The sequence below is a fragment of the Prionailurus viverrinus genome, chromosome D4 (assembly GCF_022837055.1).
Source record: "Prionailurus viverrinus isolate Anna chromosome D4, UM_Priviv_1.0, whole genome shotgun sequence".
NCBI lineage: Eukaryota > Metazoa > Chordata > Mammalia > Carnivora > Felidae > Prionailurus > Prionailurus viverrinus.
This window is the reverse complement of record NC_062573.1, coordinates 29,723,054-29,959,655: the sequence shown is the minus strand read 5'-3', so window position 1 is coordinate 29,959,655 and position 236,602 is coordinate 29,723,054. Positions and strand designations below refer to the sequence as shown.

Sequence of the window (236,602 nt, the reverse complement as noted above, 5' to 3'; positions counted from 1 at the left end):
AATCCACTTGCCCAAAAGAAATTCTCTTCTCCTCCATAAACTTGGGCTTTCTCTACTCTAATTCTCTGTGAAGGGTATCATCCTCCACCCAGTAACTGGGAGGCTTCTTTGACTCCTGCCCCATTAGCTCTCAAATTCACTCTGTCATGAAATCCTATTAATTTTACATTTTAGACGGGCATCTTTCGAGAAGAGAACATGGTGTGGTTGAACATAATAAGGGAGGGACAATAATATGTAGAGGAGACTAGCGTGACAGGAGAGAAGTTTTGTTGAGGAATACTGGAAAATATGGGAAAATATGGGAAGAGTATCGTGAAAAGGAGCTTAGAAACTACATACAGTATTTCAGAGTTGATGTGGTTGTAGAGCCACCAGACATTAGGCAGATGGGTGAAATGGTAATTTCAAGGTGCATCAAAAAAAAAAAATCAGTCCCATGAAAAATGGGAGTCAGAACAACCATTACCTTTGTAACTAAAGACAACCATTTCTTAGATTTCATTGAAGACATGACAGGGGGGAAACAAAAAACACCTAAGAAGTTCCAACTTAGAACTCAGAAAATCTGACCTTGAGCCTAAACGTAAGTGCAACTGCTACAAAAAAATAAAGATAATAAATTCTCAGTGAGGAAGGCAAATTGAAATTAGGCATTAATGATACATAGCTGGAAGTCGACTGTGTTGACAATAATTGCAAGAATGATGTTATTTGATTGAAAACTGCTCATAAACCATTCCTTAACTGTAGATGATCTTTATTTTTTTAAATATTTTATTCTTTTAAGTAATCTCTATACCCAATGTGGAGCTTGAATTCCCAGCCCTGAGACCAAGAATTGCATGCTTTACAGACTCAATCATCCAGGTGCCCCTATGTGATCTTAAAAACTATATATATATATATATATATATATATATATATATATATACACACACATATATATGTATATATATATATATATTTGTTGTTGTTGTTGTTTAATCACCAAATTGAAATGTGATGATAATTCCTAAAACATCTGGATTTCCATACACCTCAATAAAAAACTGAAGTTAAATAAGTTACATTATAATATACTACAGTATATGACATAGATATATTTTGATAAACATGGTAATTTCCATTATCATTGGATACTAATTAACTCAGAGTAAACACACTCTTCTCCCCCTTGTGGTTAGTCAATAGTTAAATAATTGGGAGAGAAAGGAGTATCAGCTGGGCCCCTCTATGCATTATGTACCAAAAACAAAGAAGAAAGTAAAAATAGTTGCAACAAACATCACACTTTGGGGAATAAACTGCATTTATGAAGCAGAGTTTCATAAAGTAAAAGCAAACCCACTTTATCTGATGAAGACATTAGGAATCTGAGGGAAAGAGTTCATTTTCAGCTCAGTTTAGAAATGCTAAGGAGACTGGGGATTTCAGCACAGTAACTGAGAAATAAATAGGAACCACAGAATGACTAACCTGAGTTAGCAGTAAAAAGAAGACGTTAGAAAAAAAAAAAAAAAAAGATGGCTGGGACAGACTTAAAACCAAAGCTTTCCTCTTCTTCCTTGTAATGTCCTCATTTTTTCTGACTGCAATTTTCATGATGAAGCTCTATCGAATTGCCAAATTACTTACATGAGGTCCTTGAAAACATAACTTCCAGTGAGGATACACATTGATTTCCATCCCGGAGCAAAAAGCTTTGTAGCACAAGCTCTGGACCTGGTGTTGTTCAAATTAACGAACAGGGCAGCTGTTTGTTCTCTTGGCTTAGCTGCCACAGAGCAGTCATTAATAGGCATCTGAACTCCAGACTAAATCTTGAGCCCCGCCTCTCTGAAAAGGAAGACCAAAAAAAAAAAAAAAAAAAAAAAAAAATTCTAAATTCTTCCTGTATTCCTGGACAGTAGCTTGAAAGCATGAGAACAGTCAATGTCTGAGTGTTACTTCTCTGTTTCTACCATTTGATTCTAGGTTCCACTAGAAAAAGTATTTTCCTTTGAGTTTATTAAAGGTAGAAACAAAAATCTTTCAGAATCCCAACTGATGTACTACTTGAGCAAAGGAATAAAGCAAAGAACTTAAACTAAAATTAAATTAAAACTAAAATAATTTAAACATTAAACTAAAATTCAAGGAGGGTTTCAAGGTTTTTAATAGTCACAGACCTCAACAGATTTAGAATCCTTAGTTTCATGAGATTGAAGGAAAAATCAGTACTGTTACATTTTATTTAATCTAGGTAGAATAGAAAATTATTGCAACATTTTAGCAAGGATGTACCTTGCACTTTTGGTGCTCAGGGACCCTTGCAGCCAGATTGGTGGCAAAGGGTATAGGCTGATCATCTGCTTATTTCCATTTCATTGGTGTGTGTTCATTTGAACACATCACCAGCCTAGCCTTATCTACTACACAACTTTACATTCTACTTTGGAATACTTTATATCGCTGTTTTTAAAACCAATGAACAGGGGTGCCTGGGTGGCTCAGCCAATTGGGCTTCCAACTTCAGCTCAGGCCATGATCTCATGGTTTGTGAGTTCGAGCCTCGTGTCAGACTCTGTGCTGACAACTCAGAGCCTGGAGCCTGCTTCAGACTGTGTCTTCCTCTCTCTCTGTCCTTCCCCTGCTCATACTCTGTCTCTCTCAAAAATAAATAAGCATTTATTTTTAGTTGGTTCAGTCGGTTAAGCGGCTGACTTCAGCTCAGGTCATGATCTCGCAGTCTGTGAGTTCGAGCCCTGCATCAGCACAGAGCCTGGAGTCTGCTTCCAATTCTGTGTCTCCCTCTCTCTCTGGCCCTCCCCTGCTTGCTCTCTGTCTCTGTCTCTCTCTCTCCCAAAAATAATAAACATTTAAAAATTTTTAAAAATAAACATTTAAAAAAATTTTTTAAAAAACAATGAACAGTGGGAAGCATATACACTAGCATAGGCTAGCACATTTACTGAACAAGCGCAAGCTAGCACAAATCAAAAATGAAATTGGTTTTAGGGCGCCTGGGTGGCTCAGTCGGTTAAGCCTCCGACTTCGGCTCAGGTCATGATCTCACGGTTTGTGAGTTCGAGCCCTGCGTCGGGCTCTGTGCTGTCAGCTCAGAGCCTGGAGCCTGCTTCGGATTCTGCGTCTCCTTCTCTCTTTGCCCCTCCCCCACTTGTGTTCTGTCTCTCTCTGTCTCTCAAAATTAAATAAATGTAAAAAAAAAAATTTTTTTTTAAAGAAATTGGTTTAAAGACTCCCAATCAAACAAATAAGATCAGAAATGAAAGAGAAGAAATAACAACCAATACCACAGAACTACAAAAGATTATAAGAGACTATTTAAAAAAAACTTTTTTAGAGAGACTATTACAAAAAATTATACACCAACAAATTGGAAAATCTAGAAGAAATGCAGAAATCCCTAGAAACATATAACCTCCCAAAACTGAATCAGGAAGACACCAAAAATTCAAACAGATCAATTAGCAATGAAATAGAATTAGTAATCAAAAAACTATCAACAAACTAAAGTCCATGACCAGATGGCTTCAGACATGAATTCTACCGAACATTTAAAGAACAGTTAATACCTTTTCTTCCCAAACAATTCCAAAAGATAGAGAGAAAGGAAAGGTCCCAAATTCATTCTACAAGGCTGGCATTACCTTAATAGCAAAACCAGACGAAGACACTACAAAAAAAGAAAACTATAGATGAACACAGATGCAAAAGTCCTCATCAAAATATTAGCAAACTGAATCCAATGATACATTAAAAAAATCATTCACCATGATCGAGTGGGATTTATTCCCAGGATGCAAGGCTGGTTCAATATTCACAAATCAACCAATGTGATACACCACATTAACAAGAGGAAGAATAAAAACCATATAACCATTTCAGTAGATGCAGAAAAAGCCTTTGACAAAGTACAATATCTACCATAAGAAAAACTCGCAACAAAGTAGGATTAGAGAGAACGTAGCTCAACATAATAAAGGCCATATATGAAAGACCCATAGCTAACATCCTCCTCAGTGGGTAACAACAGAACTTTCCCCCTAAGATCAGGAACAAGACAAGGATATCCACTCTTACCACTTTTATTCAGCATAGTACTGAAAATCCTAGTCAGAGTAATCAGACAATAAAAAGAAATAAAAGGCATCCAAATTGGTGAGGAAGAAGTAAAGCTCTCACTATTTGCAGATGACATGATACCATATATGGAAAATCCTGAAGATGCCACCAAAAACCACTAGAACTGGTAAATGAATTCAGTGAAGTTGCAGGATACAAAATCACCGTAAGAAATGTGTTGCATTTGGGGTGCCTGGGTGGCTCAGTAGGTTGAGCGTCAGACTTTGGCTCAGGTCACAATCTCACGGGTCGTGAGTTTGAGCCCCGTGTCGGGCTCTGTGCTGACAGCTCAGAGCCTGGAGCCTGCCTCAGATTCTGTGTCTCCCTCTTGTTCTGCCCCTCCCCCCCACTCTCTCTCTCTCTCTCTCAAAAATAAATAAACATTTTTTCAAAATTAAAAAAAAAATAAATGTGTTGCATTCCTACACACTAATGATGAAGCAGCAGAAAGTGAAATTAAGAAAACAGTCCCATTTACAATTGAACCAAAAACAATAAAAATATCTAGGAATAAACTTAACAAAAGAGGTGAAAGACCTATACTCTGAAAACTATAGTAACACTGATGATAGAAATGCAAGACAATGCAAAGAAATGGAAAGACCTTCCATGCTCACGAGTTGGAAGAACAAATAATGTTGCAATGTCGATATTATCCGAGGCAGTCTACACGTTTAATGCAATGCCTATCAAAATAACCACTGTTCACAAAACTAGAACAAATAATCTTAAAATTTGTATGGAACCACAAAAGACCCCAAATAGCTAAAGCAATCATGTAAAAGAACAGAACTGTAAGCAACACAATCCCAGATTTCAAGATACACTACAAAGCTGTAGTAAGCACAGCAGTATGTATTGGCACAAAAATAGACACATAAATCAATGGAACAGAATAGGGAGTCCAGAAATAAACCCGTGATTATATGGCCAATTGATCTATGACAAAGGAGGCAAGAATAAAAAATGGGGAAAAGGTAGTCTTTCAACAAATAGTGCTAGAAAACTGGACAGCTACAAGCAAAAGAATGAAACTACCACTTTCTTATACCACACACAAAAATAAACTCAAAATGGATTAAGGGCCTAAATATGAAACTTGAAACCATAAAATTTCTAGAAGAAAACATAGGGAGTAATCTCTTCGACATTGGCAATAGAAACATTTTTCTAGATATGTCTCCTTTGGCAAGGGAAACAAAAGCAAAATTAAACTGTTGGGACTACACCAAAGTAGAAAGCTTTTGTGCAGTGAAGGAAACTATCAATAAAACAAAAAGGCAACCTACTGAATGGGAGAAAATGTTTACAAATGCTATATCCAATAAGGGGTTAATATTCAAAAAAATAGAAAGAACTTACACAACACCAAAAAAAAAAAAAAATCCAAATAATCCAATTAAAAATGGGCAGGAGACACTAACAGTAGACATTTTTCCAAAGACATACAGATGGCCAATAGACACATGAAAAGATGCTCAACATCACTCATCATCAGGGAAATGCAAGTCAAAACCACAATCCAATATCTCACATCTGTCAGAATGGCTAAAATCAAAAACACAAGAAATAGCAAGTGTTGGCGAGGATGTGGAGATAAACGAACCCTTGTGCACTGTTGGTGGGAATGCAAGCCGGTGCAGCCAACAAAAATAATGAAAAAAAGTTTGCAGAAAAAAATGAGGTGAAGAACTTACAGATATGAAAACAATCTATAAAACCACAGTAATTATAACAATGCAGTACTGGAGTGGGAATTTATTTGTCTAATAAATTAATGAAAGAGGATAGAGTCCAAAAATTTATCTGTGTACTCGTGGGATTTTAGCATATGGTAAAGGCAGAATTTCTAAATAGTGGGAAAATGAAAGAGTATTCAGAAAGAGGAGCACCTGGGTGGCTCAGTTGGTTAAGCATCCAACTTTGGCTCAGGTCATGATCTCGGGGTTCATGAGTTCGAGCCCCACATCAGGCTTTGTGCTGACAGCTCAGAGCCTGGAGCCTGCTTCAGATTCTGTGCATCTTCCTCTCTCTCTGCCCCTCCCCTGCTCACACTGTCTGTCTGTGTCTCTCAAAAATAAGCATTAAAAAAAGAAAGAAAGAAATAGTACTGGCACAATAAAAGAGCCACAAGAACAAAAAATGAAGTGACTTCCTACCCCATACCATACTCAGCAATAAATCCAGACTGATTCAATACCTACATTATGAAAGCACTAAAAGAAAACACAGGGCAGTATCTTTATAACCATGGGATGAAAAAGAATCAGTATTCATAAGCAAAAACAGATTTTATTAAATAGAAATTCAAAACTCCTCATAGTAAATGACTAGAAAGCATATTTGCAACATATACCATAGACAATGCTTAACCGTAATATATAGAATTTCTATAAATACAGAATTAAAAATAAGGCTAATAGACCAAAAAGAGTAGAAACACAGATAATTCTTAGAAGAAGAAACACAAATATTCCAGTAAATATTTGATGGGGTACCTAAGTGGTTTAGTCGGTTAAGCTTCTAGCTCTTGATTTTGTCTGAGGTTGTGATCCCAGGGTCATGGGGTCCATCCCCAAGTCAGGCTTCATGTTGACCCTACTTAAGATTCCTTCTCTCTCCCTCTGCCCTTTTCCCCTGCTTGTACTCTCTCTCTCTCTCCGAAATAAAATTAAAAGAATAAAAATAATTGAAAAAACTTAAAAAAAAAAACTAACAAAACCCACAAATATTCAAGTAAATACTTGAAAAGATCTTCAACCTCACTAGTTCTCAGGAAAACATAAATGAAAACAAAGACAGAGTAATTATCTTTTGCCTATCAAATCTTCCAAAGCTAAATTGATTTGGGGACACCTAAGTGGCTTAGTTAGTGGATCATTCAACTCTTGATTTCAGCTCAAGTCATGGTTCCAAGGGCTTGGGATTGAGCACCCCATCAGGCTCCGGGCTGAGCATGGAGCCTGCATAAGATTCTTTCTCTCTCCTTCTGCCCCTCTTCTCTACTCGTGTGCTCTCTCTAAAATAAAAAATAAAATGAAATAAAATGATTTGATAATATATAATGATGGCAATGATGTTGGCAGAACAAGAACTTTCATTCTCTGCTGATAAGAGTATAAATGGTTGCATCCTTCCTGGGGAACAATTTGGCAATATCTATCCGGTTTTTTTTAAGTTCATTTATTTATTTTGAGAAAGAGAGAGAGAGCGCATGCGTGCATGCTTGAGCAGGGGAGGGGCAGAGAGAAGAGAGAGAGAATTCCAAGCAGGCTCCTTGCTGTCATCGTGGAGCACGACGAGGGGATCGAACTCACCAACCATGAGATCTTGACCTGAGCTGAAACCAAAAGTCCATCAATTAGCCAGCTGAGCTACCTAAGCACCTCATCATCTAGCGGTATTTTTAAGTTTAATATATATACTATTTGATTAATCACTGCCACTTCTACTCATCTATTACACCTATGTACCTGCAAATGCATACAAAGATACTTGTACAATCATGATCATTGTACCTTTTAAATAAACTAGAGATACCCTAAATAACTCTAATAAGAGACTAGGTAAATAAATGTAGAATATCCATACTATAAAATACCATGTAATTGTTAAAAGGAACACGTATGTCTGCACAGTGAAGGAAACAATCAGCAAAACTAAAAGGCAACAGACAGAATGGGAGAAGATATTTGCAAATGACATATCAGATAAAGGGTTAGTATCCAAAATCTATAAAGAACTTATCAAACTCAACACCCAAAAAAATGAATAATCCAGGGGCGCCTGGGTGGCTCAGTCGGTTGAATGTCCAACTTCGGCTCAGGTCATGATCTTTCGGTCTGTGAGTTCAAGCCCTGCGTCGGGCTCTGTGCTGACAGCTCAGAGCCTGGAGCCTGCTTCTGCCTCTGTGTCTCCCTCTCTCTCTGACCCTCCCCCGTTCATGCTCTGTCTCTCTCTGTCTCAAAAATAAATAAACATTTTTAAAAAATGAATAATCCAGTGAAGAAATGGGCAAAAGACATGAATACACACTTCTCCAAAGAAGACATCCAGATGGCCAACCAACACATGAAAAAATGCTCAACATCACTCATCATCAGGGAAATACAAATCAAAACCACACTGAGATACCACCTCACACCTGTCAGAATGGCTAACATTAACAACTCAGGCAACAATAGATGTTGGCGAGGGTGAGGAGAAAGAGGAGCTCTTTTGCACTGCTGATGGGAACGCAGCCACTCTGGAAAACAATATGGAGGTTCCTCAAAAAATTAAAAATAGAACTTCCCTACGACCCAACAATTGAACTACTAGGTATTTATCCAAGGGATACAGGTGTGCTATTTCGAAGGGATACATGCACCCCAATGTTTATAGCAGCGCTATCAACAATAGCCAAAGTATGGAAAGAGCCCAAATGTCCATCATGGATGAATGGATAAAGAAGATGTGATATATATATATCATGGAGTGTGTATATATATATATATATATATATATATATATATATATGGAGTATTGCTTGGCAATCATAAAGAATGAAATCTTGCCATTTGCGACTATGTGGATGGAACTAGAGGGTATCATGCTAAACAAAATTAGTCAATCAGAGAAAGACAAATATCATATGACTTCACTCATGAGGACTTTAAGAGACAAAACAGATGAACATAAGGGAAGGGAAGCAAAAATAATATAAACACAGAGAGGGGAACAAAACATAAGAGACTCTTAAATATGGAGAACAAACAGAGGGTTACTGGAGGGGTGTGGGAGGGGGGATGGACTAAATGGGTAAGGGGCATTAGGGAATCTACTCCTGAAATCATTGTTGCACTACATGCTAACTTGGATGTAAATTAAAAAATAAATTAATTAATCTGAAAAAAAAAGGAACACACGTGGAACACTTCTAGGACACACTGTTAAATGAAAAAGGAGTATCAGGGATGCCTGGGTAGCTCAGTCGGATAAGCATTAGACTTTCGATCTCAGCTCAGGTCTTTATCTCAGGGTCATGAGTTCAAGCCCGAAATTAGGCTCCATGCCGGGCATGGAGCCTACTTGAAAAGAAAAGGAAAGAAAAGATAAGGAAAGAAAAGAAAAAGGAACACCAAAACTATATGAATAGTATGATCCCATGTATGTAAAAAAGAAATCTAAACTATATTCTATACACTTGATAGTTATGTATACATATGTCAATAACTATTGTAGTCACGAAATCACATTTTATTTCCAAAGCAATGTAACATTCAAAAAAGCACAATTCAAATAGGATTTCCAGTCTTCACTTAAACCTATTATAGATTTATAAAATTCAGATATAGAGTCTTTACTATTTAATTATTTTAGTATTATGATACACTCGACTATTCTTTTTCCTCTCTTTTTTGCTTTTCCATATAAATTTTAGGATCAACTTGTGAAGTTTCATGAGAAACCCAACTGGGATTTTTATTGGTTTAATTAATTTGTAAGTTTTTTCTGTCCCTGTATACTGAAAGCTCTTTGATGAAAAGAGGCCATGTCTGTCTTGTTCTCACTGTGCTCCTAGCACCTAACCCAGTGCCTGAAGTACAGTAAGTACTCGATAAATATTTGTAGAATGCTTGGATGGATGAATGAATGAATGAATGAATGACCTATAATAGCATAATTACTCAACATAAAATGTTTTGCGGGAGTTTAAATTTTTATCTTCACTGTATAGTTAATTACAGGAAGAAGTTTTAGTCTATAGTTAAATAATTTACCGGTTTGTAAACAACAGAAATGTACTTCTCACAATTCTGGGACTGAAAGTCTGAGCTCGGGGTACCAATATAGCTACGTTCTGGTGAAAGCCAGCACTGTGCTAATTCTTCTAATCCCTGAGGGCTCCACCCTCATGATCTCATCTAATCCGAACTACCTCCCAAAGGTCCCATCTCCTACCATCACGTTTGGGAGGGGTTACGGTTTCAACATATGAGTTTTGGGGGAGACACAAACATTTGGTCTCCAAGAATGCCTCATAAGATGGGCCCCCTTCTCCCTTGCCCCGTCAACATGGGGAGGCTACAGGAGTGAAATAAATGGTATGGCACAGTTAGGCAGAAGAAGGCTGGAGCTGAATTTCTCAGAAGTTCATCAAAGAATTCATCAAAGATTTCTTTGATGAAATTTCTCAAGCTCTTTGATGAAAAGAGGCCATGTCTGTCTTGTTCTCACTGCGCTTCTAGCACCTAACCCAGTGCCTGAAGTTCTCATCTTTCTCATCTACTCTTGACTCACGGTCGTTCTCAAGGGATGCAGTTCCATCCCCAAGGGGGTATATTTTTAAATGGAGCGGGGAGGGCCTGGGTGGCTCATTCAGTTAAGCATCTGACTCTTGGTTTGGGCTCAGGTCATGATCTTATGGTTCATGGGATTGAGGCTCATGTCGGGCTCCGCGCTGACCGTGTGGAGCCTGCTTGGGATTCTCTCTCTCCCTCTCTCTGCCCCTCCCCTGCTGTGCATGCTTGCACACACTCTCTCCCTCTCTCTGTCTCTCTCAAAATAAATAAATAAACTTAAAACAATGTGTGTGGAGGAGGGGTGTTATTTTCCACTGTCACAGGGGGAGTGGGTGCTTTTGGTTTTCACTGGGTGAGAACTTTTGTCAGTGCCAGAAACTCTCTTGCCCAACAAGAAATTTTCCTGTCCCAAAAGGCAGGACCATTCCCACTGGGAAATTCTGCTGAAGTATTACGCCCACTCTGTTTTCACCACACGTAGAAAGCTTAAGGAATTTGTACTTATATAGAAAATAATAGAAATGTCTTCTGCCATTTCGTCGGGACATTCAAGGGTGTCATGCCTCATGAGTCTCCCGTCCCCAGGCACAGAAATTCCTAGTTAACCATTATATATTGACAGATTATGAAGCAAGCCATGGTTTGAATTTAAAAGCAGTGTTGCAATCAGAGAAACCAGCTGGGCCACCAAAGAGGATTTTTAAATAACTCAATTTTTTTTTCTTACATTTGCCAAAAATGACTAAGGGTATACAAAACCCTCAGCAACACTCTTCCGTTAGATCTCCACACTTCATTCCCAACTATTTCCTCACATCCAGTCTGTTCCTCTTCACTTACCTAAAACCTCTCGGGGAGAAAAAAAGTCCTCCTCTCCCCTCCCTCCTTTTCCAGTCTCTGTCACGAAGGCTCAGCCGTGAGGGCTAAAACTGAAAGAATGTTCTCGTCGCTGGCTTGCAGGCTGGGGTCTGCGAGTCAGATGACTCAGCTGTGAACAGAGTAACTCTCCTACATCTGCCCTTTGGTCTCCCTGATTATCAAGTACACACAAGGCTGAGGATGAGCCCGACTGGGTAAAGATACAACAAGCCACTTTTGGGGGGTCAGCTCCCCTGGTCTTCGTCCCACACACCAGAAAGGACAATACAGAAGCCAGCTGGCTGCTTCTGTAGAGAGGTAGGACACCCGCTTTTGAAGAGCCCATTCTGGGCTGCAGCTGAGCAGTTTAATGCTCTGAAGGTCTATTTTGAGGGGACTGAGGCAGAAGGCCCCTCACCGCATCAGAACCTAAAAGGTCTTAAGAAATCATGTCACCAGGGGCGCCTGAGTGGCTCAGTCGGTTAAGCGTCCCACTCTTGGTTTCGGCTCAGGTCATGATCTCAGAGTATCGTGGGCTTGGGCCCGGCGTCGGGCTCTGTGCTGGCAGTGTGGAAATTGCTTGGGATCCTCTCTCTCCCTCTCTCTCTCTCTCTCTGCCCCTCCTCCACTCACGCTGTCTCTGTCTCTCTCAAAATAAATAAATAAAGCTTAAAAAAAAAAAAAAAGAAATCATGTCAAGATATCCTCCCAGAGAAGTTGGGGAGGGGAGAGATGGCCCACAAGCCTCCCATTCCCTCATGTTAAGGTGCCTTTAAACATAAACACACATAAAACAAGGTTTTCTATTGATCCATTGACAAAAACGTTGTGACCAGAGATGTGCAGGAACATAACCTTACATTTCCCTTGGGAGCAATAGTATTCACTGATTCAGTATCCCCAGCCACCTCATAGAACATAACTACTGCAAGTAACGAGAACAGGCTACATTATTGTGAATATAGGGGTATAGTTGGGGCTTCACACACAGCCCTGGCAAGTGTCTCAGGGCCCCTCGCCCTTCCCCAGGGTCCCCAGACCATACTTTGAGAACCACCGCTCGGTGTATGCTATGGCACTTCCGGTAGACTGTAAACTCCATTAGGGTTGGCCACAGCCGTTTTCTTCATCTTTGGGCTTCCAAAATCTTGTATAATGCCAGGCACATAGTAGACACTCAGCAAATAGGTAAATAGTGAGTTTGATGAAAGTGAGATAATTTCTGCTATAATTACCCCCATGATTTCTGATATAAATGGGGGTAAGAACACTAAAAAAAAAAAAAAAATTGCTGAGAAAGACAAGAATGGTCTCTTTGGTGCTGAAGGTCAGTTCAGTCTTAATCTTCATGATTTTATGTCTAGAGTAGATTATATGATCGATTAAAAGTAAATAAACATGGGGTGCCTGGGTGGCTCAATCGGTTGAGCATCCAACTTCAGCTCAGGTCATGATCTCACGGTTCCTGGTTTGAGCCCCGCGTCCAGCTCTGTGCTGACAGCTCAGAGCCTGGAGTCTGCTTTGGATTCTGTGTTTCCCTCTCTCTCTGCCCCTCCCCTGCTCACGCTCTGTCTCTCTTTGTCTTTCAAAAATAAATAAAACATTAAACAAAATTTTTTAAGTAATTAAACACATTTTGGATTATTTAAAGTGACAACAACTATATCAAAGATATGAAAGAGATTTTTTTTTTTTAAAGAAAATCAGATGTGGAGAGAGTATACTCTCCCATCCTCAAAGAGTATAATAAATTGATAAATTAAATACCAATCTCTACTGATGAAATATCTTGATTATTGAAGTGAGTGGATTTTACAGTGTGAAGTTTTTTTCATGATGCAGGATTGAAATGAGGCCTGCCCTTACATTTTTCCAGCGGCTGTGGTAACGGTTATGTAAATTTTAACTATCCTAGTTTGGAAAACATACCCTCATTGTTCCCTATCTTTTCTTATACAAACATGCCTGAGCATCGGGTCTGAGGTTTTCATGAAAGGACAATCTCTGACTCCATGGGTCGAAGTCAGCCCACGCCTTACTTTCGTTTGGTACCTGGCTTCTTCCCCAGCAAAGGCCACAGGTGAAGTGCACATTCCAAAGAGGCTCCACAGTTCCATCGGTCCCGCTGCCCCCCCACACGGGGGTGTGGGGTGTGCTCTTACCCAGGGAGACCGAGGAGCAGGCACCTCGCGGATTGCTGGGCCTTGGTGGCCGCGGGCCGCGTTTCCGGAGAGGTGAGAGGGTGGGAAATGACTGAGTTGACAGTAAACCTATGGAGGGTAGGACTTCTGGGGGCATCAGGAGCAGACACACAACACACGCTTGCTGACTTGAGACGGTGACAGCGTGGGGGCCCAAGGCCGAGCAGAGAGCCTGAAAGACACCATCTGCAATATGTCCCTGGAGACGGGCAGTCTGTGAGGCCTGAGGCGGGCAGGCTTGCAGGGCTGGGTGGGCAGGAGGTTCGAGGACACTAGAGGCGAAGGGTCCTGACGTGGGATGGGGGCCTGGACTCAAACCACCCAAGTCGCAGAAGCCGGGAGTAGGAGGGAAGGACTGCTTCTAACCTTTTCTCACAGGTGGGCAAATGTGCAGGTGATGGACCACAGCAGAGAGGTGGGAGAGAGGGAGCCTCTGGCTATTTCCCGGTGGCATTCGTTTCCTATGGCACCAACAAGTTACCACAAACTGGGGGCTTAAAACGACGACAAGTATTCCCTCACAGTTCTGGAGGTCCGGAGTCCAAAATGGAGGTGCCGGCAGGGCCACGCCCTCTCCAGAGATTCGAGGGGAGATTCCTTTGCCTCTTCCAGCTTCTGGGGGCTGTAGATGTGCCTTGGTTTCTTTGGCTGTGGCCACGTCACGCTCACCCCTTGTGCATCTTCACATGACCTTTTCTTCTTCCATCTTTCGTAAGGATGCTTGTCATTGGATTAAGGGTTTATGCCGGAGGATCCAGGATGTTCTCATCCCAAGATACATAATTACACCTGCAAAGGTTCTTTTTTATCAGTAAGGTAACACTTACTCGCTGGCTCCCAGGGTTTGACGTGGACTTATCTTTTGAGGGGGTGTGATGGTTAATTTCATGTGTCAGCCTGGCTGGGCCATGGTGCCCAGATATGTGGCCAAAAGTTATTCTGGATATTTCTGTGAGGGTGTTTTTGCATGAGATTTACATTTAAATCAGTGGACTTTGAGTAAAGCAGACTGTCTTCCGAGATGTGGGTGGGCCTCATCCGATCAGTTGAAGGTCTGAATGGAACAAAAGGCTGACTTCCACCAAGCAGGAGGGAATTCTGCCAGCAGATGACCTTTAGACTTCATCTACAATATTGGCTCTTCCTGGGCCTCCAGCCTAACTGCCGTTGGACTCAAACAACAACTCTTTACTGAGTCTCCAGCCTCTCAGCCCCTTCCATCGGGGAGGTTTTGGACTTGCCAAGCCTCCACGATCATGTGATCCAATTCATGAAAATAAACCTCTTTATTATCTATCCATATATTGTGTATCGGCTCTGTTTCTCTGGAGAACCCTGACTAATCCAGGCGACTATCACTAGATCTACTATACCAATATCCCTTCTGTGACACTGCTTCTCAGACCTGAATAGGCACGTGATTTTGCTCAAGTGCAGATTCTGATTCAGTAGATGTGGAATGAGGCCCAGGATTCCCCATTTCTAACAAGCTTCCGGGTGCTACCGGTCAGGGTGACCAATGTGTCCCAGGACTATCCCAGTTTTAGCGCTGAAATGTCCTTGTCCCCTTGTCCCTCAGCCCCAAGCCAACCGAGTTGGTTGACGACCCTAATACTGGTCCAACGGACCGCACTGTAAGCAGTAAGGAGCTAGAGATCCCTGTGAAGGGGGGACTGTGAAATTTTGAGGCCCTTCAAATATGGGGATGAGTGTAAAAGTATCTTGCCACAGGTAAATCCCTAAGTAGTTCCCAGCATGAGGAGCCATGGGTGGTTGCAAACTTACTGAAGGCTTTCCTTTTCCAGGGCTTGTATTTCTTTTAATTTTCGATCATATCAAGATGAAAGTTTCAGTCAGCGTGATTTCTTATCCCATCCCCCACAGTGGCCTCACCAACGACTTTGTGGAGACAGAGAACCTCCCAAGGAAACTCCCTCATGCTTCCTCCCCTAAGCTGAATGTTTTCTAAACACTGACTCACCCTCTTCTCCGTGCCTGGCAGAGAGTGAAAGGAGCCAGGCGGAGGAGTCAGCCAGAGCTGTGTTTGAATTCTGCCTCTGCCATTTGTAGTTGCTTGACCTTGGGCTTTTCTAAGGTTGATGATACTTCCGAAGGGAGAATATTCAGAAGACTGTTGCCAGGTCGAAGGGGACCTCTATGCAAAATGCACACCCAGTGCCTGACACTCAGTGACACTGAGTGTCACCCAGTGAGCTCCTTCCTCTCCCCAGGCCCGGGCAGAATGGGACACAGGCGCTCGTGGGCGGAGGGCAATGGGAGAGACCGTGTGTCTCAGTCTGATGACTGCCCTATCTGCTTGTAATATTGTTTTACTTTTATTTTTCCTGAAATCAACTTTAAATCGACTCTTTGTTTTTCTTTACTTAACCTTGTACTAGCGAGTAATATTTGTGACATCATGGGTTTAACTGACTAATTATATATTTTTCCAACGCACAGTTCTTTAAAAGATATGGAGTGACTTTTATGCTTTCCATAGGATTACCATGCCAGTTAATAGATTTTTTTTCCAATACAAATGATAATGAATACATGTAGCCATTCATTTAACAGATAGTAGAGTTAGAACAGCCTGGCACAAATCTAGGCCCTCAAGCACCCATGCTGAGGCAGTCGGCCCCAGACCCCCCTTGTTCCTGGGACTAAGATCCATGACTTGCCACACTGGTTAGGAGGGTCTGTTATGTGTTTACCAAGAAGCCCAGGCAGAGTGCACTCGATCCCAGGCCTTGGGTGGGAGGCTTTCTTTCATTCAAGTTTATTTATTATTATTATTTTTTAAAGGAATCACGACACCCCATGTGGGGCTCCAACTCACAACCCTGAGATCAAGAGTTGCACGCTCTACTGACAGAGCCAGCCGGGCGCCCCCGGGAGGCTTTCTTTTGCCCTCCCACTGCCTCGATGCAGTGGAACGGAGGGAAGTTGCAAGGGCTGGGGGCTGGAAGGTCTATTTGAAGGCCTGAGCATCTTGTTCTTACTTTCTCATCTAAGTCTTCCTTATAGGTAAGTGCCACAAACAGTCGACTCAAGCCTGCTGTGTGGGTTTGGCCGTCTTCTGGGTGTGTGTGTTCCTCTCTCTCTCTTTGCCTTCAGTTCCTCTTTCCGGGCGGTTGCAGAGTAAATTGGCTCAGGGCCACGGCGACTGGGTAAGCCAGCCACACTTACCCTCTTATCTTTTCCTCAGGGTCCTACATCCTTCTCATAACATTGCTTGGGGCTCCAGGTCCATGCGCTGAGATGCCAAGGTTCGGATATGGGGGTGGTTTGGGAGATGCTAGCTCTATGCTAGGCCAAGAGCTCCACCCGGCTTTGTCTGACTGTCAGATGTGCGTGCTGCTTCAACACAACAGACTCTCACCTCAGTCTGATTTTTCAAGGCTCCTCCTTCACTGGGACTGGGCCTTGCTCAATCATCCCCCTCGTCTTTTGCCTTTTCAGTCCCCTCCTCTCCCGACAGGCCTTCCTGTCTGTGTACCAACGTGTCTCTCTAGGACAAAAACAAACACAATCAACCCAAACCAGTTCTCGATACTGTAGCCACTTTGCATGGGGGGAGAGGCATCTCCTTCCTTCCTCTCGTGACATAATATTGTGAGAACAGGTTACACTTAGGGTTTCCACTCGCCAGCCACCCGCTCTTCCTTAACTTGTCCAGTCTGCCTTCGGGCCCCACCGCTCTCCTGAAACCGCCATCTGAAAAGTCAGCACCCTTGTCCACCTCGGCAGCCTATGATGGCGCATTGACCCTCCTTTGACTGTGGCACCGGGGGGGCCTTGTGTGGCTCCTTTTCAAGGCTTTTCCTGACTCATCTTCTGCCCCCTCTCTCTCCCGGATGAGGGCAGCCAGGGGGCTGTTTTCTGGTCTCTTTCCCTGTCTCCCTGCACTCATCAACCCTCTCAGAGCAGCTCTGGCCGAGGTGCCCTTCCACACAGTGTACCTTCAGCCTTCATGAGACATTTTCTCTCTCATGTTCCATTCTCATGTCCCCTCAGAGCCCAGAACTAAAAATAGAAATGTTGAAAGCCACGTGACAAGGCCTCTGAGAAGGTCATTAGGAAAAACCCGGGGTTTCAGAAAGGAAGCATGATCCACGGGGAGTCAGGTGGTTCAGAAGAACGAGAAGATTCATAACGAATGAGACATAGCAGACCAGCCGTCTTGCTTTCTGTTGACAGGAAGCAAACTAGTCAGCTGCCTGGGGCACTGTGTAGACAGGGGCCCCTGGTTCCACATGGGTGTCAGTCTGAGCTGGTCAGGATAGACTTACTGTCAGGAGGGAGACCTGGGGGTCAGGTGAGAGTGAAGTAAGACCATTTACCGTAAAGACTTGTGGGTGGGACTTAGGGAGAAGGAAAAGCCCCTGAGGCACCGTGACCGTGTCAGAGTGACCCGAGACTCAGGTAAGGTCAGGAAAACAAAGGCCTGAGGAGTGTTCCTGTGACAGCCCGTGGGCAGCCCCCTCCCCTGCTGCGATTCCAGGCTTCTTCAGCACCCCGTAGCCCACCTAGTGCTCTCTGCCGAGACCTGGAGGCCCTTACACACGCTCCTTTTTATCAGACCGTGGCAGAAACCTCTTTCAAAAACATCAGCGGCTTCTCTGCCAGCGGGGAAGCAGGTGTCCTGGGGAGGGGTGACAGGTGTTTTCCTAGAGCTGTACTCACCGTGTTGCTGGAATGTGAGCCCCAGGTCCTCCCAATGACTTGGGCAGAGCTGCCAGAGTGTAATGAGGGGGTTGGGGCGCCTGGGTGGCTCAGTCCGTTGAGTGTCCGACTTGGCTCAGGTCATGATCTCGCGGTCCGTGAGTTTGAGCCCCCCGTTGGGCTCTGTGCTGACAGCTCGGAGCCTGGAGCCTGCTTCAGATTCTGTGTCTCCCTCTCTCTCTGCCCCTCCCCTGCTCATACTCTGTCTCTCTCTGTCAAAAATAAAATAAACATTAAAAAAAAATTAAAAAAAAAAAGAAGAAGCGGGCGGGCCACCCCGTCCACCCCATTACAGCAGTGGTTCCCAGAGCCAGAGCGGACGGGTCGGCTTCAGGCAAAACTAGGCAGGAACCCACCCCCCAGGCTCTGATTTATTATCAACAGGTGTTTGTTGTGAAGTTGCAGCACCTGTAACACACTGGTCTGGGCCAGTGTGTGTGTGTGTGTGTGTGCGTGCGTGCGTGCGTGCGTGCGTGTTTGTGTGTGTGTGTGTGTGTGTTGGATGGGGGATATATTGATGAGAGTATAAAATAAAAGACACAGATACAGAGAGGAGGAGCAGAAGATTCAGAGGGGGGGGCTGGGTGAGAATTGAAGCCAGGAGAGCGGAACCAGGGGAGGCATGAGACCCACAGACGCTCACGGCCTCCGCCAGCAGATCTCGTAAGTGTGGGATCTCCCGGCGCTGGCCTGCGTTTTCCAAGAGATGGTGTCCCAGAGGAAGAGGCATCTATCACGTGGAAGACAGAGAGGACTATGTACCAGGGAGGTCGGACACGGACAGGAAGAGCCCATGGCCTGGGAGCAGCAGGGGTAGAACAGGGGCCCCAGGGGTGTTGAGAACACCAGGCTTCATCCCCGCCTTCCCTCGGCCCCCTCATCTCTCTGCTGTTAGAGGGTGGGCCAGAATCGAAATGAATAATTTAAACCTTTTCCCGCCAGATGTTTTTCCCTCTTAACAATAAACTTTTTTTTTTTTTTAATGAAATACAGAGGCAGGAAAAGAGAAAAATGTAACTGCCTAGCTTTTCAATGTTAGCATTATGCCATTTTGCAGTAAGTCTTGTAATGAGATTAATATCACAGATAATATCACAGAGGGGTCCGCCCTTCCTGTTTGTAAGGGGCGACTCCATTTCCTTCAGCTTCCAGTCTGGGGAGATGCCTTCTGGCAGAGGAGCACACGTCCCTTGGTACTGGAAGGCAGGCACTGAAGTAGACCCTAAATTCGCTCTTTCCTGCTCAGAAGGGAAAGCAGACAGCGGAAGGTGGATATGTGGGAAGATCTGTTGTTAACTGAGGTGTAAAGAAACAGGATGTGTAAATATCTCTACCCGTGTCACTAAGAGCACAGCTAAGCATTGGCACCAGTTTTACTCATTCATGACTTTAATCTTGCTGGTTATCCGCTCACTCACATATTTATTGCATTTGCACCCTTATTTATGGTATACCCTTTTAAAAAAAAGTTTATTTTTGAGAGAGAAAGAGCAGGGGCAGAGAGAGGGAGAGAGAAAGAATCCCAAGCAGGCTCTACACTGTCCATCTAGAGCCCAACAGAGGGCTCCAACCCACGAACTGTGAGATCATGACTTGAGCCAAAATCAAGAGTTGAATGCTTAACCAATGCAGCCACCCAGGCGTCCCTATGGTGTTCCCTTTTAACCACTGGGGTTCATGAACCATTACTGTAATTTTCCACTTACATAACATGATCTGCCGATGGGTGTTACCATACTTAAATATTTCCTGCTCATTCACCTGCAAAATTAGGACAATAATACCTCTTTCAGAGATTTGCTGGGGATTAAGTGAGATAATATATGTAAATCACCTAGCGTGGCAATTGGCAATATACACAGTAAATGTTTTTCCCCTTCTTTTCTAATTGCTCATAAAGCATCTGTTTAAAACTCTGCTTAGCATTCTCAAAGTGTTGCCAATAAGCTCCACAGTTAGAATTTCTGGAAACTACTTCTGGTTCATTAATGGAAATTGTGGCAGATCTTTTCTTCTGATTAACCTGCAGGAATTAACAGTGTTCAAGTATGATGTTTTCAAAAATGTAAAAATCTGACTCCCGGGCAAATATAACACGAACAGGGGTCAAAGATTTTAATCAAACCCATCAGTTCATAAGGGTACCAGTAAGATGTTAAGACTGTTTCAAAGGAGAATGTGAGGAACAGAGAGGCAATGAGGAAAGATAAAATGGTTTTGCTAATACATGCAAAACTAATTAATATCCTAGTGCAATAGAATGTCATGTTTGGGATTATCTTTTCTGCAGAGAACAAATCGCTTGTATCTTTACCAGACAACATTCATTTGTATTGCTATGGATAAGAACTACTTGCATTACTAACAATTTGGGTTTTGTTTTGTTTTGTTTTGTTTTTTTAGGTTGTTTTTTTGTGGGTTTTTTTGTTTTGTTTTTTAGAAAGAGAGAGACAGAGAGTACTGGAGTGGGGGAGAGGGGCAGAGAGAGAAAGAGAGAGAGAGAGAGAGAGAGAGAGAGAGAGAGAGAGAGAGAGAGAATCCTAAGCAGGCACCATGCTCAGTGCTCAGCTTAGGGCCCAACTTGGGACTTGATCCCAACCCTGGGATCATGACCTAAGGTAAAATCAAGAGTCAGACACTAAACTGACTGAGCCATTTTCACAAGTTTGCTTCAATTCCTACAGAGTTGGAAAATAGCTCAACCACCAAGAAATCAGTCAAGCTGCACAAATCTATAGAAACAGAAAATGACAGAGATTCTGGGGTGCCTGGGTGGCTCACTTGGTTAAGCGTCCAGTTTCAGTTCAGGTCATGATCTCCCAGTTCATGAGTTCGAGCTCCGCATCAGGCCCTGTGCTGACAGCCCTGAGCCTGGAGCTTGCTTTGGATTCTGCATCTCCCTCTCTCTCTGCCCCTCCCCTGCCCATGCTCTGTCTCTGTCTCTCTCTCAAAAATAAATAACCATTTAAAAAAATTAAAAAAAAAAAAAAAGAAAATGACAGAGATTCCAAGAGGTGATGATAAGCATTCTTTAAAAAAATTTTTTTTAATGTTTATTTATTTTTTGAGACAGAGAGATAGAGCATGAGCATGGTTGGGGCAGAGAGAGAAGGAGACGCAGATTCCAAAGTGGACTCCAGGGTCTGAGCTGTCAGCACAGAGCCCGACATGGAGCTTGAACCCACAAACTGGGAGATCATGACCTGAGTGGAAGTCGGACACTCAACCCACTGAGCCACCCAGGCGCCCCCAAGCATTCTAATGAAAGGAAACCTAGTATGTAATCACTTTTGCCTATTTCCATCTTGGACAGTTTTTCTTAACAGAACCTACACCTAATTTAGGATGTGGCCTGGGAGGGAGGCTTGCCATTTTCTCACTCTGAACTGTGGGACCACAAAGTCAGCTGAGAACAGCCTAGATCGAGATAGGCAGGCCCTTGCCATAGCCAACTCCTTATTCCCAGTCACTGACGACAGGAATCCTGCTCTCTCTGGGGCATGATGGGGATTAGAGACAGTGTGCCTGGACAGCCAGTTCCAAAACCCACCTTTTTGTTCCTCCAGCCCAGGGGTTAGCTGTAGGTGCAGCTCCATTCTTTAAGACCTCCATCCACTTGCTGCCCCAACAGGCTTCCCATGCCACGCTCCTACTTTGCCCTTGCAAGCCCTCAAGCCAAGCCAGAGAGAATCAATACATCCTGAATTTTGCAAAACTGTGTGGTTTGGCAAACAATTCATCATGTATCACCTTGGAACTATCATGTACTATCTTGTATCATATCATTTAACTTGTCTACAGTTTTAGAAATTGTTACTTCTTGTGTCTTCAATTAAGTTGTACTTCTTGGATAGCTGAAACTTATTCCCCTCTACCACCACCCAATACTAGATGTTAAATATATATTTAATGGGTCTTAAATTAGGTGTTTAAACAGGCGTTTAATTAGATGTTAAATAAATATTGATTGAAGAGATAGAGAGTGTTAGAATAGGGGCACCTGGGTAGCTCATTTGGCCCAGTGTCAACTCTTGATTTCGGCTCATATCATAATCTCCTGAAGCATGAGATTGAGCCCCTTGTCAGGTTCTATGCTGACAGTGTGGAGCCTGCTTGAGATTCTCTCTCTCCCTCTGCCCCTCCCCCCACTCTCTATCTCTCACTCAGAGAAAATAAATACACACACACACACAATGGAGTATTACTCGGCAATCAAAAAGAATGAAATCTAGGGGCGCCTGGGTAGCTCAGTCGGTTAAGTGTCCAACTTCAGCTCAGGTCATGATCTCGTGATTTGTGAGTTCGAGCCCCGCGTCGGGCTCTGTGCCGACAGCTCAGAGCCTGGAGCCTGCTTCGGATTCTGTGTCTCCCTCTCTCTGCCCCTCCCCTGCTCATGTTCTGTCTCTGTCTCTCAAAAATAAATAAATATATTTTTTTAAATGAATGAAATCTTGCCATTTGCAACAACATGGATGGAACTAGAGGGTATTATGCTAAACAAAATTAGTCAGAGAAAAACAAATATCATATGACTTCACTCATGTGGAATTTAAGATGCAAAACAGATGAACATACGGGAAGGGAAGCAAAAATAATATAAAAACAGGGAGGGGGACAAAACAAAAGAGACTCTTAAACACAGAGAACAAACTGAGGGTTGCTGGAAGGATTGTGGGTGGGGAGAATGGGCTAAATGGGTAAGGGGCATTGAGGAAGACACTTGTTGGGATGAGCACTGGGTGTTACACATACGGCATGAATCACTGGATTCTACTCCTGAAATCATTATTGCACTAGATGCTAACTAACTTGGATGTAAAAACAAACAAACAAACAACAAAAGACTCCCACGTGAAAAACCGGCCTTCAAAAGACTCACAGGACTATAGCTAACAAAGAAACAGTTATCAATGGGTGCTCAGCACTGCTGCTATCTCCCCAGGGCTCAGCACATGGAGAGAAGGCCAGAGTGCCCTGTCTTTCCCTGACAAAGGTGGGGTTTTTTTTAATTTTTTAAAATGTCATTTATTTATTTTTCAGAGAGAGAGAGACAGAGCATGAGTGGGGGAGGGGCAGAGAGAGAGGGAGACACAGAATCCGAAGCAGGCTCCAGGCTCCAAGCTGTCAGCGCAGAACCCAACGCGGGGCTCAAACTCACGAACCACGAGATCATGACCTGAGCAGAAGTCGGACACTTAACGGACTGAGCCACCCAGACGCCCCTCCCTGACAGAGGTTTGGTTGCAGACACTACTCAAGATGCTGTCTGAGGGCCTGGCTTCTAAGCTAGGGACTGGCTGCTGTCCTTCAAATCCTCCTGCCTTCTCCCTCCAGCCTGTTCCAACAGTAACCCCCAGTCACTGTTATCTTCCTAGAAGGAGCTGTCCACACATCAAGGGCTCCAACTTTCGCAGCTGCCCCCCAAAGGACAGACCCCACATTAAATCAGTTGTGAAGAAAGCAGAAGCAGACTTCTGCCCTTTGTGAGAGTAGAACTTAAATGTTCTCACAAGAAAGAAATGAAGGAAGGGAGAAAGGAAAGGAGGGAGGAAGGGAGGAAGGGAAAGAAAGAGAGAAGACAGGTAAATGTGAGGTAATAATGTGTGTGTTAATTAACTCGATGGTGGGACTCCTTTCACAATGTGAATATATCAACTCATCACGTACATTTAAATATCTTACGATTTTATTTGTTACCTCAATAAAACTGAAAAAAAGAACAGAGCGTGGCCTCAAGTAGGCACCTGACGCTAAATAAAAGGTTATATTCAGGATGAAGTGACAAGGGCTGGAGGTAACTGACAAAAAGGTTCAGATGTAAAGAACACGATGAAGCAGCATCTTGAGAACTTGGAGGGGAAGGTGCCACACGGCTGATCGTAACACAGAAACATGACATGCACGCGAGGTCCTAGAACTCACGTGGCCAGCATCAGGTAAGAAGCACAGACAGCAGCGTGTCCGTTTGGAGGAGAGGCATTCACTTCATGGGAACAGGAAAGGCCCCCCGCAGAGGACGTGTGGTACCCACGGGGCCTCAAGGGAGGGCAGAGGGTCTCAGGGCGAAAGCAGGGACAGGGAGATGCTTTGTGGAAGCATCTAAGCCTGACCAGAGCTCCTAGAGCCAAGGGTTTACGCAGGATGGTGCTGAGAAGATAGGTTAGGACCCTCCCTATGGCCATCCAGAGGGTTCTGGCTATCAGGGGAGGGAGGACAGATGTCCATCCTTTAGGCCTTCAGGTCAGAACTAAAGCTCTGTCTCTTCTGTATTTCTAACAACCAGCCATAATCCATAGGCTTATGTACAAATTGCTTTCGGATACCAGTATCCTCTTTTTGAACGTGTTTCTAGAAAAAATAAAAAGCAATGTAAGAACACGGTGTTATATCCATTTTAAGAGGGAATTTAATCCAATGATCATGAGCTTGGTGAGACTGGCTTCAGGCACCTATCTGTATATTCATCAAGTGATGACTAGTGAATGGGTGAATAAATGAATGGATGAAATATGCAAGGCTGTCTTGATTCCATCAAGGGAATGGAAGAGGGGGACAGAGTGTGAGTTGGGGGGACAGATGAGCCATTCAAAAAGAGGTCTGACTGGTAGACAGCTCTTTAAATCCTTTGCAAAGAAAGTAGAAGCAGACACTTGCCTTTTGTGGGCAAACCTTTGTCCAGCCTCAGAGCAATGTGTGCAGGGGGTAGTGTGACCTTCATTTCCCCTGTGTCCAGTCAAAGAGGCTTTCTGATTCACATCTGTAGGACACAGAGGCAGTAAACACAAACAAGTATCTGGCTTTGGCAGGGAGAGGTTTGGGGTTGGATCCTTTTCCCCAGTTTTAATAGAGACTATAAAGGGAGATCTTTACCAAACAACATTAAAACATTTTTTTTAATGTTTATTTTTGAGAGAGAAAGAGAGAGACAGAGACAGAGTGTGAGCAGGGGAGAGGCAGAGAGAGAGGGAGACACCGAATCTGAAGCAGGCTCCAGGCTCTGCTCTGAGCTGTCAGCACAGAACCCGACACAGGGCTTGAGCCCACAAACTGCGGGATCATGACCTGAGCCAAAGTCGGATGCTTAACCGACTGAGCCACCCAGGCGCCCCATTTACCAAACAACATTTTGAAACACCATCATGTTGGGGTGCACAGGCCGGAGCCCTTGAAGAACAGGCAGGCAAAACCAGATGAGTGCTCTCCTGCCCCACTGTGCATGGGAGCATTTGAAAGTTCTCTTATTACAGGTCTGACTGGCTGCCCTTTATTTATGGGAACCATTGCAGAGCTAAAGGGAAGCAGAGACAGTCATTGCTTTTCTGGGGGCAACACTATGGATGACTGGGAAAGCCACAGACCTAGTGGGAAAAAACATTATTTTGAGCACTGGCAGACCTGGATTTTGAGGTTGATATTACCTGCCTATCAGCTGGTTCACTGGGGGATACAACGCCTGGCTCTTGCCGAATGGATCTAAATCTGAAAATGTTAACTCCTAGCCCTGAGGAAAGAGTGCTGAGGAGAGGCTGAAGGGTATGGGGGGCTAAGGACAGGGTGAGAATAAAGGTGGGAGCCTGGCTGCAAGACCCCGGCCAGCACTACCAAAGAGCCTGTTACAGGCAGAAGCCTTGACTTGGGGGCTCCCAGATGTCCACAGATAGAACTGAGAGCGTCTGTACAATCAGTAAGGAAGCATTTACACTCTGATTTTCACTAACCTCTAACTACAATTTAGACTTGCCTTCAGTTAAGAATGTAGCCAACAAACCATGGCATTTGCCCCAGCTAGGCTTACATATGTTTTCACTATCACATGATTGCTGCAGAGACCTTGAAATAGCACTTACATTCATTACCTCTTCAATTTTTTTTAATGCTTATTTATTTTTGAGAGAGAGCAAGAAAGAGAGAGAGAGAGTGCAAGTGGGGAAGGGGCAGAGAGGGAGACACAGAATCTGAAGCAGGCTCCAGGCTGTCAGCATACAGCCCAATGTGGGGCCTGAACCCATGAACCATTAGATCATGACCTGAGCCAAAGTCGGATGCCCAACCAACTGAGCCACTCATGTGCCCCCATTCATCACTTCTTCAAAAGCATAATCATTATTAGACCTACTGCTAGATCTTGTCCTTTTTTTTTTTTTTAAGTTTATTTATTTATTTTGAGAGAGGAAGAGCACACACGAGCAGGGGAGGGGCAGAGAGAGAATCCCAAGCAGGCTCTGCACTGTCAGCATCAAGCCTGACATGAGGCTAGATCTCATGAAGCATGAGATCGTGACCTGAGCCAAGATCAAGAGCCAGACGCTTAACCTACTGAGCCACCCAGGCGCCCCTAGATTTTGTCCTTCAATGCATTAATAAAGTAACATTTATTTTCCACATCACAAGTTTGTTTATATTTTGGTAACTGTATTTCAATATGATCAGTTCCCTTCAGTTATTTTAGCTAGAAACAGCATTCTAAGAGGCAGCTGGGTGGCTCAGTCAGTTGAGCCTCCGACTCTTGATTTTGGTTCAGGTCATAATCTCATGGTTGTGAGACTGAGCCCTGCATTGGCCTCCACGTTGATCATGGATCTTGCTTACGGTCTTCTCTCTCTCTCTCTCTCTCTCTCTGAGAGAGGGGGAAAGAGGGGGAAAGAGTGGTGTTTGTGTGGGTGGTGGTGAGCATGGTGACTTTTTTCCTCCTTCACCCTCTCCCAACCAGCAGCGCAACAACTCACCTATTTGCTCTTTGGCAAGTAAATGAGATTGGCTCATCCCCTCTCCCCCACTTACACGCTCTCTCTAAAATTAAAATTAATTAATTAATTCTAAGAAACAGCATTCTGAAAAGCAGTCCAGAGTTCGCCAGCCTGCCAAAGGCGTGAGCTCATGGCACACAGAAAGGTTAAGAACTCAGAACAGCAGCCAGCAAAGGGGAGGTTCTGAAAATACAGAAGTGTTTAGTTCCGTTTCAACATCCTTTTCAGAAGACACAAAGCTCTTTGTTGCTCATGCCCTGGAAAGTTGATCAAGGGCAAACAGAGAACAGGAGGGAGACGTGGGAGAAAATGGGCGGAGGCCCCCGGAGACATGAAGGAAAGGAAAGTCACGGCTGACATTCCCCACTGCCATCCCCCAACACACTGTACGATGGAGTCTAAGCACCTAAATTAGAGCGGAAATCAGCAGAGGCTTGGGGCCCCTGGCCCCTTAAGTGTCTCTTACTCTGGGGTATCAGCTGGCTCCTTACAGACTCAGCAACTGTTTGCTTAAAACTCCCAGCTGGCTCCTAACACCTGCTGGCCAGCTGCCCTGCCTATTGAAGAACTCTCAGACTCCAAACATCTTGCCTCAAGAAGGTCAAGATGGACTTTATGGTCTTTTGTTTGGTGACTCTGCTGCCATTTGGTCACCGAGTGTACGAGCCAAAGTTCAGTGCTAAACACCCACTTGAACTTAATTTTTCTGTTTCATTAAGGAGGCTATTTTAGAGTCTGGCCATGCGTCAAGGACACATTAACTCTGGGGACAGCCCATTTCTCCAAGTCAGTCCCTGGGGATGAAGGGGCATGGCCAGGAGCCAACAGGAAGGGGTTCTGACCAGGGAGGAGAAAGGCTCTGTGGGAACTGGTATGGGTGGCTTAAGCAGCAGCCTCTGGGGATAGCAAAGCTCTAGGCTGTGGAGGGTTATTAGAGTGACTGCCCCAGAAATATGTCCCTGGTTAGCCCCAGCTAAGGTGTAGGTAAGGAGAGGTGAGAGTGTGGGAAGGTAATTGCAGTCACCGCAGAGCCTCCAGGTTTCTTATCCGGCAATGCTGAGCTTTCTGCAGGGGCAGGCACGGTAAGCAAAGCGTGCTCTGTTTTTCCTAGGAATCCAGTGCTGTACAGATCAAAAACCAACGACAAACAAAAAACCTAGCCAATCTCATTTACTTGCCAAAGAGCAAATAGGTGAGTTGTTGCGCTGCTGGTTGGGAGAGGGCGAAGGAGGAAAAAAGTCGCCATGCTCACCACCACCCACACAAACACCACTCATGGAAAGAACATGATACTAGCTACTAGGACAGCTGGGTCCCAGCCCTGGCCCTGCCTCTCTCTAACCTTCTGCTTGACTTCCTTTTCCCAGTGGGCCTCGGTTTCCCCATATCGGAAAGTTAACCACTGCTGCTCTTAAACACAAACCCACCCGCAGTCCTGGCTGGACGCCCCCACCCTGGGTGTGGGCAGTCTGAGAAAAGGAGAGAATGTTCTACAGGTGCCAACGGCCTCCACGACAGGGGAGCGGCAGCCCCACCCAGCTGGTCTGAGTTGTGTGTTGAAATGAAGAGGGACGCAACTGGTCAGTGTGGTGGCTTTTATTCCATTCATTCATTCATGCATGCATGCATTCACTCACTCATTTATTAAGTTCTGTCTTTGGATATGTTTCTGTTTCTAAGAATAAAATGTGTTCATTGTAAAAATTTCAAACACAATGAAAATCTAAAATCGCTTCAAGTGTTTTCCCAGAACTGCCTCCTAGGAGAAACAATTTACTGTCTTGTATTTATTGTATGCACTTTTTTATTCCTTTGTCTTCCTTTTCTTTTCTCTCTCTCTCTCTCTCTTTTTTTTTTTTTTTTTTTGGTCCTTGTAGCATACAAGCACATTTTATTTGACCAGTGTAAAACTGTTTGGATTAAAACATCAGAGCCTTCCTTCCCTTCCACTCCTTTCAACCCTGAATTCCACTCCCCTCTGCAGACAGTCACTGTTAATATTCTGGTTCTGATCCTTCTAGACACTCAAGTGCAGGTAGCTTGCTACCCCAACACCTGCTATCCAGCCCTGGCCAGTGAGAAGTCACTGTTGCCAGTGCAGCCCTGTTCAGTCTCCCGTACCCTCTGCCTCCCCACTTCTCCGGTAGGCATCAGATGTCATCCCTTCTGTCCCCCGAAGTCCAGGGGCACAGCTTCAGGGGAGGGGAAAGCATCTCTCCTCCCCACTGGGTGATGGAGAGGGGAGGGGAGGCCTCGGCACTCCACAGGCTGGCTGGGAGTGAGCACTGATGCCAGCAAAGAGTGTTTCATGATGTCTTAGCATGATCCACATATGTGGTGCAGTCCTTCCCTTGGGATGTAGGGGAACTAAGCATCCATTGTGTATGTAGTCTTGGCCTTTGGGGTCTCAGCTGAAACATAGACACAAAGAATCCCGCCTTAATATCCAGTCACAGATGCCATCGTTTATTTATTTCATGATGGACATTGGGTTGTTTTGTGTGTGTGCTCACAAGCTACCTCAGGCAGGTTTTTAAATTAGCTGCTGATGCTTGCTTGCTTTCTTTTTAAACACTTATTTATTTAATTTTGAGAGATAGAGAGAGATGCAGCATGGGCAGGGGAGGGGGAGACACAGAATCAGAAGCAGGCTCCAAGCTCCGAGCTGTCAGCACAGAGCTTGACATGGGGCTCGAACTCACAAACCGTGAGATCATGACCTGAGCCGAAGTCGGCCGCTTAACCGACTGAGCCACCCAGGCGCCCCATTAGCTGCTGATTCTTATAAACATTTGTCATTTTGTCACCATCTAACCCCCTGCCCTGCTTCTCAAGTTGGGAGAAGCTTACCACTGGACACACCCAATGTATGCCATGGGGCTACAACAGCGCCACATTCATTTAAAAGTTTTGGCGAAAAAGGGATGTAACATAATGATTCAGTACTTAATACAAGAGAGATAAGTCAGGAGGTGTCAAGAACATTTCTCCTTTGTAGTGAGCTGTTTAGGACTTTGGTGCCAGACCTCCAGGAGATGCACAGCCATCCTCCTCTGCACCCAGGGACATCTTTCCATGCACTGCTCTGGTAGCCAGCCTCCAAGACAGCCCCCAGTGATCCTGGCCTCCCGGCATCCACACCCTTGAGGACCCCCCCCCCCCCCCTTCACATTGTGCCAGGGACATCTATGCCACTAATGTCACCGTCCTCTTCTTTCTCCTTCAATTCCCAAATCCTGGAGGTGGCACACACATGGGCACAGGGGATAAATGACATTATACAAAATGGCTGCTCCTCTGCCCCCCTAGCTAAGGTCATGATGAGTGGAGTGCATAACCCAGGAGCAGTATTTTCTTTGTGGACCAGCAACAGGTAGCAAACCTCTGTGTGCTCAGTCAGGGGCTTACAGCAGCAGGTGGGTTGCTGCAAAACGAGTTTTGAGCCCACTTCTTTATTTTCTCCGCAGGCCTGTTGTCCAAACCCCTACAGCAGTTTATCATGCGATTCAGAGTGGATTGAGAACGCTCATTGAAATGGTCGCTTGGAAGCTGAGTTTCCTGCTACGTTGCTGTGCAATGCGATTCTGGGGCATTCCCTCCAGCGTGGACTTTGGTTCCAGGTTGGGTGTGGGCAGTGGATTCCTAGAAGAGTCATGAAACCCAGCCCGGGGTGGGGACAAGCAAGGAGCCGATGGCATTTGGGTTCCGCGCACAGGCCAGGTCTTCCTCCTGATTGCGGTCTCCACCTGTATTGGTTGAGTGGGGTGTGGCTCTCGTCCTGCCTGGGATAATGGTGACCTGAAGTCATTCATTACCCAAATCCAGGAAGGGCAGTTCACTGTACCGCAACTGGTACAGTCATGGCGGCCTCTCTCTGGCACGTGTCAGCAAAAGAGTGTGTTTATTTTCTACCATCCAGAGCCACGTGGAACCTGGCCCAGATCTGGGAGAAGGTGCAGTTGGCTCCGCAGCCAGCCCCTGAGGAGACTTCCTGATGAGGCCTCCTCAAGTCCGCCTTTTCTTAGCTGACACGATTTAATGTTTCTAACACTCAGTGGCCGGAGCTTCTCTCTGGCGCTCCAGACCTGGGTACTGGGTATCCATCCGCCCCTGTGTGTTCACCTCAGAGGGCGTCTAAAGGCCAGGTCCTCATCTTTTACACACACTCTCCTCTCCTGTCCTCATTTTTGTCAAAACCTGCTCCTCCTGCAAGATTCATTCCTTGGGCGATTGTTCCCTCCAGCCCCCTAACCATTCAAGCTGAGGAGTCATTCTCCATTCCTCCTCTCAAGAAACCTTTCTTGAACCACTACCCAGTGCCAGACTCTGTGCCAGGCCCTAAAGGTAAAGACAGGCATCAGAACAGGCTCTAGATGCTCAGAGGCCAGTGGGGAACCCACAAGAACGAGTGTGACACATCGGGTTGTTCAGGAGGAGGAGTGGAGTGTCTAACCCAGCACACAGGGATCAGGAAAGGTTTCCTGGAAGAGGTGATGCCTGCATTGAGTCAGGAGAGAAGAGAGTGGAGGAGAGGAGGCGTCTTGAGCGTTGAGACTGGAACCATGATTAGGAGCCGACTTAGGAGGGCTTTTGTTGGAGAGTAAGACTGGACTTAGTTCTGCAGGCAATGGAGAGCCATTTGAGGGTTTGGGACTTCGTGGGGGAGGTGGGTGGTGAAGGAAATTCGATTTGCATTTTGAATGGCTCACACTGGAAGCTGTGGAGAGGTTTGAATAAGAGGGTGGGTGGGAGGGATGCAAAGCTGGAAGCAAGATCTTGAGAAGGCAGATGATGGAAACTGAACCAGGGGAGACAGGGGAGGAGGAAGGGGAGACAAAGGAACAACTGATTAAATTAGGGGGAGATGGGAGATGAGTGAGTTAAAATGACTTCTCGGTTCTGGCTGGGGTGTTTGGGTGGTTGGTGGGGCCAGCAATGGAAACAGAACACAGAAGGAGAAACAAGCCTGGGGGGGAAATGTGATGAGTTTATATTTGGAGGCACCGAGTTTGAGTGCCTGAGGGATATTAGGGAGGGGAGGTCAGCAGGAAGCTGGAACACAGGCAGAAGCTCTGCGGGGAGAAGCTGGGATAAGAGATGTGAATCTGTGAGTCACGAGAACCGAGAGACAACCGTTGAATCAACAGGAGGAATGTATGCAGGGAGAGTGTGCAGAGTAGGGAAACCAGAGGGTGAAGACCATCCTAGGGAGCCTGGAAAGGAAAGGGGCGGGCCAAAGAAAAGAAACTAAGAGAGCCGGGAGAGAAGAGATACCGAGAGAAGGTCGGAGTGGGAAGAGCATCACAAAAGCCAAAGGCACACAGCTCTAAGAAATGAGTGGTGTCATACACCAGAGAGAAGTCCAGCAAGACTAAGACTGGACAGTGTTCACTGGACTTGACATTTAAGAAGCTGCTGGTAAACTTGGGACTGGTCTTAGCAGATACAGTAGCCTCTGTCTCACCTGTGTGCATGTGGAAGGAGTATGGGAGTGGAGTTCGTACCTATGAATTGATCTGGATCAATATAAAAGGGAGCCTGATTTTAAACATTTTAGAATACAGCCCAAACCAACCAACCAACCAGTGGTAGACTGAACGTTAAAAACATTTAGGGGTACCTGGGTGTCTCAGTCAGTTAAGCCTCTGACTTCGGCTCAGGTCATGATCTCGCCATCCGTGTGTTCAAGCCCCGCATCGGGCTCTGTGCTGACAGCTCAGAGCCTGGAGCCTGCTTCGGATTCTGTGTCTCCTTGTCTCTGCACTTCCCCTGCTGTCTTTCTCTCTCAAAAATAAACATTAAGGGGCGCCTGGGTGGCGCAGTCGGTTAAGCGTCCGACTTCAGCCAGGTCACGATCTCGCGGTCCGTGAGTTCGAGCCCCGCGTCGGGCTCTGGGCTGATGGCTCAGAGCCTGGAGCCTGTTTCCGATTCTGTGTCTCCCTCTCTCTCTGCCCCTCCCCCGTTCATGCTCTGACTCTCTCTGTCCCAAAAATAAATAAACATTGAAAAAAAAATTAAAAAAAAAATAAAATAAACATTAAAAAAAAACTTAAAAAATTTACACTGTGAGAAACCCCACTTCGTATGGAACAGTGTTACTCAGAAAGGAATGAGTCTCTGAGTTCTTGTGATCCTGTACTATTCTGAGGAAAGATTTTCTATGTATGCTTTCTAGGTGAAAGCAACATTAAGGTACATTTTGGATGTTTATAACCGCATCGATCCTGACCTGTATTTTAAAGGCTTTTATTTGGAACTTGGCTGTGTACAACAGTGCCCCCTGGTGTGGATGTTATGCATAAAAACTTATCTTTTATTAGCAAGAAGGCAATCCTCTCAAAACATTATTCCTGCTCTTACACATGGGGTGGGGGTGACTGATTTAGGTTTTAGCTTATTTAGGTTTTGTGGGATGCAACATGCAACATTGGGGAGGGATATTGATGTAGCTAGCAGGGCTCCTTTAAATTGGTTAAAAACTCACTTGCCCATGTGTTTTGTATAGCTGTGCTTCTACCAAATGGGTCACAGAGGGGGACCTACCCTTTTTTTTTTTTTTAAATAAAGTTTACAAAATTATATATACAGAGAATTTAACAAATCATAAAGCACAGCAAATTTCTCAAACTGAAGCACTTGGGTAATCAAGCACATAGATCAACAAACAAAATTACAGACAGCCTGGATGGACCCCTGCTTATGCCCTCGGCTCCTTTATTCACTACAACCTCTAGGGCCAAGGATGACCACTGTTGTAATTTTTCATAGCATAGATCCATTTTGCTTGTTTTTGAACGTACTATAATTGGAGTATGATACGACTGGAATAATCAGTATGTATCCTTTTGTGTCTTATTCAGTGTATTTGACAAGATCCATCCGCGTTGCTCTGCGTAGTTGTAGTTCATTGTCTTTGCTATATAACAATACCACTGTAAAGCTCAACCATAGTTTGTCATTTCAATAATTGATAAAAATTTGGGTTGTTGCCAGTTTGAGGCTATTATAGTTTGCTATGAATATTCTCATACATGCATTTTGGTGCATGCATTTGTTTCAACATATTCCCACAATTGCACACCCATCACAATTTCAGAATATTTTCATTACTCCAAAAAGAAACCCCACGCCTCCTTAGCTGTCACCCCTGACCTTCATCCCCTCAGCCCTGGTCAACAAATAATCTATTGCTACAGATTTGCCTTTGACATTTCACATAAGTGGAATCACACAATATGTGGCCTTTTGTCTGACTTCTTTCACTTACCATGTTTTCATGATTCGTCAGATTTTGATTCATCAGAGAAACCATCACGGTCAAAGTGTAAACATTCCCCTTTAAAAGACAGTGCTAATTGCTCACTTACCTGACGATATATTTATAGTTAACTTTCATAGTTTACACATTTTCATGGATATACTAGGAAGCCGAACTACTCTGAATCAATTTGTGACAGCCACTGTGGTTTATCTTTGAGTGTTGAAGGTTAAGGAATAGTTTGCCTTTGACGTTTTCCAGGTCGAAATTCTTTTGGCCATGTTTGATAATCAATTCTGGAGTTCTGAGTTCATTTGTTGGAGCAGATTCAAATAATTTCCTGAGATGAGACAAATCTGGCTTTTCTTAAGGTACCCATACAGCTGACCAAGTGGAGGCATAGAGCCTTCCATTCAGTTGAGAACACAGAGAGACAGACACAGGGAGGAAATGTGAAGACTCACGTGCAGAGACAGACAGAGATTGTGGAGCTATGTATCTACAGGCCAAAAAAACTCCACGGAGACACAGATTGCCCCTCACAGCGTCCAGAGAAAACCAACCTTGCCAACACCCTGACTTTAGACTTCCGGCCTCCATAATGGTGAGAGAATTTGTTTTAAGCCACCAAATTTGTGGTAATTTGTTTCGGTAGTCCTAGGAAACTAACCCTAAATACCTGAAAACTCCTGGGGTAACTGGATGGCTCAGTCGGTTAAGCGTCCAACTTTGGCTCAAGTCATAATCTCATGGTCTGTGAGTTCGAGCCCTGCATCAAGCTCTGTGCTGACAGCTTAGAGCCTGGAGCCTGCTTTGGATTCTGTGTCTCCCTCTCTCTCTGCTCCTCTCCCGCTCACACTGTCTCTGAAAAATGAACAAACATTAAAAAAAAAAAAACAACTTTAAATACATGAACTCCCAATTCTGAAACTGCCTGGCATAAACTGGTGCTCTATTGAAGCTTTACAGCACATCTTGGGGCTGTGAACACACCTTGGGAAAGATGAATCTCTCATTTTGTAAGGAAAAGACATTGACTTTGAACTTTTTCCATTGTTTTTGTTGTTTTTAAAGAAAGCTCTACACCCAACATGGGGCTTCAACTCATGACCCTGAGATCAAGAGTCACATGCTCTACCAGCTGAGCCAGCAGGAGCCCCATCACTTTTTCTTCCTGACTTGTTTCCCCAACTAAAGTCTAGCAGTCTGGATTACAAGAATGGTCCAACCTTCTTTTAGAAATTCTAGAATTAGAATAAATGCATCTATTTTCCTCCATACTGGTATCAAAACCAGGGCAGTCTGAGCCTGAATCACCAAATAGTTTAAATTTTTTCTTTAGAAGGCTGGCCTTATTTTGGTACAAGGGTCAAGGTCATTTTCCTCTGACTTAGCTTAATTCCAGTATTAACATGTCCAAAAGCAGAAGGGGAGAAAAAGAACCAACTAGAACACATGGATATCATATACTTGCACTGTCAACAGAAGTGTCTATCTTTACTAGGATAAAGTTTACACTGTCAGAAGCGTATCTTACCATATTTATAGAACCCTTCTTTATTAGAAGTATTAACTACCAATAAGGTTGGATAATACAAACACGAAAGGGTTGCGGTAATGGGAAGAAAGAGGCCACCACATTGCAAATCTCTAAGTTTACGGAGGGTCTGTGGCGAAGGGATTCTAACCAACACTTGAAAGGGAGGCTACGAAAGCAGCTTCTGAATAAGTTTACTGTACATGGTGATGGGTTCTGGCAGATATTGGGTATTAGCTGTAGGTCTTATTAGCCAGCCACTGTACTGCTTCCATGTGTAGACCAAGAATCAGAGGCTTGAAGGGAACATGGGTTCCTTTTTACCGAACAATTCACTTCCATTCACTTCCTCTATAGTAGGAAAACATTCATACTGACTCTACAGCACATTTTCAGACTTCAGACTGTAAGGTGATATTCAGTATCCCCGGCTGCCATTGGTTTATTTTTCTTTCTTATTCCTGCATTTCCTGCTTGCCATCTTGGGAGGTAGAGAGAGCCACATGAAAGAGGTTAAGAGCGTATGCACCATGGGGCAACCTCGATAGGAATCTACCCCATCATCTCAGGGTGGGTTGGAAGTTTCCTGCTCCCAATCCTTCAGACTGCCCAACTCTGACTGGCAAATAATCTTTCAAATTGCTGTGAATCCTGAAAGGGCTAAGCAAACGTCTGATGAGGGAATGTATTGACAAGAAAACTTTGCTCTTGAAGGTTATGTAGGCCAGCTATCTAGATCCTAACATAATGGCTACCATCCACAGATAACTATCTGAGCATTTGAAATGTGGAGAGTCCAAATTGAGATGTACTGTAAATTTATACACTGGATTTCAAAGACTTGGTATGAGAAAACATAAAATGTCTCATTAATCTTTATACTAATCACATGCTGAGATATTTGGGGTAGGTTAGGCAGAATATATTAAAAATATTTCAACTGTTTCCTTTTACTTTTTAATGCGGCCACTAAAAAACCTTTAATTACATATGGCTCATTACATCTGTATTGGACAGCAGTCTATATAGAGTTCAGTAATGTGAAACATCCAAGAGACCCCAAACACTTGCAGTGATCCGACCAGACTCTCCCAAGAATTTTTTCCTTTGGTACAAATCAGGTCTTATGATTTGTTAAGAAGTAATTGTATCCAGTGATGTTTAACTGACACATTTAAACACCAGTTTAATAGTGGTTTAGTAGTGTCAAAGCATAGTTAAGAATTTAAGATGTAAAAGATTTGTAAAAGGGGGAAATAAATCGGCAAAGATGAAGTCCTGGTAAGAGTCCACATTTCACACCTTGTTTAAGGGCCTCTATTGCTCACAGAAAATCTGCTGAGTCCCGGGGCTGCTTCTAGGAGAGCTCTTTCCCATGTAGTGACTCAGAACTCAGAGCTGCCATCACCATGGCAGAGGAAAAGAGAGCTGGCTTTTAAATGCTCCCACAGGACCTATGCTTATAAGGCCTTCAGATTTGTATAAAAATTAATGAGACACTTTATGTTTTCTCATACCAAGTCTTTGAAATCCAGTGTATATATTTACAGCACATCTCAATTTGGACTCTCCACATTACAAAGGCTCAAATAGCTGCATGGGCTTTCCTGCCTTCACTGCAGGTAAGGAGTCACGAGAGAGCGCACCGGTATTTACTGAGTAGAAAATGCCTCTGCCGTAAGACAGCACCAGCTTTGGGTTTCTTGAGGCATTCGAAGTCCAACACAAACATTCTTTCAAATATGCTGGATACAAGAGAGAAACAATCAGGACTTGGTCACTTTACTGAATGCCTCTACCAGTTAACTACTGGAGCCGGGCAGAGGGCATCATCCTTCCTTAATTAAGCCAAAGAATGAATGCTTCCTGAAAGAGGGAATGGAAGGAAGTGGGATCTATTATTTCGCCTCAATTTTTTGTATCTTGTGTCTACTTTCCTTCTCAAGTAACACAGCATGTACACAGAAGTAGATTACTCTTATTTTCTTCCTTTTTAGTGAAAGGAAAGGAATTACACAAACAAGTACGGAAAATGAAAGAGGCTCCTCTTTCCCTATTATGCTGACAAGAAGTTGGATGTAAGCTGTAGCTAATGTGGACAACTTTGCCTGGTTACCTACTGTAATCTTCTTTCCTGCATCTTATGGTCAACATATAAAGAAAGAAATCTAGTTACCTACTTATGTAGCCCTACTGTTCGGTGAGTTTAGGCCACATGTGTGGCTACGTTCAGCTATCTTCTTGGCTTTTTAGAAGATAGAATTATGTTCTACGTGTTGTAATGCTAGTTGTTTTTGAGTTTCTAAGACGTCTACACAAATGCAGAAACAAAATCTGAATTATAGTCTAAAAATCAGATCTGGCTGCTAGCAGCTCAGCAGCTCTATCTTCCTGCTGGAATCCTGCTACCACCCTCCCTCCAGGCACACACAACCCTACCCCTTCCACAACACAAACATGAACCACAAAAAAATGTTTTAAGTGTACATCATACATTTATTACCAACAACCCTCTCAACTCCAAAATTGGGCACAGGGATTAAAAATAAAAATTCATTGCACTACTTAGTAAAGCATTACTAGTAACTTTCATAAAAAATGTACAAACTTTGTTAAAAATTTATCAAGCCTTCAAATGATTTGGTTACAGATATTTATAATACGTACATTTAAAACTATGTTAACTGATACAATGGAATATGATTTCAGGAAATGACTCAGCAAATGATTCCAAAAAACACCCCTGTAAGCTTTCATAATCTGAAACAAACAGCAAAATGAGGTAACCAAATGTACCAACAGGGGGGAAAATAGCTTTCTAATGAAGGCCTAAAGATATCTGTGAAAAATATTCTCTTTAAGTGAGTTGGTAGATCTCATTCAAAATACTGTAAGAGGCCCAAATTTAAGAATCTTAATAAATCACGTTTCAGAGAGTGTATAAAATCTAAATATGTGTTCACATTTTCCAGATTTTGCTCAAAAAAAAAAAAAAAAGAAAAAAAAAAAAAAGAAAAATTCAGGACAGAAAATCCTAATGAGATCTTGATACCTGGAGGCCTTGACTTGTTTTTTGTTTTGTTCTTTTGGGGCGGGTGGGGGTGGGGGGGGGGGAGAGTTAAAAAAAATTTCAAGATGATTATTCACGCAAAACAAAACGAAACCCCACAGCAGAGTTAAGATGGTAAAGCCAATATTGTTTTAGGAGAAAAGAGGAAGAAGGCAACAAACCAACATCTGCCTGCTACCTGGCGCATCGCTCAAGGTGGCAACAGCTGGGCACGAATCAACTGTTCCTTCTCTTCTGGTCGCCACACAGGCGCTCACTGTGGCTGGCGTGAGCTGGTTCAGAGCACATGCACTATGCTCCTAATCCGCACTACCCACCTAATAAGCAAGTCTGTACACATCTCTAAGGGCCCCATGCACAGAAAGACATTCCCAAAGAGAGATCAGTCACAAGAGTGCGACAATCCAGGATTTTACCAAAATAGACCCTGCTGCCTCCTAAGTTGCCAAATGCCTCTCAAAAATTTGCTGGACAAGGGATTGTATGACAAGAATTCATCGTCAGAGGGAGGGGAGAAAAGGCTACTTTTCCTATTCATTAGTACAATGTGCCTTGTTAATTAGGTATCTATATAAATTAGAAAAAGTGCTTTACTTGCATGCTTCAATAAAATGAATACTGAGTGTAGTAGTGTTATGTTAGATCTGTACAGATATAAATTTTTTGCAGCTATATAAAAGAGTCTATGTATAAGATGGGCTTTTGCCATTTTCAACATGATTTTTTAATTAAAAAAAAAAAGATTATAAACTATACGTGATTTGTAATGTAGCTGATTATTATGCCAATAATTTTGGTCTTTAACACACTTTTTATTCATCAGGAACAGGTGGGGAATGTCCCAATGAGTTAAAAGTAACGTGCACTTTACTACTGTTGAGATGTATTTCTGATGCACTGACAAATACAGGGGCAAACAAAGTGTGCAAAATCCTATTTGTATGACTAGATAGAGGCAACAGTGTCTGGAAAAGGGCAAAATTGTGCTTCTGTGTGAATTGACTTTACTGAACTCTAAGCTGGGATAAGTTTATGGAGACTTCAAGGGAAGGCAAGTAGCATGGCAGTAACAAGTCGTTAACACTGTCTGAGGAGAAAACTGACACAGAGCCAGCTGAGAGCTGAGTGAGGCTGGCGGAGAGTCCTCACAGTCCTGACTGGGATTATGCAGCTTGTGCTACTGCGAACAAAGCAATGACACCAACTGCAGGAAGAGGCAGACAATGCTGAATACAACAGAAGGAGAGGAATCGAAACATTGCTGGAAAAATGACTTTAAACAATCTAAATGATGCTCAATGAACCTATAAAAAAAAAACAAAACCCACACAGCTATATATTCCAGATCGACTAAATGAAGGTCAATTCCTGTTTTACAGCATTATTTTTTATACAAAAACCAAATCTTCATTTATACTGCAAGTATTCTGGACCTGTTATATTAAATTTTTCTCAAACAAAAAAAAATTTTTAAAAGCAATAAAACATCAAAGCACATCAGGTCTAAGAATTCAAGCTGTCACAGCACTTGACCCATCCTGGAAATGAGGGTTTCCAGGAGAAGCACTACTAGACAACTTTCAGAATTGGAGGTTGGCAGGTGAATCAATACGAACAGAAATAGAGTTTTCTTAAAATATTTTAGTTGCCTATGAGAGCTTAACAAAGAATATATCAGAAGTCAAGCTGAATTAGTTAACAAATTTTGTTCTGGTGGAAGTAAAGGAGGTGAGACTTCGTGGGACGAGCGGTATTCTTAGAAATATATTACTCAAATATCTTCAGAATAGACTACAAATCTAAACATTAAAAAAAAAAAAATCACAGGTGCTTCCTGTAAGAAGCTTACTGGAAATGTAAAGGAAAAAAACAAACCATCAACATTCAAATCACTGATTGAAATGCTAATATTGCTAACTGATGATGTATGATATTGCACCTTCTTTTTGGAAACAGCAAGTTGGAGAGTACAAAATTTTTTCCCACAACAGAATCAAAAAATCAGGTTCATGGAGTGAGAATCTGTTACACTTTTTTTCTTAAGTGACCCACTCGGGACCACCGACGAAGAGAAGGTGACAGCTGCCTGAAGCAAAGGAAGAAGGCTTTTCTCATTCCATTCACTGGGAGGGAAGGGGATGGAGTATTCGATGCTTATCATTGATGCACCCTTAGCAATCAGTGTGCAACAGCAAACACAAGGGAAAAAACCAGTGTACAGTACTAGTGCTGTTTAAATAACACACCAGATTATACATTGCAGCATAATTAAAACTACACACACATTCTTGGTACATGCTGGTAGATAGGATCTCAGACACACGTTAGCGACCATGCCCTCACACAAGTAGTTGCGCACACTCTCTCTCTCTCACACAGATACATTTATCACCAACAGTCACACGCTGCATTCATTTCCACTCACAGTTTCTGAAGGCTCTATATAAGGTAGATTGCTATATCATCTGGAGCTACCACTTTTTATAAAAGCACATGCTAAAAGATCACGTCCACTGTAATCTTGCAGCAACACTCGGAATGATCACACAAAAACCAGGGAATGTTAGTGCACACACAAAATTAAGCTAAAGAAAAAGTCTTTGGAGTTCCAATCACACGGTTAGTATAACAATCCCATAATTGTGAAGACTAATTGTAAGCTTTTATAGTTGATTAAGTCACACAGTGCAAAGAAAGGTCCATTGACCCTTTTGGTAAAGGGAGGGCTGGAAGCCACACAGATTAAGTTCAATGGATAGTCCGTATATACATGTGACGAGGAACACCCAAACTAAACTTGTGCTCTTAGGTTGGTCATTCTGAATCCCGATGCACTTCTGAAGCATCAGCTCGGCAAATTGGGCAAGTACGATTTGCCTAAAACATAAAAGAGAAAAAAACTTGTCTGAATTGTGAGTTACACAATGAAATACGTCAAAAGCAATAAACTATTTTTATCTCTCATATAGTTTTTACATTCTTTATTCCTTTAAAAAGGTACAAAGTAATCATTTAATCTTTCTTAAAAAAAAAATACACCATCAACTCAGACTTAGTAGCTGATGATTTTCCTAATAGGTCTGTTTTATCACACTGACAAGATTACCTATCACCAGTTCAGATTTAATAACTAGCTTAAAACTCCATCTCAACAAATGGCACCACCATGTTTTGAGTTGCCGAAGCCAGAAACCTAAGCATTACCTGCTCTACGTTCCACATCCATCATTCATCAAATACTCCCATTTCTACATTTTGACAGTTCTCGAATCAGTCCTCCTCTTTTCATCCAATTGCCAGAACTTGTTCTCTGGCTAGCCCAGGACCCATTATTTCATCTCCCCATTTCTCAGAAAGATCTCTCCCTTTCTGGTCCCCGAACAGTGGCCAGTTGTCTTTCTAAAGCACAATCTCAAGCACAGCCTTCCACACTGTTTCTGGGATCAAGTCCACACTCCCTCACACTCATAAGCCGGTCACTCACTGGCCATAGCTTTGAACGGCTCTTCTCTTGCCACTCTCGCTATCAGCCATACGGAATCTGTCATTTTTGGGTCAGTCTCTGTTCCCACATGACAGGGTTTCTTCTTCTGAAAAGTTAAGACCCTTTGCCTTCAGGGTTCGGTTTGGGCTAAACCGGGCACCCTTAATCTGTGCTCACCAAGAAAGACTGATTCTATTTTAACTTCTCTGTCTTCCTCACCAAACTGTAAACTTCTCTAACCCAGTGGTATTATCTCCTAATCAGAATGCTAAAAAAAAAACCAAACCAAAACCAAAACAAACAAAAAAACAGTTGATCATTTTTAAATTATTTTACTGCATCATATTTTCATTCTACTATTATAAAATATAGAACTTGTGTCCTTTGGTTTTTCAGATCTACAAAAGAAAAAATGATCAGAATTAAATAAAAAGCACTAGAGGTTTATTTCCCAAGTAAATCTCTGACAAAGGAGCTCCAGTGAGGTCCACCTGTAAACTCTTAAGAGAAAAATGGCCCGTCAAGTTCAGGCCTTGTCCCCACACACCATGAGAAAGGAAACACTGATGACCAAGGACAGATAACTCATTTTCAAGTTTTGCACAATCACTCCCACATTAATGACTGTAGTTAATTTTTACTGATGTTTTCTCTTCATTCACAGAAATCATTGAAAATTTTGTCCCCTTACCCACCCTCCACAAGCAATGGATTTAAAACTACAGTCAGTAAAAAAGAATTCAATGTTACTCTCTTCACAGATACCATCACTTTACCTTAAGCCATTTGTCGACACACTTGGCATGGAACTCGTGGTTACAGGGTAAAACTCTAAGTAGCTGCCTTGACTCAAAATCACACATGCATACTACACACCTAAAAAAAGCAAAAAGATCATTTAACCATAAAACCAAGTGGTTTCCTATTTTGTTATGACTACTGAAGCCTAGAACACCATTTACCATCTCACTTTTCAAAATGTCATTTAAATTTTAAGACAAAGTAATCTATCAATACCCCGAAATAATCATAACCTTAAGACATTTAGTAAGAGTGCTTTGCTCTACTGAGAGATCATCACGAAAATTTTATTTTTAAAGTTTATTTTATTTAATTAAACAAATATTTTTAATGTTTACTTATTTTGAGAGAGGGATAAGAGAGCGACAGGGGAAGGGTAGAGAGGGAATCCTAAGCAAGCTCCGCGATGTTAGCACGGAGTCCAATGCAAGACTCGAACCCATGAGCCATGAGATCATGACCCAAGCTGAAATGAAGAGCTGGGCGCTTAACTGACTGAGCTACCCAGGCACTCCCAAACTGTACACTTTAAATGTGAATTATATCTCCATAAAGTTGTTATTAAAGATACTATAATAAGCAGAATGTTTAGGTAAAAACCTCAATCTTTACATGTATGAGACTCTTCAATCTTACATAAACTATTCTAGGGGTGCCTGTGTGGCTCAGTTGGTTAAGTGTCTGACTTCAGCTCAGGTCGTGATCTCATGATTTGTGGGTTTGAGCCCCACGTCAGGCTCTGTGCTGACAGCTCAGATTCTGTGTCTCCTCCTCTCTCTCCCTCCCCCACTCTCTCTGTCTCAAAAATAAACATTAAAAAAATAAAAGTGGAGTGCCTGATGGCTCAGTTGGTTAAGCATCCGACTTTGGCTCAGATCATGATCTCGTGGTTCATGAGTTCAAGCCCCACATCGGGCTTTGTGCTGACAGCTCAGAGCCTGGAGCCTGCTTCGGATTCTGTGCATCTTCCTCTCTCTCTGCCCATCCCGTTTGCACTCTCTCTCTCAAGAAAAAAAATAAACATTAAAAAAAATTTTTTTAATAATAAAATAATCAAAAACAATTTCTAGGCAACCTCAAAATACAGAACAGCACTGTCCAACAAAACTTTCTGAGACAGAAATGTTGAACATCTTTCAACACAGTATCACTAGCTAGTCCAATAAACTTAACTTTAAAATTTTAAACAGCCACACAAGACTAGTGGCTACCATACAGAACAGGCCTAGGGTATGCAATAGAGACTATTTATCAAGTTATCTTGGACTTTCAAGTGTTTATTTTATAAAGGTAAAAAAGGAAATTTCACATAGAGTGATGTCGGCAAAATGTACTTACAAAGTCTGCTCTGACTGGTGGTTATTAGGATTGAACCGATAAGAAGGAAGCTGTTCGATATCTGCTTTAGTCAGTCCTCGAGGCTTAGCCTCTCCCAGTCGCTCTGCCAGGTTTAAGAGGGCCTAGAAAGGGGGCAAAAGGAGTAAAAATTTTAATCTCTAAGTTTTCTATTTCAATAATCGAAAACCCCTACAACAAACAAAAAACCGCAACCCTATCATTAATATGGAAAATTTTTAATACATACACTAGTATAAAACAGCATAATGAACTTCCACATGCCAATTACCCAGGCTCAACAATTCATGGCTAATTTCACCTAGTACTGTCCACTCCTAAATCCCAGATTATTTTGAAACAAAAGTAAAATATTGTATTTCATTGATAAAATAGTTCTGTGTATATCTTTAAAACAATCTGTCAACTTCAACCCTTCTGACATTTTGAGCTGGACAAAATTTCATTGGTGGGGGGGGGGGGGGGGCTGTCCTTGTGTATTGTGGGATATTTAGCAGTAGCCCCCAGCCTCCAGCTGCTGGATGCTACTAACCGCCCACCAATACTGTCTCCAGATGTTGCTAAATACCCTGGGGGCCGGGGTGGAGTAAAACTGTCCTCAAGTTGAGACTCACCATTTTCAAAAATAAAAGAAGTTTTAAAAGAATATAACCACAGTAACATCACACCTAAAAAATTAACAATTCCTTAAATGTTAAACATCTCTCATTGTTTCAATTATTTCCGAAAACACTTTTAAAAATAGTTGTTCGGGGCGCCTGGGTGGCGCAGTCGGTTGAGCGTCCGACTTCAGCCAGGTCACGATCTCACCGTCCGTGAGTTTGAGCCCCGCGTTGGGCTCTGGGCTGATGGCTCAGAGCCTGGAGCCTGTTTCCGATTCTGTGTCTCCCTCTCTCTCTGCCCCTCCCCCGTTCATGCTCTGTCTCTCTCTGTCCCAAAAATAAATAAACGTTGAAAAAAAAAATTAAAAAAAAAAAAAAATAGTTGTTCAAATCGGGATCCAAATCAATCCATACCTTACCACTGTTTGACAGGTCTCTAGTATCTTTTTTTAGATACTGTTTGTTCTGTTGAACAAACCGGGTCAATGGCTTGTACAAATTCAGTCTGATTTTTGCTGACTGAACCTACCTACCCGAGATTTGTGTTTTCCTGTCCCCTGTACTTCCTATAAATTGGTGGCTTCAACTATTCCCATTAGGCTCATCATGCCTAGGACCATTAATCCATTAAAGATGGCAAAATGGTAATATTCTATCATTTTCTTAATTTATTAGATGAAATATTACTAATATTGAGCAACTGCCCCATATGAAACTGTACTCAGTAGCATAATTTAAATAGAAAAGGGTACGCCAATGAGTTTTTTCTTTTATTTTTTGAAGTTATCACTAAGAACTCATGGATTTTAAGACCGTTGTTATGTTTCAATATATGGCTGCTATTACACTTACTGATTTTACAACAGTACCTCCTTTCTCCCAGTTTTCATTGGTTCTAATTACTCATTTTGCTTTATTCTACAATTTTCCAGTCTTTCGTATGCTGCTTTCCCCTCTTTTTTAGGCTACCACAGGGTGAAGAGAATGTATAATAATGAAATGATGATGGACAATGAGAGGAATAGAATCAACTTCCCAAAATCTCAATAATCAATGCTGTGATAGTTGAAGCCACAATGCTGTTTATGGTACAGCTTTATTTGGAGAATTGGGTCATCTAAATAAATTGCTCCTCCTTCACCATGCATGCCCCTAAGTCCCTTTAAAATGTTAGATAGCAAATTGTTAAATTTAATTGATGCTGATTACGATTAGCACATAAAATTTAGAATATAGCTGGTATTAACTGTTTTATACTATAGGACACTTGGGTCAATGAAAACACCTTAAGACAACTATATTCAATAAAGTATGATCATTAAGCCCTTACTGGGTGGAGGCTATGATAATCAAATCTTCAATGAACTTATATGATCTAGCAAGCAAGACACCTGAAGGCAGAACATGACAAGTCTGCATGGTTTTCTTTTTTTTTTTTAAGTTTACTTACTTTTTTAGGAGAGAGGGAGATGGAGAGGGAGAGACAAAGGGAGGGAGGGAAGGAGAGAGGGAGCGCATGCACACATAAGTGGGGGAAGGGCAGAGAGGGAGAATCCCAAGGAGGTTCCACACTGTCAGTGCAGAGCCCAAGGCGGGACTCAAACTCTTGAACCATGAGATCATGAACTGAGCTGAAGTTGGACACTTAACTGACTGAGCCACCCAGGCGCCCCAGTACGCATGGTTTTGTAAGAACTTTAAGAACAAAAAGGAGGGAGAAACTCATTTGGATCTGGAAATGGACTAGAAATGCCTTTCATAGACGTAGTATTTTTAGCTGGGTCTTAAAAGATGGCTAAGTTTCAAAATGTGGAGGAGGAGGAAAGTTCTTAGGCAGAAGGACAAAGGGAGTAAAGGCACTTAGGCAAGAATGCAAAAGTATTTTTTTATTTGGCACTGGAATACCTTTCTAAACTGGATTTTAGGTCAAAACAAGAAAAGCAAAAAATTCTTGACTGGACTAAAGTATGACTGCAGAAAATCAAACATATTTAACCTAAAATATAGTTTAGAAAGGTAATGCCAAATAAAAATATTTTTCTTACACTGGGATAGTATATCACAGTTTTTTTCATTAATGGGTACATGATCATTTAATCAAGAGCTGTCTTTTTTGGCGACATCACTTATGACTTCCTTTTAGTACAGAATGCCTAAAGGACAACTAACTCCTTTGCAGAAAACTAAAGTCATCAGTGTAGAAACAAAACCAGAAAATCTTTACAGCCCCTTTCTCTCTCTAGAAATCTGGAAATGGAGGGATACCTGGGTGGCTCAGTCAATTAAGCATCTGACTTTGGCTCAGGTCATGATCCCACAGTTCCTGGGTTTGACCCCTGCATCAGGCTCTCTGCTGTCAACGCGGAGCCTGCTTGGGATTCTCTATACCCCCTACTCCCTCCCTCTCTCTCTCAAAAGTAAATAAAATATTAAAAAAATTAAATGGAAATGAAATCCAAAGGTCAGGGCAGTGTGACTATGTATATAGAAAGAAAATGACACAATACCATTTTGAAAACTATAGAAGAATATACCATCTGGCCTGATCTCTTTCACATGTGTTAAAAACAAAACAAAAACCAAAAAAAAAAACCAAACTAAAGGTGTTTTAAGTTTGTGTATATGTGTGTATGTATGTGTCTCTTACCTGTCTCTAGCTTCTATTCACAGTGTCCAAATAGAGACTGAGTGAGGATGGAGTGAGAAAGAGAACTAGCAGTATCAAAACAAAGTGACACTGTCGCTCACATTCAACAATACAAAGCTGCCTTCCAACCCCTAAACTGCACCTCCTCTTCCTAACCTCCAATAATATGAGGCATCTGGGCGGCACCTTCCTCCCGCAATATTCACTTCAGTCACCAACTGTATGTTGTTCCTCAAGAATATCCAGCACTTTCCTACCTCAATCTCACGCATAAAGCAGGCTTCCCATCCTTCAGGAGCCAGGTTAAACAACTGTGCTTCCACAAAATCTTTTCAGAATATCCAATCATAATTCACTGCTTTCTCATGTACATTCTCTCAAAGGAATTATATATAATTCTAATACAGGACCAAAGTCTATCTCATTATCACAGCTGTGTGGTACATGTAGAAATATCCTTAAGGATGCTAACCACTTTTTGATATATTTGTATTGTGAAATGTACAACGATTTATCTAATACATGTTTAATTAGATGAATGAGTAAAAAATACTTCTTTTGCGTATAATACTATGCAAACAAACTCACAGTTCACCTACTAACCTCATAATTTTCTACTTCTCCATCTTCCACATCCAATTCAAAGCTGAAAGTTGGGCCCACTGCAGGTGGCACTGGAAGCATTGATCTGCAGTGAAATAATCAAAATTAGCATCGATACACTGGTACATCACTTCAATGAACAGGTGGGAAGAACAAGGCTAATGCTATAGGGATAAAGAACGGTCAGTGTTAATCAGTGGCAATTTTAACGAAATGGACTTTGCTAGCAATAAATAAAAACTGACATTTTAAAAATACCATTCAGAATAGCATAAAAAATATGAAATATTAGGGATTAGTTTAATAAAACATGTACAAGACCTATACAATTAAAAACTAAAAACACTGCTGGGAAAAAAATTTTTTAAATGAACAAATAAAGAAATATACTGTTGAGTGGACTAGAAGATGTCAACTCTCTTCCAAAACTGATTTACAGATTTCATGCAGTCCCTACACCAAAATCCCAGCAAGATATGCTTTAGTAGAAACCTAGCTGATTTCAAACTTTATATGGATCATTCAAGACTAAATCATTTTAAGAACCAAGTTCTGATACTGTCTGATTTTAAGACTTATAATAAAGCTATAATTATCAAAATAGTGTGATATTGGCGCATGGCCCTCTGTACAAAACAACATTTCCTACCCTTCTTAGAAATTAATTATAGGCACAAGACTAAATTCTAGCCAATGGGATGTAGGCAGGAGTACAAGACATGCAACTTCTAGGAAGTAGCCTTGAGAGGTGGGCAGAGAGATCCATTTTCATTTTTACTAGCTGGAGTATAGATGTAATGGCTAGAACTTGAGGAACCATCTTTAATCACATAGAGAAAGCCATAAAATTTTGAAGATGGTAGAACCATTCCTCAGTTATGGGGTAACAAACAATCCCTGAATTGCCTACTTCTGAACTTCATTCCATGAGAGAGAAAAAAAGAACTATCACGTTTAACCCACGGGTGTATGTTACAAATGTAATCCTAACAATATTTCTAAGGCACAGATAACTTTTCTCTCTTCCCTTGAGAAAAGCAGCAGCGTCTAAAGCTGGATAATCAAAGGTGACAAGTGATGACAGCTGCGTAAGAGGCAAAAACTGTCAATTTTTCTACCTTTTGATTTGTTAAACCTATTTTCTGGCTCACAAATTTCTTCCTCTCCCACTTGTCCCTTGTCCTTGGCTCTTCTCTTTAGTTCACCTTTAAATGGTCCCCCACCCCAACCACTCAACATTAAACAAAAACTAATATCTGGGGTGCCTGGGTGGCTCAGTTGGTTAAGCGTCCAAGTTCAGCTCAGGTCATGATCTCGCAGTTCATGAGTTCGAGCCCCGTGTCAGGCTCTGCACTGACAGCTTAGATCCTGGAGCTTGCTTCAGATTCTGTGTCTCCCTCTCTCTCTGCCCCTCCCCTGCTCGTGCTCTGTCTCTATCTCTAAAAACATGAATAAACGTTAAAAAAAAAAAAAAAAAACCTAATATCTAACACACCCTAACTTATAAATCACAGAGAAGATATTCGTTTCATAAAATAAAGACTCTCAAGGGTGTAAAAATTCAGAATTCATTAAAATGAGAAAAACAGAACTTACAACACATATGGTAGTAAGCTGGGATGATAAGGGGGAGGTGGTATTGGCTGCTGGGATCGATATCTACTACGTCCTGTGAGCCTCCGAGGCATAAACGGAGGATAAGGCTGTAAGGGGAAAATGTTAAAACAATTTAAGATCATTCCACCTTTGCAACTATTTAATCTGTCAAACAGTCTATCTTCTTAAAAAACTGACAAAGTTAAAAAAAAAAAAAAACACAACAAAAAAACCCAAAGAAACCAAAATATCTACAAAGTTCTTTACTGTTTAAGTCACATTTCATATGTCTTAAATGTTAACACAGACACAACTAGTTTAAAACATAAAAGTTAGGCGCAAGTTATCCAAGCAAGTAATAAATTAATAACAATGAATGAAAACTTACTACTCCAAAGGACACCTCCTGATGCAAAGGATCATGGGTTAGGAACTGCAAGGGAGCTGATGGAGGTAATGTTGGGGGATGGGCCGATGGAGGGTAAGTAAAACCTCCTACTGGAAGATGTTCTCCTAAGAGTTCCACTTCATTTTCTATCCTTTGCAGAGGCTGAGGGAGGAAAAACGCAAACTAATATATTAACATACTTCCAGTATATTAGATACCTGGTGTTTAGAGAGTGTTTTATAATAATAAAAATTAACTTCCCACAAAACACTTTTAAGGCCATTTATTTCTTCATGTTCATATCAATCTAAATTCATACATGTGAACAGACTGTAGTATCTTCCTGTCTTTAATTGGATTTCAATAAGACACTTTCTGAAACACGTCATTAAACATTTCCAATATCCATTCAAAGATATCTTTCTTTTTTTTTTGAAGTAGGCTCCACGCTCAACGTGGGGCTTGAACTCATGACCCTGAGATTAAGAGTCAAGTGCTCTAGCAACTGAGCCAGTCAGGGTCCCCCATACAGTTCTTTTATTATCTGAAACTTCTCTTAAAAAAGAGACAAAAAGGGTAAGTCAATCATATGAAAGTTGAAATTACTTTTTAGTCATATACACTTACCTACTCACAAAATTCTCAGGCACTTAATCTTTAAGAGATGAAATTGAGCATAGTATGTATTTATCTATTTTTAAAGTTTGAGAGAGAGAGAGAAAGAGCATGCACACATGAGTGGGGGAGGGAGGGATAGAATCCCAAGCAGGCTCCACGCTGTCAGCACAGAGCCCTACGCGGGGCTTGATCTCACCAACTATGAGATCATGACCTGAGCTGAAATCAAGAGTCAACTGCTCAATTGACTGAGCCACCCAGGCGTCCCACATAGGGTATATATTTATAAACCAAAACCAGGGCTAAAAGGGATAAAATTCAGCAGGCATGATGCTGTATTTCTAATACATCAGACAGATCCTTGTTGTTGTCACTAAACAGCCATGTAACTTTTATATAAATAATGTAACATGAACCTCATTATTTATTATCTACAGAACTGACATGTTCATAGCCTACTTCAAAAGTGTATTATGAACACTGAGACAATGTACAAAATCAAAGCACAGAGCATGTTTTTTTCTTGACAGTAGCTTTACTAAGGTATAATTCACATACTATAGAAATGACCCTCTAAGGAGTACAATTCAATAGATTTCGGTAGATGCACAAGAGTTGTGTAACCATCACCACTACCTAATTCCAGAGCATTTTCATCCCTCCACCCCCGACCTGTGCCCATCAAGCAGTCCACTACTCAATTTCTCCAGTCCTCCCCAAGCCCTGGACAACTGCCAATCTACCTTCTGTTTCCAAAGTTTGCCTGTTCTGGACATTTCACATGTATGAAATCATGTGTGTCCTTTGTATCTGGCTTCTGTCACTTAGCATAATGTTTTCAAGGCTCATCCATCTTGTACTTAGTATAACAGTACTTCATTCCTGTTTATAGTTAAAAAAATAATCCACTGCATCAGCTGATGAGACATTTGAACTCTTTCCACTTTTTGGCTATTAGGAATAATGCTGCTATGAACATTTATGCTTAAATGTTACTCTGACTTCCTCCTGCAGTTAGGCAGTATCAAAACATTATTCAAACATAAGTGATTACACTTTAATGTGGGAGCTTATACATGGTTGAGAGAAATTACAACAGCTGACACTGTGATAACACAACCTCTCTAAGTTCTGATTTGGTTATGTGACCGGACCTTTTAAAGGATTCCAAACCCAGGAATAAATGATGGCTAAATTTTGTTTTAACCTTGAATTCCCAGGTAATGGAAACTAAGAAACATCTTGGCATCAACCCTGCCCTGATTCTAATAAAAGCTTTTCTTGTAGAAGTAGTTCTAACTTTTTGGATTAGCCAAACTTCTGTCAAAATTGGCTTCTACGATTTTCAGGAGAGCAGCCATTAAGTTCACCTCTACCTGAGACCCAGCATGGTGCATAAATCCTTGGTAATGGATGGTTAGGTTCTGTAGAATACACTGTCAAGTTCCTTTCACAGGGCTGAAATCTTTACCCATGCCTGATGGTTCAGATGCTCAATTTGGCCAGTCCAAAAGATATCTGGACCTTCTTCCTGTGCCCTCCCTTCCTCTTCTACAGTGCTTATCCCTCCTCCAACCCTCTACCCTCCAAAATATGCCTCTTAGCTATATTCCAGTCCCAAGACAGAATTATGTTAACAGACGATCTCATCTTCTTTTCATCAGAATACAGAAAAACAGGACTTCAGAAAAAAAAAGATTGAGGGTCAGAAAGTTACTTTACTTGCCTAAATAAATAAAATTATTGTGGCAAGTATAAACAATTTTATATTTTCACTTTCTATTTCAGAAATACATAAAAGGGAAAAACAGAACTGAATTTTTCTTCAGATTTACTTCCTGCAGGACTGCCGATATGAGAGAAGAAATTTAAATTATACAAAACACATATAAAAGAACTAGAAGGGCTCCTAGATGGCTCAGTCAGTTAAGCGTCTGACTCAGCTCAGGTCTTGATCTCAGGGTGAATTCAAGCCCCACCCTTTAAGAAAAAAAAAAAAAAACAACTAGGAAAATTTAAGAAAGCAAGTTAATTGTAGGTGAATATGCTTGTTATTTTTTTGTAGGTCTGTGAATTCCCTGATTCTTTTAAGAATCTAAATTATAGTTTTTAAATGGTAACAAATTATATCTACTAAATTAATCTGCCTCTTAGGGTCTCTACACATTCTGTGAAAATTAAAGTCACAAGAGCAGATACCTACCGATCGTGATTGCTGTGTCTGGAAAGGGACAAACTGGCCCGGTGGCGGCAAATGAGGCGGATGATGGGGAGAAAGGTGAGGAGGATGTAAAAGAAATGGGTCACTAGAAATAAGGGGTGGGAACGCAGCATATGGTACTGGTAAGTGCTGAACTGAACATGCTTGAAGCATCTGTAAAAGATAGTGTTATTTGTTGTTAAAAAGTATCATAATGTATAACCAGTGGTAACAATTTTTTAAAAGTCTATACATTGAGATTGAAATATCATTGCCATACCCCCCTCAAAATACCAAAATGTTTTAGTAACCTATATTAACAATGAAACAAGTGTATTTTTGCATCTGTTAGTAAAATACTGGTAATTAGTACTTAATTCTGTATTTTATATAGTTCCGACAAATTAGTCAAAACACCTAATGTCCTATGAAATGGGGTGAAAAGTGTTGCACAGAAGAGGAAGCCCTCTCTACTTGACTGAAGAAGTAGCAGGTATTACTGCTTTCCTTTCCAAGAAGTTCTCCTTTACAATCTTAGAGAAATGTTTTTATTTCTAGAATTTTTATACTTATTAAGAGCCCGATTCACAGTTAAGTGCCTTATGTTATGTCTCTCATAATTTTAATCTGCTAATTTAGTACACTGACTCCATAATCTATTACTGAGAAACCAAACCTAGCTTGGGATAAATAAGTTAAACTAGTGTTGGTGTTTATGTGTTCCTTTTAATCTCAAATTGAAATAAGAATATTAGGATTATAGTTAGATTCAGCAAAGTGCTTTCCTTTGAAGACCTTAGACAGTCATTTAAATCCTCTGGATTACAGAGAAATAAGGTGAAATAAGGTGAAATAAGGTGAAATAAGGAGGGTGGACTGGAGGTTGGTAGAATAAAGGATAAAACATAAGCTTAAAAGGCAGAAAGAAGTGGGTGTGAATCCCTGTTCTCTCATACTAATTGTCTCTGGGACATTTTTCAATTTCATCACCTAGAAAATGGGGATACCATTTTTACCACAGCGGGCTTCCTCTAGTGTTAAATAAGCACTCGAAGCACTCGAAGAATCCTGTAAGTGCTGAGACTATTACTGTTGATCAGTAAAGCCTGTGAGACTTTATAACTAACTAGTTCAATATCCTATGTTAGTACCCTCAACTCAACCTTTATCAAGGTTTAATTATAAACAATGTTGATATATGAGGGAACATGCTTTGATTTTCAGGATATTCAAATATGTATAAATTTAATTAATGTAAAAATATATCAAGTTTTAAAGCTGATTTTATTACACTGTTATTATAAGTATACTTTGAGACTTCTTTTGCAATAAAATTGCCCTTTACTTGAAAGTGAAAAGCTTTTTACAAAAGGCAGTCTCTTCGATTCTGTTTGCTTACACAACACACTTAGCCATTCTAAAGAGGGGCTGTGGACTTACCGGAGGAGGCACACTACAGACAGGGAGGTGCTGTCCACTGAAAACCACAGAGCATCCTGGGACCTGTTGGGTACTGCAAGCAGGGATGTGCTGGCCTGTGCAGAGTGGAATCCCATGCGGTGCCACTGTTGTTACCGTGTAAGAAACAGGGACAGTGCCCTGATGGAGCTATCAGGAAAGAAAAACAGAACCTTAGAACTTCAGCTATTTGGGTAAAACATCAACTACTAAAAATTTAAATCTGGGCCTTTATTGATTCCCTTCTCAGTTACATAGATTTCCACAATATACTTCTCCAATAGCTTCAACCAGAATATTCTTTGTCATTATATAGGAAAGCTGTTTCAAGAATAGTATATGAAAACCAGAGAACTGGGATTCAACTCTACCCTCAAAAAGACTTGAAAAGTCCAAGAAAATAATGACTTGCTGTATTAAGTCTTCTTGCCTCCTTTACAGAATAAACTTTTCTAGAGGAAACTTGAAACATGAAAGCTCCTACCTTCTAATCTAGCCACATCCAATACGAAAAAAATTTTTTATGTAAACCCAACTAGTAAAACAATGTAAAGTACTATAAAAGAAGTTAAATAATTTCCTTCTCTCTTGGCCAGTCTTATTCCTATCCTACCTGAAGCTCCATAAGCACACAAATATATATACACATGATTATCCACAAATCGATGTCATGTTTATTTTCTTTTCCTTTACAAAAATGAGATATTGCTCTGCAACTTACTTTTTTCAATTAGTATTGTAGAGATCTCTTCAAGGGAGTTAGTCAATTCATTGTTTTTGATACTAGCCAGATATTTCAAGTACACTTACTCAATACAGTCCTATCATTAATATACTAATGGGATATTCAAGTTGTTTTCACTCTTTCGCCAACGCAAACACAATTGTAAAAAAAAATATCACTGAACATATCTCTACATACTAGTAGTTTCATTTATTTTGGAGGGAATACTGGGTTAAGGGTGAATTTTAAATTTTTTGCAAAAGGCTGAGTAAGCCACAGTCCTAACAGTCTATATAGGGCCCATTTCCCAGCACCTCCACTCAAAGTAGATGTACTTTCATTGCAAGTGTTCTTACCTACCTGAAGAATGAAAAAACAAAAACAGCACTTGCTCTGTAAACTGTATCCTTTACTTGCTGTCCATTTTCTATTAGGTTTTCTGTCACATTCATTTATAGTTTGTTTTTAGAGACACAACTACTGCTTGTCATGTCTAATAAAACTGTTTTCCCAGCATATGTTTTATCTTTTGATAAACCTTTTAATGGTTAAAGTTTGTCTTCCATGAATTTATATTTCTTGGACACAAAGTGTAGCTTTTGTAGTTCCCTTTATTGATGAGGTTATCCTAAATTTTCTGATACCTTTATTTTTTACATTTAATTTATACTCCAACTAAAACCGGTTTTTGTTTATAGTGTGAGGTAAGCGCTAATTTTTTCTTGAAATACTTGTTTCATTTATTAAGATGTCCTTTTTCTCTATAAAGGGAAATGCCATCTTTTTCCATTCAGTAACTTCCCACTTATATTTTGTGCCAAATTTGTGCTGCTTCTGTTATAGTATCTTACTAGAAAAGTTAGTACCTAGGAAGACAAATTCTTATTACCATACTTTTTTTATTGGCCATTTTCACACATTTATTCTTATGTAATTTCTATTAATCTGTGTTAAAGGTTATGTTATTTTATAAAGGACACATAATTTTATTTTAAGGCTTTTCACTGGAATATTATGCCACATATTCAATACTATAGTACTGTCCTTCAAGAAATTACTTTCCTTCATAAAGATGTATTACTCTTACAAAATTTATTCCTCAAAGCTCCTTTAAAGTTTATAGGTTTTAATTATATTGTCAATGGTTTTTTTCTATTTCCGTATAAATTGGTTAGCACTATGAGAAAAGTTAGATTTTTATGTATTTTGAAACTAATAATCTGATCCAACTTAATTCCAGAATTTAAAAAATCACTTTCCTATGTATACAATTCTACCTGTTCAAAGATTCAACCTAATTATTTACTTGTCTTTTTGCTTTAGTGATAAAGAACTGTCAAAAATGATGTTCAAAGGCATTCATATGTGATTTTCATGGAAATGTTTACTGAATCTCTTTTTATGTTCTGGTTCATAGCCTTTTCCCTGAAAATACTGCAAATACTTTCTTCCAAGCAGTGACTTGCTTTTTCACTTTTTAAATACTATCTTTGGATACGCAGTAATTTTTTATTTTAATGAAATATACCATGTTGGGGTTTTATTAAGTGGCTATTTATATATCCTATTTAGGAAATCTTTGCCTACCTTATGAAGGCAATCTCCTTTAACTATTTAATTTTTTACCTTTCACATTTAGATCTAGAACCCAACTTTATTTTTGCGTATGATACTAAGTAGGAGTCAAGGTTCAAATTGATCTGCACTGTACCCAGTTGTTACCACACCATTACTAAGACCGACCTCCCTTTCCTTCCCTGAATTCCTTTAGCACCTGTGACAAATAAATGTTTAAGTTTATTTCTGACCATATATCAACAGTTCTATGTGTGATTAGTACTCTTCCTATGTCTTAAGAAAGCCTTCCCTACTTTAAGATCATGAAGCTATTGCTACATTGCTTTCTCAAAAGCTTATAGTTTTGCCATTAACATTTACATCTTTATCTACCCAGAACTGATTTTTGTGAATGGCAGGTGATAAAGAATCCAGTTTCATATTTTCATTTGGATACCCAATTGTCTCAGGATCATTTATTAAAAATTCTGTCTTCTTCCAACTCATTTGTTGAAGTCATTTATCATTCAAGTATTCACAAATGTGTGGGTTTATTTCTGGGCTTTATGTTCTACTTCATTAGCCTATTTAGTGTTCTGGCATTAGAATCACCTAAAACATTGTTGCTGGGTCCACACCAGGAGTTTCTGAATCACAACGTCTAAGGTAGTCTGAAAATTTGCATTTCTAACAAACGTGTAGGTGATGTTCTGCCCACCAGATTATCTAGGACATACTTTGAGAATCACTAGACCAGAGTGTCAGTAGGCCAACTATTTCAGAAAGTGAATATTTTAGGATTGTGGGCATCTTGATCTCTGCACAAAACAGCCATAGATGATAAACAAGCATAGTTGTATGTCAATAAAACTCTACAAAAACAGCCAGCAGTAGTTTGCTTTTCCCCACTCTAGATAATTCCAGGTCCTTTATAAAATGCCATAGAAATTACAGAATCAGCTGCCCAAGGTACACCAAAAACTTACTGGACATTTATTGGACATTACACTATTTTTATCTATTCCATGTCAGTTTTGACAACAAGCAGTTTTTACAAAATTGGATCTTTCAAGCCAAGCCTTCAGTATTTAGTTAAGTGTTCTTTAAACTGCCCCAACAAAGTTTTATAATCTTCTACATAGAAATCTTAAACATCTTTTGCTAAGATTATTGCATAACTTCCTTCACACTATTTTGACTTTTCAGTGAAACTTTTTTATTTGAATATTATGGAGAATTTCAAACATGCTCAAAAGTCGTGTAATGAACCCCCATATGTAACACTTAGCCTCCAAAACCATTAACCCATCAACTTCCATCAACTTCTCCCTTTCCTGTATTTTGTTGAAGCAAATCCCAAGAATCCATCATTTAATAAATATTTTAGTACGTATTCCTGGAAGACACAATCACAATAGCATTATTAACATCCCTTAGGAAAATAAAGTATATCCCTTAAAAATAAAGTATTCTAGTTCAAAATTCCAATTGTGTCATCAATATCAAAAATTTTAAACACAGTTTTCTTTTTTTGGATCAGAATCCAAAAATGGTTTACATATTACAGTTAATTAGAAGACCTCTAAGTTTGTAACTGCCACTTGCATCACCCTTCCTCACCTTCAGCACCACAGCTTATCTCTTGAAACAATCTGGGTTGTTTAGCATAAAAATATCTTTTTACAAGTTTTTACTATGTTTGATTCTGGTATAGAAAAATACAACTGATTGTTGACAGTTGTTTTTGTAACCTATCAATCTGTTCAATTCTTAATTCTAATGTTCATCTAAGATGCTCTGCAATTTTTCTATGCATTATCATCATTCCACCTGCAGATAGTGATGGTGTTATTTGTTCTTATTCTTACACTCTTTTTCTTGCCTTCTGTCCTGGTTTAGCTTCCATAATAATACTGGAAACAGAATTCATCTATTTCTATGGATTTACCTATTCTAGACATTTCATATAATTGTGGCCCTTTGTGACTGGTTTACTTAGCATGTTTTCAAGGTTAATCCATGGTGTAGCATGAATTAGTACTTCACCACACATTTAAGTGAATATTTCATTGTATGGATATGCCATATTTTATCTATTCACCAACTGATGGACATAAAGTTACTGATTTCTGTACATATAATCTGTATTTGAGCAATGTATCAAATCCTTTCAAATTAGTATGTGTTTTCTTCTACAATTACACAACGAGGAGAAAAATACAATTATTTCTTTCACTGCTTTACATCCATTACTACATTATCTTATTACATTTGGTAGAACTAATATAACATTAAATAAAAATGGACAGAACAAACACTGCTAGTTGCTGATTCATTGCTGGCCAATTAGGATAAAATTAGGATAATTTTATTTATTATATTTAAGTAATTTCCTTCTTGTCCTATCTTATTAGAGTCTTTACTAAATTTTAACTGACTTTTCAACATCTTCTGATAAAATCACTATCATTTTCTCCTATTATTTGTTGATGTAATATGAATATTTTCATATTAAGCTATCCTCTTATTTGGAATAAACCTTGTTTATTCATAGGTTATTCTTTTTGATACATTGCTAGATTGTATTTCTAAACATCTACTTAGAAAATCTTTCTGTGGGGGTGGCTGGGTGGCTCAGTCGGTTGGGCATCTGACCTCAGCTCAGGTCATGATCTCGCGGTTCGTGAGTTTGAGCCCCGCATCCAGCTCTGTGCTAACAGCTCAGGGCCTGCTTTGAATTCTGTGTCTCCCTCTGTCTCTGCCCCTCCTCTGCTAGCATTCTCTTTCTCAAAATTAAATAAACATTAAAAAATTTTTTTAAAAAATCTGTGTATTCGAGGGTTTCTTCTATCGTTCTTTGGGGATAGTTTCTACAGAAACTAAAGATAGCAATCCCCATTTTATTTTTATTATTTTTATTTACTTTATTATCTTTATTTACTCTTGATATTAAAATGATGTGGGTTTCATAAAGTAATCAGAAAACTGGTCTTAAGAAAAGCCTAGAATCATTTGTGTATTATTACATGAGTGTTCCTTAAAGATTAGAAAAATCATCTGTGAAGCCATCTGGTCACTGTACTACTTCAATGGTAAATCTTTAAGTAGCTTTCACACTTATGTGGTAATTCAAAATTTTCTATTATTGTTGGTTCAATTTTGGAACTTCACATTTTCTGTTGCCCCAGAGTTATATATAGACTTTCATTATAATAGCTAACAACAAAGTTAATTAAGCTAATACCTGCGTACTTATCACTGGTACTAGTTTAAATGATCAAAATAATTCAATTCTTCCAACACCCCTTATAAAATAGTTGTTTTTATTTTACAGTTGAAGAAAATTCTTTGAATGTTTCCTATGTGTATGGATATAGATCTTTTTATCATTCCTACTCCTATTTATGTATTTGTTCTTTTCTCCTTACCCAAGCTCACAAGGTGCTTGTCATTCTTATCAATTTTTCAAAGCACCAGGACTGGGTTTCCTTTGTGCTGCTTCAAAACAGATTTCCATATTATTAATTTTAATTATATTTCCTAGTAATTTATTCTTCTCAATTCTTTTTGGTTTACTCTATTTTCCCTCCTAATTACTCAAGCAATTAGTTCATTTATTTCCAATTTTTAAAACAAATAACGAAGGTTTATAAAATTTTCTCAGAAAACAGTTCTAGGCATATGACTTTGATAGGATTTTTCCTTTAATTTTCCTTAATTATAACCTGCCTCAAATATTTCAGTGTCATTTTTTAAATCAATTTTCAAACTTATAATTTATAGTTGTATCAGATTATGACCACAAAGAATGTGGTCTAGAAAATGTTTTCTTTTTAGAACTTCTTATTGCATGATAAATTTTTTGAACTGTTTCATTAACACAAGGGAAGAACAAGTCTGATAGAAGATGGTGCCTGGGAGATCATATTTTCTTTCAATTTTTTGTTTCCACACTCTAGTGTAGATGAAAAAAAGGGATGCTAATCTCTTTCCTTTGTTAATTTCTCCTGTCTATAAACTTGATTTTTTCCTCATCCTGAAAATTCAGCAACTTTATTAGAATACATCTAGATTTGTGTTTTTTTGACTTCAGAAACTCCACAGAAATACAAACAATTCTGATCTTTACTCACAGGCTCTGAAGACTGGCAAGCCCTCTTCTCAATTAGTCCCTCAGTTCCTGGCAGGAACAAAAGGAAATGAAGCCTTCTACCTGTCATCTCTTTGGAGACCCATGTAAACCTATAAGCCAAGATGCATCCAACTGTCTCTCCTACTGAATTATTCCAGAAGAAACTGGAAGGGAGAGGAAAATAGGCATATGTATTCAAACCACTAGCTGTCTGCTATCTCCTATTAATCCTGTCATCAGTCATTTCAAACCAACTATTACATGAAGCCATTCTGAGCTTTCATAACCTTGCTCATTTTTTAAAGTTCAACTTTCTTTTCAGCTATGTAGAATTTAAATTTCAATCCTTAAGAATGAATCAATGAATCTAAAACAGCTTCAATTTAGGGAAGATCGTTTCCTTTCAGTGTAAAATTAAAACAAATGTACAACAAAAACCAACCTCAAATAAACTGCCACCAACTTTTAGCATCTGTATTTCCTGGACATTCTGTTACTATACCTGATCATGTATGTCAACCATTACTGCATTTTGCTGGGGTGGATGAGCAGCAGGGTGTAACAGACGGGGAGATACATTCGGAGGGTGGAAGGCTCGAGGTTCCTCTATTGCTTGCTGCTGTGCATAAGGGAGATGGTGATAGTTTTCATCTTGACTAATGGAATTATGTCGAGACAGACGATCCCTTCTTCCTCTCTGGCGCCTGACAGGAGGACTGTAATATAGCAAATGTCAAGAAAGTCATTATAATATTTACTGTTGTAATCAATCCATGAGGATTCTGTATTGTCTCTCCTCGCAATCCATCAGTAGTTTATGCTAGGGCAAAAGCCTGAGCAACTAAATAATTGCTATGGTTCCTCATCAGCTCTAAAAACGTATAAATTTAAACAGAATGTATGTTTTTAAAAAAGTAACAAAACTGGTATTCAGCTCTGCATGTACTTAGAAATCAATAGCCCACTAATGAGTCTTTTGTTTTAATTGTATGAAACTGCCCTTTGTATAGGCAAAAGTAGTCAAATATCAGCAATTTTACAGTTTTGACCCACTATTTTGCTCCCTTTATCTTATAAACATATAATAAATTTTAATTTTCATGTATCTTGCCAGTCAGTATTCCACATGTGCTTAATGGGCACTTCATGTTTGTCTATCTGGCTAAGATATACAGAAAGACATAGTTCCTCAAACTGGTAGTTGCCAGAGGGGAGTGGGGTAGGGGGAGCAAAATGAGTGAACGGCGAGTGAGAGGTAGAGGTTTCTAGTTATGGAATGAACAAGTCATGGAGATGAAAAGTACAGCATAGGGAATATAGTCAATGGTATTGTAATAGTGTTGTATGGTGACAGATGGTAGGGTAGGTACACTTGTGATGAGCAAAGCATAACATATAGACTTGTCAAATCACTGTTATATACTTGAAACACTGTGTGTCAACTTTACTTCAATTAAAAAAAAAAGGAATCAAGAAAGTGAAACACAAATTTTATCAAGTTGTTACTGTGACCAGACTTCCATTTTCTACTTCTCTACAATTCTACAATTTATCTCCACTGCTTTTTATAATGGCTCAGCACCAATGCAATTCAAAAAAGCAGCCGCATTAAAATGTACTCTACATTGGGCAAAAGAGGCCAAACAGCCCCCTTCCAGACCTAGCTGCACACAGCCACCTCAGCAATCTTCACGGATTATCAGGTCACCTCTGTACTTCTAAATCTGCATCTTCTCACCCCCAACTGCCCAACCTTAAAGAGAACAAGGACACTCTTTGGCGACATTAACTCTTCAATAGTACTCTTGATACCACTCCCCAGGTTCTTGTTCCGTTAACTGCTTCCTCTATCTTTATTTTTAGTATGTCTCTTTTTGCAAAGTCTACATATATTTGCTTCAAAATCTACATATTATATATCATTGAATTTAAGATGCCATCCGCCCTAGAACTCACTTTTTAAATGTTCTGAGATAATTTTAGCATAGTTTTTTTGCATACCCTTCACCACCTAGCTTTCCTTCATGCTAGTATCTTCCATAAGCACAGAGAAATTATTAAAATTAAGAAATAAACCTTGGTACTGTACTATTAAACAAGAGAGCGCATTTCAGATTTCACCAATTTTTCCACCAATATCCCCACTGTTGAGAATCCAATACAAGATCTCATTATTGCAGATAGTTGTCATAGCTCCTTAATCTTCTTCAATGTGACAGTTCCTGTCTTTCCTTATCTTTCATGACCTTGATACCTCTCTGAAGACATTTACTCTGCAGAATGTCTCTCAACCTGGGTTTGTCTGAGTTTTCTCACGATATATCTGATGTTACGTATTACTGGAAAGGATACCACAGAGATGTTCTGCCCATTTCAGTGCACCATATCTAGGGGCACATGACATCGATATGCATCACTGGGACATATGCATAGATCACTGACCATTTGGCTAAACTTGTGTCTGCCAAAACCCTCTACTACAAAACCACCATTCTTCCTTTTGTAATTACCAAATATTTGGGGGTGAGTTACTTTGAGAACATGCAAACATTCTGCTTCTGCTGAAAGTTTTGCCAATAATTTTAGCATGCATGAATGGATATTCAGCTATCATTATTACGCTATTCTAATGTTGATTTCCTATTCCCCTCATTTCTTCTACATGTATTGATTGGAATTCTGTAAGGAAGAACTGTCACTTCTCTCCCACTTTTGTTTATTCAGTTATTTATAATCAGTATGAACTCACAGATATTTTATTGTTTGGGTTATAATCCACACTACTGTTTTTGTTGTTCAAATTATTTCAACTCTGTGCACTTTGTTTAGTTCCTATGTCCTTTCACTACATCTCTTATCCTTTGGAGTACTTCCTTAATATCTGGCACCACAATACATGCTCCCTCATCCTGTATTTTCCCTACACCAGTTCTGGAATTAACCAGTTCTCCAAAGAGCCTTGGTTCTTTTAATTGCAGAATGGTATTCAGAAGAGAGGTGTGCTTACTCCTACACATGAATCACTATTTTTAGCCTCCCTAAAAGAACAAAACAAGAAAATGTATCTACATATACTAACTCATGTGTATGCACATATCTTTTGTATCTGTACAGATATTTTAAAGGACTGTATTATGAGGCGCCTGGCTGGCTCAGTTGGTGGAACCTGAGGAACTCTTGATCTTGGGGTTGTGAGTTTGAGTCCCACACTGGGTGTAGAGATTACTTAAAAAGAAAATCTTAAAAAGGTAAAATAAAGGACTGTTTTATGTATCACTAAAAAGAGGAAAAGTTGTTAATTAAACTATGATATACCATCAATTCTAAGTCCTTACTAGATGTTAACATGGGAAAAAATATGTACCTTAAAATCAAAATAGAATGTATGTGCTCAGATCATTCATCTCCTGAAAATCTATTCAACCCATACACAAACTTTAAGGTCCCCTTTTATTATTGTTCTATTCTGTTGTTGCCACTTGTTCTCACTTCTCTACTCAAAAATAATTTCAACAGCATTCACACTAAACACAAATTAAGATCCAAGTCCTCATGCTGACATGTATGTCTCTGTATCTTCACTATATGGCCCCTCATTAAATGGTAGGTATGTCTTTGTGACAGAGTATTTAGGAAGCAGAACTGGAAAATCTAGAAATAAGAAATGATAAAATATGGACAAATATTTCTTTCAGTTGACTTTATCGTATTGTCATTTTATTTTAGGTGTATCAACTGTAAATAGCCCAAAGCTGTTCCCTCCTCTTTACCTGCCTTTTGTTAGATGGAGTTTTCTAGATATACTATCTGTTTCAATGTGTAGAAGCTATACATTCTGTATTTCTATTCTCCTAGTAATTACCCTTAATACACTCTTCTCTTTCTGTCCCCATCTCATGTGCAGATCTTTTCCATATTTCTTTTGTATTTTTTTAAATGTTTACTTATTTAAGAGAGAGAGCATGTGTGCAAGCAGGAGGGAGAAGGGCAGAGTGAGAGGGAGAGAGAGCCCCAAGCAGGCTCCATGCTGTCAGTGCAGAGCCCAACACATGGCTCAATCTCATAAACGGGGAGATCATGACCTGAGCCAAAATCAAGAGTCAGATGTTTGGCTGATATCCCCAAGCATCCCTCTTTCTCTTTTTTAGTCTTTTTGAAGTTCATTTATTTTGAGAGAGAGAGAGAGAGACCATGCACACTAGCAAGGGAGGGGCAGAGAGAGAAGGAGAGGATCCCAAGCAGGGTCCAAGCTATCAGCGTGAAGCCCAATGCGGGGCTTGAACTCACAAACTGTGAGATCGGGACCTGACCTGAAACCAAGAGTTGAACGCTTAACCTACTGAGCCACCTTCTTTCTCTTTTTTAAACAGACCTTATTCAGACTTAAAAGCATGTCATTGTTTCCTTTGCCAACCAATGGTCTTGAATCATAGTTCTTGCATTTATTCTTCTGCTTCCTGGGGAGAGTATAATTTTTAATAATTCTTTCAAGGAGGATTTCTTGCTGGTCAATTTTGTCTTTGAATATTTGAAATGTTTTTATGTTTTGGCTTTACACTTAGATGATAAGGCAGCTAGCAGAACTCAAAAAAGTTTCTGTCTTGGAATATTTGTCAATTTTTTATTTGTCCTTCGTGTATGTTCTGAAAGTTCAAATCCTGTTCAAAACTCAGTCTTTCTTACATTCTGGGAAATGATTTTGCATTATTTCTTTAGAAAGGTCCCAAACATAGGGGAAACCACAAGAGACTCTTAAATACAAAGAACTGAGGGTTGCTGGAGGGGGGTGGGTGGATGGGTTAAATGAGTGATGGGTATTAAGGAGGGCACTTGTTGGGATGAGCACTGGGTTTATTATTACAGAAGCAATTTATCACTAAATTCTACTCCTGAAATCATTATTATACTATATGTTAACTAACTTAGATTTAAATAAAATTTAAAAATTAAAAAAAAAAAAAAAGAATAAAATAGAATAAAAAGGTCCCCCCATGAGGAGCGCCGGGGTGATTCAGTTGGTTAAGCATCCTGACTCTTGGTTTCAGCTCAGGTCATGATCTCGTGGTCATGGGATTGAGCCCCTGCACTGGGGATTCTCTCTCTCTCTGCCCCTTCCCTGCTCACACTCTCTCTCTTAAAATAAATAAATAAACTTAAAAAAAATTTTTTTAAGTGGTCCCTTCAATTGTCTCCATCTGAAAATATTATTAGACATACTTAGAACTGATGGCTCGGTCTCTATATTTAAACTTTTTTTTATCCACACTTCATTTTGCCTTTTATACTATATCTGGGAAAATTTCTCCACTTGATCTTCCAGAAACTAGGACACCTTTTCTACATATTTACTAATTCTAAGTTCTACCAAGTAAGGTTTCTAGTTGATTTTTATGGATATAGTATCTTCTTGCATCTCTCTCATGTTACACTTACTCAAAAATTCTGTCTGTTCTATTAACGGTTTCTTCAAGTTCTTTGTTTTATTGAGTTTAGCGTCCTTCTTTCATTTTGTATCTGAAATTACGTTAGACTGTTGTTGGATATTACATCTACTTGCACGGCCTGCTTCTGGGAGGATATCTGGCAACTAAGTGTATTAGCTAGCCTACAATAAAATATCAAAGGGAGAATGGAGTAAGGAATCCTAACAGACTGCTGGGCAGGATAAGCCCATAGTTAAGTTTTCCAGGTTAAGTGCTCCGTATCCTTCCCCTTTGTGTTTCCATGACCTTAGAGCACAAAGCTTCTCTTCAATTTTAGAACCCACAGCTAGTTACCACTACCATCTGGAACAGACACTTCTGACATTCCCTTGCTGGCCCAGAGCCTTTACTCCTAGGCTTATACACTATTGACATGTTTCCACATGTACACGAGGAAATGTGTACATGAAAGGTTCCTAATAACACTCTTTATAATAGTAAGAAACTGAACATCACCATTACTCAGTAGTAGATAGAAACATAAATAATGGCATATCAATATAATGGAGAACTACTGCTACCCACATTAAAAATAGAATGCTTAGGAAACAAAGTAAAAAACGAATACATTTAAATGAAAGTAAAATTAGCAAAAACTAAAATTACATCATTCTAGAATACATTCATAAGTATTAGAAAGTATTAAAGGAATGTCGTCAAATCACAGGACAGAGTTTATCCTTTAGGAAGGATGAATAGGGTCTTGTGAAGTAGTAACAATGTTTTGTTTTAACCTGGGTGTTGGTACACTTGTGTGTTACCTTTTTTTTTTTTTAATTTTTTTTTTTAATGTTTATTTATTTTTGAGACAGAGAGAGACAGAGCATGAACGGGGGAGGGGCAGAGAGAGAGGGAGACACAGAATCTGAAACAGGCTCCGGGCTCCGAGCTGTCAGCACAGAGCCCGATGCAGAGCTCGAACTCACGGAACTCGAGATCATGACCTGGGCTGAAGTCGGACGCTCAACCAACTGAGCCACCCAGGCGCCCCGTGTGTTACCCTTTTAAGTGTATGCTTGTTTTACAGGTTCTTTTGAAAGCATGACACATTTCACCATAAAACAATAGGAAAGATTACAGTAGATGCTCAGGTTGTAACCCTGAAACAACCAACCGTATTGTCTCAGCTACTGTATTAAACAGCTATAAAATATTTTACCTGGTTGACATACATTATTTTAAACATTCCCATAAAATTGGGTAAAAACGCACCAGGTAATGTAAAAGTCTTAGGGTCTCAACAGAACATAACTCAGAAACAGGTTTATTTTGTCTCATTTAGAACAAAGAATGGTAGTTTTTTTTTTTTTTTTAATTTTTTTTTCAATGTTTATTTATTTTGGGACAGAGAGAGACAGAGCATGAACGGGGGAGGGGCAGAGAGAGAGGGAGACACAGAATCGGAAGCAGGCTCCAGGCTCTGAGCCATCAGCCCAGAGCCCGACGCGGGGCTCGAACTCACGGGCCGCGAGATCGTGACCTGGCTGAAGTCGGACGCTTAACCGACTGCGCCACCCAGGCGCCCCAAGAATGGTAGTTTTAAGATCCTTCATTATTAGTTTCCTAGGGCTGCCATAACAAAATACCACAGACTAGGTGGCTTAAACAACAAAAATTAATTTTCTCATTGTTCTGGAGACTGAAAGTCCAAGATCAAGATGTCAGCATGGCTGGTTTCTGGTGAGAGCTCTCTTCCTGGTTTGCAGGATGACCACCTTTTTCACTGTCCTTACATGCCAGACCGAGTGAGCTTTCTGGTGTCTCTTCTTATAAGGGCACCAATCCTATTGGATTGGGGGCCCCACCCTTATGACTTCATTCAACCTTAGTTACTTCCTTAGAGACCCCATCTCCAAATACAGCCACACTGGGGAATTAGGGCTTCAACTATGAATTTTGAGAAGACACATTCAGTCCATAACACCTTCCTAACTCCAGACCTTCAATATTTCTTAGATTACCAACATACTGGACATGCAAACAGCTGCCTCACTCCAAGGATTCACGATTTCCCTGAATAAGAAATGTATGTACTCAGGCCACAACTAAAGAGGAAGCAGCTCAGAAGAAATACATTCCCCCAGGAAAGAAAGACAGGGGCCAAGTCCCATGAGAGAGAGGACTGAGCACTGAAGTAAACTTCAGTCACTCTTTTGTACTAGAGGCTCCACGGTTTTATAAGAAACCTAATTAAGTTCCCAATTGCCTTAAGGATACACAAGAAATAGGAATGGACTAAAAAAGAGTATCTCATTTCTAGGATTTCTGTATTTCATTACAGTTGTGAGCTATAAAATTCATTTTTCTGTAATCAGGATTGTGGGCTAGCCTACAAAACACCTTAAACCATAAAGTAGCTGAATGCACATATGATGGCATGGATTGATTTTAGGTAAATCACTTTAGCCTCTTTGAATTTCTTCACTTGTCAACCATAAGCTAAATGAACTCTCATGATCTTGTGTGGAAGTCTATAAATAATGTCACCTTCTTCATGTGAATGTGTATGAATGTTTATAAAATGCCTATAGAAAAAATGCTTTTTGACATAAACAAAACAAATCTATCAATGGAAGAGAATTTAAGAAATACACTGTAATCAACTAACCTTCTTCTGTTGCGTGCAGGTGTGTTGCATCGTTCCCCTGAGAAGTGATGTTGGCTTGATCGAACTGAAGGGGGCTGCCTATTTGATGTCATCTCCCATGGTCGCATTGGTGGTGAGGGAGCTGGTGATGCTGATGTATAATCAAAGACTGAATGAGAGAGGCGCTGTCTCTTGGGACTCGGACTATCTTCACTCTGCCAATGCAACAAAATCAATCAACTTAATGAGACCTTTTAAGGATTTTGCATTACTATATACGCACAGGCGTTTAAACATATTTACCTTAAAGAGTAAAGGAGGGGAAAAATATGCTGTCAACCCAAATTAAATATCTTTAAAGAAAAAAGAGGCTGAGTAGGGGAAGGGAGATACATAGTAAGTATCAAATGGAAAGTAAAATCTGTTTCTTAAAAGTCATCATAAAACTCATGGACATTTAAGATGAACAATAAGGCAATAAACAATTGTATGGAACTTGACCATTTATTTAAAACCCCAAACCAATTCCACTATGTTCCCCCATCAGTTAAGTTACATTTTTAGAGATCAGTTCTCATCTGTGAGATCAGCTGAGGAGGGGGAATAATTTTAGTAGGCCCTTGACTTGATTCTAAATAACACCCTTCTGCTTCTTTATTCCCACTATTTAAGGTCATTACATTTTCTTTAATAAGGGTTAGAGGAATAAAGTAACATTTTTATGAAACAGATGAAGAGTCAACTGATCTAGATCATTAGTTCTTAACGAGAACATTACAGCATTTTGAGGAAGACACAGAGTTTCAGGTAAGTCGTGGGAGTGGTGAATAATTCAAAACCTGTACCTGTTACACATTGAGTTTTCAAGGATCACAGCATCACTAGCTATAAAATTGGTATGGATCTCTTAGTTGAATTAGTAACTCTCTAGGATTCTCCATAGAATTTTCCCATCCAGTCTCACAGAAACTATCAAAATTTCAAGTTAACCAATGTCTGGCTAACCAATGTCTATCTATTTTCTAAGAGAACCTCTCTTATCTCAAATCTACTCCTTCAAGTTCTAATTACTTGGTCATTAGAGCACTTTTGGGTGCAAAATAATTGGTGCCTGCTGCCAGCACAAAAACAATCGGGTTAGCAAAAGAGTATATGGGGCTACAATACTACAACATTAGATTTAAAGAGATAAACAAGAATTAACTAAACTGATAAAAATAAAGCAAATTCCTAAATGGTTACTTTTGATCATTCCACATTATTAAGCAGAGGTGTTCCAAAAACGATGTCACTGTCTTTCTATATTTAAAAACATAATTCAGGATGCCTGGGTGGCTCAGTCGGTTAAGCATCTGACTCTTGATTTCGTCTCAGGTCATGATTTCACTGTGAGATTGAGCCCTGCGTCAGGCTCTGCGCTGACAGTGCGAAGCCTGCTTGGAATTCTCTCTCTGCCCTTCTCTGCCTCGTGTGCAGATTCTCTCTCTTTCTCTCTCTCAAAATAAATAAACTTTAAAAAGGATAATTCAAATTTATCATTATAATTAAAATAGTAAATAGTTTTCAGAACCATAAAGAAACACCTTATTTTCTCCCTAGATTTAATGGTGCTTGCTATTAAAAGTATGTTTGTTTTTACCTTTTGATTTTAAGAAGAAAATCAGTTATGTTCTGATAACCCTAAAACTTCAAAAATACCAATGAAATGTAGTTATTTTGATTAAAACAAAGCAGAATGATCAATACCTGGCAAAGTCATACATTAACTACACAGAAGCACTAGAAATAAGTCATCTCCGGTTGGTCAACCAAATTTGACTTTTTTTTTTTTTAACTACCAAACTCTAGTAACCAATCACGATCTTCAGTTTTCATATATGTATCTTATACTGCGAAGCTTAATGCAAGCTATGATAGGGACTTTGAATTCTAAAAAGTCACTGCCCAAAACGGAGGGGAATGGTACAAACCCACAAAAACAAACTGCAAATGCATTGTTTTTAAGAGACAAGGTGACTGGGAAAGCTCCCTATCTCTTCTGTGTGCTGTGATAGATTCACATTAGTGAAAAAGAGGAGACAAAGAATAGGAAGTGGAGGGAAGTGAGCTATTCATTAGTACTACGGTAATAACTCTTCCTATTACTCAAAGTAATAGAAAACCAAAATGGATATTTAAAGACAGGGAAGTATTAAAAAGTTAGTTTACTACATATATACAACATGGTTTCATCACATTCCTCATCAATTTTAGTACTCTAAGGAACTCCAAAAATATCCTCAGTTTCCAGAAAAGGGAAGTAGGAATAACCTACAAAGAAACAAGAATTAGATTAGCATTCCCTCAGAAAACAAAAGATGCTAAAAATGCTGAGGGAAAATATTGAACCTAGAATTTTATACTCCAACCTAACTACTAATCTACTGTGAAGGCAAAAGGAAAGACTTGCCAGATATATAAAGGTTCAAAGCTGCTTCTCACACATCTTTCAAAAAATTTTACTTGATTGATTTTATGTGTGCACACATGTGTGTGCTGTCTTTTATTTGAGGACACAGACACACACAGAGGATCCAACGAACAGGAATAGTAACTCAGAAGTGCAATGAAAAGACATCTCAGGACTGAAAAGTAACTATTCCAATTAGAACAAGCTAGAGGACTCCAAGAAATATACTCTAAATAATATGAGTTCAAAAACAGTACGACTGAGAACTTGGAAGTTCTTACAAAACTTAAGCACATGGTTATTCTGTCATAGGAAGTATAAAAGGTAACCAGGGGTGCCTGGGTGGCTCAATCGGTTAAGCACTGGACTTCGGCTAAAGTCATGATCTCACGGCTCCTGGGTTTGAGCCCCGCATGGGGCTCTGTGCTGACAGCTCAGAGCCTGGAGTCTGCTGGGGATACTGTGTCTCCCTCTCTCTCTGCCCCCTCCCCTGCCCACGCTCTGTCTCTCAAAAATAAAAAATAAACGTTAAAATTTTTTTTTCTGAAAGGTAACCAGAGTCTAGAAAAAACAAAGATGAAAACAAATCCATTATCATTTTGTCACCTAAAGCATCCCTGGAGTAGAACAGGTAGAAGATTATATCTTCTCCTCCATGGGCCAACATGCTACTTAGTCCTGAAATGACTATAATAGACAGATACTCCTAACACTATGGAGACTGTTCACTGGTTTTCAATTTTATAATCAACCTAGACAAGGCGTGAAAGATCACCATTGTAGTTACAGAAAAAAATATGTAAGTACTATAAACTTTGGTAAATTAAGTATAAAGACTTGTTTTGACAAAAGCATGGACTAAATGTAAAAATCCTAATAGAAACCTCTAGAAATAATGGCTTAAATACAACAAAAATATTTTTAAAGTTTATTTATATTGAGAGAGATCGAGAGATCGAGAGAGAGCAAATGTGAAAGCGGGGAGGGGTAGCAGAGAGAGAGAGAGAGAGAGAGGGAGAGAGAATCCCAAGCAGGTCCATGCTGTCAGCGCAGACCCAGACGCAAGGCTCGAACCCATGAACTGAACCGTGAGAGCATGACTGGAGCAAAATCAAGAGTCAGATGCTTAACCAGGCTGAGCCACCCAGGTGTCCCAACAAAAATAGTTTTTAAATGTAACAATGAACTCAGGAAAAAAAAGGGAAACTACCAAGGACCAGAAACAAAGGGGAAAACCAAAAACCAGATTTGGTTTTTTTATCTTGGGGTGGGACACAGAAGCTACGGCCTTATCACTCACTGAACCCTGCAAAGAGCCAAAGTTTCCCAAGTACTATACTTGCAATAAAAGGGAAGACTAGTGGGGCGCCTGGGTGGCTCAGTGGGTTGTGAGTCTGACTTCGGCTCAGGTCATGATCTCGCGGTTTGTGGGTTCAAGCCCCATGTCGGGAGCCTGGAGCGAGCTTCGGATTGTGTGTCTCCCTTTCTCTCTGCCCTTCCCTCGCTCATGCTCTGTCTCTTTCTCTCAAAAATAAATAAACATTTAAAAAAAGGGGGGGGGGAGACTAGAAAAAGCCCACTGGCATGGAGAATCAATAAGAAAACAGATCTACTCTGGACTGAACTGGAAATTGAAGAAGAGATTTATCCCGAGAATTCAAACCACAGGTTAGCTCCTCAACACCAAGTTTAGGGTTCAATTTTTTTTATTACCCACAGAGGTTGCCTATGAGCCTCTAAGCTTAGAAATTAATATAGAAACTGGTCCAGAATTATGCTGCTACAAATTCTCTTGGCAGAGGTGAATGCACAGCAGAATCTGGAGGAATACTCCCCTGACCTTGGACAGTGGTTCTTCTACTTCTGCAAGTGTCAGCAACACCAGATTGTTCGGCCTGCTCTTCAGTCTCTGATTAAGAAATTTTGGATCAGGGCCCAAGAATCTTCATTTGTAACACAATCTTGGGTGATGGTTGCTGCTGCTGGTGTGGGACTACACTTTGAGAACTACCAAAACAAGTTAAGGGACTCTCTTAGCAGAAGTCCCGAAGGATAGACTCGCCATAAAAGAGAAATTTACTTTTTCAATTTTCAGTGGAAGAATTTCCCTTTTTTCCTTGTTGACTCTGTGCCAGTGGGCTGACTTTAGAAAGTTCCAGAAGTTGATTCAAATGAGGCACAAGTACTGTCCGTTTTGGTACAGAATACTGGTGCAGATTTAGGGATCAAGGGAGGCAAGAGAGGGAGGAAAGGAAGAAGAACAAAAGAAATCTAGCTTGCTAGCTTTTATACTTGATATTACATCTGATAAAATGAATTACACCTCTATTAACACCAAATCACCTTAAAATTTTTCTAAGTATTTATTTTTGACAGAGAGAAAGAAACGGAACACAAATGGGGGAAGGGAAGAGAGAGAAGGAATCTGAAGCAGGCTCCAGGCTCAGAGCTGTCAACACAGAGCCCAACGTGGGGCTCAAAATCATGAACCACGAGATCATAACTTGAGCTGAAGTAGGACGCTTAACAGACTGAGCCACCCAGGTGTCCCAACACCACATCATCTTTATAGCCAAAATATCATCATTAGAAGTGAAAACAACCCTGGAGACATAAAAATGCATTGCACGATTCCAAAAGCAAGTCTAAAGTCATTAAAATCAAAATGTTATGGTAAAAGAAATATGTACACACATGCAACACATATGCATGTATATATATACATATATAAAATACATATTCTTATATAGATATCTTATATATTTATATATAATTATGTAAAAAGAAATGTTATCTAATAAAATTAAATTTATACATCTCAATCAGCAAGTCTTGGAGATAAAGCGAGATCCTGTGGAGACCAACTTTTCCCAAAGTGGAAACAGATTCCAAGTTGTAGATAAAAACTGGAAACTGAAATGGCCTCTGACTTCAGCTACCAGTAGTGAGCCTCATGGACCTCCTTCTCAAAGTAGCAAGGTGGCAACTGGGAGAGGCCAGACAGGTGGGGGTAAAATTACACAATAATATGGTCCTTTCCCTCCACTTATCATTCAAGACTATTTTTCATCTCTTACAAATAAGCACAGCATGACTTAGAGTCCCCATTTCGGAAGTGCCTGGGTGGCTCAATTGGTTAAGTGTCCAACTCTTGATTTCGGCTCAGGTCATAACCTCATGGATTGGAGTTCATGGAGCCTGCTTGGGATTCTCTGTCTCTGCTCTCTGCCCCTCCCTCTCTAGCAAAAATAAACTTGAAAAAAAAAAAGAAAGAAAGAAAAGAATCCCTAATTCTCTTTTTAAACTCCCAGACCTTCTCTACTTGCCTTAACTATCTTTGGCAAAAGATAAAATTTCTCATTTCACAATTAAGAAATAAACGCTAAATTTAAATGGCCCAGACAGAGAAAACACTGAATTCCATTCATTTTACCTTTTTTTTTTTTTAATGTTTATTTATTTTTGAGAGAGAGAGAGCATGTGAGTAGGGGAGGGACAGAGAGAGAGGGAGACACAGAATCCCAAGCAGGCTCCAGGCTCTGAGCTGTCACCACAAAGCCCGATGCGGGGGCTCAAACTCACAAGCTGTGAGATCATGATGACCTGAGCCGAAGTCAGATGCTTAACCGACTGAGCCACCCAGGAACCCCTGAATTCCATTCATTTTAATAGATGTGAAAGTACTTAAGAAACTTGGTAAGCAATTTGGTAATAAAGAATATCCATCAAGACAAGACTCTTGTTTTGTTTTGTTTTTGCAAAGGAAGGATATAAGCAAGGAAAAGCAGGAAATTAACAATTCATATTTGAATCACACAATATGGCTTAAGAAAAGATCTCTAAATATTCTCATTTAATTTTCTACAATCTGAAGTCTTTGTTTAAACTACATCCAGATTAATGTGTTTCTATTAGTCAAGATGAGCCAAAGACAACTGAATGATTACACTGCCCTTGAACTACACAATGTATAGTCCTGTTTCACATAATTCACATTGGACTTCAATGTATAGCTCTGCTATTCCTCAGCTCAAAATATTTCAGAATAAAATCTAAACTCATAACCACACTACCAGTACATCTTCCTGGGATGTTATCTTACTTGTAGCTACAGAGGGGAAAGAGGCTTTGAACACTGTATTTTCAAAAACATACATCAAAAAAAAAAAAAAAAATCAGAACTTTTGCTTTTTGATATTGTTCAAGTTAGTGTATTTTCATGAAATATGTGCAGTGAGTGCTTCAAAAGGGATTCTAGTGATATAGCATTGCAGTCCTATCATAATGAATAGAATTCAATATTGTGTGAAAATGATGTTACTACCACTGGCCATAACTGCTAGTCCAGGAGTGGCTTCCTGGGTTTAGGGAGGCCTGAATGGCTAATTTTTTAAGAATATATTAATGACCTTATGTTCTATTTTTTTTTCTTAATGTTTAATCACACAAAACATCATTCATTGGTTCACAAAAACATTACCTTGATGGTGTAATTTGTTTTCAAATGTTAGTTCCACCAAAGCACTTGATTTTATGTATCATGAATCTGACTGTAATAATTTTAAGCTGTAAACACAAATCAATGGTTAAAATAAAAAATCTGAAGCATAAGTACGAAACCAATGAAAACGGAGAAGATAATAAGAACAGTTTGAAATCAAGGGATCCCTCTGAGATAACCAGGTAGAGCTGTTCTGCAGACAGCTCAAGTCCAGACACTAGAAATTTAAGGAGTTTTTGGTATACAGATAGATGGTAGGTTAATGAAGGTACAGACATGGACAAAATTTCCCCAAACAACTTATACAGTGAAAAGAAGGTCCAATATTGAACTCTAAAAAATATTTCATGCTGAGTAGTTCATGAGACAGTGGATGGAGTGTGGTGATAGAAGGCTCGGTGAAATGGAGCAAGGATTCAACTAAAAGGTCAAGCAAGATGGGGACTGAAAAACATCCACTGTGTTTAACAACAAGGAGCTCAGTGACATGGAGTTATTTCTTTGTAATAGGATTTAGTATCTATTATGGCATACTGCCCCTTACAACAATTTTCAAAAAAGGTTTTTTCCCCTCTGTCTTTTCTTTGAAAATCTTTCTTATGAATTTAGAATAACTCTATAAGGTTTCTAAAATCATTAAAATTCTAATATTTTGGCTGGAATTTTTACTGTCTATAAATTTGTTGGAGAAGAGATTTTTTTTTTTTTACAATAATTAGTCTTCTCTTTCAGAAACCTAAACTATTTCTCTGTGTATCAATCATGAAAATTTCAATCACCTAATTAACTTTTGTAAATTTACAAAATAAAGTATCAGACAGCTATCATTAGGATACATGCATACACCCTTGAAACCAAGGGGTGTGCTAGACATGAAATCTAAGTTCCCTACAATGCATCTGTTTTATGAAAGCACACTATCTACAATTACAATCAATGGATTGATTGATGGCACAGAAACTTAATTTTAAAACTGTAAGGGGCTGAGAGAGACAAGAGGGAGTTTTGGGGGAGATGAAAGTGTTCTATTGTCTTGTTTGAGATGGTGGTTCCACATCTGTATGTATTCATCAAAAGTCACAGACTTGTACACCAAAAGGGTGAATTTTACTGTATGTTAATTATACCTTAATTTTAAATTTCTAAAACTATAGGGAGTACCTTTGATTCTAATGTTAAATATAGACTAATTTTTATAGAGATGCAAATATGCCCACACATGTACGTTTCTTCTGTAAGAAAACTCAGACTGACAAATATACAAAGCCATCATTTTCACAGAAATTAAAATATCAACTCAATATACACTGGGAAAGGGATACAAGAATATTCATGGCAACACTACTGCTTGTGATAACAGTAAAAAACTGTAAACTACTGGAAATGTCGATTAAAAAGAACGGGAATAAACTACAGCATATTCATATAAATGAAACACTAAAAGAAAAATGAATCAACTACATACATGGCTACAAGCATCATTATGGATGAGTCTCAAAATGACAAAATACAAAGTATGATAACATTTATATTAAGTTCAGAAAGTAAACAGTATAGTGATACTGTTTGAAGGATACTGCATGTGATGAAACCACACAGAGAAACAAAGGGATACTAAACACAAAACTCAAGAGTTTTACCCAAGGCACAAGTATCAGACAGCAGGTAGATAGATGGAAGGTCATATGAAGACCTCGAAAGTATAGGGAATGGCTGACTTCTTAAGATGCATGGTGGTTTTTTTTTTTTTTAAACTATACATGTGTCTGCTTTATACATTGTAACTTTCATATATGAATTATTTCATAATTTTAAAAATTAAAAGAGCATGCAGAATTTGAAAGATTTTGACTAAAACAAGCAAGTAAAAAAGGAGAACAGAAAAGTTTTTAATAAACAAGGACAGTGACAAAACTGCTAAAGAGTGGAGATGAAAAACAAATACAGCCCAAAACAGGATGAGATGTTTCTTAAAAGACAATTGGTGGTTGGAAACAAAGACCCAGGGGAATATCAAACACTTCTATGTCCTCTATGACCATCCCACTTACTAGATACATACTCAATCCCCATGTATGGAGTAGGAAAAATCAACAGTTCTTTTTTACTCCTACACAAGGCTGCGGGGAAAATGATGTCCTCCAAAAAGAGACTAGTTTCAGCTAAGATAAGGATACTTTAAGAAAAAAAATGTAAGAGGTAGGTGAATCTGTTTAAAACGGAGTGTTCCAAAGGAAAGGAAAAGTAAAAAAGCTAGGAGGGAAGGAACTTGGGGGAAAGCCAAGAAAACATAACCCATTAAAAGAATAACTCTGAGAATAAGAAATGGGGAGATTTCTCCTTTTCACATGGAAAGTAAATATTCTAGGGCTGAGAAAAGCAAACTGGAACAAGAAATCACATCCAATTTTATTATCAGAATTAGTTGAAGGTCTCTGACAGTATCTCAAAGGGGATATGAGAAGGATTTACTTTGCTTCGTGCAGAACAATGGTAGGCCAAAAAGTGGGCAGAGTTCCCTGGGAGCCAAGTATACTGAGGGCCTTGTTTTAAAGTTAGAAAAAAGTAAGATTTAAGTTTAGAGATATAAATAAAAATTTAACAATAATATCTTTCACCTTTCTGCAACACTCAAATGGAACTGGCTCTTTTTTGTTTCATTTTTAAAACGTGTTTAAATTTACTCCATTTGCCAGCAACTCCTTGAGTTTAAAGTTAATACTGACTTAATGCCTAGAGACACAAAGAAGTCTAGAAAACAAATTAAGTGTCATATAATTGTTTAGTGGTGGCAGTAGGGAAGGTACTAAGTCAATTTCTTCCTTAGCTATACTGGTTTGCTACTAAATATCAAGCTACTGCAGACCAACTGTATCAAGAACAGTAGTCAATATGCCATTTAATTCAATACAGATAGCTATGTCTCTTAACATACTGTGTTGTGTTTACAGAAATACTTGTTGATTTCTACAGGTGGTATTGCTGTAGTAGAGACAAGAAATAGCAAAAGGTGAATTTAAGTCTCTGCTCTGCCAATAACTAGCTATGTAACAGGGCATCTCAGAGTTTTTCTGAGCCTATTTCTTCATCTAGAAAATCATCCACGACTGGTGTGTTGTTAGGAGGATTAAAAACAAAGGAGACAATACATGCAAAGCAGAGAATCTGGCACAAATTCCAAGGAATATCAGATTGCAGAGCCCTGGATCACCTACAAAGCTATTCTCAGAAATTTCATATCTTCAATTTAATGTATCACACAAGCATTTCTCTTTCAGAACTAGTCCTAAGCTCCAACCTACCACTTCCACACAAACAGAAAAATGGCTCTATCCAAAATCCAAGTTTTGATTAGCGACTCTCACTACCTCAGATTTATATACACATATACAAATACATACCTTGGCCCACAACCCTAAAACGCAGAAGCAATTCTACAACTAGTTTCCATTTGGTAATAAAAATACTGACTTCCATTATAAAACATGCTTCTCTAGCAGTAATGGATTGGAAATTTAGTAGCCAGTAATTTATTTGAGCACATCCTAGCAACCTTGTCAATAAACTAATGATAGTCCTTGCCTTAATTTATTTTCATTTTACACATAACAAAAATTTTAATCATATTTTATCCACAGGTTCAAAAGTAATAGAAGGTACGGAAACATGTTTTCTTTCTGAAATTTACATCACTATCAAACTCTAGGCAATAAACAAATAAGTAGTAATGGCTTTAAAAAATATCTTGCATGCTTCCATTTTTCCATTCCTACACAATTTCACATATCTGTAATATCTTCTACTTTCCTATAGAATGTGGCCTATTAGCACAAGTGATTGATAACAAAAGATTAAAAAAAAAAAAGAATATTAAGTGGTCAAACAATAAACAGCAGCTCAAGAGAAGACATTCTTCAGAAAAGCTGGCTAAGTTATATTGAAGAAGGCCTCTAAGAAGAATACTTATTCCCACATACAATAGAAAATAAGAAGAAGATATTGAGAATTTTGTTTCAAGCCTTCCTAAAAACAACCTAAAATGTATCGGTGACTTTCAGCCCTATGTAGGGAAAGGGTAAATATATAAGAACCTGGAAGAAAGCTTTGAAGTGAGCATCCTCTTGAACGGTAGTATTCTGATCACTTGGGAGGAGAGGGAACAGGCTCTGAAGTTTCACCCTTTCACAAATCACCTTGTTAGGATGGCCAGGTAGAGGTGCTGAATTGGCCCCGGGAGATATCTGGGAAAAAGAGGGAGAAGAAAAGGATAGTTCATGGCTAGCCGCACCAATGTGGAGAATCATGTCTATGAAGGACAGTCTGGGTTTTCTAAATATTTGTGTTAGCAGAGATTGGAAAGAAATTAAAAATTAATCTTAAACATCAAAACAAATATAAGGATGGCAAAGGTTGCCTCTGGCAATGGATCTCTCTTAAAAAAACTTTTTTAAAAGGCAAAACAGCACTGTTCAAAAATGCAAAACCTTTCCTGTGTTTCCCGTATAATACCTATTAATAGCTTTTCTCTTGGTATTGATTCTAAAACCCTAAAGGACAGATAAGACTTCATGTTAAGAAAACCTGACATAAAATCATATATCTTAAGTATAGAAAGATTAGTGTCCATCTGGACTAAGACTAATACTTTTTCATTCTATTTTTTAATTAACCTCCTATATGATCATGCAAAGAAGACGAGAGATTTCAGAACACTTGCGGCAAAACTTCTATAGTGACCATAGGTATACAAAAGAAGAGTCTGCAGACACCTCAGCTCTATTCAACACAAACCTAGCAACCTTCTTAAGAATAAAGGATATGATCACAAGCCCCAAAGCAAATGACTGCATGTTTTAAATGCTTGGCTTCATTGTAGGTTAATTCCCTTCATCATATGTAAATATGCTCAAATCTGCAGCATTTTTAACCATGGACATTATGAGCATCACTTGTTCCACTGTGCTGTGGAGTGAACCACCTTTGGAAGTTAAGGTTTGTGAATGTGCTTATCCCTACATTGAAGAAGACCATGTGCTTCAGACCACGTGTCTGGTTTTCAGTTTCACTGCCTCATTCTTCCCTTACATATAAATGTCTATTCTGTGACAGGCACTAAACCAAGAAGATACACATGGTTTCCTACCTCCAAAAAGTATATGCTATGAAAAAGAAACAAAAGCAAATCACCGTACAATATACAGAGTATCATCTTTCTATGATACTGCTAGGCACTGGGTGCTACGGAGAGGTAACTGGCAAAAGACAGCAGTGTTGTCAAGAAACTGCAGAATGTTCAGTATGGCTAGCCAGTACAGAAGTAACCAGAGAGGAAGGCAGAGACAGAGCATGAAGTAGCATGCTAATTATATTAATAATACTTCTACAATAACCTTCCTTAGCCCATTTTTTGTTCTGGTTTGCTATGAGCCTGGTAAACAGATAACCAGGCCTGTTCGTAAGACTAAAAGTGCTTCCAAACACCTTCCTAGGAGTAAAAGTATATCACTTGAAGGCACTAACTTTACAATTCACTACTACTGCCGCTGCTGCTGCTACTACTACTACTACTAAAATGTTTTGACATGAGCTAAAACTTGTCTCCACACCACAAACATGAATGTGCCAATATTCTTTACCACTATGATGAGGTATGAAGTGCTGAATCAAGGAACATTTATGACTGCCTCCCCAAGTCAAGAGTTGTTAGGAAAGAAGATAAAACATGGATCCCACCCTCAAGGAGCTTACTGCAGTTAAAAAAAAAAAAAAAAAAAAAAAAAAAAAAAGGATGCAAAGCAGCCAACTATAGGATAATGTATTAAATGCAATACCGGCAAAAATTAGAATAGAGGTAGGAGCCTTGAGTTTATCTGAAGACATATAAAAGATTTCATAGAAAGAAGTGTATTTCACATTCCTGACTCCTCAATCTAAGGATTTCACCACTTTAAAGCCATTCTCTTCTCAAAACAGTCTGTTCCTTTAAGTTTCATATTCTTTTTGCAATCTTCTTAAGCTTATAGTTTGCAAGGTACCTTTGAAGAGTGTTTTAATAAGCTCACTTGCCTTCAACTGTCATCTCTAAAGCAGTCTGCATGAGTAGCACTCTTATAGACTGCTAGCACAAGTAGCTAGCTTGGTCAACAGAAATCAGAGGGTCAGGTTTCCTCTCCTTAATTCTCTGTTTCTTTGAAAACTTAAGATTTCAGTCCTATAGAGGTATAAAACCAACCAACCAACCAAACAAGAAACTGGCCAACCCTGACCCTTGTGGTCATAAGTTAATAATTTTCAAGCATATTCCTCTTCTACCTATGACAATTTCCTTTGGTCAGAAGCTCCATGCCTATAAAGAGGGAGAACAATATAATGGAGAAAAGGTATATTCAAATGCTGTAGTTTATATAGATCCAGGACAAAATAAGATGGGCATGAAACCAGGTGCACCCATTGGATAAGATAAAATCACACACAATTATTTTGTATGTCCACGTGAGGCAGAATTCTTAAGAAGGAAGGCCTCCAAGATTCCCACCTCTGGTACACATCTCCTGTATAATCCATTACTCCATGGTGTGTAGGCAGGACTGTAAATAGTGTGGATTTCATTTCCATGGTTAGGTTAAATTATATAACCTAATGATATGAACCCCTTCACAGAAGTGAAGGGATTTTCAAGTGAATTAAGATCCCAAGTCAGTTGATTTTAAATTAATCAAGGCAGACCGGAGTTAGAGAAAGCTCTTAAAAGAAGAACTCTTCAAAAGAGATTCTCCTCCAAACCTGCAGACAACTGCTATGTTGCCAGAAGGCATATGAAGAGGGCAATGTGGCAGACAGGAGGGCACCCTCTAGGAGCTGAATCGTTCACCCGTTGACTGCTAACAAGAAAATGGGGGGACTTCAGTCCTACAATTACAAGAGCCGTACTGAACCAACAGCCACTGAGCTTCGGAGAGGACATCAAACCTCTGATGACATCATGGCACCAGCCAAGTAAGACTCTGAACAGAGGGCCCTGCAGCTAACCCATGATTCCTGACCCATGTACACCATGAGATAACAGATTTGTGTTTTAAACTACTAAATGTGAGGTAATTTGTTACATACAATAGAAAACTAACATGACATATATGTGTCAAATCGAAAGTGTTGTATACCTGAAGAAAGTTTCTTCTCCAGAATTTTAGCTGTATTAATTTGATGAAAGATACAAATTACGACATTTTTTTTTTTAATCTAAGCAATATAGCAGTTTTTAAAACTTCAATCTGGTAATAGCTAACTTCATGCTAGGAACTGAACTGGGGCTCTCTGATCTTTACACACTCCAAGTTAGGGTTAACCGACTTGCTTAAAGCTGCAGAGCCGTAATTTGAAGCTAAATCTATCTGGCTCTAAAATTCATGCTCAATCCACTAAAACACCTTGTAATTTAAGGATTTTAAAAGTAACATCTTCTTTATAATCTAGTTAGTAAAAAACTATTTCATAAAGTCTATTTAAAGTTATTTTAAGTATTCAAAAAGTAAATGTTTCCTTGTAAACTGTTTCTGACGTAACCTTCCACTACTTCCCTATACCTTCGTCATTCAAAATTACTTACAGTGTACTGTATCTGGAAGCAGATACAATTCTGTTTTTCTCTAGTCTGGCAACTGTTGAACATTACAAAGATACGGTAACTCAATCTTCTCTCAGGATGCAACCTATGTTTAAAAAGTCCTGCCAAGAAAACATCCCTGAGACCTGATTAATCTGCAACTCCCTATACTTCTCATCTTTAATGTTTGTTTACATGTAACTATATAACTAATTTACCCAGCATAACTAAGAAAGCACCTGTTTCAGAAAAGTCAGAGAAAACAGTTTAACCTTTTAAGCACTAATACAACACTATTTTAGGCCATCTTGTTTAATGTGGCCTTTCCCTGTGGGATAATATAACCCACAATTTAACATCTGTCTTGAACGGTGTAATTGTTATCAGTTATGATGCTAAAAATAACATAGGACTTAGGTCCAGATATTGTCCCATAACTTGCTTCCTCCAAAATCACCTCTGGTGACAGCTTCCTTCTTCATTCATTTACATTTTTCTTATAAAGGTGTGGTAGAGGATATGCAGGTACAGGACTTCTAGGCCAGCATTAAAATAATCTACTTTCTTCAAAATAAATTGCTCAAAGGCCCAAATAGTCTTCTCCAAAACAGCCACATTACTCTCCAGAAAAAAAAAAAAACTGTTCATTGTTACTAACAGCATACCACCTGGTCAAAAGGACTCAAATCACAGCCTAATAGAAGAAGAAAAAACCAAAACAAACAATAAAAAGTCAAGTGCTTAATGTTGACCCCACCAAGTCTTTTACTCCTTCCTCTAAGTCCAAGACTGGATACCTTAAAAATGAAAAAGTCGAATCCAAGTTATCTAAAAATCCACATATTCTCACAGCTGCCATGATGGCAAATGTTAATATCCTGGAAAGTAATCAGGTAGATTTTATCAACTATTTGGACAGTTTGAATCAGTAATCTTTCATCTGATAAATTCCCAGGTTATAATCTAAAACATGGGAATACCCCAAAATATGGGAAAAACCACATGCATACACAGGTTCATCACAGTACAGCAACAATTTAAAAGGGAACTAGAAGTAACCTAAATGTTTAAAACAAATAAGTATCTGCTAAATAAAATAATGGTCTATATGCTTGCTGGTCTATTACACAGACCATTCAAGGACTGCTACTACCTACTGAGGGAAAGATCACTGCTATTTAGCACTGAAGCAATCTCTCTTTTTTTTTAATGTTTGTTTATTGGGGGGGGGGGGTAGGCAGCGAGCGAGTAAGGGCAGGAGCAGGGGAGCGGCAGAGAGAGAGGGAGAGAAAAAATCCCAAGCAGGCTCCACACTGTGTGTCAATGCAGAGTCATGCTGGGCTTGTTCTCACATTCTCATGAGATCATGACCTCAGCTGAAACGGAGTTGGATGCTTAACTGACTGAGGCACCCAGGCACCCCTGGGGCAATCATTTTTTAAAACTATTATTTTTATTCTTGAGTTAAGGCAAACAACAAACTGGGTTCATGTCTTTCTGGGAGCACAACAGAACCAGGGTTACTGAAAATAGCTGAAAGGCTCCACCATTCTTTCCCTACCCCCACAGTCCCATAAGTTACTCGGAAGAGGGTGGATGTACATGCAACTAAGGAGGTCTCTAACCATTACATCTTTTGAGAAGGCGTTCATAAAGGTTAGGGAAAATAAGAGTTACATTTTTTTTTTGAGCTACATATTATTTTAAATAAAAGTTCTTTTCTGGGGTGTCTGGTGTCTCAGTCGGTTAAGCATCTGACTCTTGGTCTAGATTATCAGGTCATGATCTCACAGTTTGTGAGTTCGAGCCCTGTATCAAGCTCTGTGATGACAGTGCAGAACCTGCTTGGGATATTCTCTCCCTCTCTTTCTCCCCTTCCCCACTCACGTGAGTGTGTGCTCTCTCTAAATAAATAAATAAACTTTAAAAAAAAGTTATTTTCTTTTCCTTCCACATCCAGATTTGCCTGCCCAAGGATTATTCTCCCAGCAAGGAAATACATCTAAAATAATTTTATTTAGGCTGGTAACCTCTTAGAGCACTGTTCTAAAGTGCCTCTTCAAGATTTCTAAGAATTACATAGATTTGGAAAGTATCCAGACCATGACCAGTCCAAATCAATACAAAAAATTTATGTATGTAAATACATAACTATTTGAAAAAAAGTGTGTATAGGATCACTGTAATTCTTTTTTTTTTTTAATTTTTTTTTTCAACATTTATTTATTTTTGGGACAGAGAGAGACACAGCATGAACGGGGGAGGGGCAGAGAGAGAGGGAGACACAGAATCGGAAACAGGCTCCAGGCTCTGAGCCATCAGCCCAGAGCCCGACGAACTCACGGACCGCGAGATCGTGACCTGGCTGAAGTCGGACGCTTAACCGACTGCGCCACCCAGGCGCCCCGGATCACTGTAATTCTTAAATAAAATTCATAATTAATTCAAATATTTATAGCAGGCCTACTATGTGCTACATGCTGTGAATACATGGGGAAAAATTATTCTTGCCCTCCAAGACTCAGTCTAGTGAGGGGCAATTCAAGAGGAACTAAATAGGGCCCTTCTAACATAGAGTGAGAAGGTGCTGACATCCTTAAAAAAGGAACATGAAAAGATACAGGATGTGAGGAAAAACGAGACTGTGTAGATGGTCCCTCTTCCTCTTTTTGCTCAAATTCTCACTTGTTAATTTACTATAGAGTTGAAGCATTTGCTTGATCTCCTCCAGACAAGGTAGTCACTTCAAGAATTTAACATTTGCTGAATGAACTAGACCAAAACTGCATTCAAATGTGTTTACAATCTTTATGCTCCCTCCAGAGAAAAATAAAACAAGCTATGAGTTAACTAAAGTAAAACAGAAGTGAAAACACAGGTCTGATATATGTAGTTAAAAGGAAAATAACCAAAACTATTTAGTAGACCCTGACACTACCCACAAACCAGCACAGTGAATTACAAACTGAAGGTGGCTAAACAAAGCTGGGACTGGGACAGCACAGAGAAATAGATGGAACAGACTGGAAGTAGAAGACAAAGATAATCTTGACCAATGAACTTTCCATACAGACCAATCATTTGAGATTTTTGAGGATTTCTCACCCATACTTCCCACCACAACCTTGAAATAAAGTAAAAATGAGCACAAATAGTCTGGTAATGTAACTAAAAGGTTCATCCAAAGCTGTTGGCAGAGAGACAATAGACCTACACTCCACATTATGATGCTAACAGATTCAGTTATGTCTAATTATGCCATCTTATATCCACCTTCCTCAAAAGTCAGGTCGCTCTAGTAAATTCTGAACATTTACTCAGATTAATACTTGCAACCTTCAGTTCAGCGATAAAAACAGAATGAGTATATAAACCTCGACAAGTACAGAAACAGAAATTACCTTCTAGAATCACAGAAGATATCAGAGGTGGAGGGACCATAGCCAACGTTTAAATCCAACTTTCATATTTTACAGATGAGGTCCTGGGGCCCACATGGCCAGTTTGTGGTGAAATTTTTTTAACTATAGCCTCTAAAGTCTACCAAATCTCTTAGAGATAAGTCTTACAGAAAAATTATAGAAATCAGCTTAAAACTGAACTCATGTAATGAAATGATTTAAGTTTAGTATGCTTTCAAAAAGTGAAACATATTATGCCAATAAGTTTACAAACTAGCAAGAACTGGAGAAAGAAGAGTATGTGAAGAGATACAATTCTCATTTAAAAATCCAGTTAGTAATTTCATATTCCGACTGCAAGTATGTCCCAATATATAAATTATATACAAATATATTTATTTATATTTATATACTATATACATTTATATATATTTATAAAAAATAAAAAATATATATACAAAATTTGGTCTGTATTGTTACTTCTATAGAAGTCCCATCTATTCGTATGGCCAGTGTTTTCCGAAGACAATTTTACTTTCATCCCAACTGTCCTTATATTTTTATTAAGTTTTGATTATACAAACACGGAGAATGGATTGTTTTTTAACTGGAGCTCAGTTACCAGGGCTGCTTCCTATTTAAAGGAATTGAAATATTAACAATAGTACCTGTAATCAAGGCCAAACAAGATCCCAAAAGGCTTGCAATTTTAAAGTAACAAACCAATTGTGTTTGAGTTGCATACACTTAAATTTTCAAAGTGTGCCACGTAAGAGAAAGCAATTCATATGATGCCAGCAATGACATACGTTGAAGTGTTCATTTCTATTTATGGTGGAAGAATTAGCATACCCAACTTTTGTGGCACAAAGAAAAAGCTGTGTCTTTTACAAGTCCTACACAACGCAAACAAAAACTTTATTTTCTTTGGCCCTCGATAATTTGGAAAATTCCTGGTTCAAAACCAACCTTTCTCATTCTTCAACCCTGAAAGAACTTCCATCCCCTGAGAACAAAACGCAGCCTGTCCAGAAACCCGCAGCGGCAGAAGGACGCGAAAGGACCCTTCCGAACGGGTTCCGCGTTCTCCTGGGTGACATCATTTCACCTGCGCCTCGGCAAAACGAGAGGGAGCGAGGCCATCTGCCAGGTGGCGGCGGGCCGGCGCTCCCGTTGGCTGCACCCACACCTCCTCGCCGCCGCCACGGGAACAAAGAGCGCCGGGCCGCCCGGCCGCGCCCGCCAAGCACCGGGCAACCACACCTCCTCCTGGTTGCCGGGAACGGCCCCGCAGGCTCCCTACGGCCTACGGCTCGGGCCCGGCCCGCCCTCACGCGGGAACCAACGGCCGGGCGGCCAGTACCTGCGAGGGGAAGCTCCGCCCTGCGGGGCTGCTCCCGCGGCTCCGCGCTGGGCCGCCGCCTCCTATTGTGACCGCTCGCCCAGCCAGCGGCCAGCTCGCCAGCTCCGCCGTCCCCGGGCCTCCTCACCCCCGGAACCCGGGATCCGACCGAGGCGCTGTCACGGCGCTTCCTTCCTCCCGGCACCATCACACGGGCCGCGCCAGGAAGCAGCTGCACGCTCGGAGCTGACAGAGTCGGCTAACGCCTCGGGGGCTCCATCCTCTCGGCCCCCGGGCCCTAATTGCCGGGGCCGCGACACCGTCCCGCCCGCCGCACCCCACCTCGGTGCTCACGAACACGGCGTGCCGCGCGCCGGCGCACTACCCTCCGCTGCGCGCGCAGGCGACGCCCCTCACCGCCAGGCCGCAGGATGCGCGAGCACGCGGCACTCCCACTTCTCTGGTTTGGGTCGCCGCCCTCCTCTCCACCCAGTCCCCTTACAGGAACGAACCTAGCGAGCCCAAAGCGCGAAACCGCCAGACGCTCCGCCCCTTTCCCCCAAGGCTCGACTCCGCGCGCCGAGCCCCCTTTGTTTCCACCCCGCGGGGGAGGGGGCGGGGCGGCACTGCGCGCGTCCGGGCGCGCGACTGGGACTAGTTCCGGCAACAGAGCCCGTCGCACGGCGTCCCTGCGCAGCCCGGCCCAGCCCGCATCTCTAGCCGCGCGCTCAGCAAGGCCCAAGCTACCGAACGCGACCCTGGAGTCGGCCCTGTCTCTCAAAACGTACACATCTTCTCACTCTACAGTATGGCTGCTGGCCCCTGCCTCCTCCCTCCTCCGGAACTGAGCAAACAGTAACTGACTTCACTCAATTCGAAATATGTATTCATGTGACCCGAGAAGTGGAATTTTTATTGATGCAAAAGGAGGTGATTAGATCAAGGTATCTCACAAAGAAGCAAGCAGGTTGGAAACTTTAAACCTGACAGTTATTCAGACGCTGCTAAGGATGGGAAATGAAGAGGTACAAAGACCACAGCCGACATGGTGCTTGTCCTGATCACCTTCAGGATCTAAAAGGGAAGAAATATATTCCATAAAAGCACAATAAATTCAAGAAAAGGACAGTTAAGTAGTATTGGAGGCGAGGAGGGCTGTCAAGGGGACATCATGCAAGAAGTGGTCTTTAAGCAGATAGGAATTAGATGATGCCTTCAAGGATGGTGATCACATTTTAGGATAGTCCAATCGGTAAAAAAAACAAACAAACAAAAAAACAAAACAAAACTCAGGTTCTAGTCCTTCTAGCGTTACCTTACACCAGTCTCCTTCCTGCTCTGGGCCTCAGCTGCCTCTAGCAGAAAATTAAGGAATCAGACTAAACTGATGTTCCAGGATCCTCTGAATTTCTACCTATGATTAACACTATATGGTAATTATTTGTGTACATTTATCTCCCATGTCTGACTGAGCACTGGTTCTGTAACACCATGGTCCAAACCTACAGCCTGAAATACAACAGCCAAGTGCTTAGCAACTCTGAATTAAAGTTCCAGCAATAAATCACAAGCTTTTACAATTCCTGGACAAAGAGAAGCTAGAAGGATATAACAGGCTCCAATAAACACATCCCCTCCCGCAGCCCCATACCCCCATTATGTAGTCCTGTTACCTAGCTGACTCTTCCTCCCCAACACTGTCAGTCTTCCAAAGCAGGCAGTTTGGAAATGATTACATCCAAACTGTAAAGTTTTTTATTTTTTTCTTCATTTCATAACAAGAGTCATAAATCCCATCCACACCTTTAGATGCATCCAATGCAATCTGTTCCTAACTTGTGAGTCACTCACAATTCCCAGTCTACTGCTGTAGACTCATCTAGCATTACAGATCTTCCAGCAGAACCTCAGCTGCACAAGCTTCCTTACATAATCCAGACCCTCTTGAAACCACTTTTCTTGTATACTTGGATATTGGCTCCGTGGTGATAGGAGGAAAAAAAGAAAAAAAAAATGGGAAAGGGAAGGGAAATTACCATTTGAGAACTCTCTAATCTTAAAAGCCAGATTCCTCAAGTGCTAAATTCCAGCAGCAAAAATCAATTACAGTCCTCCAGGGTTTCCACCCTTTAAAGCGCCTGTGAATCCCCCTGGGCCTCAGCCAATTCTTTGTGAGGCAAACTCCACAAGAAATCTTCTCGTGGTTATGATCTTAGCTACCTGGGCTCCTAGGGCTTAACCCAAGAAGTCTGCCCAGATGTAAACAGTAATCCCACAACTCAAGGTTGGATAGTTTGATATTTGTACTGTAACTTTTTCTCTAGTTTTCTTCACCAGAAAATCTAGTTATCTTTCTAATAAACACCCAATCAGTGGGATAGGCTTTAAACTGGGCCACTTTTGACCTACTAATGTGGCAGGTGGTAAATTGTAAGAGAGCAATTGCTCAACCCCAGTCTTCCTAAAATTTTATTTGGTGTCTGTTCAAAAAGATACAAAGCCTTCTTGGAAGGGTGTCCAATACAACTTTCTGTGATAGATATGGCCAATATCTGCACCATCCAAAAGAAGGCCACATGTGGCTACTGAGCACTCAAAATGAGGCTAGTGTATCTAATGAATCGATCAGAATCAGTTTAAATAGCCACATGTGGCTAGGGATAGCACAGCACTTGTAGACAAAGTAATTGATTGCAGCAAGAGCTTTTTGAGACTTCTGACTCCAAAACTGCTCTTTAAAATCAATTTTTACAACATAGGAAAAAACTGAATGACTGCTAAAAACTTCTTCCTGAAGTACTCAAGTAATTTAAGTCCCCTCACTTTTAAAATAAAACTATACCGAGGCTCAGTCAGTTAAGCGTCTGACTTCAGCTCAGGTCATGATCTCACGGTTCATGGGTTCGAGCCCTAGGTAGGGCTCTGTGCTGACGGCTCAGAACCTGGAGCCTGCTTCTAATTCTGGGGCTCCCTCTCTCTCTGTCCCTCCTCTGCTCGTGCTCTCTCTCAAAAATAAATAAACATTTTTTTAAAATAATAAAATATTTTCAATAATGCTTCATATTTTCTGTACAAGTCTTACATATTTTTGTTCTTTGATTTATTCCAGGTTTTGTATATAATTACTAATTCTAAAAATATGATATAATTATATACATGTATATTATATAATTATATAGCTATAATATATAATTACATATAATTACATATAATTAATTCTAATAGTTTAGCATAATCTTTTTGAATTTTCTATATATATATATAATCCTGTTGGCAGAAAATAATGACCATTCAATTTCTTTTTTTCAAATACATTTTTCCTTTTGTCTTGTCTTACTGCACTGGCTAGGACCTCTAGTACAGTGCTAAATAGAAACAATGAGAATAGGCATTTTTATTTAATTCCCAAACTAGAAAACTTCCAACATTTCACCACTAAGTATGATGTTTGCAGTAGGTTTTTGCAGATCCCTATAGCAATTAAAAGAGTTCTCTTTTATTTCTAAATTGTTAAAAGTTTATTATAAAGGGATGTTTAATTTTATCAAAATTTCCTGCATGAGGTAATCATATAATTTTTCTTTTTTTTTTCTTTTTTTTTTTCCTTTTTTTATGAAATTTATTGACAAATTGGTTTCCATACAACACCCAGTGCTCATCCCAAAAGGTGCCCTCCTCAATACCCATCACCCACCCTCTCCTCCCTCCCACCCCCCATCAACCCTCAGTTTGTTCTCAGTTTTTAACAGTCTCTTATGCTTTGGCTCTCTCCCATTCTAACCTCTTTTTTTTTTTTTTCCTTCCCCTCCCCCATGGGTTCCCGTTAAGTTTCTCAGGATCCACATAAGAGTGAAACCATATGGTATCTGTCTTTCTCTGTATGGCTTATTTCACTTAGCATCACACTCTCCAGTTCCATCCACGTTGCTACAAAAGGCCATATTTCATTTTTTCTCATTGCCACGTAATATTCCATTGTGTATATAAACCACAATTTCTTTATCCATTCATCAGTTGATGGACATTTAGGCTCTTTCCATAATTTGGCTATTGTTGAGAGTCCTGCTATGAACATTGGGGTACAAGTGGCCCTATGCATCAGTACTCCTGTATCCCTTGGGTAAATTCCCAGCAGTGCTATTGCTGGGTCATAGGGTAGGTCTATTTTTAATTTTCTGAGGAAACTCCACACTGCTTTCCAGAGCGGCTGCACCAATTTGCATTCCCACCAACAGTGCAAGAGGGTTCCCGTTTCTCCACATCCTCTCCAGCATCTATAGTCTCCTGATTTGTTCATTTTGGCCACTCTGACTGGCGTGAGGTGATACCTGAGTGTGGTTTTGATTTGTATTTCCCTGATAAGGAGCGACGCTGAACATCTTTTCATGTGCCTGTTGGCCATCAGGATGTCTTCTTGAGAGAAGTGTCTATTCATGTTTTCTGCCCATTTCTTCACTGGGTTATTTGTTTTTCGGGTGTGGAGTTTGGTGAGCTCTTTATAGATTTTGGATACTAGCCCTTTGTCCGATATGTCATTTGCGAATATCTTTTCCCATTCCGTTGGTTGCCTTTTAGTTTTGTTGGTTGTTTCCTTTGCTGTGCAGAAGCTTTTTATCTTCATAAGGTCCCAGTAATTCACTTTTGCTTTTAACTCCCTTGCCTTTGGGGATGTGTCGAGTAAGAGATTGCTATGGCTGAGGTCAGAGAGGTCTTTTCCTGTTTTCTCCTCTAAGGTTTTGATGGTTTCCTGTCTCACATTTAGGTCCTTTATCCATTTTGAGTTTATTTTTGTGAATGGTGTGAGAAAGTGGTCTAGTTTCAACCTTCTGCATGTTGCTGTCCAGTTCTCCCAGCACCATTTGTTAAAGAGGCTGTCTTTTTTCCATTGGATGTTCTTTCCTGCTTTGTCAAAGATGAGTTGGCCATACGTTTGTGGGTCTAGTTCTGGGGTTTCTATTCTATTCCATTGGTCTATGTGTCTGTTTTTGTGCCATCATATAATTTTTCTGTTAATATGTGAATTACATTGGGGCACTTGGGTGGCTCAGCCGGTTAAGTGTCCGACTTCAGCTCAGGACATGATCTCATGATTAGTGAGATGGAGCCCCACATCGGGCTCTGTGCTGACCGCTCAGAGCCTGGAGCCTGCTTCAGATTCTGTGTTTCCCTTTCTCTCTGCCCCTCCTCTGCTCACAGTCTCTCTCTCTCAAAAATAAACATTAAAAAAAATTTTTTTTTTAAAATATATGAATTATATTCACTGGATTTGTTTTGTTGTTGTTGTTGTAAAGATACATTTTTTGAAGTTTATTTATTTTGAGAGAGAGAGAGAGTGAGCTGAGGAGGGCAGAGAAACAGAGACAGAGAGAGAGAATCCCAAGAGGCTCCACACTGCCAGTATGGAGAGTCCAGGGCTCGAACTCATGAACCTCGAGATCATGACCTGAGTCAAAGTCTAGAGTCAGGCACTTAACCTACTGAGCCACCCAGGTGCCCTGACACTGACTGGTTTTGGATATTAAACCAATTTTGCATTCCTAATAAAATCCTGTCTTATTTATTACCCTTATTATATATTGTTGGATTTGTTTTGCTAACATGATGATTAGGATTTTTACATCTATGTTTTGTTTTGTTCTGAGGGAGAGAGGGGGAGAGAAATGTTTTTAAAATTTTTTTAAATGTTTATTTATTTTTGAGAGAGAGAGAGAGAGAGAGAGAGAGAGAGAGCATGCAAGCAGGGGAGGGGCAGAGGGAGAATCCCGAGCAGGCTCCTCGATCCGTGTAGAGCTTGATCCCATGACGGTGAGATCACGAACTGAGCCAAAATCAAGAGTCAGATGCTTAACAGACTAAGCCCCCAGGTGCCCCAACATCTGTGCTCTTAAATGAAATTAGCTGTTATTTTCCATTTTTATAATGTCCTCATCAAGTTTTTTTTACAAAGATTATGCTAGCCTTAGAAATTAATTGGGGGGGGGGGAGCGGGGAGGGGGGCACCAGGGTGGCTCAGCTGGTTAAGTGTCTGACTTTTGCTCAGGTCACAATCTCCTGGTTTATGACTTCAAGCCCCACACTAGGCTCTCTGCTGTCAGCACAGAGCCTATTTCAGATCCTCTGTCTCTCTCTCTCTGCCCCTCTCCTGCTTGTTCTCTCGATAAGATAAGATAAGATAAGATAAGATAAGATAAGATAAGATAAGATAGAAATTAATTGGGGATGGGATGCTTGGATGACTCAGTCAGTTAAGCGCCCAACTCTGGGTCTCTGCTCAGGCCATGATCTCACGGTTCACAGGACTGAGCCCTGGGGGTCAGACTCTGCTAGCAGCAGTGGAGCCTGCTTGAGATTCTCTCCCTCTCTCTCCCTCTCTCTCTGCCCTTCCCCTGCATGCACACGCTCTCTCTCTCAAATAAATAAAAACATTTTATTAAAAAAGAAATGAATCGGGAATGTTTTCTCTTTCTCTACTCTAGTTTCTGTAAGACTGAGGTTACAAATTAATTCTTTAATTGTTTGGTAGAATTTGCTGGTTAGCCAACTGAACTTGGAATTAAATTTCTTGTCAGAGTTGCAGTCTTTCCCTTATTATTTTTTTAAAGATTTTATTTTGGGGGCACCTGGATGCCTCAGTCGGTTGGACGTTCAACTTCGGCTCAGGTCATTATCTCGTTGATCCTGATTTCAAGCCCTGAGTCAGGCTCTGTGCTGTCAGCTCAGAGCCTGGAGCCTGTTTCGGATTATGTGTCTCTCTCCCTCTCTCTTCCTCCCTCTCCCTCTCCCTCTCCCTCCTTCTCTCTCTCTCTCTCTCACTCTCTCTCTCTCTCTCTCTCTCTCTCTCTCCCGCTTCCCTGCTTGTGCTCTATCTCTCTCTCAAAAATAAACATTAAAAAAAATTTTTAAATAAAGATTTTATTAACTAATCTCTACACCCAACATGGGGCTCAAACTCACAACCCTGAGATCAAGAGTCACATGCTCCAACAACTGAGCCAGCCAGGTGCCTGTCTTTTCCTTATTTTTTTTTTTAAGTTTATTGATTTTGAGAGAGAGACACAGACAGAGAGGCAGAGGGAGGGAGGGAGGGAGAGAGGGAGGGAGAGGGAGAGAGGGGGAGAGAGAGAGAGAGAGAGAGAGAGAGAGAGAAAGAGAGAAAGAGAGAGAGAAAGAGAAAGAGAGAGAGAAAGAAAGAGAAAGAGAGAAAGAGAGAAAGAGAGAGAGAGAGAGAGAGAGAGAGAGAGAGAGAGAATCCCAAGCAGTCTCTGTGCTGTTAGCACAGAGCCCTACTCTAGGCTCGATCTCACAACCTGTTGAGATCATGGCCTGAACTGAAATCAAGAGTTGTCCGACACTTAACCAACCAAGTCAACCAGGCTCCCTTTTCCTTACTTTTTACAAAGGAGGAACAATATAATCTTAGGATACATGTAAGGAAGATCTCATACTGAAACTCACAAACTGCTTCTGGAAAACAAACTTCTAATCTTGTGACTATGAAGGGTTCTACTGCTGAAAATACACTTTCTAGCACACAGCATAAACAATAACCATAAATAAATTATACAAAAGTGACAAACAGTCTGCCAAACAGTAAATATAAAATTTCATTTGGTTCTAAATTTTGCATTTCTAAGACATCACAGACTTATCTAAACAAGATGATTATCTGAAGGACCTTTATAGGAGAGCTGACTCTGAGGCTATGGTCTTTCTTTGACACTTTTTTCACAATACCTTCCAGTATTTACTAAATGTCTGTTTCCCCCATGAAACTGTAAACTCCTCAAGAGCAGGTCCCATTTCTCTTTTGTTTGTTGTCACTGATGTCCATATTTGGAGAATGTTGGCTAGTAGAGAACAAAAAAGGAGAGGCATCTCTTATTTTAAGGTGTTCAAACGCATGATTCAAGAGCTGCAGATTAAAAATCACTTGTCCAGATGCTGAAGAAGCACTCACGTAGAGAAAAAATATCAGAGGAAAAAAAAATGGTATACACTTTTGGGACCTGCCAAAGAAGGTGTTGGGTAGAGAATGGCCTTCCTGTTGGGAGTCCATGACCTTTATAATGAAGAGGCAGTTTCCCACTGTTAACACTGTCAGGAATCAGGTTGTGCTGTCATCACATCCACTGCCAAGTCTCCTGATTGTAACCTCACTCCAATCCCAACCACTACTGCTGAATTAGTGGCCTCTATTCTGTGCTCTAACATAGCATTAATCATTTGGCTATGCAAATATGTATTCACTTGAGTCTTCTGGGCATTCGACAGAGAACTCCTTGAAGCCAAGGACTAAGTCTCACTGACTCTGGCAAGGGTTCTAGCATATGGCAAGCACTCAGTAGGTTCCAAATTAATGATATGTGATATTTCATAGCAGTGGTAATTCCAATGTGTTTCTCAATAGGCAAATTCCCAAGAAGAAATGAGACACAAAAGCAGAATGGATAATAAAAGAGAAGAACAAGGAGACCAAAAAGAATTTCAAACTTTCCTCAAGTTAGCTCTGCTCACCCTCCTCCCTAAACGTTTCCCTCCCTCCATCAAAACCAGCTGAAAGGACCTAATAAGATGAAGCTACATAGTGGGAAGGTGTATTGACCTAGCACTATTCAGGCTATACATTATCTATAACCATGACAAGATGTGATCTAATGCAAAACATCAGAATAAGCACTTCCACCCACAAGTGTTACCACCTATCAGAGTGGAAAGGTTATTTATCAGCAGCTGCCAGCTATAGTTGCTAAAGACCAGAAAGGGGCAGCAAATGCACACCCAAACCCAATTCTACTGAAAGCCTCCCATAATGTAGCCAGCTTTAGGATGGAAGAGTAGGCAGACTGCTGTTCCCACGGTACAGGTGTGAGATGCCAGGGACTAAACCATGACAGTTCTTAAGGCAGTGAAGATGAGAAGTGTTAAAGCAGAACCAGGTGAAAGGCCATCAGCCAGAAAGGAGTTCAAGATGGTTGAATAAAGAAACCCGAGTGGGTTGAATAAAGAAACCCAAGCTAGTCAGAAAGTGGAAAAAATAGAGACCCACATCAAATCAGAAATGGAGAGGCAAGGGTGCAAATAAAGCACACACTGCACATCATGGCATACTTAATCTCTGGAGCAGGACAAATGAGAAAGAGCGGACTCCGAGGCATGACGTGCCTTAACGCACACCCTTTGAAGCAGAGATCTTAAAGGTACCTTGCTCATTCTGATCTGGTAAACAGGGAGCATCTTGGGAGCAATTCTAATTGCTATGACTCTCATTCTAAACCGCTCCAGTGGCTCAATCTCAGGGCAAATCATACGCCAATACAATACTTTTAAAATATCCATTGGACAGGCAATGAAAAGAGTTAACCACATACAGATCTAGGTTGTTCAACAAAGCCTGTTAATTTTACTGTTAAGGATAAACCATCTCTTCTTTTTTTTTCCTCTTTTTTAAAGTTTGAGAGAAAGAGAGGAGGAGGTAGGGAGAGGGGGAATAAGCACAAGCAGGGCAGGGGCAGAGAAAGAGGGAGAAAGAGGATCCCAAGCAGACTCTGTGCTGTCAGTGTGGATTCTGACTCGGAACTGAACTCACTAATGGTGAGATCATGACATGAGCCACAATCAAGAGTTGGACACTTAACTGACTGAGCCACCCAGGCACCCCAGGGATGAACCATCTCTTATTTGTAACATTAAGTACTACACTTAGGTTTTTTTTCATTGTTTTGATATTATAAAGATAAAATGAATTCTCTCATACATACATATAGTTTGGGCTGCATTTGAAAATATCTCCTTAAGGGAGGCTGGGTGGCTCAATTTGTTAGACGTCCGACTTTGGCTCAGGTCATGATCTCATAGTTTATGGGCTTGAGCCCTGTGTCGGGTTCTGTGCTGACAGCTCAGAGCCTGGAGCCTGCTTCAGATTCTGTGTCTCCCTCTCTCTCTGCCCCTCCCCCACTCATGCTCTCTCTCTCTCTCTCTCTCAAAAGTAAACATAAAAAAAAAAATTAGACACTAACATAAAATATGACCCAAAAAGCCAGTGAGCATGGGCTACACTTATATAAGTGCTTCAAGAAAATAAATGAATTATAGTATAAACACTGGTTAAGAAACAGAAAAGCACAGACAGACAACTAGCTCCTTCACTTTGAGGAAGACAATGAAAAAGTAGTTGCTGAAAAGGGACATGAGAATGATTGAGATGCAAGAAACATGAGAATGTTTTCTACACAGATCAGAACACAGGAATATCTTGTAATTTCCACCATATTTGATGGAAAACAGAATTTCCTGTAGGAAATTCCTGGTGAGTCTCATGTGACTGCATAGTTGATACCCTGCTCTGGATCATGCCCATGGCTGTAGACTTCTAACACCCCGCATTCAGGAGATGTGGCCAGCTCACTGAAAATGCCAATGTCCTCGTGGTCACTTCCACTGATGATATGCATTTTAGACACTGACTAACCTGGGTGGTTTTGCACAGATGTTGTGATAGATGGCACTTTGCTACAAACCCTGCACCCTCCTGCCCAAATCACATTCAACAGGCCTTTCCCAAACCTTAAATAAAAAAGTGTGTAACCTGACCAGATTCACACAAAACAGACATGATCACCTTAAATAAAAATCTTTAAGGCAGGACAACTCTATACAAGTATCAAATTTAAGCTCCCACAGTAAATTTATTGATCTCCTCTCTCCTTACTTTTTACCGTTACAAAAGTGTCTTATAAATAAAAACAAATTAAATTTAGAGGGCAATGACCTTCCAAAGGCCAAAACAAGAATGCCACATAACAGGGCACCTTGGTGGCTCAGTTGGTTAAGCATCTGACTCTTGATTTTGGCTCAAGTCATGATCCCAGGGTCATGGGATCAAAGTCTGCATTAAGATTCTCTCTCTATCCCTCTACATCTCTGCCCTCCCCAAAATAAAAAAAAAATTAAAAAAAAACCAGAATGCCACAAAACAATAATCTCAAAATATCTATCATTACAATGTGGTTTTTTCCAAGTAGGCTTCACGTCCAGCACAGAGCCCAACACAGAGCCGAACTCACAACTCTGAGATCAAGCCCTGAGCTGAGAAAGAAAATGTAGGGAACCATCTGAATGGAAACAGATTTCCTAAAAATAAGAGCAATGAAATACATTTCAGAAAGGACTACACTGACAGATTTGCTCCCAAAATAATTTTAAATTTCTGAATGGGAAAAAATTCATTAAAAATCAAAAGCTGGGGGGGGGGGTGGCACTGTTGGTTAAGCATCCGACTCTTGATTTCGGCTCAGGTCATGATCTCATGGTTTGTGAGTTTGAGCCTCACATGGGGCTCTGCACTGACATTGTGGAGCCTGCTTGAAATTCTGTCTCTCTGGCCCTCCCCCACTCTCTCTTTAAACATTAAAAACAATTTTCTAAAAAATTAAAAGCTGGGAAACTTTTTTCAAGTATAACAGATGATTAATGTTCCTATGCAAAGGGATGGGAAAAGGGGAATATCCCAAAAGAAAAGAAAATTATGCAAAAGACAAATCTTAAAAAAGCAGTGACTAAGTAACAAATGAACATATGAAATCTATACAACCTTGGTAGTAATCACAGAAATATTCATTGAAACAATTAGAAACCATTTCTCATCAATCATTCAGAAAGTAACTGGTATTATGAATGCTATTCAATGTGAAAAGGAAGTGAGACAGGCATTCTCATACGGAAGCATAAACTGATGCATATGAATGTGCAAAAAATATACAAAAAGAGACAAAGGCTGAAAAAAGTTCATATCCTTTGATTCAATTCTATTCTAATAATCTATGCTAAAGAAATACATCATTTGGAGGCACCTGGGTGGCTTGGTCGGTTAAGCATCTGACTTCGGCTCAGGTCATGATCTCACGGTCCGTGAGTTCGAGCCCCGCCTTGGGCTCTGTGCTGACAGCTCAGAGCCTGGAGCCTGTTTCAGATACTGTGTCTCCCTCTCTCTTTGCCCCTCCCCTGTTAATGCTCTGTCTCTGTCTGTCTCAAAAATAAATAAACATTAAAAAAAATTTTTTTTAATTAAAAAAAAGAAATACATCATTCAAAACTTACTACACAGCTACAATAATCAAAACACTGTAGTACTGGTATAAGGACAGATACATAGACCAACTGAACAGGACAGAGAGCCCAAGAATAAACCCTTACATATATGGTTCAAGTGACCCCAAAAGGGTCAAAGAGTTCCAAGACAATTCAATGGGAAAAGAACACTCTTCAACAACAGTGCTGGGAACTCGATATCCATATACAAAACAATGAAGAGAGACCCTTACACCTTACCCTATATACAAAAATTAACTCAAATGAGTCAAAGATCTGAACTTAAGAACTAAAACTAGAAATTTTAGGAAAAAACACAGGGGAAAACCTTCATGAGATTGGATTGCAGCAATTTCTTGGATATGACACCAAAAGGCAGACGAGAGAAAAATTAATTGGAATTCCTTCAAAGTAAGAATTTCTGTGCAAAGGTCACAACCAACAGAGTAAAAAGGCAGCCTCCAGAATGGGATAAAATATTTGCAAATCATCTGTCTGATAAGGGGTTAATACTGACACTACATAAAGAATTCCTACAACCAAACAAAAACCAAACCTGATTAAAAAATGGGCAAAGGTCTTGAATAGACATTTCTCCAAAGTAGATAAACAAATGACCAACAAGCACATGAAAAGATGTTCAATATTACTAATGAGTAGGGCGATGAAAATCAAAACCACAATGAGATACTACCTCATATGCAACAGGATGGCTACCATTAAGAACAATAACAGAAAATAACAAGAGCTGGCAAGGATTTGGAATGTAAAATGGTGCAGCCACTTTGGAAAACAGTATAGCAGTTCCTCAAAACTCTAAAAGTATAAATGAACTGGCAATTTCAGTTGTGGGTGTATACCCAAAAGAACCGAAAGCAGAGTTGCTAAGAGATATTTGTACACCCATGTTCCTAACAGCATTATTCACAATAGCCAAAACGTGGAAACAACCCAAGTGTCCCATCCATGGATGAATGAAAAGACAAAATGTGTTATGTATACATACAACAGAATGTTATTCAGCCTTTAAAAAAATGGAAATTCCAACACTTATGCTACAACATGAACATACCTTGACAACGTTATATTAAGTGAAATAAGCCAGGCACAAAAAGACAAATATATTATGATTCCATTTATATGAGGTACATAGAACACTCAATCATAGAGACAGCAAGTAGAATGGAAGCTGCCAGGAGCTCTGGGGAGAGATGAGGAGTTACTGTTTAATGGATACAGAGTTTTGCAAGATAAAAGAGCCCTGGAGATTGGTTGTACAATAATGTGAAAAGTATATTCACACTCAACACTACTGTACGGTACACTTAAAAATGATTAAGAAGGGGGCGCCTGGGTGGCTCAGCCAGTTAGGCGGCTGACTGTGGCTCAGGTCATGATCTCACAGCTCAAAGGCATGTGAATTTGAGCCCCACATCGGGCTCTCTGCTGACAGCTCAAAGCCTGGAGCCTGCTTCCAATTCTGTGTCTCCCTCTCTCTTTGCCCCTCTCCTGCTTGTGTTCTCTCTCCCTCTCTCTCAAATGTTAAAAAAAATTTTTTTAATGATTAAGAAGGTAAATTACATGCTTAGGTGTATTTTACCACAGTTAGAAAAACATTTCATCACAGCAGCAAAAGAGATGTTTAAAAATATAAACCAGATCATAGCATTCCTTTCCATAAAACCTTGCAAAGTCTTCCCACAACAGGAAGAATGAAATCTAAACTTTCCCTGGCTTATTACCAAGTTCACGATCTGCCCTGTGCCTACCCCTTCAACCTCATCTCTTACCACTTCTATCCTCATCCACCTGGCTTGTACACATCAGTCTTTCTTCTGTTTGTATGATCTTTCTAGCCTCAGGGCCTTTGCACTAACCCTTCCCTCTCCCTATGATGTTCTCCTCATGGCCCAGATTTTCACAATTTATTCCTTCCTCTCATTCAGATCTTAGCTTAAGTGTCACCATCTTAAAGGCCTTCCCTAACACCTAATCTAGAGTAGCCAACTGCCCAATTACTTGTAGAGTGCTTATGAGCATCTGATTATTTGTTGGTTTACATGTACAGTTAATTTTCTGCCCCTTTCACAAAAAATAAGCACCAGAAGAACAAGGACCTTCCTTGGTAGCCTTTTCACCACTCTACCCTGGTGACTCAACAGTGCCTGGGACATAGTAGGCACTTAATAAATATTTGCTGTATGAATAAATGCATAATAGTTTTTAAAAATGACCTAAGGCTCTAAAATTAAAGACAGATTAAATAAATTACCATGTATCCTTATGGTAGAACATTATGCAGCCATTTTAACTGATGTTTCATGTATATACAGTGCAGAAAAGATGACCATACATAGTAAGTCCTCCCATCCTTCATTCTCTTCTTCTTACGTTGACATTACTCCCTAGTGGGGAGATTGAGGCTCCCTCCTCTTGAATTTGGGCAGGCCCGTGACTATGCTGGGAAGTGATGCTTTGTGACTTCTGAAGTTAGGTCATAAAAGGCCATACGCATCTTCCCCTCTTGGGGGAGAAATCAAGGTACAATGCTATGAGGAAGCCCACACTACATTTTAGGCACTCAAGCCAAGGGGCTCAGTTGAAGTCCCAGCTGATAACCAGGATTAACCATTAGACATGTGAGTGAGGACTTCAAGATGACTCCAGCCTCAGCCACCATTTGACTATAACTGCATGAGAAAACTCCAAGCAAGAACCACCTAGCTGAACACGGGAAACCTCAGAACCAAGAAAGATACAAGTGCTCTGCACCAAATGAATTTTAGGGTAATTAATTACATACACAGCCATAGATAACCAGAGCAATTTAGTTTTATTTTAACCATGCAGATAATGCAAAGTGATGGAGTTTTTTTATGACAGTCTGTTGCTGTGTACTTCCCCAATTTTCTATAATGAGCACATGTAACTATGTAACTGGGTGCATGGTGAGATTTTTTTTTTTTTTTTTTGAGAGAGAGAGAGAGAGAGAGAGAGAGAGAGAGAGAGAGAGAGAGAGAGGTGAGGGCAGAGAGAGAGGGGAAGAAAATCCCAAGCAGGCTCCACACTGTCTGCACAGAGCCCAATGCAGGACTCAGTCTCATGAACCATGAGATCATGACCTGAGCCTAAATCAAGAGTCAGATGTTTGGGGTGCCTGGGTGGCTCAGTCGGTTAAGCATCCAGCTTTGGTTCAGGTCATGATCTCATGGGCCATGAGTTCGAGCCCCAAATTGGGCTCTGTGCTGACAGCTCAGAGCCTGGAGCTGCTTCGGATTCTGTGTCTCCCTCTCTCTCTGCCCTCCTCTGCTCATGCTCTCTCTCAAAAATAAACATTTTTTAAAAATTAAAAAAAAAAAAAAAAAAAAAAAGAGTTCGTTGCTTAACCGAATGAGCCACCCAGGCGCCTGAGATTCTATTTTTTTTTTTTTTTAAAGCACGGGAGCCAGAACAATTAAAGGGATATTTAACTGACTTTTTTTTTTAATTTTATTTTTTTTAATTTACATCCAAATTAGTTAGCATATAGTGCAACCATGATTTCAAGAGTAGATTCCTTAATACCCCTTACCCATTTAGCCCATACCCCCTCCCACAATCCCTCCAGTAACCCTCTGTTTGTTCTCCATATTTAAGAGTTTTAACTGACTTTTTTTTTAACGGACCATAGAAGATTTAGGAATGGCTTATAAGCATATAAAAAAAATGCTCAGCCTACTTAGGAAGTATGGGAGAAATGCAAATTAAAATAACAACTGAGATGTCCCACTACAGCTGCTATAATTTAAAAGACGACTGAAGTGTGGGACATAAACATGTGGATGTGAAGAAACCAGGTCCCTCATGCATTTGCTAGAATGTAAAATAGTGCAGCCACTCTGCAAAACAGTTTAGTAATTTCTCAAAATGTTAAAAATATATCATGTGACCAACTAAACAAAAACATACTTACATAAAAATGTTCCTAGCAGTGTTATTCATAATAACCAAAATATGGAAACATACCCATCAACTGGTGAATGGGTAAACAAAAGGCATTAGATGCACACCGTGGAATATTATTCACCCATAAAAAGGAATGGAATTCATGCTTCAAAATAGACAAACCTTGAGATAATCATGCTAAGTGAGAGAAGCCACACACAAAAGCCACATATTCTATGATTCTGTCTATACAAAATGTACAGAACAGACAAATCCATAAAGACAATGATTAGTGATTGTCAGGAGCTGGGGCAAGGGATAATGAAGAGTGACTGCTAATGGTTGTGGGTTTTTCAGTGAGGAATGTGAAGATTTTCCAAAATTAGATGGCGGAGATAGTCGTACAACTCTGGATATACTAATAACCACTATTTGCAATCATACAAATATAACTAGTTAACCTTGTTAATACTAAATTCCAATTATTACTTCTGGGTAGAAGGGTTTAAATTAGTGCTACATATCTTTTTAGAATCAAAGTGTAATTTTTTAAAAACCTAAAAAAATTAAAATATCAAGGTTACAATAAAGTATACAGTCCTAAAAGAAAAAAGTCACACATTTCCTACCTTCCCTGAAAGTGGTCTGCATGGCATTACACAAACCAGATTGGTACCTTCTTCTGTGACAAATGGAAGTTTTGTCCAGAAAAGACTTCTGCCCTGAGTAGCCATTCACATACATGCCAGTTTAGAAAGAATTCTCCCATTTCCTTCTCTCAAGTGACCAGCATTCTGGGAACTGTTCCAGGCCACTCTAGGAAAGTGTACCATTGAGGCTACAAATTAATTCATCTCACCCACTGGTTCCATCCCCAGTCACATACAGATGAGTTAAAATTGAGGCAACTTTCAAGAAAAATCATGTTTTGTTCCCAAATCTGAGAAATGGACCATGCCTGAAAGTTAAGTGAAGACAATAAGCAAGGCATCAACATGTGTTGGGACAATGTTTTCACAATCAGAATAGCTAAGCAATTATTTTGCATGACTTGTATAAGGGACAGAAGATCTGGTCTAGCTCCAGCACTGCAGGGTGACTCCTGAACAAGTCATTTCTCCCAGGGGGGTCACAGCTTCCAAGTTTGGTGTTTTTTTTTTTTTTTTTCAAATGTTTATTTTTGAAAGAGAGAGAGAGAGAGAGAGAGACAGAGCATGAGCAGGGGAGGAGCAGAGAGAGAAGGAGACACAGAATCCGAGGCAGGCTCCAGGCTCCGAGCTGTCAGCACAGAGCCCGACACGGGGCTGGAACCCACGAACCATGAGATCATGACCTGAGCCGAAGTCAGACGGTCAACCGACTGAGCTACCCAGGCACCCCTTCCAAGTTTATTTTAAAAAGAGGGCTGGAGGGGTGCCTGGGTGGCTCAGTCTGCTGAGCGTCCGACTTCGGCTCAGGTCACGATCTCATGGTTCATGGGTTCGAGCCCCGTGTTGGGCTCTGTGCTGACAGCTTGCTCAGAGCCTAGAGCCTACTTTGGATTCTGTGTCTCCTCCTCTCTCTGTCCCTCCCCTGCTCACACTCTGTCTCTCTCAAAAATAAATAAATGTGAAAAAAAAAAATAAAAAGAGAGTTGAATTATCTGAGACCTATAATCCCTTCAATTCTCAAAGTGAGAGAATACTTTGAGTGTTGTGTACTTGTGTGAGTATGTATGTGTATGCAAACACATCCGAGTGCTATGTGCTATGTGTCAGGTAGCAGGCTCAATTTGTTTCTGCTTTTACAAAACCAATATCCATTTGTTAAAGAAGTCAGAAGCTGTTGCAAACATAAAGATCTTAATTTTTAGACATGCTATCCACAGCCTTCCTCCCTAGAATAATGCCTGATGATCCTATTCAAAACTGCTATCCAACTCTTGGTGGTTCTCATCCCACTTATTCTGCTCTACATTTTCTTTAATTCACTGCACTTATTGTAACATATTATTTATGTATGGTGTTTATTTTTATTGGCTGCCTCCCCCCAGCAAGACTGTACACTCATGAAAAAACAGCAATCTTTGTTTTGTATCCTGATATATTTCGTAAGTGCCTAGACACATAGCTGCCAGTCAATAAATCTGACTGAATCAGTTGAATAAATTATAAATACACAGTCAAGAGGCTCTAATCCATTCTCTCCATTTCCCTCTGGGAAACAATCATAAGTATACAACACACAGCAGGCAGGACAAAGGGGAGAGCAGTTTCTCACAATTCTTTGATCTGTTAGTCAAATGACAAAATCCCTTAAAGTTCTCTTCCCTTCTCCCCGTGTATTTTAAGAAAAAAGTGCCATCTCCTAAAAGCACAAAATCAGTCATAGAAAGATGCAGAAATTAGAAGCAAAAATATTTCCAAGTAGATGGCAAGCATCTTGTGGAGGTAGAGAGAAATCTCATCTCCAGACTCTATCTGGAGACAGAACAGGGCACAGTTTGGCATCACCACTACGAATGAACAAATGGAGAAAAGCATATTATACTTAGCAGAGGGAAGAAAAACTTAACCCCAAAACATCTTCACAATTACAAAGCACAGTTGTAAGCAATATTACTGGCCTAAAGTGATTCTGCCTTTCCCTCTATCATCACTTTTTTTTTTCCCAAATGCTCATTTCTAAAATCTCTGGTATACTGAATTTTACAGAGCTAACTGTATATAGTCTAGCAGTATCTTTCAGTGGCTTGCTACTAAAAAGTTAGAAGTTTAATCCATGCCTCTGGATTACTATAATAATAAAAGAGACTCTGGAATGCTAAAAGCATACCACTCTCTCTGTAAACAAGCTGAAATCTGTCTCAGCAAAGCTCACAAAGACGGGGAGATCAACACACAGAACAAAGAAAACCATTTGGAAAATCCCAATGACCAACCAAACTTCTTGATCTAGCTCCAACAGGATGAGGGAGGAGGATCTTGATTAAAACAGCAGAGAAAAGGATCACTTGGATTGGTTTGCCTGGGAAAACTACCAAGGGAGTGATACATTGCTCCATGTAAGACACAGGAAATGGGAGGGAAGCCACTGGAAACTGATGATGGAAAAGACTAAATTTAAGTCCATCCAACATCAGCAGCCAGATGTTCCAAGCACCAAGCCCACATCAGTATCTACTTGCAAGGGCTGGGCCATCAACTGTGCTGATGAGTACTGGAAAGTCCCCAAGACCAGGCTGCTTGAGAGAAGAAGCAAAACACCAAAATGAAACAAAACCGCCAACAGTTCGGACCTGATTTAAAAACCAAACAAAAAATGAAACAAACAAAAAAAACCTCAGGCCCTAAGCAGGTTTCTTTTGCATGAATTAGACAGGTTCCATTCTTAATCCTCAACATTTCGATTGGGCTTTGGAAACAGAAAAAAAAAAAAAAAAAAAGTAAGTACGAGAAGAAATGGTAATGCAACACAATCAACTAAAAAAAAAAAAAAAACAAATCAAAGTGGCTAAGATATTTCAAACTAGAAACAGACACAAATTGCTGAGACAATTGGCAGCTTTGGGAGCACCTGTTCATATATTAAGATAATCCACCCAGTCTGTGCAAGAAACGAGGAAGCAAAGTGACAGGAACAAGGATGAGCATTAAAAAAAAAAAAAAAAAAAAAAAAAAAATGGAGGTTTTATTAAGAGACCAGCCCACTTCCTGAAAATTATCCTCAAGTGTTCTGGAGTGGTCTAATAATCTGACACATACAGCAGCCAAGGCTTTCTGTATCTCAAAATCGTGCCTCCCCAGGCACACCCTCCTGGCCCCCATGTCCACAGTTATTCAAGTAAATCCAACAATATAAGGGCAGCATGCATTTTCACCATGATAGACATCAACACAGACCTCACCTTGTCACTGTCATCATGACAAATGTGGTCGTGATGGATGGACTGGCACTGAAAAGAAGCACCAACACTACCTACAAGAGAAAGGGAGGAAAAGTTAAGATGCAGTAAGTCCTTACATTTAAGCTGTTTTTCCAGTTAAAAGTGCTTTTCTATCATCCCATCTAATCCTCAACAATACTCAGAAGTAGGCAGGATAGAGATTGTATTATTCATGCAGCTTAAACAAAACAAAACACGGAGAGGCTGTCTTGCACAAAGTAGCAGTCAGTGAAGTGGTGTATCTGAAACTAGAATCTTGTTCAAACCCCTTATTCACCACTTTCTACTATACTGAGCAGTTAGCTTTCAAAGTATGGCCACCTAAGTAAGCACAACAGCCTTCAATAAGGCAAACCTATTTAAAAATATAGACATACCCTCTTCAGACTATATACACTTCCTTTGAGAAAAAAGCTGACACTATAAACTCTTAGCATATAGATAATACCATCTAATACACAATTATGGGGCACCTGGCTGGCACTCAGCTGGTGGAGCATGCAACTCTTGATCTTGGGGCTGTAGGTTTGAGCTCCATGTTGGGTATAGAGAGATTACTTAAAAATAAAATGTTTAGGGGCACCTGGTTGGCTCAGTCAGTTAAGCATCCAACTCTTGATTTCAGGATTGTGAGTTTGAGCCCCAAGCTGGGTGTAGAGATTACCTAATAAAACCTAAGGGGCACCTGGGTGACTCAGTTGGTTAAGCATCTGTCTCTTGATGTCAACTCAGGTCATGATCTCATGGTTCATGAGTTTGAGCCCTGCATCAGGCTCTGTGCTGACAGTGCAAGCCTGCTTGGGATTCTCTCTCTCCCAATCTCTCTGTGCCTCCCCCCACTTTGTGTGTGAGCGCACTCATGCACGCTCTCTTTCTCTCAAAATAAAAAACACTTGGGGCACCTGGGTGGCTCAGTTGGTTAAGCGTCCGACTTTGGCTCAGGTCATGATCTCGCAGTCTGTGAGTTCGAGCCCTGCGTCAGGCTCTGTGCTGATGGCTCAGAGCCTGGAGCCTGTTTCAGATTCTGTGTCTCCCTCTCTCTCTGACCCTCCCCCGTTCATGCTCTGTCTCTCTCTGTCTCAAAAATAAATAAATGTTAAAAAAAAATTTTTTTTAAACACTTATTTAAAAAAATTTTTTTTCAACGTTTATTTATTTTTGGGACAGAGAGAGACAGAGCATGAACGGGCGAGGGGCAGAGAGAGAGGGAGACACAGAATCGGAAACAGGCTCCAGGCTCTGAGCCATCAGCCCAGAGCCCGACGCGGGGCTCGAACTCACGGACCGCGAGATCGTGACCTGGCTGAAGCCGGACGCTTAACCGACTGCGCCACCCAGGCGCCCCAAAACACTTATTTTTAAAATAAAAATTTTAAATGTTAAAATTTTAAGTTTAAAATTTACAAAATTAAAGCATTTATATTTATTTTTTTAATGTTTAATACACAATCATATATAAGATTATAAATCAGTTGTTACTTTGAAAGTATACTTTTTTACTACACCTCTTTGTTAATTTGAAGAACTATCTCCTAATGACTGCTCTATAATAGTGACATTTCTAACCAATAGGAAAACAAATGATTATTCAATAAATGATTCAACAACTGATGAGCCATTTGAAAAAGTTTGGTTCCTACATCACACCATACAGAAAATGGTGGCTCAAAGATCTATATAAATGTAAAAACAATGAAATCAGTTTTAAAGGAAATGTAGACTTAAAAAATAATCTTGGGATAAGAGAAACTTTCTGAAAGATAGCTAAAACAAAAGGCATAAACAAAAAGTCAGCAGGCATGACTGCCTACCAAAGATGAGCAAAACCCCTTCTTCTTATGTATGAGAATTTGACCTTGGGTTAATCCCTCTTAAACTGATTAAAACAACATGCTACCTATATGTCGCTTGGCAACACTGCTTATTATATAAAGTTAACAAACTAGTAAATTGCATCTGCATCTAGAAGTACAACGAACACTTAGTAGCAAGCCATGTTTTTGAGCTTCTCTGAGTCTAGTGACACGTAATTAGGCATGTCCCTTGCAGAGGATCCTTCAAACTATGCCTATGGATTTCTCTGTGGCACCCAAAGTGGTTATCATCTCTGAACCTGAGTTGTCAAAAGAACACTTTGGAAAGTATGAACTGTTACATGAACTTCCACAAGGACTCCCATTATCTTTTTTTTTTTTTTTAAGATTTTATTATTTTTTTTAATGTTTATTTATTTTTGAGAGAGACACAGACAGCGCGAGTGGGGAGGGGCAGAGAGAGGAAGACACAGAATCCGAAGCAGGCTCCAGGTTCTGAGCTGTCAGCACAGAGCCCGATGAGGGGCTCAAACCCCGCAAGATCATGACCTTAGCTGAAGTCGGACGCTCAATCGACTGAGCTAACAGGCGCCCCTAAGATTTTATTTTTAAGTAATCTCTACACCCAATGTGGGGTTTGAACTCACGATTAAGAGTCACATGCTCTATCAATTGAGCCAGGCAGGTGCCCCAGGACTCCCTCTATCTTATAGACAAGTTATAGTTATCATCCTATATCCTTCTGAATAAAGTGTTGCCAAGTGAGACCTATGGTCTTTTTATCATTCTGAATACATAAATGCTTAGTTGAACCTAAGACATCTGCCACCCCTGCAGACATTACATTGTATTTTGTAAAATTCACCACACCATCAATTCAGATGTCCAATTATTCCACATGCAACTGAGAAAGAATGCTGCCTACTTTGACACATTTTCTTAATATTAAACTTTTTAATTTCATACATATTGAAATAACTCTTTTAGACTTGTTTAAAGGTAGATTTTTATCCTATGTTACTCTTATGCATTGATAAAGAGAAAATACTGTGAGAATGGCTAAGATAAAAAACTCAAGAAATAACAAGTGTTGGTGAGGATGTGGGAAAAAAAGAAACCCTGACACACTGCTGGTAGGAATGCAAATTGGTGCAGCCACTGTAGAAGAGAGTGTAGGGGCTTCTCAAAAAACTAAAAATAGAATTACCATATGACCTAGTAATTCCACTAATGGGCATTTACCCAGAGAAAACACTAATTCAAAAACATATATGTACCCCTATGTTTACTGCAGTGTTATTTATAATAGCTAAGATATGGCAGAAACCCAAGTGTCTATCAACAGACAAATGGATAAAGATGTGGGGTGTGTGTGTGTTCAAATATTCCTGAGCCATAAAAAAGAATGCAATTTTGCCATTTTGCAATGACACAGATGAACCTTGAGCATATAATGCGAAATGAAATCAGTCAGAGACAAATACCGTATGATTTCACTCATGTAGAATTTAAGAAACAAAACAAAACAATGAAAAAGAGACCAACAAAAACCCTAGAGTCCTAAATACAGAGAACAGGTGGTTGCCAGAGGGGAGGTGGGTGGGGGTGAAACACATAAAGGGGACTAAGAGTACACTTACTGTGATGAGCACTGAGAAATGTATAGAATTGTTGAAATATACTGTACATCTGAAACTAACACTGTATGTCAATTATACTTGGAAGGAAGGAAGGAAGGAAGGAAGGAAGGAAGGAAGGAAGGAAGGAAAGGAAGGAGGGAAAGGAAGGAAAGGAAGGAAAGGAAGGAAAGGAAGGAAAGGAAGGAAGGAAGGAAGGAAGGAAGGAAGGAAGGAAAAATAATTACATTGGCAATAGCAGAGAAAATTTTTAAAAACTACAAAGAATAAAAAAAACTTACCAGAAGGCTGCCTGGGTGGCTCAAGTAGTTAAGTGCCTGACTCTTGACTTTGGCCCAGATCATGATCTCATGGTTCAGTTTATGAACCCAAGCAGGCTCCACCCTCACAGCACTGAGCATGGGGGCTGGGGGCGGGGGATTCTCTCTCCACCCCTCCCCCACTGGTGCTCTCACATATTCACGTGCACTATCTCTGTCTCTCAAAATAAATAAACTTTAAAAAAACAAATTAATCTCACTCAAACACAGAACTAAAAACACTAAATAAAACTGCAGCATACACAGTATGTATAGTACAGTGACAACACATGTAATATAATATGTCATCATAATCTACTCATGTTTACCTAAGAGAAGCCTGATTCCTTACATGAATTCAAAAAAAATAAAATTTATCAAGAAAGTATTAAGATAAAATTTATCAAGAAACAATGTCAAAAAGTTTGCTCTGAGATGCCTGGCTGACCAAACTGGTAAAGCATGCAACTCTTGATCTCAGGTTCATGAGTTTGAGCCTCACGTTGGGCATAGAGCTTACTTTAAAAGATAAATAAAATATGGGGTGCCTGGGTGGCTCAGCTGGTAAGTATCTGACTCTCAGTTTCAGCTCAGGTCATGATCTCATGGTTTCAAGGGTTCGAGCCCCGTGTTGGGCTCTGTGCTGACAGTGCAGAGCCTGCTTGGGATTCTCTCTCTCCCTTGCTCTCTACCCCTCCCCCACTCAGCTGTGTCTCTCTCTCTCTCTCTCTCTCTTTCTCTCTCTCTCTCTCAAAATAAATAAAACTTAAAAAATTAAAAAATATAAATATTAAAAATTAAAAAATAAAAGTTTGATCACATCAAAAGATGTTGAAAAGCATTTGATATTATCAATATCTATTTTTCAGAAATACACTTATGAATATACTTAACAAGTTTTTGACACTGGATGATAATTTCGGGGAGGATGCGGGGGAGAGACACAGTTGCCAGAAAGTACACTTATGGATAGAGTAATATAAACCACAATGTGCCCTCTGGTATTATTATCAGTTAACATCATTTAACATATTCCAAATCCATGATTTGGAAGAAAGAATTATACAATAATGTCCCAAATATTAAAATCTCCTGAGAAAGTAGAATGACAAATTAAATCATGACATCAACTATTGTGTCAAAAATATGGTAGATGTGTTTTAAAGAGGAGTTAGTAAAATTATACTTCCGGCCACTATTAACCTAGTAATATTAAATATAACCATGTAATATTAAAGTTAGACTATTGAAAGAAAACCCTAAGAATTGACGGTTATAAGTATACATTAGATACTTTCAAAGAGGTACCAAGACAGACATTATTTTACTCTTCCACAAAACCCTTGTATTTAACATATCGTGTCAGGGGCACCTGGGTGGCCAGTTGGTTAAACGGTGACTTCAGCTCAGGTCATCATCTCATGGTTCATGAGTTCGAGCCTGCGTCAGGCTCTGTGCTGACAGCTCAGAGCCTGGAGCCTGCTTTGGATTCTGTGTCTCCCTCTCTCTCTGCCCCTCCCCCACTCATCCTCTCTCTCTGTCTCTCTCTCAAAAATAAACATTAAAAAAATTTTAACATATCATGCATGTCATCTGTGTTTCTACTGAACACAGTTTAAGAAAGATGCAATTGTGCTGGAAACAGTTCACATCATATCATTTAATGACTGTGGGAGAGACCACCACTTGGGACCATCACCAAAAACTTGGGACTCCATGAAAGCTGGAGAGATAAAGACTGAGATACATTATTTAGCAACTTAAAAATCTCTTCTGAAAGAGAGTATTAAAAACAAATGAACAGGGGTGTCTGGGTAGCTCAGTCAGTTAAGCGTCCAACACTTGACTGGCTCAGGTCATGATCTCATGGTTCATGAGTTCAAGCCCCCCATCTGCACTATGAGTGCAGAGCCTGCAGGGGATTCTTTCTCTCCCTCTCTCTCTCTCTCTCTCTCTCTCTCTGCCCCTCCCCCCACTCTCTCGACAGCTCTCTCAAAATAAAACACTTTAAAAACAAAGAAACAAAAGAAAAGTCCCACAAATGAACAGACATCCACAAATAAAACAGAAACAAAAAACAAAAAACAAAAACCACCTAGACACTGACTTTACACCTTTTCACAAAAATTACTCTAAATGGATCATGGACCTAAATGTAAAACATAAAACTATAAAACTTACAAAAGATAACAAAGGAGAAAATCTAAGAGACCTTGGGTTTGACAATGAGTTTTTAGATACAACACCAAAAGCTTAATCCGTGAAAGAAAAATGTGCTAAGATAGACTTCTTTTATTTATTTATTTATTTATTTTTAAATAATTTTTTTTTCAACGTTTATTTTTTTGGGACAGAGAGAGACAGAGCATGAACAGGGGAGGGGCAGAGAGAGAGGGAGACACAGAATCGGAAACAGGCTCCAGGCTCTGAGCCATCAGCCCAGAGCCCGACGCGGGGCTCGAACTCACGGACCGCGAGATCGTGACCTGGCTGAAGTCGGACGCTTAACCGACTGCGCCACCCAGGCGCCCCAGATAGACTTCTTTTAAATTAAAAATTTCTGCTCTGTGAAAGACATTTTGAGAATAAAAAACCAAAGCCACAAACGGCTGAAAATATTTGCAAAACGCGTATCTGATAAAGGACTGGTATCCAAAAATATTCTAAGAACTCAAAACTCAACAGTAAGAAAACATACAACCCAATGTTAAAATGGGCTGGGTTTCTCTGTGACCTTTTGCCCTGAATATCAGAGCTCACTCTTTTGCCATTAAGGGAAGGGCCTTTGGATAGAAAACAATGCAGAAGCACCCTAGAGATGAAAGAATACACAAAACCACCAGCTTCCCTCTCTATCCCTGTCCCATAAGACAAAGGATGTTGACAGACTAAAGCTGAATCCTGAAGAATAAAATACATGTCTTAAGGTAGCTTTGGATAAGCTAATCAGAAAAGAAGTACACAACAGCAACATTAGAAACAAGAGGGCCAATTTTTGAAATGTGAAAGAATCTAGTAGAGAACAAGCTAAATAAATGCACATTAGACGGTGTTCACCATGAGTGTTCTTTCTTCAAATACATTTTATGAAGTTATCATTCCTGCTCAACGTCCCCTGGGGGCGCCTGGGTGGCTCCCTTGGTTAAAGGTCTGCCTTCAGCTCAGGTCATGATCTCAGCTCATGGTTAGAGCCCTACATGGGGCTCTGTGCTGACAACTCAGGACTGAGCCTGCTTCAGATTCTGGGTCTCTTTACTCTCTCTCTGCACCTCCCCTACTTGCCCTCTGTCTCTCTCTCTTAAAAATAAATAAACATTAAAAAAAATAAAAATAAATAAGAAAGAGCATGCCCTGGCACTCACAGGCAGAGAAGGGGCCAGGGGGCCAAAGTGACAGCATGCTTCCATGCAGACAAGGCTGGTCCTCCCACCTGGTGGCCCATTCCATGGTCTGCTCACACCAGCATTACACTTCTCACTTGGCGTTCTTAACTTGGGACCCAAGACTTCCATGGAAACAAAATTTTATCTTTAGTATCATTAACTTGAAAATAAAATGTAAAAATTCATTCTCTTGTGAATATAGCAACAAACCACATTAGTATGGACAGTATGTGACACTGTCACTATTAAAAACCATAAATATTTTCATACAATAGTTGTTACAGGTATACTGAAATGTCATTTACACTTATCACTAGTTTGAATTTATGATAGCTATTAGGCACACTGCTAAAATATATTACTTAATGCATTTGTAAGATGCAAATGTATTTCTATTACAAATTAGTTTTTACTATTTTTATAACTACATCCCAGTCTAATTGATTTCCTTTGTAACCTCATGTATTTTACTGTATGCAATTAAAAATATTCTCCTGGGAAGAGGCCTACTGAACTTCACCTGATTACCAAGAATCCATGAGACACACCAAAAATGGTTACAAATCCTACATTAGCTAGCAAAGGATGCTGGGCTCGGAGGAACAAATCACATCAGAAGCCTTGTAAGGGAAGAGACCTGCATCGTCCTGGGAAAACTCAGAAAAATGTGAAAAACTGAGGAAAGAGAACAGAAATGAGGATTAAAGTGAGAGTGTGGAGCCCAAAGTTTAGAACTAAGGGAGGTAAAGAGGCCAAGGGTCAAACAGTGGTGGGAAGTGAAGTTTCAGAGCAACTGCCAAGAGTATCAGCGAGGATTCTAGTCAACAGGAGCAAGGTGGTGATGTAAAGCAGAGACACTATTTGCCATGTTCCCAGAGACCACTACGCTGCAAAATCCAACTGTCAATTCTGCGTCCTCATCTTTCGTGATCTATTTGCAGCATCTGACCCACTTGATGCCACTCTCCTTCTTGAAACCCTTTTCTTCACTTGGCCTCAGGGAAACTTCCCACATTACTGACTGCAACTTCTCAGTCCCATTTGGTAGAGTCTCTTCATCTCCCCAATTTCTAAAGGCTGAAATGTTCCAAAGATCAATCCTCCGACTTCTTTTCTGTCTATATTTACTCCTTTAGTGATCCTGACTAGTCCCATGGCTGATAACTCCAAAATCGGTATCTCCAAACCCTGACGTCCTCACCTCCCACCACAAGAAAATTCACATTTCTATATACTGCTACCTACTCGGTATCACTTAGATGTCCAACTAGCATCTCACACATTACGTACCCAAAACCGAGCTCGTGATCTTCCCCTCCCAAACCACCCCTCTTTCAGTTTCAGTAAATGACAAAACTATTCACCAGCTGTTCACCACCACCGGCCAAAACCCTTGGCATCATCCTCAACTCCTCTCTTTCACTCACATCCCACATTTGATCAATTAGCAAATCCTGTTGGTTCTACTTTCAAAATATGCCTGAAATACAATGACTTCATATGTTCTCCATTGCCGCTACCCATGTCAAAGCCTGGACTAATGCAGTAGCTTCTTAACCGATCTCCTTAGTTCTACTCTTTCCCTGGGAAATTTCCTTATCTTCCCCCCTAGTCTATTTTCCATATTGTAGCATGGAGGACCCTTTAAACTGTTCGGACAGATCACGTCACTCCTCCTCTGAAAACCTAGGTTCCTTCTCTCACTCATAATAAAATCCAAAGTCCTTACACCTTGGTCTACAAGGTCTTTCACATGACCTGGCTATCCTAGACCTTTCTGATCTTATCTCCTGCCACTTCTCCTTTCCTAAAAGGAAATTAAAACACAGTAAATACACATAGCAAATTGTCATGCTAGTATGTGATATACTTAAAACAGAACACTGTTCTATGTATGCCTCTTAGTCCCAGGCCCATTCAGAACTCATATTCCCCTGTTGACACGCAGGATGATTTTCCAAATGACATGTTCTAACAAGGATAGTTGGAATGTAACTGAGACTCTTCTGCACATTGCTTTGAAAAAATAAAAGTACTGTGTTTATAAAATACAAACATACAATCTTCTTATATAAACATCTGCAGAAAAACATTGTTGAGACATATGTATATTCCTTGAAATCTGGGTATAAAAAAACAAGAGGCATTAAACCACAATACCAAACTAAAGACCTGGGTAAAGTGTGCACATATCTTTAAAGGTGGTTAACTCTTGACGGTGTGTGATAAAAACATGGCATTCTGAGCGCTGTGAGGATTATTCTTCATTGCGCACATCTGAGACAGGGGGTTGCATTATTTAATCTAGAATATGAAGTGGGCCCCTCTTAAGCACCTCCTGGACTCAATAGCTATTTGCCTATCACCTCAGAAACAAAGATTTGAGGGTTTTAAAATGAAGATTTTGATGTCACAGGGATGAAAGAGCACGAAGAATGTAGTTGGTAGTATTGTAATAGCATTGTATGGTACCAGATGGTAGCTCGACTTATGAGCACAGCATAGCTTACAGACTTCTTGAATCACTATGTTGCACGCCTGAACCTAACTTAACATTGTATGTCAACTACACTTCAATAAAAATATTAGTAAAATGTGTACCTGTTTAGATTTTTATTCAAAAGTATTTTCCAGATCTAGCACTTTAGGTTGAAAGGAGTATTTTTTAAAACTACACTCTTGGGGTGCCTGAGTGGCTCAGTCGGTTAAGCATCCGACTTTGGCTCAGGTCATGATCTCACAGTTTGTGCGTTCGAGCCCCACATCGGGCTCTGTGCTGACAGCTCAGTGCCTGGAGCCTGCTTCAGATTCTGTGTCTCCCTCTCTCTCTGCCCCTCCCCTGCTCACACTCTGTCTCTCTGTGTCTCTCAAAAATAAATAAATGCAAAACAAAAAAAAAAAATTAAAAAAAAACTACACTCCTGAATTTACTAATGTATTCATTTAACAACAAGGAACTGACCTGTGGTCAAACCCTAATAGTTTAAAATAAAAATATATTTTTTTTATGTTTACTTAATTATTTTGAGAGAGAAGCGTGCATGTGTACAAGCAGGAGAGGGGCAGAGGGAGAGGGAGAAAGAGAAGACTCTCAAGCAGGCTCCATGCTCACAGTGCAGAGCCTAGCATGGGGCTCAATCTCACCAATCCTTAGATCACAACCTGAGCCAAAATCAAGAGTTGGACACTTAACCGACTGAACCATCCAGGTGCCCCAAGATATTTCTCTTTTAATAAATAAGTAAAATACACTTTCAAAATGGAACCAAAAAATAAATAAAATAAAAACGAAGATTTGAACGACAAAACTGGACAACGGGAAGAGCAATAGCATCCACATAAGCACCACATGCTTTCTGTGACCTATTCTAGGAGACAAAAAGCAGCAGCAAATACTGGCCAAAATTTTACCAATTTGAGCATTCAGAACAACAAAAAAAGACTATAGCTGGCCAAAACACATTCACATCAATGAAAACCTGTGAGTCTCTAATAGTAATCAAAAAAAGGGAGAAAAGACTTCTCATCACTTCCGGAAGTGTCTATTAAAACAACTTACTTCAAAAACTGGTAATTAAAACCAAAAAAACATGCATTTACCCTACCTTCTAGAGTAATCAAACAGCCTTAGTTCTATCGAGTTCTATATTACAGAAGAATGCCAGCTAATATATGTTGAAGGTATTTTTTCAGAATTAGGAAACATTGTTTTGCAAACCCCACAAAACTGTTGATTCAGGCAAGGGTCACCAATTAGGTTAAAATCATTAGGTGAAAGCGGATGGAAATTTCTAAGTGCCCAAGTAACACTACACAGGTTACGGGTAGTTGCAGAGAGAACTACACAGTAAGGAGATCAACTCCTATCATCTTAATCCAGTGGCCAATCAGCATCATTAGCAGTGGGCCAACCAGATAATAAATTCTGAGGTGATACAATATGAGATTCAGACATGATGTCTGTTTGGCATTTGAGCAAAAAGATACTTCCCTTACATCCACCACACTACTGAATATGATTTCCAGCTTACAGGAAATACAGAAGACAGATGAACAAATGACATCACAAAAAAGCAATCAGCTTACCCAAAGTCGTTCTGCAGAACAGATGGCTCAGGTTTTTAATAAGTCAGTGTTATTACTATTTTAAAAAGAAAATTTTAAGATAGGAACTATGCTAGATTAAAAAAAAGACCTGGGGGTGCCTGGCTGGCTCAGTCAGTAGAGCAGGAGACTCTTGATCTTGGGGTGGTGAGTTCAAGCCCCATGTTGGGCATAGCGCCTACTTTATTTAAAAAAAAAAAAAAAAGTGTTTAAGTTTATTTATTTTGAGAGAGACAGCAGAAGCAGGGGAGGGGCAGAGAGAGAGGGAAAGAGAGAGAATCCCAAGCAGGCTCCGCACTGTCAGCACAGAGCCCAATGCGGAAATCAAACTCACGAACTGTGAGATTGTGACTTGAGTCGAAACCAAGAGTCGGAGGCTTAACTGACTCAGCCACTCAGGTGCCCCTAAAAAAAATTTTTTTTAATTAAAAAAATAATTTAAAAAAATTTTAAAGGCTTAAGGAAAATAACCAGATATGCATACCAGGTTGTATACAAGTTTCAATAAACCAGATGAAAAAAATATTTGGGAAAGAACTGGAGAAATGTGAATATTATAAAATTAGATGAGATGAAAATTTACCAAAATGAAATAACTTAAAAAGCAGGGTATTGGCGTGCCTGGGTGGCTCAGTCAGCTGAGCACATGACTCTTGATCTCAGGGTTGTGAGTTCAAACCCCATGTTGGGCATGGAGCCTACTTTAAAAAAATAATAAAATTAAATTAAAATTAAAAAGCAGGGTAAAGAAAAATATGAAAAAAAAATTTTTTAAAGAATACAAATAGCACAATTTCATGCTGGTTACATATACATGTACACAGATATGCATAATAAAAATTCAGAATATTATGATACTAACAATGGTAATCCCTGAGTGATAGAAGGAAATATTTTTCTTATTTTTGCTCATCTATATTTTGATTTTCCATGATTCTTATGAAAAAAAAAGGGCCTAGCTCCAAGGCTAGCTCCCAATATCCCTAGGAATATTGGACCAGATGGGACAACAGCCTCAAGAGACATAAACAGAGGACTCCAATAACACCCTCATGACCACGAACAGCATTCTTGAAAGGAACTATCCATTTTCTTCTTTCTCCTGAGACCCTGTCCAGAGAATGATCTTGGTGACAACTGTTAAGATGGCCTGCTCTGCTAAGATACAGCTGTTAGCTTAAGTGTAGGGACAAATATTTTGACTCCATTCCTTCTGTTATAAAGTTCCAATCCAAATCTATAACGGCTTCTGAGAAATGTACCTTGGAGAAAGCAGTCGAGACCAACCTCTAAGCAGTCTTACATGGCTTTTAGATCCTTTAGGACGCTGGAATAGGACCCTGCACATAGTAGATATTCTACATGTATTTAATGGATTGTTCTGAAATCTAGTCCTGTTTTCTAAAGGCATGAACAACCCTTCCAAATCTGTCTTCTGAAAACTTAATTAGCCTACCAGCCACCGCAATTCAAGGAATTGAAATAGATGCTAAAAAGCATCTGACCTCAATCAGCAAAATAAAAAAAGAAACTAGGGGTGCCTGGGTGGCTCAGTCAGGTTAAGCATCAGACTTTGGCTCAGGTCGTGATCTTGCGATTCACGGGCTCGAGGCCCATGTCGGGCTCTGTGCTGACAGCTCAGAGCCTGGAGCCTGCTTCAGATTCTGTGTCTCCCTCTCTCTCTGCTCCTGCCCTGCTCATGCTGTCTCTCTCAATAAACATTAAAAACAAAATTAAAAAAGGACACTATACAGTTACATTTTTGTCCATTCTACACTAAATGCAACAGGTAGACTTTTAAAAAAATCCAGTCCCAAGAATCCTGCTTGTACTGTTTTAAGTTTGTTTTATTTATTTACTCACTTATCTATTTATAGTAATCTCTCCACCAACGTGGAACTCAAACTCACGAGCTCAAGATCAAGACTTGCATGCTCTGCTGACTGAGCCAGCCAGGCACCCCTCCTGCTTGTACTTCTTATATAACTGTCACTACAATTACTATCTGAAAGAGACATTCAGCACTTAAGTCTAATTTTTTGGTTCTGCTCCCATTTACTGTTCTTTCAGGGCTCTTTTCCTTTTCACTCTAACAGGATTTTTTTTTTTTTAAGTGCCTGATTTTATAGCAGGACATGAAAACATACTGAGCCGTATCCAATACTTGGCCGAGAGGCTGGTAAATTCTAGAATATGATCTCTCTGGGTTTTAATCACATCACTTGCAATAGCCTTCACAACTGCTACTAGGATACCAGAGTCTATGGCGCGGTTGCAGAGAAACGCACCTAGAGCGTTCAGAGTCTTAACAACCAACAAACAAGGTCTATATTTCTGCTCCAAAGATTGAAGTATTATCCAACTGGTTAAACCCAACTTTATTCATCAATTCTCAATGTTCTACGCTTTCTCCAAATGAACTTAACAATAAAACAGACTACACCGTTTTTAGAAATCTTAAGGTTTATAAGCCAGACTACTGGCTCTATCAGATAATATACTTTAAGACATTATTGATGTTAGGTAAATAATGTGCAAGGGAAAATCTTACTCTGTGAGGATCAGCTGCCTATTTACTGTGACAATAAGATCTTATTGCTGCTTCTAGCTAAGGACAGCAGAAACGTAGATTTCAATCTTGGGTTGTTTTAAACAACTTTATGGAGATACAATTCATATACCATAGAATTCGTCCATTTAAAGTATAAAATTAATATTTTTAGTATATTTACAAAGCTGTGCAACTATTATCACAACCAATTTTAGAACAATTTTCTCACTCTAAAAAGCAACCTGAGACCATTAGCTCATTTTCCCCTTCTACACACACCTGACAACCACTCATCTAATTCCTGTATATGTCTAGTCTGGACATTTCTTATAAATGGAATCATAAAAATATGTGATCTTTGTAACTGACTTTCACCTAGCACAATGTTTGCAAGGTTCACCCATGTTATAGAATGCATTGATTCATTCATTCCTTTTTATGACTAAATAATATTCCTGTGTATGGATAACCACATTTTGTTTATCCATTTATCAACTGATGGATATATGAGTTGTTTCCACTTCAGTAATATTAGGAATAATGCTATTAAGACATTCATAGTAAGTTTTTGTGTGGATGCTTGTTTTTCATTTCTCTGGAATAGAACTGCTGGATCATATGGTACCTCTATTGAACCTATTAAGGAACTGCCAAAGTGTATTCCAAAGTGGCCAGATCACTTTACAATTCTACCAGCAGTATATAAGGATTCCTCTCGTTGTTTTCGGAGTAGAATGAACCTTGAAGCCAGACCTAGATACAGTTCAGTCATTTACTGAATATGTCATCTTAAGCTAGTCATTGAACAAATCATACGTCTTTTCTCCTCTATAAAATGGGAATAATAATGTCTACTTACATCTACTTCAGAGTTGTTCTGAGGGTTATTTTTTTTAATTAATTAATTAATTTTTATTTATTTATTTATTTATTTGCCAGAGGGGGGGGGGGAGCGCGCACGCAAGTGAGCAAAGGGCAGAGAGAGGAGAGAGAGTGCGGAGCCCAGAGCAGGGCTCAAAATCACCAACCATGAGATCATGACCTGAGCCAAAGTCAGATGCTTAACCGAGTGAGTTACCCATGTGCTCTTTCTGAGGGTTATTACTAACATTAAATGTATGAAAATGCTCACAGCACAGTGCCTGGCACATAGCAATTCAATAAATGGTATTATAATTAACACTTCTGTTCAAACAAGACTGCTGATTTGCCTGTGAGACACTGCCTAACTCCTTTTTTCTAGAACTCTCATCACACTCATCATACTGTAATTTTTTGGTTACATGTCTGTCTCTCCAACCAGACCATAAGCTTATCTTTTCATATTCTAGCATGAAGTACATTTTCTAGCTCATGACAGCCACTAAATAAATGCAGAGACAAAGGAAAGCTGAAAGGAACTACAAGAATGAAAAAGAAAAGGGGAGAAAAAAGGAGGGGGGGGGGAAGAAAGGCAAAAAAAAGCTTTCCTCTCTCTTCTCTGGTCTATACTTCCATCAGTTCCTCTACCCTCCCAGCCTCAGTGAGATTTAATTACGTCTTCCTCCCTTCTCCCACACAAGCTGCTTACACCTCATAACATGTCTTGTATATAACAGTTAAATACAGATAAATTCAATCTCCCCTGCTGGACTACACTTTCCGTGGAATTGGAGATTTACCCTTATTCATCTTTATTACCTCTGTAGAGCCTAATGCCAGTCTTGTTCACAGCAGGCCCTACTAAAAAGTTTTACTGAATACATAAAGACTTTGTGCAGTTGAGGAACTCTGATTTTATGCCTAACAAAAAGGAATCAACCTTGGGATGCAAGGAGTATACTACAACTGAATAGGACCTACAAGACACAGTTAGGGGGAGTACACTTTCTTCTTACACTTAGGGCTCTAATGCTTGAATGGTCCGTTCTAAAGAGAGCCCTGAGCATTTCTAAGTACCCACGCTGTACCAGACACCTGTGTGCAAGACAATGCAAAAAGCAAGCAAGCTCCTTGCTCTTTGGCACTTACAGCTCAGTAGAGAGTACTTGCCTTCTATGCTGAAGGTTCTAATCTCATTCCGACTCCAGAAATTTCATCAGTGCAATGGCTTCATTCACTTAATATTTATCAAACCCCCATTATGTGTCAGGTCTATCCCAGGCACCAGGGACATGAAAATAAATAAGACAAAATCTCTGCCCTTTCATTTATCTTATATTTTAACCTATTCTATGAAGATGCATTTCTCAGTCAATAACTCTGTGAAATACCAGCATGTAACGATAACACATAGACATAAGTTTAAAAAGTAAAACAGAATGAAATGGTTTATGATGAAAAAAGAACTCCATTACTCTAGTTCCCATCATTCCTTCCCAGAGGCAAGTATCCTCAAATCTTCTAGGCATTTCCACTACCACTGATCTCAACTTTTCTAAATAATATGTTTATGACTATTTCCTAGCTATCAATTTTATGAATTTATCAGATTTCTGCCATGCAATTATTAGAAGATTAAATGCTTCCATCCCTCCTATTCTACTTCCCCTCTCATCCAGTCCTCCAACAGAATTATAGAACATTTTGTATCTATATCAAAATGACTGGGGAAATTTCAGAAAGGGGTAAGATCTCTTGAGAAGTTGTAGCCAGAGAAAAGCAAATAGCCGAGAGGTAAAAGGTTTTGAATAGTGAAATGTATAGGAAGCGGTGAGGAATAGTAGTTAAGAAAGGAGACAAAGGAAGAGAAGGAGACAGAAGAAAATAAAAACAAGGCAATAGTGTTGGGGACTGTGGCAGGAGCAAAGAGAAGGAGACTGATTTGATCAGTTTTCTTAAGTTTTAACAAGAGGGTAAGTGGTAAAGGGAATGGCTCCACTTTTTACTTTTCTTTATTTGAATGGAAATATGAGGACTTTAGATAGGAGGGAGTAAAATTCAATTTCCAGAGCATTTCTTTATTCTTTGTAAGGGGACATAGAATGCAGAAATTGTGAATCCAAACAAAAATATGGCCTGAACGCAATCCATTTCTCACACTATAAAATAAGTAATCTCACTGGTGTTTCTAGGCATTGTCACTGAGCTTTAAATTAATCCAAGTATTGGGGAGCCTGGCTGGCTCAGTTGGTGGAACATGCTACTCTTGACCTTGGGGTTGCAAGTTTGAGTCTCACATTGGGTGTAGAGAATACTTAAAAGTAAAAAATAAAAATATTAAAAGTAATTAATGAGTTAATTAATCCAACTCTTGGCTTTCTTATCTATTCATTACCTTCCATTTTACCAGGGATAAAGGTGAACTTCAACAAATCTTATCAGACACTGAGTAGAAAATGCCACGTACGCATATGCTAAGCATGGATGATCACCTAACTACTATTTATGATGAGCAAATATAGTAACATAATATACTTCTTTTATACTTCAGTTCTTATAAATTCAAATCTTCAGCCTAAAGTCGAAACCTTTAACCTTCTAACACCTTTCCTAAATGAAAAGTTAAATTACTGCTATGGTTTTTAGCACAGGCACAACGTTCATATTCACATATATTATATTCAACAATATGAAAGGGCTTGATGAGAAAAACTCCTCACTTTTCCAGGGTCATAAATAAAGTATGCAGTAACTTATAAAGAGCAGTAAAACAAGGCATAAATAAAGAGGAGAAACTTACAAAGAACCTCTAAAAATGAGAATATACAAATAGTAAGCTTTTCTCAAAAGAAACATGCAAATGAGCATTGTACAGACATATCTTTCTTACTCATCAGATTGATAAAGATCAAAAAGTTTGATAACACACTGTGCTGGAAAAGACATGAAAAAACAGGCATTCAAACACGGCTTGTAGGACAGATGTAAACCAGTACATCTTCTAAAGAGGGCAATTTGGCAGTTAACTACCTCCAATGGAAAAAGCATGTATGCTTTATTATTTTTTTAATGTTTATTTATTTTTGAGAGAGAGAGACCGAGTGCGAGCTGGGGAGGTGCAGAGAGAGCAGGCGACACAGAATCTGAAGCAGGCTCCAGGCTCTGAGTTGTCAGCACAGAGCCTGACGCGGGGCTCAAACCCATGACTAGTGAGATCATGACCTGAGCTGAAGTCGGATGTTTAACTGACTGAACCACCCAGGCACCCCAAAACACATATCCTTTAAACCAGATATTCCAATTCTAAGAGTTCATTTTACAAATATACTGACACTCAGGCAAATTGATATATATATATACAAATTATGCATCATAGTTTATTACATGTCTCCCAAGATTAGAACTGGCTACATGGGGGCAGGAAATTCCCTCTGCTTTTTACATTGCCATCCTAAGCACAAAGAAGAGTGCCGAGAGCACAGCAGGTGCTCAATAAGTATTTGGTCAGTGGAAATAGTAAAAGCCAAGATTTTAAAAATCTAAATGCTCATTAATAAAGGAACACTCTAAAACTGTAAGGAAGCGAAGGGAGAAAGTTCTTTATGTACTGATAAAGAATGAGCTCCACTATATACTGTTAAAGGGAAAAAAAGCAATGTGCGGAACATCATAGTAGGCCACTGCTGTGTAAAAAAGATGGGGCAGTACAGATGTATAGACAGTGATGACACCAACTGTCTCTAAGTCTAGGAAGAACTAGGAGGTTGGAAAACAGGTGTCAAAGAAAGTCTATTCACTGTATGCTTTTCTCTATTTTTTGACTTTTTGACCCATGTGAACACAGTGCCTGTTCTAAAGAATAAATTTTAGGGGCACCTGGGTGCTCAGTCAGTTAAGCATCCAACTCCTGATTTTGGCTCACGTCATGATCTCTCAGTTCGTGAGATCAATCCCCACATTGGGCTTTGGGCTGACAGTGCAGAACCTGCCTGGGGTTCTCTCTCTTCTCTCCCTCTCTCTGCCCCTTCCCTGCTCACACTCTTTCTCTAAATTAATAAATAAACTATAAATAAATAAATAAATAAATAAATAAATAAATAAATAAATAAATAAATAAATAAATTTTAGAGAAGAGATCAGCCCTACTCTAAATTACACTGGTTGTAAAATGAAGCAGATTTTTTTTTTAAGTTTATTTATTTTTTGAGAGAGAGAGAGAGACACAGTGAGGGAGGGAGGGGCAGGGAGAGACAGAGAAGGAGACAGAGAATCCCAAGCAGGCTCCACACTGCCAGTGCACAAACCGTGAGATTATGACCTGAGCCAAAAACCAAGTCAGGCCGTTAATCGACTGAGCCACCCAGACACCCCTAAAATAAAGCAGATTCTTAAACACACTTGAGGTTAGCAAGTTGAAAATGTGAGGCAAACACCACAGTCATAATTTTTCAGAGACATGACTTGTACCTAAGGATTATTTACCTTCCAAAACCAAAGTAGAAAGTAGGTGGAATGAAATTACATTAATAATTTATATTATTCTGTGAAATCTACATAGTTGCTATTTGGGTAACAGACCATCATTTAGAGGGAGAAACTGAACTTGAAAAATAAGCAATAGTTAATGTTCAGTTCTGATTCTTAAATGTTCAGAGACCACTGTTGATGCTGTGGCCTTCTTGAGTGGTTTAATAAATAGCAAATATAATCTAGTGCTTTGCAATTCTGTGTTTTCTTATTTACCAAAACTTGTAGGTTTTTATTTCCTAAATACCAATATCACCAGTTTCAAAATGGCAAAACAATCCATTTAAATGTTTATTTTAGGGACGCCTGGGTAGCTCAGCAGGTTAGGCATCCGACTTCAGCTCAGGTCATGATCTAGCAGTTCATGAGTTTTGAGCCCCACATGGGGCTCTGTGCTGACAGCTCAAAGCCTGGAGCCTGCTTCAGATTCTGCGTCTCCCTCTCTCTCTGCCCCTCCCCCACTCACGCTCTGTCTCTGTCTCAAAAATAAATAAAAACATGAAAAAAATTAAAAAAAAAAAAGAAAGGGCATCATAAAGTACCTGGGGAAGCCAAATCACCTCAATGGGAAGGTTGATATTAACTGATAATCCAAATGAAAAGAGACCTAAATTCAGTTTGGAATTTAGATCTCACTCAGTTCCTTTTCTGAAAGATGTCCCCTATTACTACAATAGTAATGATGGGGTATCTGGGTGGCTCAGTTGATTAAGCACCTGACTCCTGATTTCAGCTCAGGTAGTGAGTGATCTCATGATCAGAAGATCAAGCCTCCGAGTCAGGCTCTGTGATGGCAGTATGAAGCCTGCTTGGGATTCTCTCCCTCTCTCTCTGCCTCTTCCCTCCGACACCCCCTCATGTGCATGTACACACACCCTCTCCCTCTGTCTTAATATACATTAAAGAAAATAGCAATGACAGACATATAGCATATTCTAAATTATCGTATTAGATTCATTTACATCCATTTTTTACTTCTATTATATGCGGAAAATATTTTAACTTATAGAAGCATAATCAACAGCAGGAAACAGTCACAATAAGATTAGCATTAAAGAACAGGCACATAGGGGCACCTGGGTGGTTCAGTTGATTCGGCATTCGACTCTTGATTTAGACTCGGGTCAAGATCTCACGGCTTCATGGATTCGAGCCGCACAATGGGCTCTGTACTGGCAGTGGGGAGCCTGCTTGGGATTCATTCTCTCTGTCATTCTCTCTCTCTCTCTTGCTCTCTGCCCCTCCCCCACTCACACTGTATCTGTCTCTTCAAAAATAAACAAACTTAAAAAAAATTTTAATTGAAGAATAGGAACATAAAAAATAGGAAAATAAGCCATACCTAGGAAAATAACACCAGCATTCTTCACAGAGCTAGAACAAACAATCCTAAAATTTGTATGGAACCAGAAAAGACCCCAAATAGCCAAAGCAATCTTGAAAAAGAAAACCAAAGCTGGAGTCACCACAATCCCAATCTGCAAGCTGTATTACAAAGCTGTAATCATCAAGACACTATGGTACTGGCACAAAAACACTCACTCAAATCAGTGGAACCCAGAATCAAGAGAACCCAGAAACGGACCCACAAACATATGACCAACTAATCTTTGACAAAGCAGGAAAGAATATCCAATGGAATAAAGACTGTTTCTTCAACAAATGGTGCTAGAAAAATTGGACAGTGACATGCATAAAAATGAACCTGGACCACTTTCTTACACCATACACAAAAATAAACTCAAAATAGATGAAAGACTTAAACATAAGACAGGAAACTATCAAAATCCTAGAGGAAAAACCAGGCAAAAACCTCTTTGACCTTGGCCACAGCAACTTCTTATTCAACATGTCTCCGGAGGCAGGGAAAACAAAAGCAAAAATGAACTATTGGGACTTCATCAAGATAAAAAGCTTCTGCACAGCGAAGGAAACAATCAGCAAAACTAAAAGGCAACTGTCGGAATGGGAGAAGATATTTGCAAGTGACATATCAGATAAAGGGTTAGCATCCAAAATCTATAAAGAACTTATCAAACTCAACACCCAAAAAATGAATAATCCAGTGAAGAAATGGGCAAAAGACATGAATAAACACTCTCCAAAGAAGACATCCAGATGGCCAACAGACACATGAAAAATCCTCAACATTACTCATCATCAGGGAAGTATAAATCAAAACCACAATGAGATACCACCTCACACCTGTCAGAATGGCTAACATTAACAACTCAGGCAACAACGGATGTTGGTAAGGATGTGGAGAAAGAGGATCTCTTTTGCACTGTTAGTGGGAATGCAAACTTGGGCAGCCACTCTGGAAAACAGTATGGAGGTTCCTCAAAAAATTAAAAATAGAAATACCCTACAACCCAGCAATTATACTATGAGGTATATATCCAAGGGATACAGGTGAGCGGTTTCAAAGGGGCACACGCACCCCAATGTTTATAGCAGCACTATCAACAATAGCCAAAGTATGGAAAGAGCCCAAATGTCTATCAACAGATGAATGGATAAAGATGCGGGGTGTGTGTGTGTGTGTGTGTGTGTGTGTGTGTGTGTGTGTGTGTACGTACACACACACACACACACAAACGATTTATTACTCAGCAATCAAAAAGAATGAAATCTTGCCATTTGCAACTACATGGATAGAACTAGACGGTATTATGCTAAGTGAAATTAGTCAGAGAAAGACAAATAATCATATGACTTCACTCATATGAGGAATTTAAGATACAAAACAGATGAAAATAAGGGAAGGCTAGCAAAAATAATATAAAAACAGGGAGAGAGACAAAACATAAGAGACTCTCAAATATACAGAACAAAGAGAAGGTTGCTGGAGGGGCCGTGGGAGGTGGGATGGGCTAAATGGGTAAGGGACTTAAGGAAATTACTCCTGAAATCATTGTTGCACTACATGCTAACTAATTTTGATGTCAATTTTTTAAAAAAGGAAAATAAAATAATACAAAATGGATAATCATCCATCTTCTAGCCTTGCCATGGCAACCTGAGCCATTAATCTTTGAAGTGTGTATCCTGACTTGCTGGTTCTGAGAAAAAGCAGTTTTCTGCCAGCAGAGAAGCAAAAGGTCCCTCTTTGCTGCCCCTATGCAGATAAACACCGAGGAAATAAGTAGGATACCAGTGACCACTTGACAAGGTCATACAGGCTACAGTGGCAGGCAGCCAGCCCTGCATTCCCTCTCCTGGCATTTGAGCAGAGCAGGGCAGGTATAGTGAGAGAATTCATGTGTCAATCTTACTATCAAAGATGCTACTTCTCACTCATCATCAGTTGAGTCACATGTACACTATATGCTTTTTTCCTTCAACAAATCTTGCAATTAAAATATCTTCTTATATCAACTCTTGGTTATCTGTGGTGATGCAAGTGAGTCCAAATATAAATCCCAGTAAATAAAACCAACACACAGGAAAATCTCCCCAAGCCTAGCCAGTTATACTGTTACTGGTATCTTTAACATTATCCACACACCCTTGGGTTGTGAAATGTTTATCCCCCATCTGGGGAACTACTCCTTTTCACCTGAGCTCACAGTATTCTAAGGGCAACACTCTAAAAAAACGGTGTTCACTCATCATCTGATGAGTGATAAGCCAATCAATGCGACTCGTTGCTAGCCTGAATTTGGCACCAGAAGGAAAAAGGCAGCAGAAACCTGGCTCCATCTTCAGGCAGCTTTCAATCTCAGAAGGGAAACACGTCCTAAATTATCATCAGAGAACCCTAAAATACCTTGTCAAGATGGTTTACTTCAGACTGTAAATACAAAAACAATCCAGGTGAGTGGTTTTTAACAGATCCTCACAGTAGTCCAGGATTGTCAAATAGTCAAAATTCACTACTCTAAAACAAAGTGTTCCAGATTCCTCCCTCCATCCCTCACTCCAATACACACAAACAGGAAGAGCTTCAGTCCAGAGTAGAGCTTTCACGGAGCTGAGCAAAAGTCCTAAAGGTCGGAAAGCTCACTCATTCTCCAAAACAATTACTTCCACAAAAACCAAAGAGGTACGGGATGGGGGAAGTGTCAAGGCCATTCCTCACTGGAAGAAAACAAACAAAAAAAAAACCTCCCTCAAACCTAGCCTGATAGGTAAGAGGACTGGCATCTTCCTTTGCTTGGGCAGAGATGCCCTCTCTCCTGCTCTCACTACCTTAGAGGGCCATTGGCCTGGGGGAGGGCAAAGCAACACGCAGGTAAAGTTTCACAACACAGACATTAAAAGCAAAGAATTACTGTTAGATTCTGCAACAAAAACTAGAAGAAACAGAAGGTAAAATGAGCCACTGAGGCCACTTCCCAGTTCACATCTGTGTGCAGAGAGAACTATGCATGAAGACCAACAAGGGCGGGGGCGGGGGGAGGGAGGTTGTCTACAGAACTACAAATACACAGAAGCCAATTTTTATACATAAAACATTAAAATTATATTCAAGCCAATTCTAACATCACTGCCAAAAAACCCATTGTACTTGCTAATAACATATTTAGATCTAAAAATGAGAAGTGAAAAAGAAACAAGATTTTGTAATGAGACCAGCTTGGATTTTAATCCTTGTTCTGCCATTCTTAAGCTGTGAGACTTTGGGCAAGTGAACTTTGATTTTTTTCCTCACCTGGAAAAGCATGTAACATCTATGACACAGGCTGATGCAAAGTTTATACGATATATATAAAGAACTTAGTAAGGTGCCCCAGCACAAAAAGGGTTAATAACCGGCTATTCTTATAACAGATCAATAGACAAAGTTAACAGCACCGAACTCCTTTCTCCAGACTTCCAAAACTTGTCTGGCACAGTCTATAACTAGGAAAATCTTATCAGTATCCATCCATAGGAAAGTGGTTAAATAAATTATTATTATTTCTTCCTATGATCTACTTAACATACAGCTCTCCTAAAAGTTACTAACATGGAAAGGCCACCAAGATCTATTAAGTGAAAAAAAGCAAGCTGCAGACCAATAAATAAATATAATAAGGTGTAGTTTATCTGAAAATATATACAAAAGGATAATGGGACTGGGGGTACGTTATATATTTTTTGTTTGCATCCTCTACAATTACAAGCACTACTTGTACAATTAAAAACTAATAACAAAGAGAAAAAAGTATTATTTGTGTAATTAAAGTGACAATTACTCATACAAGCACTTATATAACCTTGGGCGCTGATTTAATCTTTTTTATCTACAACTTTATTTTTCCTGAAGTAGCTCATGGTCTGACAGTTGTAAATCCCACAAGCTGACTTATTTTGGGTTCCACCTGCCAGCCAATCTAACATATCAAGGCAAAGCTGGATGTGGCTCCTTTAACCATGATGGTAACTAGGGGGTCAGGGAATGGCATGTTGGTATGGACAGAGACAAAGATGGTAGAAGAAATGATGAAAAAGGAAAAACTAAATGGAAAAAAATCAGTCTTCTCTATTCTATACTGGAGTGCTGATGTTACAAAATGGTCTTTGCCCATGCTGGGGGGCACCTGTTGGGACATCTGTGTGTAACACAGCCAATCTCTCCATGAATGTCAGCTGATAAGCAAAGATATAATTTATATAATTTCATTTTTCAGGCTTTTTACCTGTTCAGAGTTACTAAATTGCTCTGCCAAATCTTTCTTCATATTGAATTACATCACAAGGATGGATTCCAAAGCTGCTTCTCTTATTTTATTTTACCAGACAGCACAAAAGTCTAACATACATTCATAAACACATTCTTCAATAAAAAACTCGGACACCTCCTTCAGAAAGGCTTGCTCTGGGAAATTAATGCTCAAGGATGACTTCAAGTCCATCTAAATTAGCCTGCAAAGCAGCCTTCTATTAAAAAAAAAAAAAAAAAAAATCACAGCTACATAAGGAATGACCACTTTTAAGAAAAATCATTTCCTATTACAGAGAACATTAGATTGTAGCCTATTAGCTGTTACCACTGGATAGTAGCCTGTTCTTAGATAGTAATGAGAACATACTCTTTTACATATTATATTAAAACTCAATTCATAAAACTCCTTTTTAATACATTCTTTTAGCATTATCATTTCCCTACACAGGAAATGTCTATTTGTTTTCTGCTACTTTTAAGATTAAAAAAGCCAGGGGTGCCTGGGTGGCTCAGTCGGTTGAGTGTCCAACTTCAGATCAGGTCATGATCTCGCAGTTCGTGAGTTCGAGCCCTGCATTGGGCTCTGTGCTGACAGCTCAGAGCCTGGAGCCTGCTTCAGATTCTGTGTCTTGCTCTCTCTGCCCCTTCCCCGCTCATGCTCTGTTTCTCTCTATCAAAAATGAATAAACGTTAAAAAAAAAAAAAAAGATTAAAAAAGCCAAATTTGTCAATCAGGCATTCAAAGTTCTATACAATTGCTCTGGCCAATCTTCCCAGTCTCACCACTACCAACATCATACCAAAGGCTTTGCTCAAGCCAGCTATCAACTTCTATTTCTTAGAACCCACCTTTGAAGACATTCTGATGGCTAATAGACACATGAAAAAATGTTCAACATCACTCATCATCAGGGAAATACAAATCAAAACCACCATGAGATACCACCTCACACCTGTCAGAATGGCTAACATTAACAACTCAGGCAACGACAGACGTGGGCAAGGATGTGGAGAAAGAGGATCTCTATTGCACTGCTGGTGGGGATGCAAACTGGTGCAGCCAATCTGGAAAACAGTATGGAGGTTCCTCAAAAATTAAAAATAGAACTACCCTACAACCCAGCAATTGCACTACTAGGTATATATCCAAGGGATACAGGTGAGCTGTTTCAAGGGGGCATATGCACCCCAATGTTTATAGCAGCGTTAACAACAAAGTATGAAAAGAGTCCAAATGTCCATCGATGGATGAATGGATAAAGAATATGTGGTATATATATACAATGGAGTATTACTCAGCAATCAAAAAAAATGAAATCTTGCCATTTACAACTACATGGATGGAACTAGAGGATATTATGTTAAGCAAAATTAGAGAAAAACAAATATATGACTTCACTCATATGAGGAACTTAAGATACAAAACAGATGAACATAAGAGAAACAAAAATAATATAAAAACAGGGAGTGGGACAAAGCATAAGAGACTCTTATATACAAAGAACAAACTGAGGGTTACTGGAGGGGCTGTGGGTCAGAGGGTGGGCTAAATGGGTAAGGGGCATTAAGGAAGACACTTGTTGGAATGAACACTGGGTGTTATACACAGGGGATGAATCACTGGAATCTACTCTTGAAATCATTATTGCACTATATGCTACCTTGGATGTAAATTAGAAAGAAAGAAAGAAAGAAAGAAAGAAAGAAAGAAAGAAAGAAAGAAAGAAAGAAAGAAAGAAAGAAAAGACAAGACTCACCTTTATCTGCCTGCATTTTCTCAAGTCAAAAACTCAAACCTCAAAAAAACTCAAAAAGATCATCTCCCTTATGAACATTTTAGCAATACTACTACTGGAGTTTAGGGGATCATTAAATGAAAATCCCTTCTACCCACTTTTGGAATAATTGAGAAATAAAATTAAAAAGGCAAATGGATGAAGATGAAACTGTTGGCTTTGTTATAGATTAAGCCCATATTTAAAAAAAATTTATGTTTACTTTTGAGAGAGAGAGACAGAGCATGAGCAGAGGGGAGGGGCAGAGAGAGAGGGAAACACCAAATCTAGAGCAGGCTCCAGGCTCTGAGCTGTCAGCACAGAGCCCGATGTGGGGCTCGAACCCACGAACCACGAGATCATGACCTAAGTGGAAGTCAGTTGCTCAACCGACTGTGTCACCCAGATGCCCCCAGCCCACATTTTTTAAATGTAACTTAAAGGCATAGCAACAGTGTCCTTCCTAAAACTGCACCCCAGAAATGAGCCATTTCATTCACCCAATCACAGTCACAGCTGGAGAACCACAGGTTTCCACACACAGAGGTCTGTTTCTAAAGAAAACATGCAGCTTAGAGCCTATTTCTAGAAAACAGGCTATAGGTGGCTGCCTCCTCAGGTAAGGGAAAGAGGAAAGGGACTGAGAGCTAGGCCTAATTCCTTACCCAAATTCTCCTAAGATCAGTCACTCCTCCCCTGGGACAAAGAGAAGCCAAGGAAATTACACGAAGTAATGTTGCCTCCACATAGAAACATGAATCTAGGCTAAAAGAAGGTCCAAGGGTCCCACCCTTTAAATAATTGCTTGTATAATGTGATTAAGAATTTATCAAACATAGGCCTATGTATGGCACTTCCTCTATAGATGCCTTAAAATGTTACTTTTTTTTTTTTAATTTTTTTTTCAATGTTTTTAATTTATTTTTGGGACAGAGAGAAACAGAGCGTGAACGGGGGAGGGGCAGAGAGAGAGGGAGACACAGAATCGGAAACAGGCTCCAGGCTCCGAGCCATCAGCCCAGAGCCCGATGCGGGGCTCGAAATCACGGACCGCAAGATCGTGACCTGGCTGAAGTCGGACGCTTAACCGACTGTGCCACCCAGGCGCCCCAAAATGTTACTTTTTAAAGTCCTTAACTGTTTTTACTGTTGTTTGTTATCTCCAAGTAGATTTTAAACTCCTAGAGGGTGGCACGTTAAATGGACCGTCCACAGGTATAGCGGTGGTAAGACTAAGTGGTAGGGGTGCCTGGGTGGCTCAGTCAGTTGGGTGTCCGACTTCAGCTCAGGTCAGGATCTTGTGGTCTGTGAGTTCAAGCCCCGCGTCCGGCTCTGGGCTGATGGCTCAGAGCCTGGAGCCTGCTTCCGATTCTGTGTCTCCCTCTCTCTCTGCCCCTCCCCCGTTCATGCTCTGTCTCTCTCTGTCTCAAAAATAAATAAACCTTAAAAAAAAAAAAAAAAGACTGAGTGGTAAGTGAGGACAGAAACACTATGAACCAGATGATCAAATCTCTCATGAACTGAGATGAACAGGATGCCAGAAATGTCTGTGCCAAGTTTTAGTAGATGAACACAAACAAAGAGGCTATGGATATAAAAGGCAGTCGGGTATAAACGTCAAAGACAGGTTTCTACATAAAGGTGTTAAAGCGAAAGTGTGAAAGATTCAAGAGTGAGGAAACTGCCACCATATATTTACATAAAAAAATAAACACAAAGCAATTCAATCTTTATATTTTTTATTTTGCACAATACAACACTTGGTGGGGCACAGAAGACTCAAATGAAAATTAGGAGTCACTAGAAGCAGATAAAAAGTCTTAATTAACATACATTCCTGGAAAATTATTTCAAACTCTCAAACCTATAGACCAGAAAGCAACAAAAAGAATTAAAATGCAAAGAAGAAATGAATTCAAACATTAAAGGCGAGATAACCACTGAACTGAAAAAAAAAAATGACTTAAGATGGCAAACAGACTCATCCATCTGGTTTTTGTGACTGATGGGGGCAGAGGCACTCAGGGAGAGCATGTGGAGAGAAAAAAAAGAGATCCCAGGTAAGAACCTGGTGAATATAACAGGGAAGACAAAGGTTGCAAACTCAAATAGGTGATTAATAAATGAGTGAAGTGTTCTGGGTAGCGCCAAGTCAACCAGAGCGAGGATGCACCTCCCCCAGACTAGCAGCTCTGAAGATCACTGCCACAGGGAAACGGCCACCCAGTGCAGCCAGCTCCTTTCCCTCTCAAAAAAGCCATACATTCAGATTTTGAACAATTTATTAATGGCAACTACTATACAAATTTTCAAAGCACTTTGAGGATCAAATAAAACATGTCCACAAACCAGATCTGACACACAGATTGCCAATGTGCCATTGCTGATTTGATACATGAAAATAGCAAAGCAACCAAAGCACCTGAAAAGGAATACTAAAAAGGGACAGCGAATGCTCAGTGCAGAACAGTTCACTGCAGCCAATGGAGAAGGATTTCAAGAACAGTGATAAACAGGAAGTTCAACTAGAAATCAAGACTGAAAACTGTCCAAAGAATCTGATTCACTAGAAATCCACTGATGGAATAAAAGGCCTAAAAAGGGACAGTAAGCAGGCAGCTACTTTGTAGCAAAATACTTCAGTTAACTGTCATTTTTGAGAACTCAAGGGGCCTACAGTCCAGAAAATCTTCCTAAACTAACAAAATTATCTATATATCCCTGGTTAAAATCAAACAGACCCTGGCTTTACAAATACTACAACCACAGGTTAAGCTCTTCAGAAGAAAAATAAAGAATAAAATTAGAATAAAGAAATACTCTCACCCAAAATGCTGTTGGTACTCTTTTATTAATCTGAAAATTTAGCGTAATTTCATACTACAGCTTTAAGAGCCATTCTCCTTCCTCTTTAAAGCCATCTCTGGAAATCATTTATGATACACTTTAGTTAATCCATTATCCCCACCCCACCTCCACCCCCAACAAATTCTGCATAGCCCATAAAGGCTCAAATCTCCTAGGCTACACTACCTGACCCAGGGCACACAGTGCCCCACTAGGGTTCAGCATCCACAAGAGTGGACCACCTCACTCTTTCTGTTACCATGGGAGATCAAGCACAATATGACATGATGCTTCCACCCTAGAATGACAGGCAGAGTATACACAAATAATGTGATTTAGGAACACTTAAAGACAACTTATCAATAAGAAACATCAAGTATTAGCAGTAAAGAACAGAAAAAAATCCAGGTGGAATGAAGTTAATCATGAAATGCTTTCTGAGAAAATCTGAACATGGAGAGAAACTGAACATGGTCAGGGAAACAGAAAAATAAACACAGGAAGTAGATTGCATGGCCATGTGTCCCAAATTTTGAGAGAATATGATTTCATGTAATTTTTTTTCCTTTTTAATAATGGTTATTTGTTGGGGCACCTGGGTGGCTCAGTCGGTTAAGCATCCGACTTCGGCTCAGGTCATGATCTCACGGTTTGTGAGTTCGAGCCCCAGGTCAGGCTCTATGCTGACAGCTCAGAGCCTGGATCCTGCTTTGGATTCTGTGTCTCCCTCTTTCTGCCCCTTACCTACTCACACTGTCTCTCTCTCGAAAATAAATAAACATTTAAAAAAAATTTTTTAATAAAAAAATAATGGTTATTTGTTAACTGCATAATTAAATAGACTCAATTATCATTTGCTCCATTCTTTTCCTTTGTCAGACTTTATACACAACTTGAAATTGGATAACCAGTTGCCATATATATCTAAGCAATGGAACCTACAACACTGTACAAAGATGCTTGAGAATAAGGAGTTGGTATAAGATGCAGTATAAGCAGACAGCCCGTGCTAAGACAAGAGAGCCAAACCATAAACCAAGAAGATCTGGGGAGGGTGAGGGAGGGAACCAGCTAGTGAAAGATTCTCCTTAAGCAAGGAGGCACATGTCTCTCTGAAAGCCAGGCTACAACTCCTTAATCCAGGTTTTCAATTTTGTACTTCAGAGTGTCAGCTGATCTCAAAGAGTGTCACAAAACAGCAAAACACCAGCAGTGAATACTTTCCTTTACAAAAGCAACTCACAGCTTCAACATGTCACCTGAAATGACAGCCCAGGAAAAGATGTATTGAAATTCTTCTCCCTTTCAACTCTCATCCAGGCTTGAACACTTCATCCTGAGATGGAACATGAGAGCCAGTCCTACTTACTGCAATATTTAGGAATTGAATTGTCTGGTTCTCCCACACTCACTCTGCTCTAATCTAGTCCTCATCTTCCTTCTGCCCCTTCCGCCAAAGTTTTGGCTCTTGCACAGAAAATCCTACCGAGCTCTGTGATGTGCTAAAAACTCTCATACTGCTCTGTGAGGTCCACATGCACAACTGGACCTTCTACTCATGTTAGGGGGTTTCTTTGTGAGTTAGCCCTGCCAAAGTCCTAACTATGTTAAAAGCCTCCAGGCTGGACTTCTGGCCCTTCAAGTACAGACCCTGGCAATGTTACGTTGATTTTTAACCACATGGAAAGTAATTTTCTGTTCTTAGAGTTTGAGAGCAAGGAGCTAATACACAGAGCTCATATACACAGTGAGGATTTTCCTGACAATCTCTAAGAACTGATGACAATATGAACTCAATACAAGTTTACATGAAATGTTTTTTTTCTCCCCCATGTTTCTTAAGAAAATTTTTAGAATAAGGACATGGTTTGAAAGCAACTATTTTTCCTTGTATTAAAATAAAAACATAATCTAAAACCTACTCACTAAGTTTAAATACACGTCAAGTTAGATAGGTTAAGCTCCTGTGATTGAGGGTGGCTAGAAATTCTGACTCCAGAGTCTCATCACTGTGACTGAATAGCATGATTTACAAACTCCTCTGTGCTGCCACAGACCTTTACATAACACATCACAAAACATCACAATGCTTTGCTTCTCCTTCTAGACATGAGCTGCTTGACAGCAGAAGCCATACCTTACATGTTTTGATATAGTGAGCCCAGCATATCGCTGGGCACATAGTAGGTATTAAATAAATACTTCTGAACGGAAAGACATGATACTCTTTATGAATTCAGGAGACCCATTTCTAACTAAAATTCTGCTATCTCTGAAGGATTCAAATTAGCAGTAAATAGCTACCTACCTCGAGCTCTAGATGTGTAGGCATTTGGTAATGTGATGCTGCTAAAGATAGATAATATAGATAACCAAGAAGAGGAATAAGTCCCGAAAGAAACAAAGAAAACACAAGTTTTCAACAGACTCTGAATTCTTGAGCCCTCTTAGCATACTTAGTATTCAAAATAACTATTGAATAAGTAACAGAAACGTAAACACAAAAAGGAAATAAATGGTCTTGCCAACTATCATTTGCTTTCTATTTTCTTTTCAAGCCCAATGACCTCCGGACCAGACCCAGAGGAAGCTTGAGATTTCAACACTCCAAAAATCTATTAACTGCATTAAGAGATCTAAATAAAAATTCACTCATGAGCTCTGCAATTGGGTTTGTTTTCACTTATGTGCATAACTACTGTCATGGGCAACCAAGTACCCTGTGAATTCTAACTAAAAGCATGGAAGAGGATGATTCTTCACTGCAATACTGAAACCTACATACAGCTCAACAGCTCTGAATGGCTGGAAAGAGCCTTTAAAGCTCATCAAATCTACCTCTACCAGTTTACACTAAGGATAAAACTAACACCGTCTGAGGGGAAGTGACTTGCCCCAGGCTTACAAAAAATTAATGACAGAACAGGGCAGAAGATCTTAAATGTTGTGGCCAGTGATCTGCTACCCCAAACCATCTCCCTGCAGCTACTAGACTTGTGTTCATTGTGATAAACTATATCAAAGTATTATGCAAGTACAAATGCAAACTGAATGATCAAATATAGCAAAACCTTCCTAAGCAGACTTCCCAGAAGAACTGCATATTCTAGTTGACTTAATTTTCTGGTTACCATAGGTTGGTTTTGATAACTGAACCTCACAATTATCAGGAAAAAGAACATGAGAAAAGGGAAAAATCGAAATGTATACTAGTCCTATCTCCAGACATATGAAGAGAGCTATTTTCTTTCTGATATACTTTTGCTATAAAGTAGTGGTGGTACAACACAAAGCCCTACTGCTGACTAGCTGTGCGGCATTGTTCAAGCCAGTCTCTCTCAAACTCAGTTTTCACATCTTTAAAAAGAACAGGATGAACTAAATAATGCAAGACCACTTCCAACTCTGAAACTCAGAACATCTAGAACACTAAGCATGCTTTCTTACAATTTACAATGTTCTCCGGAAGTACCTACATTTCCCCCCTACAAAAACCTCAACCCGTTTCTCAGGTTGAAACAGACCTAACAATAAACCAGTTATAACACCCACTGATACCTAGGTCTCCTCTACAAATACTCATAACTCTGATGAATACTGGCTTTTTGGTTTATGAGGAACTGCTCAGGGATCTCCCATGGTTTAAAACACTTAGGGGCCCTACAATGTGGGAGCAGGAGGGTTGCTCAACTAGATGGAAGCTTTCCAGACCTCTATCTGAGGAGCTCCAATTAATGTTTTATTTATCACGGTTTTGCTGCCCAAAGTAATTTTGGAAGCTCACTGATTTAAAGGCTGGTCTAGGTCTTTCTCCCCAAAAAGGCAACAGTAAAATAAAAATGTATTAGTTCTTTTCACAAGAACCAAACTACTAAATCTCCTCGTGCTATCAAATACTGTCATGAAGTTGTCCCCCCGCCTTTTTTTTTTTACTGTGACACAATATGCAACATAAAACTTACCATCCTAACCATTTTTAAGTGTGTAATTCGATGGCATTAATTATATTCACAATGTTGTGCAACCATAGCCACTAATCTTTTTCCAAAACTTTTTCGTTACCCCTAACAGAAACCTTGTAACCATTAAGCAAGAACTCCCCATCCCCTGTCCTTTACGCTTTAGAATTATAGTCCCAAAAGACTTATTTTCAAATTATGGTATACTGCCATCAGGTGGCTAGAGACTGTAATGGCTGCCCAAGATTGGAACTTGTTACAAAATAATTCAAGATAGACAGACATAGGGGAAATTGTCATAATCCAGTAACTGTTGAACCTGTCTGAAAGGTACACAGGGGCTGATTGTACTAATCTCTGAACATGTGTATGTGTGTGATTTTCTATAACAAATATTCTATCAAAACCATATTTCTAAAACAAATACTGTGTGCCTACGATTATTACAAATACACAGATTTCATACATTTTAAAAACCTAGAAAACAAAATATACCTCAATTTCATAGATCAATATTGCAAAATACTGTATTTATCAGGTATTTTTAATGTTTATTATTTTTTTATTTTTTTTTAATGTTTATTTATTTTTGAGACAGAGAGAGACAGAGCATGAACAGGGGAGGGTCAGAGAGAGAGGGAGACACAGAATCAGAAGCAGGCTCCAGGCTCCGAGTTGTCAGCACAGAGCCCGACGCGGGGCTCGAACTCACAGACCGTGAGATCATGACCTGAGCCGAAGTCGGACACTTACCCAACTGAGCCACCCAGGCGCCCCATTTTTAATGTTTATTGATTTTGAGAGAGAGAGAGAGAGAAAGAGGGAGCAAGCATGCGCACAGGAGGTGGGGGGAGGGAGGGCAGAGAGAGAGGAGAGAGAATCCGACGGGCCTCAATCTCACGAACTGTGAGATCATGACCTGAACCAAAATCAAGAGTCAGACGCTTAGCCGACTGAGCTACCCACATGCCCCTCTTCAGGTATCATTTTAAATCTGAATAAATGTTATGTCTAATAGAAGTATCAATTATATATTAGTTTTTTTGTTTCTAATTTTTAATATTTTACGTAATCACTACACCCGACATGGGGCTCAAACTCATGACCCCCAAAATCAAGAGACACATGCTCTTCTAACTGAGCCAGCCAGGCTCCCCCAAGGCACAGATTCTCAAAATGGAGTCCACAAGGGGCACCAGGGTGGCTCAGTCGGGGTGGTTCAGCGACCGATTTCAACTCAAGTCATGATCTCGCAGTTCGTGGGTTCGAGCCCTGCATCCAGCTCTGTGCTGACAGCTCGGAGTTTGGAGCCTGCTTCCGATTCTGTGTCTCCCTCTCTCTCGCCCCTCCTCCATCCACATTCTATCTTTCTCTCTCAACAAAAAATAAACATTAAAAAATTTTTTTAAAAAATGGAGTCCATGGGCCCTTAAAAAGTGTATCAGTGGAGTTCAGGAGGTTCATGAATTCCCTAAAACTGTACATAAAATTCTTCATAGATGTGCATACATCATGTGTTAGGAGAGAAGATCTATAGCTTTATCCGTTCAGAATCACTGCTTTCAGTAAAACAAAGTCTTCAGGCTGTGGAGACAAGACAGCTCTCTGCCGGCTGCAGAATGCTCAACACCAAAGGTCACACACAGGTCTGCTCTCTTCATAGGTACCAACCATTCTGGAATGCAGAAACTCAATATAGTGGTAACTCCTGAGAGACCAGGAGGTAACTTCCTGGTGGCAAGACTAGGAGACGAGTCTAGCATATATACTAAGTCCACTAGATCTTCCAGGTGGCATATTAGCACATTTGGTCTCTTAGCCACAGAGCCTCAAAAGACATTAGGGGCTCCTGGCTGGCTCAGTCGGTGCAGCATGTGACTCTTGATCTCAGGGCTGTAGATTTGAGTCCCATGTTGGGTGTAGAGATTACTCAAAAATAAAGTCTTTAAAAAAAAAAAAAAGAGGGGCGCCTGGGTGGTTTAGTCAGTTGAATGTCTGACCCTTGACTTCGTCTCAGGTCATGGTCCCAGGGTTGCAGGATTGAGCCCCACGTTAGACTCCACACTGAACATGGAGCCTGCTGGGATTCTCTGTCTCTCTCCTTCTGCCCCTCTCCCATGCTCATGCACACGCTCGCTCTCTCTCCTCTTAAAAAAAAAAAAAAAAAAAAAAAAAAAAGTATTCCATAAGAAAGGAAGATCGCCCTCCATGGCCACACAATGAAAAGATAGGGGAAGGGGTGAAAATGTGAGATGTGAGAGGGGAGTCCCTTAGGTAAAGGGCCTTCTAGCATACATGATCTAACCCTCCCTGAAAATAACTTTTTTAAGTTTGGGGGACTTTTTTAAAATTATTATTGGAAGTATAGTTGACAATGTTTAGTTTCAGGTGTACAGTATAGTGATTTGACAATTCTGTACATTAGTTAACACTCACCACAGTAAGTATGGTTACCATCTGTCACCATACAACTTTATCACAGTATTATTGACTATATTCCCTATGCTGTACTTTACAACTTACTTATTTTGTAACCGGAGGTTTGTACCTCTTAACCTCCTTCACCTATTCTGCTCATCCCCCCACAACCCTCCCCTCTAGCAACCACCAGTTTAGTTTGTTCTCCATATTTAAGAGTCTGTTTAGAGGCGCCTGGGTGGCTCAGTCGGTTAAACGTCCAACTTCGGCTCAGGTTATGATCTCACAGTTTGTGAGTTCAAGCCCTGCCTCGGGCTCTGTGCTGACAGCTCTGAGCCTGGAGCCTGCTTCAGATTCTGTGTCTCCCCCTCTCTGTTCCTCCCCAGCTTGTACTGTCTCTGTCTCTCTCAAAAATAAATAAATGTTTTTTTCAACTTTTTTTTTTTTTTTTGGGACAGAGAGAGACAGAGCATGAACGGGGGAGGGGCAGAGACAGAGGGAGACACAGAATCGGAAACAGGCTCCAGGCTCCGAGCCATCAGCCCAGAGCCTGACGCGGGGCTCGAACTCACGGACCGCGAGATCGTGACCTGGCTGAAGTCGGACGCTTAACCGACTGCGCCACCCAGGCGCCCCAATAAATGTTTAAAAAGGGGAGGGGGAGGAGGGGCTGCTTTGGTTTTTAGATTCCACATGTAAGTGAAATCATATGGTATCTGTCTTCCTCTGTCTAGCTTATTTCACTTAGCATAATAGCCCCTAGGTCTTTCCATGTTGTCACAATGGCAAGATTTTTTTTTTTTTCCACAGCTGTGTATTTACTACCTCTTCTTAATCCATTCGGCTATGGATGGACATTTAGGTTCCTTCCACATCTTGGCTATTGTAAATAATGCTGCAATAAACATTAAGGGTGCATATACCTTTCAAATTAGTATTTTCCTATTCTTTGGGTAATACCCAATAGTGGAATTAGAGGACCACATGGTAATTTTATTTTTAATTTTTGGAGGAACCTTTGTACTGTCTTCAGTATGCATCAATTTACATTCCTTACAACAGTGCATGTGGGTTCCCTTACCCCACATTCTTACCAACACTTGTTATTTCTTGTCTTTTTTTTTTTTTTTTAATGTTTATTGATTCTTGAGAGAGACAGAGTGTGAGCAAGGGTGGGGCAGAGAGAGAGGGAGACACAGAATCCAATGCAGGCTCCATGCTCTGAGCTGCCAGCACAGAGCCCAACACAGGGCTCGAACCCATGAACCATGAGATCATGACCTGAGCCAAAGTCAGATGCTTAACTGACTGTGCCACCCCACCCAGGAGCCCCTTCTTCTTGTCTTTTTGATACTAGCCATTCTGACTGGGAGCCATGAAATTACTCTTAGTCTATGTTAAAGTATTAACTCCTTTTATTTGTCCAAAAAGAAAACATCTCTGTCAAAATCAGGAATGGAATACTGCCCTCATTTTGTTGAGTATTTAATATTTTGAGAATAAATCCATTATCATGGTTTTATAACCTTTGACTACAAATCCCCCTAGTGTTTTCTAAGACTGAAGAATTCTTTTTTTTTTTTTAATGTTTGTTTATATTTTAGAGAGAGACAGAACACAAGTTGGGGAGGGGCAGAGAGAGAGGGAGTCACAGGCTCCAGGTTATGAGCTATTAGTACACAGCCCCACATGGGGCTTGAACTCATGAGCCGTGAGCTCATGACCTGAGCTAAAGTTGGACGTTTAACTGAGCCACCCAGGAGCCCCAAGAATTCATTTAAATTTGACACCCTGGATGCAGGAGAGAGAGACAGAACTTACTTCATACTCCACTCCATCACATACAGACCACATAAAATATTAACTCTAAATACTGTATGCTGCTTACACAGAGATTCTTCTTTCTTCCCACCACCACTAAATACTATTAATTGTTCACTTCAGAGGTTTGTGGTTTTAAAAAATTTATCTTCATATTTATCTTTTACTATCACATACAAAGCTAAGAATGAGTTTTACCTGATTGCAGTGTTCTTCCAAAAGAAAATGAAGGAAGGATTAGTCAGGAAGTCTTTGAACACAAGACTCTACATAGTACTTGGTAACATCCGCACAAATGCTGTTTTATACCTACGTATTTTTAGGCTATTGCTACCTAACATTTTAGGGGGAAATATTTTAACTCCATGCAAAAAAAGAAAAAAAAAGTTTTTAACTTAAAAGGCAAAAACTTGGGGTTTTTGCACCGTGCTCTGTGCTGATAGCTCAGAACCTGGAGCCTGATTCAGATTCTGTCTCCCTCTCTCTGCCCCTCCCCCGCTCGTGCTCTACCTGTCTCTCAAATATAAATAAAAATATTAAAGATAAAATAAAAGGAAAGGAAAAAAACTTAAGTCCTTTCACCAAAACCATATCTCTTAATATCTGAAAACTATACTCAGGGCCAAAATAAGTGCTTCCAATTAGAGACCACAAATGTAATTTTAAAACTTTTTTCTTGTGGTTCCTTACGATGATGATCAACTGCCTAGAAGACAATGTTAAGGATTAAAAACAGTAATGACTGGGGCGCCTGGGTGGCTCAGTCCGTTAAGCGTCTGACTTCAGCTCAGGTCATGATCTCACGGTCTGGTCCGTGAGTTCAAGCCCCGCATCAGGCTCTGTGCTGACCACTCAGAGGCTGGAGCCTGTTTCGGATTCTGTGTCTCCCTCTCTCTGACCCTCCCCCATTCATGCTCTGTCTCTCTCTGTCTCAAAAATAAATAAATGTTAAAAAAAAAAACAGTAATGATCAATAACTATACTAGAAATTCCAATTCTTCCAGCATAATTGTTTCATATAAGCACAAAGAGTTAATTATCCACACACCTTCCTCAGAACTCCATATGGCTGTCTAGCAAAGAAGGTAGTGGAGAGTATTATAAAAAGAGATTCTCAGTTTGCAAAACTTATGGTTTACTTCTCTAGTATAAGTGACAAAAAAAAAAAAACACTACAACTGCCCAACCCCCCAAGAACAGGGTTGATTAGGAAAGTGAAGCAAATCAAAACACAGTGGTAGGAAATGAGCTTTTTACTAGGCCCACAAACACTTCATGGACTAGGAGAAGCAACCAACTTAAATCAGTGGCACCTACACATACAGAGAAACAAAGGGCCCCCTGAAGGTGGCAAACAGCAACCAAAAAAAAACCAGGTTCTGAAACCAAACTCTGGTCATGTCTAGCTCTGGAGAGACAGTTGAGGGGAGCAGGAGGGAACACACAAATATTCTGGATACTAGAGGCATCAACTGCTGAGAGGAAGAGATTTTTCAACTCTCCCCTCCTGTCACTTAGATGAAATTCTCACAAGATGAGCTCCCTGCTTTTGTTCCACTTCCAATCTGTGGATGTGTACAGAGTAGCCACTAAGTGCCAAGCACCATATAAACACTGGGTATATCGTGATAGTGAACATCAGAGACAGATTTGTCTCCTCATGCCAGTGGCAGTCTAGTAGGGAAGACAATATAAAGTGGGAGCAAGCAGGACAAGGGAACCCCAGTTCCCTTCATTCCCTCTATTTTTCCCAATGCCAAACTCCTGGTCAACAGGAGGTACATTAGGTTGACATATCAAAGTTGATTAGGAGAGATGGCCACATAAGAGAGGTCTGGTCTGTCATATAAATGTTCGGGTGTGAAGAACATGAGACCCAAAACCACCTTACTGGATAGAGCCATGAACAAGTCACCTCAGGCTTCAACACAAGCTGTCAAAGACCTTCCCTGACTTGGGCAAAAGGAAGGTTATGAGAATAGAAAGGGAAGGGGTAAAGAAAAGCAAAGAAGAAGGAACATCAAAAGAGAATGGGCTTCTGGGAATTGACCCAAGACAAAGTAAAAAATTATTTGCAGCCTCTTCTGAATTCACTTTCTTTGGTATCAGTTACAATTAAGACCAAACTCTTCTGCTAAAGTACAATTCGTCTATCTTTGCCAGACCTAGAGGGAGAAGTGTCTGGGCCACATATGTAACTCCATTAATGAGTAATTATAGACTGTGTCAAGTGCTTCAAAGGGGGGAAAAAAACCAGGGTGCAATGAGAGAGCAGAGGGTCAGAACCTCCTTTCAGACAGGGCAGTCAAGAAAAACCTCACAGGAAAGCTGAGAGCTAAGGAAATATTGGGTAAGTTCAAGTGCAGCAGCGAGCCAGTGAATGATTTTAAGTAGCTACATGACCCCTTGTTTTAATTTTTTAACGTTTATTTATTTTTGAGACAGAGAGAGACAGAGCATGAGTGGGGGAGGGGCAGAGAGAGAGGGAGACACAGAATCAGAAGCAGGCTCCAGGCTCTGAGCCATCAGCCCAGAGCCCGACACGGGGCTCGAACTCACGGACCGCGAGATCGTGACCTGAGCTGAAGTCAGAGGCTTAACCGACCGAGCCACCCAGGCGCCCCTGACCCCTTGTTTTAAAAGCTCTCTGGGGGCACCTGGCCAGCTCAGTTGGAGGAGCATGTGACTCTCGATCTCGGGGTTGTGAGTTCGAGACCCACGTTGGGTGTAGAGCTTACTTACATAAATAAAACTTAAAAAAATAATAAAAATTAAAAAATATAATAAAAGCAGGGCACCTGGGTGGCTCAGTTGGTTAAGCATCCAATTTTGACTCAGGTCATAATATTGTGGTTTGCGAGTCCGACAGCTCGGTGCCTGGAGCTGGCTTCAGATTCTGTGCCTCCCTCTCTCTGCCCCTCCCCCGCTCATGCTCTGTCTCTCAAAAATAAACGTTAAAAAAAAATTTAAAAAAGAAAAACAAAAACTCTCCGATTGCTGCACAGAGAAAATGGGAGGGGAAGCCAGAGAAGCGTGAAGACCAACTAAAACTCTGTAAGCGACAGTTCCAAGGGAGAGACAAGATGGTTTCAATGGAAAGAAATGAAAGGATACAAGATACATTTTGGAGAGAAGCTGAAAAGGACTTGGTGAAGGATGGGGTAAAGGGGCATGACAGGAAAAACAAAAATGCCAAAAATCACTCCTTGGTTCCCAGTTTAAGCAAATGATGGTACCATGATTGATGGGGAAAAAAACCCGCGAAGGTGGAAAGGCAGGTCCCCCCAGTTTGGGCTGGGTAATAATTTTAGTTTTTGACAGGTAAAATATGAGCTCCCTATAAAATGTAAATTTGGGAATTCTCAGCATATAAATGATATTTAAATCCTTGGGAACAAACAGTATCAAGAAAGAGAACACAGGAAAAAAACAAGGGTACAAGGCCAAGCTGTGAACAACTCAAGCCTGTAGTGATTGGGGGGAGGGAGCTAACAAAAAAAGTACACACACATGTGAGACGAAATTAGCACTGTGAGCTTACAGAAGCCAAGACACAGGGATTCAAGAAAGAGTGACTTCTATGGATTCCGGGAAGATGTACGAGTGAGATGTGGCCTGAGTGTCCATTGGTTTGTAACTCACCATCGTCGATGATCTTGGCAAGGGCAGTCAGTTTCAGAAAGGAGAAGAAAGGGTCAAGTTGACAAGGGCTGACAGGTGACGGACTGTACACCAGACAGCCTGTTTCTGACTTAGCCCACACTTCCTGGCCACAACCAAGAAGCTGGTAAATCATTTCATCTCCTGTTCTACCAAAACTGCCTCCTAATGGCTTTTCCAACTCCAACCCCTCCCCTTCCCCAGAGCCCATCCTTAAGCACTGCAGCCAGAGTGATGGTGCTAAAAGGGAAGTCATGTCCTAACATCACTTCCCTGCTCAGTAATCTCATCTCAGAACAAAAGTCAGAAAGTCTTTTTAATGGTCTAGGAGGTAACCCTACTTCCTGCCACTCTGCTCCTCCTGTCTAGCCACTCAGAATTCCCTCCTGCTCCTTGAAGACAGTAAGCACACTTCTGCTTCAGGGCTTTTGCACTGGCATTGTTTGACTCCTCACTTCCTTTGGGTCTCAGCTCAAGGATCACCATACCACAGAGGTCTACTTTGGCCAACGAATTTAAATAATACCCTCTCTTTCACACTTTGCTCATCTTTCTTTACCCTACTCTATCTTCTTAGCACTCACCATCTTTACAACATATTATGTATTTATTAGTTACAGTCTGTCTCACATCATCAGAATATAATCTTCGTAAGAGCAGAGGTTTTACCTGTTTTTCTTCACTACTGCATACACAGTGAGTAGGCCTAGTACAAAGTAGACACATATTTAGTTGTTGAATTTAAATCATTTGAAAGATCATTTCACATTATAAATAAACTGGTATTTTCAGTTTGGATAAAAATTTTTTTTTATTTATTTTGAGAGAGTGTGAGTGGGGGAGGTGCAGACAAAGAATCCCAAACAGGCTCTGCACTGTCAGCACAGAGCCCAATGTGGGGCTTGAACCCACAAACCATGAGATCATGATCCAAGCCGAAGTCAGACGCTCAACCAACTGGGCTACCCAGGCGCCCTGGATAAAAGTCTTCTGTTGTATAGACAAGTGTGAGCCTGATCACCTGTAGACATGTAGGAAAAGCCCAGTTTCTGGGCCCATGCAATTGAATACTAGCTCCTAGACCTTGGAAAATTCATATTAATATCACACTGTGGTTCATCTCCTACAGACTCCTTAAGAAATATTTCCATTCAGGGGCACGTGGATGGCTCAGTTGGTTAAGTGTCTGACTTCGGCTCAGGTCATGATCTCATGGTTCGTGGGTTAAAGCCCCGCATCGGGCTCTGTGCTGACAGCTCAGAGCCTGGAGCCTGCTTCAGATTCTGTATCTCCCTCTCTCTCTGTCCCTCCCTTGCTTATGCTCTGTCTCTCTCTCCTTCAAAAATAAACAAATGTAACAAGAAAAAAAAAGTATTTTCATTCAGATTTCAATATGACCTGTTTACCTTTTGGGTAAAGCAAAGACACTACAAAAATTATCTGTAATAGCGCAAAGGCTCATAGGAAAACCAGTGGTACTGATAAATCACACAAATATGAAGATATGTACACATTAGATTTGAAAAAGGCAGTAGGCACAATGCTCCAGGATTAGGTGATTCTTCCAAATAATAGAACTATGCACTCCAGTCTGTCCATCTACTTTCCTTATTCCCCTCTCTGATCACCAAGAAAGACTACATCAGATTTCTCTCTACAAACTCCCAACCTCAGGAGGTTCTTCCTGGAAGGGTAACTAACTGAAAAATATTACCTTGAAACTCCTGATGAGTTGAGAGCAAACAAAGCTCTGGATTAGGTCAATGAAAATCAAACCTTAATCATACCTTTGAAATGTCCACACAGATCTACTCACGTACTATAAAAAGTATGGCTGGAGGCGGGGAGGGGGGCGTCTGGGTGGCTCAGTCGGTTGAGTGTTGCACTCTTATTTCAGCTCAGGCCATGATCCCAGGGTCATGGGATCGAGCCCCATGTTAGATTCCACGAAGTGTGAAGGCTGCTTAGGATTCTCTCTCTCCCCCTTTTCTTCTAGCCCCCACTTGCACACACTCTTAAATAAATAAATAAATAAATAAATAAATAAATAAATAAAGAGTGTGTAAGCATGGATCCTGGAAACTGTAGTCCTCGCCCAACAAATGAACAGATTTACATTTACTGCATAGCTAAGAATGGAAGGCAACAGCAAACAACTTAAAATACAGATAAATCTAAATAACTGTTGTAAATCTCACTATATAATTGCATGAAAACATTTTTAAAAATCATTCTCAAAAGAAAATATGTAATATATAAAAATAACATAAATGCCCGAGTATATCTACAAAAAAAAAAAAAAAAAAAAAAAAGCCGAGTCGAGAAGCACAAATGTACTGAAATGCTTGAAATTATAAAGACACAGGGGCTCCTGGGTAGCCCAGTGGGTTAAGCATCTGACTCTTGATTTCAGCTCAGGTCATGGTCTCACGATTGTGAGCTCAGGCTCTGTGCTGACAGCGCAAAGCCTGCTTGGAATTGTCTCTCTCCTCTCTCTGCCCATCCCCTGCTACTCTCTCTCCCTCTCTCTCAAAATAACCTTTAAAGAATAAATAAAAGTTATAAAGACACAAAAGATACTATTTAGCTTTGCCTCTGACAATTAGGGAAAATTTTAAAACCTTTAAAAATCCAGGATTTCCACTCTTAGGGGTGTGCCTATGTATCTAAGAGAAACGTAAATATTATGTCCACACAAAATCTAGCACACAAATGCTCATAGCAGCTTTATTCATAATAGTTCAAAAGTGGTTCAACCCAGATGTCCATTGATTGAGGAATGGATAAATAAAACATAGTATATCCATACAACGATTATTTGGCCATTAAAAGGAATGAAATGCTGACATATGTTACAATATGGATGAACCTGAAAACATTATGATAAGAGAAAGAAGCCGGTCATAAAAGACCATACAATGCATGATTCCACTGATATAAAAGGTCTAGTATGGAAAAAATCTATAAAGACAGGGGGCGCCTGGGTGGCGCAGTCGGTTAAGCGTCCGACTTCAGCCAGGTCACGATCTCGCGGTCCGGGAGTTCGAGCCCCACGTCAGGCTCTGGGCTGATGGCTCGGAGCCTGGAGCCTGTTTCCGATTCTGTGTCTCCCTCTCTCTCTGCCCCTCCCCCGTTCATGCTCTGTCTCTCTCTGTCCCAAAAATAAATAAATGTTGAAAAAAAAAAATTTAAAAAAAAAGACAGAAAATAGTTCAGTTGTTGCCTACCAATGAGATAGGAAGAAATGGAGAGTGACTGCCAATGGGTACAGGGTTTCTTTCTGGGGTGATGAAAAGATTCTAGAATTAGATAGTGGTAATGGTTGCACAATTGTGAATATACCAAAATACCAAATGCAATGAATTTTACACTTCATATGGGCGAATTGTATGATATGTGAGTTATATCTTAATGAAGCTGCTAAATCTTAAAAAATAACAAGATAGGGAACACACAGGGAAGCTTCTGGAGTACTTGTCATATTTTACTTCTTGACCTGACTATCGGTCACAAGTGTGTTCACATTGTGAGGATTCACTGAGGAGCAAACTCAGAAGATGTCAATGTTGCCAGACCTATATTGTTCGTCAAATAAAGGTTTTATTTATTTATTTTTTTAGTTATTCATTTTGAAATAGCATGAGCAAACACACAGTAGAGGGGCAGAGAGAGAGGGAGACACAGAATCTGAAGCAGGCTTTGGGCTCTGAGCTGTCAGCACAGAGCCCAACATGGGGCTCGATTCCAAGAACTGTGAGATCATGACCTGAGCTGATCAAATCAGACACCTGACTGACTGAGCTGCGCAGGCATCCCTGTCAAATAAAGGTTTTAAAAAACAAAAACCAGGGGCGCCTGGGTGGCTCAGTTGGTTAAGCGTCCAACTTCGGCTCAGGTCATGATCTCACGGTCCGCAAGGTTCAAGCCCCACTCAGGCTCTGTGCTGACAGCTCAGAGCCTGGAGCCTGTTTCAGATTCTTTGTCTCCCTCTTCCTCTGACCCTCCCCTGTTCATGCTCTCCTCTCTCTCTCTGTCTCAAAAATAAATAAATGTTAAAAAAAAATTTTTTTTAAACAAAAACCAGATCTATAAATTCTAACTTGGAAAGAGATCCAAGATATAAAGTAGCAAAAAGCAAGTTGCAAAACAGTATGTATCGTCCCATTTTTTATAACTTTATACAAATACACTTACATGTAAGTATATAATAAAAACAAAAACACATATGTATATAGACACCAACCTTGATCTCTCAAGAATTTGAAGAGACTTATTTTCTCTGATATCTATTTCTGTAATGTTTGAATTTTTTGCCATGTGCATTTTTATAATCAGAAGATGATAAATGTATACATTTTTTAAAAACTTGTAAGGCATACAGAAAGTTTTAATAAAGATGAGAACCGAAATTCCTGAATCAGAATACAAAAATATAGAAACAATAAAAGTACAAAAATAATAAAAGGCAATCATTTTTTTTAGTAGCGACCATCATTTGATTGCTTACCATGTAGTAAGACACATACATTAGCTCATTTTCATTATACCTATTTTACAGACGGATAAATAGGCAGAGACAGATTTTAATCTAATCAAAAAGAACAAAATACTGGGGTGCCTGGGTGGCGCAGTCGGTTAAGCGTCCAACTTCAGCCAGGTCACGATCTCGCGGTCCGGGAGTTCGAGCCCCGCGTCGGGCTCTGGGCTGATGGCTCAGAGCCTGGAGCCTGTTTCCGATTCTGTGTCTCCCTCTCTCTCTGCCCCTCCCCCGTTCATGCTGTCTCTCTCTGTCCCAAAAATAAATAAACGTTGAAAAAAAAAATTAAAAAAAAAAAAAAAGAACAAAATACAAATTAAGAGTAAGAAAGCTGATAAAATCATATTTACAGAGGAAATTTTATTTTAAGATTTATTTATTTTTGCAAGAGAGAGTGCAAGTGGGGAAGGGGCAAAGACAGAGAGGAGGACAGAAGACCCAAAGCAGGCTCTGCACTGACAGCAGCAAGCTCCATGAGGGGCTGGAACTCACAAGCCATTGAGCCGAAGTTGGACACTCAACTGACTAAGCCACCCAGGTGCCCCATACAGAGGAAATTTTGAAAGGAAAGAGAACATATATGAACTCACTCGTATTTCTTTTTTTAAGCTGGAAAAGGAATTTAATTTTCTAAAAATAATATCTAACTTACCAAAATTGACTACTTGCCCCCCACCTCACTCCCAACACATAAAAAATAAGAAAACTGAATGGAATAAACTAAAAAACAAAATAGAAATGGTTACTGCTCTTTCAACCCAAACACTATTTTTCCATGCTATCAAAATCTTCATGTCAAGAATGGCACAAGGAAGGAAAATTACAGGCCATTCCCCTTGTGCATATATACCAAAATCCTAAATACTAAAATCAATCTAGTACTATGAGATTTGTTCCAGAAATTTAGTAATAATTCCATACTGAAAATTGATTAACTCAGCACAGGTTGAAAGAAACAATCTCCAAGGGTAGATAACTGAGTTGAACAGCATCTGACAAATTTATCCTTTCTGAGAAAAAAAAACACTTAACAAATAAAAATACTCCTTTAACTTGTCAGGTTTCAGTCCCACAGTCAGCTCCACAATGAACAGTGAAGCATACCTGAGGCAGCCTCATTAAGTCACATATATGACATTTTTCTGGATGTTATAGTCTAGCCAATAAAATAAGAATAAAGGGGGGGAATACTGAAAAGGAGTCTAAATTAGCAATATTTATCAGTAAAGTCATCCAACTGGAATATCCAAGAAAAATCTATGAAAAAACTATTAAAATAACTAAAAAACCTCAGGAAATAGGCAGGTTTAAAAAAATTTTTTCTAATGTTTGCTTATTTTTGAGAGAGAGAGAGAACATGAGCAGGGGAGGGGCAGAGAGAGAGAGGGAGACACAGAATCTGGCTCTGAGCTGTCACTGCAGAGCCAGATGCAGGGCTCGAACTCATGAACCATGAGATCATGACCTGAGCTGAAGCTGGACACTTAACCAACTGAGCCACCCAGGTGCCCCAGAAATAGGCAGGTTTTTAAATAAATATCCAAAAATCCACCGCTTTTCCTAACATCAGCAAAACTCAAAAAACATGATGAAAATGCCCTACTGTGTAAAATACATTGACAAATGTGAATTAAACTATAAAACTTCACTAATGCCTTTCCAATCAATGTATCAATGACTATTGTAGGAATCCTAACAAATACTTTTAAAAGATATATCTGGAAGGGAAAAAAGTACATGATGAAAGCCCAAAGTCTTCTCCAAAATAAAAATAACTACCAGGATTTGCCCTGCCAAGAATTTATCTGTATAAAACTACAATAAGCAAAATGTGTAATATTGGTGCCAGAATAGAGACAGAACAATAGAACAGAATGCAGAAACAGATCTAATTATTAATGAAAATTCAGTATATGATTAAAATTATCATGTTAAATTGGAGGAGCTTTGGGTGGCTCAGTAGGTTGAGCACCCAACTTCAGTTCAGGTCATGATCTTGTGGTTCAGGAGTTCAAGCCTCGTGTCTGGCTTTGTGCTGTCAGCTTGGAGCCTGGAGCCTGCTTGGGATTCTGTGTCTCCCTCTCTCTCTGCCCTTCCCCTGTTCATGCTCGGTCTCTCTCTCTCTCTCAAAAATAAATAAAAACATTAAAAAATTTTTTACGAAAGTATCATGTTAAATATATAAGGAACTGGTTAAGTTGTGGCATGTCCATATCAAATACAATGGACAGTATATTTAGCTATAGCTATTAAGAATGAGGCAGATTTGGGGTGCCTGGGTAGCTCAGTTGGTTGGGCGTCTGACTCTTGATCTCAGCATGGGTCATGGTCTCATGGGTTCATGAGTTCAAGCCCCCACATTGGGCTCCACACTGGCCATGCAGAGCCTGCTTGGGATTCTCTCTCTCCGCCCCTCCCCACACATGTGCTCCTCTCAAAATAAATAAGCTTATAAAATTTTTTAAAAAGAAGTAGATTATACTGATGTAAAAAATGGTCACAATGTAGTATGATGTGAAAAAAATTCATACAATTGGAAGTACAATAGGATTCCTTTTGTGTTAAATATGTACATTTATTTTAGGGCCATGTTATGTATAGAAATGTCTGGAAGTTACACATACCAAAATAGTACTGTCACCACCTCTGAGATGGGATTATAGTAGAGAGAAGAACAGGACTAGAGGGTCCATCAGTCAGGGTCCCAACAGTAAAGGGATGACAAACTCAGAATAATCTGAAAGGGGTCTATCTGTAAAAGGAATAATTACTAAATTAGTTGAGGCCTACAGAAATCACAGGGGATAGAACAGGAACCAGAACTAGCAATAACTGAACAATTATTGCTCTGGTCCCCAAAAAAGACAAGAGACAGAGTTTCCCAGAACCCAGGTAATAAAATGCAGGCTACCGTGAGAGGAGAATAAATATTCTGACTTCATCCTCCTTCCCTTCAATTTCTTCTTAAGGCTAAACCGTTACAGTAAGAAGCCAGAGGATCTGGGAGCTCTTTCCTTAGGGCAGAGAGCCAGGTGGAACAGGGTGGAGGACGGATCTAGAGAAGTAAACGGGAGGCAATCTAGCCCAGTTTTCGTATGCCTTTTTATAAAATTAATTACATAAATAGAAGTACAATCTTTTCAGTAAAAATTAAAACGTTACAAAAGAAAGCTAAAACCCCACCCTCCATAATCCTGGATCCTTCTCCAGAAAGAATAATCTTTATTACCACCAGTATGGTGTGAGTCTGTTGTTGATGTTTTCTAGACACAGACATATACTCACCATACAATAAAACACACAAAATTGTTTAATGATGTGTTATTTGCCTAACCTAAACAGTAATTTTTTTTAAGTTTTCATTTAGATTCCAGTTAGTTAACTTGCAGCATAATATTAGTTTCAGGTGTACAATACAATGATTCAACACTTCCATAGAACACCTGGTGGTCATCACAAGTGCACTCCTTAATTCCCATCACCTATTTAACCATGAACAGTATTAATTATGACTTTCAGCAACCTTTCCTTCACCATTTTCAGTTACAAAATAATGCTCAAGAAGCCAAGACAGATGGTTTGATTCTCCTCTATAGTCTTTATATTCTACCTCAGTGGATCTCAAAATACACACACACACACATACACACACACACCCCACAATACCATCACCTAGAAATTTTTTGTGTGTGTGCAAAATATTAGGCCCTACCCGCTGGTAAAGTGATTCAAAAGCTTGGAAGGTGGTGTCACCTAGTACTCTTCCTTTTAACCAGCCCTGCAGATGACTATTACACAGTTTGAGAGCCACTACTCCACTCCTTGGCTACTCAAACCACTTCACTATCATCAGTAACCTTGCTAGAAATCTTCATTTTCATAAGATTCCCAAGTGATGCATAAATCAAGTGTGAGAGGTGTTGGCCTACCTCAGACCCATAAACCCAATCCTCATCCATATTACTCACACCCATCCACACACAGAGCATCTGTGAATGGTTTCTGGGGATAGAAGAAGGGAGACCAGCAGAAAGAGCACAGGTTTTTAATCTCTGAATTTGAACCTATCACTCCTGTGGGAAAAACATTAGCACTGCATGCCCTAGTTAGGCAGAGCATGTTAGCACTGTCATCTTTTATGCATGACAGATAGCGTATAACTACCATTTAACCACACTGGAAATTTAATGCTCTTTTCAGTGTCAATGTTATATCCTAAATTCTCATTTTTTTTAAAAAATAAGTGAATTTCACTTTTAACCCTAGGCAAAATAAAATTATGTAAGACGTGCTAACCTTTGTATGGCTAAGATTGTAATGAGAATCTATCATTTTAAGACAAACCACAGTGATATACCTTTTCTGTTCTAACAAGGATACCTTTACCAACATCCATTAGTCTACTTATCCTCCACTGCCTCGGCTCAGGCTCCACCTCCAGACAGCTTGGGCTGGAGAGGAGGGGGTGGATATGTTCCCAGAATTCCACCTTTAACTTCCTGCTGTCTCTCAAAGGCTCAGAAATTTTCTTTCAAAAACTGCACCCTAAGACCCCTGCCTCGGCCTCTCCTTTGGCCCTTCTCTCATCTTCCACCATTGGGTCTAAGGTCGGTCCTGAGTCAACTGCAAACATGTTGACTTAATCAGGAAATCTGCGAGGGCACTACATACACATTTGCGCTTGAGAAACACTCACTGCTCAACCCAGCCTGACTCAGACTAATACAACAATCTGCTTTTTTTTTTCTTTTTTAAAAAAGGCACTTCCAGTTTCACTTCTAGTTCCTACCAGGTTCATGCCCCGCCCTCCTACAACACAGCCCCCCTCTCTAAGCTTTTCTGACCCAGGAAGTAGCACAGACAATTCTGTGGAGCTCATACCCAATTTGACTTGCCTCTCCCTTCTTTTTTTTTTTTTTTTTTTTTTTTGCCTCTCCCTTCTTAAAAGCAATCTTGGAATCAGTATTTCTAAAGCCCCTTTGCAATTTGGTAATTTTTCTCCCACAGAAACAAAGTTTGAATCAAACCTTAAAATAAATTTAGGCAGTTTTAATTACACAGCACCAGGAAAAATAAATAATATTCTATCAAACAACTATACTTCAAAAGGAAACATGTACATCTCCAATGTTCTAAAGAAAGATTTTGCTATGGCAAAACTATATTTCTACTATTTCCAACTATTTATGTTAAATTAAAATCACTTACGTCAATTGAGACAGAGTTCATTTTTTTTTGAAGATTTTGTTCTACCAAAAATTAGACTCAAAGTATATACAGTATTATCTAAACATTCTAGAATCAAATTCTGACTCTTGTTTTGACCTTAACATACAATTTAATAACGTCATGAGTTGCACACAAATTCATTTTAAGAAGGCAGATCTTTTACTTGTTGCCTTTGTTGGTTTTTTGGTTTTGTTTTTTGTTTTTTTAGCACACAATGGTAGCTTTTATTTAAAGTTCAAAAATATCATAGAATAGTAATAATTTGTTTTCAACAATATATGTACAATTTTTAAATAGAAACATTGGATAATTAGATCACAAGAGTTCATGACTCATTCTTGACATACAGCAAAGGCAGTCAACAATGATTTCCATTAGAGCCCCCAAACATAACTCTAGAGTTGTTCTGAAGGTAAGATTCTTAAACTCCAAAAAGTAAATAGGTGGAAATGCCTCAATTATCTGAATTAATCAGTCTTTGCCCTGGCTGAATAGAAAGAATATCTTCCTCCGATGAACTAATTCCATATCACTTAGGAAGCTGAAAAGCAAACAGTTCATTTTTCCTTTCTAGGTATCCATAAGCAAAGTAGGAGAAAAAGATTGTTGGCAGTGCTCCACTCAAAAACAGGCCACGTTCCAAAAGTCTGTAAGTACTGTACCTGGTTTTGACCTTAGAATCTCATTTTCTCACAGCACATCTTCTAAAAGGATGGCTCACCAATGCCTATTAAGCCTACAATATAGATGAAATGTTAGAAACACCATCCATAACTGTTTATGAGAAAATTTACTCAATCTCAGATTCCAACTTAGCAGTTTTGAAGTAGCTCACTTGGTAACCACAATACTATATTATTTTCCTCAAATAATCCACTGTCTCAGACAGCATCAACCCCACACCAGGCTCTGCAACTAACACCTGAAATGTTCATATTCTATGCTACTGGATTAAGAGATATGCTTATGCTTTAGCTTGTGACAAACCAATTTATTATGGAAATTAAGTAGTCTAAAAAGAAAAGGCTAAAATGAAGTCTAACATCCATTCTTGGATGGATGATATTTGGGGGAAGGGTACCCATATCCACAAAAAAGATGAAATTCAGAAGTTCCTCTGAGTAGGGTCAAATTTTTCCGATAATTTTTTTTATCTGCGTAAGTGCCCAAACAAGCCCTCAGTTAAGACCCTACTGTTCAGGATTACAGAATATGAGAGATATTCTAAGAAGTAATTTAAATATGCCTGTTCTAATGTAAATCCACCCACCCCAGTGCAGGTACTCCTACTCTTTATGTAAAAAAGTAATGAATGACTTTTAAATATCAATTAAATAATCTTAATGCAGTAATTCAGAACTTTAAGAAAAGAGATTTCTCAGGAGCAAAGGTAAAACTAAAGACTGCAAATTCCTTTCAGTGGCTAAAGCAGTGATCACCTTTGCTTACATTCAACCTTTTGTTACCAAAACTAACTCCTAAGTCTGCTGGAAAAAAAAAAGAGAGAGAGAGAGAGAGAAAGAGAGAGATGTAGTAAAGCATGATGGCTAAAAATATAGACTCTGGAACTAGACAGCTTCAGTTCATATCCCAGATAACACTCTTAATAGCTGCATCCTCTCTAGCAAGTTATTTAACCTCTCTCTGTTCCAGTTTCTTCATCTGCACATTAAGGATAATAATAGCATCAACCTTAGAGGTCTATAGTGCAAATTAAATGAATTAATCCACGTAAAGCACTTGGAACAGAGCTTTGCACACAATAAGTGACAATTACCATCTAGACATTTAAAAAGTGGGCTTTGGAAAATCTAAAAGCCCTTAAAGCTAAAAAATCAAAGAAAAAAAGATGAAAAAGTGATGGACATATAGACAACAGGGTATCCTATTTCCTTGGAGAATAATATTCATGAGGAAGAATAGAGATTGAAATAATGAAGACCTAATTATGCTGGTCTTGACTACCAGACCAAAATAATTTTTTTTTATTTTTTAACGTTTATTCATTTTTGAGAGACAGAAAGAGACAGAACATGAGCGGGAAAGGGGCAGAGAGAGAGGGAGACAGAATCCAAAGTCGACTCCAGGCTCTGAGCTGTCAGCACAGAGCCCGACGCGGGGCTCAAACTCACAACTGCGAGATCATGACCTAAGCCGAAGTCGAACGCTCAACCGACTAAGCCACCCAGGAGCCCCTAAAAATTTTTTTAATGTCTATTTATTTTGATCGAGAAAAAGACAGAGAGAGAGAGAGAGAGAGAAAGAATTCCAAGTAGTCTCCACACTATCAGCACAGAGCCTGATGTAGGGTTCAATCTCAAAAACTGTGTGGGATCATGACATGAGCCAAAATCAAGAGTTGGATGCTTAACCGACTGAGCCACCCAGGTGTCCTGAAAAAATATTTCTTTTACTTAGAAAATAACCACTCAAATTTTTTATCTGGTTAGGTCTGTGCTTTAGCAACATTAATTATCATGGTTATATATCACCACTATTAATGAAATTTTGATGTTCTCTGCCCTCTTATTAACAATTTGCAGATCCAAAAATGCATTTGTTCTGCTACCATACTGTCAGAATCTATCAGTGAACTGTTGCATATCTGAATTTTACCCGAAATCCTCACTGTGCCTGGTACAAAGTAGGCATTCAATAAATGTTTTATCACTTAGTGGCCACCAGAGAGCAGTAAAGTAAGAGTCAGAGGTTAATCTCCAAAGGAAATGTATATTATAAATGACACGAAGTAGACAAATAACAGTTTACAATTAAGCTAAAATAAAGTCACTGATAAGCACTATATTTGCCTAAAACATTGGCGAGGTTGGCTGGGGGCAGGGGGCGGGAATCAACCTTACTTCTCATTAAAAGCAGATAAAATGGAGCCTTGTGTACTTTTAAATCTCATAACCTTTAGCTGTCAAATTGGTAGTCCTTTCTAAGGATTATATGGGCAATATCTTTGTAACAGACTACCCCGTAGTCTTATAGGAAGATAAATTTAAGGTAGATTTCTTCAAGATATCTGCATTCCCACGTTCCTTGCAGCATTATTCAAAACAGCTAAGATAGGGACCTATGTGTCTGATGATTGGATGAAGGAAGATGTGGTATATATGTACAATGGAATATTATTCAGCCATTAGAAAGAAGGAAATCCTGCCATTTGCAACATCCAACAAATGGATGAACATGGAGGACATAATGTTAAGTGAAACAAGCCAAACAGAGAAAGACAAATACTATACAATCTCACATGTGGGCTCTAAAATAATAAATAAATAAATAAATAAATAAATAAATAAATAAATAAATAAATAAAATTGTTTTTAATTTAAAAAGTCAAACTCATAGAAACAGAGTAGAATATGGTTACCCGAGTCTGGAAATTAGGGAAAATGGGGAGATGTTGGTCAAAGGGCACAAGCCTTCAATTATAAGATAAGTTCTGAAAATCTATGTATATCATGGTGACTACAGTTAATAATACTGTATTGTATACTTGAAATTTGCTAAGAGAATAGATCTGAAACATTCTCTCTCACACACACAGATAACTATGTGAGATGATGGATGTATTAATAAACCTGATTGTGATTATCATTTCAAAATGTATTCATATGTCAAATCATCACATTGCACACTTTTGTCAGGGGCCATGCTTTTAGAGGAAGGGCCAGCTGACAGTAGCTAAAGGTTTCCATATATAGTACACGTGATCACCCTGATTGCTTCACTCACCACAGAAGTCAGTGCTAAGCTTAACAACAAAAAGGGTCTTTTCCCTTCACCTTGCATAAAGGACAACTGGAATCCACTATCCTAAAGTCTACTGACCTCTGCAATTGTTTGGTGCACTTCGTTTTAAAGAAGCCATGTGCCTTTTTTTTTTTAATTTTTTTTTTTAATGTTTATTTATTATTGAGAGACAGACGCAGAGCATGAGCAGGGGAGGGGCCGCGAGATGGAGACACAGAATCTGAAGCAGGCTGTCAGCACAGAGCCCGATGCGGGGCTGGAACTCACAGACCGTGAGATCAAGACCTGAGCTGAAGTCGGACACTCAACTGACTGAGCCACCCAGGCGCCCCTGGTGCACTTCATTTTAAAAACACAAAAAAGTTTGTTTGAGACACTAGTCAGAGTAATATATGAATAGTTAACATACTAAGAAGAAAGTTTTCATTAAAAGATTGCCAACACAGCTTGGAAGCACACGACATAGATGGTTGATATAAAAGTTTATTAAGCACATATCCCCACACTGATTTTTTTTTTCTCATGGTGGTAGGGGGAAATTACCTTCCCAAAAATGTCAGTCAGAGCTTACTTTTAGAAACAAGCAAAAAAAGTAATAAGTTATGTATTTGGAGCACCCCTAGTAATAAGTTATGTATTTGGCTTTCTTGGGCAATCAATCATTCTGGCAACAGAAACATAAAGCAAAGTAGACTGGGATTTCTACATACCTTCTTCTAAAGTAGTTTTCGGTTACAATTTTAGACTTAAAAAAAAAAAAAAAGACCTAAAAAAAAGTTCCGGCTGTCTTATGCTTTTTAAAGCTTCAAGTATCTCGCAAGTATTAGAATGTAAAAATCTGAAATGCATTCACTTAAATACATTCCCATCAGCATTACCAACAACACTCCATTATCCATTTTGGTACTGACTCCAGATGATTTTTAATCCCGGCTGACTTCTCCCTACCAACAAGAACTTGGATACCATCTTTACCCTGCCTGCCCCCATTACTTGGTTGTGCTTGGGGAATTATAATTACAGTGATCCCGCCTTTAGAACATCCTCAGAGCACAAAGCCTCTTTGTATGATTGGGGGTGAGGGGGGCGACTTCCAGGCTCCACAGCAAAGGGTGGGTGGTGTCAACACAGGCAACAGAGAAGGAAGAGGAACTGGAGCCACTATGATGGCCCTCGGGTCTGGCTCAATATTGTTGGAGGGGTTTTACTTGAAGGTGCCCGGCTGAATGGTTCTGTAAAGCCTCTGTGCCCCTCACATGGGGAGAGGAGGGGCAGGGCTGACCTGACAGATGGGTAGATCACCACCAAACCCAGAAGACCAGGGAGCAGAAGGAAGCGTGACAAAAGAAAGAAAGAACTAGCTAAAGCCCACAGCCTTTGTGCCGTTCTCAGTACCTCAGGTAATGAAATCTCTGACAATGAAGGCTATCACCCCAAGGTTATCTATACCCCAAAGTATAGGTAGTGGTATTATGACACCCAGTAGGTACTCAAATATGTATTGAGGCACAGATAGGAAGACAAATTCATTAAAACAATTTTTAAATAAGATAGCCTAAAAGCCAAATGAAAAATACTTTTGTTAATTATGAGACTCCCAACTCCTATTTACAAAGCAGTTACAAAACGGATATACTTGTTTTTACTTTCAGCCTACCCTACTACCTCAGTCTAGTCTTCAAAACTACTCACTTTCCAGTTCCATGACGGTAAAACAGATTTCAACCAAAGATCAGTAAGCACTATCTTCAGACACTGAAATCAAAGGTGCTGAAGCAGAACGGATACAGACAGGTACCTTTCAACTCAAGGAACATCCCAAAAGTACTATGAAATGTACTGCTATTTAATTGCTTGCTACTGTCTTCCAAGCATGTATTTCTTCCTCTTACCACTTCTTCCCTCTGCTTTTTCTTTCAACAGGGTCAAATTATTATACATATCAAAACTCACAATCTCGCCCTTATTTCTACACATACTTTAACACAAAAAAGCAGACAATACAGTGATAGCTTTCCATATCACGATTGGAGGAACTACTGATAAACCCCAGTATAATCCGATCATTCTCCTCCTCCACCTGCCCTACGTCACTCCAGTTAAGTGTTCTAAGCAGTCCCTAAAATAGTACCAATATCCATTTAAACAGAACTGGAAAAAATTCAAACTGCTTTGGGTAAGGCCTAAAGGTGAGAACTGTTTGTTTTTCTCGTGTGAGCCTAAGACTATTTTTGTTAAACATTTTTAGCTTTAAGTATATTTTCTTCAAAAAACCTCCTCCAAAACAGCAGCAAAAGCACAATGGAACTCTGTAACCATCACCCTCAATCATGTTTAAAAATAATAATAAAGACAAGAGAAACCACTTCAAATGTACCTCTCCCTTGAGCCCACAGAACAGCACTCTTCCATGACAACTGTTCTGAAAAACACACTGCCATTATTTGCAAAAGCAGTAGGAAGTCCAGTCTTGTCCTTGGTTGAGCACTACCCCCTCCCCTCTCTCCAAGAAAAAATAAAACAGCAGGAAGCGTAAACAACCACTTAATGGAAAATACAAATGGGTAAATATTTTCAAAATTGGCTAAAAAGCCTCAGGTCTTCAGATATTCAGGAATACTAGCGTAGGGGGAAATAGGAAGAGAAAAATACCATCGTATTTCCCCCTCAAAGTGAGCACTGCAAGAATGCAAGAGCAAATGGGGTGGGGTGCATAGCTACTTTCTCTTCTTCAAGTACCAGATGCTGTTGTCTTTTTAATATTTCTCTCTCATTCCGTCTTTTCATAAATAATGGTATTTTCAAAAAGGGGCATATTTCTCTAGCTCCATAACAAATTTTTACAATTTTAAGCTGAAAGCCTGGTACAACTGAGCATGGTGATGAAAAGCCAGGGGCGGGTCCCTTCCCTTGAAAAGTTCACGTGGGGAAAACGCTTGGAACTCAAGGCCCAAAACTGACATGCCCTCTTCACAGGGTCCACAACTATAGACGGCACAGTTATACACAGACCAACAAAGCTGCAAGGCAGCTACTTCACGAAGCACCTTGGTGAGAATCTGAAAAGGGTGCCCCCTCTTCTGAGAGGACACACGTCCACGCGAATTGCTCATTTTGAGAAGTGGAGCACAAATGAATTTGCACTCCCACTTGTCACCCAAAACAGGTGACTTCGGGTTGGGCACAATCTATACAACCTCACACAGCAGCCCTGCAAAAATATGGGGTCCCCAAAACCTGGGGACACACTGCCCTTTCAAGGTAGGTTTCCAGAAAGAAGAACCTTACCAAAGGCAAACAAGCATTTTACACATTTCATTACCAGAAATCCTCATATTTGTTAATATAAATTAATTCCTAAACATATTAGGACTAGAGCAAAAAGGGTCTGGCAGAGAAGTAAAACTAGCAAATTTGGGAGAAAGGAAACGTCCATCTTGAGGTGATAATCAGTTGTTATTTAAGACCCTAATCTTTGACTATAGGTTCAAATAGCTGAAATTCAAATGCATGTCATAAGCTAAGGCACTAAAAGAATCTCTACCATTTGTAGAGAAAGGTTGGATCACGTACATTTACTATTGGGGATTTCCTTTCTCCAAATCTGCTGGTTTTCCTTCTCTGTTAGTGCACCCCCCCCCCTTTGTTTTTTTGTTTGGGGTTTTTTTGCTCCTATCTTAACTATAAAACCCCATATAGTGAGCGACACAAGTGGTTAAAGTTTGTAAAACCTGATAAATAGCCCTGGTGGATAATGGGCCCCTTAGCTACCTGCATGAAAATAAGAGGAAGAGATGACCAGATTATGAATGCCTTCACATTCAACAGCTTTCAACCCCATCACTCTTTTATGCCCTATAAAAGAGCTAAGTATCACATGGGTCCAAATTAGTCCCAGTTAGGCAGGAGAGGCAAGAGAAGGCAGCCTAGGGCAAAGCTAAAATGGAGTACAGCCCAGAGTCAGGAGCCTAAGGCAGTGGTTCTCAAATTTTAGTGGTCATCAGAATCTACTGGGGAACTTTGTCAGAATCAGATGTCTGGGTCCCTCCCTGCAACAGATAAGTTAGAACGTCCTGGAGCACTTATATTTTGACAAAGCTCAAACTGCTGACCTAGGTCCACCAGAAAGTTTAGAAACACTGGGAAATCCTCCATGCCTATCAGCAGTTCCAAAATAAAAGTCACCCATCGCAATACCAGGCTTTGCAGGTCAGAAAGGGGTGAGAAAAGGATCACCAGCCTGCAAGTCTAACAGGCTGTGCTGGACTGGAGTCTGTGGCAGAAGTTTCATTTTTATGGGACAAAATTCCTGCATTCGATAAATAAGAAAATGCTCTGCATGTGAGAAATATTTCAAATATCTGAAAAATATTTAAAATAATATATTGAATATCTCTGACCCAACACCCAAAATAAGCAAATCCTAATTTGCAATTATCTGATTCAGGTTTCTTGGTAATAGAATATTAGATATAATTAAAGCCCTTGGTGTACCCCTGTCCAATCCCATTCTTCATCTTTTCTTCCCAGAGATAATTTCTACTCTGAATTTGGTGTTAGTTGTTACCATGCATGTTTTTATACTTTTACGACATAGGTACATAGCCCCCAAACCATATTATTTTGCATGTTTTCAGATTTTATACAAGTGCAAACATTTTGTAAGAAATCTGTAACTTGTTCCCCCACCCCATATTATGTTTGCGAGATTCATTCATTTTAAAGCATGAGGCTGTGGTTTATTTTTCACAGTGCTGTTAAGACTCAATTGTGTGGGACTATCTAACAATTTATGCATTCCCCTTGTTGGTGGACATTTGAGCTGCAATGAGCATGCTTATACTTTTTCTTACTTATTTTCTTGGACGACCATATTACTTCTTAGACGCAGAAATAGACATTTTGGGTAAATAGGTATGTTAGCCCTCCAACAAGACATCGCTACACTACTGACCAAGGTAGTTGTATCCATTTACATTCCCACTAGCAGTAAATAAAAGTTGATTTCCCCACAACCTCACTAACACTTGATTACCACAGCATTTAATTTTTGCCACTCTGATGGGTGTGAAACAGCACCTCCTTATTGTTTCAATTTGCGTTTCACTAATTAAAATCTTTGACCAGTGAATGTTCATGCTTTTATACATATTTGTCAAATATATGTCTCAATTTTTTAAGAAAAATTTATCTTGTCTAAATCAGGGCAGTTCTTCCAGAGCACGTCCCCATCCCCCAAACACCCACCACAGCTGGAAAGCCGAAGTGCAGGAGGGCAGCAAGAAATCGGCTGACTTAAACAAGGAATCATTTCGGACAAAGGGCCCTAATTAATGCATTTGCTAATTAGTCTTCCCCTTCCCTCTTTTGTCAAGCCTTACTTCCAAGACAATACTATGGGCCGACAGCCTTAGACCAGGAAAGAGAATGCGGGTGGGGAGTGCAAAAGCCAAAACATTTATATAAAAGTACTACAAATGTCTTTACTGGAAGAAAATGAAGTGATCGCAGACCAGTACCTATTACTCAACCTTGTAAGATACCATCCACCTCTAACAGACTCCTTTCAAACCCCTGGCTCCCTCTTTGAAACATCCCAAGTTTTCTCTACACTAGACACGGCGCCCCTCCCCTCAGCAACCCTTTTATCTCCCTTCCCCCACAATGACTAAATACCCTCTTCTTTTTCCCCATTCTACAGCTTTCTGAGCTCCACAGGACACTCTCCATTGCCCTCCCTCTCTCCTCTAGAACTCCCAAGTCCTCTCCTTCCCTTTCCAAGATATATCCACTACAGTAAAAACCACCCACCCCAAAGAAAAATGGGAGTCCCTGCAGCACATGGCCCCAACATGCCAGGCTGGAGGGTGACTTGTCCCAATCATCCCTGCTTCCTTCCCCTTCACGCCTCCGATAGCTGTTCTCCAGGGGTTCTCCATGTGTGACAGATCCAGACCACCTGGAAAAAGACTCATTCGGCCTTCTGTAGCAGAAATGCTTTTACTAGGGCCTTATACGCACTTCTGTTTTGGGGCACGAACGAAACTCGTGCCATTTCATGAAAACAAACACCTTATAGGTGTCTCCACAAAAGCGGGAAGGCCTCCCTATTAATCTCAGCTAGATTGGTTTAGTCCGGGCAGTGGTGGGCAATGTGGCCTGGCAGAAACCAAACAGTCCCCATGATGAGAAGTTTCCGAAGCTCTGCCCCATTCACTCAAGAAAGCCCTCCCCCAGGAGGCACACCCCCCATCCGAATCTCTCCCCTCTGAGGCTCCCCAAATCGGCTCCCCAGAGTACCCCCCAAGCCCTCAAAGGGGCCCCTGCTCCTTCTCTCCACCGCGCAAGAGATCTTATCCCCGAAGCCTACCTAAAAAGCATTGGGTGGGCGTGCCTAGGACCAGGGCCTAGAGCCCCCTCCTCCGGGTCAATGTCTCTCGGGTCCCGGGGGCTAGGAGTTCTTCCTCCTTCCAGCCCCCCGTCCCCGACTCGGGGCCCGCGCCGGCCCAGGGTGGCCCTGGGTCCCAGCCAGGCTACGGCTCTCACCGGCTACGTGACCTTGGGCAAGTCACTTCCCCCAGTAAGCCTTGGTTTCCTCCTCCGCCAAGCGGAGACCTAGAGAAGTCCTGCCCTGCCCACCCTAGGGGAGGGGGCTACCCACCGGGTAGGAAAACGCTTTGTGAGCCGCTCGGCGCGGCGGGGACGCAGAGCTCACAGGGTATCCGGGGCCGGACAAAGCTGACCCTAGACAACGCTCCACCCCCTCCGCGGGGCCGGAAGGCTGGACCACACGCCTTTGGGCCCCCCACCCCCGAAAACCAACCCACGCCCCTCCCCGCCCGGCCCGCTCCGGGACCCCGTACCTGCTCCCGGCGCTCGGCCGCAGGCGCCGCCACCCTGGGAGCCCGCCCGGAGAGGCCCGTGGCCCGGAGGGCTGAGGCGGCCGGCAGCGGCTGGCTCGGGCCGGGGCGGCGGCGGCGGGGGGCGCGGGCGGCGCAGGGGCCCTAGCTCGGCGGCGCCCGGCCTGGGAGACGACGACTGAGGCTGGAAGTGCGCGGCGGCCGCAGCTGCTGAGGCGGCGGCGGCGACCGCGGCGGCGGCGCTTCCGCTCATGGCGGGGGCCGCGGAAAGCGGCTCCGACTGCGACTCGACTCTGGCGGGCGGGCGCTGGCTGGGCCCGGGCCGGCGGCAGCAGCAGCGGTGGCGGCGACGGAGGCGGCTCCCGGAGGGGGAGGAGGCGGAGCCGGGAAGCGGCAGCGGCAGCGGCGGCGGCAGCGGCGGCGGTGGCGGCGGCGGCGGCGGAGGGGGGGCGGGGACGCGGAGGGGGCGGAGACGCCGCGCCGCCGCGACCAATGGGCGGCCGGCTCCTCAGCCGCCTCTCCGGGGCCGGGCGGGCGGCGCCGTAGGGCATCCTCTGCTGCGGCGGCTCGCGGAGGCGGGGAGGCAAAGGGCCGCCCGCGGGAGAGCCCTGCCCCGGGGACTGCCCCGCCCCCGGTCCGCCTCCGGGGCACAGACGCTGGCCTCCCGGGCCGGGCCTCGCGCCACCCAGGCCCGGCTGCGCCTGAGGCTCAGCTGCGCGGCTGCCTCGGGCGCCGGTGTTTGAGTCAGTGAGTTTGCCAGGGGCTCGACCCGGGTTGCTGCGGCTCGCCGGCGCGCCCGCCCGCCGGCCACCCATTCTACGGCGAGTGCAGCCTCGGCCTCCCTCCTCCTCTCCCTCACACTATATCCAGTCTCCTCTTCCTCCCTCTTTTGGCTGTTTCCTCAAAGTTTTTCTTTTCCAGACACTTAGAAGAGAAACTCTCTCCCCTTCTTGGGCTATATGTCTCAGTGCTAAATCAGCGGACTCAGAGGGGACAGAAGCAGAAACGAAAGAGATGGAGATGCGCTGCCTTCTCTGAATTTAAAGACCCATCTTGAATTGAACAGAAGCCAGCCTCCCTCAGCCCTGGCCCCTCGCCCCTTTCTCCTACTTTCTCTTCCTCTTTCTTTAAACGGCGTTGTTGTTAAAAAGCTTACAGGAAACCATCTAACCCAGCCGGGCCTAGTCTCAAAAGAGAGGCTGGGAGGTGAGGAAAGGCTTTTGAGCTGTGCTGACAGTGTTCTAAGAGAATTCTGCAGATTCGCGATCCCCTTGGACGCCCTCTTCTCCTTAGATGGGATATTATTGGTCACTGAACCCATTTCCTTTTCATATTTTTCTGACTTTCATATCAAAGACTCAACCACGTGCACTCCGTGCTAGGAGTGCCGTTAAGTACAGCCGTGGGGGTGAGGGTGCAGCTACACTGCCGACTAGATCATTTCCACAAAGTGTTATCCTCAGCCTTTACCCACATGCAGCCACCAACAGGGAGCCGAGTAGAGAGAGAGCAAACTACAAGTTGACAAAGCACCGTGCTACGGTGGTAGGCTAACCCCATGAGAGACAAGTGTGGATGAATCTGTGGCAACTGACGTTTTAAATTCCACCTTAACATTTACTAGGTACATGATCTTTCATCATGCAATGCTAGGCACTGGGGATACAATGATTAAGATACAGTCCCAGGCTTCAAAGAGTTTACATGTCTAGGGGTACCTGGGTGGCTCAGTCGTTTGAGTGACTTCAGCTCAGCTGATGATACCGCGATTCATGAGTTCTAGACCGTATCAGGCTTTGCGCTGACAGCACCTAGCCTTCTTTGAATTCTCTGCCTCTCTCTCTCTCTCTCTCTCTCTCTCGCTCTCGCTCTCCCTCTCGCTCTCCCTCTCTCCCCCCTCCCCCCACCCCCACCCGCGTGCTCTCTCAAAAATAAATAAACATTAAAAAAAAAGTTTACATGTCTCCTTGGAGGATGGTGAGATAAATTCTTAGAAGTTAAGAGCTTAAGGGTGACTAGAAGTTTACCAGGCGAAACAGGCTGGGGAAAGTGGACTGGGAAGACATTAAAAATATAATTGGGGGGCGCCTGGGGTGGCTCAGTGGGTCAAGCGTCCGACTTCGGCTCAGGTCGTGATCTTGCGGTCTGTGAGTTCCAGCCCCGCATGGGGCTCTGTGCTGACAGCTCAGAGCCTGGAGCCTGCTTTAGATTCTGTGTCTCCCTCTCTCTCTGCACCTCCCCCACTCACACTCTGTCTCACTCTCTTTCTCTCTCAAAAATAAAATAAACATTAAAAAATTATATACATATATATAATTGGCCAGGGGCTCCTAGGTGGCTCAGTCAGTTAAGCTTCCCACTTTTGATTTCCACTCAGGTCATGATTTTAGGGTATGTGAGGTAGAGCCCTTCATGGGCTCCTCGCTCACATCTTGGAACCTGTTTGGTATTCTCTCTCTTCTCCCTGTCTCTTTCTGCCCTGCCCTGCTCGCACTCACTTGCTCACTCTCAAAATAAATAAACAAACATTAAATATATATATGTATGTATGTATGTATATATATATGTATGTATGTGTGTGTGTGTGTATATATATATATATATATATATATATGTATATGTATGTATATAATTGGCTAGGGACGCCTGGGTGGCTCAGTCAATTAAGTGTCCAACTTCGGCTCAGGGCATGATCTCATAGTTCTTGAGTTCGAGCCCTGCATCGGGGTCTGTGCTGACAGCTCAGAGCCTGGGGCCTGCTTCGGATTCTGTGTCTCCCTCTCTCTCTACCCCTCCCCTACTTGCGCTCTGTCTCTCTTTCGTTCTCTCAAAAATAAATAAACATTAAAAAAATTAAAACACAAAAAAGAGAATATGATTGGCCAAAGGACCTAGTATTTCCTGAATCCCATCCTTCACTTTCTGGTGGTAGGTACATATTACTAGTTAGGGTTTCAGTCCTAATGCCTACTGTAGAATGCCCATAAACTATGGTATTCTGTCTTTTGATAGGTCTCGGTAGCCTATCAAATTTGAAAGCCCAAATCCCAGTTTCAACTCTTACAACTCAATTTGGTCAAATGCCTTTCCCACCAGCCCTAGAAGATAAGGGACAGGCAAGCAGTTTAATCCAGTAACCAAAGGACCCCACTGAGGCTGCCTTGCTGACCAGGAGGAAGCAAGGGAGAGGGCCAGGTTAGGCCCTGGGCCACCTCGCCTTGCCAGTTAAAGGGTGCAAAAGAAAGAATGGAACACATTCATGTGTGTTGTAACATTTATCTCTGAAAATGTCCATCCTTCAGCAATGATCAGGAAGAGAGATGAGCATGATGTGTTTAGGGAACCACAAGTTTAATAAGACTGGGGCACAGCCTGGGTGATAAGTGGGAAGAAGAGACCAGACTGGAGAGCTAGGAGGGTACCAAAAGACCTTGAAGAGTCTTGAGTATCATGTTGAGGCATTTGAACTTAAGTAACGAAAGGGAACTATTAAAAGATTTAGTGGGAGGGGCGCCTGGGTGGCGCAGTCGGTTAAGCGTCTGACTTCAGCCAGGTCACGATCTCGCAGTCCATGAGTTCGAGCCCCGCGTCAGGCTCTGGGCTGATGGCTCGGAGCCTGGAGCCTGTTTCCAATCCTGTGTCTCCCTCTCTCTGCCCCTCCCCCGTTCATGCTCTGTCTCTCTCTGTCCCAAAAATAAATAAAAACGTTGAAAAAATATTTAAAAAAAAAAAATAAAAGATTTAGTGGGAGAAGAAAATAATCAGATTGGATTTGGGAAACACTGGCTGCTGTATAGAAAATAGATTGGAAGGGAACAAGAAGAGAAGCAATAAAACTGGCTAAGAAGCTATTAGGCAAGGGACCAAGCCGACCCAAACTGAGGCAGACATGGTAAGATTACAAGTGTATTAAGGTATTATAATCACCAAGATACAGCTGTCAAGGAAGATGGGAGAGCGTCAAGGATGAGAAAGATATATTTGGCTTGGGCAACAGGATGATAGTAATGCCGTTCTTGAAGACAGGGGCTACCTGGTGAGGAACAGAGAATGATGATCCTGGTTACATCAGTTCATTTCTAGGACCCTCACTTTCCTCATACACATAAGGCAGAAGGGTCGCTGCTAGACGATTACTAATGTCTTTCTGAGATTGGCATCTAGAGATTTGCAAAAGAGAAGCAAGATAACAGAATTGCCCTTTTCATTTTTTTGTTTCTATTTTTTTTATTGTGGCAAAACATACATAATAGAATTTTACCATTTTAACCATTTTCAAGTATACAATTCAGTGGCATTAACTACTGTCTTAGCTTGGGCTGCTATAACAAAACATTACAGGCTGGTGGCTTCAACCACAGAACTATATTTTCTCACAGTTCTGGAGGCTACAAGGCCAAGATCAAGATGTCATCATGGTCAGTTTCTGGTAAGAGCTCTCTTGCTGGCTTATAGATGGCTGATTTCTCACTGTGTCCTCTCATGGTGGGGAGAGAGATATAGAGCAAATTCTCTGGTGTCTCTTCTTTTTTTTAAAGCTTTTTATTTATTTTGAGGAGGTGGGGGCGGGGGCAGAGGATCTGAAGCTACCTCTGTGCCGACAGCAGAGAGCCTGATGGGGGGCTCCAACTGAGCCGAAATCAGACGCTTAACTGAGTCACCCAGACGCAGGTCTCTTCTTATAAGGGCACTAATTTTAAAGGCCCCATCTCCAAATATTATCACATTGAGGGTTAGGACTTAAACATATGAATTTGAGGGGAACACAATTCAATCTATAGCAACTACATTCACAGTGTTATTCAACCATCACCATTATCCATTGCCAGAACTTTTTCGTCATCCCAAACAGAAACTCGATACTTATTAATCAATAACCTTCCCATTCTCCTCCTCCCCAGCCCCTGATACCTCTATTCTACTTTCTGTCTCTATGAATTTGCCTTTTCCAGGTACCTCACACAAATGGAATTATATGATATTGGTCCTTTTGTGTCAGCTTATTTCCCTTAGCATACTGTTTTCAAGGTTCAAGTTTCAACCATGTTGTAGCATGTATCAGAATTTCATTCCTTTTTAAAGCTGAGTAATATTCCATTATATATATGTATATATATGTTGATATATATCTCTAAATATATATGTATATTTATGTATATGTATACATGTATATGTATGCATATATCTATTTATATATCTATTACCTATATATAATCACATGTTGTTTATCCATTCATTCATCAATGGACATTTATGTTGCTTCCATCTTTTGACTGTTATGAATAATATTACTATGAACATTGGCATACAAGTATCTGAGTCCCTGCTTTCAGTTCTTTTGAATTCCACCCAGGAGTAGAATTGCTGCATTATATGGTAATTCTATACTTAACTTTTTGAGGAACCCACCAAACTGGTTTCCATTGTGGCTGCACCATTTTACATTCCTACCAGCAATTTCTCCACAACCAATTTCCAATTTTTCCACATCTTCATCAACACTTGTTATTTTCCATATGTATATATATATGTATATATATACACATATGTATATATACATGTATATGCATATGTATATATATGTATATATATGCCATCTAATGGATGTAAAGTGGTATCTCGTTGTGATTTTGATTCGCATTTTCCATTTCATTTTCACATCCAGCACATATATTACTTGTATTTGTCTTCCAGTATGGTTTGCAAATGTTGTTTCTTGTTTTGTCTTTTGGGTTTTTGTTGTTGTTGCTGTCGTTTTTTGGAGGGGGAGGGAGTAGAGGAGGGGGATTACAAGAAAACACTCAAAGAGTTACATACAGAAAAATTATAACACAACAATAAACATCTAATAGTATGTAAAACCAAAAGAAGAGCGAGATAGTCTTGGCTACACCACAGAATAACACTCTGCAGCCTTAGCAACTGAAGGACTCCAGATAAGGTAGAACTCAATGATAGTTGTAACCATGCCCAGCAAAGGCAGAGGAAATAGGAACACCAAATGGAAGGAGCTGGAGCAGGAAATGATGAATTTAACCCGCAATATCACATGACTATACTCCTTCACCAGCACACACAAACACCTGTGAAACACCTCTAAGGCCTCCCTGAAACACCTAGGGGTGTGTACCTCAGGGTGTGTTTGAGAGCAATAGAACGCATGCTGCTCTTTTTTCTTACTGTTACAACGCTAATAAGCATAAGGTTCTATTTCCTTAGGCTAGATTCCTAAAAGAATTGCTATGTCTGGGCGCCTGGGTGGCTCAGTCGGTTAAGCCTCCGACTTCAGCTCAAGTCATGATCTTTGTGGGTTCAAGCCCCACATCGGGCTCTGTGCTGACAGCTCAGAGCCTGGGGCCTCCTTCAAATTTTGTGTCTCCCTCTCTCCCTCTGCCCCTCCTTGCTCATACGTGCTTTCTCTCTCTCTCTCAAAAATAAATAAAAATAAACATTAAAAAAAGCCAGAGTTGCTAGGTCAATGTTTTTAAAGGTTTTACTTTCCGAAAACTATCACAATTTATTTATTTAATCATTTATTTATTTTTACCTAAATATAGGGGATTGACTTGATCCTCTTCCTCACTCGCAAAACTTCTCACATTGACTTTATTTATTATTCTCTTTTATCCGTATTCTCCAATCTCATTCCCCTTTTCCACCATAGGAAATCATTCCAGTATGTTAAGTATATATCTTTTTGTTTGTAGATGTTTATTTAAAATGTGTATTATTGTTTTAGAGTCATGTATTTTTTTCCTTAAGTAAATAGTACTGTAAGATAGATTTTTTTTCTTTGTGTTCTTCCTTGCAGTAACATTTTTTTTTTAAGTTTATTTATTTTGAGAGAGAGAGTGCACACAAGCAGGGGAAGGACAGAGAGAAAGTGAGAGGGAGAATCCCAAGCACACTCTGTGCTCAGTGCAGAGCCCAATGCAGAGCTCGATCTCAGGACTGAGAGACTGAGACCTGAGCCACAATCAAGAGTCTGACACTTAACCAACTGAGCCACCCAGGGACCCCTGGAGTAATATGTTTTTAAGATCGAGTCCACTGCTTCTAACTATTGACTAATACTCTACTCACCACATTTTGCTTAAGGACTTCTTCAGTTATGGACACACAAATTGCTTCTCACAACCAAAAACAACACTGTGAACATCTTCATGTGTGGCCCTTATGAGAACGATGAGAGAATTTCTCTGGGTTATATATCCAGTAGCAGAATTGGATATTTTACAGGTTTTTTTTCTCTTTTATGTCATTTGATTTTCATTTTTTGATCACTGATAAGAATGCGTGTGTGTGGTGTGTGTATTTCTTTAACCACTGTATTCTTCCAGGAATTTTCTGATCACATCCTCAGCCCTATCCTCCATTGATTCTTTAAAGACTAATTTAGCCGGTAATTGATTGTAACACATTGAAAAAATGTGATACATGAGTCCACACATGAATCCACAATGATACTTGAAGAGAAAGAGAGAGAAGAAAGGGAGGAAAAACTCATTTACCACCAATGGAAACACTATGACACTAACTCCTTTGTCAGAAAATTGGTAATTAAAGAGAAAGAATGAAGCATTTAATGTGTCATTTTAGGAAGAAATTAGGTTCATCCCCAATTGATGAGGGAAAACTCTTCTTTGCAGAAGAATGTCAGCTAATAAATGTGGGACTGATAGAAATTCGTCATTTTGCGATCTCCAATGAGATAATTGATTCAGGTAAGAATCATCAGTGAATGTTAAACTGTTAAAAATAAAGAAAGAAAAAGGACAAATTTATCCTCGTATCTATATCCTACCACTCACTTGCACCAGGAACACTTCCATTTTGCCTTTGCTCCCACCACTCTATTGAAACTACAATGCTTGAAGGACAATACTGACTTCTCAATTGTGAAATACAAGGATCCTTTCTCATCCTCCATGACCTCTTTATGGTATTTGACATTAGTGGCCACCTCCCTTTTCTTGCAATTCTCTCCTTTCATCCACAAGAGACTGCTTATCTATTGCTGTGTAACAAACCAACTTCATATAAAATGGCTTAAGACAAAAAAAAAATGTGTTATTTCTTGTGGTTCTGCTGGCAGACTGGGCTCAGTTAGGTGGTTCTCACAAAGAATCTATTACAAGGTGGAGTGCTGGATGTTAGGATGTCCTTGGAACCACGTAGAGGGGACGACCATCTTGCCAGCACAACCCAATGAAAAGCCCCTAGTAGTGTGCCAGAATGAATTGGAGGTCAACCAATCACCAAGTGACAGCACGACCTGACGTGGAAAAGGGCCACCCAGACCTAAACCTGGAACTGCTGCAGCTTAAAAACCCCACCCCACCACACCTGGGTGCGACTTCCCTGACTCCTCTCTCTCCCTGAGTCATGGAACCTTGCCTGAGACCTTAGCTCCCAAATAAAGCCTTTGACTGCTAAAATTTTTTAGCCTCTGACTCCTATCTTTACCCTGCCTCACGCCTGACCCTAACACTGGAATCATCTGAAAAGTCAACTGGGCTAGATATTCAAGATGCCTTTCTCACTCATTTGTCTGGTACCTGGCTAGAAGCTCTGGGGGTTAGCAGGGCATCTATCTCTCAATGCTGCTAGCTTGGGCTTCCTAACAGTATGGTGGTCTCAGGATAGGTAGATTTCTTACCTAGTGCCTGGCTTCCCCTAGAACAAATGTTCCAATTGTCCCAGGTGGAAGCTACCAAGCTTTTTATGAGACAGCTAATGGTCTCTTTCACACCCATATGCATCATCCATTATTTCCAGCAACGGTTTCTTTTTTTTTTTAATAGTTTCATTTTTTTTAAAGTTTATTTATTTGAGAGAAAGAGAGAGAGCATGAGTGGAGGAGGGGCAGAAAGAGAATGAGAGAGAGAATCCCAAGCAGGATCCACACGGTCAGCATGGAGCCCAATGCGGAGCTCAGACTTAGGACTCCACCACCAGAGCCGTGAGATCATGACCTGAGCCCAAATCAAGAGTCAGACACTTAACTGACTGAGCCACCCAGGTGCCCCCAACACCCCCAGCATTGGTCTTTAGAGGAGAAAAAGAACGTGAAGACGCTTCAAAAGTTGAGTATAAAACCCATCCATGTTTTTATTGTTTCATTTTTAAATATGTATGTATCCATATCTAACCCCAAAGCAATTTTTAAACACTCACTTTTTACCCAGGTTTTGAAAACATTTAACTTAATTTTCACAGAACCGGGAACTTTCCTTTTGCACTTGTATTTCTGCAGCTTACTTAATATTTAATTAAATAACGTAATTTCAGAAATAAATACAACTAACATAAACAAGTTTGGGGGCCATGTACCAGAAAGCAGCATATTGGCTGTGAATGTTCAAGCACACAGAGGCATAAATTGGTATACTGTACACATAGGGGATGGAAAGCATTAGTTAATCAGTTAAAGGAGTTCCTAACCTATCTTTTATTGAATCTTTTGAGTTGGAAGCAACATAAACCACCTCAAGAAACTTAGAACTTATTGGCTCTTATACTCTGAAGTCTGGGATAGATCTCGCATGACTTGATTCAGGGGCTCATATGACGACATCAACTCCCAATTTTCCTCCATCTCTCAGCTGTGCTCACCACCATGTTGGCTTCATAATGAGATTCTCTGTTAGTAACAAGATGGTGGTGGCAGTTTCTAGCACAGAAGAGAGAACATGTATTCCTCTCAGCAATTCTAGCAAAAGACTCCATACTTGTCATTGGCTGAGACTGGGTATGTGCCCACCTCGGTACCAATCTGTGGCCAGGGCAATGTGATGACCTGATGGATTAGGACCCAGTCTCATGCCTTCCTGGAGCCTTATGTAACTCCATGGACTGAGAAAAACTGCCTTGGAGTGTTCAAGCATGCTGTTATGGAAGTCCAGTCCTACGGTAACATTTGAAGGAAGAAACTACGTGTTGCCGAAGGGCAAGTATAACATCCTGTTCCTCTCTGTACTCCCAACCCACATACATAGTACTCTGCATGTTTCCTGCACAGCAGGCATTGCTTATTGTGACCTAAAATCACAAGCATCTTTCTCTTCATTTACTGTGCACCTTAAGGCAGTTTGTAGGAGATTCGCCCTTGGTGTACAACATGCCAGTCCCCATTTGCCTGAATTTTGTTATCTTTTGATCTTTCATGCTGTCAAAAGGCCTCAAAGCATAGATTTGAATGGGGTTTGGACTCAAGGACTCACAGAGCTGGGCTCCATTGTAGAATTCCCTGAGTAAAGTCTTTCCTCTGTATCTCAAGTCTTGCGTGTTCCTTTATAATGCTGGTTATGGCAAGGCGGCTGTTTTAATTTCACCTTCTGGGTTTATACTAGAGCCATTTTTAAGGACTATCCTTGGGTCTTTCCCCTAGTTCCCCCCACCCCACCCCCCACCCCTTCCCTTGTCCCTCCCTTCCCTGCAGCCACAGCTGCCTGGCTCCAGGGCACTCAGACGGCACTGTCGCCTAGGCAACCCAGAAGGGGGCTTCAATCTACTGTCTCCCCAGAGGGGCTGGGCTGGCCCTGAGCCAGGAAGAGGCAGGGGGCAGGGGACCTGACTGGCCCAACGCAGGGCATGTCGGGAAGTAAACAGACCACTGGTGTGCTGCCCGCCAGAAGGGAAGAGGGAGACCAGGAATGTCATGGGTGTAATTGTCTGAGGGTTTTACAAGCAGACCACCACGGAGAATATGGCCGGCTATGAGAACAGGAATGGGACAGGAGAAAAAAGGCCTGATTCATCTTGGGCTCAGATCTGCAGTGTGGTGGTTAAATGGCTGAGGCTCTGTATTAGTTTCCTGGGTGCGTGACAACAAAGTATTACAAACTGGGTGGCATGAAATAGCAGAAATGTATTGTCTCAGAGCTTTGGAGGCTACGAGTCCCAAATCAAGTTGTCAGCAGAGCCACACTCCCTCTGAAATCTGCAGAGGTATGGTTCCTTGCTTCTTCCTAACTCCTGGTGGTTTACTGGCAATCTTTGGCCTTCCTTGGCTTGTGACTACCTGACTCCAAACTCTGCCTTTGTGGTCACTTTGATGAGATTTGGGGGGTGATGGTGGGAGTCAGAGCCAACAGCCAAGAAAGAATTCTTGAAGACATCTTTGGTGCAAAAAAGGCGGCGATTTTATTAACACATGGGGATAGGACCCATGGGCAGTAAGAGTTGCACTGGGGTTGTGAAGAGTGACTGATTACATAGCTTCAGTTTGGGAAGGGGTTAGGGACAGCATAAGTCTCTAAAGAATTTTGGAAGCAAGGTTTCCAGGACCTTGAGGGGCTAGCTGTTGTTAGGAAAACATCATTTATTACTGTTTAGTAAAACCTCAGTCATGAAATCCTCCAGATGTATATCAGGGGCCATATGCTTGGAGTATAACTGCCAACATATACTTGGGGGTTAAAGATAAAGGAGGTTTACAAAGGAATTCTTATGTGTCTAAGGAGACTCACAGGATCCTGGGCGGGTCAGGATAATGTTAAGCCACAATTCCCTTTCGTCTCTAGCAAAGTGTCATCATTGAGGCAGCTGAGCTCCCAGAGAGAGATCATCTACTTGTTTCAAGGACTTGTCAATGGGCCGTAGGCAGTAAGGGAATTTAATTTTTTTTTTAATTTTTTAGATATTTATTTTTGAAAGAGAGAGAGAGCAAGGGAGGGACAGAGAGAGAGGGAGACACAGAAACTGAAGCAGGCTCCAGGCTCCGAGCTGTCAGCACAGAGCCTGACACAAGGCTAGAACTCACGAGCTGCGAGACCATGACCTGAGGTGAAGTCAGACGCTCAGCCAATTGAGCCACCCAGGTGCCCCAAGGGAATTTACTTTTTCATTTGCCTTTGTTTCCCACATCACCATGGCAAGCACTTAAACCCCCTCACATCTTGATGAGGGTGATATTAGGGGTCCAGGAAATGGAGTCTATAGGTTTCTGGAGGTTAGGCTATGGATAAGATTGCCTTTTTCTTGCAGTTTACTGAGTTGTCCGTAAATTGAAGGAGACTCCTGTCCTGCATGACCGTGATCTCTATCAGCCCCCCTTCTATCTTCTTGGACAGCCAAGAGTGTCTGAGGAATACCACACATATCTCACCTGCAAGGGGGTGGGGGCAGGTGCTATTAGCCGGTACTTTGCCCTCAGCTTGCCCCAGACTCCCTCATCAATTTAGCCTTCTCTCTGGCTCTTTACATAGCCTCTTCTTATAAGGACACCAGTCATATTGGATTAGGGTACACCTAATTCCATTATGACTTCATCATAATTAATTACATCTGCAACAACTCTATTTCCAAACAAGTTCACAATCTGAGGTACTAGGGGCTAGGAATTTAACACATCTTTTTTTTTTTTAAGTAGGCTTTATGCCCAGTGCAGAGTCCAACGTGGGGCTTGAACTCACAACCCGAGATCAAGACCCGAGCTGAGATCAAGAGTCCAATACTTAACCAGCTGAGCCACCCAGGTGCTCCTTCAACAAAGGCTTGGAAAGGCTGTTTGACTAGATGAAGGAAGGCCTAGAACACCAGGCTGAGGAGTTTGGCTTTTATTTAGCAGAAGGGAGTCATGAAGGGGCTCATAGCAGGCAGCAGTATGACTACCTGTGTGACTACCTATGAGTTTCAGGGTTTTTGTCATTGGGTACTTTTTACCTTTTTTTTTAATGTTTATTTATTTATTTTTCACACACACACACACACACACACACACACACAGAATCCAAAGCAGGCTCCAGGCTCCAAGTTGTCAGCACAGAGAGAGCCTGACACGTGGCTTGAACCCACAAACCGTGAGATCATGACCTGAGCCGAAGTTGGACGCTCAACCGACTGAGCCACCCAGGTGCCCGTTATCTTTTAGTACCGGTGACTGAGCCACTTCTTTCTTCAATGCATATGCTCCAACTGCCTGTTCAAGTCACAGGCCAACCACAGAGTTGAAGCATGGCAAAAGCCTCCAAAACGAATAGCACAGAGCTTGGTATAGCTTAGAAGTAAGACTGCCACTTGTTAAGTATGTCAGACTCAGTTGCTGCATCAGTCAGACAAGAATAATAAGAGTTTCACTCTTATAAATAATAACCTGTTTCACAGAATTGTTGAAGGGATAAATGAAGATATATATATATATATATCTATCTCATATATATATTTACTATATAATATATATACATATATATGTATATGTATATATATATGTGTATGTGTGTGTGTATATATATATATATATATATCTTGGAAGAATGTAAGATAGCAAAGTAGGAACTCAACAAATGTTCACGATTATTACACAAAGATGATCAGTTCATTTGGTGAAGAAAGGCAGGAAAAGCAATTATTATTAGTGTTGCTTGTTAGACTTTAGACTCTGGAACTACTGCTCTTCATTCCTCCCCTTCAGAAATAACAGTCTCTCACATTTGCACAGCACTTTTCAGTTCTCAAAGTACTCTGTCACCCATTCTCCTCTCCTTGTAATCTTCACAACAATCTGGTGAGGAGTCGGGGCTTTTTCATTATCATTTCCATTTTTCAGATGAGAAACTGAGACCCAGATGGCTTAGGTTATTTGCTTTCAATATGCTTTTCTTCTGTAACATATATGACAAATGATTCTTTCAAATGCCCATGTGTAATTCCTGCCCCATCATTACCGCTTTCTTTCCCAGGGAAAAACATGTGATGCTGTGTTAAGAAGGGTAAGTTGAGGGGCACCTGGGTGGCTCAGTCGGTTAAGTGTCCAACTCTTGATTTCAGCTCAGGTCATGATCTCACACTTTGTGGGTTCAAGCCCCACGTCAGGCTCTGCACTGACAGCTCGGAGCCTGCTTGGGATTTTCTCTCTCCCTCTCTCTCTGTCTCTGTCTCTCAAAAATAAATAAATAAACATTAAAAAAAAAAAAAGAGGAAAGGTAAATTGAGCTATATGTAATTGATGTGGGAAGATATCTCAGATGTATTGTTTTGTTTTGTTTTAAGTAGACTTCAGATCATGCCCTCAGTTGGGATCAAGAGTCAGATGCTTGCGTGGCAGGGCACCTGGATGGCTCAGTCAGTTAAGCATCTGACTCTTAATTTCAGTTCAGGTCATGATCTCACAGTTCACAGGTTTGAGTCCCATGTCAGGCTCTGTGCTGATGGCACAGAGCAGGCTTGGAATTCTCTCTCTTCTCTCTTCCTCCCTCTCTCTCTCTTTCTCAAAATAAATAAATAAACTTTAAAAAAATAATCGAAGCCTTAACCAAGTGAGTCACCCAGGTGTCCCTGATATATTGTTGATGAAAAAATTCAGATTGCAAATTTACTGTTTATAGCAATATTCTATGTATATTTACACATGCATACAGTTGTCAGGAAGGCACATAAAAAACTGTTAACTCTAGAAACAGTGGTTAACTCTAGAATTGGGGAGTAAGATGTGGTACAGTGGGTTAGGGAGTTTTCACTTTTACTTTATACAATTTTAAATAAACATGTGTTATTTTTATAATGAAAACTTAATTCCATTTTGAAAATAAAGCATTCAATATATAAGCAACATTATTACAGGCATACCTTGTGATTTTCTGCAAGGACATACTTCATGAATATGCATAGACTCTGGGGTGCCTGGGTGGCACAGTTGGTTAAGCATCTGACTTCGGCTCAGGTCATGATCTCACAGTCTATGAGTTCGAGCCCCGCATTGGGCTCTGTGCTGACAGTGCAGACCCTGGAGCCTGCTTCGGATTCTGTGTCTCCCTCTCTCTCTGCCCCTCCCCTGCTCACTCTCTGTCTTTCTCTCAAAAATAAATACACATTAAAAAAATATGCATAGACTCTCTGGAATGATATTTAAGAAGCCAATGATAGTGGTTGTCTCTCAAGAGGGAGACTGAGGAACTGGTGTTTGGAGTCAGAAATGGGAGTAAAATAGACTTTTCACTGTATACTGTTCTATAAGGCTTAATTTGTAACCAAATGCATGGATCACGAATTGAAAGGAATTAATAGGAAAATATTAAAAGCTTCAGTGACTTATAATTACCAATGAATAATTTGTGGGGTACTTCATGACAGATCACAACATACCATGCTTCCCACTGGATTAGATACTAAGCACAATGCTGAGATCCAAACTCAGGACTTTTGACTCCAAGTGTGTGGCTTTCTAACACTATATTATTCCCAGTGTGATTGCTTCAAAGGCTGCACCCCTCTACCCCTGACACCCTCCAGGCCCACTCCCCAGGCTCAACAAGCCATTATGGAATTAACTCCCCAACCAGTCTTCAGCTAAATTTTTTTTCAACCACCTTTTTTTTTTTTTTTAAAGAGAGAGAGAGTATGCATGTGAACCTGTGAGAAGGGCAGAGAGAGAGAGAGAGAGAGAGAGAGAGAGAGAGAGAGAATCCAAACAGGCTCCACGCCCAGCATGGAGTCCAACTCGGGGCTCGACTCCATGACCCTGGGATCATGACCCAAGCCAAAATCAAGAGTCCAACACTCAATCAACTGAGCCAGCCAGGTTCCCCTCAACCACACTTAAATTTTTTTTTTTTCTTAAGTAATCTCAACACCCATTGTGGGGCTGGAACTCACCACCCTGAGATCAAGAGTCACATGTTCTACCAACTGAGCCAGCCAGGTGCCCCTAGCTAACCACACTTCCATACGGTTTCCTTACTCTCTTTTCTCTCATTGAGATAGAACTTACATGTAGTAAAAGGTGCAAATGTTAAATGTTCAGTGAATTTTTATGTATGGTGTAACCACCATCCAGTTCAAAACATAGACTTTTGGAAGGCTCCTTTGTGCCCCCCTCCAGTTAATATCTCCCCCAAATGTAACCCTTATCTAGTTCCTATCATCACAGATTAATTTTGTCTGTTTTTGAACTTCTTATAAATGGAATCATAAAATATTCGTTGGTATCTGGCTTCTTTTGCTTAACACTATTTCATGAGATTTATCCATGTTGTGTGCAGCAGTTGTCTGTCAATTCCAGGAGTGGAAATGCTGAACCCAGATGGCATACATATATATATACCTACCTTTATTTATACCGCCAGAGCTGTTCAATATAGTTTTTCAATGTATACTCCTACCAGCAATATAAGAAAGCTCCAGGTGCTCCAAATCCTCACCCACACTTGGTATGGTTAGTCCTTTTAATGTAATCCATGGTGATGGCAGTCACCAACTCTATTTTGACCCCCCCCCCGACTTGGTTCTCTGGGTCCCCCATCTGCTCAGTCCTCTGATCTGACAGCAACTCAGTGGACTCTTTGAACTTCTGACCAACACTTCCTGACCTTCTTTCCTGGAATAGAACCCTATCCTGCTATGAGCCCAGCCCCTGATTGAATCCTTATGCCCACCACGAACAAATCTGATCTCTGCCACAGGCTGAGACCTGATTCCAGCACAGATGGAGCCCTAACGCTAGTCACAGACAGGTCTCTACCCTAATCACAGATTATATTCATAGCCCACCATGATGGAGCTGTAATCACAGGGTGAACCCTGATCCCAACTGAAGTATGAGCCATGACCTCAGCGGCAGATTGAGCTCTAATCTTAGATATAACATGAGCCCTGACCTAACTCACAAACTGACCTGATCCAAACTCATACTGATAAATACAAATGGCTGAGAGCAATGTTAGAAATTATTAGAGAATATTAGGGGTGTCTGGATGGTTCAGTCGGTTAAACATTCCAACTTCGGCTCAGGTCATGATCTTGCCATTCCTGAGTTCGAGTCCCGCGTTGGGCTTTGCCTAGAGTCTGTTTCAAATTCTGTGTCTTCCTCTCTTTCTCTGTCCCTCCCGACTCGCACTCTGAGTCTCTCTTAAAAATAAACATAAAAAAAGAGAAATGATTAGAGAATATGAAATCGCAAGAATAAAATGCATTGTGAAGCGAACTACTATATAGTCTTTCCTTGGTTCACTTCAAATTTTAATTCTGACTGAATTTCGCTAAGTTAGGGAAAGAAACTATAATCAACCCCACCCTGACATGTTGTAAAGAACAGGCTGGAGGCGGGGGAGTGTGGCTCAAGGAAGCCTAAAGCTGAGCTAGCCCTACAGATGGAGATGGAAAGACGGGTAACCTTCTTCCTGTCCTCACAAGATGGCAGGTTTATTTTAAGGGTGTTTTTAACAGCTTAAAAAAAAATGGATTCAAAGAACACTCGGGGAAGCCTCTGATTTTTGGGCTTCTGCCCATGGTGCTTTTTTTTTTTTTTTTTTTTTTTTTTTTAACAATGGTATTTAACTCCCAGTGAGATTTGTTCTTTCATTACCTTCTGATCATATTGCTTTTCATATCCCCTTCTTGCAGTGGCTGTTGAAAAAGGAACCAGAGTCTTCAAGAATGAATGCTTGGAGGCTCTGTTTGCCCTTCATCTGCTAGTCAGCAGCAAGTTGAGAACATAAGTTTCACTTTTTCTTATGGCCTGGAGAAAAATCTTAATTTCACCCTTAACACCAGGAGAAGGGCATCTGAGTGGACTGTGTCCTGTGCAGGATGGGTGAGCAGTCTACAGGGCAAAGTGGACCCTTCACAGAAGTTGTCTCTCTTGGACAAAAGTCCTGATTGTTTTGGGATGTTTGATTTCCTAAACAATAACTAGGTAAGACAACTTGTGAAAAGGGGCCACATGGTATCGTGGACAAGCACTGGGCTGGAAGTCAGGAGACCTGAACAGTTCTGCCACCATATGTAACCTGCTAACAAATCCCTTCTCTCTATATAGGCCTCCTCTCCATTTATAATAATGAAGTCTAGCTGTTTGTAACATCTTTTACATACATTATCTCATTTAATTCTTACAACAATCCCAATAAATTGGGAACAGTTATTATTTCCATTTCACAGAAGAGGTAGCAGAAGTTAGGAGAAATTAAGATTCACCCAAGGTAACATAATAGTCATTTGGTTTTGTTTTGTTTTAGTTAAATGTTAAGAGTGAAGCAACTCTTTAATGTTGTTATTTGTCATAATTTACTCATTGGCAAACACTTACTAAGCATTTTCATACAGCAAATACTGTTTTTGACTCAAAGAGCAAGTCATTTTCAGACCTAATCTCCTTGGTTAGCGTGTCAGCTGAAGAGAACATGAATATAGCATTTTCCCTTTCTCCTCCTTTCAGGACAAATTTGGGTTAACTTTATGTTCTGTCTCCCTGGAAATACAATAAAGGTACAATGAGGGCTATGATATTAGGCAGCATTGTTTATGGTAAAAATAACTCCCAATTGGTAAAGTGCATGTAAGTCAGGATATCTAAGGTAGGAAGCCATGACTTTGGATCTCCCTAAGTGCAGTAAACTAATCTCCCACAGGGAATCTGAAAGGTGTGTCCATAGGATGCAAAATATTGATTCTTATTTAAGATAGGTCATTTCTAAACTAAGGTTGTCACTACATGCACTGATGTAATCTTAACTCCTTGTACCTGAGCTGTCCCCTTGCAGGGGGAGGCAAAAGAAAACTAATTATTAGATTACTACAAGAACTACTGAGGAGAAGTACCAGATGCTGTTATCTTGGGCCTTTGTGAGTTAATTTGATGCCATGTAAGGCCTATAGTAATTAAGTGAAACTCAATATCTAATTGAGCCCAATGACCATGAGAGTAGACATTTCAGGGGTGAATCCAGGTCAAACAATTTTGAAGATAGGATTCAACCCCTGTTTTTTCTGACTCTAGAGCCGAGGTTCTCCATCTTGTCTATAGATTGGACTCAGATTGAAATAATGTTGAAAACATTTGCCACAATGGACACAGCAATGGAAAAGAACAAAATAGTGCTACTCACAACATGAGTAAATCTCTCCAACTTAATGATGAAGGAAAGAAGTCAGATGCAAAAGAGTACATACTGGATAATTCCACTTACCTGAAGTTCAAAAACAGGCAAACTCACTAGAATAGTGGCTGTCATTGACGGGTGAGTGTTCACTGAATGGAGGCACATAGGAGTCTTCTAGGTGGCTACAAATATTCTTTATCTTGGAATCCTTATGCACTGTTGGTGGGAATGTAAATTGGTACAGACAATGTGAAAAACAGTATGGAGGTTCCTCAAAAAATTAAAAATATAAATATTATACGATCCAATAATTCCACTACTGGATATTTACCCAAAGAAAACAAAATGCTGATTTGAAAAGATATATGCACCCCTATGTTTATTGCAGCACTATTCACAATAGCCAAGATACTGAAGCAACATTGGGTACCTAGGTGGCTCAGTCAGTTTAAGCTGCTGACTTTTGATTTCTTTTTTTTTTTTTTAATGTTTACTTATTTATTTTGAGAGAGAGAGAAAGCAGGGGAGGGGCAGGGAGAGAGAGCATCACAGAGCCCAATGTGGGCTTCAAACTCACAAACCGTGAGATCATGACCTGAGCGGCAGTCAAGAGTTGGACTCTTAACCAACTGAGCCACCCAGGCGCCCCCCCCGCCCCCCGACTGTTGATTTCTGCTCAGGTCATGATCTCGTTGTGGGATGAAGCCTTGTGTCCGGCTCTGTGCTGACAGCATGGAGCCTGCTTGGGATTCTCTCTCTTGCTCTCTCTCTGCCCCTCCCTTACTTGCTCTCTTTCTCTCTCTAAATAATTTTTTTTATTTAAAAAAAGATATGGAAACAACATAAGTGTCCATTGATAGAAGAATGGATAAAGAAGATGTACACATAGATAATGGAGTATTATACAACCATTAAAAATGAGATATTGCCAATTGTGACAACTTGGATGGACCTAGAGGGTATTTTGCAAGTAAAATAAGTCAGATTGAGAAATACAAATACCATATGATTTCACTCTAAAAAACAAAATAAATGAACAAACAAAAAGTAGAATCAGAACAAACTGATGGTTGCCAGAGGCGGTGGGGAGGGAGTGGGTAAAATGGGTGAAAGGGAGTGGAAGATACAAACTTTAAGTTATGATGAATAAGTCATGAGAATAAAGGGTACAGCATAGGAAATACAGTCAATGATATTATAATAGCGATGTTTGGTGATAGATGGTAGCTACACTTGTGGTGAGCATAGCATAACGTAAAGAGATGTTGAATCACTATTTGTATACCTGAAACTAATGTAACATATTTCAAGTATACTCAAATACAATTTTTAAAAATTCTGTATCTTGATCTATGTATTGGCTACATGGGTGGGTGAATATATTCATAAAATATGTAAAGACAGAGTTAATCAGGGAACCCAGAAACAGTAAAATAGGCTGGATCAAGGGTGGGTGGGGTGCTTAATGGGAGGTCAGGCAAACTTGAGGCCTTGGGCTAAAGGCTAAATCTTCTAGGAAATTTCTTTCTGACTCTGCAGGGTAGAGAGTGCAAGCTCCATTGTGCAATAAGTGAACAGTGTTTTCACTGGAAAGACGCAAGGCTTTGAGGAGAAGAGAAATAGGGGAATGGGACCTGGATGTTCAACTCCCAAGGAAAACAGGGAACAGAACCTGGGGCTGCAACCAAAAGGCAGCCCCAGTGTGCCAGCAGCTATTAATATGAAACACAGGGAAGTAACATTTTGTGAATTTCAAGTGACAATTTTGGGGATGATGGTTTACTTTTCATGTGTCTCTCTTTTTCTCTTATCTACTTTGTAAGAAGTTTAATTGCAAGGGAATTAAATAAAATAATTTATAAGGCCTTATTTTAGTCAGTACAAAGCCCAGACAGCACCTGAAGTTAGGTCCTGCCCATGGTTGAAATGGATTAATTAATTCCTGGCTCCAGGATGGGACAAAATTTCTGCCATGAGGGCCAAATTGGAAGGGAGAATCCAGGAGTCATGTCTTATAAGAAATTGCTGAAAAGATGGAGGTCATTGTCCTAGAGAAGCAAATACCTCGGAGAAAGAGACAGAACATGGGAAGTGTCTCTAGATAGCTGAAGGTTTTCCACATAAGACAAAGGACTTACTCAGGGTGACTTCAGAGGGGAAACAGGACCAGTGAGTAGAAATTCTGGAAAATAGAGTGCAATGAGAAAAACCTTTCATGAGGAATTAGAGATTTTGCAATTTTTCTAAAATGCAGTTTATTCATTTGCTGGGCTAAGCTCTAGGATACAAAGGAGAACATGACCCACAAGGTCCCTTAAAGAGCTTATTAAGTGTGGCAGAGACTACAGATTGTCTAATATTTATTCTCCTTTCCTACTAACAAAATTCTCATTTTGTTATGGACTGTAATATGTCCAGCTAAAATATCACATTCCCTGACTTCTCCTGCAGCAAGGAATGACCAGTAAAATGTAAACGGAAGTTGTAGGGTGGAATTTCCAGGGCACGTTCTTAAGAAGGACTGAGTTAGATAGTGGAGGTACCATTATAACTCTCCCCTTTATTTCTGCTGGGAATGCAGATGTGATGACTCAAGTTTTAGCTGCCATCATGAGTTACTCTCCACATTTGAATCCGTTAAGGATAGTAGAAGAGAAAGACATAAGGATCTTGGGACTCTTAATAACTGTGAAGTCTCCATATCAGCTCTATATTGATTTTCTTTGAATGTCTTTTATATGAAAGAAACAAACTTCCTTATTTTTAAGTTATTTAGGTTTTCTGTAATTCACAGTCCATATTAATCCTGATTTGCTACGCAAAACTTTTTTCAAACTAAAATTGTATACAATGACAATTGAGATGTCTCCTAGCTCAAACAGCTGGATACTATGACTACTATTCTCCTAGGACCCAGTACCCTGTTACCTTCTGTAGGAAAATTTCCCAGATTCTTTAGGAAGATTCAATCTCTCCCTCCTTGGTTCTCTTACAACACTTTGTTTATTCTGCTAGGATAACACTAATTAAATTGAGTCTTACGGCATGTCCCTGACACATACATTTATGATTACTGTTCATAATTGGTTGCACAGGCATACCATGAGGAGAATGTTGAAATGGGGAGGGCACCTATGTTGCTGTCCAAGGTTCTGAACCTTCAAGACACACTAGGGCAGTTTCTCCAGTCTCTGAAACACTAATTCTCGCCAAATAATACTGGCAAGGTAAAGAAGAGGCAATAGCAGGCATAAACAATAAGAGCTGAAATAAAGAAGCAAACAGACAGAGAATAGAGGCTGCTCTGAACACAGCCACTGAGAGGGGGTCAAAGAAGAAAAATTAAAACACTTTTGAGAATTTCAAATAATGTCATCAGAGTTAAAAAAGATTGACAACCAAAGATGCGTCATAAATTGTTCTAAGTGATACAAACTGTGCGAGTTTGATATGAACAACTATATTTGTACAGAAGGGAAACAGATTGTCATCTAGGTGGAGATGGCAGGAGGAGTGCTCTTCACTGGATTTATATCAGCATGCTTATGCTTTTTCTTTTCAATCATTATGTTTCTTTTTTTTTAATCTTGATAAATAGTTTGTAATTTTTATAAATACTGCCACACAAGAACTTGGATTGTCACTTATGTTTTACAATTTGTGCTGCTGATTTCATGTATTTTTTAAATTGATGACAAGAAATGTTTTCCCTTCCCCAAATTTGGAGAATGGGGTATTCTATCTTCATTTCCCACCTCTTTACAACCCATTTTCTGTTTGGCTTGACTAGCCAAGTGAGTTCCTCCTGTACAAGATTTTTACAGTGCTCTTGATTCAAATTCATGCTGGGTGTTTAAAAATGCATTATCTCAGTTAATCCTCTCAACAGCCCACAATATCAGTGTAATTATTCTCATTACAATTAGATTCATGTCATGGATCTCTGAGGCTCTTCATGAATTGGATAGCCGAAACAATGAATAGTAATTCATAAATGTCAATGGTCTTTTGTAATTTACCTGTCTCTCTCCCAAAATAGCCTATAGAAACTTTGAGGTCATGAACTATATCTTATTCATCATTATATTTTCAACAATGTCTAGCATGGGTTCTGACACATAGTAGGGGCTCAAAAGTATTTTTGGAATAAATAAATGAATTAATAAAATATACAATAATTAGCATTGTATTTAAATCACTTAAATAGGATGCATTTATGAATAAAAGATCAAAGATACACAAGGGAAATCTCAAAATAGTCTTAACTGTGGTGAAAGGATTAGAAAAACATCCTATATGGCATTTCTACTGTGTGAAATAATGTATTCTTGAAAATTAAGACAAAGAACAGAAATCGTGAAATAATCGTCCTTCACATCTAGGTGTCACTCCTGTGATGAGCCAAAATGATTTAGCCTATTCTAGAGAATAAAAGGACAAGCCCTCCAGTCCCATCTTTTTCTCTTCCCTTCCTTTCTTCCATTGTCTCCCTTCTCCTTTCTCTCCTTCCCTTTGTGTTCCCATTTTCAAACATTTACTGTGATCCTACTGCATTAATGCACTATGAGGATTTCATCCTACTTTCAAACAGCTTACTCTCTAGTCAAGAGAAAAAAAATTCACAGATACCGGTATCTATAAACATAGTGGTAACATCCGGCTTTATACAATAACATGAAATCCACAATTTTCCCCAGAGCTGCCCTCTTGCCCAATGTGAACCCTGTCTTGGGAGACTTGCCTGATCTTATCTCCTGAGTACAGGAGCAAAGAAAATTCTTTTTCTCAGTCTGTAAGTACCCATTTTATCTGGCTGAATTACAATAACAGCAAGGCTTTCCCCTGGGAGTAAGAGCTAGGGAAAGCTTCAGAATGGTATCTAAAATGACCAAAGCTACTCAAAAGAAAGATTGTTAACAACTGGATTGTAACAATCCAACACAGATTGGACAACAATGCAACACAGATGGTAACAACTTTTTAGCTCTTCAGGTCAACCCCCCTCAATTTTCAGATCTGGAAGCTGGGGTCCAGAGAGATGAAAGGATCTACCCTCAATCACACTGTAAGTCAGTGGCAGTGCCAGGGCTCAAGTACAGGTTTACAGACTCCCATTAAGTATCCTTTCTATTTTCCATTATTTCTTAAAGTTCCCAAGGTTTACTCAGGGCTAATGTGTATAGCCACAGCTTTGAACAGCTCTGACATGACCATGATGTAAATGGCACCCTTAGAGTTTTGCATGCAGCAGCCTTGGTTTCACCGATGTGCTCTTGAGATTATTTTAAGTAGTGCAGAACAAATGTTTATAGATACTATAATTATCCATTTATTTTAATATTTAGAACACACAAAGAGCACATCAAAATTTGGCATTACATATAGGGACACTATATAAAGATTTAAAGTTCGTCTTAAGATTTAAGTTAAAAAAGTAAATAAATTGAAATTAAAACAGGGTTTTTTAAAAGTTTATTCATTTACTCTGAGAGAGAGAGACAGAGAGTGAGAGAAAGAGAGAAAGAGAACGCGTCTTCATGGGGTAGGGGCAGAGAGAGCGAGAGAGAGGGAGAGAATCTCAAGTGGGCTCCTCCCTGTCAGCATGCAGCTCTATGCAGGGCTCAATCTCACAAATTGTGAAATCATGACCTGAGCCAAAATCAAGAGTTAGATGTTCAATCCACTGAGCCACCCAGGTACCCCAAAATTAAAACAGTTTTTTAAAGTGCTGTAAGTAGTTCAAGAATGTAGCAAAAATAATAAAAGTGGTATAGAGATTACTGACTTTTAGGAAACCTTGTTTTTTATATCATGCTGCATCCTCTAAGATAAGATAAAGGACTTTGACACATTTACCTGCTCAGGACATTATGAGAAGATAAAAAAAATTTTTTTTGAGAAGACAACTTTTTTATGTGAAAGTGATGATTAAATAGTTGGAAAATACGTACATTTAGCAGAAACAGGTTAAACACAGTTAGGAGAGGATATTTTATACTTCATCCAAGAAGGATAGAAGGGAACTAGGTGGGAGAATTAGGCCTGCATTTTAGCCTGTAGTGGAAATGATTATATTTTCAAATATGCATTCATGTATTAGCAAAGGGTCAGATAGGAACCCTGTGACCTCTTTTCCTATAACTGAATGTGAATATTTATCAGATGAGCTAGGTTCAAATCGTGCTTCTGCTCCTTCTCAGCTTGTGCCCTCTGTCATGTCCCTTAACCCATCTGAATTTACAAAAAAGCTGTGTGGTGAGGATTAACTATGAGATTGTAAAAATGCCTTGAAAGGAAGAGTGAGAAAAATCCTGAAGGAGAGAGGAAGAAAAAGAGAATAACGAAAGAGAGGAAAGCTAGGTTGGAGAGACTGTAAGAATGGGAGCTGGTAAAAGTGTCTCAGACTTTATGTGCCGAAATAGTCATTCTTGTCACAAGCTGCTAGATTCTCTTCTTATGAAAACATTTCTAAGGTGGCAGATGAATATATTTTTAAAAAATTTCCTGAAACATAACACTCTAACAGGATGTGTTAGAGAAATGCCAAGAAAAGAAGGCAGAAGGAGGTAAAGTCCTTGGATGAAGAGGAAGATAAAGTGATTTATGTACGGACCTACAGAGGAAGAAGTCTCTCCTCCACAAAGTCCTCCTGACCCGTTGGGTAGATTTGACTGTCTCCTTCTTCGACCCCCACTACACTTACACACCTTCTACTAGGGTTGGTGCAATGGTTTAGGGACTTCTTTGTCATTCCCACTAGAAGTAAAGCCCTTGAGTGTGAGGACTGTGTCTTCTTCACCTTGTGTATTCCCAGTTTTTCCCACGGAACATGGCACATAATATGCCTCGCAAATGTTTGTTGAATGAATGAGCCCGGATCACGGGACCTGAAACCCTGTCTCTTGAGGGATGAATGGTGTGGTTCAAGGAACACTTATCCTGGAGAAGAGATAAATCTGGGGAGTTACATTCACTGTTTTCCAATATCTGAAGACTATTTTTTGGAAGTATATTTAAAATGGGCTCTATGGTTCCCATGGCACAGTTAGGTCTCAGAAAGCAAGTCTGACTCACTGTAAGAAATTCTAACCATGAGAACTGGCCAACAATGACATGGCCTGTCTCAAGGGGTCAAGAGCTTATTGCAGCAGAGACTAGATACCATTTTTCAGACATTAGATTAAATGATATCTGTAGTCTGCCTGTCTTCTATTCTTCATATGAGTCTCTTCTCTTTTGCTTGTTAAGTTTTTGGCTGATTTAAAACATTTCCCCCACTGGGCATCTATATCTATTCTTGGAACCATAGACCTCAGAGTTGGAAGGAACCTCAGAATTCATTTGGTCCAATCCCTTCTTTGTACCACTTTACATGGGAGAAAACCAAGACCCAAGTCAATTAGCTATATTAGGGTGGATGATAGCCTCACAACCCAGATCTTCAGGGTTCTCTTCATTGCTGACCAAGATATGGTACCCTTGTGTCTGAGCAGTATGACTCTCTTCCCTTTTCTTGCCCCTGCATCTTAGAGTCTCTCAGCAGGTACTCCGTTCCCCATTCTCTCACATCAGAATAAAGTTCAAAGAGAATTTGGAGAGTTAGTAAAGACGTATCATAATGAAAATGTCCTGATTTTTTTTTTTTTTGATAAGCCATATTGCAGAGTAGCTAAGGGCCATGCACTTGGAGGAGAACACACAGCCAATGCACTGTAGAACGTACCCGCCATCTCCATGAGCTCTGGTGCTGGGCTTCATGTGCCCAGAGGCAGAGGAAACCATTTTTAATTTACATGAGTGATATATGGGATTGAAACTTGAGGGTTATAGAGACCTGGATTCTAGTTACTCCACTTTTCTAGTTGTGTGATATTGGGCAAGTTAATTAACCCTCTGATCCCCAGTTTCCTCATGTTTAATATGAGAATAACTATACCTCCCTCCCAGGGGAGAGGTAAGGCTTACGTAAAAACAACAACAACAACAACAACAACAACATATATAAAACTCTGAGCATAGTCTTTTTTTCTTCCTGTCTTTTCTCAGATATAAAAATATCTGAGACTAAACGTTCTCCTCAACATTCCAGCCTCTTCCCTTTCTATAGGAAACAATCCTGCTCAATCCCAACGTCGATCTCCGTGAAAACTTGCCCTGCACTCTAACTAGGTGACAATGCATATCACTTCCCTCTACAAGCTTGTTTCTCCAGCTGTAAATGAAGGCAAGAGAGGAAGGAGTGTCTGCTTTCTATTTATAGCAATCTGTTAGCACAAGTATATCCTAATTTTGAAATGTTAAGAAATAAAAGATGTATAAAAATTGGGTTAGAATGCTAAGGTCCCTCCCTGCTCTGACATTATTTGAGCCTGAGAATTTAAATCTCCCTCTCATCCCCACCCCCACTCCCATTCCCTTTTTCCATTCTTACCCTCTTTTTGGCCTTAGAACACAGAACTCAGCAACAGTGTGCTGTGCAGGTGGAAGGATTTTAAGAAATTTAGCTTTCTCCCCTGGACCCCCAGTAGGAACCAGTCCCAGAAATTGCTGTGGCTGGAATGTAGGGAAGCCCAGAACAGATCTGGTTGCTTCACTCAGCTGGAACACAGCCTATCTTTTAAACTTGCACACTTTTCTTTATGATTTCACTGTGTCATCTTCAGCCAGCACGCAATTTCCTTTAGGGAAATCCAGCAGCTGAGTTAGAGAACTACAGACCTAAAAGGATATAAGATGGATTATAAAGAAACCAAGTTTCTACAAAAGCCTTGTGACACACCGTGTTCCTGTTCTGGTCTCTGGTTTTGGTTTCATTTTGTTTTTGTTTTTGTTTTGTTTTTTTGTTTTTCCCTTTTTTGTCAAGAGCCGAGTGGCTTAAACTTTTCTGACCAAATGACATTAATTACCGTTTCTTCTTTGGCCCATTTTAGTAAAGAGAGGCCACAAGCTAGTTCTCCTAAAGATTTATAATTAATTTAAAAATTAGGAATACATATGAAAAGGCATTTCTGACTTCTGTGGAAAAACTTACACAGGATCCAGTAACAGTGAGGCCGTATTTCCTCATGGCAAAAATTGGCCTAGACTAAGTAGCAGCTGCCTTCTTGGGGCCTGGCTCTCCAGTTGACCTGTGTCTGTTCCTCCCTTACATCACCTGACCTGCACGGTCAATATCAAATTTATACTGTTAAAGATAGCCCACTTCACTAGAGCCTCATCCTTGCAGACGAATGAGTTTGTGACTCCAGGAACAGATCATAACTGCGAATATCTGTGAATCACCAATCATACAAAGCTATTTGTAGTCAATTAGAAACATTTTAAATCCAGTTGATAACATTACAAGTGTCTGGATCTGGCACACAAAAGGCACTCACTAAAGAGTAGTTGCTACTGGGGCGCCTGGGTGGCTCAGTCGGTTAAGCGTCTGACTTCAGCTCAGGTCATGATATCACGGTTTGTGGGTTTGAGCCCCGCGTTAGGCTCTGTGCTGACAGCTCAGAGCCTGGAGCCTGTTTCGGGTTCTGTGTCTCCCTCTCCCGTTGATGCTCTGTCTCTCTCTGTCTCAAAAATAAATAAATGTTTAAAAAAAATTTTTTTAAAGAGTAGATGCTATTAGTAGTAGTAGAAGTAGCATTATTATAACTTAACTGAGGCGTATGTCGTCATTTTTAGGGCAGAATTGGGTCAGTGGTGCCTCTAAGAGAAACACAAATGAGACTCTGCAAGAGCAGAAATCTTTACTGAATGCCCTTGGAAACAAGATGGGAATTATATCACAACACATACGATTATTTCACGAAACTTCTCACTACAAATCTCTCCCCAGAGCTCCATCCTTCAGGGTGACAGCTCATTTCATCTCCATCTCTTCCCACCACTCACCTCCACCCATTTGCCTCCTCTCTCCCCCTTTCCCTGCTTCCCTTCTTTCTCCTGAAAAGCAGTCAGCTTCTGTTATGCTCCTGTTTCCAGGGAAAAGACAGTAGGCAGAGAATTTGTAAATACTTACATTTAGTGTTCTCTTCTTTTGTCTTTATCTCAATTATTAATATTTAAAGAATAATTACTGAGAAACTGCAGAAATCCTTCATTCTTTGTCAAATATGCCAGAGAAGAGTTTATATAATTTAGACTGGGCTGGATTGATAAGACCTATGATAGAGGCCCGTATAAAGTACATGAAGGAGGTGGAGATGGGGGTACAAATGGAGGTAAATCCGTGAAATCCAGGCAATGCCCCACTTCCTCTCACTGCTCTGCTCTCCCAATACGTCACCCACCAACTTCACAATGAGTTCAGAAAAAGGAGTGGGAGTTTCAGGCGAGGAGGATCATTCCTAGCTGGCTTCTGGGAGGAGGAGGGGCCTAAATGACGCTGAGTGGAATTCTGCCATCCAGAGCTTCTTCAGCCCTTCCCTTTCCTTTCACAAATCCCTGCTCAAACCCCTGTCCACCCCCACCCCAATAAATAGGCTGTTTGGTGGGATCTCTTTGCAAACAGACTGGAAGTGTTCTCAGCAGGAAAGCAACTACTCTTTTCACTTCCTTTCCTTTGCCTAGGGGTCTGTGGTGGGTGCAGGCTTAGGCCAAGAGGAATACAAAGCAATCTTTTTCTTTTTTTAATTTTTTAAAAATGTTTATTTATTTTTGAGATAGAGACAGAGCGTGAGCAGGAGAGAGGCAGAGAGAGAGGGAGACACAGAATCCAAAGCAGGCTCCAGGCTCTGAGCTGTCAGCACAGAGCCGGATGCGGGGCTCAAGTCCACAAACCCCGACATCATGACCTGAGCCAAAGTCGAAGGCTTAACCGACTGAGCCACCCGGCCGCCCCTAAAGCAATCTTTTGAGAAATACATTAGAGAGTCTTGGAACAACTCTCTGGTTGGGAATTTAAGGACTATGTGTTTCCTGTGTGACTTCAGGCTAGTTGCTTTCCTTCTCTGATTCTCAATTTTCTCTTCAACAAAATGGAGCTGTAATCCTATCTCTGATTACCTCACAAGACTGTTGGAAAACATATGCTGTAAAATGAGGTATTCACAGGGGAGTTGTCTCCTTGCTCTAATCCTGCTTTGCCACCCACAGTTACCAAAGTGACATCTCTTCTTTCCATGATACTTGAAGACTCCTTCCCATTGTTTTGAGGGTTTGGCAGTCTTTCCTAGTCTATGTGAAAATAGTCATAGTTTCTCCCTTGGATGTTGCTATTGTGAGATATAGGTCTAGTTTTTCAGAAAGACCTAGAGATGAAGTCTGTGCCTTTTGACTCAACGGACCCTGGGCATATCTCCCTCCTTCATTCATTTATTCATTCATTTGATTAGAGGGCAACCATTGTTCATCCAACACACTTTCTTTTAGCCTTTAATCTGCCTGCTGTGATGGGGACAGACTTAAATAAGCAAGTCCGGGGTTCAGGGTTCCAGGAGCTCGGAGTCTTTCAGGGAGGCAGCTGAGTGACCACAGTTTGCAAAACATAAGATAATGGTGGCAAAAGGTCTCTATGAGCTTGCAGTTAAGATGTTGGCCTGAGACTGGTGGATTCATTTCCAAGATAGACTCACATAGCTGCTCAGGAGGCTTTAATTTCTTGCCATGTGGACCTCCCCTTGGTGCTGCTTGAGTGTCCTTAGAACTTGGCTGCTGGCTTCCTCCAGAGCTAGTGATCCAAGAAAGAGCAAGGCATAAAAGGCTGTCTTTTGTGACGTCGCCTTGAAAATCACCCTCCATCATTACCATGATATTCTATAGGTTACACAGACCACCCAATTCATTGTAGGAAGGAGTGGAGAGGAGAAGGGAGAAGAGGAGAATCACTGGGGGCCATCTTGGAGGCTGGTTACGACATGACCCTTGAAAAAATCTTTGGATAACTAAATATTTGGGTTCTCTTGGTCCTTTCATGGAAACTCTCTCAGTACTGGTACACTGTCTCTATTCTGCCCCTCATCACACCTGATCTTGAATCTCTGGCCCATCACCATTTTTACATGTGTATAAAAATTCACCCTCGTTAACATAGAGTAAATGGAGGTGGGGTGATATCAAACAAAATGCAACTTTCAGCTGCCTCTGACTCAATTTCTGACACTCCACCACCTTCTGAAAGCTCACTTTCCTGACACTCTATTCCTAGCTCCTTCTCTGATAGAGAGCAGGCTCAACATATCTTTTTGCAGTCCTCTGTGAATTCTGCTAAGTAATGTTTTCCCCACATTATTACAGAAGTGTTTATAAAGTGGGAGCCCAGAGTAGTTAATGACTGTATGAGGAGGAGGGAAAAGCATTGTTAAAGAAGGAACCTCCTTATCCCAGGTTTCTTGCATTCCTATGCTGGGAGTTCCTTAAAGGGAGGAATAGTAGCTTATGTGACTGGTGAGTTTGCAAGAAGGAATAATATATACAAGGCTCAGCACTTACCTCTCTTTTTTATCCTTTGGCACAAGCCCAGATGAACCTGGCAGATATTTTAGTCCATACTTTGACAATTCAAGTATTATAGGAGATCAGCAACTGCCTGGAGCTGAGTGAGGAAAAGGTCACAGACATATTAGGAAAGGGTATAGGATACTCAAGGTATGTTGGTGCTTTTACAGCTATATAACACTGTCAAAACTCACCAAATTGTACACTATAAGTATGTGCAGTTTGTTATGTCAATTATATGTCAATAAATGTGGAAAAAATTAAACAGATAAATGCAGAGAGAATTATGAAAAGAATTTTATAATTATGAAAAAGCATTTTATATAATTACATGATTTTATTATAAAAACCAAGGGGAGTCACCTATAAAATTTATATACATGTACATAGAAAATGGGAAAAAATTGTTAACCAATTTAAAAATCTTTCAGATAAAAGCATCATTGTTTTTTAACTCATTTGTTAAAATTATTATAATTCCACATCTTCCAAATAGTTTGCAAGAAAAACTGATTAATATGATGAAAGATGGATATTTACTAACCTGAATTTCAACAAAAAGTAATGGGAATATACAACTGAAAGAGGAAATCAAGTTTTGATATAGTCTTGGGTTTACATATCACCATGAGGCATCTTTTTTAGCTATGACAGCCTCAAAATAAAGCATCCAAAGAAGTTGAAATGAGAACAGACATTTACATTTCTATATCACAAATTATTTTTAAAAAATTTTCAAGTTTATTTATTTTGAGAGAGAGAGAGACAGAGAGAGAGAGAGCAGGAGGGGCAGGCAGAGAGAGAATCCCAAGTACGCTCCGCATGCTGTCAGCGCAGAGATCCATGTGGGGCTCAAACCCACGAACCTGTGAGATCATAACCAGAGGCAAAATCAACAGTCAGATGCTTAACTGACTGAGCCACCCAGGTGCCCCTATTTTTAAAAAAATTTTTAAATAATTAAATTCATTTAACCACATGGTACTGACTATAATATCATCGCTAACAAAAATGTTTTTCTATAACTAGTAGATAAAATAAAAATAATTTAAAATAATCTTAGAAACAATACTTGTAATAGATAAAATAAAACTTTAAATATTTTTTAAAATGTCTGCCTAACTGTACGACCAAATATTAACAAAGTCATTTGGCCTCAAACATAAGCCATATTCTCTTAGACTTTATTAATGATAAAAATGACATTTTTTATTCAATCAGCATATGAGATATGTTATCAATCTACATATGAAATAGTTCTCAATGGGGCCTTCCAGGTGGCTCACTCAGGTTGAATTTCTGACTCGTAGTTTCTGGCTCAGGTCATGATCTCATGGTTTGGTTCATGGGATCAAGCCCGAGTCAGGCTCTAGCCTGGAGCGTGCTAGGGATTATCTCTCTCCCTCTCTCTCTCTGCCCCTCCCCTGCTCTCTTTCTCTGTCAAAACAAATTAAAAAAGAAAGAAAGAAAGAAAGAAAGAAAGAAAGAAAGAAAGAAAAAGAAATACAGTAGTTCCCAACTGAGCAGGGAAAATGTGGGAGTCATTTATTGACCTCCCCATAATAGTGGTGACATTTTGCTTGATTTTTGAAGACCGGATAGAAGGTCATCAAATAAAAATGTGGGAGAGGGCATTACAGGCAGAAAGAGGAGAATAATAGAAGATATGCAAACATTAAGGAAAGAACCTAGTCCATGAGGGAAATGCATAACTGTGGTATTTAAGATATTTAAGGTATTAACTGTGTATGTTGGAAAGTGGCAGGATAAGAGGCTGTTGAGCTAAGCCCTGGGTCTAGATCCACATTAGACATATGTGTCTTGAAAGTAGGGATTCCCGCTGATTTCCTGGCACTTAGAACAATGTCTCACTGAGGGGGAAAAAATAAAAGAACATTTCTATTATGTTTAACGAATTTGAATGTTTCCCTGTGGGTGATAGGGTTTTAGTTCTTCAGCCTTTCTTTTTCTTCTGTGAACTAGCCCATATATTTTTTTAAAGTTAGCCAGAGCTGGTTTCTGTTGCTTATAATCAAAGAACCCTCCCTGATTCAGTCTCCTCAATATCTCTGCCATGCAGTATATCAAGGGCCTCCAAAGTCCTTTCAGTAGTGGGCCAAAGTTCAGAAATCTCTGGGTGTGCAGCCATGGCATTTAAACTAATAAACATGGAAAGTTAAGAGGGTCCATGCATGTACTAGATGGAAGTCCAGTGTGTGTATTTAAGTCAAGTGTGTGGAACATATGAATGAGCAGAAACATTAAACACAACCTTTAGGAAAAGACAACAGCCAAGTGCAAACAAAAAGAAAGCAGAGTATGAATTATTCATATTACAAAATAAACTCAAGGAAAGCAAACTCTATTTAGATATTTACAAAAGGGAGAGCACTACATAACAAAGTTCATACAAATGGGCCAAATCTCTCCTTACAAGAAGATTAACAACCTTAAATTTCTTTATTATAGAAATAAGAATGAAAATACCTAAACTGAGCAGTCAGATTAAGAAACATGACAAAGAGAAGGGAGTAGACAGAAAGAGAAAAGTGTTTGGCTGCAGGCAGATTCATGTGTGTGGAGTAGGGGGATGAAGAAGGGACTCTCAAATGCACAGATCATATGGTCAGAGAGGTTCAAGGACAACCCAAAAAGCTCAGTGTCAAAGAAGCAAGGGAAACCGTTTTAATGAAGAAGTAATGAGTTACAGGGGTGCCAGACTGGCTCAGTTGGTGGAGCATGCGGCTCTTGATCTGGGGTTGTGAGTTTCAGCCCCATGTTGGGAGTAGAGATGACTTAAAAATAAAATCTTTTTTTAAAAAAAGAAGTAAGGAGTTGCAGAAATAAAGGAATGATTGGGGCACCTGGGTGGCTCAGTCAGTTGAGCGTCCGACTTCGGCTCAGGTCATGCTCTCGCAGTTTGTGGGTTAGAGCCCCGCGTTGGGCTTTGTGCTGACAGCTCAGAGCCTGGAGCCTGCTTCAGATTCTGTGTCTCCCTCTTCCCCCCCCCCCCCCCCCCCGGCTCATACTCTGTCTCTCTCTCCTTCAAAAAGAAATAAACATTAAAAAAAATTTTTTTTAAAGGAATGATCAATAGTATCCAATTCAAAAGAGAGATCCAATAAGAAAATTACTTAAATTACTACAGAATTTGGCAATTACTAGTAAGAAGTCACCAGGGTTTCTTCTGCACCTCCCACAGAAAGGAAAGACTTTTGCAGAATTCAAAGAAAGGTCATTGAGGCAGTGGCCAGTTCTTATGTTTGCCATTCAGCATCTCATTAGCCTTCTTATGGTAAGTGTGCTCCAATTTTTCTATGAAAGAGACATCACTTCTTTCTTCAGCCATGTTATTTGGGTGAAGCAGACACACCTCTATGTCCAGGGGTTGATTTGACAGACTATGGGCTGGATAACTTAATGCTCTTTCCAACCCTCTTCTCCCTTGGCTGCCTCACCTGTACTCAGTTTCCCAACCACCTTAAGGTGAGCAGTGGCAATGTGATCTATGGCACCAAAGAGACATGATATCTAGACAGACATGATAACTAGAACGGGAACATCCATCTTTTAAAAACATTTTTTTTAATGTTTATTTATTTTTGAGAGAGACAGAGACAGAATACGAATGGATTAGGGGCAGAGAGAGAGGGAGACACAGAATCCGAAGCAGGCTCCAGGCTCCAAGCCGTCAGCACAGAGCCCGATGTGGGGCTCAAACTCACAGAGCCGTGAGATCATGACCTGAGCCGAAGTCAGACGCTCAACAGACTGAGCCACCCAGGCACCCCTGGAGCATTCATCTTTTGGAAAAAGTGGAAGGATCAAGAGAACCACAGCTCTACCTGTCCGAAACCATGGAAGCATGGGATGACACCAGTAGCTGTGTGATCCCAGACTTTCTGTGCTATGAGAACTATAAACCCCTGTCCTCCTGTCCCTTGTCCCCTGTAAATTCTGTTCTCATCGCTGAATTAATCTCTGTTGTAGAAGACCTGTGACTTATGATGATGCTGACCTTGCCCCTGGTTCTGGAGGTGGCTGTGTGACTCAAGTCCATGGAAGTTCATGCAGTACATTTTCTTGATGACAGCAAATTGCTCAGGGATGGGCACCAGAGCAAAGTCAGGACAATTAGAGCCAAAGAAACTCAGTTTCTAGGATGTTCGTGTAAACTGTCATAGAAGCATATTTCTCTTTTCCTGCAGTAACTGAGCAAGAGATGGTGTGTAGGTGGAGCTGTGGCAGCATCTTGCCACCATGAAGGGAGAATCTGTCTGAGACTCAAGCTAGCATGGAAGAAGCTGAGCCCAGAGATGAAGAGAAACTGGGTTCTGAGGACATAGCTTGAGATTTATTCAAGCCTTATTTGGGGTCACCCCTACGCCTGGAGTTTTCATATGTGAGTCAATAAATTTCCTCTTAGTTTAAGCCAGTTAGTCTTGGGGTTTCTGTAAATGAAATTGAAAATGATTGTATTTTCCAGTGATGGCTGCATCAATATATTTATCCCACTGCACCAGTGCTTTTCTTGCAATGACTGATATCCTTTCCACCAAGGTGGGGTCTGTATTCCCATCCCTTGAGTCTGGGTGGGGCTTGTGACTGCCCTGACCAGTGGAGGATGGCACAGTGATGCTATGTGACTTCTGAGGCTAAGACATAAAAAGGTACAGTTTCCATCTCTCTCTTTCTGTCTCTCTTCCAACGTTCGCCTTTGTAACCCACCCAATATCTTGTGAGGAAACCTAATCCACTTAGAGAAGCCATGTGTAGCTGCAACCCACAAGCCCAGCTAAGGTCTCACCTGAGAGCCAGAATATATCACTAGATGTGGGTGAATGAGCCTTCAGATGATGCCAGCCTCCAGTCTTCAAGTCTTCCAGCTAAGACTGAGACATCACAGAACAGAGAGGCAAACCATTCTGGTGGTGCCCTGTGGTGCCCTCTCTGATGTCCTGACCCATAAAAAATGTGAAAGGTAATATATGATTATCATTGTTTTCATGCAAACTAAGTTTTAGGATAATTTGTCCTACAGTAATAGTTAAACTAATACAGAGTTCTAATTAATAGAATTCATCTTCTATGTGAGAGTGGTTTAAGAAGAATAGTGGAATGAGAAATAAGATTGCAGAGTGTGAGGAGTGAGTTGAAGATGAAGAACAAGATCTGGAAAGTAAGCTATTCTGGAAAATGTCCATGAAATCATGTCTGTGGGATTAGGAAAGGACTAAAAAACAAGTCTGAATCCAAAGCAAACAGCAGCCTTCATACTTCCGCTCATCATCAGAGGGCCAAGGCTCTGAGTTTGAAAGAATCCACGAGGAGGATCTTCGGCTAACAGGTTCTGTGCATTCCTCTGGATTCCATGAGGCATTAAGTATCACAGGTGGATCGGGGAAACCCTCAAGAAGAAGGCATTTATTTGAGGATTGTCTATTCAAAACCTCTAGCAGACTCCACCACCTACAATAAAGATCAAGCTCTTCCACCTGGCATTCAAGGGCTTCCTTGACATTTCTGTTTCCCAACTTCTCCTTCACATGCTCCACACTCCAGTAGAACCACAGCACTACAAACAGCACTACTTGATATTCTCCAAAGTGCCCTTCACTCTGCCACCTCTGAGCCTTTGCCCTAATGGGGAAAGAGCTCTGGGGCACTAGCTGTGGTGAGAGGGCTCTTGAGAGCCTGTATTGGTTCTCACCTTGCCAAAGTCAAGAAGTTTCCTGGAGAGAGGGACCAACTATTTGTGGTCATAGGGCCTCCATTCTTCTCATATAATTTTTAAATACTTTACTTATGGGAGTATGATTTACATAGAATAAGATGCATAGACCTTAAGTGTACAGGTCTTTGAGTTTTGACAGTGGTAACCACCCAGGTGAATAGAATATTAAAATATTTCTATCACTCAAAAAAGTTCCCTCATTCTCCTTTCCCTTTCTAGTCAACCCTTGTGTAGCTCCCCTCCCTGCCCCCAGAAAACAACTACTCTGATTTCTTTTTTTTTTAATGTTTATTTATTTTTGAGAGAGAGAGAGAGAGAGAGAGAGAGAGAGAGAGAGAGAGAGAGAGAGAACCAGAGAGGAAGGGGCAGAGAGAGAGGGAGGCACAGAATCTGAAGCAGGCTCCAGGCTCTGAGCAGTCAGCACAGAGCCCAATCTGGGGCTCGAACTCACAAACCGCGAGATCATGACCTAAGCTGAAGTCGGACGTTGAACCCACTGAGCCACCCAGGTGCCCCAACTACTCTGATTTCTATCACCAGAGATTAGTTTTGACTCCCTTTGAATTTTTTTTAGGATTTTTTTATTTTTAAGTAATCTGTACACCCAATGCAGGGCTCAAACTCACAACCCCAAGATCAAGAGTTGCACACTTCGGTGGCTCAGTTGGTTAAGCGTCCAGCTCTTGGTTTCAGCTCTGGTCATGATCTCATGGTTTGTGGATTCGAGCCATGCATCGATGCTCTATGCTGACAGTGAGGAGCCTGCTTGGGATTCTCTCTCTGCCTCCTTCCATACTCTCTCTCTCTCTCAAAATAAGTAAATAAACTTAAAAAAAAAAAAGAAAGAAAGAAAAAGAGTAGCCAGCTCTACCGATCGAGCTGGCCAGGCGCCCCTAGTTTGGCCTCTCTTTGAACCTCGTATAAATGGAATATACATTCTGTGTCATGCTTCTTTCCCTCAACATGTTTCTGAGATTCATCTGTGTTTTGTGTGCACCAGTCATTTGTTCCTTTTTCTTGCTGAGTAGCATGCCATTGTGTGAATACAACACAATCTGTTAATTCATTTCCTTGTAGATGGACAATTGGAGTTGTTTGCAGTTTTTAACTATTGTGAATAAAGATACTATGAACATTCTTGAACATTTCTAGTGAACATTGGTTTTTATTTCCTAGGAGGGGAATTGCTGGGTCATTAGACAAGTGAATATTTGACTTTATAAGAAACTGCTAGATGGTTATTCCAAGTAGTTGTGCCATTTCATGCTCTCACCAGCAGTGCACGGGAGTTCCAGTTGCTCTACCCTTGCCAATATTTGGTATCGTCAGTCTTTTGGAGTTGTCAGTGGGTGTGAAATTGTATCGCATTATGGTTTTAATATGTATTTCCCTGATGACTAAAGATGCTGAGAACCTTTCATGTGCTTATTCATCTTTTTCATATATTATCTTTTGTGAAGTGCCTATTCAAGTCTTTTTTGTTATTTTTTAAATTGATTTGTACCTGCAGCATTCTTTGTTACCAGGGTTATAGACACAGAATCCAGAAGCCCACCTGGAATTCACCGGGCCCTGGCACACAGGTTCAAGGCCAGGTGTCTATAATCAAAGCATCTGAATCTACTTAGGAGTCAGGCTACACAGAATTATGCAAGTGTTTCGAATTGTGTCATTTGGCATTGGACATGACACCCGAACAAAGGGCAGAAATTCTGAATATTATATTATAGTGGTGGTTCTCAACCATGGATACACATTATAATCACCTAGGGAGCTCTCATACTCCAGAGGTCCTGATTTAACTGGTAGAGGTACACAGTCTGGGCATTTAGAGTTTTAAAAGCTTTCCAGATGATTCTAATATGCAGCCAAGGTTGAGAATCACTTATCTAAAAGGAAAAGCATTCATTCATCACTGGGCATCTGCTATGCTATTTTTGCTAAGCTGTCAAGCTAATTTACACAAAATTTTAAGCCTCTTTTTCACATAGGTAAGTGGTTTGGAGAAGCCAGAGATTTTAATTTATTTATCAGTATCAAGTATCAAACTGCAGAAAATGGACCGTGATCAGTTACTTCTCTTCCTTGGCTTTGTAATTTTCTCAAGGCCTCATCTCATTTATAATAATCCTGTTTGAAATGAGGATTTAGTCTTCACAGTTCTAGACACATTCACACAGCAGTTAACAGGAGAGATGTAAGAATCATCTTTATTCTTGTCTTAAGCTGATGTGGAGACATCCCATGTATTTGTAACTAATTGCCAAGTTCCATCCCACCAAAAGCCAGATTTCCAATTTGGAAAAGGTTATGTCAAAGTTACAATCTAGGGTAAGGGTCAGCAAACTGTGGCCAGTAGCCAAATCCTTCCCATAGGCTAAACGAAGTCTGATTGTTTTGTAAATGATGCAAAAATGTGAACTAGAAATGGTTTTTACATTAAAAAAATAATTATTTTTCAAGGAGACAGAGAGAGACAGAGCATGAGTGAGGGAGGGGTAGAAAGAGAGGGAGACAGAATCCGAGGGGCTCTGGGTTCTGAGCTGTCAGCACAGAGACAGATGCAGGGCTCCAACTCACGAGCTGTGAGATCATGACCTGAACCAAAGTTAAAAGTTGGACACTCAATTGACTGAGCCACCCAGGAGCCCCTCAAAAGTCTTTTTGAAAGAGTAATAACATTTATTTGAAAGAAGTCATGGTTATTTGTCCAATAAAATATTTAGAATCTTTATAAAAGCATTTCATTATTTTGTGGGTGAGTAAAACGCTACAGATATTTTTGATGATTGAGAATTTGCCTGCATGGTATTTTGCAGTGTTTTATTATGGAGAGGCTGCTTTACTCGTTGTATTCTTCCTTCTTAGGATAGATCCACATATTCATATCTATGCATTCATGGGGCCATGAACATGTCTTTCTAGGGATGCCTTTCTTGCTGTTCATCCCTGTATGATGAAGAAGGGAGGTGGAGGAGAAGGAAGAAGTTTCTGGTAGGCAGCAGCAAACCATCATTGCAAGCAAGGTAAAGACTACAAGGAATCCCATAAGCAGGATTTGTTCTGTGGTTTCCCAGTTCGCACAGTTAGTCCTGGCACCATTTATCCTGCATATCCACAGAGTTCTCCAAGATTACTTCACTGTGGGAATCTCCTAGTTATGGTTGCCACTTCTCTTCCCAGGCTGAAGCCACCACAGAGCAGTGAAAACTTAGGGGGTCCCCTTCAGGCTATCATGGTCCTAAATGGTACCTGTTATTTGCAGGGGGCTCAGGAGTATATTTAGCTTTTAGTGCTCTTGATGTGGCTGTGGCTTGTTTCCAGTCTCCAGGCAGGCTTGCAATGAGATGTGTTATCCACCTGGGTGGTCTGGTACAAAGTACAGCCAAGGGAGGGGTCAAAAGAATTTCATAAGGCTGAATAAATAGGCTTGGCAGGTCTTTCTCTAGAATTCCTTTTGTAGATCCAGTTCTTCCAGCTGGAATGGATGTGCTGGTAATGGAATCCAATCTTGGCCTGGAAGCCCGCTGAAGCCCATGGTCTTTTAAATTGCAGTTTGCATGTATATTGTAATTGGAAATGGCTCCACTATTGAAGGCTGTCTTGTTACAAAGTTTACTCAGTCCTTGCTTTGCAGGCTACTTGCCAGAGTTTTGGGGGTGACACAGAATATGTGGTTGAAATTTGACATGAGGGGTGCCTGGATGGCTTAGTCAGTTAAGTGTCTGACTTCGGCTCAGGTCATGACCTCATAGTTTGTGAGTTTGAGCCCCGTATCGGGCCCTGTGCTGCCAGCTCAGAGCCTGGAACCTGCTTCAGATTCTGTATCTCCCTCTTTCTCTGCCCCTCCCCTGCTCATACTCTGTCTCTCTCTGTCTCTCAATAATAAATAAATGTTAAAAAATTTTTGACATGAAAGTTTTTATACACATGTTGGAAAGTTAGTCCTGTAAAGTAAGAATCTTGCTCTGTACCCCTAGATCATTGGTTCTCAAACTAGACCACATACTGAGATTGCCTAGGGAACCCATGCCTGGGTGCCTCCCTCAGAGATTCTAGTTTAATTGGTCTCTGATATGACCTGGTCATCAGGAATGTCAAAAGTTCCCTAAGCGATTTCAATGTACAAACAAATTCACAAACCACCAATTGCATTCTCATGACTCAGTCATTTTCGGACTAAAGTTTCAAGATCCTGTGAATGAGATAAATTCTAAGGGTTAATATCATTTTCTTCTGAATAAAGTAAGATTTAAAAACCAGAGCTGCATTATTTTTTCCAGCAGAATGTCAGTAGAGCTCAAAGTGGGAAGTCAAAGTGAGCATGGTCTAACAAGCCTTGTTACCAGAAGAACCTTTTTTTAATAGACTTATAAAAGACTCAAACCCAAACCGAATGATATCAAAACAAACCACAGATGTGTGGGCCACATTTTAATTCCTACAATGATGGTGTACAGGTGGTGAGAGGGTGGGCTTTGGAGTTAGAGGTCCACAATTATAGTTCTGGGTTTTCTGATTGAGCCAAGATACAGAACAGCATGGAAGGGTTTTTTTTTTGTGTCTCGTGTCCATGAAATACAGCCAGATCAACACTAAATCATCCTGCACACCTAGAAAACTGATTTGAGGATTAACACAACAATCTTCACAACCTGAACCACAGAACTCAGCAGGTACACAGGGCAGAGAGGTGAACTGGGAGAGAGAAAAGCTATGAAGGGCAGGGAGCTGTTTTTGCTTGTGGAGAAAGGATGGAGATGGGAGGGGGCGGGGAGAATATGGGAAAAGCATTCCTCCCCCTCCCCCCCCCACCAAAGCAGCCAGAGAGAAAGTGGAAAAGTGGAAACAGCCACAGGGACTGAACTAAAAAGGGAGAAAGGAGAAAGGAGAGGGTTTAAATTCCATTAAGATTGAATAAACAGGGGGGTGCAGAGTCTGAAACTCCGCAGCTCGATAACTGGTGGTGCTCTGGTGGGAAGGGCAAATCACCAGGAGTAGAGTGAAGTCCAGGGTCTTTGGTCCACGAGGGGAGAGGTGGTTCCCCTGCTAGGAGGACATCTGGCAGAGGCTCTGTGGACCCGGGAGAACAACCACATTCGCTGGTACTGGAACAAGGTCCTTGGGGGGGTGAAGCCTGGGTGCCAGATGCGTGTCGTGATTTGCCATAATCCCTGAAACACTGCTGCCACACAATTGCGTGAACTTTTTCTGGGGTGGACTGGCACCTGGCCACAGTCTCTGGGCATTGGCAGCAGCACAGTCCTGCAAACATTCCTGGGTGTGGCTGGCACCCGGCCATTGCTAGGTGAGACCCTCCCGCAGAGGGGAAGAATGGGTCAAAGCCTCAGTCCCTCAGAAATAAGGGGTCGGGAAACACAGCCGCATCTGAGATAAAACTCAGGAGGGAGGTGCTGCCTGGGGCTTGGTCACGGACAGTGTAAAAGTGAGAGTGGATGAAAGTCGAAGACAAAGGATGGGTGCGTGATTGCTGATCTGGAGAACTGAGTTCTGATACTAGAGACTGGGTAGCAGGGTGGCGCCATTTTCACTGCTCCCACGCATGCGCATGTGCACCTACAAGCACCACAACAATCCACCCCAGTAAGTTAAGTAGCGCCATCTAGTGGAGAACAAAGCCATTACACTAATCCCCACCCAACTGGGTCAACCTCACTTTTCAGGAACACAAGTCTCTCTGCCTGCTTAATTTACAGACTGTAAAGTACTTCATAGTTTGACTTCTAGGGTAAAATGAAGTAATTTCAATCCTATTTCAGTCTGTTTGCTGGTCCATATATTCAATTTTCTTTTTTTTCTCTTTTTTTGTTTCTTTTCTTTTTCTTGAATACAGAAAGAGAAACAATTTATTTTTATTTTCAATTTTTATTAAAAATATTTGTCTTTAATTTTTTCTACTATATTTTTTACTTTTGTGTAAATTTTTTCTTTCTTTTTTTAAAAAATTTTTTTTTCAACGTTTATTTATTTTTGGGACAGAGAGAGACAGAGCATGAACGGGGGAGGGGCAGAGAGAGAGGGAGACACAGAATCGGAAACAGGCTCCAGGCTCTGAGCCATCAGCCCAGAGCCCGACGCGGGGCTCAAACTCATGGACCGCGAGATCGTGACCTGGCTGAAGTCGGACGCTCAACCGACTGCGCCACCCAGGCGCCCCAATGTGTAAATTTTTTCAAATTCTATTTTACTTCCGTCATTTCATTTTATTCTATTTCATTGTATTTTTTCAAATTGTCAAATGATTTCCTTTTTCTTTTTTCTTTCCCCTTTTTTCTCTAATCTATTAAGCCCCTTTCAACACCCAGACCCAACACACCTAGCATCATTTATCTGATTTTTTTTTTTTAATTTTTTTTAATGTTTATTTATTTTTGAGACAGAGACACAGCATGAGCAGGGAAGGGGCAGAGAGAGAGGGAGACACAGAATGTGAAGCAGGCTCCAGGCTCTGAGCTGTCAGCCCAGAGCCCGACACGGGGCTCAAACTCACAAACTGTGAGATTGTGACCTGAGCCGAAGTCGGACGCTTAACCGACTGAGCCACCCAGGTGCCCCTATCTGATTTTTTTTGTGAGTGTTTGTTGTTTTTAATTTTTTAATTTTAATTTTTTAAAATTTTAATTAAAAAATTTTTTTCCTCATTAGTTCCTTTTCTCCCTTCAAAATTATGAAATGAAGGAATTCACCCCAAAAGAAAGAGCAGGAAGAAACAACAGCCAGGGACTTAACTAACACAGATACAAGCAAGAAGTCTGAAACAGAATTTAGAATCATGATAATAAGAATACTAGCTGGAGTCAAAAATAGATTAGAACCCCTTTCTGCAGAGATAAAAGAAGTAAAACCTAGTCAGAATGAAATAAAACATGCTATAACTGAGCTGCAATCTCCAATGGATGCCATGGCGGCTAGGATGGATGAGGCAGAGCAGAGAATCAACGATATAGAGGACAAATTTATGGAGAATAATGAAGCAGAAAAAAAGAGGGAGACTAAGGCAAAAGAGCACGATTTAAGAATTAGAGAAATCAGTGACTCATCAAAAAGGAACAACATCAGAATCCTAGGGGTCCCAGAGGAGGAAGAGAAAGTAATAGGGGTAGAAGGGTTATGTGAGCAAATCATATTGGAAAACTTTCCTAACCTGGGGGAAGACAAAGACATCAAAATCCAGGAAGCACAGAGGACCCCCATTGGATGCAACAAAAACCGACCATCAACAAGGCATATCATAGTCAAATTCACAAAATACTCAGGCAAGGAGAGAATCATGAAAGCAGCAAGGGAAAAAAGTCCTTAAACTAAAAGGAAGACAGATCAGGTTTGCAGCAGACCTGTCCACAGAAACTTGGCAGGCCAGAAAGGAGTGGCAGGATATATTCAATGTACTGAATTGGAAAAATATGCAGCCAAGAATTCTTTATCTGGCAAGGCTGTCATTCAAAATAGAAGGAGAGATAAAAAGTTTCCCAGACAAACAAAAATTAAAGGAGTTTGTGACCACTAAACCAGCCCTAGAAGAAATTTTAAGGGGAACTCTCTGAGGGGAGAAAAGATGAAAATACATACATACATACATACATACATACATACATACATACATACATAAATACCAAAAGCAACAAAGACTAGAAAGGACCAGAGAACACCACCAAACTCCAACTCTACAAGTAACATAATGGCAATAAATTCATATCTTTCAGTACTCACTCTAAATGTCAATGGACTCAATGCTGCAATCAAAAGACAGAGGGTAACAGAATGGATAAGAAAACAAGATCCATCTATATGCTGTTTACAAGAGACCCACTTTAGACCTAAAGACACCTTCAGATTGAAAGTGAGTGGATGGAGAAAAGTCAACAAAAGAAAGCCAGAGTAGCTATACTTATATCAGACAATCTAGACTTTAAAATAAAGACTGTAACAAGAGATGAAGAAGGGCATTATACCATAATTAAGGGGTCTATCCACCAAGAAGATCTAACAATTGTAAACATTTATGCTCCAAATGTGACAGCACCCAAATATATAAATCAATTAATCACAAACATAAAGAAACTCATTGATACTAATACCATAATAGTAGGGGACTTCAACACCCCACTTACACCAATGGACAGATCATCTAATCAGAAAATCAATAAGGAAACAATGGCTTTGAATGACACATTGGACCAGATGGACTAAACCAATATATTCAGAACATTTCATCCTAAAGCAGGGGAATATACATTCTTCTCCAGTTCACATGGAACGTTCTCCAGAATAGACCACATACTGGGACACAAATCAGTCCTCAAGTACAAAAAGATCGAGATCATACCATGCATATTTTCAGACCACAACACTATGAAACTTGAAATCAACCACAAGAAAAATTTAGAAAGGTAACAAATACTTGGAGACTAAAGAACATCCTACTAAAGAATGAATGGGCTAACCAAGAAGTTAAAGAGGAAATTAAAAAGTACATGGAAGCCAATGAAAATGATAACACCACAGTCCAAAATCTCTGGGACGCAGCAAAGGCAGTGATAAGAGGGAAGTATATAGCAATCCAGGCCTTCCAAAGAAGGAAGAAAGGTCTCAGATACACAACCTTAAAGAGCTGGGAAAAGAATAGCAAATAAAACCCCAAACCAGTAGAAGACAGGAAATAACAAAGATTACAGCAGAAATTAATGCTATCTAAACCAAAAAGCAAAAACAAAAAACAAAAAACAGTAGAGCAGATCAATGAAAGCAGAAGCTGGTTCTTTGAAAGAATTAACAGGGGGCACCTGGGTGGCTCAGTCGGTTAAGCTGCCGACTTTGGCTCAGGTCATGATCTCGCGCTTCGTGAGTTTGAGCCCGCGTCAGGCTCTGTGTGTGCTGACAGCTCAGAGCCTGGAGCCTGTTTCAGATTTTGTGTCGCTCTCTCTCTGACCCTCCCCTTTTCATGCTCTGTCTCTCCCTGCCTCAAAAATAAATAAAACGTTAAAAAAATTTTTTTGAAAGAATTAACAAAATTGATAAACCACTAGCCAGTTCAATCAAAACAGTTCTGGGTTTTCCGCTTAGGAGCTCTGGGATCTTTAATGAGTCATTTGGCCTCTCTGAAGTCTGGTTTATTCATCCCTGAAATCACTGTAACAATGGTTACTGTAGTGGCTTTTTGCAAAGATTAAATATGTTGATATGTACTATGCTTTTAATTATAACACACGGCAATTATGCTATCATTATTATTGATTAAAAAATAGGAATATTTGGGGCGACTGGGTGGCTCGATCAGTTAAGCGTCCGACTTCGGCTCAGGTCATGATCTCACGGTCTGTGAGTTCAAGCCCCGCGTGACAGCTCAGAGCCTGGAGCCTGTTCCGGATTCTGTGTCTCCCTCTCTCTCTGCCCCTCCCCTGTTCATGCTCTGTCTCTCTGTCTCAAAAATAAATAAACGTTAAAAAAAAAATAAAAATAAAAAAAATAGGAATATTTGTTATCTGGGCAGCATCCAACTCACCCCAACCCGTGTTTAATGAGCATCTTGAAAAACTTTTTTTGGGGGCGCCTGGGTGGCTCAGTCGGTTAAGCATCCGACTTTGGCTCAGGTCATGATCTCGCGGTTTGTGAGTTCAAGCCCCATGTCGGGCTTTGTGCTGACAGCTCAGAGCCTGGAGCCTGCTTCAGATTCTGTGTCTCCTCTCTCTGCCCTTCCCCAACTTGTGCTCTGTCTCTCTATGTCTCTCAAAAAATAAATAAATGTAAAAATTAAAAAAATATTAAAAAAAAGAAAAACTTTTTTTTTAGGTCTTTATTTTGAGAGAGACCAAGTGTGAGCAAGGGGAAGGGCAGAGAGAGAGGGAGATACGGAATCTGAAGCAGGCTCCAGGCTCTGAGTTGTCAGCACAGAGCCTGACATGGGGCTTGAATGCATGGACTGTGAGATTAATGAGTATCTTTGATGTAATATTCCTATACATATCAATTTTATTTTCATAATTTCTTTGTTTTTATAGCAGAAATTGCAAACATACCCCAAAGCAGAAAGAATCATATAATTCGGTGCTTCTCAAGCTTCAGTGTTTCTATGATTCACCTGGGGAGCCTGTTAAACTGCAAATTCTGACTGAGTAAATTTGCAGTGGTGGCCTGAGACTCTGCATTTCTAAAAGGATTCCCTGTGACACTCAGGTCTGCTGACCACAAATACCATACATATGTGTTGCTATCATAAAAGACCTTAGTCTGGGGGGCTTAAACAACAGAGATTGAATCCTCACGATTCTGGAGGCTGTGAAGTCTGAGACCGGGATGCCAGAATGGTCTAGGTCTGGTGAGAACCCTCTTATTGGCTTGCAGACTGCTCTTTTTGCTGCATCTTCCCATGGCAGAGAGAAGAAGCTGTGATATCTCTTCCTGTGCATATAAGGGCACAAATCCCATCATGGGGGCTCTACCCTCATGATTTCCTCTGAACCTAATTAACTCCCAAAGGTCCCACCTCCTAATACTATGGTGCTAGGAGTTAGGGTTTTAGCATAAGAATTTTATTTTTAAAATTTTAAAATATTTATTTCTGAGAGAGAGAGAGAGAGACAGAGCGCAAGTGGGGGAGGGGAAGATAGAGAGGGAGACACTGAATCTGAAGCAGGCTCCAGGCTCTGAGCTGTCAGCACAGTGCCTGACGCTGGGCTCGAACCCACGAACCCTGAGACCATGACCTGAGCCAAAGTCGGACATTCAACCGACTGAGCCACCCAGGTACCCCAAGAATTTTAGAGAGTCACAAACATACAGTCCATAACACAAGGGTAAAACGTACTTCTGAGCACTATTATTCAACTTCAACAGTAGTTAATTCCTGGCCAGTTTTGTTTCTGCCTTCTCTTCATTTATCCCCACCCCAGTTATTTTGAAATAAGTCCCAGATTCCTGTCACCACATGTATATTTCAGTATGTATCTCTTTAGAAAGAGATACAGTCATACCTTGGAGATATTGAAGATTCAGTTCCACATCACTGCAATAAAGCAAATCTCGCAAAAAGTGAGTCAAATGAATTTTTTGGTTTCCCAGTGCCTATAAAAGTCATGTTTACTCTATACTATAGTCTATTAAGCGTGCAATAACATTGTGACTAAAAAAAAACCACAACAATGTACATACTTTAATCAGGAAATATTGGTGGGGCACCTGGTGGCTCCATTGGTTCAATGTCTGGCTCTTGGTTTTAGCTCAGGTCATGATCTCATGGTTTCGTGGGTTCGGCCCCGTTTCAGGCTCCGTGCTGACAGCGCGGAGCCTGCTTGGGATTCTCTCTCCCCTTGTCCTTTCCTTGCTTGTGTGTGTGCACTGTATCTCTCTCTCACAAAATAAATAAATAAACTTAAAAAAAAACTATTAAAAAAAGGAAATATTGCCGAAAATTGCTAACCATTACCTGAGCTTTCAGCGAATCACAATCACTGATCACAGATCACCAGAACAAATACAATACAATGATAATGAAAGATGAAATAATGAAAAAGATCAAAATATTGTGATGATTACCAAATTGTGACACAGAGACACAAAGTGAGCAAATGCTGTTGGAAAAATGGTGCCAAGAGACTTGTTTGGCCCAAGGTTGCTACAAATGTCCATTTTGTAAAAAAAAACCCAGTGTCTGCAAAGCGCAATACAGCAAAGCACAATAAGACAAGGTATGCCTGCGTCTTTGAAAAATATAACTGCAATACTAACACTGCCCCCCCTAAAAAAATTCGACAGTGATTCTTTAATATCATCCCTATCCAGATAGCATTCATATTTCCCTGATTGTTCCATCAATGTTTTTTTATTGTGGTATGTTAATTTGTCTCCTTGGTCTCAATTAGTCTGAAGATTTCCTATTCCAGCTTTTTTTTTTTTTTAAAGACGCTAAGGTGAGAGATTTCCATAGTCTCACTTGCTGCCCTCCTGAAGTTGTTTTAGTAAGTCTCTTTCCTGTATTTTCTGTAAATTTTAAGTTGGAGCCTGAACCTTAATCAGAATCAGGCTGGATTTTCTCGGCAAGGCTACTTCATGGGTGGTGCTATACATTTCCTCAGGACGTCCTTAGAATGCCTGTGTCTTTCTATCTGTAGTCTTTTCGATGAAGTCCCGCTAAACAATGGAATCCATGATTGGGGTATGCTGCCACCGGGTGGTAACAGCACACATAGTCACAGGTCGGAGCGGTGAAGCAAGAGAAACACTTTTGGTGTAAGGTGCCAAAAGGCTGGACTTGTCTTCTTCACTGAAACTTTATCAAATTACCACAGTTCTTAAGCATGACGCTTAAAAACTGCTTTTAAAATAACCGAAGGCTGTGTTTTTATAATAATAGCTACAATTTATTGAGTCCAAGAAACTTATATCTGTGATCTCATTTAATTCTCATGATACCCAAGAATATTAAATCATGGTGTCCATAGCAAAACAGCAGTGAGGCTGAGATTTGAGGTCTACATTCGTCCTCCTAACCATTTCTGTGCCTTGCTGCCTTCCCTTCTGGTCTATCCTCGTTCTGCTTGCTGTCCCCTACCCCGTGCCCAGCTTACAGCTGTGCTGATTTTGTTTGTTTGCTGTTTGTTTGTCCCGCTCCCCTCCACCTCCCAATCCATTCTCCATCCATCTTTGCTCTGGGAAACTGGCTTCTGTGGCTTCTATCACCAGGCTGCCTGCGCCACTGTCTTCCAATGGCTTCCAACCGAGTTCAGCCCAATTTATTCTTTGCGCTTCTTCCCTACTTTGCAGTGTTTCTGATTGGCTACTACCCTCAACAATTACGGCTTTTGTTCCAGGTGGTCCTCCTCCATAGCTTCTCACCCAGCTTCAGTTAATACAGTTTGCTCCTCTTGCCCCTCAGACCTCAGGGTTTCGACAACTTCCCGCTATTCTGTTCCCTGGGAGTCTCAGCTTCCCCTTTGGTGCTTCTCCACCTACTTTAGTCAATAGTACCTTCAGCGACAAATCCCCTCCAAATCCCAGCTGAGGGTGCTGGCTGTTTCCCACAGGGATTCTCTTCATTCACTTCCTCACCTCTCATCTTCTCCTCAGCCCACTTCAGTGAGGCAAGCACCCTGGCGTTTCACTGAGAAGTTACTGTGGTTTCCACCTTTCCTAGCCTGTGGTTAATTCTCAGTTCTCATCGTACTTTTCATCCACTAGGAGCTTTAAAGAAAACAGTTTTTAATTTGAATATAATTTACACACAATGTCCCATTAGTTTTGGGTGTACAACATAGTGATCCGACAAGTTAAAAAAAATTTTTTTTAATATTTATTCATTTTTTGACAGAGAGTGAGTGGGGGAGGGGCAGAGTCAGAGGAGGCACAGAATCTGAAGCAGGCTCCAGGCTCTGAACTGACAGCACAGAGCCTGATGTGGGGCTTGAACTCACGGACCGTGAGATCATGACCTGAGCCGAAGTCGGACTGAGCCACCCAGGTGCCCCTAGTGGTCTGACAAGTTTATACATGTTCCCCACAAGAGTAGCTATCATCTCTGGCCATACAACACAATTACAGTATCATTGATTATATTCCCTATGCCGTGCCTTTTATTCTGTGACTTTTTCATTTCACAAGTGGCAGCCCATATCTCCCACTGCCCTTCACCCTTTTTGCCCATCCCCCACCTCCCTCCACGCAGGCCACCATCAGTTTGTTCTTGGTATTTACAGGTCTGATTGTGCCTGAACTGCTTCTGACACCCTCCTTGAAGCACTTCCTTTCCAGGCTTCCCATCGCCACTTGGTTGACCTTTGTACCTTCTCAGCCACTCCTCTTCCTGACCACATCTTGGTGGCATGTTCAGGCATTCAATTCACAAACCTCTCCTCCATCCCTACTCTCTTCATATTCATCTCATCTAGTCCTGGAGCTTAAATGCCACCTCTGCTCAGATCACTCCCCGGTCTCTCTCTAGTCCCAACCTATCCCAGAGCTCCAGAACCACATATCTAATCGCCTACTTGCCACTACAAAGTCAATTCTTATTTTTTTTAATGTTTATTTTTGATAGAGACAGAGCATGAGCAGGGGAGGGCAGAGAAAGAGAGGGAGACACAGAATCCAAGGCAGGCTTCAGGCTCTGAGCACAGAGCTGGATGTGTGGCTTGGGCTCACAGACCACGAGATCATGACCTGAGCCAAAGTCGGATGCTTAACCAACTGAGCCATCCAGGAGCCCTACAAAATTAATTCTTGATTCTAGACCCCCTCCCACCCTACTCCAACATACTACCTGCTGCTTAATTGATGGCATCACCACTCACCCAGATGCTCAGCTCAAAACCCCTGAGTCATCCTTGACTCCTCTCCTCTCCTCACTCCCCAAGATCTACTCCATCAGCAAGTCCCATGGGGCCTGCCTCCAGAATGTGTCCAAGATCTCGACAACTTTTCACCATTCATCGCTGCCACCCATACCCAAGCCGCCATCATCTACTAGGACAGCAACTGCTTTCTTGTTGGGTCTCACCACTTAAGCTCTTCTCCCTTCCAGTCAATTCTCCACACAGCTGCCTTCTGGTCTTTTAAAAATGTAAATCAGGTCATGTCACTTCTCGGTTCATCTTGACCTTCCCTCACACCTGGAATGAAATCTGAAGTGCTTCCACGGGCTGCAGGGCACTACGCCATCTGGTTGCTCCCACCTCTCCCCCTAACTGCTGGCCTTCTGCTCTTGTTCCGTCTGTGCTGGCCACACAGGCCTTCTCTGAACATGCCAAGTTTGGTCCTGCTCAGAACCTGTCTCTGTTGCTCCCTGTGGAATGTTTTGTTTTGTTTTGTTTTGTTCCTATTTCTCATGGCTATTTTTCATCCTGCAGACCTTTGGTCTCCTGTCATCTCCTCAGAGGGGCCTTCTCAGACCAACTTATCTAAAATAGCGACTCTCCCTCCACTTCACTTTCCATCCCCTGTCCCTGCTTAGTTTTCTTAGGCAGCAAGGGTCATGTTCTGAAATGAAATCACTTCTATGTTGATGTATTTGTTCTCTGACTCTCCTCCTAGAGCAGGGACTTACAGGACTTCAACAACTATTTGTTAGGTGGGTTAATGAGTGAGTGGCATCACTTTTATCTCTGTCTCCACATACAGCAAGTGCTTGGTACATGTTTGCTCAGTGGAGAGCCTTGGAATCCAGACCCTTATTTGGAAGGCTCTAGGCCTGCTGCAGACCCCTCCCAGTCTTGGGGGTTGGAGTTGTGTGAACTCACTGGGATCCCCCAAGGGCTCTCCATGCCCTTCTCAAGGACAACGTGATATCTTGGCCATGGGGTTGGGGGTTTGAGAGAACTGCCAGTGAGCCTTCTTACTGTGGACATGACCATTTCAAGCCCTCCTGTTTGTTCCTCAGTTCAGTTCTACACAGAGTCCTCTGCTGGCCCTGCTATGGGGAGCCAGAGCCAAGAACGCTTTGCTGTGAGGAATTCATGGCAAGATAGGATCTCCAACAGCTGTCAGAGGAGGCAAGGGGACTCAGTGTACAACAGAGGTGGAACAGTCAGGTCCAAAGGTGCTTGATCAGCCGTCCATTTGTTCCCAATATTCTGGCCTAAAACTTTCTGATCTTGGACCTGCTGGCTCACATTAAGTTGGAAACACTCCTCAGGGTGAACAGGTTGGGCTTTTCCTCTTCCAACCCAGCTTCAGGGATTCTGGGAATCCTGGCTGGTATGGATAACTTCTGAACTGGCAGTGAAAGTTATTTCAAGATTTATTGGTACCCAAGGAGGGTGATCTGTGGGCTCAGTTACCATAGATGACCCTCCAGCTGGCATCTTCTGATGGTCATGGCTCTCAGGCACACACAGTATGGCAGCCAGGATGGAGCTGAGAGACAATGCAGGATAACTTTTTTCCTTGGCAGGGGTGAATGCTCATTCACTCACATGTCATTAAAAATGTAGTGAGTTGTTATGTGTGCTGGAATATATATTTTTGAGATGTTTAACAGTATTCCTTTCTCCATGTGTTTTACACCCTCCTCTCAAGTTATTCCCCTATCCACCTCCTCCTTTTTTGTTGTCTATGTCCCTAGGTAAGGGATGTAATAGAAATTAAAAAAAAAAAACAAACCAAAGGAGTCTTTCTTGCTTTGCTGTCCAGAAATATATGCCTTTCCATAGAGTAGACTCCAAAAATAGACAGAATCTCTATGAGAGAGAGCAGGGCTTTCCAAACCCTACCCTCAAAGAAGAGGTTTTCCTGCAGCTGGGAGAAAGAAAAGACAGAGGGGAAGTAATGAAGATAGAGACCGTGGTGGTGTATGGAGGGACAAGCCCTGCCTTCCAGACAGAGCCTCAAGGGGCAAAGTTCAAGCTTGGGGATTCTTTCACTCCAAAAAAGGAGGAGCCTGATTTCCACACTCTTAGATGGCACAGAAGGGAAGAGAGCTTCCAGACTGGAAGGTTCTTTGCTGTCAGGAATGAGAGACATAGTGACAATCACTGGCATGGGCTGATGACCAATGGTCAGATGCTCGTCTCCATAATCCTAATGAAGCGGAAGAGAAATTGTGGGGTGGGCTCCAAAAGCCTGAGATTACATCTCTGCTTCCTTAGCAGAATGGGAATTCAAACTCAAAAGTAAGCTGAGCTTTCACACACACACACACACACACACACACACACACACACCTTACATTTCAAAAAGAAAGTTTATTGAGCTCCTGCTGTGTGCCAGGCTGGGAGCAGGCACACAGACATGGTCTCTGGCCTGTGTCTTACAGAGTCTCTCAAGGGGAGCAACATTTGAGCGGCCAAGCATCAGCCTTGGTGTTAAGTGGTGTATTGGAAAGGTGTGTCTAAGGCCGTATGATCACTGAGGTGAGTGTGCATTCTCCTGAGAATTACAGCTCAGGCTTCATAGACTCATAAGATGCCATTTTCAGGGTGCTCACAGCAGTCACTAAACCCCCAGAAGACTAGTAGGGAAAATCGGAGTTTGTGGATTCACACGAGGACAACAAACCTTTTGGAACTGACCATTGGTATAAAATTCAAAAGGTACTGTCAAATGACAAAACTAAAACAATTTAGTAACGAGCTTGATGTCCTTTGTGCAAAGGAAAACAATCCGTATATTGGGGGAGTGTGGTGCCTCACAAGCAGTGAAGCACTCTTCCCATGGATTTGGGGCAAGAGTGAGTTTTACAGAGCATTAGAAGCAGCAATACTGAAACAGGGCATGACTGGCTAGGAAGCTGGGGGTTTCCTTCTAAGGCTAACAGGTCCCTAAAAGGTATCAGGTTTCCATGACCGGTGTTCTTGTAAGTGGAGGCTGATTTAGGCTTAGATCTGTGACGTGGGCCTGGCCACTGGGGCGTCCTTCATTTTGTGGGTCCTGACACACCAATGAACTTTATCAGGACAAAGCCAAAGTGGTGAAAAAATCTTCTTTTTCTCCCCTTTCCTCTAGACAGTCAGTGTCCCCCAGAGGCAATCTCAACTACCAGTTTATTTTGGCTAAGCTTAAATTGAAAATATTTCCCAGTTTATTGCTTGCTTTTCAGTTTATTTGTCTTTGTCATGTTGATGTTTTAACATTTTTACATAGGCTATTATTTTTAGATCTAAAAATTAGTTTAAAAATGCATGCAATAACCCTCACATAAATGTTCATAACAGCTTTATTTGTAATAGCTCCAAACTGGAATCATACCAGATGTCCTTCAACATGTGTGTACACACTCACACACGCATGCATGCACATGTGTGCGCATACCATGGAAGGCTACTCAGCAATAAAAAGGAATGCACTATTGATACTTGTGACACTTTGGATGAATTTGTTTTGCAAAATGTGACCATTGGGGATATGGCATAATAAGAAATATACATTTGCTGTCTGCCTACTCCCCTCCCCCTTCCCTGGCACACAGTTCCTAAAACCCTTGGAATCTCTGAAGAGGTAAAGGTATTTCTCTATGTTAATGAGATGACTAATGGCTGGAGTCTCCTGGAAAGCCCCTAAGGATGGAGGGGCTGGTTTTTGCCAGAGGAACCAACCTTGTGATTAGAGAATTGGGAATTTCAGCCCCATCCTCCAACCTGGAGGCTGGGACTTGAGCGACTCATGATTTAATCAATCATACCTACACAGTGAAGCCCCCATAGAAAACCCTAAGTGAAGCATTCTGAGAGCTTCCGGGAGCATAATGCCTGGAGGTGCTTGGGAGGGTGATGTGCCTGGAGAAGGCCTGGACGAGCTGAGCCCCCTCCCACATACCTTCCCCTAGGCATCTCTTCAGTTGTATCCTTTTAGAATAAACCAGTAATGTAGTAAGTAAACTGTTTTCCTGAGTTCTGTGAGCTGCTCTAGCAAATTATCAAACCTGAGGAGGGGGGCATGGAAACTCCTGATTTATACCTGGTTGGTCTGAAGTACAGGAGGCCCGGACTCCAGACTGGCATCTGAAGTGGGTGGGAGTCTGTGGGACTGAGCTCTTAATCTGTGTTGTCTAATGCTAACTCCAGGTAGGTAGTGTCAGAATATATTTGAATTGTAGACATTCTGCTGGTGTCAGGGTATTTAGTGTGAGTAGTAATATAGAAAAATAAAAAAAGAGGTTTTTGTTTTTTTGTTTTCTTATTTAGAGGGAAACAGAGCAAAGCATACAAGGGATCTCTCTGCATTCTCTCTCACTACTACTGCATGTGAATCTATAATTATCTCAATAAATATTTCAACTAAAAATACACACAATAGGGGCTCCTGGGTGGCTCAGTTGGTTGAGCGGCTGACTTGGGCTCAGGTCATGATCTCACTGTGAGTTTGAGCTCCGCGTTGGACTCTGTGCTGACACCTCAGAGCCTGGAGCCTGCTTCGGATTCTGTCTCCCTCTCTCTCTGCCCCTCCCTTGTTCATGCTCTGTCCCTGTCTCTCAGGAGTGAATAAATGCTTAAAAAAAAATACATGCAATATAGTAGTAAAGTAAAAACTAAGAGTCTTCTCTCTATACTCTAATTCCATTTTCTAGAGAGAATGTTAACACTGCAACGAATATCGTTTCCAGACATTTTCTTATACTTACATGGTTTTTTAAAAAATGTTAAATACTAAAAAAAAAATTTAATATTTATTTATTTTTGAGAGAGAGAGCGAGCATGAGTGGAGTAGGGACACAGAGCCAGAGAACCAGAGAGACACAATCTGAAGCAGGCTCCAGGCTCTGAGCTGTCGGCACAGAGCACGAGGCAGGGCTCAAACCTATGAACCGTAAGATCATGACCTGAGCCAAAGTCGGACACTTAACTGACTGAACCACCCGGGCGCCCCACTTATACACATTCCCAAACAAAAATGGGGCTGTGCTATTTATCTATATAAGTACCTTATTATTATATTTTTTACCAAAAAAGCAGACATTCTTCCATGGCATGTAGGGTTGCCAGACATAGCAATTAAAAATAAATATTATGCCCTGTGAATATTGAATTTTAGATAAATAGTGGATAGTATTTTAAATACAAATATGTCCCTACTATGTTCCTTTTACCTGGAAACCCCAGGGGCAGTATACTTACCTAATTCTTTTGAAAAACTGTTTGCATAATATTCCAATGTGTCATATTTAGCCTTTGCCTATTGATGAGGGTGCTCTTTTGGTCAAGGTGTTCATCATCATTCTTATTAATTCATAAAGTCTCTTAAATTTGTGTGTACCTTAATCTTTAATTGTTCAAACTTCTCTCATTCAATTCAGCAAACATTAACCCAACTACAGCAGGAAAAACCTGGGCTTTGGATCCCTGGCTCTGCTTCTTACCAGATAATTAAATTTCTTGAGCCTCAGTTTCCTCATCTATAAAATGGGAATAGGAATATCTGCTCTGCAGGATTAGAAATAACGTATATACAACCCCCAGAACAGTGTCTGCAGAGAATGGAAGCTTAAGAGATAAACCATTGTTTAAGGTAATGTTAAGATCCTGTGGTAGGTGCTAAGAGGCTAAGGAATAAACAGAATTAAAGAAATATATTCCTGATATTGTTTGCTTACTTTGTATTTTGATACAATTGCAAACTTATTGGAAAGTTGCAAGAATAGAACAGAACAAGGAACTCCCACACTTTTACCCAGATTCACTAATTCCACATTTTGCCCTATCATCATCATCATCATCATCATCATCATCACCATCATCATCATTATCGTCATTCTCTCTCTAGCTCTCTCTCTGCTTTTCCAAGAACAGGGACATTCTTTTACATAACCAGTTTCATGATCAAAATTAGGAAATTTAATAAATTCCCAAAGTAGTTTTCAAAATCAAATTTCTAAGGTATTTTAATAGGTTTTTTTTAGAGCTATCTCCTTTTCTAGCAGGACTATGGCCCAAAACTTAATTTTGTGTGGCTTCCCAATTTCTCTTGGATGGGATACAGGAATGTTTTTTAGCTTGAGGTCGTCTAACCTGGGCTTAGTCAGAAAAGCAGCATTGCTATGAAGGACTGAAGCCTTTGCTTCCCGGTCTCCACTGATGACTTAGCCACATGTAGTGCTGACATCCAGGCATCCATTCTGCCACCACAGAAGCACAGTTCCTACCCTGCTTTGCCAAGCCTGGATTCTCCTATGCTGGTGGAGTGGCTGCTTGGTCTTTCTCTGAAATGCACATCTGCTCATCTCCCTCTCCTGGTCAGCATCCCACCCAACTCTAGCCTGGCACACAAGGCCCTTCAAGGTGAGTCTCCACTTACCTGCTCTTCCTTTCTGGCCACACCCCGTTCCCTGTGTTCTACCCAACCCCATGTTCTGCCTTTCTCTGAAGAGACTTGTATTTTCTTGCCTCTGTGCTCCTGCATACATACCTTGCCCTGCTGTCTGGGGAATGTTCTTCCCTTGTCAGATTTTTTTTTTTTCTTTTCTCAAGGCCTAACTCCAGTACAAAATATTTCATTCCCCTGGTCAGAAATTATTGTTCTCCTCTTTGAGCTCTAATCAGCATTGCTGTGTGCACTGATACTTGGTACTTTTGTGTGGCCCTTTATTAGAGTTGGTTGTCTATGAATTTGAATCTGGCTCTTCTGTCTGTGAGCTAGAGAAGCCACATCTCGGGCAGAAGCCACATCTCTTTTATTCCTTTCTCTGGCATTGCCCTGAACAAAGGGTCTGGCATAGGGTAGGCACTGGTGACTGATGGAAGAATGAATAGCATATATTACCCTGAGTGAGAGGGGCAGACATTTGGTTTAGAGATGATGTATGTAAGTGCACATTATCTGCTTAAAAAAATCATAGTGGATTTTATTGTTGCTGCTAATGGTGTAATTACTGGTAGAGACGTTACATCCCAAATGGCCAGACCCACCCAGTTAAGTGACTCATGAAACAGGGATCGGCACAATCATAATCCAACCTCTTTCTTATTCATACAAGGAAATAGGCCGGCAGAGGATCAGCCAATTCCTTCAGGCCTCGCAACTCAGAGCCTTGCCTCCTTGTACTGAACTGTTTTGCCTTGTGGCATAATTACTCTCCTTAATTCAGTAATATCCAAACTCTTTAAAATATGTATACTCAAAATAATTTTGAAAAAGTAGACATCTAAATTTTCTCCTAATTTTGAATGGTCAAAGGATGTAATTTTTGGATTATTATAAATATTTCTTTAAAAAGCTGGATTATTATGTACATTTTAGAATAAAGCTGTAACATCACTCCTTTAAACATCCACTTCCACTGGACTGGAAATACTGAGGGATTTGATACCCACCATCATCCATTAAAAAGTTACACAAATAAAAATACACAGCTTCTTTTTCTTCTTCTTCTTTTTTAATGTTTATTATTTTGAGAGAGAGAGAGAGAGAGAGCAAGTGAGCACACAAGAGGGAGTAAGGGAGAAAGAGAGGGAGACAGAATTCCAAGCAGGCTCTGTGATGACAGCACAGAGCCATACCGGGCTTGATTTCACCAACTGTGAGATTATGACCTGAGCCGAAATCAAGAGTCCAACACTCAACCAACTGAGCCACCCAGGCACCCCCACAGCTTCTTTTTAACACTTCTTCATTTCTCCTTTTTTCTCCCCTCCTGACTCATATTTCTATTCTATTTTAATGTGATTTTTTCTGCTTGAAAACCTTTTATCCAGCACCCTATTTTACTTCATTGCAGTAAAAAATTATATATGTATAATATATATGTATATAATTAATATAATTATATGTAAACACACGTGTGTACAATATATTATATATAATATCTTAATGTTATATATTAATATTGTATATTATTTATTATATGTTGTACACATAGAGAGGAGCCAAGATGGTGGAACAGCACGGAAGCTTTTTGTGTGTCTCGCGTCCATGAAATATAGCCAGACCAACACTAAACCATCCTACACACCTAGAAAACTGATTGGAAGATTAACACAACAATCTGTACAACCTGAACCACAGAATTCAGCAGGTATGCAACACAAAGAGCTGAACTTGGGGAGCAAGAAGAACTGAACTTGGGGAGCAAGAAGCCATGAAACATAGGGAACCCCTTTTGCGGGCAGAGAGAGGGCGGAGACTGGGGAGGGGGGAAGCATACAAGCACCCCTCCCCAAAAGCAGCTGGAGAGAAAGTGGAAAATTGGAAACAGCCACAGGGACTAAACTAAAAAGGGAGAAAGGAGAAAGGAGAGGGTTTAAATTCCATTAAGACTGTAAACAAGGGGAGCGCAAAGGCTGCAACTCTGCAGCTCGATACCTGGAGGTGCTCTGGTGGGAAGGATGAATCCCCAGGAACAGAGTGGGGTCCGGGAGGTTCTCAGGCCACACGGGGAAAAGCGGTTCCACTTCTGGAAGGACATTTGGTAGAGACTGTTGAAGCCACCTGGTCCCAGCAGACCCCAGAAGGCAGCCACATTCGCTGGTGTTGGGGCAAGGTCATTGACGGAGAAACCTGGTGCCAGATGTGTGTTGTGATTTTCCATAATGCCTGAAACGCTGATGCTACACTGTCTTGTGATCTTTTTTGGGGGCGGGCTGGCACCTGGCCGCAGTCTCGGGGCACCGGCAACAGCACTGTCCAGCGGGCATTCCAGCTGACATTCGGCTATTGCTCATTTGGCCATTGCTCGGTGAGACCCTCCTGCAGGGAGGCGGAACGGGTCAAACTGCAGTCCTTCTGAAGTAAGGGGTTGGGGAAAACAGCCGCATCTGAGACAAAACTTGGGAGAGAAGTACTGCCTGGGGCCTGGTCACGGAGAGTGGAAAAGCGGGGAATGGATGAGAGCTGAAGACGGAGGACCAGTGTGCGACTGCTGATCCGGGAGAACAGACTGGGTAGCTGGGTGGCACCATTTTCACCATTCTTGCGCATGCGCACCTGCGGGCACCGCAACAATCCACCCCAGTAGGCTAGCAGCGCCATCTAGTGGAGAACAGACCCAACCGGGTCAACTTCGCTCTTCAAGAACACAAACCTCACCGCCAGATTAATTTATGGACTATAAAGAGCTACATGGATTGACCTCTAGGGGAAAACAAAGCAATTTCAGTCCTACTTCAATCTGTTAGCAGGTTCATCTATTCAATTTTTTTTTTCTTTTTCCTTTTTCTCTTTTACAATTCTTTTTCTTGAATACAGAAAGAGAAAAAACTCAATATTTTCAATTTTTATTAAAAATGTCATTAATTTTTATTACTATATTTTTTACTTTTGTGTAAATTTTTTCAAATTCTATTTCCATCATTTTATTTTAGTCTGCTTCAGTGTACTCACCTTTTCAAATTTTCAAACAATTTCCTGTTTTTTCTTTCTTTTTCTTTTTTCTCTTTTTCATTTCTTTTTCTTGAATGCAGAAAGAGAAAAATTTCATTTTTACTTTCAATTTATTTTTTAAAAATTTCATTTAATTTTTATTACTATATTTTTTGCTTTTATGTAAATTTTTTCAAATTCTATCTTACTCCCATCATTTTATTTCAGTCTACTACAGTGTATATTCACTTTTTCAAATTTTCAAACGATTTCTTTTTTTCTTTTCTTTTTTTATCTTTTTTCTTTTTCGTTTCTTTTCTTTCTTCTTAAATACAGAAAATGAAAAAATTCATATCTTTTTAATTTTTATTAAAAATATTTTTCTTTATTTTTTTCTACTATATTCTCTACTTTTGTGTATATTTTTTCAAATTCTATTTTACCCACATCATCCATTTTAGTCTACTTTAGTGTATTCATTTTTTCAAATTCTTAAATGATTTTCTTTTTTTGTTCTACCCCTCCCTTTTTTTCTTTTCGTTTCTCTAATCTGTCAAACCACTTTCAACACCCAGACCAAAACACACCTAGGATCTAGCATCATCTATTCAATTTTTGTGTGTGTGTTTTTAATTTTTAATTTTAATATTTTTTAATTTTAATTTTTTAATTTCAATTTTTCTACCTCGTTAATTCCTTTTCTCCCTTCAAAATGACAAAACAAAGGAATTCACCCCAAAAGAAACAGCACGAAGAAATGACAGCCAGGGATTTAACCAACACAGATACAAGCAAGATGTCTGAAACAGAATTTAGAATCATGATAATAAGAATACTAGCTGGCTGGAGTCAAAAATAGATTAGAATCCCTTTCTGCAGAGATAAAAGAAGTAAAAAATAGCCAGAACGAAATTAAAAATGCTATAACTGAGCTGCAATCATGGATGGATGCGGTGGCAGCAAGGATGGACAAGGCAGAACAGAGAATTAGTGATATAGAGGACAAACTTATGGAGAATAATGAAGCAGGAAAAAAAGAGGGAGACTAAGGCAAAAGAGCATGATGTAAGAATTAGAGAAATCAGTGACTCATCAAAAAGGAACAACATCAGAATCCTAGGGGTCCCAGAGGAGGAAGAGAGAGTAATAGGGGTAGAAGGGTTATGTGAGCAAATCATAGCAGGAAACTTTCCTAACCTGGGGGAAGACAAAGACATCAAAATCCAGGAAGCACAGAGGACCCCCATCGGATTCAACAAAAACTGACCATCAACAAGGCATATCATAGTCAAATTCACAAAATACTCAGGCAAGGAGAGAATCATGAAAGCAGCAAGGGAAAAAAAGTCCTTAACCTACAAGGGAAGACAGATCAGGTTTGCAGCAAACCTATCCACAGAAACTTGGCAGGCCAGAAAGGAGTGGCAGGATATATTCAATGTGCTGAATCGGAAAAATGTGCAGCCAAGAATTCTTTATCTGGCAAGGCTGTCATTCAAAATAGAAGGAGAGATAAAAAGTTTTCCAGACAAACAAAAATTAAAGGAGTTTGTGACCACTAAACCAGCCCTGCAAGAAATTTTAAGGGGGACTCTCTGAGGGGAGAAAAGATGAAAAAAAAAAAAATATATATATATATATATAAATAAATAAATACCAAAAGCAACAAAAGATTAGAAAGGGCCAAAGAACACCACCAGAAACTCCAACTCTACAAGCATCATACTGGCAATAAATTCATATCTTTCAGTACTCTAAACGTCAATGGACTCAATGCTGCAATCAAAAGAGTGGGTAACAGAATGGATAAGAAAACAAGATCCATCTATATGCTATTTACAAGAGACCCACTTTAGACCTAAAGACACCTACAGATTGAAAATAAGGGGATGGAGAACCATCTATCATGCTAATGGTCAACACAAGAAAGCTGGAGTAGCCATACTTATATCAGACAATCTAGACTTTAAAATAAAGCCTGTATCAAGAGATGCAGAAGGGCATTATAATCAAGGGGTCTATAGCCAAGAAGACATAACAATTGTAAACATTTATGCACCAAATGTGGACGGACCCAAATATATAAATCAATTAATCACAAACATAAAGAAACTCATCGATAGTAATACCATAATAGTAGGAGACTTCAACACCCCACTCACAGCAATGGACAGATCATCTAATCAAAACATCAACAAGGAAACAATGGCTTTGAATGACACATTGGACCAGATGGACTTAAGAGATATATTCAGAACATTTCATCCTAAAGCAGGGGAATATACATTCTTCTCCAGTGCACATGGAACGTTCTCCAGAACAGACCATATACTGGGACACAAATCAGCCCTAAGTAAGTACAAAAAGATCGAGATTATACTGTGCATATTTTCAGACCACAATGCTATGAAACTCGAAATCAACCATAAAAAAAAATTTGGAAAGGTAACAAATACTTGGAGACTAAAGAACATCCTACTAAAGAACGAATGGGCTAACCAAGAAGTTAAAGAAGAAATTAAAAAGTATATGGAAGCCATTGAAAATAATAGCACCACAACCCCAAGCCTCTGGGATGCAGCAAAGGCAGTCATAAGAGGAAAGTATATAGCAATCCAGGCCTTCCTAAAGAAGGAAGAAAGATCACAGACACAGAACCTAACCTTACGCCTTAAGCTGGAAAAAGAACAGCAAATAAAACCCAAAACCAGCAGAAGATAGGAAATAATAAAGATTAGAGCAGAAATTAATGCTATCGAAACCAAAAAAAAAAAAAAACAGAACAGATCAATGAAACCAGAAGCTGGTTCTTTGAAAGAATTAACAAACTTGAAAAACCACTAGCTAGTTTGATCAAGAAGAAAAAGGAAAGGACCCAAATAAGTAAAATCAAGAATGAAAGAGGAGAGGGGCACCTGGGTGGCACAGTCGGTTGAGCGTCTGACTTCAGCCAGGTCACGATCTCGCGGTCCGTGAGTTCGAGCCCCGCATCGGGCTCTGGGCTGATGGCTCAGAGCCTGGAGCCTGTTTCCGATTCTGTGTCTCCCTCTCTCTCTGTCCCTCCCCCGTTCATGCTCTGTCTCTCTGTCCCAAAAATAAATAAACGTTGAAAAAAAAATTTTTTTTAAAAAATAAAAAAAGAATGAAAGAGGAGAGATCACAACCAACACAACAGAAATAACAATAACAAGAGAATATTACGAGCAATTATATGCCAATAAAATGGGAAATCTGGAAGAAATGGACAAATTCCTGGAAACATATATACTACCAAAACTGAAACAGGAAGAAATAGAAAATTTGAACACACTCATAACCGGTAGGGAAATTGAATTAGTATTCAAAAATCTGCCAAAAAACAAGAGTCCAGGACCAGATGGCTTTCCAGGGGAATTCTACCAAACATTTAAGGAAGAGTTAACACCTATTCTCTTGAAGCTGCTCCAAAAAATAGAAATGGAAGGAAAACTTCCAAACTCTTTCTATGAAGCCAGCATTACCTTGATTCCAAAACCAGACAGAGACCCCACTAAAAAGAACTATAGATCAATTTCCCTGATGAACATGGAAGCAAAAATCCTCAACAAGACATTAGCCAACTGGATCCAACAATACATTAAAAAAATTATTCACCATGACCAAGTGGGATTTATATCTGGGATGCAGGGCTGGTTCAATATCCACAAAACAATGTGATTCATTACATCAATAAAAGAAAGGACAAGAACCATATGATCCTCTCAATAGATCAGAGAAAGCATTTGACAAAATACAGCAAACTTTCTTGGTAAAAACCCTCAAGAAAGCAGGGATAGAAGGATCATACCTTGAGATCATAAAAGCCATATATGAACGACCCAATGCTAATATAATCCTTAATGGGGAAAACTTGAGAGCTTTCCCCCTAAGGTCAGGAACAAGACATGGATGTCCACTCTCGCCACTGTTATTCAACATAGTATTGGAAGTCTTAGCCTCTGCAATCAGACAACACAAAGAAATAAAAGGCATCCAAATCGGCCAGGAGGAGATCAAACTTTCACTCTTCACAGATGACATGATACTCTATATGGAAAACCCAAAAGATTCCACCAAAAAACTGCTAGAACTGATTCATGAATTCAGCAAAGTTGCAGGATATAAAATCAATGCACAGAAATCGGTTGCATTCCTATATGCCAACAATGAAGCGACAGAAAGAGAAATCAAGGATTCAATCCTATTTACAGTTGCACAAAAAAACATAAAATACCTAGGAATAAATCTAACCAAAGAGGTGAAAAATCTATACACTGAAAAATATAGAAAGCTTATGAAAGAAATTGAAGAAGACACAAAGAAATGGAAAAAGATTCCATGTTCCTGGATAGGAAGAACAAATATTGTTACAATGTCAATACTACCCAAAGCAATCTATATATTCAACGCAATCCCTATCAAAGTAACACCAGCAAAAAAAACCCATCAGAGCTAGAACAAATCCTAAAATTTGTATGGAACCAGAAAAGACCCCGAATAGCCAAAGCAATCTTGAAAAAGAAAACCAAAGCAGGAGGCATCACAATCCCAGACTACAAGCTATACTGCAAAGCTGTAATCATCAAGACAGTATGGTACTGGCACAAGAACAGACACTCAGATCAATGGAACGGAAGAGAGAACCCAGAAATGGACCCACAAACGTATGGCCAACTAATCTTTGACAAAGCAGGAAAGAATATCCAATGGAATAAAGACAGTCTCTTCAGCAAGTGGTGCTGGGAAAACTGGACAGCGACATGCAGAAGAATGAACCTGGACCACTTTCTTACACCATACACAAACATAAACTCAAAATGGATGAAAGACCTCAATGTAAGACAGGAAGCCATCAAAATCCTCAGAGAGAAAGCAGGCAAAAAGCTCTTTGATCTTGGCCGCAGCAACTTATTACTCAATACGTCTCCAAAGGCAAGGGAAACAAAAGCAAAAATGAACTACTGGGACCTTATCAAAATAAAAAGCTTCTGCACAGCAAAGAAAACAATCAGCAAAACTAAAATGTAACTGACAGAATGGGAGAAGATATTTGCAAAAGACTTATCAGATGAAAGGTTAGTATCCAAAATCTATAAAGAATTTATCAACCTCAACACCCAAAAAACAAATAATCCAGTGAAGAAATGGGCAAAAGACATGAATAGACACTTCTCCAAAGACATCCAGATGGCCAACTGACACATGAAAAAATGCTCAACATCACTCATCAGGGAAATACAAACCAAAACCACAATGAGGTACTACCTTACACCTGTCAGAATGGCTAACGTTAACAACTCAGGCAACAACAGATATTGGTGAGGATGCGGAGAAAGAGGATCTCTTTTGCATTGTTGGTGGGAATGCAAGCTGGTGCAGCCACTCTGGAAAACAGTATGGAGGTTCCTCAAAAAACTAAAAATAGAACTACCCTACGACCCAGCAATTGTACTACTAGGCATTTATCCAAGGGATACAGGTGTGCTGTTTCCAAGGCACACATGCACCCCCATGTTTATAACAGCACTATCAACAATAGCCAAAGTATGGAAAGAGCCCAAATGTCCATCGATGGATGAATGGATAAAGAAAATGTGGTATATATACAATGGAGTATTACTTGGCAATCAAAAAGAACAAAATCTTGCCATTTGCAACTAGGTGGATGGAACTGGAGGGTGTTATGCTAAGTGAAATTAGTCAGTCAGAGAAAGACAAAAATCATATGACTTCACTCATATGAGGACTTTAAGAGACAAAACAGATGAACATAAGGGAAGGGAAACAAAAATAATATAAAAACAGGGAGGGGGACAAAACAGAAGAGATTCACAAATATGGAGAACAAACTGAGGGTTTCTGGAGGGGTTGTGGGAGGGGAGATGGGCTAAATGGGT

The 236,602-nt window shown here is 40.6% G+C and overlaps 1 protein-coding gene and 1 long non-coding RNA gene across 11 annotated transcripts; both read right to left on the bottom strand.

Annotated features, from left to right (window-relative positions):
• Window positions 1-38,213: 38,213 nt before the first annotated feature.
• Window positions 38,214-170,368, bottom strand: RNF38 (ring finger protein 38). Of its 10 annotated transcripts, XM_047829600.1 has the most exons (13): window positions 169,974-170,368; window positions 108,238-108,308; window positions 80,086-80,235; window positions 69,066-69,259; window positions 61,477-61,690; window positions 54,544-54,711; window positions 53,107-53,277; window positions 50,286-50,447; window positions 49,898-50,004; window positions 48,302-48,386; window positions 44,432-44,553; window positions 43,069-43,168; window positions 38,214-41,685 (listed from the first exon to the last, which is right to left on the bottom strand). In XM_047829600.1, exons 1-13 carry the CDS (start codon window positions 170,221-170,223, stop codon window positions 41,623-41,625), a joined length of 1,857 nt encoding a protein of 618 aa, XP_047685556.1. In that variant the 5' UTR covers window positions 170,224-170,368; the 3' UTR covers window positions 38,214-41,622. The 10 variants fall into 10 exon arrangements, with proteins under 10 accessions (XP_047685556.1, XP_047685553.1, XP_047685555.1 ...); XM_047829597.1 differs by lacking the exons at window positions 108,238-108,308; window positions 169,974-170,368 and adding an exon at window positions 102,700-102,885; XM_047829599.1 differs by lacking the exons at window positions 108,238-108,308; window positions 169,974-170,368 and adding an exon at window positions 102,700-102,885 and having other exon boundaries at window positions 80,188-80,235.
• A 16,400-nt stretch (window positions 170,369-186,768) lies between these two features.
• LOC125150157 (uncharacterized) lies at window positions 186,769-199,075 on the bottom strand. The gene is made up of 3 exons (XR_007146248.1): window positions 198,801-199,075; window positions 188,876-189,004; window positions 186,769-186,815 (listed from the first exon to the last, which is right to left on the bottom strand). It is a non-coding gene; the product is annotated as an uncharacterized LOC125150157 (long non-coding RNA).
• Window positions 199,076-236,602: the final 37,527 nt, after the last annotated feature.

What these genes read in the sequence shown, in the direction of transcription:
- RNF38 (XM_047829600.1), bottom strand. Translation starts at nt 170,223, where the DNA reads ATGAGCGGAAGCGCCGCCGCCGCGGTCGCCGCCGCCGCCTCAGCAGCT. An exon ending in AGACACAGCAATCACGATCG is followed by an intron (nt 50,448 to 53,106) that starts GTAGGTATCTGC and finishes TTCCTCCCTCAG; the next exon opens with CCTCTGCAAAGGATAGAAAA. An exon ending in CACCAGTCAGAGCAGACTTT is followed by an intron (nt 43,169 to 44,431) that starts GTAAGTACATTT and finishes TGCTTTTTTTAG; the next exon opens with GTGTGTAGTATGCATGTGTG.